General features: G+C 37.0%; 2 protein-coding genes across 3 annotated transcripts; one reads left to right on the forward strand and one right to left on the reverse strand.

Annotated features, from left to right (window-relative positions):
* The first annotated feature begins 1243 nt into the window (after positions 1–1243).
* LOC149788527 (scavenger receptor cysteine-rich domain-containing protein DMBT1-like) lies at positions 1244–123899 on the forward strand. Of its 2 annotated transcripts, XM_089974541.1 has the most exons (19): positions 1244–1931; positions 5708–5843; positions 7156–7370; positions 10410–10560; positions 24885–25093; positions 35791–35941; positions 39798–39988; positions 63621–63780; positions 64319–64488; positions 69669–69810; positions 74271–74460; positions 96647–97034; positions 105073–105192; positions 105922–106044; positions 109693–109818; positions 114320–114514; positions 118366–118561; positions 121464–121711; positions 122983–123899. In XM_089974541.1, exons 1-19 carry the CDS (start codon positions 1430–1432, stop codon positions 123144–123146), a joined length of 3777 nt encoding a protein of 1258 aa, XP_089830667.1. In that variant the 5' UTR covers positions 1244–1429; the 3' UTR covers positions 123147–123899. The 2 variants fall into 2 exon arrangements, with proteins under 2 accessions (XP_089830667.1, XP_089830668.1); XM_089974542.1 differs by lacking the exons at positions 118366–118561; positions 122983–123899 and having other exon boundaries at positions 121464–121679.
* Positions 123900–145620: 21721 nt separating this feature from the next.
* On the reverse strand, positions 145621–246483 carry LOC149788528 (uncharacterized). Its single transcript, XM_089974543.1, has 6 exons — positions 246220–246483; positions 231995–232039; positions 179207–179273; positions 163116–163449; positions 160493–160649; positions 145621–155622 (listed from the first exon to the last, which is right to left on the reverse strand). The coding sequence occupies exons 1-6, from the start codon at positions 246403–246405 to the stop codon at positions 155518–155520; spliced, it is 894 nt and encodes a 297-aa protein (XP_089830669.1). The 5' UTR covers positions 246406–246483; the 3' UTR covers positions 145621–155517.
* Positions 246484–251578: the final 5095 nt, after the last annotated feature.

Below are 251578 nucleotides of genomic sequence, written 5' to 3' on the forward strand. Positions count from 1 at the left end.
TATGCAATGTTACATCATTATTCCGGATGTTGCTGCAGTCCTACTGGAGAAATTTACACAGTGAAACATAGAAAATGAGGTATATGAATATCTTCAAAACGAGAGCCAATACAAATTTTTCACGGTTATATTCGTGTTCGGCACACCAAAATACTACAGATTAGGGCCTTTTCAAGTCAGTAATGATTTCACTGTTGACCAGTGTTATCTCTGTCTTTGTCCCTCTATTTCTGGTAAGTCTCCTTGTCCGTAAACAATACCCCCATTCCCATGTTCAATTTCCCTAGTCGCTAGACAGTCCCATACCCTTGTCGCTAGACAGTCATATTCTTTCTTTTTTTTTTGTCGCTCTATAGTCCCATCCATGTTAAATTCCCCTTGTCGCTAGAGTGTCCCACGACCTTTTTGACTGGGATTTCCATTGTCGCCAGGGTGTCCCCCTTCATTACTAATATGGATTAATGAAATTATAAAAATATTCCTTAATGTGACATTCAAATGTGTACCAATCTTAAAATATATTTTAACAACATATTTTGTTTTATTTTGTTCTTACTTATTATCTGAGAGGAAAAACGTTTTTTTGGACAGTTCAGTGGAAATAGAAAGCTTTTAACAGACAATTTACACCGAACGATGGTGTCGTGCTAATGCAATACAGTATTTTCTGATGTTACTGACAACATTTTAGAATAAAGATTGGTTCGAACTTCATGTTACCTTTGGCTTCCTGTAACTATCATGCAAAAGAAGCGATTATTTATGTATCAAAATTATTTTAATATACTTTTCGGTACCTCGAGATTACGAAATTAAGTTGTTATATATCTTTGTCCAGTCAAGGTTATATATATATATATATATATATATATATATATATATATATATATATATATATATATATATATATATATATATATATATATATATATTTGTAAAAGTAATAATACGTTAATTATACAGTGTTTAAATGTTGAATCTTTTACGTTGCAGTCTATAAACATTAATGTCGTGGCTGTTGGTTGCTAAGTTACATGTCCCAAATTATGCAACTTTCCGAAGTACACTAAGTAAGAATGTGCGGGAATGTAGCATTAAATTCAGTACAGTATAATACTTGTGTAAAATAAATCCACAGGCTGCTTGAACTACTGCAGTTCCCATAGAAACAAAATCCCAGTCCAAAGCAAGTATGTATATACACCGTTTTCTCCACCGTTTATAGTTGCTTCTCTTGACATTTTCCCAGATAAGCATTTCTCTGGCGGAAAACGGAAGAATTAGGGCATTTCATGCGTTGCTGCTGTGGATGCTGGCTTTTCTAGGCAGTTGATACTTTCATTCCTGCCCCTATCTTCCTAAAATCTGCGTCCATTAAATTTCAGAGGATATAGATATGGATGTTTATAGCTAAAGTATTTTTACAAGAATGTGTTTCCTTGTTTTCTTTGTATTTCTTACTGTGTGTTCACAAATACTCCAGGCAATGCCGCCAAGCAGTGGCATTGAAGAAAATATGGTGAGTCTGTTATCAGAGAAAATTCGCCATATGGAACGAAGTATGGATATCGAAATGCGGATGCTAAAGAATGAGTTAAGACGCGAAATTCATGGAAGTTGTTCAAAGTGTGTTCGCAGCCTGGTAAACACAAGCATAAGTACTCTGCAGTTTGAAGTGCGAAAATTGTATTCGGACGTAAAGCAACTGGCGGCAAGTGTTGAACGTCTGTCTCATCTTGTAACACACTATGTCGAGAACATGACGTCACCTTTGATGCAAAAAATAACATCACTGATCAATGCAAGCATGGATAACTCAGAACAAATGAAAAGTATCCAGGAGAATCTTATGTCAGTTAGTAAAAGATTGGAAGATGCTCTGAGACCAACCGAACCACCAGTATCGGCGATTACAGCAGCGGTACCACTAAGTGAGTGAATGTTTTAAACCTCTGTTCATTTCAATCGACGAGAACCTGAAAAGTTTGAGAACTTTAGTTACCAATATATGATGGAAATTTTCGTAAATTGCACAAAAGTATTTTCTTTTTTTATTAAAAAAAGAGACCTAAATTACACATTTTGAGAACTCCAAGTGTAATTCTTAAATCATTGCATTTATAACATTAGCTCATCTTTTCGTATAGACTTAATGTCCCATCGTATGGTATTTACCCATATCCCGTCGTATACTACTGACTCATGTCCCGATCGTATAATATTTACTCATGACCCATCGTATAATATTTATCCATGTCCCATGGTATACTATTTTCTCATGACCCATCGTATACTATTTACTCCTGTTCCATCGCATAATATTTACCCATGTCCCATGGTATAATATTCACCCATGTCTCATGGTATAATATTTACCCATGTCCCAAGGTATAATATTTACTCACGACCCATCGTATACTATTTATCCATGTCCCATGGTATAATATTTACTCATGACAGATCGTATACTATTTATTCATGTTCCATCGTATAATATTTACCCATGCCCCATGGTATAATATTTACCCATGTCCCATGGTATACTATTTACACATGACCCATCGTATAATATTTACCCATGTCACATCGTATAATATTTAATCATGTCCCAAGGTATAAAATTTACCAATGTCCCGTTGTATAATCTACCCATGTCCCATCGTATAATATTTACCCATGTCCCAAGGTATAATATTTACCCGTGTCTCAAGGTATAATATTTACCCATGTCCCGTTGTATAATCTACTCATGTCCCATGACAAAGCATACTGAACAATGAATTTTGCTGATTGGAAACGTGACAATTAGAGGACAGAAGTACACCAGCATCGAAAAAGCATAAATTGTAACACATTCTTTAGTCTTAGCATGAATGTAAGTGTTTTCGTTTCCGAGCATCCGCATATCATTAACTTCATTCGAAGAAGAAGAAATAGACAGCCTTCATCACTGTGAGATTTTCATGCTTAAGTCCTTAAATCAGGTCACTGTGAAATTTCCATGCTCAAGTCCTTAAATCAGGTCACTGTGAAATTTCCATGCTCAAGTCCTTAAATCAGGTCACTGTGAAATTTCCATGCTCAAGTCCTTAAATCAGGTCACTGTGAAATTACTATGTTTAAGTCCTTAGATCAGGTCATAGTAAGGTTGATGTCATGCATTTGTCAAGGACACCGATGGTGTAATGTGTTACTTTAATTGTGCACGTCCCCGTAAGCGTTAATATAGAAGTATTTAAAGATGCTTCTGGTACAGGGAATGAACTACAATATAAACATGTTTGTGGTGCAGGGAATGACCAACCATTTAAACATGTTTGTGGTACATGGAATGACCAACCATTTAAACATGCTTCTGGTACAGGGAATGACCAACCATTTAAACATGCTTCTGGTACAGGGAATGACCAACCATTTAAACATGTTTGTGGTACATGGAATGACCAACCATTTAAACATGCTTGTGATACAGGGAATGACCAACCATTTAAACATGTTTATGGTACAGGGAATGACCAACCATTTAGACATGCTTCTGGTACAGGGAATGACCAACCATTTAAACATATTTGTGGTACAATGACCAACCATTTAAACATGTTTGTGGTACAGGGAATAACCAACCATTTAAACATGATTGTGGTACAGGGAATAACCAACCATTTAAAATGTTTGTGGCACAGGGAATGACCAACCATACAAACATGCTTGTGGTACAGGGAATGACCAACCATTTAAACATGTTTGTGGTACAGGGAATGACCAACCATTTAAACATGTTTGTGGTACAGGGAATGACCAACCATACAAACATGCTTGTGGAACAGGGAATGACCATCCATGCAAACATGTTTGGGGTACAGGGAATGACCAACCATGCAAACATGCTTGTTGTACAGGGAATGACCAACCATGCAAATATGCTTGTGGTACATGGAATGATCAACCATGCAAACATGTTTGTGGAACAGGGAATGACCAACCATACAAACATGCTTGTGGTACAGGGATGACCAACCATACAAACATGCTTGTGGTACAGGGAATGACCAACCATACAAACATGCTTTTGGTAGAAGGAATGACCAGCTATACAAACATGCTTGTGGTACAGGGAATGAACAACCATGTAAATATGCTTGTAGTACAGGGAATGACCAACCATCTAAACATGCTTGTGGTACAGGGAATGACCAACCATTTAAACATGCTTATGGTATAGGGAATGACCAACCATACAAACATGTTTGTGGTACAGCGAATGACCAACCATTTAAACATGCTTCTGGTACAGGGAATGACCAACCATTTAAACATGTTTTGGTACAGGGAATGACCAACCATTTAAGCATGCTTGTGGTACAGGCAATGACCAATCATTTAAACACGCTTCTGGTACAGCGAATGACCAACCATACAAACATGTTTGTTGTACAGTGAATAACCAACCATTTAAACATATTTGTGACACAGGGAATGACCAACGATTTAAACATGCTTGTGGTACAGGGAATGACCAACGATTTAAACATGCTTGTGGTACAGGGAATGACCAACGATTTAAACATGCTTGTGGTACAGGGAATGACCAACCATTTAAACATGTTTGTGGTACAGAGAATGACCAACCATACAAACATGCTTGTGGTAAAGGGAATGACCAACCATTTAAACATGTTTCTGGTACAGGGAATGACCAACCATTTAAACATGCTTGTGGTACAGGGAATGACCAACCATACAAACATGCTTGTGATACAGAAAATGACCAACCATCTAAACATGTGTGTGGTACAGGGAATGACCAACCATACAAACATGCTTGTGGTACAGAGAATGACCAACCATTTAAACATGTTTGTGGTTCAGGGAATGACCAACAATACAAACAGGCTTGTGGTACAGGGAATGACCAACCATGCAAATATGCTTGTGGTACATGGAATGACCAACCATGCAAACATGTTTGCGGTACAGGGAGTGAACAACCATACAAATATATTTGTAGTACAGGGGATGACCAACCATTTAAACATGCTTCTGGTACAGGGAATGACCAACCATTTAAACATGCTTGTGGTACAGGGAATGACCAACCATACAAACATGCTTTTGGTTGAAGGAATGACCAGCTATACAAACATGTTTGTGATTCAGGGAATGACCAACCATATAAACAGGCTTGTGATACAGGGAATGACCAACTATATAAACATGCTTGTGATACAGGGAATGACCAACCATTTAAACATCCTTGTGGTACAGGGAATGACCAACCATCTAAATATGTTTTCAATTTCATTCTATTTCTCTGGAGCAATTTCTGGCGTAACGTTTAGGTCCTTTACAGTATCATCCACTTTTGCCTCTAATAAATCTGGAAGATGAGAGATTAAGTTTTCGATTGCAAATGAAAACATAGTCAAAGTGTATTGAACAGAGGCGTTATGCATCGTCTATGATTTGTTACTGACCTTTTTAAGTTGTCAATCACACTTTTCGTCCTTGTGGTTCCTCGTACATGTCCTCAGGCCTATTTTCGATAGCCTCACTCTTGGTGACATTTTATTTTGATAGCTGATGTAGCCATGGTCTTACATCTGAAGTACGCCTTATCATTCCATTCAGACAAGCCAAGTCATTTCCACCAAACGAGTCAAAGTATGTTTATTTACTGTTAACCTTAGAACATTTACCCCAATTTCAGATGTGCGTTTGGTGAACGGGAGCTCCCCTATGTCAGGCCGCGTTGAGGTTTACCATGATGGAGAATGGGGAACGATTTGCGATGATGGATGGGATGATACCGATGCATCGGTTGTCTGCAGAATGCTCGGATACAGGTCAGTATAACTTCTATTGGTACAGCAGCCATTTTTAAATGAAAGGATTTGGACTTACACAGGACACTTGTTCACTACATTCTGGGAGCTTTTATTATATTACATCCCTATGCAATTTCCTTTTTGCCACACCCAAACACGAGCGCGCGCGGACGCACACACAAACACGTTTTTTGACCATGTAAATGCATCACTGATTATTTGTATACTTCATCTTCTTTGATGGGATTCTTATTATATGTCGGCCTAAATATATAATGATATTTGTACTGTAAGGTACGCTGAAGGAAGTTGGAATCCATTTGTCACAAAGATGTTCTTTCCCAAGATTTTAAAGGCAGTGGATGTAAATATGATGTATTTTCTGAGCGTTGCCTTCGTCGATTATACGGACTAACCACAGCCGTTAGTTTAGACTTTCCTGATAATCTTTGCTCAGAACATACACTTTCATGGCAATCTGACAGTGTAAATCAGAGCATTACATGTTCGTTGGTCATGTCATTACGATACCAGACTTGTTCAAAGATCTAACTTCATTTCTCCCGATGTCTAAAATAACCACGTTATATATCAGTCAAATTGTTTTCAATAAAAGTTAGACGTAATGGCATTCGGATATCACATATGTGTTGATAAGCTTCGACGAACCGCGCTAGCTTATTCTGTGTGTGTGTGTGTGTGTGTGTGTATATATATATATATATATATATATATATATATATATATATATATATATATATATATATATATCACAGCGTTGTATAGATGTTTGAACATTTAATTTGAACATTTAATTTACTGTATGGACTGGATTTAAAGTCAGTTCTGCCTAGTCATTGGTACAAATTGGGTTTAATATGATATATGACGCACCTTTCTTGATATGCTAATGTTTAGGTTACTAATCTTTTTGGTCATTGCCTAAGCTTTAACTTGGATATTATGTTTACATGATGAAATATTTTCTCTCTCTCTCTCTCTCTCTCTCTCTCTCTCTCTCTCTCTCTCTCCAATAACCCAAGATTATTTATAAAACTTTTTAAGTTTTACATAATATAGCCAGAAGATGCTCATTTCAGCTCATTGCATTCACTGGTTGTTTGAAAGTGGGATTTCTGCTTTCTGGTATCTGTCAGTCTGGAATGTAATATTATATGGAAATTCTGTATGCAAAGTTCAAATGTTTATCTTTTATGTTTATTTGTTAAATCCTAATGTATTTTATTATCTTGCTTTCTTCTTCTCTCTTAATTTGGAATATTGAAGAAGGCATCAACGTTAATTCACTTCCTTTCCAATTATCCGTTAGGTACGGGAGACTTGCACGTGATGCCTTGTTTGGACCAGGCAGCGGTCGCATTTGGTTAGATGATGTAAAATGCGAAAACGATTCTCGTGACCTTGCGGACTGTCGTCATTCGGGATGGGGAACTGAAAACTGTGAACACACAGGAGACGCCGGTGTTGAATGCTTGGATTTTACTCCGTCTACTACTCCACTATTAAGCACCACCAACGAGCAAGGTAATCATTCCTTCATCATCATCGTCGTCGTCGTCATGGTCATCTTCATGGTCCCCATTATTTTTTGTTGTCAACAAACTGCAGCCACCATCACATCACCATCACCATCACCACCACCACCACCAACACCACCACCACCACCATCATCATCATCATCATCATCATCATCTCAAACGTTTGGTACAGCCCCGTGTATGTCAGGTGTAAAGAATTAAATTGGCTATATGCAGTATTTTGTTGGCAAAACAGCGTGAACACGCTGAATAAAATAATTTGTCAGAAGTCATCTGCAATGAAGACTTATTAAACTTTACTTATTTCTAATTGACCATTACATTTGGCTACTGTTAATTAAAATATGTTTAAAATCTTTTAAACGACTTCGTAAAAGATAAGCAAACCTTGAATAAAGGGTAACGTAACTTCGTATCTAGTAGCTGACCATGTCCAAAATCAGTGACAATTTTGTAAATGACCCTTTTCCTGAATGAAGGGCATTGTATTTTTGTTATAGCTAGAATACGTGATGATTGTCGCATGCTGTATTGTTATTTTGGTGAGGGACTTTTTAATTATAACCAACATCCTGCTAGAACAATGTATTGTGACCTTCATTGGAGGTCTCTATTTACATCTTAATATTTTGTTAAATCTTGTTTATTTGATAATTAGTCATTCGTGCTTTAAGATCTTAGCACAATCAACTGTCAAGCATTTGACCTATCGCCAGTTGTCAATCATTCTGCTCGATTGACCAATCAGCGAGCGCTATTATACACACCTCCAGGCACTGTTTACGTCCGCCATTTTCCTCCGACAAGCTGCTTCTGTCGATATCGACTCGGCTATTGTATATTAATAATTTTTTTCAGTTCTTCAGTTGAATGCTTCCAGATCATAAATATGTCATCTAAAATTCTGAACTAAAGAGATGGATTAAACTTTTCGTTTTGAATAAAATCCTTTTCTAATCCACCCATGAAAGGGAAGAGTATATAGGAGCCATATTAATACCCATTATCTGTATGTAATTCGTATTCTTAAATTGAAAATAATTATTTTCCAAGATAAGTTTTTATTATTTTACAAATATCTTCGCTAGATAGTGTGCTATTATTAGGATTGTTATCAAGAAAATATTTGCACGCTTCGATACCATCTGCATGCGGAATGTTGGTATGTAGTGATGTTACATCTAATGATACCAGGATTGAAATTATCAGATAGATGTGGAATAGACTTCAACTTTTTAATGAAAGTAGTTCTATCTTTAATGTATGAAGGAAGTGATTTCATTAAAGGTTGTAAAACACTATCAATAAATTTGGATAGGTTTTCAGTATATGAATTACAACCTGATATAATGGGTCGTCCTGGAAAATTTAAAGGTAAATTATGGTTAGGATTTGTATGAGTTTTGGGTAATATGTAGAATTGAGGTGTACGTATGTTAAGAGGGAAAGTATCAAATTCCTCACATACGGAATTATTATTTTTAGCGATCTCATTAATGCATGTTGAAATTTTTTTTAAATTTCTAAATGACGTTCAACTTCTTTAACATAATCATCTTGATTCACAGTAATAATATTGTTTGACTTATCAGCCTTTTTAATCACTATACTGCCGTCATTCATTAGATTATATACAGACTTAATTTCGTCCTTATAAATATTACTATGATATTGCTTTAATTTAGTTAATATCTCTTTTGTGATCGCGTATATATATATATATATATATATATATATATATATATATATATATATATATATATATATATATATATATATATATGAATCACGTAAAAGATGACTTAATTCTGTTATAAAAAGCTTATTTGGGTGACAAGTTTTGGGATGACTTCTCCAACCAATTGGGGCGACTTCTCCAATAACTCTGGGGCGACTTCTCCAGATACGTGGAGGCGAGTTCTCCATGGGGCGAGTTCCTCGCATACCGACGTAACTTACAGAAGTGCAAGCGATGGATAAATGCTCTCGCTTTCTGTCTCTGTCTCAATTTTGTTTCATATGGCAAATATTGCTCACCAATATCGTCTGGTATATCTTTTAATGTTACCACGCCCGCCATTTTCACAGAATGTTTGTCGGAGGTTAAGAGGTTGTCAAGTCACGTGTTCGGTAGGCGGAGCGATCTACCTTCTGGAGTAAGGTCAATTCATTTGGGCTAGAATGTATTTATTAAAATTATTTAATTCAAGCGTTTCTTCTCTGGAAATACAAAGTGCTAAAAGAGATAACATTATTGGAAACAGAGACTTGAATTATAATGAAATTTCAAATAAGGATATATTCTTTTATTAGTATAATTTAGCAAAAGTCTATTGACACATCGCCACTATACGGACCACCACAGAGTCATCAACACCTTCGACGCTGGATTTAGTTTGGATTTCCACATAAAGTATATTCGGAACTTTAATCATTAGAAATTATGTCTGTAATGTTAGGATTATTTGGAATTCAATATGCAATACCGTAAGTTCTTTTTTATATTTTTCACAAATTTGCATGGCCCAAAAGGGCATGGCCATTCAGCTTTATTCAAAACCCCTTCTAGTGCTTGTGACACTTGGATCATTAATTGTATATAACAATTCTCAAATATGTAACACTAACAACGTATGCGTTAGTTTAGGCCTTGTCTGTTAAACCAACCCTACATATCTACTTCCCACCCCGGGGGAAAGATGGAAATTCTAACCCAGTTGTATATATCTACATACATTGATACCCGAAGGTTCAAAATCACCATCTTAAACACTGAAGGTGTTGTATGACATTACGAACGGATGCAAGCACATAGTTGAAGTTCACAAAATCCTAATCTTTTCATCAAAAAGCGAGGGACAGTGCGTATTTTGGATCTCTTAACTGTCCCGTCTCCGTCATGGAAAGTTGTAAAATCATGTAACATGAATAAATATTTCATTATCCGTGTAATATGCTTGAATATATTACCTTAGGAAGAGCAATAAGCAAAGTCAGGAAAGAAGTCTGCTATCAACTCTTTCAGTTCATGTTCGGCTGGTAGGCGGGAAGACTAAGCGCGATGGAAGGGTTGAAGTGTACTACACCGGCCGTGAAGACTTGGGTTGGGGGACAGTGTGTGATGACGACTGGGATGATCGTGATGCAGCCGTGGTGTGCAGGATGCTAGGTTTCAGGTAGTTTATGAAATCTCCGATCTCCACCGGTCTTTAAGACTTGAAATCAGATCATAAAATCGTAAGTTTATGGTTGCCATCTTGTGTCTCTGTAAAGTTAACTAATAAAAATAGAAACATGGACGTAATACGTAAACATAATCAGATGCGGGTAAGCTCCATTTGCTGACAGAGAAATTGACTGTTAATTACGGCTGCTGACAGATTATTTTATATAAACAATCTATGGGACCGAATACAAAAATATTTCCCTGCAACAATTCGCAAGAGTAAGTTAATTGTAGCAAATTCGACTTTTCGATGAACTGCAGGTCAGTCTCATACATGGGCTATGATCAGATATTACTAATTTGCAGTAGAACCCAAAACCATATATATGATTTGGAAAAGCCAAATATAAAATAATAAAGGACCTCAAATATATATAAACATATGACATCATGCCTCATTCTTGTCCTGGGGACTTCTGGACTCTTAATTGTATATCCATAACACCTACAGATCATAATTAATATAGATAATCAAACTGCTGCGGGGCCAAAAATTGGTTTGAAATATCCATGCCAAAGAACAGTATCCAACAGCTAAGGGTCCAATAATTGGTTTGAAATATCCATGTCAGGGAAGTAGTTAATGGGGACGATAAAGCCTCAGTGGAAAATATATTACAGACACCCTCCCCGGGACGATATAGCCTCAACCTTTTTCAGCACACCCTGGGACGATATAGAGTCAAGGAGGAATTGAATATTGGAAATATTGGGTCTGTATAGCGTCAAGGGAAAGTTGGGTTGATGTATAGGGAGAATAGAAATGGAACAGGTGAGGTGACGTCACGGTACTGGAGATTAGTAACAATGCAGCAAGGGGCTGACCTCAATTATCCACACAACGTACGCGAACGCATACAAACCCCAAAATCTACTATCCACACACGGGAAGAAGAAAAAAAAACAAAAACAAATATACTATCCACACAACGTACGTGAACGCACACACACACACACACACACACACACACACACACAGACAGAGGGAAGAAGAAAAAACAAACCCAAAATATACTATCTACACAAAGGGAATAGGAAAAGAGCGGACCCAAAATATGCTATCCACACAAACGTACGCGAACGTATACAAACACACACTCTACTATCCACACAAACGTACGCGAATGCGTACAAACACACACTCTACTACCCACACAAATGAACGCCAACGCATACAAACACACACTCTACTATCCACACAGAAGAGAATGGGAACAAAACACAATATCTACTATCCACACAAACGTACGCAAACGTATACAAACACACACTCTACTATCCACACAGAAGGGAAAGGGAAGGGAAAAACACTATACTATCCACACAGACATACGCGAACACATTTAAACACACAAATACACATACACACACCACAGAGGGAAGAGGAAAAAACAAACCCAAATATACTATCCACACAAGGTACGTGAACGCGTACAAACCATAATAACACAAAGGGAAGAAGAAAACCATTATATATTATCAACACAGTGAAGAAATAATCCATCATATATACAATCAACAAGAGTGAAGAAAATGACTTATTGTATCCTATCAACACAGAGTGAAGAAGAAAAGTCTTTTTTGAAAGCACACAAGCCCTCAGCTACAATGACCAACTCTACCAAACCCCACACCGACACAGACACTCCAAAACCCATTTAACCTGATATTTTATGGCGTCATTGTGTGATTTTAGAAAAAATCAAGACACAAAATGATGGATGAACAGACTGACTATTTTTTATAGGGTTACCAAACTCCTTTACACAATGTAAACGTAGATCAAGAGGAAACCTCTGAACCGCGTGTGATGTGCACGTTAGTGACTGAGCCATTTAGATTCACTACTGGAGTACAATTATCTCTGTACAGACAGTACACTTATTGCTTCCAAAAAGAGGGTATAAAAACAGCATACAATGACACGACCTTTATCTCTTGATACAACAGATTCCGTGGAAGGAAATCAATGAGAGTATTCAGACGGTGGAGGATTACCAACACTTATTAACTGAACTGTGTCCACTGAAGTCGGGTCGAGGTGTGGTGTGTGTCTTAGTGACTTGCTTTCTGGTATTTCGTTTAATAGCCTATTCCTTGTGGGTTCTTTACGAACAGTACTTACCACCAAATAAAATATGAAAGTTGTCCCTTTAAATGTACACGAGAGACTCATTTTGTTAAAAGCTTTGCGCTTTCATCTTGATACCTCTCGACCTCTTCGGGAAGAAAAGATTCGTCAACGTTTAGGTACTGAAGATGTGTACGACAATCTGTGTGTATCTTGTGACTTACACCCTCACTGGACAGATGTATGTGACTGGAAAAGTTGGAGTTTCGAAGTTTGGACCAAAGAAGTGGCCAATGATGCCCCAGAGGTGTGATCCTAAATTCAAACGTCCAAAGAGAAAAAAGTAACTTTTAAACCTGTGTTAGTGACAGTGCCAGAAGAAGAAGAAGAAGAAGAAACCGACACCGAGAAAAACTACTCCCTTCAGGGCAGGCGTGTCATGAACATTCCCGATAGACCATTCAGTGAGTACACCTTTGTGACTGTACAACAATGTAGAAAATCTAGGAACATTACACTGTCTCTAGGACAGCTTTGTTACCAAAATCATGTTGTACAGTCACTTGTTTATATTCCACTTTGATCGCTGTGACGTGTATTTTATTGCTGTACTGAACCATTTGGCTTTTATGTATTTTTGTCCTTTATGCTGTTCCATTTTAAACATGTGTTGAAATAAACGTGTCCTGAAAAAGTATACAAACTCTTGTCTTGTCTGTCTTCGTGTCAAAAGTGACATTCCCTGCAATATGGCTACCTCTGCTGTGCTGTCTCTGCTCCCTCTGTCTCCACTTTCAAAGTCGTCGACGAACATTTAGATCGTGCTAGTTGGGAGGCCTTGTATCTTCAACATCCATTTAACCTGTTAATTGCCGGACCCAGCGGTTCAGGCAAAACCGATCTTGTCAAACGTTTGATCGAACATAAACATCATTTGATCGACCGTCCATCTCAATAGATCGTCTGGTGTTTTAAAAAAGTGGCAATCGGCGTACAGTCTCTTGCAAGAAAGTCAAGGCGAATCAATCGTGTTTGTGGAAGACATTCCTGGCGAAGACGACGGGATAGTGTCTGGCCCATTTCAAACCAGTCTGGCCATTTTCGACGACATGTTAGGAGAAGACGAAGAAAAAATTAAACTTTGATTTACGCGCAAAGGGAATCATCGCAATACCAGTATCATTTACATCATTCAAAATTTGTTTCAACAAAGTAAAGTCCATCGCACCGTCAGTCTTAATGCTCATTACGTGGTCTTGTTTAAAAGATCTCGAGATAAATTGCAAGTGCAAGTCTTAGCCAAACAGTTAGGAACCCATTGGCTGACTCATGTGTACGACGATGCAACTCAAACCCCACACGCCTATTTACTCGTGTATTTAAACCTACTACCCCCGATTATTTGCGATTTGGCACCCGTTTGTTTCACCACTGGTGCCAAGACGGAGGGCGTGTCGTGTACACGTCCCCATCGTCGACTTAACAACAACAACAACAACAAAATCTATAAAAACCTCGGACACTGTGGGTCTGTCACATACAGTGTCAACACGAAGTCTCTTCAGTTTCATCTTTCCATCAAATTGATTTGTGCCTTATATGGCATCAGTCGCGAAACAAAATTCCCACAGATATGTGCTCGTGTCTTAGAAGCTAGTCTCAAAGAAGTTGTACGATGGTTTACGGCGACAGCACATCAATTACAGCAAGGTATCATTCACATTCCACGTCAAAACCAAACGCTTTTATGAGAGAAACAAAATAGCCTTTGCGTAATTGGCCGATCGCCGCATTAACATTCAAACCAAAGAGCAAATCATTTTGAAACCTGGAGGTAACGGTTCTCGAGAAGGTGTCATCACTCATTCCATATTAAAATGGGATACCAATGCCCCGAAAGTCCTCCCCAAGCAAAATGACACTCCCAAGAAAGCCAAAGAGACCCAGAAGAAGCAAGACCAGGTTACAGCAATAGAAAGAGAAAAGCCTACAGAAAAAGAAAAAGACCCCCCCCCCCGAAAAGACTCCAGAAAACAACTTCTTTCCGCAAGAAGCCATGACCTACAGCAACGGTGATCGTGTCTCCAGTAGCCTCAGGTTCTTCCACGTCTCCGTTGCAAGTAATGCCAGCCAAGCTCAATTTGACACCCGTTCTTCCTCATTTGAGCAAACAGTGGAAACTCGCGTCTCCAAGAACTTCTCCTCCAGCGGTGACACCCTCCTCCACTTTAGCTGCAGTGGCAGCTGCTCACAAAGTACCTGCCCCCAAAATCAAAGTCTAAGAATGATCGGGCATGTTACAGGGTTTATTGGACTTGTCCAAGCCAGAACTGTCTCGATTTAGTCCGTGGCAAACCCCTCCACGACGCGTGATGCCTGTCATCAAGTTTGTACGACTTAGAGACAATAAATGGCGACGCTTTCCAGTATAAAAAAGACCTGCGGTAAAGGATGGGGATCAGTGCTTTTGTGATCCCGAAGGCCCAAAGATGTCCCCTAAAAGAAGTGCACATCGCTGTCTGGCTAAAAAAAAGGAAAGCAGATGACTTCCTCCTCGTTTAGCCAGACATTGGGACATGTTGTCTGTCCTGTCCAAAGCTCCTTCACCCATACGAAAAAAACCCTCATTTAAACAGCCTGCAAAGACGTCGTAGATACCGTGTGTGAATGTTGCCTGAATGTCTTGAAAGGCACGATATATTTGTCTCCACATCAGAAAAAATGCTTAGCCATGCATCGACACGTTCTTCGCCAAATGGTCCAAAAGAAAATACCCATCCGTCAAAAGAAGAAGATGTTGGTACAACGCGGAGGAATTTTGCCCGTGTTGTAAGGACCCTTGCTTAAAGAAGTATTAAAAAATACCAAGACGATAAAAGGAACCTCTGGAGTCAAAAGATCTCAGACGTGACCATTTAAATTGGATGTAAGAACGAAAACTGGCTCTAGTGCCTTACAAACGATAGATGGAATACCATCGTTGGCAAGAACGATGGACCCCGCATTTTCCTCCCAATCCTCATTTGACCGAGATGTCCTAGTTAAAACACGACTTGCAATCGTTGATGGATCGCAACGGTTTGTTCGAAAAAGAAAAATCGCAAAGGTAAGGCCAACTATTGCAACGACTGCAACTCTTTCACCAGAGAGCTTTAGACGGAACAGCTCTGCCAACTCTGAAAGATGTTAAGACCCTGATGAAAAGTTCATCACCAACACTACCGCCACCACCACCCTCAGCGGTCAAGACAGACGCATTGCCACGAATGCTTGAGGGTACTAAGGTACTAGGTATTAAGTACTAAGGTACTTAATAGGTACTAAGAGTCTTTCAAACACCGTCAGCAGCAGTAAGATTGTAAGTAAGATTTAAGCGTCCTTGTTGATCCCTTTCCCCACTCCCCAACGAGAAGAACTTAAAGCTTGGGTTAAAAAGATGATGTCCACTCCTCCTACGACAGAAACCAGAAGTAAACAATAAAAAGAAGACAAAAGCCATACCATTACCACACCCACCACCACCACTACCCTCGACTTCTACTCCCGTGGCACATCGGACACGTAAAGCCGTTTCCTAACCACCATTTGCCCCCATCCAAAGTAGCATCAGCCAAGAGTGGGTGACTTATTAAAAAATGGAAAAGGTGTTACCCAGCATTTACTACGATCCAGCCAGTTCTGCAGGTTACTGAGGTGTTCAGAAATTGTATCGTGATGCCGAAACCCGTCTGAAAAGTCTCCTTTTACCTAAAGTGTAACGATGGTTACAAGAACAAGTCACGTACACTTTACACAAACCCATTCGACAAAAATTTTCCAGAAGTCGCACCTTAGTGGAGGGTATCGATCATCAATGACAAGCCGATTTAGCCGATGTATCTCATTTGGCCATCTATAATCGTGGCTACAAATATTTGTTTTGTGTTTTCGACGTCTTTTCCAAATTTGCTTGAGTCGTACCATTGACTTCCAAATCGAGCAGTGAGTTAGTCAGAGCCCTCAAACTGGTGTTAAAACAAAGTGGTCGTCACCCTCTTCGATGGCAAACCGACAAAGGCACCCTATTTCTGAACCAAGCCTTCCAAAGAGAATTAAAGAAAAGTGACATTCATTTTTCACCACCGAGAATCCAGAAACCAAAGCCAACATCGTGGAACGTTTTCAACACACCTTGAAAAAAACGCACGTGGAAATATTTTATGCATCAACACACTCTCAAGTACATTGACGTCTAACTACACCTGGTGCAAGCATACAACCAACCTTACCATCGAAGCATCAGTTGTTCCCCCGAAGAAGTGACTCCCGACAACGAAGTGACTGTTTTTGAGAACCTGTTTGGTACGTCCGCAACGGTGACAGTTCCAAAGAAAAGCGGAGCGCTGGCAGCAGGAAATTGGGTTCGCATTGGCAAAACCAAATGCACTTTCGACAAAGGTTACTTAACCAACTGGACCACAAAATTGTTTCGTGTCACTGGACAAGTACGTAGCCGTCATCCTGCCTCTGTAAATTGGAAGACATGAAAGGGGAAGTGTTAAAAAGAACGTTTTAGTTCCCCGAGTTACAACGCGTGACTCAAAAGAAGACGAAGTGTACGACATTGAAAACATTCTCGAACGAAGAACCCGTAAAGTGGAAAAACACCGTGTCAAAGAAGTCAAAATGCCTTGGGAAGGATATCCTCCCAGGTTTGATTCTTGAATCGACGCTTTGCAAATCCTCGACTATAAAAAGAAGTCACCATCATGCCCTCTAACACAGCCTTAAGCACTACCACCGCATTGACCACCGAATTCTTCTCTGCAAGATTTAAAAAACAACCCTTGTAGGTGTGGTGTGGAGAACGTGTGCTTGAAACACCAAATCTTTGTGGTGTATTATGTCATCGGTGAGGCCATTGCCAATTTAAGTTTGCAACAAGGAGACAAACAATTTTGGACGAAGAAGTGACCACCTTGCCCTTCAACACAGTCTCAGCTACCACAGTGGTCATTCTTTCACCCAGTTCTTCTCTGCAAGATGTACAAAAGCAACCATTGCGGGTGTGGTCTGGAGAACGTGTGCCTAAAACGCAAATCGTCTTTTTCTGCCAAATCTTTGTGGTCTATCGTGTCATCGGGGCAGCCATTGCCAATTTGAGTTTGCAACAAGGAGACAAACAATTGTGGACCAGTTTACTGAGCAGTTGCATCAGTTATCTTCTTCGCAATCCTTCTCTGAAATACTCCTCAAACGGAAACAACGGGATTCTGGTGTCCAACGTCATTCATCACTCCAACAATAACCACAACAGCAATCCTCTTTTAGACAATCCTGACTTCGAGTGCCCCCTCGAACGAGAGCAGAACTCTGGAATTATGAACAACAACAACCAATTTTACTTAACCTTACCGAGTGACAGTTCCATTGAGGTGTTTCCCAACAATGCTTTGTGTTGTTACACGGCCAAATTACCTCAGGCCATCGAATTAGATCATGAAGCCCATTGGGAAGTGACTTTGATGGAACTGTTTACCCTACACATCAAAAACGTCACTGAAACTCAAAACACTCTCCAGTTCGAAATCCTGAACGTCCAATTGCAAGAAGAGATGAATAAAATCGTGTTTTCAGGTGACACAAAGTTAGCAAGCAATCCGTCATTCGTTGAAAATTCTGTCAGACCATTATTTTAGCGGTGAACATTTGGTACACACAATTGCTTACAGGTTCGAGTCAGCCTTTGACAAAGCCCTGAACAGAGACAAAAAGTGTTAAGATTGAGTACCATAAAATGGATCGTTGCCTACTGATGAAATTTCAGGATACCGAAACGTTGCCCATCCTGTGGGAAAGCCTACCGCCAGACGGGGACGCAATCTTAGACGATAAAAAATTGCCATAACTCCCCGTTCACAAAAAGCAGTTTTTTTTCAGGGCTACCCCAATACTCTAGAAAAGAGATACTAGTTCAATAGCCAAAAATGTCTGTATATGTGTCTGTCTGTAGTTAAAAAAAATAGAAATGTGTTTATAAGCACTTCGTTTCCATATAGCTTGTCAAATAGCACTGGTCAACAGTGAAATCATTACTGACTTGAAAAGGCCCTAATCTGTAGTATTTTGGTGTGCCGAACACGAATATAACCGTGAAAAATTTGTATTGGCTCTCGTTTTGAAGATATTCATATACCTCATTTTCTATGTTTCACTGTGTAAATTTCTCCAGTAGGATTGCAGCAACATCCGGAATAATGATGTAACATTGCATAATACCATCATGCTCACATCATCCACAGTTGATTGCATCATTTTCTGATGCAATGCAATACTAATGCCATGCGGCTGCTGAAGTAAGTTGACGTCAGCAGTGTACTATACATGTGTAGGCCTATTATACTAATGCCAGGCGGCTGCTGAAGCTGACGTAAGCAGTGTACTATATAAAGCCCAATCAGATAGGTTCAGCATTTAAAATATTTTAGACGTTGTGCGATACAGTTCAAGCTACTGTTACATAAAACTTATTATTTTATCCATTTACGTACAATAAAGAACAGTAATGCCTCGAAAGTGTGTTAATACCGCGGACAATTTTTGCTATATTTGTGGGGAAGTGACATTTGCCAACCAGAAGAAAAGTATCAATTCTCAAGTGAAGAAGGCATATCATCTTTACTTCGGATGCAAGGTTGGTGACCAAGACAAGCCTTGGGCTCCGCATATATGCTGTGCTACATGTACAACACAGCTTTCACAGTGGTTGAATTGCAAAAGGTCATCAATGCCGTTTGCAGTCCCAATGGTGTGGAGAGAGCCAAGCAACCACCTAAATGACTGTTACTTCTGCTTGGTTCCTCCTCTTTCCGGCGGAATAACGAAGCGAAAGAAGTCGAGAATAGTCTACCCAAACATTCCGTCTGCATTGAGACCAGTTCCACATGGTGAGGGACTTCCTATTCCAGAACCTCCAGCAGAATATTCTCTTGATTCATCTGACGAAGACAAAGGTGAGTCGACCTGTTCTTCTCCTGGTCCATCAGCATGCAGTGATCCAGATTTTCACTGTGGTGCATCATCAACCCCACACAGAATAACACAGGAAGAACTAAATGACCTGATTCGTGATTTGGACTTATCAAAGAACAAGGCAGAATTGCTAGGATCAAGACTCCAACAATGGAATCTTCTAGAAGAAGATGTCACAATTACTGCATATCGAAAGCGCCACCAGCAATTGGAGCCTTTCTTCAGAAAGGAAAGTAATCTGATATTCTGTTCCGATATTGAGGCCTCATGAATGCTTTAAAAATCACTCATGACCCACAAGAATGGAGACTATTTGTGGACTCTTCGAAACTGAGTCTCAAGGCTGTGCTTTTGCACAATGGAAACATTCTTCCATCTATTCCAGTAGCGTATGCTGTCCACATGAAAGAGACATACGATAACTTAAGGCAGCTACTGAATTCCATTGAGTATAACAAGTACAGCTGGCACCTCTGTGGTGATTTGAAGGTAGTTGCCCTTTTAATGGGACTGCAGCAAGGATATACAAAATACATGTGTTTCTTATGCGAGTGGGATAGCCGAGCAAGGGAAATGCACTACATGAGGAAGGAATGGACTCACAGGCAGAATGTAGCCATTGGAGAGAAGAATATCCAACACCCAGCTCTGGTTGAGGCTCAGAAAATCTTGCTACCACCCCTTCACATCAAACTAGGTTTGATGAAGAACTTCGTGAAAGCCATTGACCGGACTTTGCCAGCATTCCGATACCTGCATGAAAAATTCCCTCGACTCAGCGAAGCAAAGATTAAAGAGGGAGTTTTTGTGGGTCCTCAGATTCGAGAGCTTTTCAAAGATGACCGGTTTAACAACTTGCTGGAAGGTGACGCGAAACAAGCATGGAATGCTTTTCGCCTAGTTTCTACAAACTTCCTCGGAAATGTTAGGGCAGAAAACTATAAGGAACTAGTAGAAGACATGTTGATGAAGTATAAGAAACTTGGCTGCAATATGTCTCTAAAGATTCACTTCCTTCATTCCCATTTGGATTTCTTTCCTAGCAACTGTGGTATTGTTAGTGATGAACACGGCGAACGTTTTCATCAAGATATCGCAACAATGGAACAAAGATACCAGGGAAAATGGTCCACTAGAATGCTGGCTGACTACTGCTGGACACTCCTCAGAGATGCTCCCGAACAGCTGTACAAGAGACAGGCGAAGAAATCTAAGATGTAGTCAATGACTTGATTTTTTATAGGTAGGCTATTACAGTTGACCTTTTACTATTGGAATGCATTTCGTTATGTAAACATTAATTTCTTGCAGATTACAAAAAAACTAGAGCCAATTTTGCAATTTGACTGTCATATTCGTGTTCAGCACATAAAAATTGATAAGAATTGACTAATTTTATTTCAGTAACATGACTTTTGTAAAAATTTGTTGTCCAGTGTAGTCTGTATCTTTGTGTTTGTAGTTAGCGTTTGTAAGTAAAAAAGTGAGTGAGTGTTTCTTTTAGGACCGCCCGTTCCATGTTTTTGTGATAATATGGGTCTTGTAAGTTTTGGTAACAGGAATGTTTTCCTTCACGAGCGCGCTTCTTATAAAGCGACATTGTTCGTCAGTCTGGTTACCCGTCGCTGATTCGTGAACTACGAAGAATGAGTAACAGAATTGCAAAATTGCTTGAACTCCAAATGCACCTGGAGCATGCTCCTTCTGGATGAGCTGGTCATGGAGGCAACCCATGAAAGAACCAGGCTTGAAGAGGAGGAGGAGGAGAGGAAAAAGAAAAGAGAGAAGGAAGAAAGAATTCTGCGTCACCTCATGCTAAGGACTCTGTGTGAGGTCAAGCCTGAAGTGAGAACGCCTCCACAACCAGTACGACGTCAGCTACAACCACAGCCACAAAAACCACAACAGTCACTACAACCAGTACCTGCACCGCATCAACTACCAGCACCACAACCTCATCATCCACGGGTGTGGCATAGGAGAAGGAGGGCAGTCTTCACTATTCCACAAAGTGAAAACTGGGATGATGAGGCCACTCATCCCCTTCGTTCTTCTTCCTCTTTCTGCCTTCTATTTTCCTTCCTTCTAATTCTGTCTCTTTCTCTTCTTTGCTCATGGGTTCCTGTAATTGGCGTTGAGTTTGGGGAGTTGGGTATCTGATTTTCTCGTGCAGGTTGTATTTGCTCTGCGATAACTGTTGATGATTTAGTTTGTAGAGTTTCTTCTTGTCGTTGTTGCTGGTGCTGTTGACATTGTTGATTTGGAAACTGACAATTTTGCAGTTTTACTGTTGCTTGCTGTTCTTGTATATTTATTGTCTTTGGATTTTCTTTGGATTGTCCCTTTTTCCGTTCTAGTTGCTGTTGTTGTAGTGGCTTCCCTTGTTTGGGGTTTTGTTCTTTTATTTGCTCCTCTTGTTGTCTTTGTTGTTACTGTTGTAATTTTTGCCTTTGATTTGAAGTTGGGTTTTCTTGCTGCTGTTGGTTTTGTACTGTCTGTTCCGTTTGGATTCGTTCCTCTTCTTGTTGTTGGCTTTGTTTTTGTTGTTGCTGTTGTATTGTAGATTGCCTTTCTACTCTTTGTTCATCTACTGATACTTGTTGTTGTTGTTGTCGTCTTTGCATTCCCCTTGTTGTCTCTTGATTTTGGGGGCATTTGTGTGTTGTATGTCCGGTCTGTTGACATCTACTGCACTTTCTGTGATATATACACCCTCTGTACCATGATTTGGTCAAAAAACCATGTAGGAAGAACGCTCTTTTTACTTCTATTAGCTTAGTTTTCTCTATTTCCAGAATTCTATTGCCGTTGTATATGGATGTCGAAGGTATTGTTTCCAGTCGTGATGAGATAACTTTTATCTTCAATTTCTGTTCAAATTTGTGGACCGTTGCCTCCAAAGGTATTTCTAATGGAATGTCAGATAGGTGTAACTCTCCAGTTTGCTTTTTTATCTTTCGCAGAATTGGAGTAGGTTCTTTGATTAACGCCTTTTCTCCAGCAATCTGAAATTCTCCGTAGGATAGTACTGGTTTTGTCCCATTTGGGCGAACAATAAACCCTTGATATCCCTTCTGGTTTATTGAGTAGATTTTGTTCAAGCGGTCTGGGTATTGGTCTTTAACTGCTATCATAACTGAGGCTACTCCCTTTACTCTGTCTCTCGATAATCCTAACATGTCTATCTCTTGGGCTCCTTTTTTGTACGTACATTCCAAAAAAGATCCGTCATTTGTTTCTGTCCGTCTAGCGTTCAAGTATTTTTCTAATTCCCTTATCTCTTTGTTCGCTCTGTGTATCGATATTTTTACTCGTGCGTCTTGTGCTTGTGAAGATATTTCCATTGTATATGTTCAATTTGTTTCTTCTCCGTTTGTAAATTTTTTCATCAATGTGATTCTTGACTCTTCTGTTGAAGCATTTGTGCAATGATTTGCAGGTAACCAGTCTTAAAGCAGCTGACCGTTCAACTGCAGCTTTCTGAGTTACAGCGAGCTTCAAGTAGCAAGTATTTGACTTCACAGATGTTAGTTCTGGTTTAGGCTTGTTCAAGTTGTTTGTGTGATAGATTGATGTTCATCAAAACTATGTCTATGCATTATATATGTCTGTTTCTACTGTATTTGTCTCTCCCTAGGGTAGCGCTTATTCAGGTAATCCACTTGCAACATTGTTGCCAGTGTTCCGCCCAATTGAGGTCAGCTTCTTGCTACATTGTTAACAATCTCCAGTACCGTGACGTCACCTCACCTGTTCCATTTATATTGTCCCTATACAACAACCCAATTTTCCCCTGACGCTATACAGGCCCAATATTCCCATGTTCAATACGTCCTTGACGCTATATCGTCCCAGGGTGTGCTAAAAAAGGCTGAGGCTATATCGTCCCGGGGGTTGTCTGTAATGTTGTTTCCATTGAGGCTATATCGTTCCCATTAACTACTCGGGGAACAATATCAAACAGCTAAGGGGCCAATAATTAGTTTAAAATATCCATGCCAGGGAACAATATCAAACAGCGAAGGGTCCAGTAATTGGTTTGAAATATCCATGCCAGGGAACAATATCAAATGGTAAGGGGCCAATAACTGGTTTGAAATATCCATGCCAGGAAACAATATCAAATGGTAAGGGGCCAATAATTGGTTTGAAATATCCATACCAGGGAACAATATCAAACAGCTAAGGGGCCAATAATTGGTTTGAAATATCTTTGCCAGGGAACAATATCAAAAAGTGAAGGGGCCAATAATTGGTTTGAAATATCCATGCCAGGGAACAATATCAGAGTTCATAAAAAAAAACAATATTTCATATTTTTAAGCTGCATTCCTTTCCCCTAGTTTTTTATGCATACGTTTTTCCCGCTGATGTCGTCAACATTATTTTAATGCGTATATCGAAGGAAATGGCTGTCAAAATGTGACTTATTAAAAATGTTGTAAACGTTTTGATATGACAAAAAACAGAAAGAGAAACTTTATAAAACAATGAATGTTAGGATTTGTTTTCCCGTTATGACCTTCAGAGGAAATATGACATATGATGGAATTATTTTCATCAGTAATTGGTCATTACTTTTAAGAGTTCATCAAAAATTTGAATTCAGTCTACATTTTCTTGTGGATCAATTATAAACCTTTCAGGATAATCTAACGTTAGGGAGATATTAAACTTGAGGAGACTATCTAATTAACCGTTAATACTTTTTGTATGAGAAATGTGAGAAAAACACCGCTTAACTAAATCAGTACGATTAAAAAAATTTTTTAAATACCTGAAAGCCAAGTTATAAAAATTATTATCATTATTATTATTAGTATTATTATTATTATTGTGATGTTATTATGTTGTTGTTATTAGTATTAGTAGTATCATTATTGTGATGTTATTATTATTGTATTATTATTATTGTTATTATTGTTATTATTATTATTATTTTATTATTATTATTGTGATGTTATGTTGTTGTTATTAGTATTATTAGTATCATTATTGTGATATTATTATTATTATTGTATTAGTATTATTGTTATTATTATTATTTTAATATTATTATCATTATTATTATTATTATTATTATTATTATTATTATTATTTCTTGTTCTTTTTTTTTTTTCTTCCTCTTCTTAGTAGCATTAGTAGTAGCAGTATAAAGAAATAAACTAAGCTTCGTGTCTAATGTTTACCAGTGGCGGTGGAACATCTCCTAAGGGAAAATATGGTATGGGTGTAGGTAGCATCATCCTCGATGACTTACAGTGTCAAGGCACCGAAAGGACCTTGGCTGAATGTGGGAATTTCAATCCGGGTTTTGATAACTGTGGACACGAGGAAGACGCTGGTGTGGTATGTGGACCAGATTTAGCATCAACTGAGTCTCCACAAATTTTCAACCGAAGTAAGTAGTATTAAATGTTATCACTGTGTTATTCCTCATTAATTCTAAGCCGTTATAGAAATTTTTAGACCAATCAGATAATCAATATATAGGCCGAAAATTTACATATAACAGCCGCGCAATGATAACCCTTTATAGAGTCTCTGAAACGAACATAATTAACTCTCTTCCTCGTCCTGTGACGTCTTAGTAGGCACTCTACAGGTATTACGAGAGAGTGACAGATGTAAGGTGGAGTTGTTTGCATTTACAAAATACACAGTGAAGAGAATGTTGGCATACCTTAATGTTACTTTAATGTACTGTGGTTTATATTTCTTTGGATACTGTACTTGTGGAAATTGTTCATGATCAAAAGCAAATGGCTAACAAAAATGACTGCTCCACGTGTTCCAAAGATCAGCCTGAATCATAGGTGCTCGACGAGAGCTTAATGTTAAAAAAGGCAATAACCTGATTGAAAAAATCATACCGAGTGACAAAATTTCATCAGATTACCCCGATGGCCCCTTCTGACAAAGGACCCTGTCTATCATACTATAAACAAGACAAGGCAAGTAACTTCCAAAAACTTCGAAACACGGCTGATCATCTATTTCCTTCTGCTATTCCGTCTTTGAAGGCACATGACCATAATCTTTGGCTTGTTTTACTCCTGCTATTTGTTTTTATATTCATCAAGTTATCATTAATTTTTTCTGCGTTGCGCCAAACTAAAGCTACGGGCTCAGAAACGTACGATTTGCGCGAATATTCATGCCAGGACAAACTTAATCTCATATACAACGTGCTGTATTTACTGAGCGATGCGATATTTGTGACTCTACGAAATATGATTGTCTCAAAAGGAGACATCATGAACCAGATGCATGAGTGTATTTCCCGTTGAGCCAATCATATTTCGCTGTTAACGTATGTGCCCTATAGTCGGGATGTTTTGAAAATGAGTGTAACGTGTACACGATCTGTGTGGACTTAAGATGATAAATGTATAATTCTTATGGACCAAAATTACTAAAGTTGAATCGAGTTAATTGTAAGTAGGAACTTACTTCTGCATCTACCACTGTTCTCATATTCATGAAGGAAAGTATCGAAGAGTCGCAAACACCGTATATCTCAGTAAACAGCTCGTTGCACAAGAGAGTAACTTTGTCCTGGTAGGCAAAATTCGCGCAGTTCGTAATGTTTCAGGACCCGTAACTTCAGCTGAGTGCAGCGCAGAAAAGTCAATGATGACTTGGTGAATAGACCAATTTCTCAGAAGTAAAGCAAGCTATAGATTGTAGTCATGTGTCTTCAAAGACAGGAATAGCAGAAGGAAATCGAAGTCCAAGCGTGGAATGAACTTTTTGGAAGTTACTTGCCTTGTCTCTTTCACAATATGATAGACAGGGTCCTATGTCAGAAAGGGTAATTGGGGCGATTATAAGAAATTTTCTTCGCGTTATATGGGTTTTTTTTTTTTTTTTTTTTTTTACATTAAGCTTCCATGGAGCACATGTGACCTAAATTAGTCTAAAAGGACACTATCGTTATCAATTACTAGAATGGGAAAAGGAATATTGCCAGACTAGACAATACCAGCTTTTAAAAGTGCAATAAATGAATTATCAGATATATAAAATGGAAGACAAGTTATCGGTTCTTTTTATCCAATTTACCCCTGAAGCACTGGGAGTGAAAATGACTAAGCGGAGCTTGCAGTTTTTTTTTGTTTTTTTTCATTATAAGTGAACATCTGAAGTAAGGCCAAGGTGTATACTCAATAACCCATACCAGGGGTCGGCAACCTTTTTTACATAGCGTGCCACTTTTTTCTGGATTATTTACAAAATGAACGAGCGCGTGCCACCAGTAAAAGAGTAACACTTAAAATTGAGATTTTTGGCTGCGCTTTGCGTGCCACAAAAAACCTCTTGACGTGCTGCATGTGGCACGCGTGCCTTAGGTTGCCGACCTCTGACCCATACTACTCCCATCAAACATGGACCAGATTAAAATGGAATTTAAAAAAAAAAAAAAAAACACCTAATATATACAAGGTCTTTTTTAGATAGACAGTATAACTAGTGATGAAAACATAAGAAATTCTTTTTCTTTAAAAATGTTGCCCTATGTAAAATACGAAACTGCAGAGCACCTCCCACCAGCATATCTCCCATGGTAATCATGGTTCGGATGTTTTGGTTGGAGTGTACATTCCTCCAATTGCTTCCATAGTTTTCTTTTTACGAAACGTTTGCATGATACCTTTGTTTGTTTGTTATAAAGGCATCGTGAATTAGATGAAAATTGGGTGAACATGTTGATTATTTTATGTTTATTTTTTTTTTGCGTCTTTAACTTTTGGTCCATGACTGTAGATTGCAGAGAGCTATACATATGTTATTTGTGTGGGTTTGAGTTCTAGAGTATGACCGTATAATGTTCTAAAAAGAACATTTTTACATTTTGAATAATATTTTCATTGGATGAATGAGTATTGCGACGTATATCAGGTGGGAATGTATTATGAAATACGTCATTGCGACATAGATCGAGTGCGAAAATATTGCAATGTAAAGCCGTATGGTATTTATAAGAACGAAGAAGTGGACAATTAATTCATTCATATTTCCTATGTTCTTGTTTTAAAACCAGTCTGCATATGTATTTAATGTTGTGTTTTGATATAATTTGAAAGGACTTATTTGTCTGAATTATTTGTTGGAATGATAAAATGCTTATTGACTTTTAACTAAAATATATTATTATGGGATTATTGTGATTTCATTCAAAAGAGATTGGACAATGCCATTGTGATACATCAAGACTGTAGACAATTCAGCACATTTAAGGATATTGGTACATCAGCATGTTGAAGACCTGGTATTAATTCGGAACACTATTCTTTTGGACTTGTGATATAACTTTTTAGGATTATTTTGGATTTATTTCTCAGTACTGTATGGTGTTCTGAAGTTGTCATTTTACAACTTAGAAAGTTCCAATATTTTTTACGTTTTGCACAACTTGGTTTATTTTATAAAACCACGTATTCGATAAGTTTCAGCCGAAAATGACTGCAGCAAGCTTAGATACCCGCATTTGGAATAGTAGTATACTCTCTCTCTCTCTCTCTCTCCAACACCACCACCCCCGTTATGAAACACAGCTTCGATATAATTATATGTATACATATCGATCAAGCGAAACATCATACGATATTTCATTTACAATGAAACTCACATTTCCCACCAAGCACACCTTACAGTGTTACTATTTCTAACCAGACAGATTCATCCTGTGAAAAAACTCTCCATCATGATAAAATCCAGGTAGTAGTTGTAAAGGTCGATAGGGGGCCAAATTATAACTATATAGTCGCCATAGGTTCACATATTTATAGGTATGGGATCAAACAGGAATTTAACGTAGGAACATTTACGTGGTCAAAACGTTATGGAATCAACATTTACTTTGTCAAAATATTGAATGTGTTTTAAACGGGCATATAACAATTTATCGGGTCTGAGTTTATAATAAGTAATACCCCACTTATAATATCCAACATGCCGTGTATACTGACCAATACCCCATATTTGCTATCCAACACGCCGTGCAAAGAGACCAATACCCCATATTTGCTATGCAACACGCCGTGCATAGTGACCAATACCACATAGTTGCTACTCAATACGCTGTGTGTAGCGACGTATATCCATTTATCTTCCAGCCAAACTCCAAATTATATCACCAACACGCCGTGATATAACTAGTTCCCTGCATATACTATCTACCAAGACGTTTGCAGTTACTAATGCATATAATTACTATCCAAGACCTATGGTATAGCATCAACACGCCGTTTGTAGCGATAATCTGCCTTGGGCCTATATGCATATATCTGAGATTTATATATATAAAGATTTACATATACCTCGGTTCATGTTGGGGGCGTCAGTAAATTTGTATATAGTGTACAATCGAGGGAACCAACTCATAACACTTATATGGACGTGACTTAAAGTGGTACTATAATTCCGAAACGGTTCGGACTTTAGCAGAGACTGAAAAACATCCAGGAAATATATAATAAATTAATGACCTAGACTAAGAGTAGTACTAAAAATCAGAAGCTGTAAGAGACTTTAGAGGAAACTAAAAGCAATCGTAATAAAATATCCCAATAAATTGTTTTAGACTAATAATGGTACTAAAATTCCAAAGCTCATACGAACTTAAAAAGAGACTGAAAACTATCCAACAAAAATGTCTAAACTTTCGCTTGACCAAAGGTAGTGCTAAAATCCCAAAGCTCATACAGACTTTAGCAGAGACTGAAAACCATGTGAAAAAAGGTAAAACCTGTTGTGGCCTAGACTAAAATTAATACTAAAATTTCTAAACTGATACGGAATTTAGCGGAAATCACAAAGAATATCCAAATGTAAAACAAATTACTAGAATTTTACAAATAATCAGTATGTAAACTGTGACAAAGTTACATTTGTTATGACTGTAAAATAACAAACAAGGTATAATAATTTAACAAAGACTTAATATCCAGACAAATTTTAAAATTGCAAACTATTGTACAAAATGGAAAAAAATTAAAAGTTTAATACTTGTTTGAAAATTTTAAACGATATGCACAAAAATATACATTTCAGGCAGTTTTCAGTGACAGTTTTGGTCACTTCAAACGGCGTGAAATGTTAATTTTTTTTTACACTTTCTAATGTAAGAATGTGAAAGAGCATGTCTAAACAATTTTTTCTGTCTAGAATACGTGCCAGCCCCATTTTATTTCTAAAACAACATTTGATACATCACTGAAACATCAGCAAAACCAACGAAGAGAGGGGATAAGCGCTCGTCACTTTCACTTCATTTGCACACCAATACATTAAATATGAATGTATTTACAAGGATGACAACACGGTGGAATTAGACTAAACTTCCACTGATCCAGTAGAGGGATATTTGCCACTCTAAATTTCTGTGTTAAAGCAAATAAATAGCCACTATGTTCACAAACCACCCTTCTATTTTATAATCGTTTCTACAATAATCACGCTGAAAACAAGCCATTCAAGGTTCTAAGGGAAATCTAAGACTGTGCTGATGACGAAAATGCACACAATATTGTCAACACGCGTTGCAATCTAGTATTTGTAATCACACACTGAGTACAGATATAATTTCTCCTCATAAAGCCGATAATATCATCGTCCAGAGAATATGATCCATACGAATCCAAATATTCCATACTGTGGTCAGTGGGAAGGTCACCTATCACTGGATTCCAATAAACCATGTAGAAACTGAGTTAAAAGGTGATAAAGTTCTCATGTATGTTTTCACATGTAAGGATAAGTCACCAATTCACACTTGACGCTTTGCTTGAAAATAACTGTCAAGTACGTCCATACTCTTTTGCAAATAACGTTCGAAGCATTTCGTTTCCAAGGAAGTAAAATGGAGGCAAAGAAATGGTCACGCAAGTCTTTACACGACTCTTTCAAAATCCTTTCTGAGACGAGAGTTGATGCCTCTTACACATAAAATACCAACTGTTCTTCTCGATTTGTTATCCAATATATATCGTGCAGTTTCTGATTAAGATGCTCGATTTCACAGCAACGACAAAAGTTTCTGGTCAGTTGTGGGATTTTAAATTCCGAGCAAATCAGGATACCAAGAGTTGTTCTTGTTTTGGCTACCTTGAAATTATGAGTGTGTTTTTGTCTTGTTCACTTTTGGTCTGTGACTGTTGTTGTTCTCTTCGGCCGAGATGGAGATCATAGGTTGGTGTTGCATTTGTATTTCTAACAGTATAGAATCAGTTCTCTCAAACCGCTGATATCTAGAATATTGTCAAATTTTGCATAAAAGATGGCGTTAGCTGTGTTCGCTATAATGTATACACAAAAATGAACAATGTATATTTGCATCACTTAGATGATTAAAGTATAGGATTTATTCAGTTATGAATAATGTATGATCCTTTCACCAAAATGTAATCAAAGTAAAAATATGGGAGTTGTAACATAAATATGAATAATGTATGTTTCATCAAACATGTAAGATGTATGCATTATCGATTTTCGCTCATATAGTGATATCAAATTATTGATTTTCACTCATATAGTGATATCAAATTATTGATTTCATTCATATAGTGATATCAGATTATTGATTTCATTCATATAGTGATGTCAGATTATTAATTTCATTCATATAGTGATATTAAATGTTTTACGTGTTTAGGCTCGAATAAACAGTAACACAAGAATGAGTGAAAACAACAAACTTTGAACAATATAACAAGTAATTTATTTCCCTGGAAAAATACTGTAAAAATGAAAAATCCAAAAATAATACAAGATTAATCCATGAATAAAATTTTTGAAGTCATAATATTTAAATGTTCTAATGATTCCAAGTTCGAGTCCCGATGAAGAATCCAAGATGGAAGGCGATGACATATGCTGTAGCCTGTACTGTTTTGACGTCTACAGTTCCTTGTAGAAACATAATAATTACTCCTCCGGTCTTGGAAATCCAAATACAATTTTCAAGAAAGGTCATTATTCAAGAGTTCTGAATACAATAATATTTCCAGAGAAACGAATTAATCTTCTAGAGTCCAAATAGTCTAAAGAAAATTGAATATACATCTCAAAAACTCAAAATCCTCAATGCTGGTCACAACAGCAGAAAAAAACTTGACATCAAGTGTTCAAAACCCCTGGACTCTGAGATCTCTCTCTCTAAACATCACTATTAATACTAAGTATTTCGCAATTTTGGAAATGCAATTGCGAAATATATTGCGAAATAGAGGATGACCGGATCATGTTTACATGTAAATGTCACATAGCTCCTGTATGTCCTTGATAAGAACCAATCATTTTACTCCTAGAAAAAGTTGTTTACTTGACCCTCAATCAAGGCCAGGAACTATGTCAAAAATAGAAACAAGTGTTTCTATTATTATGTATCTAAGTTAAAACTCAAGTCAAACTGAATTTTCTGGAAAATATCAAATTCCTAGTAAACAAAATTACATTATATTGACATGTAATGAAAATAAAGACTCCAAAATCCACAATCAAATCAAAGCAAACAATACTTAAATCAAATATAAATTAAATCAAATATATGTAACAAATTATTGATTTGTATCATAGTGATATTAAGCTATTGATTTCATTCATATAGCGATATCAAATTATTGATTTCATTCATATAGTGATATTGAATAATATCGATTAAAAACGGAACATATGTACCTGGAGGCGGCCAGTTATAGATCACCACGCACTTCCTGTTCCACAAGTCTCATCCAATGGTTAAGGAGCCGCCACGCACAGTCCGCCTCTCCTTGCCGCGAAGGATCCATCAAGGGCCCCTGATTCCCTACAAACCCGTTGGTCCCTCACTGCAAGTTAATCAATATTGTCCTCCGTGTCAACGTCACCACCTACCCCAGCATCCGGGTTTTAGGAAACGCCCGCAGAGGTCTATTACTCCCCATCAAAAACAGCTTCAAATATAATGACTGAGCCGTGTAGTACATGAGACACAGTTATATATTACGCATTAGCGCACGTGAACTGGCTTTCTTACACATTCCTGATATAATTTTTTTGCATTTTGATAAGAGAATGAAAACTTATTCTGCACGTACCCTGATGTAGCGACAATCCACGGCCAGAAAACTCGAGGCAATCGGGTTTCTCGTTGCAGGAACTTTGCGAGTGCTGCATTGGGAAAACATAACAGTGTTTTGAAATAAGTAAGGCTAAAAGAATTCACTCTGGAATAACCACGTTCGTGGCAACAGAACCCGAGTACATTTTCGTTCACACAATTCTCAAACAGAACTGTCTTTTATCGCTGCCATGGCTTAGAGTGAAATCAAAGTCCTACAATAAATATCCTCTGCATATTCGTCGGACGCAATTATGTGGTTACTGATGGTTCCCACTTGCCCTGTGACTTCAGAGTCCAGTAATATCTCAAGTAATTTTAATTGGCAACGTTTTTTTCTTTCTTTCCAAAGCGTATGGCCATCACGGGTGAATTCTATCTTGGACAAAACAACAATAGATTATACAAGTATTTTCGCAACCATATCAAATTGAAAGGAGAACTAAATTGGATATTTGTATGTTTTGATCTCGTTGAGTACAACTTGTAAAGAAATTCAGCTGTTTAGTGTCTGAGAACCATACCTTTCAAAGTGGATTCTGCCGTAGCAGCATTTAATATGAAGGAGAATGCATTTGTAGATCGTCGTTATTTTCGTCTCAGTAAATCGTATTTTGACAGTGTGAATATTTGTTTAAAAAAGAGATCTTGGACAAAATAATGTATTTGCAAAGAAAGAGCAGCCGTGGAACTACACTTTCGAAAAAAATCTCCAGTGAATAATATGTGTCGAGAAGTCGCTCGAGAACGGAAGACACGGTTTGGGAGATAAATAAGCTTAGCGGATTGCATATTTTCAAAGAAGCAGCTTTGACGCAAATTCTTTCCAAAACGTACTCATCGACCAACAAAAAGAAGCCTTGAAACACGGAAAATGTGTTGATACATATAGGAAAAGACCTCCTGGAGCAACAGCTGCTTCGCTTGGCGCTCAGCATTAAGAGGTTAGTGTTAGGACTGGTCGGCCTTGTGTCAGGATTATGTGACTGGGTGGGACATCATACTACATGTCTGCGTCAGTGTTAGACATCACTATAAACTTCCACATTGCAGACATCGTAGCGATATGGCTGAAAAATTGTTAAAGCTACGTTGAAAATCCAAATCACACACACACACACACACACACACACACACCTCCTGGGGCGCAGAGACACCACTATAAATTCACTCCACATTTCTGCACAAAACATTACTTACTTCTCTACGCGAAAGCAAGAACAAAATAGAAAGAGGTGTTTGACATCCCTTTAGATCTCGTAGACACGATCTGAAAAAGAATAATTAAAGAAGAACTGCTGTCAGAGAATTAGACCTATCGGGTTACCAAGCAAAAAGAAAAATGATGCACAGATATTCCTGCGAGTGTTTCAAGTCCGAATTCAACCTGTTTGCCATGCCACCAATGATAATAATGGTGAAAGAATCCGAATTTGTAGAATCTCATCCTGTACCGTCTTTGACCACCTCAGCCCCTACAGGATTTGAAATCAAAGTACAAACCAGAAATCCCATCCGTATGATTAACACTTGCCTGTACCCGAATGTCAAAGTTTTCAAAACGGACAAAGAGGTGAACATTATGGCTATCTGTTTTCTTTGGCACAGAAACGTAGTGTGCATCGATGGCAAAATAAGGATGTGTTATGTCACTTAATGTATAGTCGTACTACACAACGCTTCAACCTTGCACGTACGTTCATTTTAGTGTTTTCGTATTTGTAAATGAAGAGGAATGGGGCTAGCTATATCATTCATCTTCAGTGGTTACTTTGATGTTTCTTTCGCTAAAATCTTTTATTTGGAAAAAGAATGTAAATTGTACATTTCCATTGGGTTTTTTTGGTGTATGTGGAAAAATTTGATTTACAAGTTTTTCCATCTTTTAGAATTTTCTTTTTAATATTCGTTGAATTCTGTATTTGTTTATGAATTTCATAATTACTTTTAAACCAGGCCAAACTTTTTTTTTTTACATTTTTGGGGATATTGTGCTTTAAAACCTTTGAGTTTAGGAATTTTAATATCACTTTTAATCTATATAAAATAAGTTTTTAAATACATTTTTATCGGAATTATGGTCTTTGTTAAAGTTCGTGACAGTTTCGGAAGTTTAATACAACTTTGTCCAGGCCAATGTTTTAAAAACCATTTTCTGGATATTTAATAGTCTTCGTTAAAGTCCGGTACTGTATGGAAATGTCAGTAGTCCTTTAGTCTCAACCATTTTAATACGATTTTCCGGATTTTATTTAGTCTCCACCAAATTCGTTATAGTCTTAAACATTTTAATGCTACTTTTAGCCCAGGCCAATTTATTGGGGTGGGATTACTTTTTTCTGGATATTTTTAATTTTATTCACATCCATATTAGTATAACTGCGAGTTGGTTCCTTCCACTGAAACAATTTATGACCCCAGTACAGTAAAAGCAAATTTGCTGACATCCCCAACATAATATGAGGTACATATAATGCTTCATATAAAAATCGAGGTTACAACACTGTGTGTTGATGGTATAACGTGGGGCTTGGCTAGTAGATGACTGGGTTTCGGTCACTACACACGACGTGTTGGATAGTGCATGTATCGTATTGGTCAAACTTTTTCGCTTTCACCCCATCAATTTTTCCCATGTAAAATTCCATTTTACCCCACACGTTGTTTGACCCTATAAATGTTTCCAGTTTTAAATTTAAGTTTGACCCCATAAATTGGTCACACATTAAATTCTTGTTTGACCCCATACTGGCCTCCACTTGTAAACCTGCGGGCGCCCGTATAATTCTGATTTGACATCCAGTTAGCTCATAAAACTACTTCCGCTTAGTTCTAGAACCTTTTTACGTACTTAATAATGGATTCCGCTAGATACCTCAAGTGGCTCACCATACTACTAATGAACAGACGTTTTATTACCCGATAAATTCATTTGTCACCTTAAAAAGGGCAATAAACGAAGTGATTTAAAAAAAAAACTCATAAAACTCTTACAGTTCAAGTTCGGCTGGTAGGCGGGCAGACTGAGACCGATGGCAGGGTTGAAGTGTACTACTCCGGCCGTGAGGACTTAGGGTGGGGTACAGTGTGCGATGACGACTGGGATGATCGTGATGCAGCCGTGGTGTGCAGAATGCTAGGTTTCAGGTAATCTATGCCACGAGTAGTAACACCAGTCTCTCTAAGGACTTGTTCCAAAACCGTTGGTAGAAAGTATCTTGGTATTGAATTAAAGAATCTGATTGTCAGATTTAACTGGCTTTGTATAAGATCAGCTCTTTGTCGAGTGTCTCTGTGAAAAATTAGCCAATGGAAATTTAAACATTTTCATACAAGTGACACATAAGTGTAACCTGATATGGGTAAGCTCCCTTTGCTGAGAGAGAAAATGGTCTGTTGATCAAGACTGCTGACCGATTATTGCTATGGAGACAAACTATGAGTATTGTGGGGCCAACTGCAAAGATATTTCCCTACAGCAAGTCGCAAGAGTAAGTCCTTTCTAGTAAATTCAAATTTCCAACGAACTGTTTGTAAATCTCGTCCATCATTACATAATTGCAATAGAATCCACAAAGAGAAAAGGAAACCTAAGGATAGAATTGAAAAGGAGCTCAAATATAAAAATACGTTCCCCCATCCTTTCCTTGTGGGGTAAACCTTTAAAGACTTTTAAAGATTCTATAATAATATACATATATTCCCCCCTTTGGATGTGCCTTTCAGGACTTTTATAAACACAGACATTCCCACGTAGGATGTACCATTTAGGACTATTAGAGATACAGACTACCCCTTGGGATGAATTTTATAGGACCATTCTACATACAGACATTATCCCTTGGGTTGTACCTTATAAGACTCGTATAGATACAGACGTGTCCCCATTGGGGTCTACCTTATAAGACTCGTATAGATATAGACGTGTCCCCATTGGAGTGTACCTTATAAGACTCGTATAGATACAGACGTGTCCCCATGGGGTGTACCTTATAAGACTCGTATAGATACAGACGTGTCCCCATTGGGGTGTACCTTATAAGAATCGTATAAATACAGACGTCTCCCAATTGGGGTCTACCTTATAAGACTAGATACAGACGTGTCCCTTTTGGAGTGTACCTTATAGGACTCGAATAGATACAGACGTGTCCCAACTGGGGTGTACCTTATAAGATTCGAATAGATACAGACGTGTCCCAATTGGGATGTATCTTCTAGGACAATTAGATATACAGACATTCCCTCTTGAGATGTACCTTGCAGGATTTTTATAGATACAGACATTCCTCCTTGAGATGTACCTTACATGATTTTTATATATACACACATTCCCCCTTGATATATACATTGCAGGGTTTTTACGTATGCAGACATTCACTCTTAGAATGTACCTTACATGCTTTTTATATATACAGACATTCCCCCTTGATATATACATTGCAGGATTTTTACATATACAGACATTCACTCTTAGAATGTACCTTACATGATTTTTACAGATACAAACATTCCCACTTGAGATGTACCTTATAAGACTCGTATAGATACAGACGTGTCCCCATTGGTACGTACCTTGTAGGACAATTACAGATACAGACATTCGCCCTGGAGATATACCTTACATGATTTTTTTTATAGATACACACATTCGCCATAGGGATGTACCTTATAGAACATTATAGATGCAGACATTCCCTCTTAGAATGTACCTTACATGACTTTTACATATACAGACGTCCCACTTGGAATGTACCCTACAGGACTTTTAAAGATCCAGATTTTCACCCTTAAGATGTCCCTTACAGGACTTTTAAAGATCCAGATTTTCACCCTTAAGATGTACCCTACATGACTTTTAAAGATCCAGATTTTCACCCTTAAGATGTACCCTACAGGACTTTTAAAGATCCAGATTTTCACCCTTCAGAAGTACCTTATAGGACTGTTATAGGTAAAGTTTAGCTTACCAACATTTTTATGATAGTTTTATATAACATTTTAAAAAATTACATTCTGTCAAAATAATTTTACCTTATATTGTCAGGGGACTTCATATATATTAGGAGCCAAGTATTAGTACATAATGTTGTGAAAGTTTTGACCCATCAAGTATCAAGCTTGTACCTGTGTTCTTTAGTAAATGTGTAAGCAGTGTAGTGGAGAAGTGTAAAAAGGTTCATATTTTGGAATAGCGATATTAAAACAAAGCATAAGATTATTACTCACTTGACCTGAGAAGAGGTCAAAGTCAGTTCATAGCAAAATATGTTATGCACCTTAACCCCAAATTTATACCGGAATGTTTCACGTCCGAAGGTCATTTTTTGACACCAATTGGTGCTCACAGGACAAATACATGCCCTTTGCCAAGGTGATAATTCTGGAAAACATCGTGTACTAAACAGCTTGATGCCATTCAAAATAGTTGTCATCCAAGCCTTTTTTAAAATAGATATTCTACTTCTCTTTAACCCACAAGTCTACTGGTGCGGTTTCCTAGTTTTTCTTCATATCCGATTATTGGTATTTCACTGTATGTATAGTGCAAAATAACTATAGAAGGTGTACATGTCTCATATTAATTTCAAGACCAACCCACACCTCAAACACGTAATTCACAAAATATCCAAAATATTAAACAATGATATATGAAAATGTCATATCATCGCCTAAAGATAAGTTACGAAACTATCCCTGCCACCTATAATGAGGACATGGACAAGTAAGTCTTGCAACTCCCAATGATGATAATATGGCAAACGTTTTCTCTGAGCCGAACTGCATACGTTATTGGATTAATTTCATACGTAATTGGATTAATATCATACGTAATTGTATTAAAATTTCATACGTAATTGGATTAATTTCATATGCGATTGGATTGATCTCATTTAGAGGGAAACAATCTTGGATTAAATTCATAGCTGTCGAAGCAAGCAATCTTGCTAATATGTTCCATTCTTTTCTCTGGTGTGTCATCACGAATGAGTCGTTGAATCTTAGTATTCATCAAAAATTTAATTTCATCTTCGTTTCCTGTTGGAATAATTAAAAACTTTTTCTACAGCATACCTTTATTTTGATTTAAATGTATCTTAAACAAAGAAATCTGAGACAACAATTCATGACTAAAAGTCTGAATATACCTTACCGTTCGTTTTAACACCCCTACCGATTTAAAAAACGAAAAGCATAAATGAGATAAAAGATGCTCAGTACTTAGTTCATTTATTGATTTATAATTTCAAACCTGAATGTGCCCAGGTGGGACCCTAATACCGTTATCGTCTGCACGTTTCAATCCAAACGGAAGTTTTCAGTGTAAAAGACGACCCTGTTCGCCAGTCATTTTCAGTTCCTGGACAGGTCCATTTTCAGCGAAAGGGTGTGACCACGACTGCACATGTATGCACATAGAAGGAATATACTATGCCGTCTGCTTCCGATATTTACAATGTCGAATCAAGCAATGGAAAGAATGACAACTACAATGTTGCCTTTCGTGTAGATTTAACAAGCGGTGTAATTTTTATGTACATGTCTGCAAAGGTATATAACTCTAAAACTCTCAACATTACGGTAATTTACGGAAATGCGGCAGTGACTAAATATGATGAACTTCGTCACAATGTTGTCTGAAGAAATCAACTCGACCATAGTGTACGCAACATGGCGACGTGTTAGTATGGAAAGATAGTTAATCATGAAAGGCACAGACAATGCCTGTGTTAGGGGCATCTGGTCAAGTTCAGGTTAGAAATTATAAATCAATGAATGAATTGACTAAGTTTTGTGCACTTTTTATCACATTAAAGACTTCCGCTATTGAAATCGGTAGGGGGTACAAGAAAAACAACGGGGAGGTATATTCAGACTAAATGAAAATGACATGAACAACTTGTCAAACCTACCTCATACACCGAGTGATTAAAAAAATCACCATTGCTGCTGCTGGTTATTATTATTATTATTATTGATCTTTGTGTCTAATGTTTACCAGTGGCGGTAGAACAACTCCTAAGGGAGTTTATGGTACGGGTGTGGGAAGCATCCTTCTGGATGATTTGCAATGTCAAGGTACGGAGAGGTCTTTGGTGGAATGTGGGCATTTCAAGCCGGGTGACAATAACTGTGGACACGAGGAAGACGCTGGTGTAATATGTGAACCACTTTTAACGTCAACTGATAGAAGTAAGTGTAATAATGTAATAATGTAAAATCCGCTCTGTGTACATGATATCACTATATTAATCCTGTAAGTGTAATAATGTAATAATGTAAAATCCGCTCTGTGTACATGATATCACTATATTAATCCTATAAGTGTAATAATGTAATAATGTAAAATCCGCTCTTTGTACATGATATCACTATATTAATCCTTTATCAACAGGTCCGGATCAGGTCAAGTTTTGGGGGAAGGGGGTCCAATGTTTCAAAAGGGCCATGACTATCCTTTAAAGGGCACAAAAGTCTGTCTCTATTTACTCAAGATGTGCATAATACCCAATAAATCTGCGCAAGAATAAAACGATGGTCAAAATGCGAATTGACTGTGACCCCCCCCCCCCCCGCCTTTCCCCACACTCTGGCCCTGATTACGTAAGCTATTGCGCCAATTTTCATAATACTGTGATGTGGTCAAAATGTACTTATCACAGAACCACACAATCTTGGCTCTATCCACGTTTTCCGAAACAAACAGGACTGACACCCTTTCTCTTCTGATCATGTGATATGCATATTGCTGATATTAATGGTGGGGATTTACGCGTTGCTTTTATTTTATACCATTCAACATTCCACAGCAGAATCTGTGGTGGCTTGTGTATTAGCAATGTGCCAACATTCTTTAACTGGATCACGTTAATAAAATCCAAGAATATATCCTTAATTAAAATTTCACTAAAAATTCAAGTCTGTATTTCCGATATTTTTATTTTTGAAGAGCACTTTGTGAACCTGGCATTTCATGGGGAATTTCCAAAGTTCTAGACTCGGATTGAGATAAACATGCTTACAAAACCAAAAGCAATGATTCAGGTCATGTTGAAAATGAACTTGATTTTGGACAAGGTCAAGTCCAACATACAATTATCCATGGTATATAATGAAAATAAAAAACCTAACAAACAAACAATGCAAATTAAATACACACAAAACCATATGAATTAGCCAAGCCACCAACCAAAGGTAAAGAGTGGTTCATTCAAATAGTAGGTTTTTGTTTTCAAGATATGGTTATCAGTTGTAATTCGGCCCGACTCATAACAAGACCGCTAGCTGGATGAATTTAAATAATCTTTGTAGGTAGATATATTTTAATCCAAACGACATGAGGCGAGAGTCTCGTGAAAGCTGGATCATTCAGTTTGACAACACTTGCAGCTCCACGCATGAGCGGTAACAGCTCCCTGTTGTTAATTACTGCTATGTAGAAATTACCGACAATACTTGCCGTTAGCGTGAACGAGAAGGAACGGAACCATAAGGTGATACTATCTGCTATCAGGAAATCACTTACAATACTTGCTGGTAGTATGTGTGAGAGGGAATAGAAGCCTCTGTTTTAGTGGCTGCTATCTAGAGACTCACCTACAATACTTGCTGGTAGTATGCGTGAGACGGAATAGAGCCCTCTGATGATAGTTACTACTAGCTAGACATATTGTGTTCGTCAGTAGCGACCTGTAGCCAGCTGACGCACAATACAGTTGACATCACTTCTTGACGCACAATACGACTGACATCACTTCTTGACGCACGGTACGACTGAGATCACTTCTTGACGCACGGTACGACTAACATCACTTCTCGACGCACAGTACGACTGACACAAAATGTTGACGCACATTACGATTGACATCACTTCTTGACTCAATACGAATGACATCACTTCTTTACGCACAATACGACTGACATCAATTCTTGACGCACAGTACGAGCAGCAGAGGGGGTGAACAGCCTATAATTGGTTCACTCTCCGTTTCGCAAAATAAGCCTTCCTCGAAAATCGCAAAAAAAAAATCGCGATTACACAACCCTGTCAACGAACTTAATAAACTCTAATTAACTCATCCTATCGCGAAAAATCGCAGGAAAAGTCAGCGATCGCGTCGATGCCAAGTTTGAGGCTGTTCAGCCATTATCCAAAAATTGTATCAGGCCCTACTCGGTTTCGTGCTCGAGGGTCATGTAAGTTTATTGTTATAAATCCATGCGGGGTTAACTGAGCCTGACTAAATAAATTTCTAAATTTATTTATGTCCATATCACCGCTACACCAGGTCTGATGAATATTTCGTAACGAGTGGGTGTCAACTCCGTTAAACACAGCAAGAATATTACAATTATCCCTGATCACTTTAGGAATTTGTGTATACCGCTGGGTTACATAAATCACATCTGTGTTTTTATGTCTACCTCTGGAAAATATCTGAGCAGGGTTTGCCTGTTTGTCCAGCATTACATCATCGTATACGACTAAATTGTTAATAAACCTATCAATATCATCAATACTTGGCGCTTCATCGATATCAGTGATAAATTCAACGACATCGTCTCCGTTTAACGATTTTGCATTTTCATTAAAATCCTTAAGTACATCATAGCACCGCTGGTCATCTACAGACGAAGCAATCAGGTACAACTTATCCCACCTGAGCCATCTCATTATCAAATTAAATAACAGTTGCGTCTTACCACTTCCAGATGGACCTATGATAATCATACGGACAGAATTTGGCAGCGCTGCATGATGCTTGACCGGCTCTTGTTTTCTTGTCGCTGGGAAATCAATTACATTCATGTTATAGAAATACAATAAATAATATGGATTTATATTGTGTGAAATGCAGGGCGCGTACCCCAACAAGTGCACTAACAACTATTACAACAAAAAATAACAGATCAGCAGTTACAGGTAAGTGTGAACGATGTGGTACAAAGAAATTTAAATTTATTCCCGCACAGCCAAATAGTATTAAAAAAAACAACGAGGAGGTGATATTGCAGCAAAATTAACAAAGTTACCCGGGACTTCGTGGGCTAAATACACAGGAGAAAAACATCTCCCAGGATATAATTACTGTGGCCCTGGAACCAGACTTGATATCAGACTTGATAATCAAGATCAACCAAGACCTGGTGAATATCCAATAAACGCTATTGATAAAGCGTGTCATGCTCACGATGTAGCTTATAAAAGTAAAAATCTACAAGATAGGCATATCGCAGATGTGAAATTAATTCATGCGCTAAATTCCATTACAAATAAATCTTTCAAAGAATCACTAGCAAATTGGTTAGTAAGATCTGCAATGAAGGGTAAACTAGTGCTAGGCGCTGATAATTAATCAACCGATTATTATTATAATGGAATCGATTTATTATTCTCCAAGGAGGATATTGGAAAGGTAGAGCAGCAATTAGTAAACTCGCCTAAGCAGCAGGTGTCGAACGTTCTACTGCTGAAGCGTGGTTAGCACGACAGGCAATATGGCAAATTTACCACCGCCTAAACGAATTCACTTTGCACATTTTGATGTCAGCGTTCCTAATGAAGTTCATCAGGCTGATATTTTATTTTTACCACATGATACCATTAAAATACGAAGATGTCAAATAACATACAAGTACGCCCTAACTGTCGCTGATGTTGCAAGTACATTCAAAGAAGCAGAGCCGTTGTCAACTAAAACAGCAACTGAGGTAGCTTCTGCGTTTAAACGAATTTATCAACGTGGTAGTCTACGATGGCTACAGCTACTACAAGTTGATCCTGGCAAAGAATTTCAGGGTGCAGTATCATCTTTAATGAAAAATCATAATGTCGAAATCAGACGAGAACATACTGCAATTCATCGTGATCAGGCAATTGTTGAACGATTTAATCGAACACTTGCTGAGCGGTTATTTGGATATCAATACGCGAAGGAATTCATTCAAGACAAAAGGTCTCGCGAATGGGTTGCAAGATTACCAAGTGTGATAGTTGCGCTAAATAATGAAATAACTCGAACAACTGCGTTGAAACCCGTTAATGCAATCACAAGCGCGCGTATAACTCGACAGAGCATGCCAATTAATCGACGATATCACCACAGTACACCAATTTGTCGAGCTCATGTGGATACCGTCGCACATTGGAATCTCTGGCAACGAAACAGCAGGCAAAGTTGCACAAACCAAACTAGGAGATCAAAACTCTATCAAGCTTAACTATAGCTCTACAGAAGCACTAAGCTTCGCACAAACATATATAAACCAAAAATGGCAAGATTTTTGGAACTCCTCCACAAAAGGTAAAAAGAACCATGAAACCCAAAACACCGTAGATATGAACATACAGCTACCCAAGGGTACCTATTTAGAACAGAAACAGGATAATAACTGGAAAAACTAAACTAGCAAGCAGTTTTGGAAGGTTTATAGGACCCAAACCAGCAACCATTAACTGCTTTAACTACCACACCACCGAAGATCTACACCACGTATTCAATATATGCCCAAAATATCTACCCGCTAGGAAAATATTTATCAAAAACCAAAAAGAGATTGGATCACCACACACATACCCAGAGTTAATTATGGACTTTAATAAAAATAAACAATCAGCATATAAAGATATAAATGAATTCATAGACTCAGCAGGACTTAGGAACAAAATATAATTACTGTCCCCACAAAACCAAAAGACCCAGTAACTAGCTAAATAAATTTAGAAGCCCCCACATAAAAACCCATAACATATAATTCAATTTTATAAAAATATTAATAAATAATTCACTTACGAAGCACCTATTAAAAACTAAGGAAACCGCAAAATCGGATGTCCTAGATGCCCTTAACGAACCGAGTAATCAGCTAGGACTCCGGTCCTAGATGTCCTTAACGAACCGTGTAATCTGCTAGGACTCCGGTCTCTTGCTAAATAAAGTATAAATAACATTCAATCTCTAAAAACATTAATAAATAAATAACTTAAAGAGGCAATATCTAAAAACTTATAAATAACATAACGTAGGAAGCACACCCTAAACACCTCGACTAGTAATACCATAATAACCTTGAAAATCTCTCTTCATACATGATTTCTACTAAAAACCTCTATAAACAGCATAGAACACCCCCAGGGGCGGATTAAGGCTCACTGGTGCCCTAAGCACTGACAAATCTTGGTGCCCCCCTCCTTTCCACGTACACCCGGGAAGATAACCCTAGGGAGCACCATGATCAAGAAACAGAACATTATGATCAATTTGCACTAGTTTTATCAAATTTTTTTTTACAAATCTTCATTCGTTTTTTTTTTTTTTCACCCTTTTCTCAACTTTGCGGTGCCCCCTTTGGCCCTGGTGCCCTAAGCACGTGCTTAGTCTGCTTAATGGTTAATACGCCCCTGAACACCCCCCTTTTTAGAACATTTTGAAGAAAAGAAAAAAAAATAAAAATAAAAAAATAAAAATAAAAATAAAAAAAATGAACAAAACAAAAAACACTAGGGAAATGCAACAAGAAACCAGCGATGTGAAACAACCAGGACCGTTCCCGAGCTCTCCTTCCCACTAATGACAGCCAACCATTCAACTGTAAGGGACCTTTATGGACCCACAGATTGAGGCCAAACTATCAGGGTTCCTTGAACCCATAAAAGCCTGGGGGAGGTGGCACCATTCCTTTCCCCAGGATCAACTAGCAGGCTGCGGTGCAGTCAGAAAAAAGTGGCACATGCACAATTGTGCGCACGCCACTATAATTAAACTCAACAACAACAACAAGCGCGTATAAACAATACAACGACGTGATTTTTCAGCACAGCCAGTATTAGGTAATGTAAGATATTTATATGAACCTGGTGAACTTTGAAGGTGGTAAAAAAGAGCGATTGATCCTGTCTGGAGTATTACCGCACACAAAATTTCCAGTGTGGTAAGATCTACTGGTAGACTTGCAATCTACAAATTATATTCAACTGCTCCTCAGCGCGGATTTACACGTGAACAATTACACTGGACAACAAATTTTTACAAAAGTCATGTTACTGAAATAAAATTAGTCAATTCTTATCAATTTTTATGTGCTGAACACGAATATGACAGTCAAATTGCAAAATTGGCTCTAGTTTTTTTGTAATCTGCAAGAAATTAATGTTTACATAACGAAATGCATTCCAATAGTAAAAGGTCAACTGTAATAGCCTACCTATAAAAAATCAAGTCATTGACTACATCTTAGATTTCTTCGCCTGTCTCTTGTACAGCTGTTCGGGAGCATCTCTGAGGAGTGTCCAGCAGTAGTCAGCCAGCATTCTAGTGGACCATTTTCCCTGGTATCTTTGTTCCATTGTTGCGATATCTTGATGAAAACGTTCGCTGTGTTCATCACTAACAATACCACAGTTGCTAGGAAAGAAATCCAAATGGGAATGAAGGAAGTGAATCTTTAGAGACATATTGCAGCCAAGTTTCTTATACTTCATCAACATGTCTTCTACTAGTTCCTTATAGTTTTCTGCCCTAACGTTTCCGAGGAAGTTTGTAGAAACTAGGCGAAAAGCATTCCATGCTTGTTTCGCGTCACCTTCCAGCAAGTTGTTGAACCGGTCATCTTTGAAAAGCTCTCGAATCTGAGGACCCACAAAAACTCCCTCTTTAATCTTTGCTTCGCTGAGTCGAGGGAATTTTTCATGCAGGTATCGGAATGCTGGCAAAGTCCGGTCAATGGCTTTCACGAAGTTCTTCATCAAACCTAGTTTGATGTGAAGGGGTGGTAGCAAGATTTTCTGAGCCTCAACCAGAGCTGGGTGTTGGATATTCTTCTCTCCAATGGCTACATTCTGCCTGTGAGTCCATTCCTTCCTCATGTAGTGCATTTCCCTTGCTCGGCTATCCCACTCGCATAAGAAACACATGTATTTTGTATATCCTTGCTGCAGTCCCATTAAAAGGGCAACTACCTTCAAATCACCACAGAGGTGCCAGCTGTACTTGTTATACTCAATGGAATTCAGTAGCTGCCTTAAGTTATCGTATGTCTCTTTCATGTGGACAGCATACGCTACTGGAATAGATGGAAGAATGTTTCCATTGTGCAAAAGCACAGCCTTGAGACTCAGTTTCGAAGAGTCCACAAATAGTCTCCATTCTTGTGGGTCATGAGTGATTTTTAAAGCATTCATGAGGCCCTCAATATTGGAACAGAATATCAGATTACTTTCCTTTCTGAAGAAAGGCTCCAATTGCTGGTGGCGCTTTCGATATGCAGTAATTGTGACATCTTCTTCTAGAAGATTCCATTGTTGGAGTCTTGATCCTAACAATTCTGCCTTGTTCTTTGATAAGTCCAAATCACAAATCAGGTCATTTAGTTCTTCCTGTGTTATTCTGTGTGGGGTTGATGATGCACCACAGTGAAAATCTGGATCACTGCATGCTGATGGACCAGGAGAAGAACAGGTCGACTCACCTTTGTCTTCGTCAGATGAATCAAGAGAATATTCTGCTGGAGGTTCTGGAATAGGAAGTCCCTCACCATGTGGAACTGGTCTCAATGCAGACGGAATGTTTGGGTAGACTATTCTCGACTTCTTTCGCTTCGTTATTCCGCCGGAAAGAGGAGGAACCAAGCAGAAGTAACAGTCATTTAGGTGGTTGCTTGGCTCTCTCCACACCATTGGGACTGCAAACGGCATTGATGACCTTTTGCAATTCAACCACTGTGAAAGCTGTGTTGTACATGTAGCACAGCATATATGCGGAGCCCAAGGCTTGTCTTGGTCACCAACCTTGCATCCGAAGTAAAGATGATATGCCTTCTTCACTTGAGAATTGATACTTTTCTTCTGGTTGGCAAATGTCACTTCCCCACAAATATAGCAAAAATTGTCCGCGGTATTAACACACTTTCGAGGCATTACTGTTCTTTATTGTACGTAAATGGATAAAATGATAAGTTTTATGTAACAGTAGCTTGAACTGTCTCGCACAACGTCTAAAATATTTTAAATGCTGAACCTATCTGATTGGGCTTTATATAGTACACTGCTTACGTCAGCTTCAGCAGCCGCCTGGCATTAGTATAATAGGCCTACACATGTATAGTACACTGCTGACGTCAACTTACTTCAGCAGCCGCATGGCATTAGTATTGCATTGCATCAGAAAATGATGCAATCAACTGTGGATGATGTGAGCATGATGGTATTATGCAATGTTACATCATTATTCCGGATGTTGCTGCAGTCCTACTGGAGAAATTTACACAGTGAAACATAGAAAATGAGGTATATGAATATCTTCAAAACGAGAGCCAATACAAATTTTTCACGGTTATATTCGTGTTCGGCACACCAAAATACTACAGATTAGGGCCTTTTTAAGTCAGTAATGATTTCACTGTTGACCAGTGTTACAAGTAATTCCCGAAGACACTCAATTACCACCGCGATCATTTAACTAGCACCAAGGGTGCCAGCACCCCTACGTCGATTACATTCAAGAGAGGTCAGCATCACATTTTCTCGTGTATGACCGCGACAGTTATCTTTTCTCTCTACGGTAAATTGTCTTGGATTATTACTCGAGTACTGTCATAAAATTATATAATTACAGCTCGCACAGTGACTATTCTGCTGATGTTTTAGCGCGTTGATAAATGCAGCGTCAAGATCAAAATCGCGTTCATTTTTTTTTGTCACTTTGTTTATAACCGGCTAATTTTTTTTTACTATATCGTTGTCAATATCATCATTGATCACTGGCGCGTCCATGACAATTTTTCGCAGTTGAGATATTTTTCTAACTCAAGATACTGCCAAATAAACTAAGTTTGACCATTCGATACGATCATCAACAATCCAAACAACTGTATCAGTAATAGTTAATCCTTGAGATGAATGTATCGTCATTGCATATCCTAGCGTCCACGGAGATTTATCCAACGATAATGCATTCTCGACAACATTGACATCAACTAAAACAATATCATTTAATACGAGATTTTGTTTCTCGGTTTGTCCCGGTATGTCAACGTCGATATTCTGTCGCCGTGTATCAGTAGTTGTACTGTTAGCACTGAGAATTTTTCTTTATGCGCTTCAAACAACTTCCGTTGAAGTGTATCCCTAACTATCTTTCTACTTGCCACTATCAAATCGTTTGGTCTCCACCTTTCCCAAAAGTCGTTCAAAGAAGTTTCTGGAATTATTTTATGCGCTATTTCACATTGAATTTTGTTCGGTTGTAATCTGATTAATTGTTTAAATTCTCTTAATTCTGCATCAAGTGATCTATGATCAGCGGTTATTTCTTCATAGTAATCTACAAAATCCTTTAGCCAATGAAGTGGAGATGGTCCAACAAACGGAGGTGGTTGACCGTGATCGCCGCACATTATCACAGCTGCATTCTTTAACAATAACCAATCGAGAAACAGTTTTAATATATCTAGCGACACTGTGCAGACCTCATCCCAAATGATGATACCAGGAACATATTTCTCTCCCATTCGATCAGGAGTCCATGCCTGATAAGTACAAGAATTGACTCATTGTTTCATTTCTCGTGCAAGTCTATGTGTTGGTGTTAGCACAATCACATCATCTGAATTCTGTCGAAATAATTCAATAACTTGTGTTGTCTTACCACAACCTCCCGGTCCGCTTAAATAAACGGTTTTGTGTCTAGATACTGGATCATACACGGATGGCTCCGACGATAATTCTGATATCTGATCGCTGCGATAATTATTTTTAATCGTAACACCAGCGGATTCACAATAATTATGTAACATTTCTTGTTTTATTCTCCACGAACTCCATGATGCATTATGATCAGTAAACCGAGTCAGTAATTCTATATACTTGCTTTCGATATAAAATGAGTCCGTGGCAACTCTGACTGCGGTGCGAGGAAATCTGTCTGTCATCGATAATAGGTTTATAGACACATAAGTGAGCATTGAATATCTTAAATGAGTATGGTGGCCCTATACAGTTTCGCATTTTGCATAGGGTTTGGAATTTAAAGAAAAAGAATGTCCCCGGCTTTCCTCACTGGTTATACTGGCTATTTAAAAAAGACCTTGTATATCTTAGGTATAATGCAAAGAACCTTTAATTCCCTTTATTTTGGTGCATGATTGATGGGTGTACTATGGGTTATAGAGTATACAGCTTGGCCTTACTTCAAATGTGCACCTTTCAAAAAAGTGCTAGCTCTACTTGGTCATTTTCACTTCCTGAACTTCAGAGGTCAATTGTATAAAAAAGAACCGATAACTTTTTTTACATTTTATATATTTGGTAATTCATTCATTGCACTTTCAGAAGCTGCTATTGTCTAGTCAGGCAAAATTCATTTTCCCTATTTTAATAGCTGCTATGTATAGTGTACTTTAGACTAATTCAGACTGATTTTTTAACACAAGGGAGCAGTCATTTTAGTTAGCAGTGTGCTTAAATCATGTAAAATTTCCAAAAGTACAATATCCAAAAGAAATATCATCCACATTACATTAATGTAGCATAGAGGTATTCAAACATTCTCTCCACTGTGCATGTTTTAAATGCGAACTACTTCACCTTACATACGTCACTCTCTCAAAAGTACATATTATCTGGTGAGCGCCACCTATACTGAGGAGATTCTCCATTGATAAAACTAACAAAAGTACCCAACCGTGTTCCGTCAGATAAGTAAGCGTCTTCCCGATTACAAAATATATTTTTCGCTGCTGCATCAGCGACCACGAATTCATATTCGGCGGGATCCATAATCAATCTTGCACAATGCCGTTGATGATCATATGCACCACCCTGAGTAAATTTACCGATTATTTTCCTACCAAGATCCTTTGCGGTTTTTTCACTGTTGCTGAGTTTAATCTTCAGAATATTATGAGCATCATTAACGATGACATCAATAAGAATATTTGGACATTCCTGCTTATATTCTTCAATAACCTCATTAAGACTGATACGTTGTGGTGTTGGCAACCAAACTTCGGTCTGCTTCCGATATGATATAATTGCCTCGCTGACCGTCAACGATATTAATATTTTGCTGTCAAGCATATATCTTAATAACACTGGTGGCACCCAGAGTTTTTCCGAGAAGTGTCTACCACACCAAACATAACAAACTGGATAAAGATCCTTGGCGAATTCGAATGATACAACACGAGCAAATCCAGTTAGATCAAAATCAGGTAACGGTCCATTTACTGCTACTCTCGTCATCTCGTGTGTGGAATGTCCAAACCGCGCAAAATATCTATGACATTCTCCCTTGCCTAGAAAACTCCCCGGATAACACGCGATCATGTCAACGGATATCATATCGTCACGATCATACCTAATATTCCACAAACCGCCATGCCTCTATTCGACACAACAAGCTTGAACATCCTCGAGAAATCGAGTTCGTGTTGGTTTCCACGAATTTTTCTCTCTGGCAAAATGAGCCGCGACTGACGGAACTGTAAAACAATTACTCAGTAATTGGTTAATGTTTTCTGTTGAAAATCTTACCGCGAGTTTTCTCATTGTTTCGTTAAGAGATTCTCGACGATATAAATCGCCGTTGGGTCTTACAAATTGATCACATTCTTCATCAGAACTTTTAAATAACCACACTGACACAGGATCGTTTCAACTTATCTGTCTAATAAAATCAAACCTATTTTCTGAGAGGTAAAATCTTACAGTAAGATTCCGTGGAAGTAGTGTTACTGCGCTAGTCTACGCGTGTGCATTGTGATCAATAATTTCAACTGGTGTCCCTTTTCCTTTGTTCTTTGATTCATATAAAATCTCTCCGGTTAACGTTTCATTGGAAATTTTAATTTACTTGATAACTCGGCAACATCATTTATTGTAGCTCCGGTATCCTTGACCGATTCAGCCCATTTGTTTATTTTTTCACGTCGCTAATTAGTTAACCCATTTCCACGCTTCGCATTTGTAAAATGCTCAATTACTCGTTCGGCTACACAATTCAACCTTGAAAATCCCATTGGTGCAAGATCATCGATGTTGGGTTTATCATTTAGCTCATAAATTCCATAAACTACCGCGGTCACGGGATACGCTCGAGCATAATATGGTCTGTCAATACCACTCAGTGTTCCAGGCTTGGAATTTTTACTTAACAGAACGGTTTTTCCATTAGCAAGGACAGGGTCACGTTTGTCACGAATAATCCACGTAGCGGAATTTGCTAGCACAATAAGCTTTATTCTGATAAAAATATTTCTGATCGTTGATATAATCGATAATCGTTTTCGCCCGCGTATCGTTCATTGTAGCATCAATAACTTCGTCCACACCTTTGTCGATAACTTTGTCCTTGACAGAGTCATCGCGTACAATTTTGAATGTAGACCATGTGTGAGATGCTCCATCATCACGAAATTCTTTTTTAGCATCCCTGATAATATTAATCAGATCAGTCGGAGCTCGCCCCCGCAGGTCAGGGGTTAGTCTGTCAAGATCGAATCTGGAAGTTTTCCAAGGCTTGATTGTGGATAATCTCTCAAACTCTTCCGTATTTTATTTCAGACAAGTATTTAAATAAAAATATTATATATACGATGACTCAGATAAGAAATCAGTGCAAATGGCTGATGATAGGGTCTGCAACTCCTTGTAACAAATCCTGCGTAAACGAATTCTGCGGTCAACATTTGCAAAGTGTACGACAAGGAAGTCTTGGTCCACAACCGTGTTTAAGATGTGGTGTTGGAGTTAGAAGAAAAACACAGCTGTGTGCGCATTGTGGTGGTAAGAGACATAGAGAATTGAAGCGGTATTATGACAAAAAAAAAAATAATAACCCTGTCATTAAAGTTATAAGAACCCCCAGAAGACTATATAGCAAGATTTGAAGATAAGTTATAATTTAAACAAATAATATTATATATAACGGAGCAAAAAGAATTTGTCCCACATCCCATCATCAAGAATCATGAAGCATCTCGTGATGGTACAATCAGACACTGTCAGCGGAAAAAAAACAGTCGGTGTTGTTAATAATGCTGGTTATCTAGCGTTCACCGCTGGGAAAAAGAAGTATTACAATCTTAGGTTCATATTCGAGGTTTTTACGGGGAGATCAAAGACGGTCTTGTGATCGATCATATTGATGGACAAAAACTTAATAATAATTTATCTAACTTGCAAGCTGTCACGCAGAGCGACAATTCTGCACGTGGGAATACCGGTAGATGTAAAAAGTTCCTAGAGTCGTTAAATCTGTCAATATTGAAACCGGCGAAGAGATAATATTTCAGTCAATGAACGCGGCTGGCAAGTATTTTGGTATTAACCGGCGTTCAGTCCAATGTGTTGCAGATAAAATAACCAGATCATCGTTTTCATACCTGTATGAAAACTGGATTTCATTCTCTTATGTCCCAACAATGTTAGATACAGATAACGGAGATAACTCTGCCGCGATTGTGTAAACAAATTGATAGAGTTCTCTCCGCTGACTTTCAGAAGATTGCACAATGCACACCATTTCCTATTTTATAGGTATCATATATTATCCAGAAAATAAATAAATCTGACATGTTAAGTAGAACTAAATTCAAGTTGTATTATTTTCTTGCAATCCAAAAGTAACTGTTTCTAAAACATATGTTTCGTGACGCATTGGTGATTAACCGTCTCCTAGTTTCTCAATGTAAAGGTAAATAATTCTCTGTCCTTGATTTCAGAATACCTGTACGGGTTAACACGGAAGTAAAATATATACAGTTACTTCCCGTAGATAAAATCAAGGAATGTCAACACGGGCAGGTGTAATCGTTTATCTAAGATAAAGAATATTTTTTCACAGACAGTATACTTGTTTTGCTGAATCCGTCTGGTTTTCTGGTTTATCTATATTTTTTCTACGATTATATTAAGAAAAAAAGAAATGCAAAAACAGCAAAAAAGCCACGCCCATCGCGTGAGCTATCTTTGAATTTCCAAGTATCAGTCAGCTTATATACTATACGACCACATTTTCTTATTGGGGTTTTCGCGAAACTCAACAGATAAACACATCTTCCCCCCATGTTCACTCTTGGCGGGTGCCTTTTGCACCATACAGGGGTTGATTTTGGGGGAGGGTGTGCAAAATCTGTTGAGCGCAGAAAATGACCCCGTGTCCGTCTTTACCGTCCTCTACATGTTGTGCCGTCCTTTTTGTAAATAATGTAAATACTATGTGTTGTGCCGTCCTTGTTGTAAATAATGTAAATACTATGTGTCGTGCCGTCCATTCCCGTCAAACCTACTAGAATGTCATAAGGCAATCTAGGAGAGGTACGGTAAATAGTGTAAATACTATGTGTTGTGCTGTCCTTATGATAAGTTAAAATTAAGGTTGTATGTATTCCTCTGAGCCTGCTAGAATGTCATAAGGCAATCTAGGAGTTCACATGGGAAATGTTTCGTCTTTGCAAACACGCCCTCCTGAACCTTCTAGACTGTTGTTTGACAGGTTAGGGGTTCACATGGGGGTTGTGTTTCCGTGCCCCCTGCGCCTGCTAGAATGTCATAAGGCAATCTAGGATTTCACATGGGGTTGTGTCGTCTTTAGTGTTAAAAAAGACACCATTCTGGACTTGCTAGGATGTTATATGAGCAGCCTAGAAGTTCACATACTGGTGTAAAATATTTTTCTTTTAAATATATAATATACTGTGTAATGAATTATGAAAATATCAACAGTGTAATTTCTGCTATTAAAAAATTAAAGCGCGACGGCATACATTTATCTGATGAACTAAATCCTGAAAAAAATTATTTCTGATTTTGAGACACTGCAGGAAAGAAAAGAGGACGGAGCATACACGCTGCCATCTGAGTACAGATTTGTAAAGAAAATTCAGACGGCTATGTGCCAATCGCTGGCTACAGTAGAAGAAGAAATAGTAAAGGAATTTCTCTCTCTCTCTCTCGGGCCATTGAAAACATTAGATCAGAATTATCTCGTGAATATGAGGCAAAAAAGACAATTCTTGCGTGAGGCAACTAAGAAAGATTATATCCGGAAATGGAAACGAAAGTTAGACTCATTCGTGGAAATGAAAATGAAAGTTTGTCCCTGACTCTGTCAGGAGAATTATTTTTTACCTTGTCATTCACCACTGACCAGTAAAATATAAAATGATTGTGTTTTTTTGTGAAATCTGTCAGTTTTGCACGATTTTGACTACCTATTACCCTATCAGAATTAAAACATTCGACAGATTTGTATGATATTCAACAAAATAATTATTTTTATCACCATGATCAGTAAAAAAAATTTGTGAAATCTGAGCGACAGCTTGGGCCTAGTCAGTCAGTAAAAAAAAATATCCTCCTTGACTGTCAAGGACAAGGAGGAGAATTATTTTTTTTGTACTGTTTTCTTGATAACACTCTTAGATTTGAAAATCCTTCGGATTTAACATATAAATTTATACTTAGCGTTTTATACCTCAAATCCAGCAAATGCCCGGACTGGTCAGTTAGTTTGAAATTTATTCTTGATAACAGTGGATTATGACATCGTAGATAGACCGGATTGATCGGTTCTTGTACAATCAGATATTCGGGTGGATCTTTCGATGTGAACGAATAAAGAATAAATCCTTGCTGCGATTGATTTGATACTGTTGTGTCTGTGTTGTAACTTCCATCAATTACATCACACACAAGACTGACCGCGACAGTTGGAGTTATATTTACGATTTCCGGAGAAACATGGCGGCCTTCTCCGTGTGGGTTATTGTTATATCGGAGTTGTTGTTGTTGTTGTTGTTGTTGTAGGGTTTAATGCCATTTTTCAGCACACGATAGGCTCTACATGGCGGCCATTATTAATGGTGGAGGAAGAACCCGGGAAATCCCCGGAAAGAACCACCGGCCCTCGAGAAGCTACTGGCAAGCTTTCTCACATACCCACACTGGCCGAATCCGAGACTCGAACCCACGCAGACAGAGGTGAGATGGCAGTGATCCGTAACGGAGACGGCTTTAGACCACTCGGCCACTCGGGGCCCCGTTGTATCGGAGAATAGTTGGTAACGGTAGTGTTTCCTTGTACCGTGTAAGTATTTCAGAAAAGAACTCATCAATGATATCGTTGACTGATTTTTTTTATTTTGTCGATTACGTTATACCCGGGAAATTTAAATGTCGGTAGATCAGCTTTTGTTATCTTGTATTTGTTAAGAAATTGTTGCTTAAGTTTATCTTCTGAGTTAATTACCGCTTGCAAGCAACTTTGATTTATGTATTCGATATCGGCAATAATTTGATTAAACATCTCAATCAGTTCAATGATATTATCCTTGTTATCTGATCTTGTATCGGCGAGGTATTCTATAAAATACTGACGTAAATCCTCTAGTAAAGTCTTATAAAATTCAGTAGAATTTGAAATAAAAAAGGTTGATTGCTTCATCAGTTAGTTTTACATTTCGAGGTTGATAGACCCAAGCCAACTCATTGCTGGAAGGACTAAACGTAACAGGTTGATTTTTACCCGCTATGACAAGTACTGACTCATAACCAATTATATTATAGGGACTATCACCACGATCTGCATGTTTCGAGTATGATTGCTTGTCCGTGGTAAAATCAGACTTTTTTGGTTCAGGTGGACGCGGTGGTACTTCAGGCCAACCTAACACTGTTCTGATCGATGACTGATATATATCCACGACGTAGTCGGGACAGTTTATCTCTATCGCGGCAGACAGTGTTGGTTCATGGGCTGTTATTGCAATCTTGGATTCCTTTCCCGTGATACTTTTTATTCTGCGCTGTAATTCCTTATTGATTTCTTCGATTTTATAGCACACTGTGGATATTCAACAACGTTCCAGTCGGGTGTACCATCTGTTTTATTTTTATTTGCAAACACTAACGAATTATTTGCTGGTAATCCACCAAATGATTTTGATTTGATATTTGGCCAACTATGGTATATTCGCAACTGTGCTAAGGCGATCTCGCTTACCGGAATCGCATTTGGAAAATTAATACCAAATTTAGTCTTGGTTGAGCTTACTGTTATCATTGTTGTATTTGCGACTATCTGTTGAAGTAATTCTGTCATTATTGTTTTTATTTTCTTTCAAATGGTGGTTTTCTGTGTCGCTTTGTTTACCAAGGAATTCATTGTATGTCTTAACCATTACGGCAAATTCGGAATCTGATATCGTTGTATCGTCGAGGCTTGATGATATCAGCGACGATAATTTAGAATACGCGTGTGTTGCCGTGTTTAATTTTACAACGTAGTCGTTGAGTTTTGTGCTCGTGCACGTGGATATCTTTTTCGCGATAATATTAAAAACACCTGCAAACGCCGCTGATGATGAAACGCATATTGTTACTGCTACTGCAGTTGTTACTGACGTTAGCGCTGATAATACTACCCCGGTGGACGCAACTAACGCAGATACCGAATAAACTATAACATCCAAAGCAACTACACGCCCCTTGTGTTTTTTTACTTTCAGCACGTACTGGTCAATGATGGTTTTTAACGATGATTGCCAATCACGTACTTGATCGTATCTATATTGTTGAACATTTAATGTTGTTGTTGACGCTGTCAACGCCATTATTATTTTACGCAGTAACCAATTGAGGTGTTTCAGCCACAAATTCCAGACACCACCAGAAAGATGTTGCGGTTAATTTCTTATCAGCTGCTTCCAGAATAAATATTTTTTCCTTTCCGCTATTTAACACAACAGACAAAACTCCAGAAAACGTATCGGTTGAATGACTCCATGGATACGTTGTAAATATCTCAAATTTTGCAGCACTGAACACAGACAGCCTATACACACCAGTGACTGTTGCGGTATGTTTGAGAGTTTTATTTTGTTGTGACCATGTTGCAAATCCCGATGACACTGTGTATGCTATGCTAGTAATCTGTCCTGGAGTTACTCCGGGTTGGATTTTAATCAGATTAATTTTGTTAACGATCTCAGGGATTCCACTTACGACATCTTCGAGTGTTTTTTTAATCGTATCCAATGTTTTTTTGATATCATAGAGTTTTGCGTCAACGGTTTATGGAGTACCAAAGAATTCCTCTGCGGTTTCATTAATTTTTCTAACATTTCTACGGAGATTCGTAAACATGTTTACGTGAACGTCATACTCGGCCCGCAACGTGGATAATTTACCATCAACGGTGCTGTAGTTAATATCAATATATTTTTTTGTTGCGGCATCTTCATCAGATGCTGGATCTGTTACAGCTGCTATTTTATTTCCGTTCATGCTGAGTTCACCTGTCATTGTATCGCCAGTTGATTTTAAACGATTAGCAACACTTTTTGTGATTTCATCTCTGAAGGTTGTTAATGATATACTTGAGTCTCTGATTTTTCCGCTGTCAGTAAACACAGGGATGTTATCCGTGACCGCACCGAGCACTCCTCGAATTATGTCATTCCACTTAATTTTACTCGTTTTTAAAACACCATATCGGCCCTGAAAAACAACAACTTCATCTCGGTCTACCCCGGAGAAGTTCATAAGATCGCCGATTTCATCTTTAGTTGCTTATTTTGATAAATCAATATCATCGCGTTTTTTGTCTTTACTTTTGCTGAGAGATCTTCCGTAAATATCAACCATATTATCTTTAAGGGATGTTTAAAACGACGATAGACGGTTAAACCTATCTGCGGTATACTCGTGCACGACTTTGTGAGGTGGTTTGGTTGATTTTGATAACGCGTCAAGTACATTAATTACTTCACTACCACATATTGGTGGATCGGTTAATGTTTGTGTTGGTAGCATTGAGTACCAAACTGGAATTTGAAACGGAGTACTTTGTACTTGAGTGCTTTGCACTGGAGTACTTTGTACTCTACCGACATATTTTAGAAATTTAACTGGCCGTGCTAACCCATACGAATCGAAATAAACAATTCCACGTAGATCAATCGCGTAAGCAACACAGTGAGTTCCTAGACCATCGCTGTTATCAAGATTAATAATTCCTGTTTCAACGCTGTTTGGTTGTTGTGGTAATTGATCTCGCATAAAAACACCTCTAAAATTTTTTATTTTGAGTTGCTTAGCAGCATCAAGTAAATCAAAATTTGACAACGGTGAAACACTCTGTTTTTCTCAACGACGTTTGGGGTACCATGAGGGTGGAGTTCCTGGTAGTCTTAGACCCTTTCCGTACCATGAGGTTGGAGTTCCTGGTAGTCTTAGACCCGCTCCCTTTTTTTATAACCTTTCCCAGTTGCTTTCTTTAATGCCAGTCCAGCAGCGGTTCCAACAGCACCTAACGCGGCTGCTTTTGCGACAGCTGGTGCAGCAGCGGCAATTAATGCTGGTATTGCTGCGAGAAGTGGAAATATACCACCAGTTTTAATCATGTCTTTGATGGCGCTTGGAGCAAAATCAAGTTGAACTCCGGTTTTTGCTTCTAGCGCCTTATTGAAATGTTTTAGTTGAGTTTAGTCAACGATAACTTGTTTGGACCACCACTAGTAATTTGATCTCGCAGTAATGTTATTGTTGCCCCACATGTGCTCGCATTTTTTGATTGTAACTTTTTCACCTGACCGGGAGTCAGAGTGACATTAACGTGACTATATGACGTTTTTATAATTAACGTGGTTGATCTTATTGTTTACATATTTTCCACTGAGGCATCAATGACTCTCATTCGCCCACCAACACCTTCAAGTAACATTGATTTATCTGAAAGAATAACTGCAATTGCTCTGTAATTAGCAACAACACCTGGGTTTACGCGAGCTCGAAAATGTATATCAACGACAGATTGCTTAACTAAGTCAAGATGTTCCAGCGAAAAGTAATAAATCGGGTACAGCGTTGTAAAATCTAACTGTGATATTTGCAAACCAGTATCAATATTTTGATCACGTCACATAAATGTCATCAAAGGATGATATGCACGTGCTACATAATTATTCTCAAAATTTAACAATATATCTTCAGATGGTTATTGATGTCCGTTTATTCTTAAAGATACTTCAGAGACACCAAGTTCGTTAAATATCATTAAACTGTGTTCTTGATTGTTTACTCGCGCAACATCTTGAAGAGCAACAAAGATATGCCTTGGTGCAGAAACACCTTGCTGTGATGCTATATGCCAAGATAATAAACCGTCGATGACATTTTGAATACTATTGGTGGTTGTTGTTAACCATGATAATACCGATTTACCGCCTGGATCCATAAAAGAAAGTAACTTTTGTTCTTCAGCGAGTGATGGAGTTATTACCGGTACCCACAACGAAAGTTTAAATAATATTACTTTACTCGCCAGATAGCATCATTATCATCACCCTTTCGGACAAGTACAATTGTATGTTTGGTTCCAAAAATAACCTTTCGGACATTTCTGCAAAATCCAAAGATGTGGGACAGTGGAATTGCACATGAAAATTAACTACGTTCACCTTTCAACATTAATTGACGTGTTCTAAATCCTAAATTGTAATTTGGGTTGGTATGAACCACCAACTATACATCAGCATCAGCGTTGTTGGCAAAGTTTCTTGGTCGTCTTACAATATCAGGTCTCCTATCAGGATGGTCAGCATTATCCTTGGCGAACATCATCCGACCAGTTGATCTAGCATAATCATCTGAATATCTTGCTAGACCCATAATCGTTGTAGCAACGTCAACATTATCTTGGATTGTCTCAATTTCCTTTCCATCGATCATGTATATAGCACTTTTGAATAACGCCATGATACCATTATTAACAAAGCCAACTCTGATATCAGCTCCGTATGCTGTATTAGCAACGATGCTGTTACAAGTTCACATTCGACTTCAGTAAATGCTTCATCGGGCAAGAAATATCTACTTGTATCCTGAACATGTAATTCAATTCGTCCACGATGATTTGGCTGTCGTGCTTCATAAGAATAATACTGGTAATCGCGTATAGGTTCATCCTTGAGTACTGGTGCGTCCATGTCAAACGCTGGGTCGGATACATGTTTAAGCATTTTTATTATAATTTGTTATCGTCTAACACGAAGACCACTTCCTGATATCAGACTTGTATTTACTTGTTCAGCCCCTTGATTCATCAGGGCTGCTAGTTTTTGATTTACGGCTTGATTTGTTACTTTACTGACATTTGCAGGCATCACTTCAGTGCTTTGTAATTTTACTGGTGGTTGTGGTTGGACCGCTTTCGGTCTGCGTATTAATCGTGCTAGTCTGTCCTTGATTGCCGAGAACGCTTTACTGGCAACATTACCAATAGCACCAGGAGCTTTATTACGAACAACGTCAATAGCTTTCATTGATAATTGTTTTGCGATCGGTATTGCTTTGGGGGCTATCCTTCTGAATAAACCCTGAACAACATCACCGAGTCCATCTCCGTAAGTTGCTTTATAGGTTGGTAATCGCGAATTTATCGCCCTAACCGCTACAGGACCACGGTGAGCATTATGTATAATCATTTTATTTATTATTCATTTATCTAATCGCGATAACAACTAGTCACTGTGATAGTCATCAACGATTTCATCAATGAGTTCCGGATAAAGATTAATATCCATGATACCACCTTGAAATAATCGTCGACAAATATCAGCTGCTTCATTGGTTATTTCTGGAGAATTATTTCCAGCTCGTTTACCCCCCCCCCCCCCCATCAGAATTTCTAACCGTTGCACGTCCTCGAGAATATTGTTAGGACAGGCAATAAGACCACTTCCTTGAGTAGAAAAACCACTTCCGGGTCAGGTGATGGTTGTCTCCGTGATCGCCATCGTTGTTTCCCTGGCGTTCAAGCAGCTTTTTTCATTTCATAAACTCGTTCAATAAAATCATCATATTCGCGCTTATTTTTTTTTTACTGATTTGTGGAATATCCTTGTACTCACGAAATACCCTAGCGGTCCACTCGTGTTCTGGAGTGTTATAAAATTCTGGCTTTAGAAGCTGATGCCGTAGCTGATACCCACCTACAGCAACAGCAACAGGATCGGCCATAACTTGCGTATAACCCTGCTGAGTAAAATATCTCGTTTTTAATTCTGGTTTAGATAAATCCTCGACAATATTTTTAACATCCCCGATTTCAGCACGTGTTTTATAGGCAGATTCCATAGCTTCGCTGTTTTGTTTTGGTAAGGCCGCGATGACCTGCTGTGATGCTGTTGTAGCCTCAGCGATCTTTTTGGTTGGTTCGACAATTGGTTTAAATAATTGTTCTGTACCTTCTTTAAATTCATCCTGAGATTCTTGACGCGCTTGTAATTTTTGTCTGACACTATCTCGTACGGGAAGAAATTTCGTTATTGCTTCTAGTCGTTCTCGAGCTAATCTAGTGGTATATGATTCTCCGATGTTTGCCATTATTGATATAATAATGATTTAATTTATAGCAGCAGAGAGGCGCTGCCTCAAACTTGGCACCCACGCGATCGCTGACTTTTCCTGCGATTTTTCGCGATCAGAAAAACTTACCAGCGATAGGCCGGGTAAGTCAATTAGAGTTTATTAAGTTCGTTGACAGGGTTGTCTCATACCAGGTACTGAGACAATTGCAATTTTTTTTTTGTTTTTTTGCGATTTTCGAGGAAGGCTTATTTTGCGAAACGGAGAGTGAACCAATTAGAGGTTGTTCAGCCTCTCTGCTGCTGTACGACTGATATCACTTCTTGACGCACAATACGATTAACATCACTTCTTGACGCACAATACGACTGACATCATTTCTTGACGCACAATACGATTGACATCACATCTTGACGCACAGAACGATTGACATCACTTCTTGACGCACAGTTCGACTGACACGACATCATGACGCACAGTACGACTGACATGACTTCTTGCTGCACAGTACGAATGGCATCACTTCTTGACGCACCAATACGATTAGCATCACTTTTTGACGCATAGTACGATTGACATCACTTCTTTTCTCTTTTTTGTTGTGAATAAATATATTCTTTACCAGTCACTGACTGGCATCACATTCTAAAAGGGTACTTTTTAAATAAATATATGCAAATTAAAAAAAGAAAAGAAGCTTACAATCGTCGATAATATGATCAAATGTGTCCACAAAACTTTCGCGAAAAATCCACAAATATCCGTAATCTAGAAATTCGAACATTTCACTGCGAGCGAAATCCATTTTTAAGAACATGAATGCCAGGCAAGTTCATCTTCTTCCAAAAACACTACAACACATCCTATCTAACCACTAAGATCTGACATTTGGCCGAAATTAGTCATAAAAATCCGTGAATTATGAACCAATATACAGATATGTTAAAATGACTAGACAAATCCAACGGGAATACGCAAACTAGGTGAGAAATCAGCAATCAGCGGAAAATAAGCTCCGTGGGTGATGTCACACCGATGATAAACAGTAAGAATGATACGACTCTTTTGCAAACACACACACACATTGGCACAGGCAAGAAAACTCAATCAGTTTCATGCTGACATGATGATTGATACTGCATGCAAGGAAATTTTCAGGGAATATTTGAATTTCATTTAAGTCATGGTATGCACAACGTATACAAAAATATGTTGTTAATACAATGTACGAGGTAACAAATAATCAACGTCGGCCGAAAGAAAACAAACTATAAATCTAAAGAAAAACTGATTGATTGATTAATTGGTAGGTAAGTATGTAAACTGACAAAACTTAATTTATTTTGATGTACATCAAGTTATCAAGTATATCTCTGTTTAAATAGCCAAATAACGTATCGAAGAATTCTGACAAGAGTATTGTTGTCACTGGAATATATTACATTTGCTTATTTACAGCGACACCACCAATATCCGCCATTCAGATTAGACTAGCTGACGGACCATCTCCTTCAGAAGGCAGAGTAGAGATCTTTAAAGACGGGACATGGGGCACAGTCTGCGATGATGGATGGGACAACAATGACGCGAGGGTCATCTGCCGGATGATGAAATATCTGTATGTTGTGTTTTCCCTTTTTAGCTTGAAATGGCACTTCACTCACTCATGTACATTAAGGACATGTACGATAGTTGGATCATGAACATTCTCTCTCTCTCTCTCTCTCTCTCTCTCTCACACACACACTATATATATATGTTCACTTTCAGTTAGATAAGACATGGCAATCACCGGTATACATATATCGAAATTCTTTCTAATCTTCTACAACATTTGCCTCCAATAAGGTATCCGAAAAGAATAGGTGTGGTTTCAAAAAAACGATACATGTAACACGTACAATCTCTACAAAGAAATTAGTGTTACTGATATTAATCAATTTTAATTTCTTTCTGATAATTATCATATAAATGAAATTTACATATATTGTAAATAACGTGTCAAAAATAATACAGTACCATAAACGTAGTGAATCAAAAAACAAACGCACGTCACAAACGTTAAAAACCCAGACAGTCTGACTTTATTAGCTAAGTTCATTCTTGGTGAACTTAGAAATAAAAATGAATTAAATTTATTCTTATTCTTTTTGAAGAGGCGGAACAGCATATTCTAAATCCAAGTATGGCCAGGGGAATGGTGATATCTTGCTTGACAACGTGGAATGTAGTGGATTGGAACAATCTATTACAGAGTGCAGATTCCCGGGGTGGAACCAGCACGATTGCGATCACCTAGACGATGCCGGTGTCTTCTGCAATCAACGTAAGACTATAATTTATGACCAAATGTGAATGTTTTGTGGTCCAGAAGAGTAGGAAACTAGTGCCACACATCGGCATAATTTTTGTTTCTTTTCTTGTAAATTAAGTGAAATTGTATATGTTGTTTACAAGGAACATCTTATAGAGGTAAGAATAATAATGGAAGTCCATTGTTAGAGACGTAATAGAAGTCCATTGCTAGAGTAGTAATAGTAGTCCATTGCTAGAGTAGTAATGGTAGTCCATTGTTAGAGTAGTAATGGTAGTCCATTGCTAGAGTAGTAATAGTAGTCCATTGTTAGAGTAGTAATGGTAGTCCATTGCTAGAGTAGTAATGGTAGTCCATTGCTAGAGTAATAATGGTGGTCCATTGCTAGAGTAGTAATGGTAGTCCATTGCTAGAGTAATAATGGTGGTCCATTGCTAGAGTAGTAATGGTAGTCCATTGCTAGAGTAGTAATAGTAGTCCATTGCTAGAGTAATAATGGTAGTCCATTGTTAGAGTAATAATGGTAGTCCATTGCTAGAGTAATAATGGTAGTCCATTGTTAGAGTAGTAATGGTAGTCCATTGCTAGAGTAGTAATGGTAGTCCATTGCTAGAGTAATAATGGTGGTCCATTGCTAGAGTAGTAATGGCAGTCCATTGCTAGAGTAATAATGGTGGTCCATTGTTAGAGTAGTAATGGTAGTCCATTGCTAGAGTAGTAATGGTAGTCCATTGTTAGAGTAGTAATAGAAGTCCATTGCTAGAGTAGTAATGGTAGTCCATTGTTAGAGTAGTAATGGTAGTCCATTGCTAGAGTAGTAATGGTAGTCCATTGTTAGAGTAGTAATGGTAGTCCATTGCTAGAGTAATAATGGTAGTCCATTGCTAGAGTAGTAATGGTAGTCCATTGTTAGAGTAATAATGGTAGTCCATTGCTAGAGTAGTGATGGTAGTCCATTGTTAGAGTAGTAATGGTAGTCCATTGCTAGAGTAGTAATGGTAGTCCATTGTTAGAGTAGTAATGGTAGTCCATTGCTAGAGTAGTAATGGTAGTCCATTGCTAGAGTAATAATGGTAGTCCATTGTTAGAGTAATAATGGTAGTCCATTGTTAGAGTAATAATGGTAGTCCATTGTTAGAGTAATAATGGTAGTCCATTGCTAGAGTAGTGATGGTAGTCCATTGTTAGAGTAATAATGGTAGTCCATTGTTAGAGTAATAATGGTAGTCCATTGCTAGAGTAGTAATGGTAGTCCATTGCTAGAGTAGTAATGGTAGTCCATTGTTAGAGTAGTAATAGTAGTCCATTGCTAGAGTAGTAATGGTGGTCCATTGCTAGAGTAGTAATGGTAGTCCATTGCTAGAGTAATAATGGTAGTCCATTGCTAGAGTAGTAAAAGTCCATTGTTAGAGTAGTATTTGTAGTCCATTGTTAGAAGAGTAATAGTAGTCCATTCTTAGGGTAGTATTTGTAGTCCATTGTTAGAATAGTAGTAGTAGTCCATTGTTAGAGTAGTAATAGTAGTCCATTGTTAGGGCAGTAATGACTTTCCATTGCTTGACAATTTTTGAAAGTCTGTTAGTAAAATTTTTCGCAACTCCCTTGAGTTTGTACTTAGAACATTTAAAATGATTTTACGTCTGTTGGACAGAAAAAAATATAGTCAAGTTTATTTTAGCAACGTCTGAGTGGACGCTTTAAAAATTGTTTACACGATATTTTCTCTCAGATCGTCATACATTCTGAGTCACCGCTGGACATGGTAAACGAGTCTTTGAGGTCAGAACAATAGATGTCGCTATCTATTATTTAGGCAGATCTTTTACTTTTCGTTGTAAAAATACAATCATTAAGATTAATATCTTCGTGACGTTTTTAAGAAAATATTTCAATGTGTGAGCCATAACATTGCATGGCTCTCTTGTTTGAGAAACAGATTGTGTTACTGAAAATGGAGATGTTACCATACTGTTTGAAAATAATGCCTTTCTGTATACGTTAACGGTTTGAAAATAATGCATTTCTTTGTTTACGTAATGCATTTCTATGTTTACGTTAACGGTTTGAAAATGCATTTCTATGTTTACGTTAAGCGTACATGTGTTTCTGGAGGCTTTGTTAGTTCTTCTTTTGATAAAATGGATAATTGACCCAACCACTGCAATAAATACCTCTATTATTTAAAAAAGTACCTTGAAACATGTTTAATTTGTTTCAGATTCCCTTTATTTAAATTATGCAGCTAGTATTTGATGTACCAGTCAATATTGCCAAAGTTGGATTGTGTTTATTCGTCTTTTTGTAAAATGTTTCATGCTATGTCCTTGACCACTGGCCAAATAAAAAGAAGAAGAAATAAAAAACAATTTAAAAAAAAGTACAATAGGTACGATGGGCCCAAGAAATTGTTCAGATTCAAATAAAGGAAACACAGAAAGTTTGGACCAAAAGTATATGGGTTCAGATTTATACAAATACACTGTGTATATCTTGTCATTTTCTGTCCTCGGACATGTTCTGAAGTTTTCACCAACTATTTGTGGAATTGCTACACAACATATATCCCGCAGAGTATATGATCATAAACAAATATCACATTAGGCTGTACTGACTGAACGCATGGATTGATACAAATTACAGGGAAGATTGGTAAATTACAATAAACTTGACCCGTAGGCTGTTTCAAATACAGTAACTCGGTCTCTTCTGTAAGTTGGTTACTCAGCAACTCAGCCTACTTTGTAACTAGGGTTCCCAAATAAACTCGTTATCCACTACAGCTCGGCGTCCTCCGTAACTCAGCCACTACTGTAAATCTACACCCTCTGTAGCTCAGTTTCCTGCGTAACTCAGCATCCTCTGTGACTCCACCGCTCTGTAACTCAGCCTCCTATATAATTCGACCTCTTCAACTGGGCCTGCCTGTAATTCTGTCTCCTCTTTAATTCAGTTTCTTCTGTAATCCAGCCGCTTATGTACCCCCCCCCCCCGTAATTCTGCCTCTTAGGTAACTCGATCTCCTCTTTACCTTAGCCTCCTTTTTAACTTGTCCCTCTCTGTGACTTGGTATCCTCTGCAAACTAGCCAATTGCTTTGGTCCTTGCTCTTCTTATATTGATTTACCTCCATATACTGGTCATCTCTAAATTACGGTCAGTCGTACTCACTCAAAGCAATAGCAATCCACTTCACCTTACATCTGTCACTCTCTCAGAAATCGACCGCTCTGATCTAACTGGTTAGAGCGTCCGCCTCGGATGCAGGAGGTCGCGTGTTCGAAACCCTTCTGAGTCATAACACAGACTTACAATAATGGTACTAGCAGCTGCCTCGCTTGGCGCTTATCATTAAGAGTTTAGTGTTCGGACTGCTCAGCTTGGTGTCAGGATAATACCACTGGGAGGGACATGATGCTACATGTTTGCGGCATGATACCATAGTGCTACACATCACTATAAACTACCATACTGCAGGCATCATAGTGATATGACTGGAAAATTGTTAAAGCTACGTTAAAAATCCAAATCACACACACACACACACACACACACACACACACACACACACACAGAGAGAAATTTCAATATATCTTCAGAGTGCCCCAATTTTGAAGTTATCCCAACTTGTCAAACTCTTCAATTTCGGAGGTAAGTAGTTCGTGCAAGTAGTCCGCAATTCCATGATACCTAAATGAAAGTCATCGGTTTTGAAAACCAGGGAAACTGCTTATGTTTGGTGAGACCGCAGGTAACTTAAAAAGCCACTCTTTAAAGCAACACGCAATAAATTCATAAGTTTTACTCATTATGTACTGCACCAATGTGAATAACCCACTACCGATCAAACACGCTAGTGACGTCACTGATTCAGCAATCGGAAAATGGAGATTTCATTAGATATCAACCTATGATATGTCAGTTTAGGACAGGTAACAGGAAACCTCCAAACTGTTCCCCACTGACGTAGGTGAACAACACCGTTGCCTGAACAGACCATGTGACCGCGGAGGTCGGCCTCGTTTATAGTTGTCATTTCGGTCATTATTCCGTTCAATTTCGGCGGGGAAAGACGATAAGTCAACATTAATAGTGCTAGAGTTGCTGGCTAAAATCTTTGTCAAAATGTGTCTTTTTTCCGTTAAATTTTGCAAATCTCCTGGAAATGGAAGTAAAACAATAGCAGGTATTTCAGCAAGAAAGTGGTTGATTTCAACTTGGGGCTGTAATGGCCTTTCTAGAGAAGACAGAGCTCCACCTAGGAAACAGTTTGGCGAACCTCATAAAAACTTGGACGGAGCGATGCGGCGAGAATGTGGAAAATGCCGGAAATAACTGAGAACGCAGTCACATACTAAAGCGCGCTAGGTAAAATAGAACCACATCTAAATTTAGCTCGATGATACCCTTGTGGAACTATCTGCACACATTAGGTAAATAACGCTTTCTCTTACGTTTTTACTTGTTAATAGAAAATTGGGAATGTCCGGCCAAGAATAAGTCATCTCAATCGATAAATCACTTTAAATGAATACTCTGACGTGCACATGGCGCCATGTTATTAACAAGATATATGTAAATTATAATACCAGATATTCTACGCTGTCTTTTCAATAAATGGCGGAAAAGGCTGGGGTATGTTCTAATTATTAGTTACTAGTACCAATATAAACATGTCTGACCTTTCCGCAAACGGAAAAACTCGGTGGAAATATTCGATACCTGGCTGTAAAAGTCCTTGCTTACTTGCTGATTGTCGGGACTTTAAAGCTAATGTCAAGGAAATAACCATTTTCAGAAGAGATCCCAGATCCCAGCAATCAAGCAAGTTTGGTTCTTTTTTTATGGCATTTATTGCATTAAGTTTAACCAACAAAAAGGCCATTTGATTTTAAAAAAATTTTTAAAGTAACCACGATCATCAAAATAGAAATTGTTCTTGAACCTATACATCACATCATATTTTGTTACAGCACACCAAAAGTCATCGCAAACAGTTTTGTCCTAATACCCATGATAAGTAAATTACTTTGATGTCCTTCAGTCTGGCACAAGTAATTAGTGAACAGTTTAAGCTAAGTAGATTTTGTCACAATATTGACAAATTTGACTCCTTACTACATCATCACTTTTTATTTATTTTATTAAACTTCCAAGGCTTTGTGTATCATAGTCTCATTTTCAAATCATTCATAGTGGAGGGCATACGTCTGGTGAATGGATCTGCACCAAATGAGGGCCGTGTGGAAATCCAGGTGAATGGGACGTACGGAACAATCTGTGATGATAAGTTCGATGATAAGGCTGCCACTGTTGTGTGCCGAATGCTTGGTTACAAGTACGTATTAATATTCAAATATACATTTTCAACTTGGATTACCTAAAAGTAAACATAGTAACCTATCCTTGTTTAGCATTGTTTGTCAGTAGGTCCAGATACATCTTATTCATGTGACTTTTGCTCAGCATTCGTGTTTCTTTTTGTAACACATTGGTCTTTTTGCGGTGATCTGTTTTCGTATGTCCACTGAAAAGCATAACGCCTAGAATTTACCTTAGAATAACAAAAATAGCGAATTATGTTCAACATGTTCCACCACTTTTAGTTCCGCTACAGAGGTGGCGCAAGCTTTCAACGAGAGAACACTGTTTCCGATCTATGGGCATTCCTTAAGAAGTTTAACGATATAGACATGCCCATCTTATCTGCTCGTTTTGGCTGGTTTGCATTTTAATATGAATAGGACTCCTTGAGGGAAAAAACAAAACAAATGCAATCATCAAATTATTTCACTTCCGTTTGTGAAGTGATTCTTAAAGAAAACAAGTAAATGTTGAAAATGAAAGCTGCTGAATATTGGGTGAAAAACTGTCTTAAGAGCGCTTGCAGCGATACCATGATATGGCAGGCAATAATTTTACCAAAGTTAAAGGTACACTCAGATGACGTGATTGTATTAGTTTTTTTTTTAAATATTTAAAACTTGATGTTCGTCCTTCAAGTTTGAAGACGATTCTGATATCTATGACTGACATGGCATTTGTGAGGAGGCGAGTAGTTGATTTGTGTTCTGAACCGTCTATGGCACACTGGACAGCAGATGTGAAATGGACGGTTTAGATATTATTACACACCTCCTATGAACGGTTGACTTGTTCCTGTCCCCAGACTGTTGAAACTATCATGTAATCCTTAAAGTGATGTCTTTCTCTTGCCCACCCCACCCCCATTAATCTTATGGATTAGGTCAGACAGTACTATAATGTACTTTGATTTTTCTTTGCATAAAACGTTTTAAGTCACTACATTTTGTATATGTTGTGAGATTTAAGTGGGGCCACAGGCTCATTATTAATGCTTGTTTAATTAATTTAAAGCGGACGTTAACACTACGTAATGTAAGTATGACCGCAAACCCATTATTAATTCTTATTTATTCAAATGAATGCGGACGCTTAGTGTACAGCAGTGATAATAATTGTAACATTCGGCTTGCTTTGGTGACCCACTCATCTAGCCCCTCTCAATCCAACTTTTTAAAACGTTTTACATTGGGATTGGTGATAACAATGTTTAAAAAAATAATCTGTGTTTGGTTGGTTAGTAAAATAACACATCTTATTTTGCAATCATTAACTTCTAACCTGTGTCAACTATACTAGTCACATGTCATTACTCTTGTCACATGTGTGATAAATCCAAACATTTGACTTACTAAATCACTCTTACAGCAACTATTAAGGCAGAACACTAATACAAAACAGAAATGGGTTTTTTGTCTGATGTTATTTGCTTGTAGTCAGGTAAGACGATCGATAAAGCATGTTTACAAGTGACAAGACTGGAAATGCGTGTCCGTTATACCATGGCATACGCCACAGTGTAATTTTCCTTACAATGAAAACATAAATTAAATATTAAAGATTGTGTAAATAAAACAACAGGTGGTTTATACATAACTGATATGAGCCAGACGGTTACAAACCAAATTGTATGCAGGTGCACGTCCAGAGCAGTACCACTTGATAATGATTTAGAATTAGTCCTATACTTAACACCAGCAATGCGAAATGTGTACAGGCTGCATTATTATTGACACGTTTGTGAGGCATACTGCATTAACACTTACAGTGTTAATTATTGTTATTGTTGGAATATGGCAGTGACAAATAAAAATGCTGCTAATAACATTGATGGTGTACCATTTGCTGCTGCAGATTAAACATAACGAACAGTTGAAATGGCACTTGAGGATACCGTTGTTCTTTATGAGGCGCTTGTGCAAGCACTGAGAAAAAAAAAACGTTGATGAAGCCGGAACGTTTATCTCAGTGTGATAATGTATTCCAGAAAGTCTAATAAACTAATTAACGAGAAAACTGTTAGGGGATACCTCATACTTTATATCAATCATACAGGATCCCGTGGAGGGGAAGAATTCTTTTTCGCAAATAATTTTAGCATTTCCATTCCATTTTGTGTGTCGCGTCATAATTTAAACAAGTAGTTGCAGTTTTTGTTGAGACAACTGTAACCTTAAGGTTTTCAGTGTGCCCAGCCGTGTTTACTGAGAGAATGAGTGTCCATAACTCCTCTGGTAACCCTACTGCACAGACTACGCTGCGTCAAAAGCATTTCTTTTCTTGCGCTACAGAGTGGCAGATTAAGGTGAATATACCGCATTATATGTTGATTGTATGCTTCGCTTCGGCTGAGACGCGGATTTCTTCAATATTTTTGGAATCAATGAAGAGCCTCCAGCTGATGTCATTCCCGTCGGTAGAAACCAGCCACCCCCACCCCCCAGAGCAGTAATCTCGAGTCGCATGAGGGTGATGACAGTTATTGTCATTATGTCAATTCTCGCCACACGAGTGCTCACAAAATAGAGCTGTAAGTGTTATGTCAACCTTATCCAACACAATGGCAGCACACCCGTACTTTTTTGAAGATCGCGCCGCTGTTCATCCTCAAATCGTATAGAATTTTGAGCCTCACAATTCTTTTGCAGCGAATAGTTTGAATTTTATCGAACAAAACATTTTGGCTATAATCACATATAGTAGCTCCTAGATGGCTTGACTGTTATGTGAGCCAAGTATAGACTTACTAATCAAACCTATAGGACTTTTATCCAAAAAATTCTTTTCTATCAAATATTGGACCAAACTATTTTTTTTATTTCTTTGTTTCATTAAAGAAGCATTCTTCTCAGAAAGATCATATTGTCTGGAAAGCTGGAATAATTCATCCTTTTCCAACTCTAACCTTTCTTGGGAAGAATTTTTTTTTAAATGTACACTTTAGATTTCTTAAATCTGTGAAATAATATCGAGAAATCCGAACCCAAGCGAATTTAAATTTCAAAAACAATGTATTCTGAAATATTTTAGACAAGCCCCCAATTTTTATTACGACTCTATGATCTTAATGTAATAAAACATAGCGAAAACCAACCATTTTTTAAAAAACAAAAATTCAACACTTAATTTATTTCTCTAGAATAAAAAATTTTAATTTTAAAAAGAACTTACAGTATTGCGGATTAAATCTCAAACTGTCCAAAATGTTATACCACCAGTCCTAATGAATAAGGTTCTAAATAAATTCCTGTGGTGTTCGAATTAAGATCCAACGCAGAAGGCGTCGATGTGACTATAGTCTTCAATGTACTAATGTACCCGTGCCCTGAAGCATTACGATATGCTAACAGTCTTCCAGTTAATCAAAAAGGTGTCGATGCCTGAATTTATTATATTTCCATGTTAATGCTTCTGTCCGAGAATATTATTTAAAAGCACTTTGTATTTCTAGTGAATAATAATTTGAATAAATAAATCGATCAAGAATGAATCATATCTCAAGTTAACAAAATTATGTTAAAAGACTATGACACAAAAGAAGAGCCAGGATATAGAACAAAAATTCATTTCTAGAACAATCAAAGTTATAATTAGACAAGGTCTGTTACAAACATTATAAAGATGTAGTAAACATTAGGTAAGCTATGTATTTTGTATGAGCAATACCAATATTCTAGACACAGACTCAAATAAATATGTTTACTTCTATTGATAATGACCCCATTATTTAACCCCCACTTCTAGTGAAATATTAACTATGTATTATTTGTTTACAAAATAAAAACAACAACAGTGTCTCTAGTCAAGCACACGGTGAACTTAATTTTGGACAAGGTCATAAACATAACACAAAAAAAACCACAAAAAAATATAACACATAATGATGGATAAAAAGAACAAACAATACAAAATAAATATATATAACGGCTTAACGCAGTTCGTGTAGGCAATCTTGCTTATGTTCAACAAAGTCAAAGTAGTGTGAACTTACGAATGCAAAGCGGTTTATGTACTCACCACTCAAGATGGCGACAATGACATGCGCAGAGCAAGCCTGTAAATTATTGTAAGAAGATTATTAACCCTTATTTCACCGTAAAGCGTTACCCCCCAACCCCCCCCCATTGAAATCACTTTGACAGTTAGCCAATACAGAAGAGTATCTAGTCCCATTAGTGATAGCAGCGTGTCAGACTATCAAACTGAACTCGCGAAAAGTCGAACACCTGAAAAACGAACATTTTCCCCATTTCCCATGGTGTTCAAGACTCGATAGTTTCATCAATAATGAATCAGAAGACACCATAATGTCTATTTTGTTGTATGATTTATTTTGGTGTTGACCACTATACCCATTATTATTGTAACATGGAAAGTAAATTACACATTTCAGTAGAAGCCCGGCTGATTTTCGATTTGGTCGTTTTTATTTAGCATGGGCGGTGTTGCAAATGGTGAAGCTAAATTCGGCGAAGGGAGTGGTCCTATTCAGCTTGATAACGTAGAGTGCTTGGGAGATGAACCGAGTCTGGTAAATTGTCGGTATTTGCAGCCCAGCGTTACCAACTGTGAACACGACGAGGATGTAGGTGTAACCTGTTTCACGGTGGAAAACGTTACACAGGTAGGTAATATGTAAGGTAAGAAGGGGAGAGAGGTGGGACTGGGAGATCTCCACACTCTTGGATAAGAATAATGGGCTAGACGGGGGAAACATCAAATTACAGTTGGTTAGGAACAATACAAGGGGGAACTAAATCCGCCATTTTGGGTTGGAGTGATGTACTATTAGGGAGAAAAGAGTGATGTACTATAGGGGAGAAAGGGGAGACGAGGGTAGGGGATTACCACACTATAGCAGCAGGAAAGTTTAACAGACCATCGTGTACAGACCAAATAAAGCTTCCTACGAGAACTTTCTCCGTAGAAGCCTCAGAATCCAAAAATAAAGCCTTCTACGGGAGCTAATTTTCATGCATTTCAGACCGAGTGAATCAGGTAGTCATGTCAAGTGTATCAATAAACATAGCATCCGAGACAGGAAAAATAAATCCTCGTTAATGGAAGTTTAACAGACCATTGTGTACAGACCAAATAAACCTTCCTACGCGAACTTTCTCCGTAGAAGCCTCAGAATTCAAAAAATAAAGCCTTCTACGGAAGCTAATTTTCATGCATTTCAGACCGGGTGCATCGGGTGGTCGCGCCGGTGTGTTAGTAAATATAGCGTCCAGGACAGGAAAAATAAATGTCGTGAAATAAATTTTGTTTTTTGTTGCAACTTGGGGCTGCTTTGGCCAATTTTACGTCGCATTAAAATAATATACTTGAAAATAATATGAGTCAGAAAACTAGCACAGTTGGAGAGCCTCATTCTGCTAGATTAGCGCGAGAACAATTAGCGGCAGTAAAGAAACTTATTCCAGCAAAAAAATTATTCAAGAAAAATGTTCGCGATTACGAAGACGCGAAGTATCATCTCACCGATTTATCGTCGAGATTGTTAAGTCCAGTCACCGAAACAGTTGAGCGAGTCGCATATGGTGACAAAAAAGATGATAAGGAACTCAGGAAACGCGGAATTGTTCCCATGGTGAAAGATATTGAGGAACATACTCGAACGGTGCCAGGTCAGCTTGAACAAATTCGCCAGGGACAAGCACAAGCACAAGCACAAACACAAGCGCGGCGGGAAAAGATTCGAAAAGAATTACGGCAGTCAAGGGCGCAAAAACAAGAACAAGAGCAACAAGAACAAGAACAAGCACAAACACAAGCACAGAAAAAAGAAGAAAAAGAAGAAGAGAAGGAAGAGGAAGAAATACGAAAAATATTAAAAGGTCCCTCCGAAAATTTAGATAGATATTTTACCCCCGGAACATGGAATTCGATGACTGCGGAAATAAAGGCAATTAAGGATATTAAGGAACTTGGAGAATTTGCGGAAGATTCCTTCAACAGAAGAGAAACGAAATATTTTTTAACGGACGAAGGAAAAAAAAGATATTCCGCACGAAAAGATTGGCGCAATGCAATATATCGAATCAAATATCAAATGCCTCGTGTAAAGAGTGACGATCCGAACTTTACTCAATTTCTAGCATATGCAGATGCCAAACAATATGAATTGGGGAGAAAAGTTCCTGCAACGCCACAACCGCAGGAATTGGGGGCAATACCAAAACAAATAAAATCCGCCGATACATCTCAGGTATTTTCTCCAACATGGAAAAAAAACCGATATCTCAGGAACTTTTCCTCGCACACATTTTGAAGAAAGTGCCGTCGATTATTTTAACAAAGATGAGGATAATTTAATCAACGTTGCCAGAGTTGGCTTCAGTGAAAGAGGCAAGTACTTGCGTTCTGGACGTGTTGATAAATTTACTGAAGAAAATTGGATTCCCGCGGTATATTTTGCTTCAAAGAAAAAATCTGTTAATTTTGATGATCCGGGCTACAAAAGTTTTCTGGAAAAAATAAAACAAAAAGAAGAAAAAGAACCGGAGGAAGAGGAAAAGGAAGATATAATATCATCATGGCACAGTGAACTGCCTTCAGAACAAAAAACAGGAAGCGGATATACCATTTGTCCTGACAGCGTCGTCAACGATGTATCTCGCCTCGAAATATTAATCGGAGGAAAACGAGCCGGAAACAATTCTTCTGAAATAATCAACGAGGCCTCAGATATTTGTCGGCGATTATTTCGCGGTGGCGTCATTGATTCTCACATTTACAAGGAGCTCGTTGACGCACTCATCGATTAAAACAACACAATTGAAATAACATGATTGTTCACAAACATCAACGCAGACCTAGACAGGTCCGCATAGTTAACTCTCGATTGCCCGTATATAAATATATTCACGGCAATGGACTCGGCGACATCGTTAAAAGCCTCGTCACGCGAGTAGTCCCTAAAATCGGACCCACAATTAAGCAATTCGCGTCAAAAGCAATAGGAAAGATCGGCGAGACTGTCGTTTCTGGTGTTGGCAATTTGGCAAGTAAAGGCTTCGATTTTGTCAAAGGTAAAATATCAAATTTGGTGCGTGAGAAAAAACGGCCTGTCAAATTACCTAGCACCAGTGAAATGCCCCCCGAGATCAGTAAAGCTATAAACGACGCAGCAAATAAAAAAATAAATGAGCTAGCACAGGAAGTTGCTAATACAAATCTAGCAAGGGAAGTAGCAAAGGAAGTCGCGAACACAAGTTTCATATCGGGCAGCGGTCTTCGTTTTAGATGAAATTCTTATTAATAAATGTTCGCACAAGTGTCAAACGAAGTGTTCGACATGGACGAGCCTGTAGGTAGAGACACATCCGTGCGTGATTTCCAGTATTTCTCGTACGACACAGTGACACCAAATGCGGTTTCTCGCTTGGAAATTCAAGTTCACGATACAACGAGATATTTTCTTCCATCTGAGGCATATATCGAAGTTGTTGGGAAAATTAGGAGGACGAATGATACCGACTATGGCGCAGATTTTAAAGTCGGATTCGTCAAAAACGGCATCATGGCTTTATTCAAGAGCGCCACTTACATGATCGACGGAAGAGAAATCGAATCAATCACGGACAACGTTGATATAGCAACGACGATTATAGGCCTAGCTAGATACTCGGATGATTTTACCAGGTCAGCCGGTCCTAGTATGATGTTCGCCAAGGATAACTTCGATGCCGCCGATCATCTCCCGCATAATATCGGTGTACCGAGAAATGCCGCTAATAATGCCAACGTCGATACTAAACCTATAATGCTCGGCGCCAATGACAATTACAACCTCGGATTTGCCACGCGAAGAAATATGTTAAAGGGAAATGAACGAAATTTTTCTTGTGCAATTCCGCTATCTCCCATTTTTGGATTTTGCAGGCATTTCAGGAAAGTTATTTACGGAGCAAAACACACGATCCTTTTTATTCGAGATGACGAAGGCGGTAACAGAGCCATCTGGCGAGAAGCGGGTGTGGATGCTGATAAAGGTAAGGTGGAACTAACCAAATTTACTTTGTGGATGCCGGCGATCGTTCCATCGATGCTTGAGGAAGAAAAATTATTGTCATTCATGAATCAAGGTGGTAAGTCTGTTATGTCTTGGCTGACAACCATGACCGACTCCTTCGACGTTAATATTAACGGAATATTTACCTGGCGAATTGCGTCACAACAAGGTGTCTCGGCACCTAGACATATCTTTGTTGCTCTTCAAAACGCAAATAGATATGTTCAAACTCGCAGTCACATGATATTTGATAATTTTGCAGCAACAAACGTATCACTAAGAATAAACGGCCAACAAGACCCATCCGAGGAAATATCGATTGATTTTGAAAATTACTCAACAGCCCGCGCGTATCATCGCTTGCTAAGTTTCATGGGTCGTGATCAAAATATCGATACATGATTGCAAATATCGCAGCTGGATTTCAATAAATTTTATCCCATCTATTACTTTTCCCTGGAACATCTCGATTTGGTAAAACAATCCGTCGTTGATATCCACTTCAAAGCCAGAATTAACACAGCCGGAGCAGCAAGGGCAATCGCGGTGATTCTCAGCGATAGAACAATGATCCTGGAAGGCATCAGCGGCAGAATGAGAGTCATCGACGCTCCTGTCGAGAAAATGTAAGAAAATCGAAGATTTCTAAATTTAGATTAAACGATTATTAATATGCCGTACGAACACGTCAGCGTAACTCTGACCCAGGGTCAGATGAAAAAGCTCCAATCAGCGATATCAAAGCGATGTGGTATGAAATTAACCTTGAAAAATAACCAAATTCATGGCGGGCCTAACAAACTATCGCTAACTAGGGGTCAACGTGAACGATTCACCAAAGCTAAATCAGCGAATTCCGGCGTTCATGTGAGTCTTAGTATAGGTGCCATCAGAGACATGGTCAAAGTAGGTGGATTTTTTCCTCTACTAGCTGCTATTCCTGGATTACTAGCCGCGATTGCTCCGGCCGCGGTATCCGGTCTAGCATCAGCCGCAGCCGGATTCGCAGGTAAAAAATTATTAGAAAAAGTTACAGGAGGACGATACGGTAAAAAAAAAGCTTTATCCAAGAAGACCTCTGTACGGATCTGGCCTAAGATTGGGACGACCTCCCATGTACGGATCCGGCCTAAGATTAGCATACCAGCCTCAAATCTAGATTTACTCAGTGAAGCAAAGAGAAAAAAAATAAAGTTTTTCAGAGGCGTATTTATGCGAAATCAACTACCAGAAAAACCGAACCCTACCGAGACGGGAATAATAAATCTCGATTCAAATACCGGCCCTGGCACACACTGGGTCGCCTACGCGATTAATCCTCGCGAAGTTGTTTATTTTGACTCATACGGACTAGCGCCACCAAACGAATTTATCAATTACGTGTCAAAGTTAAATATTCCGATTTGGTATTCGACACTTCCGACGCAGACATTAACGGATCCACCGATATGCGGTCCAGAATCAATTAACGTCCTCGATGCGATTTCAAAATCATCCGATCCATATCATAAAATTGTATTTGAATATGCCGTAGATAAATATCATGGTTGACATTTACGGGAGATTCCTCTACAGGAAGAAGGAAGCAGAAGTGACTGACGTCGATCTATCAAAATTCGCCACAAGGGATGATATTAATAATCTTCTATCGCTGTCAGAAGTGGATCCTGGCGAAGTTGCTATTTTTCAGAGCCGCGAAGGGAGATTACAAACAAGCAACGTCAAAATAACTGATATAATCAAGCGAGACGAATATAACGATCGCATTAATCAATTTACTAGCCTGTCAGATTCGGTATCAAAATCCATCGCTGATATCGCCGATATTATAGCGAAGTTACCCCTGAAGGCTAATATCGCGGATGTGGAAAAAAAGGACAACGAGCTATCAGCAACGTTGCTTCTAAAGGCTGATAAAACATTATACGACGATCTTCAGGACAGAGTGACAAAGAGACTTAACAGGCTAAATAACGATCTTAAAAAACTCGACGATGCCTTAGCTAAATTTAGCAAAAAAATTGACGAGGACATAAAAACATCTATTGATAATATCTCCACCACCGCAAACGAGCTTGCAAAGAAAAAAGCCGATCAAGCATCGCATGACGATCTTAGCGATAAAGTAAGAAAAATCAACGAGGATATTACTAATATTCTCGTCGATATTACCGAAATAAATATCGTAATGAGTCAGAAAAGCGATAAAACATCATACGATGATCTCAGCGAGAAAACGAAAAAAATCAACGAGGATATTGCCAAAATTAACGATGAAATTAACGTGGTGCGTGAATTGGCGCGTCAAAAAGTCGATACATCTGTGTACGACGGAGAAATTCGAGATTTGAACACGAAACTTCTCGACGCAACTACAAAAATTAGCGATATTAACACAAAAATATCGTCAATGAATCTTGGAATATTAGCGCGTATTTCGATACCAGCGGAGGTAGAAACAGAAAATATTCCTTGCCATGTACCATTTGTGGTAAAAATACAGGATCTTACTTGGACACCTGAGAATAACACATTTAGCTTTACCTCGCCAATTACTGGCGTATATCGAGTATATATTATCTCCTTGATGACAAAATTCAATGTAACAATAGACGATGGTTATGATTTTCGTGAATATTATCCTGGGTTTTTTGTTATGACCATATTTAAAAATAAAACGAAAACTTTTAGGCTAGAACCACCAATTAGAACCGTGATGATGGCCGATTGTCAAGTAATTTTCGAATATTTATCCGGAATACACGCAATTGGTTAGATAACCTAACTAATAAATGACTGCATCGGATTACCGATACAATCAGGCGCGTTTATGGCAGGATTCGCTAAAAAAGCTCCTCGACGAATATCAAACAAAAATAAAAAAATACCAGCGTAGATTAGTTGCCATCGATGTTGCTGTGTACGCGGTAAGTGCAATAATCGCCGGTGCGGGAATAATCTTATCCGCGGTGACAACAATCGCGCCAATCGTAGCAACGATAATAATCTCGTCGACAACAACAATCGCTGGTGTTCTTAATATTATCGCAAAAAAAATATCATCATGCACGAATGAAAAATTGTCCTTGTACACGAGTAAACTATCCCAGGTCAACGAGGCGTATTCGAAATTATCGTCGTTGCTTTCTGAATCTCAACGACGGCGTTATATCCGATCTAGAATTTTCTGTGATGGTAAATATCTACTCTGAGATTGAACAAATGAATATCAATAATGTCGGAACTAACTCAAATCGTGACAAACACGACACCGCCGATAACAACGCTGATATCGGCAAGCTCAACCAGGCCAGAATTTAGTATCGATTTTCCAATACCAATTAGCGTTAAGGAAATTGCGCTGTCACAGTTACGCGTCTATAACAGCTGGCCCAATGTTAGATCAAAATCGTTCGGTAGATTATTGTCAAATAATTCGCTTGTTTTTGCCAATAAAAACAAACCCGATGGAACTCCCGATTGGATCGTCGTTGGCATACCAACAGGCAGTTACGAAATTGAGCAAATCGACAAGGAACTTACCAGTAGAATATCGAATATAACCGGCGATGCTAATCCAGGAATAAAAATATTAGCACACGAACCAACGCTGTCATCGATAATCGAAGTAAAATCACCATATGTCGTCGATATTTACCAATCATCGATTAGGACAGTTCTAGGTTGGCCCGAAATCGCACCTCTGGCAAAACCAGAAAAATCTGATTTTATTATTCCAGGTTGGCACGAAGAAGCTCCTCCAGAACTACCGGAGCCAAAAAAATCAGATTTTATCACCGACGAAGGATGGTACGGAAATATCAAACACAAGCCTCTGATCCACAATGCCATCAATCTCATGAATAGCCACAAATTTAACTTGGTGATGTTCGCTTTTACTTTCATAGACAGCAAAATTCTCTCGTGGTTGCCTCTTCCCAAAATTCCTCCAAATGTCGAAGTCTTCGACGCTACCAACATTAGCGGGATAATATTTCCCATAGATGGTATCTTGGTAAGAAAAACCATCGACGAATTTAATCAAGAACATAAATTACAATTAAATTTACTACGAGAATCCTTTCATGAATGTATCTTAAATAAATCAGGCTCATGTAGCGAAATTATCGAACGCGTGAAGATTTTAAATCAACTTGCGAATGATGTTGAATATTATCAAGATATGTTCATTCGTTCGATAATTGATGATATATCAATTGCCGATTATGTTCTTCCCATTAGCAGCTTCAGGTTGATCAGAAATTCAGGAGAAAAACAAAAATTTATGACGTTATTCGGACCATCCGAAGAAGCGCTATCAAATTTCAAATTTCCCGATTATGACGTTGATAAAATGAGAAAATCCGTCATTGATACCATCGATGATTTATTTCCGAAATTACATGCCGCGTGGACTAAAAAAATACAATTAGCATTGTTTCTCAGACACAATAATGATCCGACCGGAGGGGGACGGCATATCTCGCCAGGTATCGTTAATATAACAGAGGTTATCGCGATTTATCTTCACGCGGATGTCGTCGAAGGTAGCTACAACGTGGATTCGTCTGTGTCAGAGCAGGCACAGCAGGGATTTATCTTATATTCGTTTTCACCTAGCGCATCTCCGGGTTTTTTGATAATAAAAGAGCCAGTAAATCCGCTTTATCTGCGATGTCACAATCGATTATTATCGAAGATAAATTTCAAACTGACGGATCAAAACGGAAATTTGCTTGATATACGCGGAGAAACACTGAGTATCAACTTGCTGGTGAGATCGTAATCTTTCCGCCAAAGAAAAATGGCCAAAAAAATAAATAAAAACCAGGAAATTTTTCAAAATTAGTAAAAATTTTTAATTTTGATGGGGTAAATACCCGTCAAATTGAGTAATTTATATAATTTCGTAAATCTGTTGGGGTAAATACCCGTCAAATTGAGTAATTTATATAATTTTATGTTTTTGTTGGGGTAAATGGTAGTCAGAAACAAGAAAATTGTACAATTTCAGTAAATAAATTAATTTAGTAAATAATAAAAAAAATAATAAAAATCAGAGAAATTAAGAAATTTGTGTAATTTTATGTTTTGGATGGGGTATATACCCGTCAAATTAAGAAATTTATATAATTTCGTAAATTTGATTGGGTAAATACCCGTCAAATTGAGTAATTTATATAATTTCGTAAATTTGATGGGGTAAATGGTAGTCAGAAATAAGAAAATTGTACAATTTCAGTAAAATAAATAAAAAAAATAATAAAAATTAGAATTAGAATCGAAGATTCTTAAGATTCTTGAAATTTTGTTGGTTTTTTTTAATAGAAATTTTTAAGAATCTTCGATTTTCATTCAAGAATCTTTGATTCTACTTTCATCGACCAGCTTTTTTAGCTGCCTGACGCGCGAGCTGGTAATTTTTCTTGACTCGTACTCGTCTGATAAACTCGATCTAACTTTTTCTACCAGCGTCGATAATTTAACGAAATCCTCGATTTGATCATCGCTGACAGACGCAAGCGATTGATACATCGCAATCTGGATTTTCTTTATAAACTTGTATTCAGATGGTAGCGTGTACCTGTATTCGAGTTTTCCTTGGACGATCGTTTCAAATTCGGACCGGATTTTACCTGCGTCCAAATCAGAAGATAAATTTACATTTTTTTTCAGATCCTCGATGGCCTCGATGATGTTATTTATATTCTCCTCATTCATTTATATTATATTTGTAATATTTAATTAATTTTAGAAAATCCTGAAGAATCTCCGATTCTTTATTTTTTAGTCTGATATTATCGGAATATAATAAAACTCGATCCATTCACCAAATCGATAGGAAAATGTCGCGTTGATTATTTTTTCTGTTGCACGTCGCACCGAGACCATGTGAATACCAAAGTACCTTGCAGCGGCGTTCATCGATGTAAATATAAGTTCCTCGTTTGTCTCTTTATTTATCGATTTAACCCCCTTAGCTGGTCGATATCCGCGGCCGGTATTGCCGGATATGCAATTTTCACTCTGAGTTACCGCGCGAAGATTGGACAGTTTGTTGTTAAGTTTATTTCCGTCAATGTGATCGATAACAAGACCACACTCGATAAGTCCGTGAAAACACTCGAACACAAATCTATGAAGGGTATAATTTGTGTATCTTCCTTTTCTACCCCCGCTGAAGGTACATATCAAATAACCCGAATTACCAACCTTACCAACACGATTCTTTGTTATGATATTTCTGACAACACCATCGGACGATGCCTCGTATCCAATGATCGTAGGATGAGATTTAAACTCGCATGTAATTGTTGATTCTGGAATCGCTGATTTCAGGTTCATTATATAATAATTATATGTCTAAATCGTTATTTGCCTTGAATCGATTAATATAATCTTCTTCGCAGGTTATCACGGACGAGGATCTTTTTTCATAATATCGCCGCAATTCTCGATAATTTTTTCCTCCGCAGGCCAAACACAATCGAGTTTTTCCTCGCGTGCCAACTTGGCAAACTAAACACCGCTGTGGTCCTTTGCTACCACGCCGAATCGCATGTATATGAGCGCCGCAATAATCGCCTCTGCAAGATTTATCACGAAATTTTGTTGAGCCGATTAATATCCACTTGCATTGATTCATTATAATTTAAGCATATGTTTAAAATATAATCATGGATGCATTTGATCTTGATGAGGCAGAATATATTATACCTGAAGTTGATCGGGCCAAGAAAGAGTTCTTCGACGATGGAGCTGTTCACACTTGGTCGACTTGGAAAACGAACTCTGTCGATGCTACGATGAATCTGGAGCGAGCCAAGAAAATAATCGAGCACATAAAAACCGAGCACAAAGAAGAGCGATTTATCTTTGGAATAAAATTTATCGCACAAATGCCTGACGATACTTGGATTATTCGCGATAAACGAGATCCAGTGCGTGGCGGTAAGAAAAACGTTGTCCTCGATAAGAATTCTAAGCCCGGATTGTTACTGGGAATCGATGGCCCTTATTATGCTAGGGCATATCCATCTAGTGCAGTTGTTTATGGAATTTATCGGCTAAATAACAATCCGGAAGTAAAAAATCTACCTGCGATGAAAGAATCACCGATGATAAATTGCGTGGCTGAGCGCGTAATCGAACATATGAAAAACGCTCGACGTGGATCTGGTTTAACACAATTGAGGCTAGATAAAATTAACGCGTGGGCGAAGACTGTCGCTGATGGTGCATCGGTGGACGATGTAGCTGCGTTGAGTAAAAATCTTAAATTTCCTATCACGGTGAAAACGTTATCGGGAGAAATATTATACTCGTCGCCGTATAGATCTCGAGGAGCACCAATCGAGATTGTCGATCACAATTCACATGCGTGGTCGCAATCGGTAATGATATTTCCACGAGATCGTATTGTCAAATTTTATCCCACAGATAATAAATCTGCGGAAAATTCTGCGGAGAATAATAATTCCGATGCCATGTTCAGATTTATCAAAAAATTAAACGCATCTGATCCAATATCGATATGGTTATTCTCGAGCGAGGAAAGATACGATCAGTTTATTCTGCCATGCGGTGATATTTACCGGGATGAAATATTACATGAGTCGATGAGGAAACTTGCGGTGAAATATTCGTCGAATCCCGACCAGTTGCTAACGAATTGCTTTACAGTTCCGTCTGTGGCCGCTCATGCCGCTAGAGAGAAAAACTCGTGGAAGCCTACAAGGAACGAATTTCTCGCTGATATTCAACTTAGTTGTATCGAATACGGCCATGGCGGATTGTGGAATACCAAGTACGATTTCGAAGATATGATCTCCGTTGACATGAGCGCGTGTTATCCTTGAAGTTTCCTCGGATATGGCGATTGTGCAGATTATTTTGCTAAATTCGGCCATCCTACCAGCGAGATGACAAGGGTAGCAATTAACGGACCGTTGCCCGATTTTGCCATGACCGGATTCGCTTGTGTAACGTCGTTCGAGTTTGCTGAAAATTTACATAAAATCTGCTATATTTGGTTTGGCAGGCATTTATCTCAGCGCCGTTGGGTTCCTACGGTGTTATTGAGATATATGCTGGATTCGTCGATGTTAGTGTCGTTGACAGTGAGCGAGGCGATTATATCCTACAGAAAACAAACCGATGTGTGGCTACCGACGGATTGTGACAACGCGAAAGATATAGGAAGAAAAATAATCGGCAAATTTACTCAAGGTGGATCCGTTGATCACAAACATCGACACGCTAGGTTGTTTATCAAAGATGCGGAGATGGATTTTATAATCGCCGATACGGTATCACGAGGAATATTCTGCAACAGAGAGAATATTATCATTGATGGAGCAAAGTTAGGTACCGTGATTAGTTACCTTGACGGAGAATCAGCGCAATATACGCATTTACGATCGTCGATGCTCGCTTATGTTAGTATAAATTTGCTGTCGATGATAAACAAATTTTCTGATATCGCAGTAAGAGTCGCAACAGATTCGTTCTATATCGATAAAAAATACCAAGATAGGTTGGAAAACTTAATTACCGACGGTAGTTCATGGGGAACTTGGAGGATAAAAAACGAGGATATCCTAGATTATTGCGAGGACGCCGATGTTGAAGATCGCGATGAATTTCATCGAGGTAGATTTGGAGAATCTTCGGCGGCCGCATCTGCATTTGACCCAATTTCACGCAGCAAATTCGTTTACCTAAATGGGCCTGGTGGTAGCGGTAAAACAACGCGAGTAATAAATTTATTTGCAAATTCCGATATGATTGTGTTGACTCCGACTCACAGATTAGCGCGAGAAATAAAGCAGCGTGGCGTTAATTCGTGCACGTATCACAGTTATTTCAAGTATAGCGGTGGATCATGGGACTCAGCACTCATGGGAGACAAATATGTCAACAAGATCATAATATTCGATGAGATTTGCACGGTAAATTTAGATATTTTAAAATCGATCTTGACTTGGTTGGAAGGGAAAAATACCGCTGTGATAATGTGCGGAGATCACGGCCAACCTAATCCAATTGATGGTGAATCACCTCATGAATGGCTCAGAAACTTCGTTGACTGTTATGAGGAAATCGACGCTGATTATAGATCGACTGATATTTTGTTAACCGAGTTCAAGAAATTAATTCGATTACAGCCGAATAAGATTCAGTGTGATGTCATAAGAAAAATAATCGACGAGACTCCGATGAGCGATTTTCTAAATTTGTGGCGTCCCGATCATCTGATCGTTGCTAGTAGGAAAATTATTCGTGATATTATTCAGGAAATGTTATTCAAGCTGCATTGTGAGAAATTTCCCACGTTGCAGGTACCGTTATGTTATAGGCCCGCCAATACTAGGAAACAAAATATTAATATTATTTTGCCATGTGGAAAAGAAAAGATTTTGGTCCTAAATGATATTATCTTTGTTGATATTAATCTTGTCAATGACGCGATAAATGCAGAAAAATCACCGTGGAAACTAGGATACGCAACAACGATACACTCGTCGCAGGGATTGACCGTCGATGGCCAAGTTTGGATCGTCGATGACAGAATATCTTGGTCAAATTTGGTATATTTAGCCGTGTCGAGAGTAAGAAAATTATCTCAACTAGGACGAATTCGAGTAAATTACATCAGTGACGCCGGTGGTAGTTGAGTATCTTCTGGTACTATTTGTAATTCTTCCTTGGTAAATCCGCGTTGAGGCGCTAACGAATCTAGGATATAAATAGCTGGTCTTCCTGACGATCTTGTCACGGCGGATATTTTGTGTGTTGTAACGCTCCAGGTTGGGTCGGTTGCTCTTTTTCTGCCTCCTTCAGCCTCGCCTTCTTTATACAAATATCTGACCGTGACGCTACCTAGTACAGGCTGAATTGTGGAATCTCGCTTTAGGGGTATATTCGATTTTGTAATTGCAATTGCGGGTTTCATTGCTATTGTTCGAGTCGTCTCATTATTCAGCGCGTTGATTACATGACGCAATCTTGATACCCAATCGTGAGATCGATTATCTTGAATAAACTCACGCGCGTATTGATATCCAAATAATCGTTCTGCGAGCGTTTTGTTGAATCTTTCGACGATAGCTTGATTGTGATGAACACCTACGATACCGCGACGGATTTTAACATTATTCTTCTTCATCAATGAAGTAACCGCGCCAAGAAATTCTCGACCCGGATCAACCTGGAGAAGATTCGGCCACGTCAACGGAGATCGAGAATAAATTTCGCTAAACGCCTTTGCAATTTCTGTTGCTGTTTTATTCGATAACGGCTCGGCTTCTTTATACCTGCTAGCGATATCAACGATTGTCAGGACATATTTGTACGTGACGCCGTTGACGGTATCGTGAGGAAGAAACATAAGATCCGCCTGATGGACCTCATTAGGGACACTGACGGTGAAACTCGCATACGGTATTTTTTTAGGCGGAGGAAGATATATTTGCCAAATTGCCTGTTTTGATAACCACGATTCAGCGACGGATTGTTTTACCTTAGCGGCTCTGGCGAGCTTGGCTATTGCTGATTTTCCTCGCCAAAATCCTCGCGGAGAATAATATATTTGCTCCATATTATTTACCAGCGCCGAATACTAATTTGCCTTTCATTGCGCCTTTTATCAACCAGGATGCCAATTTCTCTTTGAAACTTTTGTCAGGAATTGCGTCTAGTGCGTGAATTAGCCTGATATCAGCGAGATGCCTTTGCTGTAAATCTCCACTGCGATATGCGAGATCGTGATCATAACAAGCGTTATCGATGGCGTTTACCGGATCTTCACCCTGAAATGGTTGGTTATTATCGTCGAGTCTGATATCGAGTCTCGTTCCGGGTCCACAATAATTGTACCCTGGTAGATGCTTCTCTCCGGGATATTTCGCCCAGGGCAGCCCAGGTAGATTTTTCATGGAGGCGGCAATGTCTCCTCCGGTTCTAGTTTTTTTTTTACAAATCTGAACTTGCGTGTCTTGCAAACTTCGCATTCTCCTGCAATTGCGTTCCTGTTATTTCGTGTAACGATTTCGGTTGGATTTATTGTAGCTGTGTGCGTGCGACACTTAAAACAATATAGATCCATGTATTCTAGTAACATGAATGTAATTGATTTTTCAGCAACGAAGCGACGCGAGCAAATAAAACATCACGCGGCATTACCGAATTCGATTAGAATGATAATCATCGGCCCATCTGGATCTGGTAAGACGCAATTGTTATTAAATTTGATCATGAGATGGCTAAAATGGGACAAATTGTATTTGGTTGCACCATCCGTTGACGATCAACGTTGTTATCAAGTGCTAAAAGAATTTAGCGACAATACCGACGAAGGCACAATCGAATTCATCACAGACATCAATGAAGCTCCATCCGTGGAGAATTTGGACGGTGATGTTAATAATCTTGTTGTTTTCGATGACGTTATGCTGGACAAGCAGACCAACCCGGCTAGGATATTCTCGCGTGGCAGACACAAAAACACCGATGTTATTTACGTGACACAGAGATATACGCAGATTCCAAAGGTGATTAGGGACAATTGCAATATTTTATCGGTGTTCAATGGCGTGGACACGCACACGCTGAGAAATATCCATCAGACCTGGTGTAACGGCGACATGGATATAAATAAGTTTAAAAATTTATTCAGCCGCGCTCAGGCAACGCCACATGGTTTTATTACGATAAATCTTCACGATCCACGCAGTCGGTATCGAATTGGTCTCGATCAAATTTATTCATGAAAAAGCAGCCCCTAATGACAACAAAAAAATTAACACAAAAATTTATTCCCAATAATTTATTTTTCCTGTCTCGGATGCTATGTTTATTGATACACTTGACATGACTACCTGATTCACTTGGTCTGAAATGCATGAAAATTAGCTCCCGTAGAAGGCTTTATTTTTGGATTCTGAGGCTTCTACGGAGAAAGTTCTCGTAGGAAGCTTTATTTGGTCTGTACACGATGGTCTGTTAAACTTCCCTGCTGCTCACTATAGACAACTAAGAGTGATATTCAACATTTGTGGGGGAGATTACCTCATTACAAACAGGTTAGAGTGATAAACAACACGGATGAGGGGTGATTATCTCACTTCAGATGGGCTGTAGTGGATCTACACGGGTGAGAAGTGATTACCTCACTACAGATGGTCAGAAGTAATTTTTTACACGGTTGAGGGGTGATTACCTCACCACAGATAGGTAAGAATGAAATACAACACGGGAGAGGGTGACTCGCCACACTTCGTATGGGTAGGAGTGCTATTCTAGAAGAGAGGGACTGTATAATTGCTACAAATAGATAAGTTTGGAGTGGTCGCAGTGACCAAAGAGCTGCTATATTATGATTGATGATTGATAATGTACGGATTAAATTATGAAGTTTTGTTAAACTTAATTTTTAATCTTCAACGCTCATTAAACCTATATCCGTTGTTGCTATACAATTCAGTTTCGTAATTCGGATAATACTTGGTGTAAAACTCGTTACTCGTTATCAATCCATTATACTTGTATGGAAGTGACGCAGCTGAGAAACCATGAACTCGCTAAAACTAAGATAACAGTTTATGTGATTTGCAAAAGATACAGACGTGAAAGGGTGACCATAAAGTAATTAAAGAAATATGTGAGACTGAATATAACCCAGATAAATGGTATTTAACGATTAATAGCTAAAGAGATGAAAATATAAATAAGCATATGTACGTTATTGGACAAAATTCAGATTCTGTACAATGCATAATGGCAGTCTCGCCGTTTATTTAGCGCAATTTATGACCTTTTTTATCATGAAGAAAAATGACTACATCAAATGGTATTGTTAAAATTTTCTTTAAGGATAATTGTAAATAAAAGCGTTAAGATAGAGAAATACACTTAAATATAACCCAAACACAATACATTTGTTCCACAGATGTGTGCCATTTTCTACTGGATATTTGTCACTTGTAGAGACTCCATTACTGTATGGTAGGACAAGAGTAAGATATAAAGAAACGCGCTTTTCGTTTTAAATTTGTACCTTTAAAGACAGGTGCGAGTTTTTTTCTGTGCTTTATATCATTTTGTTTCTTTTCTTTTAACCATTTACCCCACGATATCAACTAAATGAAGGTCGAGTTCAGTTGTTGTATGTATCTGTGACTGACATTTTACAAGGATTTGTGGTTTTGGTGGCCTTTAGTACAACTAGGCTGCACATTAATTGCCAAGCTTTACTGATGATACTTGCTCCTCGACCCCCAGCTTAATTAATACATCCATATTATCTGCACTTTTCTGCCCCACAATTTGGAAGGAGCTCATTTGGTAGAGCGTTGAACTCGTAATCAAAGGGTCGCTGTTCGATTCCAAGCACAGTCGGTTTCATTGGTGTGCCCTTGGGGAAAGCATTTAGTTCCCATTTTCTTCGCAATTATAAAACCAGTAATGTGCTTACGTACCATTCGAAAAGCAACCAATACCATACGCACGTTTAGTTTAGCAATGAATTTTATTGATTTGATGGTACTGCATCGTACGGGAAAATTTGATATGAATTAAACTTATTGGTCCACGAGACACTTTTATGTACACATACTCATGATTTTTTTCTCCGTAATTAACCTACAATGGAATGCAAATGAATAAAGTATAATCATGTTTTGGTTTCACGGGTTTAACACCATTTTACATTTATATATTGCGGCCTGTATATTTGGTGGAAGAAGAACACAGGAAACCCATGGGAAGAACCTCCGGCCCACGGTAGCTAATGGCAGGCTTTCTCACACACCCACGTTGGCCAGGCCGAGACTCTAACTCAAGCGGACGGAGGCGAGATCTCAGTGATCTGTAAAGGCGAGTGCCTTATATCACTTAGTCACCAGGAGTTATATAACATAAAATAAAGTATAGCCCAACTGTAATGCAATGGCTACTAGAATTTTGTCAGTGCAAATTATCAGTTAATCCATAATCATTATAAGTAAATATTTCAAGCCTTTTAGCTACATTAATCCTTTAAATTAACCAGTTCACTTGTTAGTAGTAATGTCAGATACTATAGCGACACAGACTTCAATGTTGTACTATAGCGACAAGGGGAATTTGACATGGGGAATATTGGGACTGTATAGCGACAAAAATTATTGGGACTGTTTATCGACAAGGGAAATGGAACAGGCGGAACGTCACAGTACTTGACATTGGCAGCAGTGGTGCAAGTGGCTGACCTCATTCGGGTGAAACAGTGACAGAGGGAAAAAGCTATAACGCCTGGTTGTTCTAGGGTTTAACGCCATTTTCAGCACATGATAGGCTATACATGGCGGCCAGTATAACTGGTGGAGGAAGAACCCTGGAAAACCCAGTAAAGAACCACCGACCCACGAGAAGCTACTAGCAGACTTTCCCACGTACCCACGCTAGCCGAGCCTTGGACTCGAACCTATAACGCCTGGCGGGGCGGGAACCCGTACCATGCCGGAACTCCCCTCCACTTCCCACGTCCGGACATTCGTACAAAGGGCGGAGATATGGAAAGATTTCCACCCGCCTAAAATTGGTGTCCCAGTGTGACGTCATTGTCACCAACCAATTGCGACTGACGTTACAAATGCATTGGTCGACACCACGGTGATCGGTAAACAGAAAATTTATTTTAGTATCATGAATGCGTGGGTCCATTCCCACTGATGAAACAGCCCTCCAATCAGACCGCAATGGGAACCAAAAGGACCCGCGGCTGAAGGCTATAATTACCGTGTACCTTGTACACAACAACACCTGGGGGACGAGGCTATTTTTCCTTCACCCAGGATCAATTATCAGGTCGCTGTACGACCATTAACAGTGGTACATGCACAACGTGCGCACACCACTATAATCACTAATCGATCAATGAATACCTACTAAACCATCAATAATATGGAATGCGCAGACCTAAAAGAAACTCGTTCACTTTTTACCTACAATCCTACTTTATTACCACTCCAACATATAAAACACACACACTATCGTAAAAGCTTGGGAAACGAAGTGTTTATTGGCACACTTCTATTTTTTACCTACAGACAAAACACACACACACACACACACACACACTAACTTACAAGCCAGAGAAAAGAAGCGTTTATAGACACACTTCTATTTTTTTAACTTATAGACAAACACACAAAGACACACATTTTTGGCAGTTAGACTACTATATCTTTTTTAGATTGATGGGGGTAGCCCTAAAAACGACTGTTCTGTTGACGGGGTTATGGTAATTTCGTATTGTCTAAGATTGCGTAACCGTCTGGCTGCAGGCTTTCCGACAGGATAGGGTCTGCTTCTTCGGAAGGAGGAGGGGAACTCTTTCGTGTCCACACGACAGTCCACAAACCTCTGTCTGGCTCCTGCTGCTCTCTCTGCTATTTCTAAAGTCCGTACTTCTCCGTCCATTATTCTTGCTCCTTCTTGATTTCATCTCTGAAGACCTCTTCTATCAAGTCTTCGGCCACTTTTAACATCTTGACATTTTCTATCTCATCAGGCTTGAGTATCAGGTTTTGCCTCACACGATGTAAATTCACGTAAGCTTCGTTCAGCTTGGCTAGTCTTGAACACATCTTCATAGGTTGATGGGTCAACAGTGGGTGGTCAGACTGATGATGAGATTTTATCAACGTCTCTCGCGCACATAGTGCGTTGGATAGCGGAAATATTACAGTTCTCATCCTCCTTGATTTGTCTGCAGCATTTGACACAATAGACCATGATATATTACTTCATCGTCTCCAGCATGTATTTGGCATTCATGATACAGCCTTACTGTGGTTCAAATTCTACTTGGTCAACAGGACACAAATTGTATAGCAGGAGCAGGTGGAAGATAGGGGTTCAGAACAAGAAGATGTACCCTCCAGAAAGAAAGAAAAGAAGACTAGAAGAAAGTGAAAAAATTCAAAAAACAGAGTGTGAAAAGACAAAGAAGAAGCTATTGAACTTTTTAAAGTGATGTGTTGTGACATTGGATTGTAAATGTGTACCAGAATAGACCAGAAGGAAAACGTAAGTGTCTCTTGGTTTTGATTTTTATAAAAAGGACCTACACTCACGCACTCACACGCACGTCCATCATGGGGTAAAAGAAAGGGATTTTGAGTTTTAATTGATTTTGGCAAATATTGAGTAGTCTCTTTTCAACAGAGTGGGTAGCCATGAAAAGGGCCGTTGTATTTTTTTGTTTTTATATATTTATTTATTTTTTTAAAACTCGGGAACGGGAAGTAATGGGCTTTAGCTGCCTTATCCCTTTGACACGGCTACTGTCGGTGATTTGGTAGATAGAAAGCACAAGTGCAGGTATCTCTGGCGTAGTAGGTGTGTGGACAGGGTTGTACTGTTTGGCTCGGGAAGGTCTTTTTCTCTTGGGTCATCTGAAAGAAGTCTGACACATTTGTTTCAGACTCCTTAACTCTGCCAAAATGTTTAAGAGTACCATCACCGTTTGACTTTCACTATCCTCCTTCTCTCCTAGACCTTGTTTCTTCTCTGCTTCTTCCTGTCGTTTTCTTCTTACATCTTCTTCTCGCTGTTGCTGTTGAATGGGAAAAGCTTATTGTGCTTCTATCTTCTGTTGCAAAAATTTTTCCAATTCTTATTTCTGTCTCTGTCTAAAATCTACAACGTGTGGTAAGGAAGAAGAAGGCGGAGAAGGTGCTGGTACCGGAACAAATTATTGTAAAGAAGAGAGAAAATCTACTTGATCACAATTAAAATCGTTCTCTTCTGGAAGTAGGACCGTGTTTGCTTTGGTCTCCGTTGCTATGCCATCGCTTCTTGTCGCCAAGGCTTGTGCACCCCAGTTCATCGTCTGCTTGGTTTCCGTCATGTTTTAACTTTTTCGCATGGATTCACTGCACACAGACGCTAGCGCACCTATATAGGAAATATGACGTCACAAGTAGCTCTCTTCGGATTGGAAGACAAACTCCGCACTGTGACTGAATTTTGTAACGGGTGTTTGGATTGGTGAAAGAACTCAATCCGTTTCTATCCACTCTTCTACTATAAATAACCGCTACTCACTTTATTCCCTTCACCTGTTCTCGTCACAAGATGTGGACTAACTTAGAATCGTCTACCCTCATTTAGTCTATTCTGTTCCCTCTGGACTATCCCATGTATGTCAGAACATCATGGGCTATCACCCAGATGACTCATACAGCCCTTTGGAAACGAAGAATCTATGTAGAGACAAGGCTGTATGAAGAGTCTTAATCTACGGTCAGAGATTAGACGAAATTTTAGGAAGAGAAGAAGATCCGTGCGATGCCCTCTATGTTAACTGAATGGTGTTAACAACAAAAATACAAAGGTCCTTTTCATTACCACCCATATGTCTAGAAAAGATTTACACTCTTGCCTAAAAAAAATTGTAGCCGATGTTTTATGTGATTGATGTTCTTCAATATATGTGTTTTATGTATGAACGGTACGGGTCGTTGGTCAGTACTGCGCGGTAGTGCGTTCCCGCCCCGCCAGGCGATGTCTGTGTTCTTTTGTATGAACGATACGGGTTCCCGCTCCGCCAGGCGTTATAGCCTTTTTCCCGCTGTCACCGGTTTGCCCGATTGAGGTCAGCCACTTGCACCGCGACATCACCACTGTTTCATTTCCCTTGTCGCTAAACAGTCCCAACAATTTGTTGTCGCTATACAGTCTCAATATTCCCCATGTTAAATTCCCCTTGTTGCCATAGTATAAACGACCAAATTTAACATTGAAGTCTACGTGTCGCTCTAGTATTCCACATTACTACTGTTGTTATACAACGATTTTTGTTGGTTTTAACGACACCTTAGGGTTTTACCAAGAACGAGAACAACAGCAAAAAACGCCGTTATAAATATAATAGCCTCTAGCTTTATATCACAATTAATATTGTCGTGCAGAAAAGAAAAAAAAAGCAAAAGGTCGTCCAGGGAGAATGCAAAATGATTGAAGATATCCACCTGTCTTTAAAGCAAAAGATAAATACCTTCCACCTGGCTTTAAGGCAAAAGTACAGTCGTAAACAGTATGCGTTACCACCCCTTTACATTTTAATACATTTCTTGTCTGATCCTAAGCAATTTTCCATCATTACCAAATTTATTCTGTACCAACGACCTTTACGATAAATACTAAATCGATAAAGACACAATGTAAACGCCCATTGTTATAAAATACCTTTGCAAAATAAAATTTCAAACGAAAATAGTATCCGTAGTTTAATCGCCTTTTCTAAAACCAAAATGAACACAACTTAATCGGTCGTTATCTTCAAACCGTGAATTAATTCTTTATTTAAGATACTAGAAGATATTTTGGAAAATAACTAACTGAAGTTATACCTGTATTACGTTTTAAAATTACGTTTTAAAACGTATAATAGAGTCTACCTTTGCAACTATAAAAAGCATATCGAGCTCATTGGATTACTAAATAACGAATCTAAAGAAATAAATAACAATATTTTAATCCGTGTTTACCAATAGCTGTCATAGTACACAAGAAAGGTGCATGAACACATAAGCAATTTCTTTCTGGAATTCTCAACTAATAATTTCACATGAGGCAATTTTAACTAATGTAAATGCTGGTTACAAAGGTTTAGTAACACAAGTTGTAACTATTGACCGTTTCCACAACAACAAAAAAGAAACAGTGTATGCATCTTTATCTGTACTGAACAAACTGGTACAAAATTCACTGTAAGTTGCTATTTGATGAGGGTTTTTTGTTTCAGACCAACAGTGCAAATAATGTCTCAACCCGATCGCAGAAACTCACAGAAACAGATATGATATCATTCTACAAAAGCGTTTGTCAAGAGACACTGAAGTTTCAAGGAGAGTTCTTATCCGAATCAGATAGATATTGGATGAAGATTTGGTGCGAGGAACACCGACAAAATTTGGAAACTTCTACAGCTGCCAAAAACTCGTCTGCTATTATTAACGCAAATCCTGAGGGGGAGGGGTCCCATTTGACAACCGTTAATCACGTGACGCAGACGGATGGAGATAACGGCGTTGATAAAGAAAGTTATGTTTCCATTAACATTACACCCTCCCACTCTCCCGCCTCCCACAATGATCCTAAAGATGACATTGGTCAACCGGAAGCTGATATGAGTGCGTAATGATTGATACTCTATGGCGTTTGATCACAAACCATCTGGGCTTTGTGCCAACTCAAGCTCATTTCTAGTGTTGACAATTTTTTCTCACATGTTTAATGAGTTACATTTTGACAAATGAAATATCCAGTTACAGTTGTGCCTGGGAGATCTTATCATGAAGAAATAGTATACGAAGCATTAGCATTATTATTATTACTGGTAGTAGTAGTAGCAGCAGCGGCAGCAATAGTATATTCAGTATTAATACTATTAATATTAGCAGCAGTAGTGGTAAAAGAAGTAGTAATAGTAGAAGTAGTAGTAGAAAAAGCGGTTGTAGTAGTAGTAGTAGTAGTGGTAGAAGTAGTAGTTGTAGTAGCAAGAGTAGTAGTAAGAGTGGGGGGAAATCATAATTGTTATTATCCTTGTAAAATACAGAAATACTGTCGTCGACTTGTGTATCAAGTTTTATCAATCTGCATGCTGTATGCATTTTAATTAAAATTAATATTAAAGATGCTTGCTTATTTAACATCCTTGTTCTCGTTTTGTGTGCGCCCTTTTGTTTTGTTCTTGCTTGAAACGAAAGATTCTCACTTGCATTTCTTGACTTCTTCCGTTCCGATACCAGCATATTGAAAGGATAAATCTGTAAACTTATATGTATTTAGTCCTTGAAAGTTATCACCTATCGTTGTTCTTAAGCATGGCTAGATAAGGTGCGTATTCAACTAATTGACAACAAAATGGAAATATATCGACCAAAAATAAGCAACAAACAAACAAACAGCAAAAAAAATATGTAGCTTTGACCGCAGGCGGAATAGCATCTTATTAGATCCGCCACCGCACATTGTATTGGAATTTTCTGCTTTTAAAATCAAAACTCAGAGGGATGCATTTAGTTAGTAAACATATGTGTAAACAAATTCATAGTTTATCGCTCCTGTGTTAACACAAATTAAAAGTTTGTAGCTATTATGTTAACACAAATTAATTTATAACCACTGTGTTAACACACATTCAAATATTATAGCTATGTTAACACATTAAAATTTTATAGATACTGTGTTAACACAAATTCAGATTTTACAGCTACAATGTTAACAAATTCAAATTTCATCGCTATTATATTGATAAGACCGTTTTGGTGGCCTAAGAGGTTAGAACTTCCGCCCAGGTGCGGTAGGTCGCGGGTTCGAACCGCGGTCGAGTCATACCAAAGACTTCTAAAATGGTACTAGCAGCTGCCTCGCTTGGCGCTCAGCATCAAGAGGTTAGTGTTCGGACTGGTTGGCCTGGTGTCAGGATAATGTGACTGGGTGGGGCATGATGCTACATGTCTGCGGCAATATGCCCCAGTGCTAGACATCACTATAAACTGCCACATTGCAAGACATCGTAGCGATATGACTGAAATATTGTTAAAGCTACGTAAAAATCCCAATCACACACACACACACACACACATATATACACACACACGCGCGCGCACACACATACACACTAAAACTGCCCCACTGGAGACATCGTAGCGATATCACTCAAGTTGTTTAAGTTACGTTATGAATCCCAAAACACACACATTGATACAAATAAACATTTCATCACTACGATATTAGTGCAAATTCATTATTTGATCGCTACGATATTAGTGCAAATTCATTATTTGATCGCTACGATATTAGTGCAAATTCATTATTTGATCGCTACGATATTATTGCAAATTCAAATTTTGACAGCTACTTTATATACATTCAAATTTTATCACTACTATATTAATGCAAAGAACACTGGAGTGATTGGATAAAGTTATCACTCGCGTGGCACATTGTTTAGTAAAAGATCTCTGCAACAACATCCGAATCAGATGGACAGAACAACCCTGCCAAATTTGGGAATTAAACTTTACCTCAATATTCAGAACATGGTTATGTAACAGAATTGTAACCGAGTGGGTTTTGGATTAAATGAATAGCGCAAACAAGGTGATGGACGATTGATCCAATCACTCTACACAAACATTCACAAATTGAAAAACGAAAATATGATTCATGTAATCTTAAGTATGGAAAGTGAGATTTAAATAATCTCATGGAATCAAATATGTTTCAAATAATATTATGCGCTGTAAGTGAGATTCACATAATCTCCTATAATATGCAATGTAAGTGAGACTCACAATCTCTGGAATACAAATAAGATTCAAAATAATCTCGTGTAATTGAAAATGTGCTCAATTAAAACATCAGTTGGAACGAACATATGCCTCTTGACACTAGTACAGTCGTATGATTTATAAACTGACGAACCACACAATTTCACATACGTACAGACAGCATACATCACCCTTGTATTGGCTACGTCTACATTCGTGGCTCCACCACATGTACAGACACACGTATACATATACGTATAGACAGCACGCATCACTAAACAGCTACAGTCAGCCCTAAACAGCTACCGTCAGCCCTACACTTCTTCAGTCAGCTCTAAACAGCCCTGAACAACTAAAGACACCCCTAAGCAGCCCTGAACAGCTACAATAAAACCAAACTGGCCATAATAATGGGTTCCGAAAAAATCTTTAGATATATGCTAATAATTAAACTCTTATATCAACTTGTAATTAAAAGTCCACAACGTTTCAAATTTGCGTAGTAATAAATGCATCATTACACCATATGACATTAAAACCTGAATAAGCTTCACATATCAAATAAAATATGAATTTAACACTTACTCCTATGGCTGGAGAACACAATGGAGAACGTTCACTCCTTGACAAGATCCAAAACGACCAGTGTCGGCTAGAACTGGAATCTACCTTAAATCCATAGGAGAGTGAGTAATAGTCGGGGTAAAATACCCGTACATATCGTGGTTTTAATGTCTCTCGTCGCAAGCAATTTTCGACGAGATACATGCTAGTACAGTAGCTTACCTGGAAAAACAATTATTCACCCTAGGTAACGTTGTACGCATGTACTACGAAAGCTGGTCAAATCGTTCTAAGGCAAAACTAAGTTATTTCTTGCCTTATTATGTGACAGGTTATCATTTCTCTCACACCCACCGCTCCGGCGGCATATTGGTTAGAGCGTCCGTCTCGGATGCGAAAGGTCGCGGGTTCTAACCTCAGCCGAGTCATACCACATACTTATAAAAATGGTACTAACAGCTGCCTCGCTAGACGCGCAGCATTAAGAGGTTAGTGTTAGGACTGGTCGGCCTGGTGTTAGGATAATGTGACTAGGTGGGACATCGTGCTTCATGTATGCGGTATGATGCCCCAGTGCTAGACATCACTATAAACTGACACAATGCAGACATCATTGCGATATGACTGAAATTTTTTAAAAGATACGTTAAAAATCCAAATCTCACCTACATGCCCCCCCCCCTCCGTTTTCTTCAGCAAACAGTAACTACTTTCAATTGCAATTTCCTTATAATCTACTCATAAATCTCTGAGCTATTTGTGGAGCAACTTTAAATCCGAAAGTATCAAACAAGTATCATTTTTACTCCTTAGATGCTTCCTTCCTGTCTCTTCTTTGTCTGATTTGGTAATATTTTTTTTTATATCCATTAGAAATCATATCGAGACTGCTTTAAAATATTAGGATGTCTCAAAATTTACACTTGTTCCAGTAGTCAGGGAAATAATATCAAGGAGTTTCAAATTGGTCTCGGGGCCCCGAATGGCCGAGTGGTCTAAAACGCTCTCCGTTACGGATCACTGCCATTTCACCTCTGTCTGCGTGGGTTGGAGTCTCAGATTCGGCTAATGTGGGTATGTGAGAAAGCTTGCCAGTAGCTTCTCGTGGGTCGGTGGTTCTTTATGGGTTTTCCCGGGTTCTTCCTCCACCATTAATAATGGCCGCCATGTAGAGCCTATCGTCTGCTGAAAAATGGCGTTAAACCCTACAACAACAACAGCAAACTGGTCTGCTTTTGATATTCTATGTTTATACGTGTCTTCCAATAGCGACGGACACATCTGTCTGCGTTGGTTCGAGTCTCAGGCTCGGACAATATGGGTACGTGAGAAAGCTTGCCAGTAGCTTCTCGTGTGTTGGTGGTTCTTTTCGGGGTTTTCCCTGGTTCTTCCTCCACCATTTATACTGGCCGCCATGTATAGCTTATCCTGTGCTGAAAATGGCATTAAACCCTACAACAACGACAACAATATCAGCTTAACATGTTTAAAAGCCCTTGTGCTAAAAAATATTGTTAACCCCTATGACAACAACAATATCAATAGCGACGGAAATAATATAAAAATGATTTGGTGGACTGAACAGGGCTCCAAAGCAGTCTACAGATATTGTTAACATCATCGAATCTGATGGTGGAGAAATGCAATGGTTCGAATGTGTCTGAGGTCGGGGTTCTCATATCGAATAAGAATTAGGCAAAACAAGTAATTTATACGTCATTTGAAGCCATACATATACACGAATCTTTACATGCATATTTTATCCCGTTCTTTATCGCATACCTGTACTTGCATATTTCATCCGGTACTGTATCTTGTCATAATTATACACAAAGCTGTGCTTGTATCTTTGATCCGGTACTGTATCTTGTCATAACCATATACAAAGCTGTGCTTGCATCTTTGATCCGGTACTGTATCTTGTCATAACTATACACAAAGCTGTTCTTGGATCTTTCATCCGGTACTGTATCTTGTCATAACTATACACAAAGCTGTGCTTGCATCTTTGATCCGGTACTGTATCTTGTCATAACTATACACAAAGCTGTGCTTGCATCTTTGATCCGGTACTGTATCTTGTCATAACCATACACAAAACATTGCTTACATCTTTCATCCGGTGATGTATCTTGTCATAACTATAACGCAAAGTTGTGCTTGCATGTTTCATTCTGTGCTGTATCTTCTCATAACTATTCACAAAGCTGTGCTTGCATCTTTCATTCTGTGCTATAACTTCTCACAACTATTCGCAAAGCTGTGCTTGCATCTTTCAGCCGGTGCTGTATCTTGTCATAACTATACGCAAAGCGGTGCTTGCATCTTTCATTCGGTGCTTTATCTTGTCAAAATTATACACAAAGTTGTGATTGCATCTTTCATTCGGTGCTGTATCTTCTCATAACTATTCACAAAGTTGTGCTTGCATCTTTCATTCGGTGCTGTATCTTAGTTTCTACGTATGTTTTCATTAATAATCCCGTCTACATGTGTTTATGTGGGGTGGGTGGGTATGTATGTGTGTGTGCGTGTTAATTTTCTTTGTAGCTAGGAACAGGTTAACTCGAATTTTCAACTTCTGTTTGTGGCACCTCTCTACTGGCACAATGTGCATTCGAGGCATTCAATACTAATTTCATCGTATTTTGGAGACACTCGAATTTAGACTATGCAACTGCGCAACTTGCATCGTACAGCGAAGAGAGATGGCATTATGAGAGGCCAAAAATGCTAAAGACAATGCCTGAAAATATTGTTAATACATGCTCCTGCCACTCAAAGACAGAAAAGAAATGATTGAAACCCTTCAGATTCAGGTCAAGACCAATTTAAAACTCAACAAATTATTCAGAATTGTATAGATAAATCTATTTCACATCGGGTATTCTAAGGTCTCTGGTAAGCTACATTTGCTTGATGAAGTCGGACTTTCTATACAGCAAGCTGGTTTAAGGAAATTACTTCTGCCATTTTCAGTTCAGAATAGAACAGAAACCTAGTTTCAACAAAATAATCGGTTTTAAGTAAAGACTGGCATGAAAAGATTGTCCTGTATGAAGAATAATAGATACAACTTTGTGACAGGCTATTTAGATATGTAGAGGACATTGAAGAATAAAAGATACAACTTTGTGACAGGCTATTTAGATATGTAGAGGACATTGAAGAATAAAAGATACAACTTTGTGACAGGCTATTTAGATATGTAGAGGGCATTGAAGAATAAAAGATACAACTTTGTGACAGGCTATTTAGATATGTAGAGGGCATTGAAGAATAAAAGATACAACTTTGTGACAGGCTATTTAGATATGTAGAGGGCATTGAAGAAGACGGCCAAGTTATGAATGATGGACTATTTTTACAACGTCTGAATACTGCTTGTGAAATATTTCATAAAATAGACTTAGATATATCTTAGCATTAAAGCTGCAGGAATATTCCATTAACACCCCAAAATCAATTGTTTGGAAATAAAAAGCTTACATTTTTGAGGATTTAATTATATAACAAGCCTTAGGTCTACATGAACAAAGGAGAAAACATGTTAAAAGTCATAAAAGTTGTTTGATATCTCTTTGGTCAATATGATGGAATTATTTTACAGAGACCAATGGTAAAAAGTCATCTGTCAACAATAAAGTGTCCTTCGTCCAAATGCTCAGTATCAGTGACCGCACAGTGGAAGATTTACCTGAGGGCTACCGGTGGCTCGTTCTTACTCCCTACCCTTTCCAACACCCACATAAAATACACACACTTGCCGATCAGAAAAACTTACGTGTGTCAAAATTATCCGCACCATCTTCTTCATTTGGGGTTATACACATTGGTACAGTCACAAATGCTTCAGTATAAACTCAGCACCTATGTTAGTGTCGATAAATGACGCGAATCGCTTCCTCTCTAATGTCTTGAAAGAAGCTGTATATAAACCCCATAAATGTAGATATCAGTTACCTCTAATATACGCACTGACATGATTTAAGCAATAATAGGACAATTTCGACTCGATGCGGTCAAAGGTTAGATGATATTTAAGCTTAAATGTACAGATCAAAATATTCCCCACTCACCCCAACTGTGCACAACTTCGGCAGTTTCCGCGGCATCGTAAATGTAGTCCAGCATTTCGAATTACCATTGTTCGAGTGTGAAGTTTGCAATGATTGTTGCTTTTTATTGTGTTATAATGAATGGTACTTGCTATGATGAGATGTTTCTCGTTATTTAAGAAAAGGTGTCACTCCTAACGGTAGAGATACGGCTACATCTTTGGGAAAATAGCGATGCGAGAGGTAATGGAGTCACTGTAAGGAATGCCAGTCTTCTGATTCTCGATGAAATAACTTTATTTAAATTATATATATTAAAGAAGAAAATTTTTCAGAAACATGTACAATGTCTTTTTTGTGGCCATTCTTGCAATATTTGACACGCGAGTCAGTGCTGAACGTTTTAATAAGTGAAACGTTGTAACGAAAATGAAAATAAGTGTCTGAGTTATGCAAGCGTACTTAGTTGAAATATACGGATAATTCAAACAATATTGCGAAACAAATTAATATTGCATTGGTCCTGTCATTGATTTTAAAAAAATGTAAGTTGTGCAGTTCATCCACTTACGCACAAGCCGCTTGGCTGTTTCCATAAATGTTGGATTTTGGTGGCAATGAAATCGCTGTCTCCTAATCCAGTGCTTCACCTTTTCATGGTTTACGTCAAAATCTATAACAAATTAAGAGTCCCAGTGGCAGATTTCAGGTCAGTTTTTAATTGGTGTATTGTGTATAAACTAACTGCAGTCTGCAATCACTTACATGGTCTTTTGTCTATAAACTGATTACGGTATGAATTCACTTATAAGGTCTTCTGTATATAATCTGACCACGGTCTGAAATAACTTACATGGTCTGTATATAAACTGAAAACGGTCTGAAATCACTTATATGGTTTGTATATAAACTGAACACGGTCTGATATCACTTATATGGTCCCCTGTATATAAGAAGTCAATAACAAATTGAATAAACACCAGCGCGTGGTGACTGCCCGCAGAACAAGATATAATGACCATTCTGAGGTACAGTATTCCAGAACTGAAGGGAAACGCGTACTGTTCCAACGCGTACTATTCCTCAAGTTAGGGAATCGGTGCATAATGTGCCATGCCCTCAGAGCCTAGTACCTGTGTACAACATACGTAGGCCCACGGTAGAGCAGGCAGACAGCGGCCATGATTGTCCGTCTTGGAACACGAATTCAAACTTTAAATACTGTGCAGAATTAAAATGTTCTATAATTTAGTGGCCATATGTCATTTTAGCTGCATTCCAGTGTAACGTATCCCAGTTCCATTGCTTTCTCAGCGGAGTTTGTATAGAAGCGACGCAAGTTTGCGACAATGAAATAGACTGTCCGGAAGTGGAGGATGAACTAGACTGTGGTAAGTAAACTACTGTGAAATTTGCATGTATTTTTCCTGATCACTGGTCCATCCTGGATAGCTTGTTAGATCTAATATTTAGAACAGTATTTGATGCATATAGAACGGATATCTAGAATACAGGATACCAAGACCACAGGATCTCTGAAATATGAAATACTAATTAAGTCATGAAATTTAGAATAGTTTCCACGTAATAGAATTACAATATTACCAATGTGAATTTATCGGGCTGCAGTTTCTATACAAATAACCTTTTGTACATTTCAAAAAGGAAAAAAAAGCAATAAAGAAAAGTGCACTCCCCTTACAATTACCTAAGAGTAACAAGTATTAAAGCAATCACAAAATATGAAACAAATCTGGCAACTGTTGTATATGCTAATAAGAATGGCTCGGTGATTAGTGTGCCAGACTCACGATTGAAAGGGTGTGGGTTCGAATCCAGTTTCTATACAAATAACCTTTTATACATTTTAAAAGGAAATAAAAGCAATAAAGAAAAGTGCTCTCATTTTACAATTACATGAAAGGGTGTGGGTTCGAATCCTACCACTGGATCAGCCTGTTTCAGCTATTGTGCTCTGTCCTTGGGCAAGGTATTTTACTCCAATTGACACTGTGCTAAGTAGCATACCTGTGTTGTTGCGACGTGAAGCATCAGATGAAAACTGACACTCCACAAGACTATGTTGCATAACATATATCTCAACGATCCTTCTTTTACAGCCGTTCGGTGCAGCAACAGAGAGTTCCAATGCACGAACATGATGTGTATCAATTCCAAATGGATGTGCGACGGTGAGGTCGACTGTATAGACGGGAGCGACGAAGTCAATTGTGATACTGCAGGTTATGATACTGTTTTAATGAAAGACGATTCACTGCTTTGTAACAGGCCACTGATTAAAAGCAAAACTATCTTCAGATCAATGGAAGGGACTGCGATGTAATAATAATAATAATAATTATTGATGACTTTGTATAGCGCCTAATCTTTAGAAGCTCTAAGCGCTTTACAACATTAGAAAACACCTATAAGATAAAAAAAACATATAATACTATTATTACAGAAAGAAACAACATGAAATTAGAAAAAAAAACATTAAAAAATGAAAATAACATGCTGAGAATATTTCAGGTAGGAAGCATTATTGGATCTTTAAGTTTGTTCTTGCAGTCGAAATAAGTGAGTTTGTAGAGCCCTCTTGAATGTGATCACTGTGTCTTTGTGTCTAAGTTCAGTGGGTAATTCATTCCACTTTGCTGGGCCTTGGTATGCAAAAGAACGCTGTCCATATAACTTTGTTTTCATAGTGGGAATAATGAGTATACGATTGTCAGAAGAGGAGCGTAAGTGCATTGATGGTGTGTACACATGGATGAGATTGGATCGGTATGTTGGACTAGAGTCTCAGCTCAATATATGCAGCCTTGCATATGTTCATGACATGTTGGTGAAATGTGAGAGTACTGTCCAGAATAACACCTAGGTTTCGTACTGATTGTGTGAATTTAATGTTGGCGTTGCTGATATTTATTGTTTGAGGTAAAGGATGTGAATGAGAAGGTCTTTGTGTTATTATCAGAATGGCCTCAGTTTTATCATCATTCATCTGCATGTTGTTACATGTCATTAATTATTTCACATCAGAAATGCACCTCTCTACACCTTGGATGGTAGCATCAACTTCAGTTGGGTGGCTATATTTGTATATTTGGGTGTCATCAGCGTACAATTGGTGAGACACTGGATGATGATCTATGACACTTGAGAGCGACTGAGTGTACATAATGAAGACAACATGTCCAAGATCAGACCCCTGTGGAACACCACAACATAGATCAACTGGGCTGGAGAGTATTCCATTTGCAGATACAATTTGTGTCCTGTTGACCAAGCAGGACTTGAACCACAGTAAGGCTGTATCATGAATGCCAAATACATGCTGGAGATGGTGAAGTAATATATCATGGTATATTGTGTCAAATGCTGCAGACAAATCAAGGAGGGTGAGGACTGTAATCTGTCCGCTATCCAACGCAGAGAGAATGTCATTGACTACTTTTAGAAGAGTAGTTTCAGTACTGTGGTAAGGGCGATATGCAGATTGTACATTGCTGAAAAGACTGTTTGAATTTAGATGAGATACAAGCTGGGATAGAACAACCTTTTCTAAGATTTTTTATATGAATGGGAGATTAGAAACTGGGCGGTAGTTCTTTAAATCGTTATGGTCTAGTGTTGGTTTCTTTAGCAGAGGCTTTACAATGACAGTTTTCAAAAATGATGGGAATTCTCCGGATGAGAGAGAGGTATTAATAAAATCAGTTAGTGAAGGCAATACGGTATCTAAGCACTCAAGCAGCAGTGATGTTGGAATTGGATCAAGTTCACATGACTTTGGTGCACTCTTCATCACGACTGTACGTACAAAATCCATAGAGACAGGTTCAAATGCTGCTAATGGTTGCCGCTCAAATTCTGTATCCCAACTGTATGGTGACGACGAGTCAATCGAAATTGTGGTGTCAAGCTTATCTCTAATGGTTTGTACTTTGTCACGGAAGAAATTTGCAAACATGTCCGGAAGGACGACTGGAGAGAAGGTAGTTGGAAGTGGTGTTGATTTGTTCCTTGACATTAGCTTGTTAGTAATATCGAAGAGCTCTTTTCAGCTGGAACTTTCCATGATCTTAGTAGTGTAGTGGGCTGATTTTGCTGAATGGATTATATTTGTGACATTCTTCTTAGCGACTTTATAGATTTGCTTATGAATAGTGAGTCTGATGGAAAGCCAGAGCCTCTCAGCTTTACGGCGGTCTCTTTTAGCAGTGCGAAGCTGGTCCCTTATACACTGCTATACCATGGAGAACACATTTGAATTGATACTATGCACTTGGTAGCTGGGGCATGTTTGTCAAGCAATAAACGCAAACAGTTCTCGAGTTGTTCTGCGGTAGGAGGTAAGCAAGGTGTTAGGTTAGCTTGGATGTCGTGCATTAGTTTAGTTCTATTTATCCTACTGAGGTTTCTCTTAATAGCAGATAAAGGTAGCGGGTTAGGGACTGATACGTCAAGATGGCATATAATGCAGAGGTGATCTGATGCAAGGTCATGGGATACCAGGGAGGACCGTAGAATGTTATCATCAGGTCTATGAAGAATCCAGTCTAAAATGTGACCATGTTTATGGGTGGGTTGGTTAACTGACTGTTTGATGTTAAAAACATTAATGGAATGAGTTTTGATGTATTTGAGTTTCCGGGACAGTCAAAGTGAAAGTTGAAATCTCCAAGAATAATCAGGTTGCCACCTATCGAATTTACATAGTCCAGGAGATTCGGAAACTGCTCCAAAAAGAGAGAGTCAGCCAGCTTGTTTTTTCTGCTAGGAGGTGGCAGAAAAAATGGACTGACCTTTGCTCCAGTGTGAGTGTGGTTTTGGACTATTTCAAACGATGTGTGGTCGAAATTGAATGGTGGTGTAGTTAAGACGTTTTATCATTGAGTTCTTTGTGATGACAGCAATTCCACCTCCACGAGAATTACGGGGAAACCACTTGATGGAGTAACCAGTGGTTGTTAGATCCGCACACTTGGGTTCATCGCCTGATGTTTTTAGCCATGTTTCTGTCAGGAAAAATATGTCAACATTTTGGTCGTTGATAAAATTAACTATTTCTGTGCGTTTTTCCGGTGGTCCTACTGACTGGGCATTGAATAATGCAATGCGTAGAGGTATTTCTTGGATAGTTGACGCAAAGGTTGATGAATTAATAGGGATTTGATTTAGGTTATCTAAATTAACGGTCGAAATCTTTTTACATTGTTTAGCCGAAATAAGGGAGGTAACTGGGATTCTTCTTCCTGTTCTACGCCGGCCAGCTTTGAAACAACCGTTCCTGTTTTTTCGCTTCTGTTTACATTTAGGTAATGATGAATGTAGTCCCAGTTCGTTTAGTCTAGAGCACAATATAGCGTGGAGAGCCAAGGAGTGAAAAGCAATTAATGTGGGTCCATCGTAGCATAAACGGGTTGACTGACGAGTATCACGTGATGGCGGTTTGTTCAGAAACAGTGGAGCAAGACAGCTGAGAAAAAGTCTAATTGTTCTCGTTTCCAAAACAAGGAGATGAAGAAACACACACGAATTTAACAGCCAATACATAATGAACACAATAACGAAGATGAAAAAAGGCAACAAGCACAAATATCATGAAAACGGCACTAAAAAAAGGAACAGCTGCTTCAAGCCGGTTAAGCGATAGCGGCCATCTTGTCTTCTATATAGCGGTTTTAGAGTCCGAAATCTGGGCAATGTTTTATGAATTTTTCTTTAATATGTGCATACTAATAGCATGCAAATACATCTAGCTTTCATTCAAAACATCTATATATCACCACAATGGTGTGACATATAAATCCTAAATTAAGAAATTAGATTATTGTTCTCAAAATTCTGTATTAGTCACATTTGTATCCTTATCTTTCGTTTAGACGTGTCTTGTGACGATCCGAGCACATTCCGATGCTCTGACGGAAGGTGTATCCACGCCACCTTGGTATGTGACGGTGACACTGACTGTAAGGACGAGACTGATGAAGCGTCATGTGACACGATTGGTACGTAAACTTGTTTGGTTCTTCTAAAAGCTGATCTCATTTTATCAATTGGAGGTGACTAAACGTAGGTTTACGTTTAGGCACGTGCGGAAAGTTGCGTGGATCAAACAACTTGAAGGAGTATGGAGGCTAATGTCAACATGCTATTCATTATAGTACATATTACTAATTTTGAAATATTTATAATGTTAGTATGAATTACAATATATACTACCAACAAGGATAACATAATATACTACAGTAGGGATAGCAATATATACTACCAGTAATGATAGCAATATATACAACAGTAATGATAGCAAAATATATGCTACCAGTAGTGATAGCAATATATACTACCAGCGATGATAACAATATATACTACAGTAAGGATACCAGAATATACTACAGTAACGATAACAATATATAATACCAGTAATAATAGCAATATATACTACCAGTAATGATAGCAATATATACTACCAGTAATGATAGCAATATATACAACAGTAATATCAAAATATATACTGCCAGTAATGATATCAAAATATACTACCAGCGAGGATAACAATATATACTAAACTAAGGATAGCAATATATAATACTAGTATGAATAACATGATATACTATCACTAAGGATAACAATATATACTACACATTTTTTTTCTTTCTCTGATTTCACTTGTATGTTGGGGGCCCCGAGTGGCCGAGTGGTCTAAAGCCCTCTCCGTTACGGATCACTGCCATCTCACCTCTGTCTGCGCCGGTTCGAATCTCGGATTCAGCCAATGCGGGTATGTGAGAAAGCTTGCCAGTAGCTTCTCGTGGGTCTGCGGTTCTTTCTGGAGTTTTCCCAAGTTCATCCTCCACCATTAATACTGGCCGCCTTGTATAGCCTATCATGTGCTGAAAAATGGCGTTAAACCCTACCACAACAACAACTACCACTAAGGATAACAAAATATACTACGGTAAGGATAAGAATTGTATTGCCAGTACTAACAGCAACATACACCACCCGGTAGTAATATAGACTACCATTAATGACAGCATTGTATATTACCCATAAGGATAACAATATATACTACTAGTACGAGCAAGGCATTTAGTGTGTTGCAAAATTTTACATTTAAAAAGATCTATCCACCAATGTGTTCACCGCAACCAAACGAAATCTCAAAGATTCATGTTATTACTGTGTTCACCGTAACCAACCAAATCCCTTGTATTCATATCAAAAATGGTCTGCAAGTACTTGACAGCATGGTAAACATGTATAAGTCTGCTGCATTATGCAGTCTACATTTTTGTAGCGAAGTCCTTGCAATGAGAGCTTCCCATAATGAAGTCCTTGTAAAGAGGGAGCGTCCCATAACGAAGTCCTTGCAAAAAGGGAACTTCCCATGAAGAAGTCCTTGCAAAGAGAGAACTTCCCATAACGAGGTCCCTGCAAAGAAGCTTTCTATAAAACATATGCAGAACAGTTTCTTTTTAATGCGTGTAATACAAATAACGATCTTAATGGATTCTTAATAATTAGTTACATGGAAGTAGCTACTGTCAACCAATGTGATGCCATCTGCAAAAAAGACAATCTTTTAGGTATGCTAGTATAATGACTGTCATTATATAGCACAGTTAAGTTTGCAAAACTTCACGTAGCATAAAATGATAACATATATAGTACTAGTATATAGACCTCAACATGAAAATTATAATCTATATTGTACTAGTATATAGACCTCAACGTGAACATTATAATATATGTTGTTCTAGTATATAGACCTCAACATGATAATTATAATCTATACTGTACTAGTATAGAGACCTCAATATGAAAATTTAAATCTATACTGTACTAGTATATAGACCTCAACATGAAATTTATAATATATAATGTACTAGTATATAGACCTCAATATGAAAATTATAGTCTGTAATTTACTAGTATATAGACCTCAGTAAGAAAATTATAATCTATACTGTACTAGTATATAGACCTCAACATGAAAATTATCTATACTGTACTAGTATATAGACCTCAACATGAAAATTATCTATACTGTACTAGTATATAGACCTCAACATGTAAATTATAATCTATATTGTTCTAGTATATAGAGCTCAACATGAAAATTATAATTTATGCTGTACTAGTATATAGACCTCAATATGAAAATTATTATATAAGCTGTACTAGTATATAGACCTAATATGGAATTTTTGATCTAAACTATACTAGTATATAGACCTCAACATGAAAATTATAATCTATACTGTGCTACTATATAGATCTCAATATGAAAATTATAATCTATGCTGTACTGTTATATAGATCTCAACATGAAAATTATAATTTATGCTGTATTAGTATACAGAACTCAACATGAAAAGTATCATCTATGCTGTACTTGTATATAGACCTCAACATGAAAATTATAATATATGCTGTACTAGTATATATACCTCAACATTAAAAGTATCATCTGTGCTGTACTAGTATGTAGACCTCAATTTGAAAATTATGATCTAAACTATACTTGTATATAGACCTCAACATGAAAATTATAATCTATACTGTACTAGTTAGTATATAGACCTCAACATGAAAATTATAATATATGCTTTACTAGTATATAGACATGAAGATGAAAATTATAATATATACTGTACTAGTATATAGACCTTAATATGAAAATTATAATCTATATTATACTAACATCTACTATCAATGTGATAATTATATCCTATATGGTATTAGTATGTCTCAATATTATAATTATAACATTACTGTACTTGTATATATTACAATATAATAATTATAACCCATACTTACTATTATAAAGACCTCTTTATGAAAATTATAATCTATACTGTATTAGTATATAGACCTCAACATGAAAATTATAATCTATGCTGCACTATTATATAGATCTCAACATTAAAATTATCATCTATGTTGTACTAGTATATAGACCTCAATATGAAAAATACAATCTATGCTGTACTAGTTTATAAACTTCAATATGAAAATTATAATCTATGATGTACTAGTATATAGACCTTAATATGAAAAATACGATCTATGCTGTACTAGTTTATAAACTTCAATATGAAAATTATAATCTATGATGTACTAGTATATAGACCTTAATATGAAAATTATAATCTATATTATACTAACATATACTATCAATGTGATAATTATATCCTATATGGTATTAATATGTCTCAATATTGTAATTATAACATTACTGTACTAGTATATGCATTTCAATATAATAAGTATAGCATTACTGCACTAATATATACATCACAGTATGATAATTATAACCTATACTATACTAGTATATACATTTCAATATGATAATTATGGCACTGTTACTATTTATGTATTTTATATGAATTCAGTATACCAAATTATAAATTAATCTTTTTTCTATCAGGTTTATTTTACAAAATGTTATGATTTAAAATATATAACACTTGCCAAAATACACATTACCCTATCATCCCTCCTTTTCTCATATGTGTCAGACCATGTTGTATTAACTTACACCAGCCTACCATCCCTACTTTCCTCATATGTGTCAGACCATGTATTAACTTACACCAGCCTACCATCCCTACTTTCCTCATATGTGTCAGACCATGTTGTATTAACTTACACCAGCCTACCATCCCTACTTTCCTCATAACTGTCAGGAGAAATTGTACACTAGCCTACCAACCTCCTCTCATCCTACTGTCACATTAAGTTGTATTAATATACACTAGCCTTCTTCTCCTCATAATGTTACAATAAATTGCATTAATATACACTAGCCCTCCTCTCCTCATAATGTTACAGTAAGTTGTATTAATATACATTAGCCCTCCTCTTCTACTACTGTCACATTAAGTTGTATTAATATACACTAGCCCTCCTCTTCTACTACTGTCACACTAGGTTGTATTAATATGCACTAGCCCTCCTCTCCTCCTACTGTCACACTAAGTTATATTAATATACACTAGCCGTCCTCTCCTCCTACTGTCACATTAAGTTGTAGTAATATACACTAGCCCTCCTCTTCTCCTACTGTCACACTAAGTTGTATTAATATACACTAGCCCTCCTCTCTTCCTACTGTCACACTAAATTGTATTACACTAAGTTGTATTAATATACACTAGCCCTCCTCCCCTCCTACTGTCACACTAAATTGTATTAATATACATTAGCCCTCCTCTCCCTATGCTAGTTGTACTAAGTTGTACCAATATTCACTAGACTTTTATCTCTCCAGTCCCCTTACTTGTCTGGCTGTCCTGACTGTATGTATCGTGAATTGGGGAAAGCATATGTCACCTTTTGTCTAACACACTGTACGTTAATTGTTGTATTTTCTTACGAAATTGGAGAATGTGTGTGTGTGTGTGTGTGTGTGTGTGTGTGTTTAAAAAGTGCAGGTGTTTCCTGATGAGTACAAGACAATGAGTGATTATAATTAATATTATCAAATAATTAATGTTTTCCTAGGTAATAATGGTTCTTTTGTCTTCGCCGCCTGGGATAAGATTGTCGTTGTGTCTATACGAGGCGATGCCTTTGTGGCCGAGCATGTTCCACTCAAAGGTATCAATTCCACTGTCTTTCTGGATGTGGATAGATTGAGCAATACAGTCTATTGGAGCAGCCAAAATTACATACATAGAGCAAACCTAAACGGTTCAGGTAAAAATACGGCATTATAGTTTTCTACCTGTTTATCAATAACTCTGTAGTTCTACTTATTTCTTTTTAACTTGTGAGGCTATTAAACATGTATGTATGTATGTATGTATGTATGTATGTATGTATGTATGTATGTTGTAGGGTTTAACGCCATTTTGTAGCACACGATAGGCTATGCATGGCGGCCAGTATAATTGGTGGAGGACGAACCAGGGAAAACCCCGGTAAAAACCACCAACCCATGAGAAGCTACTGGCAGGTTTTCTCACGTACCAACGTTAGCCGAGCCTGAGACTAGAACTCACGCAGCCAGAGTTGAGATGGTAGTCATCCGAAATGGTAAGCGCTTTAGACCACTCGGCCACTCGGGGCCCTATGTATGTATATGTGTGTGTGTGTGTGTGTGTGTGTGTGTGTGTGTGTGTGTGTGCGTGCGTGCGTGCGTGCGTGTATGTATGTATGTATGTGTGCATGCATGGTTTTACGTCTATATGATCACAAACTTGAGTAGCAGATAAGAAGCATAACGAACAAGTTTTGTAAAACTTAACGAACAATTTAATTATTAAAGTGATAACTGAAAAATATGAGAGGAACGTACAATATAATTAAGTGAATCCAAATTGGTTCTTATAAACGTCTATAAGCGAATGAAAAATCCCATATAATTTCAATACCAGAAAATGTACTGGTCCTCCAAGAACCGTGACGTCATCAAGATTGCGTTGTCCAGAGTTCTTTCGAATAATTTGTAACAGTTCTAGAATAATATTAGAGTCCAAATAATGAGCACTTTCCATCACCACTGAACAGTCCAAACATATGTTAAAATATCTAAGTACAACATAAAATATGTATGCAGACTTACATCAGGAACACAAAAAGTGTGAATGTCTCCAGAAATCGGAATGAAAATTAAAAATGAATGCTTATTTTTCTCCTTATATACACCGTTCATTGTGACTTTAGTTCGCAATAGACTCCATGTGACAACATACACCATTGATTTACGACAAATTACGTATATTTACATGACCTCACGCAACCAGTGGGATTCCACATAATTATTCTGGAAACATCGATATCACATCAGTCACTGAGAAAATACAACATAGGTTACAATTTAGGTCTTCTTATAACGATAATAATTGTCAACAAGTACATAAACATCAATTTTAAGATCCTACATAATTTGTGTTTTCAACAGAGCCAACTTACACGCACAATTTAAACAAACATATATCTATAGTTTACGACCATGAATAAAATAATTAAATTTTGTATTAAAAAAATCATATACTAGAAATTACAGAAAATATAGATAAACTTGTATGTATGTAGGGAGGGAGGGAGGCAGGTAGGTAGGTAGGTAGGTAGGAAGGTCAGAAAGTGAGAGGGAGATACGTAGTTAAGGAGGTAGGTGCGTATTGGGTTAATGGTTAGATAGATAGGTATATAGCCACCCATAATTTTGGAGGGATTTTAGCCATCACTGTCAGCAATCGAAATTCGGATATATGTATATCTGAGAGAGAGAGAGAGAGAGAGAGAGAGAGAGAGAGAGAGAGACAGAGAAAGTGATTTGGATTTTTGACGTAGGTTTAACAATGTTTCAGTCATATCGCTACGATGTCAGCAGTGTGGCAGTTTATAGTGATGCCTATTACTGGGGCGTCATGTCGCAATCATGTATCATGATGTCCCACTCAGTCACATTATCCTGACACCAGGCCAACAAGTCCTAACACTAACCTGTTAATGCTGAGCGCCAAGCGAGTCAGCTGTTAGTACCATTTTTATAAGTCTTTGGTATAACTCGGCCGGCGATCGAAACCACGACCTCCCGCATCCACTAGACCACTGGAGCAGTCTAAGGGGGGGGGGGCAACTAGCACTACCACTACAGACTTGAAAAAATGGTTTCCGGCAATTACAACTGATGCCTAGTACTTCCTTTTTGTCAAAATCCAAAGATCCCATTTCAGAGTCCGCCTAAATCTCTTGTAAAAGATATACAGTAAAAGTCAGATTTTATGCCCTAAATTGTATCCTGCTCCAACATTAAAAGGCCAGTATCCCCCCCCAGACTAAAGCGTATATTAATGCGTGCGTGCGTATGGGTGTGGATGTGTACGTCTGTGATATTTTGATTTTTTCTAACACAGCTTTAACAATTGTTCATTCGTATCGTTGACCCTTTTCAGCATAGGATTCCCTCATGCACTTAAAAGTCCTACTATACCATTATATATATATATATATATATATATATATATATATATATATATATATATATATATATATATATATATATATATATATATATATATATATATATATATATATATATATCACTTTTAACTCCTGGTACAGACTTTTATATAATTTTTATAATTCTTATTCATGTATGAAATGTGTACAAAATGTCTTTGTCAAGTTTGGCCTACATGACTTGAGTCTGTTAAGAGTATTCTATTGCATAAGATCTACAGATAGACGTTTATATACGTGTTGACAATGATTAATAATAACCTTAATAATAAAACTCAAACTGCACTTATGGCGTAGTTTCTGACTGATGGGATATCGATGTTTTGAGGATAATTCTGTAGCTTTAGAATGGTTGTGCGAGGTCACATGAATATGCTTAATGCGACTCAAAATCAATAGTGTATGCTGTCAGGTGGGATCTGTTGAGAAGTATAGTCGCAATATACAGTGTATATATGGAGAAAATTAAGCATTCAGATTTATTTAGATTTTTGTAATCATTCACACTTATTGTGCTCCTGTTGTAAGTCTGCAGAATTGTTTGATGTTGTACTTAGATATTATTGGTGAAGATTGTTTGAACTGCTCAGTAGAAACAGAAAGTGCTCATAATTTGGACAATAATATTATTTTGGAACCGTTAAAAATTATTCGAAAGAATTCTGGACAACGCCATCTTGACAATGTCACGGTTCTTGGAGGACCAGTACATTTCCCGTAATGAAATTTATAAGGCACTTTTCTTTCATCTACAACTTTCATAGACCTTTGATATATATATATATATATATATATATATATATATATATATATATATATATATATATATATATATATATATATATATACGATTATGTGGTCACAAGTGTTTAAGAAGCAGAACAAACAAATTTTATAAAACTTAACAAACAGTTTCATTAGCAAAGGTATAAATGAATACTGTGAGAAGAACTTAACAGTATTATGAAGTGGATCCAAGCTAGTCCTTAAAAATGTCACTGAAAGTCCTAAATTATATATAAATTAGGTAACTTAATATCACCTATCATTCAATCAATTTTTTATGCCATTAGGAACACTATGCAAAACAAGAACAAAAGCAAAAGCCAATAAACGGACAATATAATGTTATGGAAAAAGTAGACATCTCGTTTGTGCCCCATATGCAGTTCAGACTTGAATTTTTACTGAGAAAATGATTTGATAAGAACTGTACATGCACGCGAATCAAGTCAATATAATGACCACTTTCGCTTGTCCGAGAATCAAGGTAATATAATGACCACATTCGTATGCTACCATATGGCCAATCCATGCCAGAATGTTACACAAATCATTTGGTCCAGATTCAGTGGAGGAAGTGGGTGCCATAATGGCAATCATTTTGGTTTATTTTTGTCCGATAATCTATGCCAAAAGGTTAATATACCATTTTGTCCAAAAAATGTATGACAAAACGGTTAATATACCCCTACGGTATCTTAATTGATTTCTCATATTAAACTGCAATTTTAAAGTTTGTATAAATGGACAATGATTTTTTAAAGCTTACTTATTTTATTAATATACTTCATATATAGATCAGGAAATTGTGATAAAGACTGGAGACAATAAATTAAGCGAAGGGCTAGCTGTCAACCAAGTGGATAAAACCATTTACTGGACAAATAAAAATAATCAAAGTATTTCCATGACAAATCTTCTTGACATGACAACCGTTACTATCGCAACTAATATCACAGAGCCTATCGATGTCTACTTCGATAGAAAGGCAAGGTTAGTATTTTCGTCCTTTTATCACCTTTTAATTACAAAGATGTTTAATATTTTCATATCCTGTGCTACATAGAGGTTCCATATCTGTACAGCCATTACTATATAGAAGTACGATATATGTACATCCTGTACTAATAGAGGTTCTATAAATGTTCATCCTGTGCTATATAGAGGTTCGATATCTGTACATCCTATGTTACACAGAGGGTATCGACGTTCTTTAGGTTGTATAAGGAAATATTTATCAAGTAAAGTGGGAGACATTGTATTGTCACGAGTGGCGAAGACACGAATGACATTACAAACTATTTCCTCTTTACGAGTAACAATTTTTTTTCGCCACTGAAATAAGCGTAGACTTTATGTTTTGTAACCTTTTATTATATCTTAATTTATGATATTTTTAAACCAAAACCCTTCGATTTGCATGGATTTTTTCTCCATTCATTGTCAATGCAGATTTGTATAGTTATCTTTAATGGTGTAGGTGTTCTGTAGAAATATCACAAAGCTACCACATAAGACAGACTTCAGAGTGTAACATATTTTTTTTAAAAATTGTAATGATGTTTGCTTGAATGATAGTTGTTCCTTTGTTCGTTTTTGCACTGATTCTGATTGGCTAAGCTAAATAATGGCGAGTGTTTCCCAGACGAAATTCAGTGTTTTAAGTATTTCCCATCGCGATATTAGTCTAAGAATTTTTTTTTTTTTTTGTTTTCGTGTTAAAATTGTCTAAGTGACGGATATCTGGAAGTTGAGGGACACGGAATTTAAATAACAAATATATAGTTGTGTGTGTATCACTTATCTGCAGACTCTCTCTCTCTCTCTCTCTCTCTCTCTCGTACGTACAGTCTGTTAGCATGATATTCCTTTTTTTTAAAAAGTAGCGTGATCGATTTTAGTCTGCCCATACGAAGATGTCTCTGTACATATGAATGATGGAATAATGTAGTCACACGAATCAACGAAAAGGGAAAGTTAGAAATGGAGGAAAGAAACAATTATATGTTTGGTAACAATGTTAATTAAATAATAATTATAACTTAGATGAACTGTAAATACATTTAAATGTTTGAATTACCTGTTGCCGGTTCTTCATTTCGCTTTGTTTATATTTCTGACACGTTTAAATATTATAGCCGGTATGTGAAAGCCAGCGCGTTCACTGTGTAAGTGGTTGACCATGCTGTGTTTGTATCGCTCTACTTTCTTCATTTAAAGCATTTTTCTTGTTTAAATCAATAGTGTGTCTTATATTTATTTAATCAGTATGAATAAAAATAGAAGTTCATAAACTAAAAGAATTTGCAAAGTAGATTGCTATTATTTGCGAAAGGTTAAAAACTACATTTTGCAGCAGACAAACTGGACAGAGCGGTGCTGAGTTCATTCATTCAACCAATACCCAGTTTCTTGAAGTCAGTCTCAACTGCGTATTTGCATGTGATATAAATAAAATAAATGTATTGTATACATAATTTATTTAAAGAAAACAAGGCAAGCCGCAATGTCGGACACACTCTCTCTCTCTCTCCATTTGGTTCACACGATTCAATCAGGATAGCAATCACGATTCAACCAGGATAACAATCCCCATTTAGATCACACAATTCAGTCAGGTCAGCAATCCCCATCTAAATCACATGATTCAATAAAGATACTAATCCCCATTTAGATCACACGATTCAATCAGGATAGCAATCCCCATCTAGATCACATGATTCAATCAGGATATTAATCCCCATTTAGATCGCACGATTCAATCAGGATAACAATCCCCATTTAGATCACACGATTCAATCAGGATTGCAGTCCACATTTAGATCACACGATTCAATCATGATAACAATCCCCATTTAGATCGTACGATTCAATCAGGATGGCAATCCCCATTTAGATCACATTACTCAATCAAGTTAGCAATCCCCATTTAGATCACACGATTTAATCAGGACAGCAATCCCCATTGAGATCAAACGATTCAACCAGGATAGCAATCCCAATTTAGATCACACGATTCAATCAGGATAGCAATCTACATTTAGATCACACGATTCAATCAGGACAGCAATCCCCATCTAGATCACACGATTAAATCAGGAAAACAATCCCCATTGAGATCAAACGATTTAATCAGGATAACAATCCCCATTGAGATCAAACGATTTAATCAGGACAACAATCCCCATTGAGATCAAACGATTCAACCAGGATAGCAGTCCCCATTGAGATCAAACGATTCAGCCATGATAGCAATCCCAATTGAGATCAAACGATTCAACCATGATAGCAATCCCAATTTAGATCACACGATTCAATCAGGATAGCTATCCCCATCTGTATCACATGATTCAATCAAGATATTAATTCCCATTTAGATCACACGATTCAATCAGGATAGCAATCCCCATTTAGATCATGTGACTCAATCAAGTTAGCAATCCCCATTTAGATCACACGATTTAATCAGGACAACAATCCCCATTGAGATCAAACGATTCAACCAGGATAGCAATCCCAATTTAGATCACATGACTCCATGAGTATAGCAGTCCCCATTTAAATCACACGATTCAATCAGGGTAGCTATCCCCGTTTAGATCACACGATTCAATTAAGATAGCAATCCCCATTTAGATCATACGATTCAATCAGGAGAGCAATCCCCATTAAGATCACACGATTCAATCAGGATAGCAATCCCAATTAAGATCACGCGATTCAATCAGGATAGAAATCCCCATTTATATCACACGATTCAATCAAGACAGCAATATGCTGGAAAATGCATTATTGCATAACGCATATGTTTGCTTACTGACAGTGGCTAGATTTGTTAATTTTTGATCGAAGAATAAAATTGTCTAGCTTTTATGTGTGCATTGGGATTTTTCAGACAAATTTATTGGACTGAAGGGAAAACGTTCCCCAAAATTTCACGAGCAGATTTGGATGGTAGTAACAGGGTAACCGTGGTGGATACGGACGTTATGTGGCCTCACAGTCTTGCTATTGATCATCTTAACAGTCGCCTTTACTGGACGGACATCATGAAGCAAAGTGTGGAGATGATTTTCCTTAATGGAACTGGAAGACGGGTGCTGGTGGAGAAATTGGGAAGACCTTTAGGGATAACGCTAATAGGTAATTAGAAAATCAGGATGAACTCTAGCTTATGTTCAGTATCACCTCGATCGCACTAACGTGAAAGGGACATAATTCGAGAGATAGTTAAATGGAAAGAGGGTTCGTGTAATTGTTATCATTGTGCAGGCTGATCTTAAAGCATTAGTTTCATCAATCCATGATGTTTCAGGCAATAATATTTCAATTTATTCTGCTCAAGCTGTTTAAAAATTTGACAAAAGGAAGTATAAAAACAGAGCAAATAGATCATCTCTGGCAGCAATTGTAAGCATTTATCAGGAATGCTAGACTATATCTGAGGACAGTGACTATTATAAAAATAGGTCTTTCTGTCCGCAACGACATGTTCAGCAAGTAGTCCTATTAGGTAATTAAGGAAGCACCGTCACATCTAGATGTTGACAGCACGTCAATTACTAATTTTTATCCATTATATAGTGCACAGACGGGTTTCGAGAAACAATTATTTAAAAGTTAATGTAGAATGGTATTATAAAGTGAGAAAACACGAAAGGAAAGAAATTCTATACAAGCAACATCAGCGATGCACGACAACCGAATGGAAATGACCCTCGTGATCTTGTATACGCAGAGAGTGAGAGAGAAGATAAATATTAACTTAATGCGAATTCCACCGCTGTTCAAATTCTGTTTCAGAAGAAATTAGTACGTGTTCAGTTTTTCAGCTTAATTATCACTCATATTAGAGGTCACATTTCAAAATATTAATTACAATTACATATACTGACTGTGATATTTTAATGGCTATGTGCCAGATAAATTCCATAGTTTGTTCATATTGCTGTCCCTAAGATTACGTAACATCAGGGCCGGCGCCCTAGGCAAGGTTAGATTCTGGCGCCCCCTCCCCTCCCCCCCCCCCCCAGAAAATATCAATTTCAAAATTTATAATTTTTAAAAATGCGCCCCCTGAAATCAGCGCCCTAGGCGGCTGCCTAGTTTGCCTATATGGTAGCGCCAGCCCTGCGTAACATATATGGTTGAATTTGTGCTTGAGGTTTTATATCAACCTTTCAGAAAGGAGTCCCTTTTTGGAAGTTCAATTTTATTGAGGTCTGACCGGGAGCACGGCCTCAAACTCAAACACTTATTTTTATGACCTCCAGGCCTTGCGTCAGACAGATTTGTTTATACTGATATCCGTCCACTCTGATATTACGATTTTTTACCATTCCAATTTATGATTATTTATATATATTCTGACATGACAGAAAGGTATACTAAACATACGACAATTTTCTTTCCAGGTAAATATGTATATTGGAGTGATCGTCTGCTTAAACACGTGGCCAGAATCAACAAAGAAACAGGTCTGGAGAAAAGAGTTATTTATCTTCCTCAGAATTATCAGTACTTCTCCATAAAAACTCTGTCCCAAATCACGGTGCCAGAGAAAATTCACACATCATAAAAGTGTTACGCTATGAATGTTGCAGTTCCATATCTCTCGTTTTGGAACATTCCAAAGTTCCAAATATCCTTGGAGCAAAGATTCAATGGGAACCCATCATTGCTGACACCAATAAGTAGAAATGACGAATGCGTTCGCCAGATATATATTTTAAATGAGTGAACATTGGAGTAGTAGCATACTTTTTTTACTCGAATTCTTTAAAAAGATAATGTACAGTAGACTTGCCTGAATATATCTCAGTTTCGTGAATATCAAGATGGCGATAGCAGGCGACTTAACATTTTACATTGTTATACACTATTTAGTCGGATTTTTTTTTTTTTACGGATCTGATATCCTACATGTATGATTATACTAAATGTGGATGCAAAGGCTTAACTACAATGATATTAAGATACGATTAGGTGTTTTATGGTGTACCAATTTACCTATATATTCTTGATGTAGCTTCGTAGAATACCTAATATCATTACTTTAATGCCTATTATCGCGTTATTGCATACTACAATAACTGTAATGCCTAATATCATAACTGTAATGCCTAATATCATAACTATATATGTGTAATGATTAAAAAAATTAAAAGAACTTGTACAGCTGTGTTTGCATGAACATATAATTAAAGATTCGAAGAAAAATGTTTGGTACCGGAGTATTTGCATTGTTACCGTTTTAAATACATAATAATGCAGTTCTTGCAGATAGTATGTTTCAGCAAATGACTGAACAAAATAAAAATAGATATCCAAAGTTTGAGTTTCTTTTGTACCTTGGATTCTTTTTATGGACATAGTAATATATCCAAATAATTGCTATGGTGAAACATCAATTCGTTTCAGCCAGTTCAAAAGGAATGGTTTATCCGTTAGGATTTTATGTTTGTTAGATATGTGTGCTCATCCACACGATCCATTAAGTAGTTACAATTTAGCAAGAAACATAGCTTTACACATATAAATAAAATACAAACTTGCCAATAACTTAGCTAATATCTCCTGCATCCGTCAAAAGGCAGAAGTTGTCATTAACTTAACAGTTGTCTACTGCCGAAAAAAAAGTAGAAGTTCTCATTAACGTAACTATTCTCGACTGCCGTCGAAAGGTAAAAGCTCTGATTAACGTAACTATTGTCGAATGCCGTCAATTGAGGGAAGTAATTGTCTACTACCATCAAAAGTAGAAGCCGCCATTAACGTTGCTATTGTCGACTACAGTCAAAAGGTGGAAGTGTATGTTGGATACATCACACAAGTATGTCAAGTTGATCAAGGGTAGTAACATTTAAAATATGTTCAGTTTAATCCCGTTCACTTAAATCATTAAAAATGTCGCTAAGATAAGCGCTACAACAAAATGTGACGAAGATAAAGTAAAACATTCGAATTTTAAAATTTTCAAAAAATATTAAGATGCTCTTAGTCAAGAGACATACATAGGATTCATTTGGATGAAATAAAACTAAAAGTGTTGACGCTGGTGTTCACAAGTCACGGCAATGTCTATTCCAAGTCAATCAGGTGGAATAAGACAGACAACTGGGTCACAATACCACAACATCGTATAAAGCTATGTAAAGATGAAGCTTCTGAGCAAATTTTGTATTGAAATCAAAGAAAAGTGTTGATGACATGCTATTCGTAAGTGACCTGGACGCCTTTTCGCAACAGCCACATCTATGAAAGGTTAAATTATGTTAATTGTCGAGCCCGCGTTAAAATGAGTCATACCTATGTTAGGTTAAAATATGTTAGTAGTGAAGTCGAACACCCTAGCGACCAAGGGACCTTAATGTTAAAAAGGGGTATATGCACTCTGGCGACAAGGGGAATTTAACATGGGGGAAATTTAGCATGGAGTGACTGGGGAATTGGGCATAGCGACAAGGGATTGGGACATCCGAGAATTAAGGGAAATCGCAGTCAAAATGCTCGTGGGAGACTCTAGCCTCAAGGGTAATTTAACATGGGGAAATTTGACATGGGTGGGATTATAGACGAAAAGGGGGAATTTAACATGGGGAATATTGCTGGGATTGTAAGCCAAAAGGGTATTCAACATGGACAAAATCCTTGGGGCGGTTTAGCGACAAGGAGAATTCAACATGGGAATGTTGGGTTTGTATAGGGACAAAATTAGTCGTTTGTATAAGGACAATAGGAATGGAACATGTAGTCTTACCGCTCCGATGGCCTATTGGTTAGAGCGTCCGCCTCGGATGCGGGAGGTTGTGGGTTCCATCTCCAGCCGAGTCATACCAAAGACTTATAAAAATGGTACTAACAGCTGCCTCGCTTGGCGCTCAGTATTAAGAGGTTAGTGTTAGGACTAGTCGGCCTGGTGTCAGGATAATGTGACTGGGTAGGATATGCAACGTGTCTGCGGCATGATGCCCCAGCGCTAGACATCACTATAAACTGTCACACTGCCGACATTGTAGCGATATGACTGAACAATTGTTAAAGCTACGTTAAAAATCCAAAGTGATACTCCCGCCCCGCCAAGCGTTGTAGCCTTTCACGATGATATAACGATAAGGCAAATGGAACAGGTGGGATGACTTCACGGTACTGGACATTGGCAATAATGATGTAACATTGTGGCATATGGCTGACTTCAATTGAGCCAAATAGCGACAGTGGGGAGAAAATAAAGTTATGTCCCGCCCGGCCAAGCGGGTAAGTTCAGCTAGTTCAGAGGTAAAACTATACGAATGAAATAATACTTGGCGGGGCGAGACGTAGAACTGGATAAAACGCTTGGTGGGGAGGAAACGAACTTCCTCGCGGGACTGACCAACAAACACAAACATCGCTGGTGGGACGGGACATATCACTGGATAGACATAGTAAAACAAATACACAAACAATTGAAGGAAAACATCCCTTACAATAACTTCACATATTATCTACTATCCACAAAGAAGGGAAGATAACACTAATATCTCTATCCACACAGAATGTAAGAAGATAACCCCAATATCTACTATCTACACAGAAGGGAAGATAACCCCAATATCTACTATCCACACAGAAAGGAAGATAACCCCAATATCTACTATCCACACAGAAGGGAAGTTAACCCCAATATCTACTATCCACACAGAATGTAAGAAGATGACCCCAATATCTACTATCCACACAGAAGGGAAGATAACCCCAATATCTACTATCCACACAGAATGTAAGAAGATAACCCCAATATCTACTATCCACACAGAAGGGAAGATAACCCCAATATCTACTATCCACACAGAAGGGAAGATAACCCCAATATCTACTATCCACACAGAATGTAAGAAGATAACTCCAATATCTACTATCCACACAGAAGGGAAGATAACCCCAATATCTACTATCCACACAGAAGGGAAGATAACCCCAATATCTACTATCCACACAGAAGGGAAGATAACCCTACTATCTACTATCCACACAGAATGTAAGAAGATAACCCCAATATCTACTATCCACACAGAAGGGAAGATAATCCCAATATCTACTATCCACACAGAAGGGAAGATAACTCCAATATCTACTATCCACACAGAATGTAAGAAGATAACCCCAATATCGACTATCCACACAGAATGGAAGATAACCCCAATATCTACTATCCACACAGAAGGGAAGATAACCCCAATATCTACTATCCACACAGAAGGGAAGATAACCCCAATATCTACTATCCACACAGAATGTAAGAAGATAACCCCAATATCTACTATCCACACAGAAGTGAAAAAAGTAACCCATGATATACTATCCACACCACTATCTACTATCCACACAGAAGTGAAAAAAGTAACCCATGATATACTATCCACACCAATATCTACTATCCACACAAAAGTGAAAAAAGTAACCCATGATATACTATCCACACCAATATCTACTATCCACACAGAAGTGAAAAAAGTAACCCATGATATACTATCCACACCAATATCTACTATCAACACAGAAGATAAGAAGAAAAAAATATATATCTCCTATCCACAGAGAAGTGAAGAAAACAACCCAGTATCTACTATCCACACAGAAGGGATGAAAATAACCCCAATATCTACTATCCACACAGAAGTGAAGAAAATAATTACTTATCTAATATCAACACAGAAGGGAAGAAGATACCCATTATATACTATCCACATAGTGTAGGGACAAGGGTTATATTTTAGGGGAAAAACAAACACATACACACAAATGTACAAGTGCACACACAAACATACGCGCGCACAGCAGCATATAAAACAAACAAACAAACGTACGCGAACGCATCCAAACACTAAGACACACACAAACGTACGCGAACGCAAACACAAACACACATAAACAAACTCAAACACACAAACGCACGCACACGCATGCAAAAAGTCACACACACACACACACACACACACACAAAAGAGATACCACACACACACACACACACACACACACACACAAGAGATGCTAATCAAATTGCCAAAATCAATTTGAAACTCAAAATCCCTTTTTTCCCATGATGTACGTTTGTGAGTCCGTAACTAGGTTCTTATTCTAAAAATTAAAAACCAAGAAACATCAGGTGCATCGAACAACGAGAAGCCTTCTACGCTTGGTACCACTCTCGTGCGTCGGACCCCTTCGACTTTCAAGAAGAAATGTTAAAGTATTGTCGATCCGAGGTGGACATTTTACGACGTTGCTATTGGAAATTTCGAGAACTGTTCATGGAACACGGAGGGATCTATCCTTCGCAACAAGCTTGCACCATTGCCAAAGCGTGTACAAGTTTAATGGGTGCTTATTTCACGGATGTTCAATCTGCTACCCTCAACGTGTTAATAACAATCAGTTTTACAACGTACCATGGAAGACTTGCACCAGGCCACTTGTCAACGGCGTTTGAAGTTAGAACGGAAAGGATACCAAGTGGTGGAAATGTGGGAACACGAGTTCGATCACCGTTTGAAAACCGATCCAGAGTTTAAACGCGTCGTGGAAAGTTACAGGCTAGTAGATACATTTAACCCGCGGAATAATTTACGGAGGACGGACGAATGCCACCTGTCTGCTATACCAATCCGACGAGGAGAAAGGAGAAGAAATCAATATTTAGACGTATGTTAGTTGAATGCTTACGTGTGCAGATATCGTGACTTTTCCACAGGGCACTCGCAATTGCTGACGGAACATCGACCTGAACAACATTCGACAATACGAAAGATTGATTAAATGCAAAGTCTTGCCTCCCACGGACTTGTACTATCCCGTTTTACCGCACCATTGCCAAGAAAAACTGATATTTCGTTTGTGCCGCACTTGTGCTGAAACGGGCAGCCAAAAACAACCTAGTCAGCACACCCAGGACGAAGGCGCTTTAACATGAACGTAGTTCAGCATGGAATTGTTTAAAGCTCTGGACCTGGGATACCAACTGTTAAAAGTGTAAGAAATTTACCACTTTACCGAGACAGAAGAATACCACAAAGGATGACGAGACTCAGAAAGGCATTTTCGCAGACTATGTGGATGCCTTTTCAAAACTGAAACAAGAAGTCAACGGCTCTCCTTCCTGGTGTTACACTCCCGAAGACCAACATAAATTCAAAGAGAAATATATGGAGCAGGAAAGCATCTCTTTAGACCACTTGGAGAAAAACGAAGGAAGGCGATCGTTTGCCAAAGTGATCTTAAATTGCCTGTGGGGCAAAATGGCACAACGACCGTGATTATCGAAGACGAAGTATTTGTCCGATCCATACCGCTATTTCCAGATGACTCTCGACAAAACTATAGCCATAAAACACGTTGACGTTCTTTGTAAGGACTTGATCTTAGTCAATTACGAAGAGGAACTGCACTTTGTAGAAGCCAACGAATTTGGAAATGTCATCATTGGGGCCTTCGTGACAGCCCGCGCTCACTTAAAATTGTACAAATCTTTAGAACTCTTAGAGATCGTATGTTTTACTTTGACACAAACAGTTGCATCTACATCAATCGCCTGGGTCACCGGCACCCTGACATTGAAGGATAATAGGATTCTGGACAAACGAGTGCCACGACGATAAGTTTTGCTAGTGGAGGTTCCAAAAATTACGGCTAAGAATACCGTAACCGACAAGGAGAAGTGCACACCGAGTGTAAAGTGAAAGGATTGACTATCAATTATCGCACCAGTCAAGTGGTGAACTTTGGGGTCCTGAAGGAAGCCTTGCAGTCTGGAGAGGAAGAACAGTTTAAAGTGACCACTTACCACCCTTACCAAACTCACAAGATTGTACGTTAAGCCAAACACCAAATCGTCAGTCGGCCTTTGGAGAAGCTGTATTAAATCGTGTACCACAAGCGAGGGCGGCTTCCCAACCACTTCACTTTACCGTGCGGTCACGTCCATATTGGTCTGCATATAAAAAAGGAAAATGTCCAAGACCAATAGTTCATTGTGACTACGATCGCCAAGCCAGAAAGATGAATCCTTTCAAGCAGACACTATTCAAGTTCGGTGATTCTGAAACCGGGAGAACCCCTGTGTGACTGTGCCAAGTGTAGAGACAAACTGTTCTTAGGACACCACACCTTCGTGACCAGAAATATTGTACAACGACTTGTCTATATTCCAATTTGATCGTTTGGATGTGTAGTTTTTCGTTTTACGTAACCCTTTTTCTTTTTATCCATTTTTGTATTTTGGGTTACATTTTAACTCGCAATAAACGTGTCCTGAAAAAACTGTAAAATCTTGTCTTGCCTGTCTTCGTTTCAAAAGCGACATTCCCTGCTGTCTATGTTCCCTCTTCCTCCACCTTCAAAGTCATCTATGAAAACTTAGATCGTGCCAGTTGGGAGGCTTTGTATCTTCGCCATCCCTTTACCATCTTAATAACCGAATTTGTCAAACGTGTGATCGAACATAAATGTAATTTGATCCCTCGCCCACCTCAACGTATCGTTACAAAGAGTGGCAATCGGGGTACAGTCTCCTGCAAGAATGTAAAGGCTTGTGTTTGTGGAAGGCGTTCTTGAAAAATACGACAGCATCGTGTGTGACCCCACTCAAACTTATCTGGTCATCTTCAAGGACATGTAAAGAGAAGACTAAGAAGAAATTAAACTGTGGTTTACGCACAAAGAGCGTCACCGTAATACCAGTGTCATTTATATCACTCAAAATTTCTTTCAGCAAAGTAAAGCCCATCGCGCCATAAATATCACTGCTCATTACGTGGTCTTGTTTAAAAGTCCTAGAGATAAATCGCAAGCGCAAGTCTTAGCCAAACCGTTAGGAACACCTTGACTGACTCATGCGTACGACAATGCCACTCAAATCCCACATGCCTATTTACTCGTGGATTTAAATTCCCGATTATTTGCGATTTCGTACCCATCTGTTTCACCACTGGTGTAAAGACGGAGGGCCTGTCGTGTACACGTCCCCATTGACTTAAAAAACCTATAAAAACTTCAAACAGTTTGAGTCTGTCTCACACATCGTCAACATGACGTTTCTTCAGTCTCATCTTCCCGTCAAATTGATTCGTGCCTTGTACGGCATCAGTCGCGTAAAAGCCTCAAATATGTGCTCTTGTCTTAGAAGCCAGTCTCTGAGAACTCTTACGATGGTTTACGGTGAAAGCACGTCAATTGCTACAAGGCATCATTCACATCCCTCATCAAACAAACGCCTTTTTGAGAGAAACAAAGTAGCATTAACGCAACTAACATATCAACATCCACACTCAAAACTAAAAGCAATTCATTTTGAAACCTGGAGATAGCAGTTATCTAGGTGTCCTCGTTCGCTCCCTCTTAAAATGGGATCCCAATGCAACCAAAGTCATCTCCAAGAAAAAAGGCACTTCCCGAACCCAACGGTCTTAGAAGAAACAGAGCAGCGGGGTCAAGATCAGGTCACAGCCCCAGAAAAAGAAAAGTCTCCAAAAAAAGAAAAGTCCCCAGAAAAGCATCAAGAAAACAGCTTCTACCCGCAAGAGAGGTACTTTCGGAATTCCATCCATCGTTTGTTAGGCAATAAAGTCAGTTTTCGTCCTTCAATCGGATTCCAAAGGTCACATCTGAGATCTTTGGACACAGAAGGCCCCTTTTATCTTCTTTGTCCTTTTTCTCTCTTGCTTCCATGAGTCCTCTCAGCATTGTTCCCAATGCGTGGTGAAGATGCAAGAATCCAATGGGTAGCATTTCACCCCGTCTCCTCTCTGACGATCTCATCTCCCATCGACTTTGAAATTAAATGACAGTCCGAAGATTACATCGATCTGAATAGAAGTTACTTGTACCTGTAAGTCTGAGTGATCAAAACGGAAGACACCGCTACAGGAACCGATGTTAGAGTAGCTCCCGTCAACAGTATCGTGCATTCCTTGTCCAGCGAAGTGGATTTGTACTTCAATAACAAACCAGTCAGCAGCAGCATGGATACTTACCCTTACCGAGCGTACCCGGAGAATCTCTTGACTTACAAAAAAGAGGCAAAGAACACGCATCTTGATGCTTGCATGGTATTTAAATCTGACAGAGCAGGCATGGACATTTTAACGAGACAGTCCTGACAGCAGATGACGATCCTCACAATGTGGGTTTTAACGACCGTCGAAAGAAAATCTTGAAAGGACGTAGTTTAGAACTAGGACGTAGTTGATGAATCGTTTGCATTAGGACGTGTGGTTGCAAGAAAATCATTTGCTGAACGAAGTGGATAACCGCCTGAGATTGAGGCACAACAGTACCGTTTTTTATTTGATGGCGCACGCCAACGAGTACAAAACCATTATTCAAGAAGCCATGATCTACGTGCGACGCGTGGAAGTGTTACATAAAGTGGGTGACGACATTAATCACACTTTGAGCAGAAAGACCTCCAAGTATCCGATACGACGTGTGGAAGTAAAAACCTTTACCACTGCCACCGGACTCCGATCCAAGATCGAAGTTCATCTGTTCCAAGGACAGTTACCCAAACGTTTACTCGTTGGTATCGTCAGCAACGAAGTCCTCAACGGAGTCATCACTGCCAATCCTTTCGAGTTTAAGTACTACAGAGTGTCCAAGATCGAAGTCAGCCGCGATAGCAACAATTTGTGTACCAGACCCTTCGAACCTAAGTTTGTTGAGAAGAATTACTTGAGATCGTACTTGTCCTTGTACAAAACCACGGGTCAGTGAAGGACCAACAACAGCCACGGCATTTCTTATGACGAGTATGCAGGAGGATACGCTTTGTGGGCCTTTGATTTCACTCCAGACCAAGGCAGCGGTGACGGACATTTCCACCGTATAAAATCTGGCCAACTGCATGTGGGACTTCATTTTGCAGAAGCTCTACCCAACACGGTGAAATTCGTCTTGTGTGCCGAATTGGACAGCACTTTAGAAGTCAACAGTTTCAGAGATGTCATTCTTGACTATTAGAAGTTATGAAAGACTCTTATCCCTCTTTGAATAGTGAATGGGAGATTATCTCTTGTCTTTAGTTAAGAAACGTAGTGTACATCAAGGGTAAAATTACCGCCATCAGTGGAAGTCTAACTTGACTTCACAATGTTGTCAATTTTGTCAATTTTTTATATTTAATATTGTATATATTGTTATATTTTGTCTTGGTTAATGGTTGGTTGAATAAAAATGATATATTTTGAAAGAAGTGATAGTGTTTTTAAAAAAAAAGAAACTATCACTGTACATGCTCTTTTACTTCTATCTCTGTTTCTCTCTCTCTCTCTCTCCCTCACCATGAGATATTCTATATCGTTCCTACCCAACCAATATCGTAGAAATGTTTTCTACCGCGTCCGCGCTTGAGCCATATAAACGGTGCGATCTCCAGTCTAGCATCCATTCCATCCATTCACTTGACACCGAGCAGAGCAGACGTATTTGTCTTGTCACTCGTAAGAAGTGAACGGATCCACAAAAGCAAATAGTCGTAGCCTGAAGTCTTTGGGCATTAACACACAACCGCTGAATCACAGCTGAAATCGCAGCCAGCCAGATTGCAGCCCGCTAAGCAGTTTGACCTGTAGACGATGACTAGCAGCCCGCCCAGCTTTAGGCCAGCATACTCTAACACCACAATCAAGTCAAATTTAGTTCAGGGAGGGAAATCAAAAGGTACATTTTATTAATTTGGGTTAAACCTTCGGGTAATTATTTGTGCTGTTTGGAAAACATTCACTTTCTTTCTCTCTTACTTTTGTCTATTAACAACCACTATCCCACCCCCAATACAATTACTAAGGCCCTCAACACCTAGTAATATATATTTTGACCACGCTATGATCTAGAATCATTGGTGCATATTGCTACATATTGAATTTCAACATTCATATAAGTTGTAGTTAACTACTAGAGAATTCAAGTCTCTTGACCTATTTTTGATTCATTCAGATTTTGGCGCCTTTTTCCCAAAAATGTCACGAGTGACTAGGTCCCAAGATAAGATGAATTCCATTAGACATAACATCAGGAAAACGAATAACTCGCTAACTTTGGCAAATAAACTCAACAACTCCATGAGCAATTCCCCTGATAATTCGAATGCCAAACACCACTTTAATGAAAATATAGCAAGCAATGACGATATTATGAAAACCCTATCGAACGCCAAATCCAGCAGTCTCATCACCTTCCATACCATAATGGGGCATGTTTCATCTAGCACCACCTCGTGTGTACTTGTACAACGCCCATTGGACGTGAATTCATAGATACCAATTGACGATCTTTCAGTTTAATTTTTAGGTCAAGGAAAACGTTTGGAACCATAAGGGATCAACAAAACCCTTCAAATGCCCTCTCCTATACAAAGCACTCCAGGAAGAAACAACCTGAGTGCACCAGCAAACACCACATCCCAAATAAGTATGTCAAATTTAAGTTGCCTGGAGCCTTTAAATGTATTTCCCAATAGGAAAACCCCATCCAAATTACTTTCAGCTACAATTTAATGGAAACCATGGAGGGGGTTGCACCAGAACTTTCCACCCCACCTTTGCCAGACTTTGGGATATCAACTCCAGTGGGAGAGGATAAAACACTCCCAGACCTAACTGAAAACCAAACCGCACTATCTCCACTTTCTCACTCAACCAAACCACCCAATCCTAATCCAACGTCTAACCCAACTCTCCATCATATTCAATCCAATCCCCAATCGCATATCCATCTCGATGCATATCCCCGTTATCTCCTTCACCAAAACCCCCTCATTTTCAACTTTTTCAAAACCAACAAGCAAAGGCTGTGACAGACGATCAAAGTCTATCCATTACCACTACTAACCGTGGCAAGAAGAACGAGATAAATCAAGTGTTTCCCATAGCACTAGTGCCTCAAATAAAAAAATTAAAAAATAGACTGAACAGCAACTGCATGACAAAAATCACGGCCAAAGACAAATGAAAACCCAAGGCAAATCCTTCACCAAAGGTAATTCACTTTCGTCTAACGCCAGGACCCACAAAGGAAATAGAAACAGAAGACATATTTAGGAACAGAAGAAGAACAAATCACCTTCATCATGCATACCCTATCACTCCCCGAAAGAAAAAAAATCACCGGAACAGAAAATATATCAAGGAAAAGGAGAGTCACCTGTCGACAGAATATTGAAGTAAAAAAAGGCGAAGATAGAGGAGACCACTTACTAAACATGACAAATACAATCAATTAGTATATATATATATATATATATATATATATATATATATATATATATATATATATATATATATATATATATATATATATGGACAAAAACTAGAAAAAGGAAACTATCAATTTGGCAATAGAATAACCGGAAACTTAATATAAATAAACCTGAATTACTTATCAAACTTAACAAGACCGACAACAAACCAGATATCATTTGTATTGAAGAAACTTCAATACATCAAAACTCTAAATACCTACCGAAAATCCCCGGTTTTTCAACCATTAAATTCGTTATGAGAGATAACGAAAACAAAGGGATGGGGTCTGGCTATCTTTGTCAGCGACCCACTCCCTAATATATCCGTTGGTCGACATTCAAATTCTCAGACTGACCCAGATCACCCTATAACCCTTGAGTATTACTCGATACTCATTCATATTGGCCATATTACACCCTATAACCCTTGAGTATTATTCTATACTCATTCATATTGGCCATATTACACCCTATAACCCTTGAGTATTATTCTGTACTCATTCACACTGGCCATATTACACCCTATAACCCTTGAGTATTATTCGATACTCATTCATATTGGCCATATCACACCCTATAACCCTTGAGTATTATTCCATACTCATTCACACTGGCCATATTACACTTGAACTTGTTAATATTTATGACCCTGGAAAACCATATAATGTTTCCTCTCTACATTATACTCAGTTTACCAGCTCTGCAAATGAGTATATAATCTGTGGCGATTTCAATGCACATAGCAAACGATGGGGAGGAACTCACCTAAATACGAGAGACTCAGTGATTGAAGAATGGGTATACAGTAATAACCTAGTTACACTAACGATGGGACCAATTCTAGGATTAGCCCAGAGGACGGTTCTCTATCAGCATTATACCTGGCGTTCTGCACCCCCAAATTGGCAACCATGACAGGTTGGGAAGTGGATAGAGAAACTACATTTTAGGCATCGACCATTTTCCAATATACATTACCATCAATCAAACCAACCCAATCGCCACCTCCTCAAAATTACCCAAATGGAGATTGGATAAAGCCGACTGACATACATTCAACTCCTCACCTTCCGGCATAACTATAGCAAGTTTGCAAGACGAAGATATCGACACCTATAGCAATTACATCCTTGAAGATATAAATGCGGCTGCCACGAAAAGCATCCCCAAAACAGGAAAAGGGAACAATTCAATTCCCAAATCATGGTGGAACGATGATGGCAAAAATATAATCAAAGAAAATAAAAAAAGCCTTTAACAATTCCGGCACACAGGTCAATTAACAGATTGCATGGAATATAAAACCAAGGAAATGTAGACAAATCCTGTCATCCGAAGAGCAATGGAAACATCATGGCAAACATACTACTCCACCTTTGAGATTGAGCCATGCAATTCCAAACAGGTTTGGTGACAAACAAAAGCCATGAATGGCATCAATAGTAGCAGCATACTCAATATGAAAGGTATGACAACTAACAAAGATAAAGTTGAACAACCGGCAAAACATTTTGGCGAAAGGAGCAACAATTACAATCATTCAGCACAGTTTCAGGCACACAGAACAACAGCAAAGCGTAAGTCTCCTCATCTTTTCACTGAATTGTATCCCAAAAATTCCCCTATACAAAATTATTCTACCCAATATCGACAACATCCTGATAGACTTGTTAAATAAATCTTGGAAGACGGGACAAATACCTAAAAAATGGAAACAAGCTATAGTCATCCTAATTCCAAAAGCCAGAAACGACCCAACCGAACTATCATCCTACAGACCGTATTCACTCACTGACACTATATGTTAAGGTGATGGAGACAATGATTAACAACAGACTTAAAAACCATCTTGAAAATAACAACCTTATCTCAAAGAACCAAAGTGGCTTCCGTCACAAAGATCCGCCCTGGACCAACTAGTAAGGCTCGAGTCGCGCACTAAACTAGCATTTAACGCTAAACCAAAAATATGATCAACATCTCATAGCGATTTTTCTAGACCTTGAGGAAAACTTTGATCTGGTTTGGACCGATGGTCTTATCTTTGATATGGTTTGGACCGATGGCCTTATCTCTAAGCTGAACTATTTTGGAATTAGTGGACACATGCAGAAATGGTTCCAAAACTTTCTAAAAGGAAGACAAATTAGAACCAGAATAGGGGACCAATACTCAGAAAATCACTAATTAGAGAACGGTACCCCTCAAGGAAGTGTATTAAGCCCAACCCTCTTTAACGTTATGAGAAATGACCTAGGACATGTTGTCGACCTTAGAAAAATCGACTTAACGAAATTTGCTGACGACAGCGGCATATGGAAAGCGGGAAACCCATACAGCCAAGAACTAATCGCTAATATACAAATCAATTTAACAAAGATTGGTAAATGGGCTGACAAATGTGGTTTCAAATGATCAAAAAGAAAAACAACTGGAATAGTATTCTCCCCTAATGCCAGATACATGATCGAACTACATACCCTGTACATACGAGAAAAACTCATTATATGAGAAAATTGCTAAAGTCTTGGGTATGTATTTCGATCGACATCTCACATGGAAATACCACATTACTGAATGAGTACATAAATGTAATGGTGACCTAAGCCTCCTCAAAAACATCAATGAGAGCCAACCAAGTCACGCTGGTAACGCTTTATAGAGCCCTAATTAGGTCAAAACTGGACTATGGCTGCCAGATCTACGCCTCAGCGAAACCTCCCTCCTCAACGACTTGATATAATCCATGCCAAAGCGTTACGTATATGTACAGATTTATAAGGCGCCGTAGCGGTCAATAGCTGGTCCAATCAGACGTTGCTTTTGAAATTTTAATGTCATGTGTCCAGAGTTCCAATTTCACGTGCTTATCAAAAATGTTTGACCTTATAATTCCATTTTCTAGGTCGAGATTTTAGATTGTGTCTGCTGAATTAAACAGCAGTGGTTGTAAGTTATATTTTCTATGTCGATGTTTTTGATTGTGTCGGTTGAATTACAAGGCGATGGTTGAAATTTCAATGCCATACTTCGATAATTCCTAAATTACGTATTGGTTCAAAGAGTTTAAGTTGAAAGTTCCATTTCATACGTTGAGTATTTAGATTTCGTCTGCTGAATTACACAGCGCTGGTTGAAAATTCCATGTCCAATTTTTAGAATATATCTTCTAAATTACACGGCGGTTGTTGACATTTGAATGTCATATGTCGAGAGTTTCATTTTAACATGTTGAATCACATTAATTGTGCTGATAGTTCCATTTCGCATGCTGAGTTTTTATATTGTATCTGTTGAATTACTCCGCGGTGGTTGGACATTTTATTGTGCTTGTCAGAATTGCTATTTTAATATGGTGAAATGATGTGTTGAAAGTAACATTATACAATGTCCACTTTAACAATTCAAAAGAATATCGAGTATCAAGATACATCATTCGTGTATTCAATTATGAGGCGCAATTACATTTCATTGAAAGTTATAATGAATTTCTTCGCTAGAGGTCGCTCTCGTGAAAGGACCGCGTTATTTTTAAACGATGAGACTGTTTCTCGTTGCTGTGAAGTTCAACAGATGAAATCTAAATATTCGTCATATGAAATGGAACTTCCATCACACATAGTTGCATACAACATGTAAATTAGGGATTCTCGACATATGATACTGAAATTTAAACCACCACTGTGTAATTCAAAATATACACTGTAAAACGTCGACATAGGAAATAGAACTTTAAACCACCACTGTATAATTCCACATGTAAAATCTAAAATCTCGATCTTGAAAATTAAACTTTAAGGACATGGAATTTGATGCAACACGTGATTTTGGATTTCGCGAGATACAACATCGAAATTGCAAATGGAAGTTTCTCACTGGATCAGCTTTTGTCCGCTACAGCGCCTGATACAGGTTCGCTCAACAACACTTCCAAAGAAGAACTACAGATCCTCACAGGTGAAACATCATTAACACTGAGAAGAGAAGAAATAACCCTAAGATAATACGCAGCCAGAATCTCAGTAGTGACCCTAACCATCCCACAAGAGAGATCATCAACAGATGCAATATCCAGTTTAGTCCAAGGCTCGTTCACTTCCCACCCTCAGGAGAAAAGATCCGTACATAAAGGAGAGAACAAAATGTTAACAGCCTTCAAGCGGAGCCTATCCAACACCCAGACCCTATACCATGGACATACAAAAGACCAAGTATAACATTTTTAGCAAGAACTCTTTGGCTCCAAACAAGACCAACCGCTAGAAATAAGATCTAAAATTCTAACAATAATTGACAACTCTTATAAGGAATTTGTCAAATCTACGCAGATGGATCGAAATCAAAAGACCCAAACAGAACTGTTGCAGTCCTAGCTTCCTGGAAATACATAAGGAATTAGGAAGTAGACTATGTGACGTATATTTGATTTAATTTATATTTGATTTAATTTGTTTTTGATTTTATTTGATTGTTTGTGGGTTTTATAATCTTTTTATTTTCTTTACATGTCAATGTAATGTAATTTTGTTTACTAGAAATTTGTTATTTTCTAGAAAGTTCAGTTTGACCTGAATCTTTCCATAAATACCTAATAAAAGAAATACTGTTTCTATTTTTGAATTAGTTCCTGGCCTTGATTAAGGGTCAAGTAAACAACCTTTTTCTCGGAGTAAAATGATTGGTTCTTATCAAGGACATATAGGGGCGACGTGATTTTTATATGTGTGGATAGTAGATGTTGGGGTGATTTTCTTCCCTTCTGTGTGAATAGTAAATAATGGGTTGTTTTCTTCCCTTCTGTGTAGATAGTAAATAATGGGTTCTTTTCTTCAATTCTGTGAGGATAAGTAGAGATTGGTGTGGATAGTATATAATAGGTTATGTTCTTACCTTCTGTGTGGATAGTAGAGATTGGGGTTATTTTCTTCCCTTCTACGTGCATAGTAGATACTATGTGGTGTTATTCTAAGGGATGTTTCCTTCACTTGTTGGTTCGTGTATTTGTTTGTCTTTGCCGATCTAGTGATATGTCCCGCCCCGCAAGGCGATGTTTATGTTTGTTGGTCACTCCCGCGCGGCAGTTCGTTCCCGCTCCGCCAAGCGTTCTATCCATTTTTATGTCCTTGCCAAATATTATTTTATTCGTACAGCTTCACCCCATAGCTAGTTGAACTTACCCGCTTGGCGGGGCGGGACATAAAGCATTTTTTCCCCACACTGTTGCTGTTTTGCCCAATTGAGGTCAGCCATTTACCATATTGTTGCCAATATCAATTATCGTGACGTAACCCCACCTGTTCCATTTTCCTTGTCGCTATATCACTGTGAAAGGCTATAACGCTTGGCAGGTCGGTATATAAAGCCTCGCGGAGCGGGACGTAACACTCTATATAACGCCTGGTGGAGCGGGACATATCACTTTATGTAACACCTTGCCAATGTGTCTTTTAGAATACCGTGACGTCACCCTACCTGTTCCATTCCTATTGTCCTTATACAGCCCACTATTCCCATGTTCAATTCCCCTTGTCGCAAAACAGCCCCAGGGGAATTTATCCCATTGAGGCTAAACAGCCCCAGCAATATACCTCATGTTAAATTTCCCGTAAGGCTAAACAGTCCCCATGTTAAATTCTCCTTGTCTGTCTTTAATCCCACCCATGTTAAATTCCCCTTGTCCGTCTATAGTCCCACCCATGTTAAATTCCCTTTGAGACAGAAGTGTCTCACAGCCATTTTGACTGAGATTTCCCTTGAGGCTAGGGCAGGGGTGGGCAAACCAAGGGCTTTCATGCGGCCCGCCAAGAGTTTTCATGCGGCCTAGGAACAAGTCATCATTCGCACTGGCTGTGTTTATGTTCCAATTTTTCAGTCATATCGTTACGATGTCTGCAGTGTGGCAGTTTATAGATGTCTAGCACTGGGGCATCATGCCGCAGACATGTAGAATGATGTACTAGCTAATCACATTATCTTGACACCAGGCCGACCAGTTCTAACACTAACTCTTAATGCTGAGCGTCAAGCAAGGCAGCTGTTAGTACCATGTTTTATAAGTCTTTGGTATGACTCGAACGAGGATCGAACCCACGACCTCCCGCATCCGAGATGGACGCTCTAACCACTAGGCCACCGGAGCGGTCGGAGTGGTCACAGTAGTAGGTGCAATGCTGTCGGACATTTCTGCGCACCTATGGTTTCCGTCACCAATATTGAAGCAAAACGCATACGGACTTCGACCGATTTATGAAAATAAAATAATGCATTGCTTACCATTTAAAAAGAGGCAATGGTCACTAGAATATTCTGCTCAAAATAATATTAATTTTGGACAAACGGAATACCACCCCCGTGTTTTCATGACTCGTGATGTGTCGGATTATTCTGCGGACAGCTTTGAAAAGATGTAATATTGATCATCGGGCTATAGAAATTAAATGTATTACTTTGGACTATTTCTATCAGCAGTTCAGTCGAGTAATTATGTCAGGTTTATGGCTAGTTTTACAAAATTAAACGTAACAATGCCAATAGATGGCAAGAAATATCATACAAACTTAACCGATGTTGTAAAAAAAAAATTACAGAAAAAGTCAACTTTTTATTAAAAAAATAAGCTATTATGTGGAAGAGAAACAACAACGAATAAGTGTAATGTGTTTACAACGTCTTGTTTACAGGGAAAAATTACTAAAGAATTTAGAAACAGACTATACGCCGGGGAATATTCTTGAGAATCCCGTTCTAGCGGCAAGTTAACACGTTGGGTAGCAGACGATTTTGTACGTGTGAGAAAACTTCTTGCAAATTGGAACTTTATTAAGATGCAGAATTTCAGTAATCTTTAATATTATGTATTTATTTGTACGATTCTAAAAGACACATAGTAAATAGGATTTTCTGGATTACATGTTCAAGAAGGTCATGGAGTGAGTCTTCATGTTGACATTTAGAAATCACATTTTCATACGCATTTCGAGTCGAAAGGTGGAATATTTTTGTAAACTTTATGAATAACACTTTTCTTAGTTAAAGTACGATCGTTTGTTGATGGACTTTTGACCCATAATAACATGTGATCAATGTTTACAGAAAATGACGTATCCTTGCGCAGAATTACCCGACGCGCAAAATTGGCTGACATGGTGGGTATATAATTATTCATGACGTTGTGGAAATGTCGAACATTTTCCCCTTGAGCTTCGCCAGGCGTAACTAAATAAGTGCATATTATATATTTAAGTTTGCAATATAGAACCTAACTGGGGATAATACATATTTTAATTTATGTATTTTCACAAGTGAAATTTAATAATATACAAAATATATCAAACAATTAAAACATGCATAACGCAGGTAACTAATAAAGAGTAACATGATAGTGCAGAACCAAATAACGCACCAATAACGTGTGAATCAGGGACATCATTTTCATAGGTTTTTCATTCCCATATTTTCACAGGTTTTTCATTCCTATATTTTCACATAATTTTCGCAAGTTTTTCATTCCTATATTTTCACATGTGAAAAAAAAAAGGTTTCCCAGTCATGACGTGCGACGCATGATTGGGTGTGCCAATAGAAGTTATACGTGTAGCAACAATACAATTACTTTGTGAGGTCGAACAAATAAATAGAAACAAACAGACATAAATATTACATTACTTCTTGCTGAAGAAGTCTGACTCGATGCCTTTGCAGTCGCGTCTCTAAAAAGTTATTTTCCCTTATTTCCTTTGCAGCACCGGTAAACACGCTCTGGTGCATTGCTGAAGAGGATTTGATTGGTGTTCAAGTGATAGAGTTGTGTACAAAATGTATTTTTTATAAAAATAATTTACTGTAACAGATTAGGTGAACCCAATCCTACCGCTCATATATTACCAATATTTATGGAACGAATTTACGACAAGGGTGTTGGGTGTTGTATTGTGTTGTGCTGAAGCGTTAGTTTCATTTTCTTTAGTATTCGCACACCCTCCTATCTGTTTGAACCATCTCTACCGATTTATAAAAAAAAAGTATTCATTTCAAATGTTTAACCCGAGTGTTGCCAGGTGGTCCCTAATACTGTCAACATTTTAGGCGTTCGAATTCAAACAGAAACTATGTAAGCAATCAGACGGGCTGTTCACTGTCCTTTTCTAGTTTCTAGAAGATTCCATTCAGTAAAAACTGTGTTGTGTCGTCTGCGTCCAATATTTGCAATTTCTAGTTTAAACAAATATAAGGAGGAACTCTTGTAAACACGCGTTTAAAGAGATCTAGCACCAAAAATGTACCGAATTATTTACGTTGTCAAAGACACTGAACTACATCACAGGTTGTCTAAAAACAGATTGGTCCATGCAAAGATGGCATCCAAATTACTACAGAAGCTCCCATATGATTCAAACGGCCATCAAGTTGAAAGTGTTTTGGAGCCTTGTCGACAATTAGGTTAGAAATTATAAATTGATGAATGAAATGACAAAATTTTGTGCATTTTGTATATTTCTGAAGCCTTTTGGTTAAAAAGCTATGTGGGGTTGGGGGTAGAAACAAAGGGGAAGGTGTGTGACTACTACAAGTGTCGATTCTTGCAAAGTCTGGTATGCGTTAAAAATAATTTTTTCTTTTCCTGCATAAATGCTCGATACATTACAACTTGTGATACCAAAACGATTTATTTTAACTCATGGCTTCGTTACTGGTTAAAATATCGTGGTTTTATTTTCTTCTTCAAACCACAGGTGAAATATATCCGGTATTAGCGAGGGAAAAGAAGATATCCTCTATCAGCAATGAGAAATATCTAGGAATCCAGTACTTTGAATTTATTTATGACACTAATTTTACTGATCAGAAGACTCAAGAGTATTAGTTCACAACTTAAAAATTACTAGAGCAGTCAGACTTATGACAATCTGCAAAACTCAAATCGAACTTTGTAATGTCATAAATAATAGCACAATGCCACAATGGATTCAGTTCAGTGGTTTTCTGAGAGGTGATATAAATATTTCCTGAATTTAATATGAAATTAATAATGTCAGTATGGAACTTCGTAACGCCATAATGCTCCAAAGCATTCATTTCAGTGTTTTTTGTGCGAGGTGATGGAAATATTTCCTGAATTTAATATGAAAGTAAAAATGTCATTATGGCTTCTTTTTTTTACAAGTCTGGACGGGATAATATTGTGGTCAAACCTAGTTTATGGTAGTGGGTACATTGAGAGTAATGAAATGTGTAATTTCTAGAAATTTCTCAAGTGTATTTATGCATAGGATTTGTTCACAAAAAATGTTATACAATGTAAATGTTACTACGGTACAGTATTGTCCATACACCTACTTCTATCACGAACCATCTGGATTCCCGTACCATGTTGAATAAGGACCATAACTCTGCACACTGCAGTCAGATCTGCTTATCATCAAAACCACGCCAGATGAAGCTCACATCAGTGTGGTTAAAATTAAATGAAAAATGTTGATGGTAGAGTGTCTACAAATAACCTGGATGCAAGGGCAAATTGACCACGGGGATACATCTCTGTAAATTAAGTCAAACAATCTGGTCAAATCAAGTGCCAAATGAAGCTTGACATCAACCTGGTTGAAATCAATTGAAAAGTGTTGATGGAAGAGTGCTTTTAAGCAACATGGATGCATAGACAAGTTGGTCATAGGCTACAACTTCGTAAATCAACTCATCTTGGATCATGCTAAGATAAAGTTGTACATACATTTTCTGACTGAACTCGAATGCGAAACCTTGATGCTAAAATGCCATTTGGAAGCCGACATCTACTCGATCAAGGACCACTCTACTGTACAAAACAACCCATGGCCCTGTTATAGGAAATTTAGCCAATTAAATAATGTGGATGCTGGATACTCCAGACGCTTGTCCACATATGGTTGGTTGACTTTCCATGACACGTTTAACACATTACTGGCTATATCATACCAAGCCTTTTGCCAAGGAAACACAGAGGAAGCCAGACTAGGTGGATATTGAACACACCTGCCTTGGAACGCAATCCAATGCTATGTTCACTGCAGACATACAGATGCATGGACAGATTAATGTCAATTGTCATATCACCTATAAAAAAAAAAACAAGCAGTTTGTTTTCTATTCTGCTTCTTCCTCAAACATTTTTCTTTTGAAATGCTTAGAATTATTCATGTATCTCTCTCTGTAAGGCATCAAAATGACATTGTATGAAATGTATCTCTCTCTGTAAGGCATCAAAATGACATTGTATTAAATGTATCTCTGTAAGGCATCAAAATGACATTGTATGAAACATTGTATGAAATGGACTATAATCTTCCAGAATAATGGCAGAGAGGTAAACGTTGTAATTATCAATGTATCAATGAACACTCAAGTGAATCTTGTATCAAGGACCATCTTCTCTCCATCTATACAATTTTCGAATTAAAGCCTCCACTCAGAAATTCACACATAAAGTAATAATGTGGAAAATTGAAACTATTGTTATGTTAGACTCATTCCTTTCTTGAAAATGGACAATATTTTCAAAACCATGGAAATTTACAGGCATATGTACTTATCTTAGATCCAATTTTCATTTTAATTGGATTTAGGACTAAATGGCAAAAGCAAAACTATTGTACTTCTAGTTACTTTATTCTGTCAATTCAGTTCAAGAAAATGAACTGAAATCAAATGTTACAATAAAAAAGGTGTTTGACTTAATGGTGAGTGAAACCAAACAACTAACATGAAATGTTGTTAATACTAAAAAATAACAAGGCTTTATACATACAATTAACATTTTATTTTACATTTGTCATTTATAAAATATAGCGAGAAAATAATAAAAAGACAGTGACTTTGAGAAAACACATACTAAAATAGAGCATCAATTTATACGGTCCTTCTGCAACATGGTATTCTATGTTTGATATGTAAACGCATTCATCAAATGGAAGCCACATAAGGATTTTCACATGGGCAGTGTATGTCTTGCATCAACAAAAATTTATTTATTTTCTTTAAAACCCAATTTAACTCTTCATTTTGAAATAAAGCAAGCACTATTATTTCAGTCATAATAAAATTAAACATTCTGATTTCACAAATGTTTTGTAAATCTAGCCAATAACATTGCATTATACCAATTAAATGGTGACCAATAAAATCAATGGCAACGTCTGAGATATTACAAGACCATAAGCAAAATAACGGCTAGTAGGAACAATCAATTCTGATGCTGGGAAACCTCTATGACTGTCACAAAACCCCATATTCAAACAGACTTGTTGAATAATCATGTTACCAGTATATACACCGGAGGCAAACTAATATAAATGTCCATACACAAGAGTAATGATCTTACCAGTGAATACACTGGGGGCAAACTGACTTAAATGTCCATACACTAGAAAATTAATGTTACCAGTGTATACAATGGGGGCAAACTGACTGAAATGTCCATATACTAGAGAATTAATGTTACCAGTGTATACAGTGGGGGCAAACTGACTGAAACGTCCATACACTAGAGAATTAATGTTACCAGTGTATACACTGGGGGTAAACTGACTGAAATGTCCATACACTAGAGTAATAATGTTCCCAGTATGTACACTGGGGGCAAACTGACTGAAATGTCCATACACTAGAGTAATAACGTTACCAGTGTACACACTGGAGGCAAACTGACAGAGATATTCAGACGCTAGAGTAATAATGTTACCAGTATGTACAATGGGGGCAAACTGACTGAAATGTCCATACACTAGTGTAATAATGTTACCAGTGTATACATTGGGGGCAAACTAACAGATATCCAGACATAAGAGTAACACAACTACTGGATATGAATGATACTATTATTCATTCTATTGTTACCAGCAAACGTAATTACTGATCCTGATACCCAATATTATTGGGTAAATACAGCAAACGTAATTATGGATTTCGATACTCAATATTACTGGGTAACTACAGCAAATGTAATTACTGATCTTGATACCCAATATTATTGGGTAAATACAGCAAACGTAATTATGGATTTCGATACTCAATATTACTGAGTAAATACAGCAAACGTAATTACTGATCTTGATACCCAATATTACTTGGTATATACACCAAACCTAATTATTGTTTTAGTTACCCAATATTACTGGGCAAATACTGAAAAATGGGAGATAATAAGCATGTATATATAAATAAAACTGCATGTGTGCTGTTATTTTTGTAGCAAACATAAGCACAAAGAATATCTGTGTGCAAAAGATAAAGTCAAAGACAAAAAATTTGGAATTGTGCTGATTTTTCTGTCCTAATTACATAAATAATGCAAGCATTTGTATATTTTTATACAGTAGTTACTTTCTTTTCCTATTGCCCTCCATTCTTTTTTTTGATCAATTGTTTTTATGTAAAATAATGTGAAGTCTTGTTGTTATGCATAAAATAAATCTTCTACTCATGTTTGTATACAACTTTATTAATGTTCTTTATTCCTGATATTGCAGTATCTGTATTTCAGTCAACCCTTATAAATTTACTAAAACATTTTCTAGGAATGTACTGCACGTATACTTATTAATTGCCATGTATTGAAACCTTTACCCCGAACTCATTGTCAAGGTACCGATTATCACATTGTTTATTGCTCTTAATTCATCTGTATATGTACAAATAATACAATCACTCAACACCGACTTGACCCCAATGTTAAGTAGGTCTGGTTTTCAATGTTCACATTAGTGTTTACATCATGTTAGTCAGATCTTAAATTCAAAACCAGTTCCATACTGCAAGAGGTACTTTAGTGAAAACCCCATGTCAATGCCATTATTGATTTAAGAGATTTAAGTGAACACAATTTTTGGGGGTGCTTTTTGGGGGTGCTGACCACTATGGTGATATCTTGGAGGTTACAATCAACACCATTTTATATCAGGACCAGCTACATATTTTTATTGTGGTTCTGTGAAAATCCTAAATCAATAATTCATGCTGTTCAAGAAAAGTAGCACTAACCAATTTTTCAAGATGGTTGTCAAGGCAACCATTTTGCAGGTTAGCTCAGCACCATTTAATAAAGGACAAACAACAAGGTATTGCAAAAAATAATTTGCTAAAAACCTACATCAGAATGACAATCCTTTCAGAAGTAATAACCATAACAAGATTTTCAAAATGGCCACAAAAGCAGCCATAATGTAACACATTTATTTTCAACCAACCAAATACTGCAAATCATATTTTAAATACTGTATGACATAAATGAAAACTCTATGTCTATGAGTCTGTTTTTAAAACATTAAATATGATCTGAACAATGTCTCATGTGGAAGATGTTTCATGAAGTTAGGTAAGCACAATTCAAGTCTGGACAAATGAGATATAAGGAATGTTTCAGTGGAAACCCAATGTAAATAAAACTATCCTCTTTTCTTGAGTAGTCATAATAATAATTTCAAAATGACCACCATGGTAATCACTGTGTGAGGTCTGATTTAATCCATTTTTATTTAGAACAATCTACATATCAAAGGCATTCTTTGGGTGAAAACCCCTTGCTGACAGAACTATCTATTTAACGGAAGTATTTAACGGAAGTAGAGAAAACATGATCTTACAAATGGTTGCCATAGCAACCATGTTAGAGGCTAGATCTGCTTGGCTAGGATTGGTGTGAAACAGCACATCAAGGTTATATCATGGTAACCAGCCTGGACTGATCTGACAAATTATGGTAACTAGCCTGGACTGATCTGACAAACCATGGTAACCAGACTGGACTGATCTGACAAACAATGGCAGCTAACCTAGACTGATCTGACAAACCATGGTAACCAGCCTGTACTGATCTGACAAACAATGGTAACAAGCCTGGTCTGATCTGATGGTAGAATTCAAACCCACACCCTTCTGGTCTTCAGTTCAGCATGCTGACCACCCAGCCATAGCATTTCCTGGTGAAATTTATAACATTTTCTCCTGGTCAGATCAGTCAAATGGCACACTTTTTTCAGGTAGTATCAGTTATACTGGCACCATTTTAAATTAATATAAAATAATTATGACAAGTCTTTCAGTAAAACCCCCATTTTAAACTATTTAACAGCTTGATTCAGCATTAAAATGTTACATAGTCCGTTTGTAACATTGTTTAGATATTCAGCCAAGACAGAGTAGCATAGCTGATCCCCATTGAATACCATAAGGCAATATGCATAAGCAGTAAGATTACACCTGTGATGTCGTATTGCAAGAGGACTACCAAAATGTTTCTAACATTTTCCAACTATTTTTAATAAAAGTTTCAAACTGTACTCAAAGTTTATACTTATCAATGGGGGTGGGGGTGGTAATTGCTAAAAGAAAACCTTTGTATGCAATACTGAGAAGTAGACATGGCTATCTTTACTCTGGGTCAGCTATATTACATACAGTATAGAGACCATATGCAACCAGTCAGATATATTACATACAGTATAGAGACCATATGCAACCAGTCAGATATAGTACACATAACCAGCGTTAACTAGTTGTTAAGTTGATCTATTGGATATTTCTCACAGGGTATGCCTAATTATTCCATGCAATTATTCAGTAATTATGTTTTCCTAATTATTTAAATGCTCAAAGTCCCAAACCATCCAAAACTATGCAGGCATGAAAGCCATCTCCTACTCTGTAGATTTCTCAAAATTTGATTGCCCCAGAATCATACCTTGTGTGACATTAGTTTGCACATCGTGTTATGCTTGGCAGTAACAGTGTATACATTCCCTGAAAGCAACACACATGCACTCTAATTAGAATTAAAGTAAAAGATCTCAGTAACAAAACTAACTTATATTATCACCCCAAAAATACCTTTTGGGGTATTAGTACGTCAGATCCAATCATACAAGGCTGCAAAATACATATTTTCAAAGCCCAGCATAACGACTTTGCTCCTCAAACAAATATATACAATTTATATAAAATGCTGAGCAATGATATCATTTACTTATGTTTCAGCTCAACAGTACATAATTATATGATTATAATAGGATTTTACAAACTATTACAGAATAATGATTTGATTATGGAATAATTTGTATATAGATATATGTTTTTGTAAATGGAAACAAAGAAAGTATCATCAAAGTTAGATTAGTTGTCATCTCAGATCAAGTGTATAATCCTAAACACAAATTAATCTAGTTAGTCTTTATTGGAAAATTTACTTACACTTTCAAATATATAGCAATCTATCATGATTCAGCAAATTCAGGAAATGTTTTGCTCTCCCTGTGTACTGTAATGAGGTCACAATAGTATACAATACTGAAACCTAACTGTTGACACAGCTGTGACCTTGACAGAAAATAAAACCTTGGTCATTATACACGATATCATCAAAATGTGAAACCACAAACAGGCTGTGACCTCTATAAGACCACAAATATGGTACCTGAGACGATATTTAATGGTCATGAATAAATCTACTGTTTCATCCTGAAAGCAAAAAGCCTTTAATATTTCTAGAGAGAAAAGAAAATGTGATGGAAATCTTAAATTATTGACCTGTGACCATAACATAAAAGATAGGATCACCAATCTAACGATGTGTATATTAATAAAGATCATACACACCTAACTCTAAAATAGTTCCCAAGCATAAGAGTGTAATGTAAAGTGTGAAGGAAAAAGTAAAATATCGAATGACTTTGACCCCCAATGTGGATTTCAATATACATTATAATGATGGTGTCTAAGTTTCATTCCTTAATTTGAAATGGTAAGAATGTAAGACTGAAAGGAAAGTGTGACTGAAAACTTGAAATAATGAGTTGTGACAGCGAACTTAAAAACAGAACTTCAATGTAGTATGAGACACTTTCTAACGATGATGTAATACCATACACAGTTTCATTCATAATTTTAAAAAGTTTTTAAAGTTACAATTCGTTAACAAACGATGGATCGGTGCAATGGGTGGGTGGGTGGATGGATGGATGCAATGGCAAATAATATGTCCCCAGCTTTTTGTTAAGCAAAGGGAACTACGTAGAATCATATGACCAAGTGTCTACAAGAAAAATGTTACTTTTTCACAAAGGAAATGCTGCCATTGAACACAGAGGATAAATAATATAAATTACATTCCAGCCATCTCTTATTTTATATAAATTTCCCCAACAGTTTTGTTACATCTCAATTTCTTCCCTATTTCTCCAAAACCCCAATAATATCCCTATATCCCTCAAAATCGCAAGATAAAGGCATAATAATACAAGTCTGTTTCCTCATAATAAAACTCATACAAGATCATCCAGTCTGGTGCAAGATCAAGAAATTAATATGCCCAGATCTCACTTAATATAAACCCTTTTTAGACCATGGTTAAGTAAAACCTTATTTAACAAGTTTAAGAAATATCTGATAACAAAAAAAGATCTCCAGAAAGGTAATAAACACCGCCAATCAGAAACAAGATTAACCATAAATATGTATATGCACAGCTCTAGCCTATAATTGATAACATTACAAATCTTCACAATACCATTTAGCATCACAATTTGATCTGAATCTGAGTTGGTAGCATGCTGACAAGCTGAATCAATCGAAGATCACCTTACAAATATGCACGGACCTGAATCATAACCAATCTGATATAAAATCACCTTACAAATATGCATGGACCTGAATCATAACCAATCTGATATAAGATCACCTTACAAATATGCATGGACCTGAATCATAACCAATCTGATTTAAGATCACCTTATGAATATAAATGGACCTGAATCAAAACCAATCTGATGCAAGATCACCTAATAAATATGCATGGACATGAATCATAACCAATCTGATTTAAGATCACCTTATGAATATGCATGTACATGAATCATAGCCAATCTGATGCAAGATCACCTAATAAATAATCATGTACCTTACATTTAATTGTGCACATCTTCTGAATCTTGATGAAACATGATTTTTTATCAAGTTTAACAAAATCTGACCAATCTCAAAAGTAGTAAAATAGTTAACCAACCAGATGTGTGACCTCCTTCATAAATACATGCAGATGATGCCATTTGGAAAAACTCTTTTTGTCATTTTTGATGACTGAAGCCTTGTTGCCAAGCATGATCAAAATCAGATCTGAAATACATTCTCTAGGGATTACAAGCTCTGCCTAGTTCGAGATGACCTCATTAATACATATATATTATTTATCATCAAACTTTTTGAAGAGGATAAAAACTTGACTAGAGTTGTGCCATTTAGTGCAGTAACAAAAAGCTCATCCAATTACAAATAAAACCACCTCATTAATATGTATCCATCTTGCTTATTGTCAAACCCATCACTTTAGAAATAAAACCACCTCATTAATATGTATCCATCTTGCTTATTGTCAAACCCATTCATTTAGAAATAAACCTCATTAATACATATCCATCTTGCTTATTGTCAAACCCATCACATTAGAAATAAAACCACCTCATTAATATGTATCCCTCTTGCTTATTGTCAAACCCATCACATTAGAAATAAAGCCACCTCATTAATATGTATCCATCTTGCTTATTGTCAAACCCATCCAATTAGAATAAACCTCATTAATAGATATCCATCTTGCTTATTGTCAAACCCATCCTATTAGAAACAAAACCACCTCATTAATATGTATCATTCTTGCTTATTGTCAAACCCATCACATTAGAAACAAAACCACGTCATTCAGGTGTCCATCTTGCTTATTGTCAAACCCATTAAATTAGAAATAAATCCACCTCATTAATATGTATCATTCTTGCTTATTGTCAAACCCATCATATTAGAAATAAAACCACCTCATTAATATGTATCCATCTTGCTTATTGTCAAACCCATCCAATTAGAAATAAAACCTCATTAACACATATCCATCTTGCTTACTGTCAGACCCATCACATTAGAAATAAACCTCATTAATACATATCCATCTTGTTTATTGTCAAACCCTGCTAACCTCAATGTATGAAATCCTGCTCGCCTCATTAATATGTGTAAATCCTGCTCATCTCATTAACGTGTGTAAATCCTGCTCAATTCATTAATGTATGTAAATCCTGCTTACCTCATTAATGTGTGTAAATCCTATTCACCTCAATGCATGTAAATCCTGCTCACCTCATTAATGTGTGTAAATCCTGCTCACCTCATTAATGTGTGTAAATCCTGCTCAATTCATTAATGTGTGTAAATCCTACTCACTTCATTAATGTGTGTAAATCCTGCTCAATTCATTAATGTGTGTAAATCCTGCTCACCTCATTAATGTGTGTAAATCCTGCTCACCTCATTAATGTGTGTAAATCCTGCTCACCTCATTAATGTGTAAATCTTGCTCAATTTCAAACTCATCTGAGATCCTGATGTATAGAATTTCTTCCAAGACAAAACCAGGCCACCAAAATCGTCAGAAAGTAAAAGGTGGACTTGTTACCCCCAAATATATCCTTTGGAAAATATTTGCCAATTTTTTTTTATAAACTGGATTTTATGTTCATGTTTCCAATCTGAATCATGACCGCCAGAGTTGTAACAAACCTAAACATATGATAATCTTATCAGAAACATCAGACCCCAGAGTCGTAACAAACTTATACGATCACGCACAAAATTACCTCTTTAATGCTCAGATATCTCACATATCAATCTCATCTCAAATCTTCATGTTATAATACATATTACAGATCCTACCAAAACTGAATCAGAAATATGGTCTTCAGAATGATAGATGATGGACACATGGCATTCAATTCATTCACCCGGACAAAGGGGCACTCAACTAATTCACCAGGACAAAAGGGGCGTACAATTATTTCACCTGGACACAGGGACATAAAATTAATTCACCTAGCCTAAGACCAGGTGAGCCAAAATGAATTATAGTTTCTCTAAAGCCATACTGCAAGTAAGTGGATGAACCAGTCTGAAAATGCATATTATAACTATAAACAAAAACACTATAGAATATTAAGGTAGTTACCCCATGAAAACATATGTAAATATTTCTCACATAAAATAATCTCATGTACATGTCAATATATAATTTTTAAGTCTTTTCTTATAATTAAAGAAAAAATAAATAAAACTGTCTTGAGAAAGCACATTGTTTTTATCAATGAAACTACCTTGAGAAAGCACATTGTTTTTATCAATGAAACTACCTTGAGAAAGTACATTTTTATCAATGAAACTACCTTGAGAAAGTACATTTTTATCAATGAAACTACCTTGAGAAAGTCTACCTTGAGAAAGTACATTTTTATCAATGAAACTACCTCGAGAAAGTACATTTTTATCAATGAAACTACCTCGAGAAAGTACATTTTTATCAATGAAACTACCTCGAGAAAGTACATTTTTATCAATGAAACTACCTCGAGAAAGTACATTTTTATCAATGAAACTACCTTGAGAAAGTACATTTTTATCAATGAAACTACCTCGAGAAAGTACATTTTTATCAATGAAACTACCTTGAGAAAGTACATTTTTATCAATTAAAAACTGTGAAATGGTATATTATGCCTATATACCACTTGCTGAAAACTATAGTGGTAGTTTTAAGTACAAATATTTCTCATATTTAAAAATACAGGAAGAGTTCTACAGACGAAGTTTTGCATTAACATAATACTGTGTTTCTGAGGTCACATAAATGAATGTATTAATACAGAAATTCAGTAACAGATCTTGTCAGTTTTAAGAACTGATGATGCAACTCTAACAAATGGGTCATAATACAGTATCTTATTATACAAGGACTGTCATTAGCTTAGAAAGAAAATGAGATTTCCAAGTTAAAGTTTTCACTAAAAAATCATCTGTCCTTGTACATAAAAAATTTCTGCTTGTCTAATAGAATCCTTTTACATGAAAATCCGTATAGTAAGTAACAAAAGATTAAATAACAATAGAAAAAGATAATTCGAGGAAGAATTATACAAGAGAAAAATTCTGCTGAAAGTATAGTCTTGCCTACTATTCTGGTGTAAGGCAATAAAAAAAACAGCACACAATAATGGGGCTGTTTGGAAGTAACCAGCAACTTACATATTATAGTGAAAAATAGATATAAAGAGAAATGCATACAGAAGTTTAATGAATGTAAAATAAATGGTTTTTAATGCAAAATCTTCTCTGGAGAAAAGTAACACTTATTTATTATTACCTATGATACACAGACACACAAAAAGATAAGAGATCATAAATACTTGCACGAATTGGTGCTTTTGGGATTAACAAGTGATAAAAGAAAAATCTGAAAGCATCACTAGTATCAGAACCAAAGGAAGAATTTTGTACTACAACATCATCATAGCAAATAAACGATTCTGTACTTGTCAGACTTATGTATAACTGTAAATTTAAATGTAAATGTAAATTTTGAAATGTGTTTTATTTTACTGTTTTACAAATGAAGCCTGCTCACAAATTTTGAAGATTATTAACGTCTGGAGTCATAAAAACTATAGTAACCAAAATGTTACATTACTGGCGATACATACAGTCACTCAGTGCAACAAAAAATACACAGATACTTTTTGTGTCCCATAATGCTTATACAATAATGAGAACTGATTTCCTGAAAATATGAAAGAATGGAGAATTTTTGACTGGAATCAAAAATGAGGGCCATTTGTTGTCATTTGACAGCTGTTCCTGTGGATTTGTTTGTGATTTTCTTGTGTACTGCCTGCAACTCAGGCTCTTTACCTTCTTGAATAGGTTTCATGTCTTGGGATGCCTCCTGGAAAGATATGGAAATTTCTATATGTTTTGTTCAAAAATCCAGATGATTAATATATTGATTGTTAATATATTTAATTAAATTATTTTGAAATTCATTATTATATGTATAAACTTACCTGTCAAGATTATGCATGTCAGATCCCATTAGGTATCAAAATGCCATTAAGTGTCACTAAATAACACTAACTAGCAACTGGCTCATTTCTTGTCATTATGCATCACAATATGAAATAATCTGGCAACTTTAACACCTGTCTCACAAACAACAGTGACACTTGCAAAACACACAGTAGTGCAGAACATGGTTTCTTTGAATTATGATGGAGGGCAAGTCATTTTCACAAAATAGTTGCATCATAAATTTACGTGAATGTTTAAAATTAACATTCTATTTAGTGAAGATTCTAATTCTTTCTAGTAAAGTAATTACTGCGTCAGAACAATATTCACAGGTGATACAAAAGAACATGGCTTCCATGGATTGCATACGCTATATTTATGTAGGACTTGTCTTTCTTAGGAGAAATGAAAATCGAAGACATAATGTAATAATCGGGAGTTCTCTGCAAAAATCGGGAGATATTATGAAATCAGGAGGCAGGTGTGGAGTGACCCCAAAAATTGGCAGGTTTTTTTCTCCTGGCGTGAGAGTTGACAGGTATGATGTAAGGTCGCTTATATCAAAGCAAACCACAACTTAGTTCTTACAGTATTAGCATAATTTTTGAAGCATTATTTCTGAAACTTCATTATTGTATTTTGGAGATGTCATTAAAGTTTAGTGCAGTGGTGCCATGATTCGACTCCAAGGGATGTACTTCATTCTGCAGAATGTACTTCATTTAGCGCGTGTTCAAACCTACAATGTACATGCAGTGGCACCATTATGTAAATATGTTTGGTAGCCTAATTGCGAGCATTAACTGAAACCTTGTTTTTCTTCGTTGTGTCGTTATACTGAGATCACATTTTAATAAGTTAGGTATTTACAATTTCAAGGCAAAATAAAAAAGTAATTACTGGCACTGATATAAAATGCCCAATACAATAATGCATTAACAAACAATAATTGAGTCAAAAGGGATAGCTAATGTTACAGTAACTCACATTTGCTCAATTCTTGTCATTGTTCGATCAAATTATACACAAATCTAAATTAGGCAGAAACAATAAAAACACAGAAAATTAAATTACTTTCAGACAAGTTTATATTATTTCTTTTTAATAATCATATGTGACAACCTCGTGACAAGTATATGCGTACTTTTGTTAATATAAGTTTGCCTAAATAAATACATTTAGAACTTACTGCCGCGTGCATTTTGTGATGTCCTGGATTTGTGTGTCAACTTATATGTTTCAGTGTTTATACCTGTTCATTATGGGGGGTTGGGGTTGGCTTATACATGAGTATATATGGTAATTTGCAAAACAAACAAATGTCTGCAGTTGAATCAAGTCCAACAAGTCTGATAGAATGTTTACATATAAAAACTTAGATGTATACATATCAATAGCTATCAATAAGTTCCTCCTCCAAAAAACCTCAAAGACTTCACTGAAAACAATGAAATTATTACAGTACACCAGCCTTGATTTTAATGGATATCATATGGTAGCTGTCAGTAATAAATAAAGTGTTTCTTTCAAACAGATATCTACTGTAGCATACTCATAATGTCAAGTATACTGAATATTTAACGCAGTTTATCTTGTCATGGAATTGTGTGCAGTAAACATTTTATGCGTTACACATGAACCAAACAGTACTTGGTTTTCTCTGCTTCATTAAATTTAGCCATGGTTGTTTCACAGTACTGTGTTAGTTTTACTCACTACTGCATGTGCAAAGTGCCTGCAGTGAAAAATCAAGTTCTCTGGTCATCGATTTGTCTACTACCTGGGTTAAAGCCCAAAATTATTGCTGCATACTTTTTGTCACAATGCTGTCCATCTTACTGGAGCAATATTCAGCTGTACAGGCATGTAATATATATCTTGATATGTATTTTATACGATAGAACTGTTTATACATTGGATGTTTCAGAATGTATTCTTAATTTTGCAGAGTGTCATACCCATGTCACACAATGCCAGACAGTGGGACCTCTGGTTAGGGATGAAAACAGTAGTTTTTATAATATAATTGGCTTACAATTATTTTATTTTTGCTATTCTGTCACAAGGGGTACATCTACCTGGACAAATCACAACCATTATATGAGGCTGCATAATCACTATCTGTGAAGTCTCACTTCTTGCAACTGTAACTTGGCAATTTATTTATGATAATTTTGTCTCTTCTAATTTTTCTGTAATTATCATCTATTTTTAAAAAATATTTGACTGATTTTAATATAGGTGGATCTCTTTTTGTCACATGTATATGGTCAAAGAAACATTTACCTTTGACAATTGATAAAATATTTAACTTGGAACACTGAAAGGGTCCACTTAGTTTCTTAAACATGGTTGAAAATGATGTCTGTGATAAGTGGATTCCAAGATTTACATCCCTTTTCTATGGCAATCATTGTTCATGCACATCTTTCATATAAACAATAGAAAAACAAATGAAAACCATTTTATGTAAGCACACTGGATGGCACTGAGTAATGTTCTGAGAAATGCAAAAATGTTTAATATTTTTTGTCAACTTGGAGTCATTGAAACATTTCTGGATTACTTCCCTTTGTCAGTGACGTGTAATGTGTGCTGAAATTCATTTAACATGACATATGCACTACAGGAACCAAAATACTTCTTTCTGGATATATTAAGTTTAAGAGTAAAACTTTTTTTCTATTGTGTAAAATATTATCAATTTGTATTGACAGCAGGTTCTCCAAAATGAGTAGTGGAGTGTTCTAAAGCACTTGCCTTTACTGATCACTGCCATGTTGCCTCTGCGCATGTGGTTTTGATTATCAGGCCTGGCCAAAGTGGGTATGTATGAAAGCTTGCCAGTAGCTTCCCATGGGTCGGTAGTTCTTCATGGGGTTTTCCCTGGTTCTTCCTCCACGAGTTAAACTGGCTTCCACATATAACCTGTCATGTACTGAAAACTGGTGTTAATCCCATGAATTACTCAATATCTTCAAAATGTTAATTGCAAGACAAATGCTTCTGCAGGAGATTTCAAAGAAGTTACCCGCCTATGTGTGACCCATGACCTCCTGCATCCGAGGCAGACACTTTAACAATAAGGCCACTAGAGTGATCAAGGTCTTAATGATATAAGCATCTATTCAAAGTGGTAACATGGAACTAAATCACCTCATTGATCAGATCAGAAATATAGCATCCAGAATGGTAACATAGCGCCCAATCACCTCAGCTCTATTTGTACATATTTAAAAGACCTTGGCAAATGGATGTGATCCTGATGAAGTTTTAAAACATTCTCATCAACTTTGATGAAATATTTACTCTGTCATTTTCAATAAGTATATTTATGCTATAACTGGTTGGTATGACAATACATTTCTACTAGGAAATCCATTTAGGATGCAAATTTGGTAGAGCATTTAAGAACTGAAGTTTAAAAAAACAGGATTCCCATCAGTTACAATGGAAGCTACATTGCATTGGAACCAGTTCAAGTAAAACAAAATTGGAAGAGAACATCTTAAGAAACTTTACTGCAAAATTCAATAAAAATTGGCACAGCCTTTCTGGATAAGTTGTTGTAAATAGGTTCTCCATGTGATTGCTTCAGAAGCTACACTTCTGCGAAGGGAAGTCTCCCCAGACACATTTTGGCTAGACACAATTGTGTAACACCATAGTCTTTAAGGAATTTGACTTGCAGGTGGCTCAGCCATTCAAAATAAGTCATAAATAAAAGAAACTGACAGCAAACTGACAGATGCAGTACCATGCCATGACCTCACATGACCTTCAACCTAGTGACAGAAGCAGTGCCATACCATGACCTCACATGGCTTTCTGCCTAGTGACAGATACAATACCATACCATTATCTCATATGGCTTTCTGCCTAGTGACAGATCCAGTACCATACCATGACCTCACATGGCTTTTAGCCTAGTAACTGATAAAGTGCCATACCACGACCTCACATGGCCTTCAACCTAGTGACAGATGCAGTACCATACCATGACCTTTCACAGCCTTTAATCTAGCGACATGCATTGTCATACCATGACCTCACATGAACTTCACCCTAGGGACAGATGCAGTCTTTTACAATGACCTCATATGGCCTTCAAGCTAGTGACAGATGCAGTGCCATACCATGACCTCACATGGCCTTCTTCCCAGTGATATATCCAGTGCCATACCATGACCTCAGCCTAGTGACAGATGCAGTATCATATCTTGACCTCACATGACCTTCAACCTAGTCACAAATGCTGTACCATACCATGACCTCACATGGCTTTCAGCCTAGTAGCAGATGCAGAATCATACCATGACCTCACATAAATTTCAACCTAGTGCCATACCATGACCTTCAACCTAGTGACATATGCAGTGCCATACCATGACCTTACATGGCTCTCAGCCTAGTGGCAGATACAGTATCATATCATGACCTAATATGACCTTCAGTGCCATACCAGAACCTCACATGGCCTTCAACCTAATGACAGATGCAGTAACATACAATAACCTCACATGGCTTTCAGCCTTGTGACAGATGCTCTGCCATACCAGAATCTCACATGGCCTTTTAGCCTAGTGACGGATGCAGTATCATATCATGACCTCACATGGCCTTCAACCTAGTGACAGATGAAGTAACATACAATGACCTCACATGACTTTCAGCCTAGTGACAGATTAAGTACCATCAAATAACCCCACATGGCCTTCAGCCTAGTGAGCTAAAAACTGAGGCCTCACCTCTTTCAGCTTGTTTGCCCTCTCCTCAAGTCTCATCTCTAAACTTGTTCTCTTATTGCCTACTTTCTTCTGTTCATCCCAGTCCTTTATTCTCTGTGTCTCTCTTCTCTTTTGCAGAACTTTACTCAATTCTGGTTTTTGCAAGACATTAATTCCTCTGCAAAACACAATACTAAACATATAAAACAAACTGCAAATATGAAAGTAAACCAAAAGTATACACTGCTTATTAAAGGCTAAAAAAATTCTCTATTAACTTTACATTGTCAGAACTGTGCAATATTTTCCCCCATTCCACTGCATCATACTGCATGACACGTGTCTAAAAATAGTATTGTATGTTACAAACTATTTTGATTGTAAATAATGTATGCTCACGAAAAAGACACTGGAACTCCTGATTTTTTTTATTTGCCTGTGCATGAACTTAACAAGCTGTCTGGTCCATTTCAAAGTAGAGATGATAAAGTGGATAATATAGATGAGATCACTGAATAACAAAAGAAATTTTCAACCAAGCAAACAAATGAATGTGGTGAACGCAATGTCCACAACAAATGTGACATGCAGCATTGAAAATACCATTCTGATTATTTAAACAGTTATTTTGGAGAAATCTTCACAACTATTCACGAATTGAATGATTCAGACTATGAGCTGTATTCTCTAGGGCCTATAAAAATAGCATAGAAAGGCATAGTATAGCCATGGCTTTTCAGTCTCCCTCAGAAACGTCCCATTCTAAAAATCAATCCAAACACAAAATTTGAAGAAAAAAGATTCAAGTTACGAAAACAGGTTTTGGTACAACGAAAGAGCATAAGAGCCAATAAGCCAAGATGACAATGAAGCCTTATTTCCACTGGTGTAATGGGCTGTCACACTGCAGCTGCATTTAAATTTTCCCTGTTTTATATTTCCTGTTTTACTTTTTTTGTATTTGTAGTACGTCATGTGATACAAGTCATACAGGTGATGTAAATAGCTAGGGTCCCTCCAACAAAGAGCACGCAAGTGACAGGGTATAAACATGTGTAGTCTTTAGGTGGTAACAACAAATGGCAACAAAATACTTACCTTTCTGCAGCTTGAATTTACTCAAAATATACTTTCATACTTATTTCTGAAAATCAGATTCAGATGGATTCCAAAAATTGATCCACACTCTGAAATTGTACTGTAATTTCTACTAAATATATTTCCAACAAAAATCACATTCTCCTTACTGCACTCAAAATGAAATGAATGTGATATTCCCTAGCAAACAATATTTAATCCTCTGTGTGTGTGTGATTTGGAATTTTAACGTAGCTTTAACAATTTTTCAGTCACATCGCTACGATGTCTGCAGTGTGACAGTTTATAGTGATGTCTAGCACTGGGGCATCATGCCACAGACATGTAGCATGCTGTCCCACCCAGTCACAATATCCTGACACCAGGCTGACCAGTACAAACACTAACCTCTTAATGCTGAGCACCAAGACAGGCAGTTGTTAGTACCATTTTTGTAAGTCTTTGGTATGACTCGACCAGGGATCGAACTCATTACCTCCCACATCCGAGGCGGAAGCTCTAACAACTAGGCCACCGGAGTGGTTTTAATCCTGTCTTTTGAGAATTTGAATTGAAAGAATTCATATCTTTTCCCACTTTATGATTCCAAACAATCACTGACATAACAGACACACATGTGCAGCTGCATCAAGGCCAGTCCATCCAGTCACATGTACATTTTATGAAACTGACCCAGCTAATAAATCCAGTCCATCACAGCCAGAAAAGCAGAATTTAGTTGGATTGAAGAACAACTGTAAGTTATTTCAATGTGCATTCATTTACAATATCATTATAAATTTCAATTTGAAATAGACCAAAACAACATATTTTTTAAAAGAATGACCACACAATAGGCTACCAAGTTTAAAGGTCGCTGGGCACTGCTCTGTGGGAATAATACTGTTACTGTGTATTGCTGAACCTACAGTTGTGTATATATGTTTAAATTCCAATACTTTGTTTCTTGTAGTGAGTTCTTTTTATAATTCAGACTTAGGTACAAATGCAAAATTAGTATATAATAAAAAGGTTACTACAATTGTATGGGAAAATATGAACTCTTTTTTTTCCCTCAGTAATACTGCACTCCTAATATCATGCAGTAATGCTATGAAAATCTCATTCATATCTTCCCATACAAATACAGTAACCTATAATATGTCTTGGCACAATTTGCTGACTGACCATGTTCCCACTCTTCTGATTAAACTTTATTTCATACTAAGGGGGTGATGGCTGCCCAAGTCCTAAAAATGAGTTTAATCTAAATATTTTAATGTTAATATGAAACGACACCATTTTTGGACCTTTCAATATCTTTCTCAAAGAAAAAAGAAGAGAAAAAGACAAATTGGAAAGTATATCACTACCATATTACTAATACATTTATGTAAGCAATGTGAAAGACTATTTATTTACAAGATCTGCATATTTATATGTTTTTGTATCCAAGGTCAATTTCTATTTTATCAACATATTTTCTCACATGTAAAATTTAAAAATGGAATCCAGGTTCTGAATCATTTTTTGAAAAGATCATTTCCACATTATGACAAGTACATACTGCTTGTAATTAAAGAGTAGTTCTTTGTGTAGTGCTTGTCTGGTGGGAGACTCTATACAGGGGTTTTGGAGCTTTTTGGACTGTTTGAGACCATCTTCTGATGACTGGGACCCCGTTCTCACTGGAGGGTGCTGGGGTTTGACTACACTGGCATCGAGTTGGTCCTTAGTTTGGAGTTTCACTACGGGGACATCTAACTGGTCCTTAGTTTGGAGTTTCACTACGGGGACATCTAATTGGTCCTTAGTTTGGAGTTTCACTATGGGGACATCTGGTTGGTCCGATGGATCTACATCATCGTTATAATCTGGCTCTGGCTCAACATAAGAGTTATCTGTAATGAAAAATGAAAACAGACTTAAAAATAAAATGCAAACAACTAAATATATTTGTATTACATACTGACAACTTTATTTTCAATATCTTCTTCCAGCTCCAGTTTGGTAAACAAATCATAGCTGAATGTATATTATTCATATACACAGCTCAAAGATAAGACAAGAACCCTTATTTTTTTCTTTCTCAACTACATATAAAGCTTGACAAAATATATTTAGAAAGGATTGGGGAAACAAATGATATTAATACAAAACAGAAGAAAAATAATACAAAATCTGTCGAAGATTTACATCAAATTTAACAAGCATACATTTCAGGAAACTATTCAAGCTTCTAAAATTATTAAAGGTAAAAGACTAATTTTTGAAACAAGGTCTAAATTACAGAAATTTGACAAGCTGCTAAGTTGATGCTCAACAAATGTACTAAGTTATATGTTTTGGTAAATAAATATACTGTAAATACAACAAGCAGCTAATTCAATGCCTAATAATGTACTAAATTATATGTTTTGGTAAATAAATATACTGGAAATACAATAAGCAGCTAATTCAATGCTTAGTAATGTACTAAATTATATGTTTTGGTAAATAAATGTACTGGAAATACAACAAGCAGCTAATTCAATGCTTAGTAATGTACTAAATTATGTTTTGGTAAATAAATGTACTGGAAATACAATAAGCAGCTAATTCAATGCTTAGTAATGTACTAAATTATATGTTTTGGTAAATAAATGTTATGGAAATACAATAAGCAGCTAATTCAACGCTTAGTAATGTACTAAATTATATGTTTGGTAAATAAATGTACTGGAAATACAACAAGCAGCTAATTCAATGCTTAGTAATGTACTAAATTATATGTTTTGGTAAATAAATATACTGGAAATACAACAAGCAGCTAATTCAATGCCTAGTAATGTACTAAATTATATGTTTTGGTAAATAAATGTACTGGAAATACAATAAGCAGCTAATTCAATGCTTAGTAATGTACTAAATTATATGTTTTGGTAAATAAATGTACTGGAAATACAATAAGCAGCTAATTCAATGCTTAGTAATGTACTAAATTATATGTTTTGGTAAATAAATGTACTGGAAATACAATAAGCAGCTAATTCAATGCTTAGTAATGTACTAAATTATATGTTTTGGTAAATAAATGTTATGGAAATACAATAAGCAGCTAATTCAATGCTTAGTAATGTACTAAATTATATGTTTGATAGTTAAATGTTATGGAAATAATTCACTTAAGCTACAGTGCACAAACAGGAAACTACGAAGTTACTATAGAAAGGTTGAAATTTTTTTGAAAAATGCATAAGAAAATGGTAAAAATGCTAAACAGGAGTACAAATAAACTAAGAATTTAACAGGAAAACACTTCAACAGCAAAAACTGTCATTTCAGGGTGGAAAAACTCATGCAAGGTTATGAACAAGTTCAAGGAATGAAAATTTGTTGCTTGATCTGTTTGTTCTGAGTTCTGCATATAAATTAATACCAGATCTGGTCTTGAACCACCTGGATCCCATCATAACACTGAATTCAGATCAAATGTATAACATGACATGTTACAATACTTGGTTACAACTGAAAGTACATTCTCATATTAATTCCAGTTTCTACATGCTACAATGTACCTAATGTGATTAAATTAGAATGGAGTCTGCTGGACTTCAATCAGAATGGACTTTGCTGGACTTCAATCAAAATGGAGTCTGCTTGACTGCAATTAGAATGTAATCTGCTGGACTTCAGTTAGAATGGAGTCTGCTGGATTTAATTGGAGTGGTTTCTGGACTTCAATCAGAATGGTTGTTGTTGTTGTGTTGTTGTTGTTGTAGGGTTTAACACCATTTTCCAGCACAAGATAGGCTATACATGGTGGCCAGTATTATAGGTGGAGGAAGAACCCAGAAAACCCCCAGAAAGAACCACCGACCCAAGAGAAGCTACTGGCAAGCTTTTTCACATAACAACATTAGCCGAATCCGAGACTCGAACCGATGCAGATAGAGGTGAGATGGCTATGATCCGTAATGGTGAGCGCTTTATACCACTCGGGGTCCCTCAATCAGAATGGAGTTTGCTGGACTTGGGTCCAAAGGTTAAAAGAATGTAGGCTTAAGAAATTTTCAGCCCCTGGACAAATTTCAACCATGTTAGCAAAACTTTTAAAGTTGTTTGGGATATTATCAATTAATGATGAAAGAAATATGAATAAGAGTCTAATCTTGTATTTCATAGTCACAATTAATTTCATGTAAGTAATATAAATTAAATATTTTCTGTAGTTTAGTTAAAAGAGCCAATTACCATGGGAAATAATATTTCAGCTCACTCTGTGTGGTGACAAGAGGTCCCTCAAACACACTGATGCTCTACTGTCCAAAAAGTACTTCCACCAATTCAAGATAAAACCATTCCTTCCTTTTTTACTGCTGAGTGTTAAAACCATCTCTGATATTCTTGAGTGGCAAGAGGTTCTAAACTTCTTGTTGACATGACCATTCATTCAGGACAATTAGCGACAAGATTTTTAATATGTTCATTATGGCAGCTATATCTGAGATATTATTGATACCATTTTCATGTGAACCATGTAAATAGCATAATTATTGTGGATAAAACCCCATGTTGAAATGACATTCCATTTAGGAGGAGGAGTAAAAACAAGATTTTCAAGATGGCTGCCATGGTGGACTTAATGAATGCAAGATCAGCACCAATTTCATTTAGTAGCTACTATGACATCATAAGAAGTAAAGATGACAATAGGTATCAGGGTACTCGGGTACCTGCCCATTGATAATAACCCAGGTAATAAAATGAACCATAGGGTACCTGTTTATCATATACAAGTTTCATGCTAGGGCTTGCAAAGGCAGCACTCACTTTGTTTTAAAGTTGACAATCCTTTTGATTGGGCCACAAACACATGTACTTTTTCAGGGGGGCCCGAGTGGCTGAGTGGTCTAAAGCGCTCTTCGTTACAGATCACTGCCATCTCACCTCTGTCTGCGGCGGTTCGAGTCTAGGATTCAGCCAATGTGGGTATGTGAGAAAGCTTGCCAGTAGCTTCTCGTGGGCCGGTGGTTCTTTCCGGGGTTTTCCTGGGTTCGTCCTCCACCATTAATACTGGCCGCCATGTATAGCCTATCGTGTGCTGAAAAATGGCGTTAAACCCCACAACAACAACAACAACAACAACTTTTTCAGGGCCAAGCAGAGGTCTGACATTAATTCCATAGAGTTGCGAATGTGGCACAGGGGCAAGTAATAGAGGGTGGTTATTTGATTTTGATGCATAACTGACGTGTTCAGTTGCATACTCAAATAGATTTCACAGATTGTATGATCAAAGTGTTACTTACAAAGCTCAATCTCAGTCTCTGTATATAACACTGAGTGAGGCCTATGAACAATCTCAGTCTCTGTATATGACATTGAGTGTTGTTGTTGTTGTTGTACGGTTTAACACCATTTTTCAGCACACGATAGGCCATACATGGCGGCCAGTACTAATGGTGGAGAAAGAACCTGGGAAAACCCCGGAAAGAACCACTGACCCACGAGAACCTACTGGCAAGCTTTCTCACGTACCCACATTAGGTGAATCTGAGACTCGAACCCATGCAGACTGCGGTGAGATGGCAGTGATCCGTAACAGAGAGTGATTTAGACCACTCGGCCACTCAGGGCCCCGACACTGAATTTGGCCAAGGAACAATCACAGTCTCTGTATATGATATTGAGTGAGGTCAAGGAATCAGATGATATTTATGAGGACTAGACCAAGACAATTTACAAGAAAATGAGGTAAGAATTCTTGGACTTTGTACCAGGTGCATGTGTGCCTGCTTGTCTCCTAAAGTATGCTACTATCACTGTGTTTTCAGAGGAGAAGATCTAACTTGTTCATGTGGACCATGAATCCTGATGAATCAGCTCCTCTGGCTCCAGATGACTGCCCCACCCTGAATCCTGATGAATCAGCCCCTCTGGCTCCAGATGACTGCCCCACCCCGAATCCTGATGAATCAGCCCCTCTGGCTCCAGATGACTGCCCCACCCTGAATCCTGATGAATCAGCCCCTCTGGCTCCAGATGACTGCCCCACCCTGAATCCTGATGAATCAGCCCCTCTGGCTCCAGATGACTGTCCCACCCTGAATCCTGATGAATCAGCCCCTCTGGCTCCAGATGACTGCCCCACCCCGAATCCTGATGAATCAGCCCCTCTGGCTCCAGATGACTGCCCCACCCTGAATCCTGATGAATCAGCCCCTCGAGCTCCAGATGATTACCCTGCCCTGAATCCTGATGAATCAGCCCCTCTGGCTCTAGATGACTGCCCCACCCTGAATCCTGATGAATCAGCCCCTCAGGCTCCAGATGATTACCCTGCCCTGAATCCTGATGAATCAGCCCCTCTGGCTCTAGATGACTGCCCCACCCTGAATCCTGATAAATCAGCCCCTCTGGCTCCAGATGATTGCCCTACCCTGAATCCTGATGAATCAACCCCTCTGGCTCCAGATGATTACCCAGCACTAAATCCTGATGAATCAGCCCCTCTGGCTCCAGATGATTGCCCTACCCTGAATCCTGATGAATCAACCCCTCTGGCTCCAGATGATTACCCAGCACTAAGTCCTGATGAATCAGCCCCTCTGGCTCCAGATGATTACCCAGCACTGAATCCTGATGAATCAGCCCCTCTGGCTCCAGATGATTACCCAGCCCTGAATCCTGATGAATCAGTCCCTCTGGCTCCAGATGATTGCCCCAACCTAAATCTGATGCATCTACAAAGAGACATTAGCAGGGTTTGGGAGGTAAAGTGCATGGGACTCTGGCCAGAAACCTATCCTGATTTGTCTACCATTTCAGACAATGGCAGAAACCCTGACCCAGAGAAATCTAAGCATTCAAGGGTTCTGTCTGGTTTCCAAGCAGGCAAAAGAAGAAACTGGAGAGGACACATGTGCAGCAGGGAAAGAGAGCTGACAACAACATCTCTAACAGGGTCAGGATCTTGTCTACCAAGTCAAGAGGGACATCGACAACGAAATTCATCCCCATATAGAAAAATCTTGAGATGGATTGGGCTCTGATTTCTCTAAATTTGGTAGAAGACCCAGCCTGTTCACTATGGACCAACAGTGAGACAAGTCTAGTCCTTGGACTCAAGAGTGCCACTGTGGATCAAACAATTGTCTAAATATTGTAGTTTTAGTGAACCTTGGAAGTGTCCAGAGCAGCAGGCCTGCTGATGTGGAGAAGCTCCACTGATAAGGCTATGGATACGGACAACTCACTAAATAAAACTTTGTTACTGCTTTCAACAAATGATGAAGAGCCATTGGTGACAATGATTCTGCCTTCGGCAAGTTAAATGGGGCTGCTGAAAAGATGTCAGCATATGAGGCTATGGCTAGTAGTTACCTAGCCCTTTATTCTAAGAATTCCGGTTTTCACTGGAACCAAAGCCTAGGTTCCCATAAAAATATACCCACTTGAGCTGCTTGAACATCCAATGGGTCTCAAAGGGGTATGAACCCTGTAGATAGAAGAAGCTACCAAGGGTAACAATGTAGAGACAGGGGAACAGACCTCTATATTGTCTAGCAAAAAGCTTTGTCCATACTATAATTGGAGAAAGGTCCTTGATTGTAACTGAGTGAGAAAGAAACAAGAGATATGGTCTAGATTTAGCCCTGGAAAGTTTTTTCAAAGTAGAAAGAATTTTGTTTAGAGTCACAGAACCTAAAGGTTTGGTACACAGAACACTGGGCAATAGGCAGTAAACCTCATTTCCAGCTTTATGGATTGATTCAGAATCCTCCTCCTCTGCCTCCTAAACTGAAGACTGAGATGGGGCTGGAGACCAAAATGGAAGGGGTACTACATCAGCCTGCTATATATCAAACTCACTGAATGCATCTTTGTTAGAACATTTTCATCCTGCACTCTGCCCTGGGAGGCAGGACTATGTATCCCAACATCTTTCTGTTTTGGGGGAGACTTGGACTGAGGAAAAACCTAATCAACAACTCCTCCTACACAGTTGGTTTAGGACAACTCTCTGCCTGCCTAGAGCTTTTTGGTGTAGAAGGTCTATCCCCCTCCATTACAAACCTGACCTCATAAGACAATGTAGGTCCAAGGCTTGCAGGCACGACATTGTGATTACGTAGCCCAGGTCCAGAAGTACATGGCTCTGTGTTGGGAAAAAGCCAATCACTTTCCTGAGGTAGAAGGTTCCATATGCCATATGGATTAAGAGCAATAAAGGGAAAGGTGGAATGCTAAACTGACCCCCTGCCCTAATCTGTGGTCTGTAAGCCAGTTCTCATTCACCTGTGGGATGAAACTGTAGTTTGGAGAGAGTGGGAGGAGATTTGGTAACTGGCCTCTACTGGTGATCTGAAGGAAGATCCATTCCCAGATCTGATAAACTTAGCTCTGAGACATCCCCTTGTCAGGGGGTTTGATTGCATCACATGATCACTGACAACGGGCCTCAAGGACTGAAAGTGCTGCTTCCCCCTTATGGGGAGGGCCTCACAATCAGCCTTTACCCAGAGGGATTTATTATGGCCAATCTTACCCATAACTCCCTTAGACAGTGTTCCTGAAACTGAGATGCTAAAAAAACATCTCAGCATACATCAGGGAATGCATGGACAAAATCTATACAAATATAATTTATTCAGCAAAAAGACACCTTACATGGGTGTTTCACTAAGATTAAATGTTAAAAAGGAAGCAACAGGACACTTTCAGGACAGAAAAAGAAATAAAATAAGTCAACCATGCTTAAAAACAGCAAAAGGCTAATAAAATTAGCGAAAACACCAGTAGGTTACGATTTCAAATTATAAGGAAAAAATTAAGGAAGGTTATCTGAAACTAAAATGGAAAAAGAACCATGGTTCAGTAATCAAACAAAATAGATGAACAGAAGAAGTGGTGTGCAACCTGCTTACCACATATAAAAATATCATAATTGATGATAAAATGATTGGCAGGCAAGTCCATAAACTGCAAAAGTGTAAGAATAGGAAAACTTTTATAAAATATCTACCCTTTAAATGCTTAGAAAATATTTTCAGAATAATAAAAAAACAACCAAATTAAAAACACTAACAGTTGTTAACAAAGTCAAAATAAAATGTCAATATGCACACTGCATGAACGGAATAAATAGTCTCAAAAGAAACTCTCAAGAGAACTTAAACAGTGACAAAAGTCAATGAGAGTATAATCACATCACCTTAGAAGAATATAGCACAAACAATTAATAATTCACTTGTATATCCATGAAGCAGTTACTGATCTCCTTTACATAAACGATGCTGATCACAAAAAAGTGGCAACAAAAAATATAATGAACAGCACCTGTACACATGGCCAATATGTGAGGGGTTTTCATGCAGGCATTGACCAATGTTCTGGAGGCTTCTAATTCACCCAAACGGAGGATTAAAATTTAGTCCCCGAAAAGTACTAGCTATGCAATAGCAACAGGGGTGCTATTACTGATATTAAAGCAAGTTGTTTTTCTTTCTGTTGCAACTTTTATTAAGGAAAAATGGCAGATACACATGCAACAACAGTTGAGAAGCCAGAGTGCAGACAGCCTCTTGCTGTCTTTTATGTTATGAGGGCTGTTTCTTAACACAAGGACTTGCTTATACCTTAGCTGTGTACTAAAAACTAGGAGAAAGTACCCAAACCCCTAAAAGATGTCCCTTAAAAATGTTAAAAGGGAGAGAGGGTTACCGACACATAAATTACATTACAAAAGGGACAGTGTAACACAGAGAGTTTTAACCAATTCTAAGTCATAATGTCCCCACAGCAAGGTGTTGTTTAACAAGGTAACCTTTCAACGCATGTTCCAGGCCAGGTGCATATGTGGATTGCATCATACTCACAATTATGTGCAGGACATGTTCGTGTCAAATGGATGCTGGTTTTTTGGCATGAAAAACTATGGAGCTGCACAACAGCAATGAGTAATTTAATGCTGCTATTAAAAATGAATTTTCCTAAATTTAGCACAGACAAAAAGATAAATGTTAGAACTACTATAATTCATATCTGCCTGCAATATGAGATTCTAATCAGGTTGTGTCAGTACAAGGGTAAAGTTTTAAGAAGTCAAGTGCTTGATTAAAATTATTTACTAAAAGACAGGAAAGTATGTACAGTACATGGCAGTGGTGGCTGTAAGGGCGTGCATGAATTAAAATTACACTGCTTGGAAGAAATTAAGTGAGTATGAGCCATGAAATATCTATATTAAAGATGATACAAAAGCAAAAACAGCTTTGACAAAATGTTAAGTCTTCAATTGTTTCATTTTAGAACGGATTTTGAATAAAATGTTCACAGTAACGAATTCATTGGAGCAGGAACAGAAAAATTAATCCTTCAAAGGGAGAGGCAATATACTGGCTGAAAGAATTTCTAGAAATTTATGTTACAGCCATTTCCTCTTAACTGCTACGAATAACAAGATTTACAAATTAGCTGCTGTGGATATCAGATTGGCACCATTTTTATTTAGGACCTACATGACATCATTTAGGACCTAAGAGACATCACTTATGATCTACATGGCATCATTTAGGACCTATGAAACATCATTTAGGACCTAGATAACTTCATTTAGAACCTACATTACATCATTCAGGACCTATGAGACATCACTTAGGATCTACATGGCATCATTTAGGACCTATGAGACACCACTTAGGGCCTACATGACATCATTTAGGACCTACATGAGATCATTTAGAACATATGAGACACCATTTAGGCCCTACAAGACTTCATTTAGAACCTATGAAACATCATTTAGGACCTACATGACATCATTTAGAACCTACATTACATCATTCAGGACCTATGAGACATCACTTAGGATCTACATGGCATCATTTAGGACCTACATGAGATCATTTAGAACATATAAGACATCATTTAGGACCTACATGAGATCATTTAGGACATATGAGACATCACTTAGGACCTATGAGACATCACTTAGAGCATATATGACATCATTTAGGACCTATGAGACATCACTTAGGACCTACATAACATAATCTAGGACCTACATGACATCATTTAGAACCTATGAAATATCATTTAGGATCTACATGACATCATTTAGAATATACATTATATCATTTAGGACCTACATGACATCATTTAGAACCTAAGAAACATCATTTAGGACCTATATTACATCATTTAGGACCTATGAGACATCATTTAGGACCTATGAGACATCACTTAGGACCTATGAGACATCATTTAGGACCTATGTAACAGCATTTAGGACCTACATTACATCATGTATGACCTATGAGACATCACTTAGTACCTACATGGCATCATCTAGGACCTACATGATATAATTTAGAACCTATGAAACATCATTTAGGACCTACATGAGATCATTTAGGACCTATGAGACATCACTTAGGACCTATGAGACATCACTTAGTACCTACATGATAACATCTAGGACCTACATGATATAATTTAGAACCTATGAAACATCATTTTGAACATACATGGCATCATTTAGGACCTATGAGACATCATTTAGAACGTACATGGCATCATTTAAGACCTACATGATATCATTTAGTACCTATGAGATATAATTTAGGATCTACATGACATCATTTAGAACCTATGAGACATCATTTAGGACCCACATGACATCATTTAGGACCAATGACACATAATTTAGGACCTATGAGACATCATTTAGGACCTATGAGACATCATTTAGGACCCAACTGACATCATTTAGGATGAATGACACATAATTTAGGACCTATGAGACATCATTTAGGACCAACATGACATCATTTGGACCTCTGAGACATCGTTTAGGACCTACATGACATCATTTATGACCTACATGACATCATTTAGGACCTACATGATATCATTTAGGATCTATGAGATATAATTTAGGATCTACATGACATCATTTATGACTTACATGACATCATTTAGGACATATGAGACATCATTTAGAATCTACATGACATCATTCAGGACCTGAGACATCACTTAGGACCTACATTACATCATCTAGCACCTACATGACATCATTTAGAACCTATGAAACATCATTTAGGACCTACATCTCATTGAGAACCTACATTACATCATTTAGGACCTACATGACATCAGTTAGGACCTATGAGACATCATTTAGGACATATGAGATAGCATTTAGGATCTACATGCCATTATTTAGGGCCTGTGAGACATCATTTAGGTCATACATGACATAATTTAGGACCAACATGATATAATTTATGACCTACATAACATCATTCTAAACCATCAAGATATTATAAGTTGTCAGGTGAAAACCACATATTCATATGATTTTGTGATATGGAGAAGTAATAATAACAAGGTTTTCAAGATGACTGCCATTGCTGTCATACTGGATATCAGACTGGTAACATTTCCATTTTAAGACATAAGTCTTCTGGTGAAAGTACAATACTGATATGACCAGCCATCCAGAAGTAGCCTTCGAAGGATTTTCAAGATGGCCAATGTGGTGCCATATTGGAAGTCAGATCGGCACCATTTTCATTTACAACCAACTATACATGATAAAAAGTGAAAACCCCTGGCTGATTTCCCATTTCATTCTGGAGTAGTAATAAAAAGATATTCAAGATGGCCACTGTGATGACCATAGTAAATGTCTGAGCAGCAAAATTTCATTTAGGACCATTTAGACATCAAAAAAGTCATTAAGCAAAATCTCCATATAGAAATGACCAGCCATTCAAGAGTAGTGATAACAAGATTTTCATGATGGACACTGCAGTGGCCATAATGGTCATGAGATCAGCACCATTTTCATTCAAGAAGTATCACACTGAAAACCCCACAGTAATATCACTTTTCATTCATGAAGTATCCCACTGAAAACCCCCACAGTAATATCACTTTTCATTCATGAAGTATCCCACTGAAAAAAAAAAACCACAGTAATATCTCTTTTCATTTATGAAATATCCCACTGAAAACCCCCACAGTAATATCACTTTTCATTCATGAAGTATCCCACTGAAAACCCCCACAGTATTATCACTTTTCATTCATGAGTAGCCATAATAAGATTTTCGTGATGGACACTGTGGTTGCCATAATGGTCATGAGATCAGCACCATTTTCATTTAGGAACAGGTAGACAGCATAAGAAATCTTCTGGTAAAAGTCTCATGTCAATATGACTTTCCAGTTGGGAAAAGTTGTAATAACAAAATTTACAAGAGGATATCAGACTGGCACCAATTTAATTTAGGACATTTAATTTAGGACATATTAGATCTAATAAGATATCTTTTGGTGAAAACCCAATATTAGCAAAACCATCTATTCATGAGTGAGAAAAAACTCAAAATGGCCACTCTGGAGGCCATATTGGATAACAAATGTGCACCATTTTCATTTAAAACCAAGCAGACATCTTAAGAAGTTTCCTGGTGAAATCCACATGTCAATGACTTTCCATTCAGGATGATAAGATTCGCAAGATGGCTGCCATAATGGCCATGTTGGATGTCAGATCTGCACCAATTTTATACTGGACCAAGAAGTATTTTTAGTGAAAATTCCATGCTGATATGACCATCCATTCAGAAAGACGAGCAATAACAAAATTTTCAAAACAGACACAGTGGTAGCTCTTTTGAATGTCTGAGCTGCACCATTTCATTTAGGACCAACTAAACCATGGGATATATGAGTGTGTGAAGTTTCAAGGCAATTCTCCAAGTGATTTAGGAGAAGCAGTTATAGCAAAGTTGGGCTAATGAACTGAAAGACAAAGGGTGATGGGCGAAATGCCATCCCATAGCTCTTCTGATCTATGACCAATAGATCTAAAAATCAATTAGGCCTCCTTTTAATAACTGGTTTATAGAATCAATCAGCATCATTCTGATTAACTACTGTGATACCAATTTATTATTCTACATACTAATGCGTAGCAAGTTACCAGTCCCCGTGAAATTACACAGAATGACTTTTGTATATTTCCACATATTAATGTGAAACAAGTTACCAGTCATTGTTAAATTACACAGACTGACTTATGTATATTTCAAAATATTAATGTGTAGCAAGTTATATGTTCCTGTGAAATTACACAGAATGACTTGTTATGTTTATTGCCATATATTAATGCATAGCAAGTTACCAGTTGCTGTGAAATTACACATAATGACTTATGTATATTTCCACATATTAATGTGAAACAAGTTACCAGTTATTGTGAAATTACACAGAATGACTTGTTATGTGTATTTACACATATTAATGTGTAGCAAGTTTCCAGTTCCTGTGAAATTACACAGAATGACTTGTTACGTGTATTTACACATATTAATGTGTAACAAGTTTCCAGTTCCTGTGAAATTACACAGAATGACTTGTTATGTGTATTTACACAGAGAAACAAACTACAGAGTCAGACTAAAATCAAGATCTCCAACATAACAAAGATCTGACATGGCACCTGACTTTGTTCTGCTGACCATTTGGAATTCAACTAATTTTATCAGCCTATCAGGTACAGCATTACAACGGAGAGTTACTTTCAGTTACAGTATGTTCCAGATGATATTTTTTACTATCACAAATATGAAAGCTGAAATTGGACTGGTGTAATATTGTCTATCAGATCTACTTATTAAAAGTTTGTCTTGATTTTAATTTGACTGACAAACTACACATAATGTTAGTTATAGCTAACTGACAAATTAAGTACAAGTATAAAGTGCTGTATATAGATATACAGTATATATACCCATGTTGTGAACATTTCGTAAGACAGTTTTTAATTTATTGGCGAAAGCCATGTATGAAGTATTGTCTGCATCCTCGTAGTCTGGCAGTGGAATTCCCAGCATTAATTCCTCTGAAAAGTCCAACAATGATAGAAAACATGCAAAATAACTGGCACACACAGATCAAATATCATGTTTGAATTATGTCCCCTTACATGTCTACTAGTGGTATGCACTCTATTTAATTTGACTTTTGTTTCCAAGCTGCAAAATAAACAATTATCATTTAAATACACCTTTGCCAGGTATGTTAAAAAGCAAAGGGAATAGATATCAAAGGGATCTGCTCATTATTTCCACTATGAAAACAAAGTCATATGAACAGCACTCTTTTGCATACCAGGACCCAGCAATGTGGAATGAATTACCCACTGAACTTAGACACCAAGACACAGTGATCCCATTCAAGAGTGCTCTCAAAATTCACTTATTTCGACTGCAAGAACAAACTTAAGACCTAATAAGGTTTCCTACCTTAAATATTCTCAGGTTTTTTTTAATAAAATGTTTTCTAATTTCATGGTGTTTGTTTTTGTAATCATATCCTTTATATGTTTTTTTATCTTATAGGTGATGTCTAATGTTGTAAAGTGCTTAGAGCTTCTAAAGATCAGGCGCTATACAAAGTCCTCATTATTATTATTAATATTATCTTACACACTACAATTCAAATTTGAGTAAAATAACAAAATCGAACAGTAGGTTTATATCAATATTATAAATGCCAAGTTACTTTTGGCCATGGAATAATTAGTTATACGGAACTGATAATTCATTATGTATAACTACCTGAACCCCTCAAATCTCATCTCTTCTCTTCACTTTTTTAAAGCTGCAGTGGCTACTTGGCTGGTGTGCTGTTTGAATCCTACAATTGCATCAGTCCAGGTCATTTATTGTGGTTCTCTCTTGGACAAGACAGATAATTCCAATTGAACCAGTATTAATAAAATACTTGCCATGCCATAAAACACATGGAATTTTCCACAACTGACTCGTGTCTTTGTTACTGTACCATAAAACACATGGAATTTTCCCCAATAAAGTCACTTCTTTGTTTCTGTACCATAAATTGTCTGGAAGTTTCCCCAACTGATTCACTTTTGTTACTGTACCATAAAACACCTGGAAGTTTCCCCACTTGACTCATGTCTTTGTTACTGTACCATACAACACCTGGAAGTTTCCCAATTGACTCATTTTTTTTACTGTACAATAAAACACCTGGAAGTTTCTCCAACTGACTCATTTTCTTTATTATGAGTAATCAGATTTGTAAACTGTTTACATTTTTTAAAAATTAAAAATATATTCATGCTGTACTGTTGCAAGTCAAAGAGAGCCCAGATATTTTACTTAGCACAGCATAAATTAAAAAAAAACAAAAACATAAACTGTAGCCACTACAACAATGGGACATAACTGTATCTTGAACCTTATCTGAGTATTGTGTCTTTTGATTCAACTTATTATTCAGTAATTTTAGAAAATACATAACACAAAAAATTCTGAATTTAAAAGTGTACATGTATTTGTATTCATTTTAAATGTTTTATCTTCTTTTAGACAAAATTCAAGAACTTTCTCACTTATTTTAACGAGTTTTTAAACAAAATCAAGATATAATCCCTCAAATGGATTTGCACTATACTTGGCAAAGAGAACTTCTAGAACAGAAGATCATGTCTTCCTTTTTCATAGTTGGCTGCAACGGCAAAAGAATTTCATGGAACTCAAGACAAAAACATTCATTCTTTTTAAATGCTGAGTGTTAAAACCATCTGATTTTCTTGAGTCATAAGATTTTCACATTACTCACTGTGACAGCTCTATAGCAAGATTGGTACAATTTTCATTTAGGAGAAACTGGACCCCATCTGAAGACTGCTGCTGAAAGCCACATGTTTATATGACTATCATTCAGGAGAATGTTCATTGTGGCAGCCATATTTGAGGTCAGATCAGCACTATTTTTAATCATTAGCAACATGCTATAATGATTAGTCTTCTGGTAAAAACTCCATGTCGATATGGCTTTTCATTTAGGACAAGCAGCAATGACATGATTTTTCAATATGGCTGCCATGGTGGTCATAATTTAAGTCAGACTGGCACAATTTTCATTTACTACTTTCCATCTAGGAGGAGAAGTGACAAGATTTTCAAGATGGCCACTGCAGTGGCCATATTGGATATTAGATCAGCACAATTTTTTTAAACAAAGAACTAGACAATGTAAGAAGTCTTCATGTGAAAAACCCATTGTGACATGACCATCTTTTCAAACGGAGTAGCGACATGAAGATTTTCAAGATGGCTCCTGTGGGTTCATATCCGATCAGCACCAATTTAAGCTAGGACCAACTTGACATCGTAAGAAATGTTTTATTATCAATCCCATGCTGATACGACCATACACTCAGGTGGAGTAACAATAAGATTGTCTGGATAGCCACTATGGTGACAATATTGAATGTCCATGTAGCACCATTTTCTATCAGGACCAATTAAACATAAAATGTTTTCTGGTGAAAACCTATGCCCATAAGTTTTTCATGGATTTCAAGAAGTAGCAACAAGTCAATATTCAGGGTGTGGTGGCCATACTGGATTTCTGAGCAGCACTAGTTTCATTTATGACCAACAAGACCAGGAGATGAATGTGTGTGTAAAGTTGGATTTAGTAGAAATTACATACCTGTACTATATTGGATGACGGACAATAGACAACAGCCCATCCATAAGCTCACCTAGTCAATAAGCGGTACAGCTATGGCTTTACAGGGCTAATTTAAACACAAGCTAACTTGTGGAATAATTTTAATCTTACCTGGTGTTTTGTAAATGGGACTTTTCTGCATGTTTGACAACCTTTTCAGAGATTCTTCTTTCTGCTTCTGGAAAACAAAGATACAATACATTTTATTTCCCATATAAATATACCATACATTTATGTTAAATTTTGCTTCAATTACAATATTTTCCCATCAGCATGAATGCATAGTCATGTTATAGTACTTCACACTAAAAAACAAAACAAGTACACACAAATCTGCAGCTTGCATCGTTGTATGCCAGCAGGTTTACAACTGATAATGACGTGCTTGAATTTATTAATAGATAGAAAAATCATTTTTACAACATTCAAACAACATAAACACAAGTTACTGTCATATAATGTAGCAGCAGATCAGGGAACATACTGTTAACTTAAATTCATAAGTAGAATGAATAGAAATAAAGATTCTGGACGCAGCCTTCTTGTCCCGTGAAGCATTCTAAAGTGTTGTATCAGCTGAATTCTTGAACTCTTTTTAAAAAAACCATTCTTCAAGTCTTCACTGCTGCAAGTAATTGGCAATGTGTTTGTGTGTGATTTGGATTTTTAACGTAACTTATACAACTTTTCAGTCATATCACTACAAAGTCTGCAGTGTTGCAGTTCATAGTAAAGTCTAGCAGACTGGGGCATCATGCCAGAGACATGCAGCATCATGTCCCACCCAGCCACAATATCCTGATACCAGGCCAACCAGTCCTAATACTACTATAACCTCTTAAGTGAGTGCCAAGTGAGGCAGCTGCTATTACCATTTTATAATACTTTGGTATGACTGGGCCAGGCCAAATAATGTAATATGCCTGAATTCATTGCTATGGTAACTATATACTGTCTTTCTTGTTTTCCATTCATTGTCAAGTTTGGCTGAAATTGGTTTTGGTGGATTTTGCAAAGTTGTGAATAGTTTGTATGGGGGGGGGGGGTACATATCTGTCACTGGATAAGACATGATGAATGTAGTGCCACAGGTTCAACTGGACCTAAAAAAGAACTTAAAAATTCCATCACAGACATCTGAAAAATTAAAAACATTCCAAAGGGCTGAGATAAACAACAGAACATGCTATACACTGTATTAGCTGTCCAGTGGCTAAGATGAGTGACTGACAACACTGATAAGTGGCATAATTGGAATTGTGGTAGCTTACTATCTTATTTCATGTGACTAAATCACTATAAAACTTAATACCATACAATGTCTTTGATCCTCAATGGTGACAATCAACAAAGAGAAACTATTACTTCCTCTCCACGTTATCACCAAAGCAACAGTGACAATCAACAAAGTGAAACTATTACTTACTCCCTACATAATCACCAAGGCAACAGTGACAATCAACAAAGAGAAACTATTACTTACTCCCTACATGATCACCAAGACAACAGTGACAATCAACAAAGTGAAACTATTACTTACTCCCTACATAATCACCAAGGCAACAGTGACAATCAACAAAGTGAAAATATTACTTCCTCTCCACATAATCACCAAGGCAATAGTAACAATCAACAAAGTGAAACTATTACTTCCTCTCCATATTATCACCAAAGCAACAGTGACAATGAACAAAGTGAAACTATTACTTACTCCCTACATAATTACCAAGGCAACAGTGAAAATCAACAAAGTGAAAATATTACTTACTTCCTACATAATCACCAAGGCAACCATGACAATCAACAAAATGAAACTATTACTTCCTCTCCACATAATCACCAAGGCAACAGTGACAATCAACAAAGTGAAAATATTACTTATTCCCTACATAATCACCAAGGCAACCATGACAATCAACAAAGTGAAACTGTTACTTACTCTCCACATTATCACCAAGACTAAGCAATAGTTTTTCTGGCTTCTGATATGACCATCACCTGTTCCAATACAGTACTGGATAGTGATGTGTGTGTTTGTGTGATTAGGATTTTTAATATAACTTTTAAAAAAAATTCTGCCATATTGCTACGATGTCAGTGTGGCAGTTTATAGGATGTCCCACCCAGTCACATTATCCTGACACCAGGCCGACCAGTCCTAACACTAACCTCTTAATGCTGAGTGTCTAGCAAGGCAGCTGTTAGTACCATTTTTGTAAGTCTTTGGTATGATTCGGCCAGGGTTCAAACCCACGAAGTCCTGCTTCCGAGGCAGATGCTCTAACCACTAGGCCACCGGAGCAGTTGGATAGTGATGGAACATAATCATTGACAATTGTATTCAAATAAGCTTAACAAAAATCATTAAGACAATTTTTATTCAAATAACAATTATTCAATCACCAAAACCACTGCATGATATCAATGTTTTTTCAGGTATATGCCAAGTCAAATAACATCCCCCACCCAATAAATTTCAGTGAACTGTATTCTGTCTGTACTTCTTTAAGGTAAATACCAACACAGGTTTGGGACTACATAGAAGATAATTGAAATGTAAATAATACAACATATTATTGTGATATAATGCAAAGCAAGTAAAATCCTAAATCATATACTCCTCAATAATGATGAGAATGATTAAAAATGCTGCTGACATTTCCATGACATTGAAATCACGCTGACCATGACAAATATAAGCATGACTAGCCAGTATGTCCCTGGTGATTGAGCCTACGCCCCGTGCATTTAATTTTGTTCACGAGGGTTGTGGATAGAAATTTTGCATTCCTGATGTTTCTCATGTTTTGAATTCAGGGTTGTGAAGGGAGTTTTTGCATGCCTGACTTTTGTCTTGCTTTTAAGTAGTAAACAATATGTTTACAAAACTCTGAGGTTAAGTACAAGTGGAATTTTCCATCAGAAAATTTGGTTTTCCAGGACAATCTATTGCATCGTAGGTCAAGAGGGTATCTGTATATATAGGTTTGGTAAACAATTATTCATTCATGTATCATGATCAGTCTATGTGATCTTTTACTGTTGTGTTCATATACAATTTGAGAGGAATTATTAAAATTATTCGTTGGAATTACAAAGTGCTCACTGACTTTTTTGGACTAAATTTACTACTTGTGATTATATAGAACTCATTCATACACATTTTTCATTGTACATGTATCACTGAGGTATATCAAAACCTTCAAGACTATCGGAATTCATTCAGAACAGTATACTTTTGGATCTGTGATAGGAATTTCAGGATTATTTGGGAATTTTATTCACAATACTGTAAATGTCTCATAAATTATCAGTTTGTAACTTAGGAAAATAAATGGGCCCTGAGTGGATTAGTTATCTAAAGCATTTGCTTTTACCAGTCACTGCCATCTCACCTATTTCCACATGGGTTTGAGTATCGGTCTAGGCCAATGTGGGTATGCAAGAAAGCTGCCTAGATCTCCCCAGATTCCTCCATTACCAGTTATACTTAATGCCATGTAAGCCTATATTTTGCTGAGAAATGGCATCAAATCCAGAACAACAAGAACAGAGAAATAAACTATTGTTGATTTTCCTAAACTTTTTGGCTTTGCTTCTTTCTGTTATATAGTTTAAGACATAGTTGTAACACTGATCTCCTAGCAAGGTGTTCTAGCTGTAACAATAAATGTAATCATGGTTGGCCTGGAATATGGCCCTGGGTGACTGACCCTGGCAAGATGTTCTAGCTGTAACAATAAATGTAATCATGGTTGGCCTGGAATATGGCCCTGGGTGATTGACCCTGGCAAGGTGTTCTAGCTGTACTAATAAATATAATCATGGTTGGCCTGGAATATGGCCCTGGGTGATTGATGCTGTCAAGGTGTTCCAGCTGTAATAATAAATATAAACATGACTGTCCATAGTGATAGATCCTGGCCTTGTCTCCTAAAAAGGTGTTCTAGGTGTAACAATGAATATAACCAGGACTGTCCATAGTGACAGACCCTGGCCTTGTCTCCTACCAAGGCGTTCTAGCTGTTACAATAAATGTCATCATGGTTGGCCTGGAATATGGGCCTGGGTGATTGACCCTAGCAAGGTTTTCTAGCTGTAATAATAAATATAATCAGGACTGTCCATAGTGATAGATCCTGGCCTTGTCTCCTAAAAAGGTGTTCTGGGTGTAACAATGAATATAATGAGGACTGTCCATAGTGACAGACCCTGGCCTTGTCTCCTAAAATGGTGTTCTAGGTGTAACAATAAATATAATAAGGACTGTCCATAGTGACAGACCCTGGCCTTGTCTTTTAACAAGGTGTTCTAGGTGTAACAATATAATCATGACTGTCCAAGATAACAGACCCTGACCTTGTTGTTTAACAAGGTGGTCTAGGTGTAACAATATAATCATGACTGTCCATGATAACAGACCCTGACCTTGTCTTTTAACAAGGTGGTCTAGGTGTAACAATATAATCATGACTGTCCATGATAACAGACCCTAACCTTGTCTTTTAACAAGGTGGTCTAGGTGTAACAATATAATCATGACTGTCCACGATAACAGACCCTGACCTTGTCTTTTAACAAGGTGGTCTAGCTGTAACAATAAATGTAAATATAAGCATGACTTGCCAGTAAGTGCATGTTGACTGGCCTTCTCTACAGGAGCATATTAAGAGATAATGGTGTGAGAGCCTGATAGCTATGCAGTGCGAAGTGAAACATTAAAGGATACTCTTATAGTCAACTTGAATTCATTTAATTCAATGGGTCATAGCTTTTCCTGTTTCTATTTCTTCCTTTTAATGTATTGAAAAACTTGTTCAATATGTACAAAGCATTTCGCACCCACATCCCCATGGACTATCACTATCATTGCATCACATAGGATGGAATATCACTGTCATTGCATTATTTAGGATGGAATATCACTGTCATTGCATCATAAAGGATGGAATATCACTGTCATTGCATCATATATGATATTTACTTTTTCCAGTTAGGATTTCATTTAATTTAAGACAGTCATTCAAATTGAGAAGAAGAAAAAAAAAACTGTCCACACCTGATTCCTTATAAACACTGACACAATCCGATGAAAACTGAGATTTCTAATGAATCGATCTACTCAATTTTATTCAGTGTGGCCTGAACCACAAAGATGACAATCACATTGTATTCATGTCTTCTTAAATCAATTACTTTTTTTTTCAAGCAGCTTCATTTTCCTTACAAATTATCGTTATATACTACACTGATGTAGGTCAACTACATTGACTTGTACACAATACTTGATTTAAATTGTATTGAAGCTTAATAATGTAAATGTGAGACATTTTCATCTTCTATATTTTACAAAAGGTTGACTAAAACACGTCACAGTTCATTTCACATTTGATCTAATCTTTTTCAATGATACATATTAAGCTTATAGCATTACAGATTAATGACTATAAATTCAAAGATTATGTGTACATTTACAAGTCTGCACGTCAGTTACCAGGAACTGTGCATGTTATTTAAAGTATAGCTGGCAATGTATATAGCCACAGGGGAGATTGGTTTTTACAGAGTTACTCTCTTTAATAAAATTATTATTATTATTCCTTCTATATTCCACACTAGTTGATATATTACCTTCTGGTAAGAATTTATTTAAAATTAACATATGCTTTCTGATGACACAAATTATATTTTTTTACACATCAATGATATTTCTTAACTCACCCATGATATTTCTTTAACTATCAATGATTATTTCTTTAACTATCAATGATATTTCTTTAATCAATGTTATTTCCTGAACCCAGGGCCCCCGAGTGGCCGAGTGGTCTAAAGCGCTCTCCATTACGGATCACTGCCATCTCACCTCTGTCTGCGTGGGTTCGAGTCTCGGATTCGGCCTAAGTGGGTATGTGAGAAAGCTTGCCAGTAGCTTCTCGTGGGTCGGTGGTTCTTCCCGGGGTTTTCCAGGGTTCTTCCTCCACCATTAATACTGGCCACCATGCATAGCCTATCGTGTGCTGAAAAATGGCGTTAAACTCAACAACAACAACAACAACAACAATTTCCTGAACCATATACCCATAAGTCTTTGTTACTAGCAAGTAAAACAGGTGATAACATTTACATTGGTGAAATATTTTACAGTGATTATCTATTGTAATTATCAGGCTGAAATCTCCCTACTGGTAAAATCCAATTGGCCTGCAAATTTGCTTTGGTGATTCATGTCATGCTTCAGCCATCGACCCTGGGGATATATCAAGAGAATAATATCCAGTGTCTTATATCTCATTTGATTTAAAGGTTTTCTCTATGTCCAATATAAAGTCTTTCACATACTGTACATGCACACTTAAGCCCTACCTTTGTTCCAAAGATATTGTGATAACCCATGTTACCTTTGATTATCAGTAACAGTGAACAACCAACCAGTATAGGACTAGGTCACAACCTGGCCCACAGAAACATTGTTATCAAACACAGAAACATTGTTATCAACCAGACATTGTTATCAACTTAAGCAGCCTTGTACTGAAGCAAAGCATGGCAATATGTATTGATAATGTATCATACTGACACACCCTAATGCATGATATAAAAAATTCCTATGTTATTATGCAATTATGCCCACAAATGTGAAAATATAAAAATAAAAACAAAAATATACTCATTTACAGACAGTTGAAATTTTATCCATTTTTATGCCACTATAAGAGTTTATTATGATGTATATCTGTTTGTCGGTTATAAATTTTGTTTCTGCACAATAACTAGTTTTCCATCATTTATAGATAGTAAACCTAGTAGATGGCTTGTATTTGGGAAAAGGAAAAACACTCAATTTCATTATCAAAGGTCAGATCTCTGTGATTGAAAGAAAAGATGGCTTCTGTGGAATTAACATTACATATAGATAACAAAAAAAGGACATAACATTTTGGATGACTTGCATTTCCATAAAGGAAGAAGCCTGTCAATTTTGAGTTAAATGTTGAGATCAGTGCTGAAACTAGAAATGTGGTTCTTCAAATAAATTTCAAGTACCTTTGTCAAAGTTTTTGGATTACTTAGACATTGGTATGAGGAAGCCAATCAATTTGGGTCAAAATATCAAAGGTTAATGTGACTGTGACTGAAAGAAGAAGAATAATTTTTGCGTAAGTTTCAATTCTTAACCAAATACCTTAAGAACAGTTTGTGGATTCTTGCACTTAAGGTGTATCAGATGCCTATTGATTTTGGGGTCAAAACGTTAAAGGTCACTGTGGCTCAAAAGAAAATGGGCTTTACAGAGGATCATTTGTTCGCAAGTAAGCTCTTTGGCCTAACTTTGTGGATGGATTGTACCCAGGGTAACCTAGAAACAAAAGATTCTGGTATGTATATAATAACTTCAACAATTTTTCAGTCATATCGCTACAATGTCTGCAGTGTGACAGTTAATAGTGATGTCTAGCACTGGGGCATCATGCCGCAGACATGTAGCAATATGTCCCACCCAGTCACATGATCCTGACACCTGGCCAACCAGATTCTGGAGTCTTGGCATCAGATGTCAAGTGTCATAGTAAATCTTACAAGAAAATAAGTTTCTGCAGAGTAACGTTTAGTTCATATTACCATACTGATATACAGCACCTCAAAGATATGGCTTAGGTCTTCATAAGAGAGATGAACACTATTATTCATTAAGGTATAGCCTTCCTGGAGCTGTATTTACTTATTACATCTTCAACTTTTGTGGTTATTGACAGTGACACAATGCATTTTTATTATTAACCACAGTACTGGTCCCATCAAAATGGGAAATCTGAGAGTGCTATAATTTATACAAACAACTGGCTGGGTACATGACACAAAAAATGTGGAACATGGCACTTCTCATTGTTACTTTAGTGTTTATACCTATATGCATTTGAAAAGGCATATTGCAATTTGCTGCAAAAATCACTGAGCTGTCTTACTTCACTATCCCTGGACAAAATGTTACATAAGTACTTTCACCTTGTGCAACACTAACACTACACGCTTTCTAGCAACTGTCACACATCTTGTTTGCTATGAAATTTAAAAAGATTTCGTGTAAAGCTGAAAGAGGTGTGGCATGAAAATATAAAAGTTTGACTTTAATTGGCCATAAATAATTTGGCCTGATAGGACTTGGATCCCAATTATTACTTCCAGTTTTGTATGGATCCATGAATATAGTCCCAGTCCCAGTCTACGGTAATTTAGAGCCTTTTTTCTTCTCTCATTTTGGTGATACATATACAAGAGTAGATATAGGCATTCTTGTATTGATTTAAACACAACTGTTTATTCTTTAGAATTTGAGTACAGAGGTGGTGTTGTCTGTGTGTATTTTGGCAACAGTGCACAGCAGTAATGAGGCATTGATACTGATCAGGAAGTGAAATCTGTGACCTATTACACTGTGCTTTGTATACAGTCCAGCTGCTCAAAATAATGCTGGTTAAACTATGACAAGGACTTGAACCTAAGTTAAACTGTGAAGATATTTTATACTAACTGACAACTGTTAACATGATTTATTAGGATTTGGACACAATGGAAAGTTCAGTGCTACAAAACAAATGTAGAGACTATATTGGAAAAATAATTGTGATCTAAGTCCATATATACTGTGTATATAGTTACAAAGTGGAGACCTCAATAATTTGTAGGTTATGACCCACAGGATACAATGGGATGCCCATTGTGCTTGATAACTGGCTATGACTCAATGAAGAAAACAGTATGCCTCCCCTGGGGTTGTTAACTCAGTGAAGAAAACTGTATGCCTCCCCTGGGGTTGTTAACTCACTCGGTTAAGAAAACTGTATGCCTCCCCTGGGGATGTTAACTCACACAGTGAAGAAAACTGTATGCCTCGCCTGGGGATGCTAACTCACACAGTGAAGAAAACTGTATATCTCCCCTGGGGTTGTTAACTTGCTCGGTGAAGAAAACTATATCTCCCCTGGAGTTGTTAACTCACTCAGTGAAGAAAACTGTATGCCCCTTGGGGTTGATAACTCGACCCAGTGAAGAAAACCATATGCCCCCTCAGGCTGATCATTACAAATCTTTTCTTAGACAGTTTAATCTCATAATTTGGGACTACATGTATTTTAATTTATGCAAAATACCCACACCTCCAGAGACCATTTCAATTTTTTTTTAAACACAGCCACACACAACCCTTAATTGTATTAGATGGTCTTAAGAATGTGTTTTGAATGGTGTGGGAGGAACTGTATGGCATAACTTGAGCATGCACACATCAATATCTCCCACACCTGGACGAGCAGGATAGCACAGTTCTCTACCTTTTCTTTTTAAAATGATCACAAAAATCAAAAAGAGTCACTGTGTTAACATCACAGATGCATTCATTTGAAAAATAAATATTTATTTTCAGATTTGGATAAGTTAATTTGTATAATCTGCTACTACATGTATTAAGATGCCCCCAAAAATGCCACTAAGCTGGATGCATTGGCTAAATAAAGACTATATCCTCTGTGTTTTTAGATATGATCTATCAGCTAACAAAATATCACACTAAGCTGCCTGCATCATTGTAATCCACAGGGGAAAATCCACTACTCTCCCATTTCACCTGTTGCCGCATGTGATGTGATTTCCTAGTTTCTCATCAATATGCATACCTGTTCAATGACCCAGTGAAATGAGGTCTTGTGTACCAGTCTAGAAGTGACTGTAGTTGATTGAATGAAAGAATCTGACTGGCCCATTCAAAGGGCACAAAAAATGTCAACTTTCTGATAATGTTGTATAGTTAGACTGCAAATGGAGAACATTTTAGACTCAGACTGCAAATGGAGAACATTTTATAGTTACACTGCAAATGGAGAACATTTTATAGTTACACTGCAAATGGAGAACATTTTAGACTCAGACTGCAAATGGAGAACATTTTAGATTCAGACTGCAAATGGAGAACATTTTAGACTCAGACTGCAGGATTATTTTCACTTCATAATACTCTAAGCTTCTCTCACATTTGATTTATAACTTTAATAATAAAATTATTTGTTAAGTTTTACAAAACTTGTTGGTGTTGCTTCTTTCTATTACATAGTTGTTGACCATAATCATAGTAGATGGTATTAAAAAAATTATCCACTTTTGTTCTCTTTAAAGTTCTGTTCTCTATAGCTAGCTCTTCATTATCAGAAAATGTTCATATGAAGCATTTTGGTATTGTCACTGATTAGCTATCATCCTTTTGAAATTGAAATTGGAAGATATACTGTAACTAGAAGATTTTAAGCAAGAATCTGTTGTGCATAAGTCATAGAGGATAAAGTACACTTTCTATTATCTTGTCCAATATATCAGAGAAAGTCATCAGACACACCTTGTCAATCACCTAGAACTAAGATGATTACAGCAAGCATACACTAATGGCAATAATGAAGTGGTCTCACACAAATGTTTAATCCACACTTTGAGTGTGTAAACTGCAAAATACATATCACAAGTCAGAAAAACCAAGCCATCCCCAAGTTAGAAAAACCAAGCCATACCCAAGTTAGAAAAACCAAGCCATCCCATCTGCAAATAGAACTTGATATTTATATATTTATTAATACTGATAAGTTACCATGTATGTGTTACAACTGAATTAATATTTAAGTACAACCTGTTCTGCCAGACTGTTGGTCTCTCAAAATAGGTCAAAACACTGTATAATTAAAAAAATGTGCATGGAGACCCTAGTCTCTTTTGACTGGTGGTCTCTCATAATAGGTCACAACACTATATATATATTTTTTTTAAATGCACGGAGATCCTGGTCTTTCCAGACTGGTCAGATCTCTCATAATTGGTCACAACACAATATCATCATCATCATCATCAGTCCCGTAGTCTGATAGACCGTTGGGGCACTGCACAAGACCGAATAACCAGCTTCCTCAATGTCAACGGAGATCCTGGTTTCTCCAGACTGGTGGTCTCTCATAATAGGTCACAACACTATATAATTTAGACAAAATGGTGCAGAGAGATCCTGTCTCTCCAGACGGTTGTTTTCACAGCATCAGTCAAGACTGGCTTTACTGTATATTACAGTGTATGTCATGATGTAGTTCACATATTGCTGGCCATAATATTACAAACCCCACAACTGTCTTGTGACCTTTCTTTGATTTTTGTACACTGTCTATCCATATAAATGTAGTTGTACACTATCCATTTAGATGTTGTTGTTGTTGTTCTAGGGTTTAACGCCATTTTTCAGCACAAGATAGGCTATACATGGCGGCCAGTATAATTGGTGGAGGAAGAACCCTGGAAAACCCAGGGAAGAACCACCGACCCACGAGAAGCTACTGGCAGGCTTTCCCACGTACCCACGCTAGCCGAGCCTTGGATTCGAACCCACGCAGACAGAGGTGAGATGGCAGTGATCCGGAACGGCGAGCGCTTTAGACCACTCGGGGCCCCCCCATTTAGATGTAGTTGTACACTGTCTGCCCATTCAGATGTAGTGGAACACTATCCAAATATGTTTTGTTGTTGTTGTTGTTGTCGGGTTTAATGCCATTTTTCAGCACATGATAGGCTATACATGGCGGCCAGTATTAATGGTGGAGGAAGAAACCAGGAAAACCCCGGAAAGAACCACCGACCCATGAGAAGCTACTGGCAAGCTTTCTCACATACCCACACTGGCTGAATCCGAGACTCGAACCGGCGCAGACAGAGGTGAGATGGCAGTGATCCGTAACGGAGAGCGCTTTAGACTACTCGGCCACTCGGGGCCCCAAATATGTTTTGTACACCATCTATCCATAGTGATGCAATTGCACAATGTGTATCCTTGTTTTATATACAATCCATTTTTGTACAGTGCCTATCCATACAGATGTTTTTGTACAATTTTGTAGTTGTATAATGTCTATCTATTCAATCTGATTAAAATCAGATCACCATGGTCCTAAATGAAGATCTGACAGCAACGCCTTCGTGGTCATGTTCTGGTGACATGTTATTACCATAACTTCTAATTTTATTAGCCAATCAGACAAAGTCTTGTACCTTTGCATTTAGGAGACTGAGTAGTATGGCTGAAGAGCATCAATGTGTGCCAAACGATTTGATTTGATTCACTTTCTGCATTTCCGTCAGATAATTCAAAGGTCACCAGTACACTATCCCTAAGCAGTCACTGTCAGATCTTTAAGCAGGACTGTGGAAATCTGATTTTAATCAGATTTTAAATATATATAGATGTTTTGTACAATAATTTCATATATACTTCCAAATATATGTCTTGTTTAAATTTATAATTAATTGCCCTTGAAGTTGTGCTTACCAGACTATGTAGACTGATGTTTTGTGCAGCGATATATTTGCTATTATAACACTGAGAAGAGAGACATCTGTAATTATAATTGAAGCATTTCTCTAATTTTCTTTTAATCTTCACAACAAAATACATTAATGGTGCTTACTGATCCAAAGAATTATCAAGCTTAACTTCTATCCAATGCTATGTCAAAAGAATGAGAAAAATGAACACTGGTATATCTACCAGAAGTGTCAAGCTTAACTTCTATTCAATGCTATGTCTCAAGAATGAGAAAATTGAACACCGGTATATCTACCAGAAGTGTAAAGCTTAACCTCTATTCAATGCTATGTCTCAAGAATGAGAAAAATTAATACCAGTATATCTACCAGAAGTGTCAAGCTTAACTTCTATTCAATGCTATGTCTCAAGAATGAGAGAAAATGAACACTGGTATATCTACCAGAAGTGTCAAGCTTAACTTCCATTCAATGCTCTGTCTCACTAATGAGAGAAAATGAACACTGGTGTATCTACCAGAAGTGTCAAGCTTAACCTCTATTCAATGCTATGTCTCAAGAATTAGAGAAAATTGAACACTGGTGTATCTACCAGAAGTGTAAAGTTTAGCTTCTATTCAGTGCTATGTCTCAAGAATTAGAGAAAAATGAACACCGGTATATCTAACAGAAGTGTCAAGCTTAACTTCTATTCAATGCTATGTCTCAAGAATGAGAAAATTGAACACCGGTATATCTACCAGAAGTGTCAAGCTTAATTCCTATTCAATGCTATGTCTCAAGAATGAGAGAAAAATGAACACTGGTATATCTACCAGAAGTGTAAAGTTTAACTTCTATTCAATGCTATGTCTCAAGAATGAGAGAAAAATGAACACTGGTATATCTACCAGAAGTGTCAAGCTTAACCTCTATTCAATGCTATGTCTCAAGAATGAGAAAAATGAACACTGGTATATCTACCAGAAGTGTCAAGCTTAACCTCTATCCAATGCTATGTCAAAAGAATGAGAGAAAATGAACACTGGTATATCTACCAGAAGTGTCAAGCTTAACTTCTATTCAATGCTATGTCTCAAGAATGAGAGAAAATGAACACTGGTATATCTACCAGAAGTGTCAAGCTTAACTTCTATTCAATGCTATGTCTCAAGAATGAGAGAAAATGAACACTGGTATATCTACCAGAAGTGTCAAGCTTAACTTCTATTCAATGCTATGTCTCAAGAATGAGAAAAATGAACACTGGTATATCTACCAGAAGTGTCAAGCTTAACTTCTATTCAATGCTATGTCTCAAGAATGAGAAAAATGAACACTGGTATATCTACCAGAAGTGTCAAGCTTAACTTCTATTCAATGCTATGTCTCAAGAATGAGAAAAATTAATACCAGTATATCTACCAGAAGTGTCAAGCTTAACTTCTATTCAATGCTATGTCTCAAGAATGAGAGAAAATGAACACTGGTATATCTACCAGAAGTGTCAAGCTTAACCTCTATTCAATGCTATGTCTCAAGAATGAGAAAAATTAATACCAGTATATCTACCAGAAGTGTCAAGCTTAACTTCTATTCAATGCTATGTCTCAAGAATGAGAAAAATGAACACTGGTATATCTACCAGAAGTGTCAAGCTTAACTTCCATTCAATGCTCTGTCTCACTAATGAGAGAAAAACGAATGCTGGTATATCTACCAGCAGCTTGAAAATAAACTCAACAACTATCCCACTATTGAACCTTTGTGTTCCTGTGAGATTGGTAATAAGTGTGTAACAATATATGTACTGTATATGGCTTGAAGTTATGTCAATGTTTTGGAAATGCCTAGCTGATGTGTAATACAAAATAATCCATCAACAAGTAAACCCTAATCACAGGTCACTCACACCTTGTGCTGTTGTGTGCCTGATATTTGTAGGGTTGTTTACAAAACTGATAATTATTGATGTGTGTTTCAATAACAACAAATTATCATCTCTGATTTAAACTTGTTTTCTCATGTACTAAAATAAGAAGGTTCAAATGTACCAAATTTTGTCCTTGTAAACTATGCCTTGTACAATTAAATTATCAACCCACAAAAATGTAGTTTTTGAAGGGGTACAAGTAGTTTTAACAATACCTGCTAATATTGTGTTACTATCTCTTTCTGTGGCACTAGCCCTATATCCAAGGTGAATATTCCCTCCTCCTTCAAACTGTCCACTACAGACTTAACAAACTAAAATGTTACATTACTCAACAGTGTTATACAACTTGTATTTACCAATCACTGCCATCTCACCTCTGTTCACATGGGTTCGAGTCTTGGGCTTGAACCAACACGGGTATGTGAGAAAGACTACTAGTAGCTTCACTCAGGTCGCTGGTTTTTACTGGGGTTTTCCTCCCCCAATTTTACTTGCCCCCATGTACCACCTATCGCATGCTGAATAAAGGTGTTAAGCCCCACAACAACTCCCCACTCCCCCATACAACTGCTATTAATAATGTCAAGCCATGCTATAAGAAACTTGTGTATGTTATTTACATATCTGCACTATGGAATATGGGGTTTTATTGTTATGATTATATATATATATATATATATATATATATATATATATATATATATATATATATATATAGTAAAACCTGATATTCATTTATATTTATAATGACATGTTTTTGTAACAGTGGTTGGTAAAACAATCATTTGGTTTAATAAAGAACAACCTGAAGAAAATGTCTCTTGTCTCCTGCCTGTTGTTTATTTATGTGCAAAAGGAAACAAAGTTGTATATTTTAGATAAACTATAATGTTTCTAGATACAAAAACTGCACAAGATTTTGTTGAAATTATTTTGAATGCACCATGTATAACAAAAGAGTATAATTTGGAGGAGAAAGAAAAGAATATTTCCTCCTCCAATTAGTAATTGTATGTCCAGAGGAAAAAACAATGATCCCAGTCTGATTCCTTAGTTATTTCCCATGATTCTGAATTTCATCCTTTTCAATACATGGACAGAGACAGAATTACATCAGAGTGGTGAGGCAGGAGGTAATTATGCCTTTCCCATGTATTACTGCTTGCCAAATTTACCAGACCCTTAACATTTGCTAGAATACAAAGTGGAAACTCAAAAGACTCCCACGGTGTGGTGAATTGAATCCTAATAAATGTTCTATCACAAGTCCAAATGTATATATAAATTCCAATATTCCTGAATGTGCTGACGTACCAACAGTCTTGTATGTATCACAATATAATTCAGAATGTCTTTGAATGATTTCACAAAAATCACAAAGTAGCATTTTAGTCAAAAAGATCAATGAGCAATGTACTTCCAGTGAATAATTGCAATAAATGATTATGCTCAAATTTAATCTGAACACAACAGTTGTTGTTGTTGTGGGGTTTAATGCCATTTTTCAGCACACGATAGGCTATACATGGTGGCCAGTTTTAATGGTGGAGGAAGAACTCAGGAAAACCTCAGAAAGAACCTGCCCACGAAAAGCAAACACAACAGTCAATGATTCCATAGATGAAACTTAAAACAAAAATGAATATTTGTTTACTACATCATTTATTTACAGACTGTCACCTGAACAAAGATGCAATAGTATTTCTGGAAGACTTCACTAACTCATAGGTAGACACAACTCTCAATCATGACAATAGGCCAAAACTCTATCATCAATCATTGACAAAGGTCAAGCATTTAATATAATTACATATACATAACACCCTCTTTTTGAAACCAGGCAATCCCAAAATCCTGGATGTCTGTCACCCGCTCTAATATGCCTGTTCTAAGAAAGGAATACACCTCTTCACTTGAGGATACCAGCTGGGAGTAGTGGAATCAAATGGGGATCCTTGAACAAAGTGCAAGATCCTGGAGCAAAACCAGTAACCCTCCTTTATTGTGAAAAGGACTCATAAATTGTCCATAAAGTCTGACCAATCATTGTGAACAAGGTTTGAAAACTAGGCCAGTTTAGTAACTATGGGGATTTGAAAGGAGAGGGTGTGACTCAGTAGAGTTGGCTGCTTCCCTCCTTGGAGTAAGAGGAAGGTTCCAGATTTCCTCCCTGGTTCTTCCGGCAATCTCATCATGTGAAAGATGAGCAGAGTTTTGAAATTGTTCTGACAGTTCTGTTGGGACATTTGCTTAAAACATTTGGAATGAAGACCAAGTGACCTTCCAGAATAGGGTCATTTCTTCACCATTTTAGCTGGACTAGCACTGCTGATCTCTCTAATTTCTTTTGAGGCCATTATAGGAATTAATTCTTCAAAAAGTGTCTCCTCATAAAACTGGTTGACCAGTTAAAGGGTTTTGCTGTGCTCCAGCAAAACATGTCTCCAAAGTGACCTCCCTATACAGACATGGAGATTACTGGGAGGCAAAACCATGCACAAAAAAGCACATGCCTCAACGTCTTGGCAACAAACTCCAACATTCTCTCCAAAGGCACTGGATATAATTATTCCTTTCTAAGAGAGTGACAAAGATAGCTAAATAAAAACTGGCATGGCAGGCTATAATACTGGTGCATGACTGATGAGTTCCAAAGCATTGGCAGATGTAATGAAGGGCTCATATTTCTTCCACCATTCCTTAATTGGGAATCATATGAGCCAGGGTTGGAGTGCTGGCTTAAGGAGCCAATGAACCCTGTAAATGGAGACTTATTTCTGTGGCAGAAGTGTAGAAGAGTGGACAGACTACCCCTTTTGCTGCTTAGACACCTTGGCATCGATAAAATTTTGCATTAATTACCTAACCATCACTTTGATCTGGAGGAAGAAGTGGAAATAAACCTCTTTATCAAAAGTCTACAACGGTCAAAATTTCCTCCTTCTCCATCACCTAACTTGAAGGATGGGACAAAAATGGGGACTCCAAAAGAAGAGATGGGTCCAATGCAACCAGCTAGTCTCTGAGAACTCCTCTGCATCTACCAAAACTGAGAGTTCAATGTTTTGTCCAAGACCTCAGGGCCAGATATCCCTTCTTATCTCCATCCTTGGAAAAAGGGGATTCATGACTGTGGGTTTGTTGTCCTGTCTCCACGGACCCACTGTTCCTCTCTCCTTGGAGAATGCAGCTAATGATAATCTCTTGAGGCAATAGAAGGTCAGTGGTGGCCCCTTTCATTTTTCCTGGATAATAAAGTCAGAGGAGATAGAAGAGATGTAGCTAAAGGAAAATCAACTTCGTATCATGGAAAGAATGTGACTGACTCACAAACAAGTGATAATAATCACCAAATTCCAGGGATGAACACAGAGAAAGGGGTGTGGTATCAACCTGATCCTTTTCCCTAGAAAGGTGCACAGAACTTAAGAACTCATTTGCCATAGGAAATGAACTGTAACAAAGAGAAAGGGGTGTTGTGTCAACCTGATCCTTTTCCCTAGAAAGGTGCAAAAAACTTAGGACCTCATTTCCCATGGGGAATGAACTGTAACAAAGAGAAAGGGGAGATGGGTATCAACCTGATTCCTTTCACAAGACCAGTTATCAAGACAAAAAAAGTAACTGAATGACATTAGATACACTAAATACTACTCAGATGATAAAAAGAATTATGGAATCTGACTGAAATCATGTGGAATGGAATCTGACTGAAATCATGTTGGAATGGAATCTGACTGAAATCATGTTGGAATGGAATCTGACTGAAATCATGTTGGAATGGAATCTGACTGAAATCGTGTTGGAATGGAATCTGACTGAAATCATGTTGGAATGGAATCTGACTAAAATCATGTTGGAATGGAATCTGACTGAAATCGTGTTGTTTTTGTTCAAAACATTAAAAAATTTATTAGAATATTTACCAGGAAATGAGAGAGCAATGCAACAAAAGTAGGTGTTGTACTTTTCTGTTAAATTTGATTATTTTCCCTTCTTTTTCAAATTAATTCTTTCTGATTTTACTATTTTAAATATCTTACAAGTATTTATTTTGCTGACTATTTTGATTCAGAAACTACAAGATAAAAGCAAGATTAATAAAAATATCCCAATTCAAATCCTGCTGAAAATTATTCAAATTACTCATGCTGAAATTAAAATTCATTATAGATCTGACAAATTACAAATTTGAGAACCGCTCTGGCGGCCTAGTGGTTAGAGCATCTGCCTCAGAAGTGAGAGGTCGTCAGTTCGATACCTGGCCGAGTCATACCAAAGACTTACAAAAATGGTACTAACAGCTGCCTCACTAGGTGCTCAGCATTAAGAGGTTAGTGTTAGGACTGGTCAGCCTGGATAATGTGACTGGGTGGGACATCATGCTACATGTCTGCGGCATGATGCCCCAGTGCTAGACATCACTATAAACTGTCACACTGCAGACATTGTAGCGATATGACTGAAAAATTTGTAAAAATCCAAATCACACACACATGGTACTGTGTACATGTGCACTTTCAGAAACTTTGAAAAATTTGTAAAACAAAGCAGTTCAAGAAAAGACAATGATAATAAATATTTTCCTGTTATTTGGAGTGAGGTGTCCTGTCTGTAAAAGAAAAAATGTGAAATTCATGCCGTCAATCCGTTTGGTAATGCAGTGCAACAAAATCTGATAAACATGTTGTGAAACAATTGATAAATAAACAGATACAAGGAAAGTAATTTTCTATATATTAATTTTTTTGCTGCTTGCTGTAAGAATTTTTGAAAAAGGGTGCAATCAAAGGACAAATGTGTAATATTTCCTGTTTATCTTTAGGTGAACACTCTTTATTTCATTCTTAAACAAAAGCCTGAAAAGAACACACAAAAACCCACTGGACATCTGGCCCTATGTTCACAAACTCCTCAACATACTGTAGGCTCCTCATTCAGTTTTCTTTTCTGGTGTTTTTAAGCACATAATACATGGCAGCCAGTCTATTTTAGTGTACGGAAAAATATGGGAAGAACCACCAACCCATGGGAAGCTACAGGCAAGTTTTCTTATCCTGTATACCCACAGTGGCCTAGCTGATAAAATTGACCAACCGTATAACTATAATAGCAACCAGTACTGCAAATTAGTCTTGCTACAACAAATGCAGTCTCTGTGAAGTAATTTAGTACTTTTTTGGAAAGTAGAATTTAATGACACTGGAGAATATGCAACATATTATCTTCTAGTGCTAGACTCAAACTTTCCAGCTTTCTGTAATTGGCATTTGCCTTACTGAGATTTTACCCTAACTTTATGAAAGTACTGTGCATCAAAGAACCTATCCAATAAATATTTTGAAACTTTTTCGCACAAGAGTAACATGGGTTATGCTACCTTTCCACTGATTGTTTGCCGTTATTTACAGTTCTGGCTATTAGTGTAATAATTCATTAAAATAAAAAAGTTTTGTCAGACAGGTAAAAAACAAGAGCAAAGTGTTCAAAATATTATTTTCTGCAGCTGAATAAACACTACTATAGTTTTCTTTTTTTTAAATATCTGACTTTTGGCACAAAAATTTGTGAGGATAGCTTTCCATTAATACAGCCTTTCAATTATTTAGTAGAACCCATGTGCTATTAACATGGCAGACAACAAAGATGAGAGAGTATTCCATTTGACTTGATGACTCTACCGACATTATGGATGCAAGTAGGCAAATATAACACAGTCATTGTAAAAATACAAAAAATGTCCAACAGATTAATATCAACAGTTTAATTGTTATTATGATCCCATCATTTAACAAAATTTAAATTGATTCCCAACACAAGTAGTTACCTGTTGTTATTTTAACCTGGATCCATCGATAATGGCACAAAAGTGGACACATTTTTTGTTCTCTAGATTGTAGCTTATCCAACTGCATGTATTATCACATATCCACAGGGAATATATTTTATTAGTAAGTACCATATATTATCACACATCCACAGGTAATATGTTTTAATAGTGAGTACCATATATTATCACACATCCAATATCACACATCCACAGGTAATATGTTTTAATAGTGAGTACCATATATTATCACACATCCACATGTAATATGTTTTAATAGTGAGTACCATTTATTATCACACATCCACAGGGAATGTTTTAATAGTGAGTACCATATATTATCACACATCAAAATGCAATATGTTCTAATAGTGAGTACCATATATTATCACACATCAACAGGCAATAAGTTTTAATAGTGAGTACCATGTATCATCACACATAACAGGTAATATGTTTTAATAGTGAGTACCATATATTATCACACATCTACAGGGAATATGTTGTAATAGTGAGTACCATAATTCAGTTCGTTTCTAAAAAAACGCATAAAGTACACAAACATATCTGAGATAATACTGTACAATCTGACTGTATCACACCTTGAGTATGACACCTAAAATAATTGTCCTTCATCTTCTGAAAGCATTTCACATACACAGCTGCAAAATACACTGCATAATAAATATACATCACTTACAAATAAAACCTGGCCATATTAACTAAAACCTAACCTAGCCATGGGTGATAATCAAACTTTACCTAGGTCTTCTTGAGGTACAGTCAGCCATGTGTGATAATCAAACTTTATCTAGGTCTTCTTGAGGTAAAATCAGCCATGGGTGATAATCAAACTTTATCTAGGTCTTCTTGAGGTAAAGTCAGCCAAGGGTAATAATCAAACTTTACCAAGGTCTTCTTGAGGTAAAGTCATCCATGGGTGATAATCAAACTTTGCCTAGGTCTTCTTGAGGTAAAGTCAGCCATGTGTGATAATCAAACTTTATCTAGGTCTTCTTGAGGTAATGTCAGCCAAGGGTGATAAACTTCACCTAGGTCTTCTTGAGGTAAAGTCATCCATGGGTGATAATCAAACTTTACCTAAGTCTTCTTGAGGCAAAGTCAGCCATGTGTGATAATCAAACTTCACCTAGGTGTGTGTGTGTGTGATTAGGATTTTTAACATAGGTTTAACAATTTTTCAGTCATATCGCTACAATGTCTGCAGTGGGGCAGTTTATAGTGATGTCTATCACTGGGGCATCATGCCATAGGCATGTAGCATGATGTCCCACCCAGTCACATTATCCTGACACCAGGCTGACCAGTCCTAACACTAACCTCTTAATGCTGAGTGCCTAGCAAGGCAGCTGTTAGTAGCATTTTGTAAGTCTTTGGTATGACTCGGCTGGGGATCAAACCCATGACCTCCCGCTTCTGAGGCAGATGCTCTAACCACTAGGCCACTGGAGCGGCCTTTTACCTAGGTCTTCTTGAGGTAAAGTCATCCAAGGGTGATAATCAAACTTTGCCTAGGTCTTCTTGAGGTAAAATCAGCCATGGGTGATAATCAAACTTTACCTAAGTCTTCTTGAGGTAAAGTCAGCCATGTGTGATAATCAAACTTGACCTAGGTCTTCTTGAGGTAAAGTCAGCCATGGGTGATAATCAAACTTCACCTAGGTCTTCTTGAGGTAAAGTCTTTATATCAAATTTGTTTTTAATCCGTAAGTGCTTCCAGACCTACTGATCAGATAGGAAATTGATTGGAAAAGTTCCAAGTCAAATTGGGATCATTACTTTGGAACATTTTGCTGGAAAAGTTTTAGTATAATCCTCTATTCAATGATACTGAATTTAATTTTCAAAATGCCTTTTGTCACATTTTGAACAAAATTTTCACCGCAAATTACCACAAATAACATACTGAGCATAAAATATTTCAATAAAATCCTATATGCCCAGTGAGAGATGAATAACAGTGACAAAACTGATGTATAAAATACCCCTTTTTTGTGCTTGTAATGAAATAATGGCAAAAATAAAACAAGTGAAACCAACAATTTAAGTAAAATCAGCAAGCAATTTATTTCCCTATAAAACAAAATGAAAATTCAAAAGACCTTACCATATTGTAAATTAAATTTCAAGTAATCCTATATGTCTTGTCCCAGGTCCAAAGATACTGAATGTTCCAAATGATTTTCAATACTCTTTAATTTCCTGATATGAACATGATGCCATCCAAAATGTCTTTCAATGAGTTCACAAAAATCCAAGTAATGTATTAATCCAAAAGTCTCCAAAAGTCAATGTGCACTTTAGTAATTCCATTGAATCTGATTTTTACAACACAACTGTAAACTCTGATCAGAAATGGATTCCTACACACTGATTTAAAAGAGGAAAGAATCATTGGTTTATCAAACCCCTATTTATATGCATTTTTTTCTTGACATATAATGTAATAGCATGTGAAGCACTCCAATGCATAAACCTAGTCTAACTGTAAGCAAGACAGGCCTTGAACTTAAATGATATGTAAACAATGTGTTAACAACTTTAAATCATGGACAAATGTTAATTATCTAAAAATTCTGTTTACAGCTTACAATCATGCACACAATTTAAGCACACAATGTAAATTAAATATACATAGGTGGCACTATACAGTTTCACATTTTGCATAGGGTTAGGATTTTAAAGAAAAAGAATTTCCCTGGCTTTCTTCACTGGTTTTACTGGCTATTTAAAAAAGACCTTGTATATCTTAGGAATAATGCAAAGAACCTTTAATTCCCTTTATTTTGGTGTATGATTGATGGGTGTACTATGGGTTATAGAGTATACAGCTTGGCCTTACTTCAGATGTGCACCTTTCAAAAAAGTGCTAGCTCTACTTGGTCATTTTCACTTCCTGAACTTCAGAGGTCAATTGTATAAAAAAGAGCCCATAACTTTTTTTACATTTTATATATTTGGTAATTCATTCATTGCACTTTCAGAAGCTGGTACTGTCTAGTCTGGCAAAATTCATTTTCCCTATTTTAATAGCTGCTATGTATAGTGCACTTTAGACTAATTCAGACTGATTTTTTAACACAAGGGAGCAGTCATTTTAGTTAGCAGTGTGCTTAAATCATGTAAAATTTCCAAAAGTACAATATCCAAAAGAAATATCATCCACATTACATTAATGTATCATAGAGATATGCCAACATTCTCTCCACTGTGCATGTTTTAAATGCGAACTACTTCACCTTACATATGTCACTCTCTCAAAAGTACATATTATCTGGTGAGCGCCACCATAACACAATTTTGTTAAAAGTGGACATACAGACAGACTGATGAACAGTGGCAATAATAAATATTTATATATTTATTCATTGTAAATCATAATATTTTACGTTGTTAAATTTAATTAAAAGAATTGAATTCAAAGTGCTAACAGCATAAAATATAACATTTCCCCAAATGAAAGTAGGTATATTTTGTAAATCAGAAATAGGCCACAAAGGTGAAATGGAAGTTTGGCTTACATCAGCTGTTTCCTTTCCAAATTCTACAAGTGTGAGAATGTACATGTTCTGCTTGCACATATTGTATTGAAGACTGAACCCATCTGTAGACCACAATCTGTTTCATACACTATGTAAACTATCATGTCAAGATGTTTACCCAAGTGAAGTGGTCTTAACAAATTAAATAGCCCAGGTGACCTTCTGTTTAATCTTAAACTTTCAAACAGAGACCAAGCCAATTAATTTATAATTAATTCTTTATATGTCACATTATTCAGACACCAGCACTGCGTCTGCTGATACAGGTTTTATTTTAATGTAATCAAGAATGTTCAAATTTACAGTTTCTTTGGGCAACAAATGGTTAGCTTTGCTCTCTCTGTCCTCCCCCACCCCCATACTCCTAATCTAGACCACTCAAGAGCAGCAAGACCTTTTTGTTCCAAGTTACTACATACCAGAGTGGTGATATGCCTGTTTTATCAGTATGTAGCTGTCACCATCTAAAAGATTTACATAAAATGGAGGTATTAACAAATGTTGATGTGTGCATGGATGCTGACAGACACTGAGGTATTCAGGACAGTATGTATGTATGTATGTATGTATGTATGTATGTATGTATGTATGTATGTATGTATGTAGTTTAACGTATGTATGGGTTTAACACCATTTTTCAGCACAAGATAGGCTATACATGGCAGCCAGTATTAATGGTGGTGGAAGAACCCGGGAAATCCCTGGAAAGAACCACCAACCCTTGAGAAACTACTGGCAAGCTTTCTCACATACCCACATTGGCCGAATCAGAGACTCGAACACATGCTGACAGATGAGATGGCAGTGATCTGTAACAATGAGTGCTTTAGACCACTCAGCCACTCGGGTATGTATGTATGTATGTATGTATGTATGTATGTATGTATTAGTTTTTAATGGCACCACAGCATAATAATGATGGCTATATGATGCAATTCAAAATATAGTTCTGAAAATATTAAAAAAAGAAGAATTACACAAAAAGCATCGCAAAGATAAACCCTTCCAAATAAATATAAATATTATAGGGCTAAATATAATTATTTCATGTGCTATGGTATGTATATAAGTTTCAGAAGAGAATTTATATTTGTATATAAAAATTCTCTCCATAAATGTAATAATTCTAACTCTATGATAGAGCGGTACCTCTTTGGTCACTGTTAAATTAAGAGGCTGTGATTCTAGGTCAGTATGGTAATATCAGCAGCTACTCATATGTAATGGTGTTAAGTTAGTGCAAGCAGAGAAATTTAAACAAAGAAGTCAGTATGACAGTTGGATTGTTGTTGTTGTTGTGGGGTTTAACGCCATTTTTCTGCATACGATAGGTTATGCATGGTGGCCAGTATTAATGGTGGAGGAAGAACCGGGGAAAACCCCGGAAAAACCACTGACCCACGAGAAGCTAATGGCAAGCTTTCTCACATACCCACATTGTCCGAATCTTAGACTCGAACCCATGCAGACAGAGGTGAGATGGCAGTGATCTGTAATGGAGAGCGCTTTAGTCCACTCAGTCAGTTAGGGCCCTTAAAATTAGTGACCATTTGTTGGGAAATTTTAATCTCTTTTATAAGGTGTAAAGTGCGTAAAAAAAGAATTAGGTAGTTATACTTTAATTTGGAATTCATTTACACATAAAGATAAAGTTTACAAGTAATCTCATACTTAATATAATATTTTTGGAAATTCTAACATATATTATCAGTTGGCAAAGTGTGTGAGTAGAGTGTGGATATATGGCTTTATTTTGGATTATATAATTAAATTTTGTGCATTTGATATGCAGATTAGAGTTAAATAAAGGGTATGCACCTAACTCAATCAAACCAGCAGTTTAGTTCTAGAAAATGTCTTCAGGGAATGCTCTCTGAGGTCAACTAGGATTGTTTATAAGCCAGGTCAAACAGTGCAGGGAGTGATCAAACTTGGCCCATATGGCAAAACCATAAAAATGGAAAAAATATATCAATAAGACTCGATAATGCAACAACTGCAAACGCTGCCATTATCATGCTTGATGCCACAATCGTGGTGAAAAATTCAAAGACAAATGCACAGCCAAAGCCCGAAAGTATATCAATTTCAGAGGAAACCATACCCCTACTCACAGGAATGTTCACATACCTAAACAGAACAAAGAATTATTCAAACTGTGGAAGAGAAACAGTTGTCATACAATCAAGGAAAAAATTGACTAGGAGTTCCAAACCAACACAAACAGAGAATATGGATATTAGGAAAACAAACCCATCGCCTATTCCTCAACCAATAGCAAAAACCACAACAGGACTTAATGATACATCAAAAGGGTCTTGTACAGTCCAAAACAAGGGAAACAACAATCAAAACCCTGAAACTGCAGGCAAACACAACATGCCACAACAAACACATACAGAGAGCAAAAACTTTGGAAAATAAAACTACACTGGACCCTAACCAAAAATCTAGTGGCAGCCTCAGAACTGAAGTTGGAGTAACCAACACAGCTAATGACAACCTTGACCCCAACTTGATATCAAATTACTTTAGCTATTACAGGAAGGCATTTAACAAATTACCCACAACAACCTGATATCAAATTACTTTAGCCATTACAGGACTCGGGCATTTAACAAATCACCCACAACAACTTGATATCAAATTACTTAGCTCGTTACAGGAAGGCATTTAACAAATCACCCACAACAACCTGATATCAAATTACTTTAACCATTACAGGAAGGCATTTAACAAATCACCCACAACAACTTGATATCAAATTACTTTAGCTCATTACAGGAAGGCATTTAACAAATCACCCACAACAACTTGATATCAAATTACTTTAACCATTACAGGAAGGCATTTAACAAATCACCCACAACAACTAGATATCAAATTACTTTAACCATTACAGGAAGGCATTTAACAAATCACCCACAACAACTTGATATCAAATTACTTTAGCTCATTACAGGAAGGCATTTAACAAATCACCCACAACAACTTGATATCAAATTACTTTAACCATTACAGGAAGGCATTTAACAAATCACCCACAACAACCTGATAACAAATTAGTTTAGCTCATTGCAGGAAGGCATTTAACAAATCTCCCACAACAACTTGATATCAAATTACTTTAGCCATTACAGGAAGGCATTTAACAAATCACCCACAACAACTTGATATCAAATTACTTTAGCCATTACAGGAAGGCATTTAACAAATCACCCATAACAACTTGATATCAAATTACTTTAGCCATTACAGGAAGGCATTTAACAAATCACCCACAACAACTTGATATCAAATTACTTTAACCATTACAGGAAGGCATTTAACAAATCACCCACAACAACTTGATATCAAATTAGTTTAGCTCATTACAGGAAGGCATTTAACAAATCACCCACAACAACTTGATATCAAATTACTTTAACCATTACAGGAAGGCATTTAACAAATCACCCACAACAACTAGATATCAAATTACTTTAACCATTACAGGAAGGCATTTAACAAATCACCCACAACAACTTGATATCAAATTACTTTAGCTCATTACAGGAAGGCATTTAACAAATCACCCACAACAACTTGATATCAAATTACTTTAACCATTACAGGAAGGCATTTAACAAATCACCCACAACAACTTGATATGAAATTAGGTTAGCTTATTGCAGGAAGGCATTTAACAAATCTCCCACAACAACTTGATATCAAATTACTTTAGCCATTACAGGAAGGCATTTAACAAATCACCCACAACAACTTGATATCAAATTACTTTAGCCATTACAGGAGGGCATTTAACAAATCACCCACAACAACCTGGTATCAAATTACTTTAGCTCATTACAGGAAGGCATTTAACAAATCACCCACAACAACCTGATATCAAATTACTTTAGCCATTACCTGAAGGCATTTAACAAATCACCCACAACAACTTGATATCAAATTACTTTAGCCACTACAGGAAGGCATTTAACAAATCACCCACAACAACCAGATTAAGAAACAGGACTTTTTCCTATTGCTAATCCAACTGCTTGGAAAACTTTTCCCAAACACCAATTAAACTGGCCACACTACCACAAACATATAAACAATAGCACCTAGTAATATAAAAAAACATGTAATGTAAGTGAACTCCTCATATAGCAATGAAATTGTTGAGGATTAAACCAGAATCATGGAGAATTAATAGCAGCCATCAATAGTGCTAGCAATAAACTTAGTATATTATGCCTTCAGGAAATACATTCAAATGAAACAAATAAAACTATACCCAAAATACATGGCTATGATACAAAATTCCTTAAACATAGGAGTAATGGGGGAAAATGAGGACGGATTGCCATTTATACCCATAACACAATTATATAAGCAACTGAAATCAATATAAACATGGACTTTAATGGGAGCCCCATAGAATATCAAATAATCAACATCAAGGTTGGGCACAAAAAAACCCAGACCGTCTACAATATATATGATTCAGGAAGTACACATGCAAACCCCATACAATGTTATATGTGTTATATAGAAATTTTTAACAATAGGGCATATGAAGCATTATAGATGGGGAATTTAATGCACACAATACACAATGGGGCAGTTATCACGTAGATACAATATTGAAAATTACACCAGGGAAAATCAATTAGTAATACTAAATACAGGTACACCCACCAGATTAGACCCAAACAAGGGGAAATTAACACCAATACATTTGACAATTGTCACAACCAACACTGTACTCATCACCAAATGGGATGTGCTTCAACAAAGCACGTTAGCAAGATACCACTTTCCAGTATGTATCACAATATACATACAAAGTGCAAAAGAACAACAAAGAAACATACAAAGGTGGCAAATAGAAGAAAAAAAGCGGATTGTGAGTTGTTCCAACATATACTGAACAAAATACAACTGGAAGACCTACAAAATAATGACACATATTATAACTCAGGCAATAAATGAAGCATCACAAAACAGTATACCTAAGACAAGTGTCAATTCCAAAGAGACTCACATACCATGGTGGACAGAGGAATGCCGAATAGCAATTAAGGAAAACAAGAAAGCCCTAAATTGATTTAAACGTACAAAATTAGCACCTGCAAACAATACCTTACTCCACAAACAAGACAGCATCCAATACAAAGCACAAAGGCTATGCAAGGGGAAACCTGCCCAATATTTCGATAGAAGAACTACAGATACCAACATGGGACCTACCCCTACACTTAAGACGGGAAGAACAACTACTAAAGCATGCCACCAGAAACTCAATACATAATGAAAACAATCTGACTAAAGTGGCAATTATTAAGTGCAGGAGCGAATTTAGTAAAACATATGTCCTGAAACCCCCCAGATATAAAATGATCCATATGTTATGCAAGGAACTAGGACAAATAGGGATACAAGCAGAACAACTTCAATTAAATGATCCCACTCCATGGAAAAATAACATCCCCTGAATCAACCTTATCGCCCTAAAGTTTGGATCCAAACTTCATAACCCGTTAGAAACACTAGCAGAAATTCAAAAAACCATTGAAAAAACAATATTCAACATACATAAAATGATAGATCTACATCTAAAGAGTTAAACAAAACAGGAACAGCAATATTGATGGAACACACATCAAAATTCGGTGCAAGTTTCCTGGATAGGTGTTCAATTTACATAGAAGATTTCTGGGCAGTAAATGAGGCACTCAAATGGACAAAAACTCAAACCAATGCCAATATGTTATTATAACAGATTCCCTAACTGTGCTGAAATCCCTAGAATCAGACATCTCTAAAAGCAGAGGGAACCTACTTGAGGAAACATTACAAGCCATTAGGTAAATAGAGACCAAGCAGCAAATAGTACCTTCACATATCAAATTACCACGAAATGACAACATTCATGAACAAAAAGTCAGAGAATCATCAGGCCTTGAGCGACTAGGAAGTTGAGACTGAAGCAACCAGCCTCTCTTCCGGACAATGCCACAACCGCAGAAAACCAACCGAAGATGAAAAGAAAAGAACGACTTCCAAATTGCCTGAATATATGAGGATCTTCCTTTGGATATTGAAGATCTTTCGGAAACAGATTTATCCTCAATGCCCAGACATGATCCTTTACATACCGCCATCAAAATTTACAACTTGAGACTTGAAAAAACACTGTGTGACCCAAAAATACACAGGTGACCAGCACCCAGCTGATTGGTACTGATTAGAAAAACCAAGTACTCTACGTACACAATATTCTAACTATTATACACGATAGTAATACAAATTGTATGACTTTTTGGATTTGGTCAATTACGCAGGTGGCCTACACATTACTGGAATATCTCTTAACTGTCCATTAAAATAACGAAACTAGATTTGATCAAATATATCTTGGCGTTTCAGGCTTTCCGGTGGCACTTTCTGCCCTCCCCTGCGGATCCCTGCCTCCCTTCCCTTGCCCAGACTTAATAACAACTGTTGTGAGTTGTGAACAAGTATATGCTATGATTGGATTCTTTACCATGACTTATAATAATGATGTTGTCATGGTTCTTTTAAACAAAAACAATGTTGGCTATCTTCCTCAACCAAACATTTTGTTTTGTTATAAATACAAAACAGTTCTTTATTCTAAGGCAGTGGTCCCCAACACAGTGCCCATGGGTGCCAATTGGCACGCACCAAGGCTCTTTTGGGTGCCTTTTGTTTTAGTCTCCTAAATTTAGCAATCAAAATTATACATTTTCACCAAAAGAGGTTATAATGAATAATAAAGGCCATAATATGAGTAGAGAATGTACATTAAGACTGTAAACTTGCAAGGTAGGTCAAAGTTGTGCGTATCCAAAGGCATATCAGAGTTTGTAAGCAACAATGGTTGGTGCCTCTCATAAACTCACAAAAAGGTTAGGGACCAACCACCGTTAAGTAAGGGAAGCAAAGTGATGCCCTTGCCTAACTGATAACAATGGCACAAATTATAACGTAAAACAAAAACAACAGCTAAGTATTTACAACTGATTACAAAAAAGAAAACCATGACAGCAGTTCTAACTGCAGCAGTTCTGACTACTGTATCAAATAGCTGTAACCCTTGCCATAGCTTATTTCAGATAAAAGAATAGGCAGTATGCAATAGTATATGACATCAATTTTGAAATGAAATACATTTTTTTAGATACTTTATCAAATATATCTAGAGCTAGTAACCATGAGTGCTTTACAAACGGCCTCGTTCTCTACAATATTTGCAGTGCTAGTAGCAGTAAGTGCCTCATTCTTTATAACTTGCTTGGCGTTAAACAGAAGAACATCTGCTGGAAGACCAAACTTGGCAGAAGGCAGGCATTAAGGGGCCTAACCTATATAAATGATGATGTGGAATGCTGCAAATCCAAACTCACCAAAGTTTCATCAATATAAAGGTGTGTAATAACTCTGGCTGCAAATCCAAACTCACCAAAGGTTCATCAATATAAAGGTGTTTATTAGCTGGCTGGAAATCTCACTGAAGTTCCCATCAATATAAAGGTGTATAATAACTGGCCAAAATGCAATATTCCTTAATAAAGTTATGTTGCACAAAGCAAAGTTTGAAAAACAATCAATCAGGGGACATAATTATTCTAAAGAAAATGTGGAAAACCTGAAACTAAACTCGCACGACAGCTGGTTTGGTTAGGTTGAGCCCTCTTTAAAGTATGTTACCTGCAAGGCTTTTGGTTTTGCTGAATCATGGAATGCTCATTCGCTGTGTACAGAAACCAGAGCAAAAGATTATTTCCTTGTGAAGATAAATCAGAAATGGTAATTCACTGTGATTCTTTTTAACTCCTGGGCAAAGAAACCATATCAGATATTCTCCAAAAATTGCAACATAACCAAAATTTCTTGGTCTTAAAATATGTTGTACATGTGTGGTTAACAAATTCACAAAGTACCTGCATGTGCAGGGTGAAAATGTTTTGTCACTGTTCTTGAATCTGATATCCCATTATGGCAGGTTTAGTTAAATTTTATCTTTCAACAAGAGTCTCTCATTGTGACTGATGCTCAACAAGAGTTATTGTGACTGATGCTCAACAATTCATTGGGACTGATGCTCTACTGGAGTCATATTGTGACTGATGCTCAACAAGAGTCTCTTGTTGGGACTGATGCTCTACTGGCCAAAAAGAATTTCCAGGAATTCAATATAAGACTACATCTTCTTTTAACAGCTGAGTATTGAAACCACCTGTGATACTCATTTGTGATAAAGTTTTCACATTAGCCGCCTTCGTGGTGGGCATACTGGCTGTAAGATTGGAACCATTTTCATTTAGTACAAAACTAGACACCATTAGAGGACATTGAAAAGTAAAACCATGTTGATATGACCAACCATTCTGGGACAAAATTTTCATTATGTTCGTTGTGGAAACTTTATTTGAGGTAAGATTGGCACCATTTTCACTCAGGTCCAACAATACATCAGAGTAGTGAAAATCCTATGCCAAAATGACTTTTAATTTAGCAAGATTTTCTAGATGGCTGTCATGATGGCCATACTGGATTGTCAGATTAGCATCATTTTCACTCAGGACCAACAATACATCAGAGTAGTGAAAATCCTATGCCAAAATGACTTTTAATTTAGCAAGATTTTCTAGATGGCTGTCATGATGGCCATACTGGATTGTCAGATTAGCATCATTTTCACTTAGGACAAACTAGACATCCAAAGACATTATCTGTTCAAAACCCAATGATGATATGACCTTCCATCTTGGAAGAGCAGTGATACGATTTTCAAGATATCAGATCGTCACAATTTTTATTCATGACCAACCATTCACCAAAAGAAGTCTTCCAGTTAAAACCCTATGCTTCTATAAATTTCCATTCAGAAGGAGTAGCAATGATAAGATTTTGGAGTTTGCTGCTGTGTCAGCTATATTGGCTGTCAGATCACCAGAACATTCATTGAGTACCAACCAGACATTATAACGAGTCATTCAGTAAAAGCTGCATGCTGATATGATCATCCATTCCGGTATCACTATAAAGATTTTCAAGATGGTCACTGTGGTGACCATTTTGAAACGTCATATTGTATGTCCAGGTGGCACAGACATGATTAGAAGTCTTCAGTGAAAAAAACAATATGATAATGTGTCTTTAACTCCTGTAGGTTTAGTATTAACTAAATTTTCAAGATGGCTGCAATTATGACCATAATGAAATATCAGATCCAGTACCATTTAGGACCAAACAGACATCATTAGAAGTCTTTTGGTGAAAACTAATGTTAATATGACCATCCATTCAGGATAAGTAGCAATGACAAGATTTCAAAGATGACCAGTCTGGGGGCCATAATGAATGTCCCAGCTGCACTATTTTCATTCATGACAAACAGACCCTGAAATAAATGTGTTAAATTTCATGGCAATCCTCCAAGCCATCACATAAGCTCTTTTGGTGTATGACCAGTAGAGCTAAAACTTAAGATTCTTTTTTTCTACAGTTAAAAAATTCAATTTTACTTACATCTTTGTAAGAAATTAATTTCAATTACTGCATTAAGAATATGTAAGTAAAATAACTAGTCATGTTTTCAAAATTAATGTACAATGTATCATTATGAGAAAACAACAAAACAAACAAAAAAATGAAAATTACCTAACTCAGAGTAGTTCAGTTGCATGCAAAGTAACAAACCTGACTTTAACAAGTCTCTGGATCAAAGAAACATCTCTTAGACAAGAAAAATAATGCATACTGTTTCATGAAATAGAACACCTGTTTTAAGAAATACCTCCTTGCCGTGACTATTCCTATGGCAGACTTTCCAAGTTAAGGACCCAAAAATATAAGGCACATCATTGCAACAGTGTAACTAAAACGATGCATAGTGTTGTAAAAGTTGCTATCTATAATGTAACAATATTGTACAAGTAGGTTTTAAAGACTTCGGCTATCTGCAAATGAGAACACCACTATGGAATTGAATTCTCCATCCATTTATAATTAAGGGCACAAGAACAATAAATTCAGGCATGCTACTGCAAGCTTGTATTGACTTCTCAATAAGCTCTTCGGATCGAATAAATCCAGTGCTAAAATCCAATTCCAGAACAATCCTTGTAATCAGGATCATTAGATTCATTTAGATTCATTTGACATAAGTAGGAAAGTATCTAAAATTGCCTATCATACAATAGGAACTGAGGTTTCTACTATCAACAAATTTACCATCTGAACTCAACACAATTATTACTTCGGTTCAGTACCCATGAATGTGGAGCATTTTTTCTTCTCTCATTTTGGTGGTGATACACGAGTTAGATTAAGGCATTCTTGGTATTGATTTCAAAATAATTGATTATTCTTTACAATTGGAGCATTATGGTGTAGTTATTTGTGTACATTTTGGTGACAGTGCACAGTAAGTAATGCAGCACTGATACTGATTCCAAAGTGAAATCTGAAAGCCATTACAGCGTGTTTTGTTTAGAGTTTATTAGGATTTGGACACAGTGGAAAGTTCATTATTAAGACATAAATGTAGAGACCATGTAGGGAAAATAATTGTGATCCAAAATAATTGTGATCCATGTCCATATAAACACAGGTTTCTACTGTCAACATATCAGGACAAAATGACAAGTTTCTACTGTCAGCATATCAGGACAAAATGACAGAACTCAATGACATTGTATACACTCGTGTATAAGTTGAGTCCAAATGCAAACCACACAGACCATGATATGCTATCACATGGTGTGCAGGCAGATCTAGGTCTATGTTTTTGGTTCTATTAATATGTGCCAACAAAGCTACATATACCTAGATCTGCTGGCACATTATGAACTGCAGATCTGGATCTGGGCAGTTTGTAGTTAAACACCATGTATCAGTAAGAATATATGGCAGCAACTTGTGTACATTAAAATTAGAAAACCAGAAATATCACATGTGCTTGGTAAAGCTAACTCATCTTAAGGTATGATACTCACTTGTGCTTGGTAAAGCTAACCAATCTCAAGGCATGATATTCACTTGTGCTTGGGAAAGTGTCAAAGAAAAACACATTAAATGATGTATAGGCATGATACTCGTCTTTTTAGCCTAAATGTACAAACTGTGATGTATGAAAACAACAAGTCTGTAATTTAAAATTAAGTTGTTGTTGTTGTTATAGGGTTTAACGCCATTTTTCAGTACACGATAGGCTATACATGGCGGCCAGTATTAATGGTGGAGGAAGAACCCGGGAAAACCTCCGGAAAGAACCACCAACCCACGAGAAGCTACTGGCAGGCTTTCTCACATGCCCACATTGGCCGAATCTGAGACTTGAACCCACGCAGACAGAGGTGAGATGGCAATGATCTGTAACGGAGAGCACTTTAGACCACTCGGGGGCCCCTTTTTAAAATTTAAGTTCCATTCATCTAAAAATTGTATATAAAGGAAACAACACTGGAGAGCCAAGTTCTTCTTGATCTTAAATGTAATCAAGGCCTTTCAGAAAAATGAATACAGTGAAAATTGTCTATTAAAGGGGACCCCGCAAATTTGTCCTTGATGGCTTGGGTACTCTATATAGACACATGTCTGATAATAATAATAATCATCATCATCATCATCATCATCATCAACACCTTATTTCAGGAGGGTAGCTGAAGCAGGTACATAATAACCAATTTACTTTAATGTCCTCTGAGATATATGTAATCATTTACTACCCATCTGACACACACAAACACACACACAAATGATTGATTACCCATGTGCAATGGCATATACACTTACACACAAAACTACTACTACCATCTAAGTACACTTCTTTAAGTTAAACTCATGTACAACACATATCACCATGCACATACAGAGTGAACAACACATCAACATGTACATACAGTGTATAACACATATGAACATGTACATTCAGTATAACACACATCAACATGTACATATAGTGCATAACACAGATCAACATGCACATACAGTGCATAACACAGATCAACATGCACATACCGAGTGAACAACACATATCAACATGTATATACAGTGTGTGTGTGAGTGTGTGTGTGCGATTTAGATTTTTAACATAGCTTTAACAATTTTCCAGTTATATTGCTACGATGTCAGCAGTGTGGCAGTTTGAAGTGATGTCTAGCACTGAGGCATCATGCCGCAGACGTGTAGCATGATGTTCCACCCAGTCATATTATCCTGACACCAGGCCAACCAGTCCTAACACTAACCTCTTAATTATAAGTGCCTAGCGAGGCAGCTGTTAATAACATTTTTGTAAGTCTTTGGTATGACTCAGCCGGGGTTTGAACCCACGACCTCCCACATCCGGGGTGAACACTTTAACCACTAGGCCACCAGAGCGGTCATACATACAGAGTGAACAACACATCCACATGTACAGAGTGAACAACACATATCACCATGTACATACAGAGTGAACAATGTATATCAACATGTATATACTTAGTGTATAACACACATCAACATGTATATACTGAGTGTATAAGACATATCAACATGCATATACTGAGTTTAAAACACATATCTACATGTACATACAGAGTGAACAACACGTCAACATGTACATTCAGTATAACACATATCAACATGTACATATAGTGTATAACATCAGCATGTACATATAGAGTGTATAACACATATCAACATGTATATACAGAGTGTATAACATATCAACATGTATATATTGAATGTGTAACACATATCAACATGTATATAGAGCATACAACACATTAACATATAGAGTGTACAAAACAATTCAACATGTACAGTGTACAACATATCAACATGTACATACAGTGTACATGTACAGACATAGCATGCTATTAATTAAGATTTACATTTCATCCATTTGATATATTTATTATGAAAAACATGTATTTCTAATATGATCCCAAGGTATTGAAAACTAAGTACTTTCATACAGTTGTTTCTTTGGTTTTGAAATTCAACCCTTGGTTGTCAATAATCCAACACTGAACAGGTTTGTGGCATTGCTGGATTCTTTACACTGAAAAGTAAACTGAAGATGACTTGGCAAAAAACTGTATACATCCTTCTGACTTTATATAGGTAAAGTTGATCTTGACAGGTAGGATTTTCACAGCATTCACTGCCTTATGAATATGTCCAGTGTTACCATCTAGTATTTAGTCTTTGAAACTTAACACCTAATATCAACAAAAAATTACAACAGCCCCATTAAGCTGAATATATCTCTTGTAAAAAGTGGCACTGCATTCTTTTCCAACAAAGTACTTTTTTTCTAGCCAAAGATATGACTATATTTTCTGTCCCTGTAATGAAAATCAGTTTATCTGATCAAAGGAGTTATTGTCCAAAGGAATACCAATGTTTTTTTTTCCCCCCCGTGGAAATCATTTTCAGTTTTTTATTATTATAAAAAAGACATACGTCATATTTTGTAAAATTTTGCTGTTTTTGTGTGGTCATTGATGTGCTTCCAGTGTAGGAGATTTGTTTTCAATATGGGAGATTTGCAGTCCAATGATGGAGACTTGTGTTTCCAAAAGGAAATGTTTACAGTCAAGTAAAAGAGATTTACGATTCCAATAAGGAAGATTCGCAGTAAATATAAGAGATATGTGTTTCCAATATGGGAGAGCTGTATCCCAATGAAGGAGATTTGTGTTTCCAGTCCAATGAAGGATATTTGTTTCCAATATGGCAGATTTCAACCCGATGAAGGAGATTTCTCATTTCAGTATGGGAGTTTTGCAGTCCATTGATGGAGATTTGTGTTCCAGTTTGGAAGATATGCCATCCAATGAAGGAGATTTGTGTTTTAAATATTGGATATTTGCAGTCCAACCAAGGAGATTTTATCGAAATATCAATATATCCACAATATAATTATATACTTAAATTTTAAATCTATTTATCAGTAAAGTGTATTAAACATCAAAACATAAAAGAAAAGACAAAAAAGAAAAAAATCTTCAAGCTTACATAATGGTAAATTAATAAAACAATGAAATGCACTTGGAATGTTTCTCTAACCATACCTGAGATCACAAAATACAATTAAGCAAATTTAAACAGTATTACTAATTAGAATACGGAATCTGCACACTCAAATTTTACCTAACATAACCATATGAAGGTATATCTGAGAAATCTAAAACGAAAACAAGATACAGATTTCTCGATGCGCTGTATAATTCTTTTAAATATTTGTAAAATTATTTAACCGCCTCACCCCCACCCCCCACCCCAGTCATCATTCACTAGTATTGGTATTCAATACATTTAATTGTTTTGTTGGGGTTTTTTAATATAAAAAAAGCAAATCTCTTACGTGGCAATGTATATCAATACCCATGTATAACTGTCACCGACTGTCAGAAACTACAATACTTGTCAATTTCGGAGCTTGGGGATCTCGAAAAGCCCGCAGGTATCACTGACTTGCCTAATGATCAGTGAGCGAAATGATCCATTCCGGCACGCAGTGGGTTGATATATTCTTATTTATACATGTTTATGCTGTTTGTTGGTGAGAAATTGATAGGAAGCCAATGTACATGTCTTACGTCCTAAACTGACTCAATATCCAATTACAGCTTATAAATTACACTAGAATTATATTACTTGGCCACGTTTACTGTTGTTATCCCCACCATGTCAGAAAAAGTAATGGCATCAACTATTTTGCACTGGGAGTAGCGTCTGCTGGTGATGTTTTCGTTAGGGCCCTGGCCATTTTAAACGACTGTAGTTTTATATCAAGTATTTAATTCTGAACTTGAAGATTTTACCCTTTTTACTTCATTCTTGTCTTATGATTTTATTTAGATTACCAAACTTAAGCGGGGCTAATAGCAAGGGTTGTTGTTAAAGTGCCTTTTAACTATAAACTCTTAAACAAATATAAATACTTTTGCTTTAACAAAAATAAGCTACAAAAGAAGACAAACGATATTCTTAAAAAAAAATGTATGTTGACTCACCATTCTAATGTAATTTAGAAATAATGAATCGTAAGGGGAGTATTTCTTTTTACACTAACCTACAAGCTTTCTGGATCAAGACATGATGAAGGTAAATATGCGATCTACGATAGATGTAAACAATGTCTGAATTACAGAAAGAAAATGTAAGCACTCTTCATATGTATCTCAATACCGACTGGCCGTTACAGTAGGCACAAACGGTAGTCATATAGATACGATTACCGTGTGTGTGAACATAAACTTCATTGTATGCTAAAAAGCAAAGCACTAGACCCAAAAGTTGTTCCCCGCCCTTTTTCTTGTTCAAAAAAAAAATGGATAATAACATATTAATCGAGCAAAGTACCTAAGGTACAGGTAAACCTGACATCATTACAGCGTGAGAACCGACACGAGGATAAAGTTAGTAAGTCCATGCGAATGGTACTAATGTACCGTCACAGTGGGCTGCCAGTCAATTCTCCGCATGGCTAAAAGGGAAAACCCAGCAGCAATCGTGCGCTTGTATGTGCATTGGGAGTATGTTTATATAATTATGTTTATATGTAAGTTTTCATATACGCTGCTTACATATTCCTCAATGTGTAAGAAATACATCAATTAATTAATCCATATTGCCGTTTTTATTTGTGTCCAACTGTTTTCAAATCGTCACAGATGACAATCTGAAGTCAGGTGAACACAAATAAAAACGGTATTATCCTGATTTTAAAGAATGAGGTGGTTAAATTAACTTAAAGAGCTTGGTCAGTCAGTATAATGCAGGAGGACAGGTGAGGCAGAATGACCAGATAGGAGTACTTGAACGGACTGTTGCCTAATCCCTTTCCATCTACATAAATGTGAGTGTACCGGTGGTGAGACAAATATACCGTTTTAAAGACAGTATAGCGCACATGCCGTTTTATACGTAAAATCTACTATTCTTTAGATCGGAAAAGAAAGTATTTTACGTATTCTATCAACACACTACTGCGAACTTCAAAAGTTCGGTTTATTTTACTCGGTACACATAAGAAACCATGCTAGAACCAGTAGACGGGGACCACTTGTACTAAAAGCGTTGCACTGATGCATGGCTGAGTAATCCGATTATAATTGTTAAGGAACAGCTAACGACCGTACACAACAAATTTTAGACTGATTACCTTCCTGTTGTAATCGGGCGAGCTTAAGACCGAATGCTAAATGTGTTCTTGGGTGCTATAAGAAAGAAAGGATGAAAGGTGTATACCAGGGGTCTCAAACCACCATGAGGGCCGCATGAGTGGATTTTCGATGGTCCAAGGGCCACATAACCTTTGTTATCTCTCATGACAACTTGTGACGCCAACCATTTTGCGAGCCACGGGATACGGCTTGGCGTGCCGCGTGTTTGAGACTGTTGATGTAAACGATGCCTTTTAGTCTTTAGTTATAAACCGGCCAACCTTGAGATTGGAAAAGAAAGTATTTTTACGTACTCTATCGACACACTACTGCAAACTTCAAAAGTTTAAATCTTCAACTGTTACTGTCATGTACACGATGCTTTAAAATCAACATGTAAGGGAAGGTCTTATGTTTTGGGGTTAATTCAAGTCAAAATATCGAAACGTACGCCTTCTCCCAATGTTCTAAGAAGCCGCCGGCTAAAAAATATTACAAGCTCAGTATTATGTAGATATCATAGTTTAAGTTTGTACAGGCAAATAGCAAAGGTCCTGAGTTGTTTAGCATGTTGTGGGGGCAAAACTATCACCAGGAAATAAGCCAACAAGAGAGAAAGAAGTCCCTGAGGATGAGGCTTAGGATTGTATAATAAATGTAAGACAGGAACTCTCACGTCGGTGTGAACTTGGCATGGTGGAACAGAGGTCGGTGTGAACTTGGCATGGTGGAACAGAGCAGTCGGCAACCTTACAAAATGCAACACCATGAAAACTGAAGTCAGAACTAATCTGCACGTTGAGACTTGTGTATCATTACAACATTCTAATGTTGGAGCAGAGAAGACATTCTCCATTTTCACAAAATACAAAGTGAGTCGAGGGAAATCTGGACCAGAAAAATACGGAGAGCCTGTTAAGTGTAAAGCTCGATAATCACAATGGTGGTCATCTGACAGTAAAAATGTGACAAACTAAATATGCTTGTGGATTGTATTGAGAGAAAAAAATCTTTGCAATGAACAATGAGATGCAAACCTGTGTTATTTTCATTCAACTGCCAAAATAATGACTCGTACTAATTAATTAACGTTGTAGCAAATTTCATCTGAATCTTAATCTGATTCACGTTCAATGCTTGCTGCTTTTTATAAGATGAAGATAATACATCTTATTGGGAATAATGAGTATACGATTGTTAGAAGAGAAACGTAAGTATCTTGCTGGTGTGTACACATGGGTGAGGTCTAATAGGTAAGTTGGACTGGAGCCCGTCATTGAAACGTAGCACAGAGAACAAATTTTGTGTTTGATTCTGGATCGAATGGATAACCAGTGTAGCGTACAGAGCGGGGGGGGGGGGGGGGGGTATGCTCTGATCGTGGTATTCGAAGTATAATCCGAGCAGCTGTGTTTTGAACTTTTTGAAGTATATATTGAGATGAACCAGACATAATTGAGTTACAATAGTCCAATTTTGAAAGTACTAAGGAATAAACAAGTATTTTATTGGCATCAACTGAGAGATAATTGCGAATGGAGCTGATCCGTCTCAGCTCAAGATATGCAACCTTGCACATGTTCATGACATGTTGATGAAATGAGAGAGTACTGTCGATAGTAACATCTATGTTTCGTACTGACTTTGTGAATTTAATGTTAATGTTACTGATATTTATTATTTGAGGTAAATGATGTGCATGAGAAAGCCTTTGTTTTGTTATCAGAATGGCTTCAGTTTTATCATCATTCATCTGCAGCTTGTTACGTGTCATCCATGATTTCACATCAGAAATGCACCTCTCTACACCTTGGATGGTAGCATCAACTTCATTTGGGTGGCTAGATTTGTATATTTGGGTGTCATCAGCGTACAATTGGTGAGACACTGGATGATAACCGATGACACTCGAGAGCGGCTGAGTATATACAATGAAGAGAACAACAAACACCTGTGGAACACCAGAAAATAGATCAACTGGGTTTGAGTGTATTTCATTTACGGACACAATCTGTGTCCTGTTGACCAAGTAAGATTTGACCCACAGTAAGGCTGTATCTTGAATGCCAAATACATGCTGGAGACGGTGAAATAATATATCATGGTCTATTGTGTCAAATGCTGCAGATAAGTCAAGGAGGGCGAGGACTCTAATCTTTCCGCTATCCAAAGCAGAGAGAACGTCATTAACTACTTTAAAACGATTATTTTCAGTACTATGGCAAGGGCGATATGCAGACAGTACATTGATAAAAAGACTTTGAATTCAGATCAGATACAAGCTGGGATAGAACAACTTTTTATAAGATTTTTTGCATGAATGGGAGATTAGAAACAGTTGTAAAAAAAAGTTATGAAACGTGAAGAAATTGAACCCACGGCGAGTTAGGGACTCTGTGTGTGCGTGTGTGTGTAAATTAGCTCACAAAACTTAATTCTAACTCATGACATATTTATGCACATAGATTGCATAAATATAACTGTCCACGACATGCTGCCCATAACAAAATCAACGTGTATTAATTCATGCAAATTTACAAAGATAAGGAACTTGAACAACAAAGTACTGATTTGCCTTTGACTCATGGATCCCTTGTTGCATTCATTAGAATCATTTCATAGTTACTTTGACTCATGGATCCCTTGTTGCATTCATTAGTCATTTCATAGTTACTTTGACTCATGGATCCCTTGTTGCATTCATTAGTCATTTCATAGTTACTGTGACTCATGGATCCCTTGTTGCATTCATTAGTCATTTCATAGTTACTTTGACTCATGGATCCCTTGTTGCATTCATTAGAATCATTTCATAGTTACTTTGACTCATGGATCCCTTGTTGCATTCATTAGTCATTTCATAGTTACTTTGACTCATGGATCCCTTGTTGCATTCATTAGTCATTTCATAGTTACTTTGACTCATGGATCCCGTGTTGCATTCATTAGTCATTTCATAGTTACTTTGACTCATGGATCCCTTGTTGCATTCATTAGTCATTTCATAGTTACTTTGACTCATGGATCCCTTGTTGCATTCATTAGTCATTTCATAGTTACTCTGACTCATGGATCCCGAATTGCATTCATTAGAATAATTTAAACAAATAACAAAAATACTGGAAATTTTAAAACTCAAACTTGGGAAAATGTACATTCCTGGCCATTAGAAATAAGACAATTTTGGACCTCAAAATCCCAACAAATGAAGGAGCAGTAAGAAAACAAGCATATACAGGACACTTTGTCAGGAGAAGAAAAAATCACCCAGTGTTCTTGACTGCACATGTTAAGATTTTTAAAAAAATCACTTTTTCTGGCGCTTTTTATCTTTATCTGTACTTAATGGCACATGCTCTGAAAACAAAGTTGGTCAAATTCTGAAAGGTGGTTTTTTGAGAAGGAGTCATATAAAAGGTTTTTTTTATTATAGTTTTAGAAATGGTACATATTTGTACTTGATGACATTTGTGCAAAAAGTGACAGCTCTTCTGTCAGCATGCTTTCTTCAGACTTGGTCAAATTCTGCTGAGTGGAGTTAGAAAAGAAGTTCAAAGATGTTATTTATTTAAAAACAGCAATTACATTTAAAGGTAAATCAGCAGTTACTTACATATATCCATTAGCACTTCACAGTACCCTATGCATCCATTAGCACTTCATAATACCTCATGCATCCATTAGCACTTAATAGTACCTCATGTATCCATAAGCACTTCATTGTACCTCGTCCATCCATTAGCACCTAATAGTACCTAAATGCATCCATTAGCATTTCATAGTACCTCATGTATACATCAGCATTTCATAGTACCTCGTGCATCCATTAGCACTTACTAGTACCTCATGCATCCATTAGCACTTAATAGTACCTCGTGCATCCATTAGCACATAATACCTCATGCATCCATTAGCACATAATAATACATCACGTATCCATCAACACTTCATAGCTCATGCATCCATTAGCACTTAATAGTACCTTATGTATCCATCAGTATTTAATAATACCTCAAGTATCCATTAGCACTTCATAGTACCTCATGCATCCATTAGCACTTCACAGTACCTCGTGCATCCATCAACACTTCATAGTACCTCGTGCATCCATTAGCACTTAATAGTGCCTTATGCATCCATTAGCACTTAATAGTACATCATATATCCCATCACGTATCCATTAGCATTTAATAGTACCTCATGTATCCATTAGCACTTAATAGTACCTCATGTATTCATTAACACTTAATAGTACCTCGTGTATTCATCATCACTTAATAGTACCTCACGTATCCATCATCACTTAATAGTATCTCATGTATCCATTAACACTTAATAGTACCTCATTTATCCATTAGCACTTAATAATACCTCACGTATCCGTTAGCACTTAACAGTATATCATGCATCCATTAGCACTTAATAGTACCTCATGTATCCATCATCACTTAATAGCACCTCGTGTATCAATTAGCACTTAATAGTACCTCATGCATCCACTAGCACTTAATAGTACCTCATGTATACATTAGCACTTAATAGTACCTCAGGCATCCGTCATCACTTAATAATACCTCACGTATCCATTAGCACTTATTAGTACCTCGTGTATCCATCATCATTTAATAGTACCTTAGCACAACGGCTGTACGGGGAGTTTAAAAAAAAATTCAGAAATTGTAAAATGAACAATTCTATACAAATTTCACGAAGAACAAGGTATTCTAAATAAAAGATAAAAAGTAACACGTAAAATCTGGCAAAAATGTGTGGTCAAATTTTTTAAAAAATAAACAGCATTTCTTCAAGAAATGTCCAAGATCTTTTTCTGGCGGTACATCATCAAACAGTTTATTATGCAGCTCACACAGAAATACTTCTGACCGTTCCGGTGGCCTAGTGGTTAGAGCGTTTGCTTTGGATGGAGGAGGTCGCGGGTTCGAACCCCGCCGAGTCATACCAAAGCCTTACAAAAATGGTACTAACACCTGCCTCGCTTGGTGCTCAGCATTACGAGGTTAGTGTTAGGACTGGTAGGCCTGGTTTCAGGATAATGTGACTGGGTGGAGCATCATGCCGCAGACAAATAGCTAGACATCACTATAAACTGTCACACGGCAGACATCGTAGCGATATGACTGAACAATTGTTAAAAGCTACGTTAAAAATCTAAATCACACACATAAATACTTCTGTCTCACAAGGCTTAAGTCGACAAACTCAGAAGAATGTCTGGCAGTGACTATGGCAGGGTATGCACAAGTCAGAATGTCTGTACGAGTCAGATAAATGAATCCGATATGTCAACGGCACAGTAAACTTCATCTATGTGAACTGTTCTATATGAGTGACGCCACTCTTCGATTATGTGTTTAATGTCTTTAAGTTTGTTTAGAGTTTTGAGAACAAGTTATTCAAAGTTTTTTTTTAATTCTTCTATTTATAGTAATGGTGGCATATTTGATGATGGTTCAGCATTGCTTGCATAAACCTTGATCGTTTCCTGTCAGTGTTGGAGCGCATATTGGCAGTAACTGTTGGGAAACAGACAAGCAAGAGGGTTTTCCCATTGTACATATTATTATATGCATTATCCATTCAGTACCACATACCGACTCTAGGAGGGGGCCGAGTGGTCTCAAGCGCTCACCGTTACGGATCATTGCCATCTCACCTCTGTCTGCGTGGGTTTGAGTCTCGGGTTCGGCTAATGTGGGTATGTGAGAAAGCTTGCCAGTAGCTTCTCGTGGGTCTTCCTCCACCATTTATACTGGCCGCCATGTATAGCCCCTCTTGTGCTGAAAATAGTGGTAAACCTTACAACAACGACAACTTAACATGTTTAAAAGCCCTTGCATTTTTATGAACCAAACAACAGACTCATCAGCTGAGGGTGGCATGTGCCAATCAGCTATGTCGAACAAATGTTCCAATGCTAGCCAATTTATTTGATCTCCAGTGTGGTATAAATCCTTAACTGTAACTGTTGTCAGGGTGTCATCAACGGTGTCAACTTATTGGCCTTTCAGACCAAACAGAAGCTCTATATGTAAGCAAGCAGACTGCTCACCGTCCTTTTCTGGTTCCTAGAACAGTCCAATTTAGCAAACAGTGTGTCATCAAGGTTACACCTGGTGTCTATCAGACCTTCAAACAACATCATGCGTATGGCAAACATATTTACGCTTTGTACCGAAAATGAAATTGAAGTGGAAGAGTTGACTGAAAAGAACTAATCTGGAGTTTGATACAGTAAATATCATTTCAGTCACTGACTACCAGTGCTAATATAATTCTATCGCTTGCAAAGCATGGGCCCTCACGTAGATATTTCATACGAGAGTTATGAGTAAAATACTTACTGAATTTAAAGAACTGTGGGTATTTGCGGCCGATCCAAATTTTCAAATTAATTTTAGTACTGAAAAGATCGTCATTAATTCGATACCTCATAATATGCATGGATTTTGTTCATCATTGATTTTGTAAACTTGATGATATAAGTCCACATTCCAAGTTGAATCAAAAGCTAGATTAGAAATATAACAAGCTCAACAACAAAAAATTAAAGACTACCTAATAAATGTACATGGGTCTTACTCATTTGTGAAGTTATCGTGATCAAGATGACACATTAAGCCTACATTCCATGTATGATCAAACTTGGGCCAGAAATAATAGCCCTTCAGTGTGGTAACAAGCCTAGGCAAACACAAGTCTAATCACTTCATTGATCTGTATGGATCACATGCATTACACCATTTCAGTATGATACCACTAATTATTTTGTAGCGAAGGAACCAGTCTACGTGTGGTGGAATAAAAAATAGAGTACTTAATCTTTTCAGATGTGCCCATTGGCAAATCAATATAACATTTTTTTTGTCATCATTAATTTCAAACTAAGAACTACAGTCAACGGAAATATATTACTCTTTTTTTTACACCCTGCATTTAATTTCATACTTACCAGTTATCATTTGAACTCTTGGAGCAAGGCTATATTATTAGGTGCAGAACAGGTGGAGGCACGTTTAAAAAAGGGCTTTCCGTATCAGCTGGGAGATGTGTGTGTGTGTGTAATCACCGACCCTCGAGAAGCTACTGGCAAGCTTTCTAACATATCCATATTGCCGAATCTGAGACTCGAACGCACGCAGACAGAGATGAGATGGCAGTGATCCATAACGGAGAGCGCTTTAGACCACTCGGGGTCCCACACACACTGACCAGTGAATTGTTCTTTATACAATACATGTAACAGAAATGTTGTGGTCACCAAGATGTACAAGCAGTTCAATGATTATTATGACTTATTTTTGCATACAAGATCAACAGACTGAGCTTTCTAAGTAGCATATGAGTGGATTTTACAAAAGTAGTACTTAGGACATCTATGTTATGTGTACACATGTATGTATGTATGTATGTATGTATGTATGTATGTATGTATGTATGTATGTATGTATGTATGTTGTTGTTGTTGTATGGTTTAACGCCATTTTTCAGCACAAGATAGGCTATACATGGCGGCCAGTATTAATGGTGGAGGAAGAACCCGGAAAACCCCCGGAAAGAACCACCGACCCACGAGAAGCTACTGGCAAGCTTTCTCACATAACCACATTAGCCGAATCCGAGACTCGAACCGACGCAGACAGAGGTGAGATGGCAGTGATCCGTAACGGTGAGCGCTTTAGACCACTCGGCCACTCGGGGCCCCCATGTATGTATGTATGTATGTGTGTGTGTGTGTGTGCATGCATATGTATGTATGTATGTATGTATGTATATATATATATATATATATATATATATATATATATATATATATATATGCATGTGTGTGCACATAAAAAAACATTTGTGCCAAGAGTTTTTATGTGAACTGCACGCTGCAGTATGTGAATGGGAATACTGTATTGTTCAACTTGTCCATGATTTTGTTCATGAAAGCCCATATTCCAGAAGAGGAGAGCATACTTGTATATAAAACTCAATGGAGTATGTCCTACAGATAAATCCATAACTTCCTGTTTATAGTTATTAAGCACTCCATTTCCTGCCAATCCTCATTAAACTGGTCACCAGGCAAAGGGTGAACATTTATTACCATGCTGACATTGTCAACAATATTAGACATATATGAAGAAAATTATTTAACTCAACACAAACAGGAAATCAGGCAAATAATTGGTATTCTCAACTGATTCAACTGCCACCACGTATGTCTGCCATACCTATGAACTGATCAATCTCATCAGTCATGGGTGAGAAGACCACTTTACACCCATCCACCAACATTTTAGCCAAACAGGCAGGAATTTTATGATATTATCTGCCTGTCTCACTTACAAGGATGTTATTGGTATTCACACAATTTTGACATGAAATTAAAATCACTAAACTTAATATATGAGAATTTTTTTGGTAAAAACACCTTTAATAAAAAATACCAATAAAACATTATTGAAGTGTACAATACAGATATTCAAAATAAGTCCTAAATATGATGAAAACAGTTTTCATTTCAACCTAATAATGGATCCCATCAAAGTGCTGAGATGTAAAACACCCTTATTTAAATGGTAAATTAAACATCATAACGAATTAGGAGCTAACATTTTGTGAAATATATGTCAAAAAGATGGTCCTCATCATTGTTATCTATTACAATTTCATCAAGTCTTTTAAAAAATATAAGAAATGAATATATTAATGAAGGAGGTTAAGGGGTCAAATGAACTGACTTGGGTGAGTTACACAGATGTGTATACTCAACTTCTATGGCAAGAAATACATCATGAAGGAATTAACATGTTTGACCATCAGGTCCTAATAAAGAATGCTCTGTGAATCATGTTATATAACTATAAGAATTATATTCATTTAATCTGATCACCTGTGTAGATATACCTGTGTAGATATACCTGCTTCACTAAAAGTGTTAGGCCCCTGTGGGTATGGTATAACTCACCTGGCTTACATACCATGCTAGTTATCACCATGCCCCAGACCCAAGGTAATCATGAAGCTAATGGGTGGTGATGATGATTTCATATGAATATATATTTATCTTTTATTTTTTCTACAATTACCTGCTCTAGTACTTATTTAATATTGCTGGTGTATTATTTTTGATAGTGTCTTACTCTACTAATTGGTAAAAACTTACAATGTTTGCAACCACTGTGAGGCATGTAAAAATTAAAAATGTCATTCAAATGGCCCAGGAATAACTAATCAAATTACTAAATCTCTTGAGATTGGTGATACGCCATTTATTGACCTTTGGTGAATGGTGTTTACAATTTTTGGCAAGGGTCTACCATGGTACAGTTCACACACCTTTGGGTTGCAAATAGTGTGACTGTGAATGTGTATATGGTTTGCACTTCACTGATTTAATTAACATTCTATAACTTATAAATACTTACAGGTAACTGATTTATTATTTCGTACTGACTTTACAATTATGCATCCTGTTACTTGACTTATTTATCTGTATGTATTACAGATGTGCACATTGTCATAACAAGTCCTACTGTTGAAAGTTTACATTTGGAGAAGGGGAAAAAAAAGCAGTCAACATAAAAGACACGGTGGGGGGGAATGTGTCACGGCATCCCATACCCAAGGTAACTATGGAGCAAGCTAATGATGGTCATGGTGCCCCAGGCCCAACTGAATTATGAAGCAAATGGCTGGCAGGGTCTGAAATGGGTCACAGGGGCAGTAAAGTAGAACGTGTTAAGATAAGTTTAGATGTAGAAGATAGAAGTGTATTGGTTCACTGTTAAATGCAATGCTGTGTAAATACAAAGAATATACTTGTTGAGTTATTAATATGAGGATAATATACATGAATAACATGTCCTCCTTGACATAGCTGACCATTTCACTATTTGGCTTAAGCAGTACTGTCAGAACACAGCCCTACGTAAACTAATGTCCAACCTTTATCTATTTTAGAAATCAGCTGATTAAAAGCACAATTGCAAGACGAGAAATGTGGGTCACACACAATTACTTAATCACACAAAATGACACAATCACAATCACAAAATCACACAATCTCATAAACAAGACGACACAAATACACAATCACAAAATCACACAATCTCATAAACACGATGACATAAATACACAATCACAAAATCACACAATCTCATAAACACGATGACACAATCACAATCACAAAATCACACAATCTCATAATCACGACAACATAAATACACAATCACAAAATCACACAATCTCATAAACACGACATAAATACACAATCACAAAATCACACAATCTCATAAACACGACGACACAAATACACAATTACAAAATCACACAATCTCATAAACACGACAACATAAATACACAATCACAAAATCACACAATCTCATAAACACGATGACATAAATACACAATCACAAAATCACACAATCTCATAAACACGATGACATAAATACACAATCACAAAATCACACAATCTCATAAACACAATGACATAAATACACAATCACAAAATCACACAATCTCATAAACACGATGACATAAATACACAATCACAAAATCACACAATCTCATAAACACGATGACATAAATACACAATCACAAAATCACACAATCTCATAAACACGATGACATAAATACACAATCACAAAATCACACAATCTCAAAAACACGACAACATAAATACACAATCACAAAATCACACAATCTCATAAACATGACGACATAAATACAGAATCACAAAATCACACAATCTCATAAACACGACGACATAAATACACAATCACAAAATCACACAATCTTATAAACACGACGACATAAATACACAATCACAAAATCACACAATCTCATAAACACGATGACATAAATACACAATCACAAAATCACACAATCTCATAAACATGATGACATAAATACACAATCACAAAATCACACAATCTCATAAACATGACGACATAAATACACAATCACAAAATTACACATAATCCCATAAACACAATTATATAAACACACACAACCACATAATCACACACAATCACTGTTATCTGCATGAATTGGCTCTCAGTGCCTGTATCAGATTCTAGCTGTTAATAATAACAGTTGGCCAGAACATTAATCCCAGCATTCTGGATATTTGATACCAGAGACTGTCAACAGGTTCAGTTCTGTTGTTTATCTTCCCATGGCTAACTGAGCCTGGACCAGTTCATACCCTTGGCTAATGCATAAATGTTAAATTAATTAAAATCCCATATTTCTAACTCTTACTAAAACAAAAAGCAGAGTATGAGAGCATACAGTTATGTAGCTGGGCTTACCACTGTAAACAACACTGGTTTTGGTTTTTGTGAAGATTTTAGCTTTATTTTACATAAAGTTGCAGGACCCATACTTGGTGCTTGTGTGTCCTTTGAACCTGATTGTATTAATTAAAAAAATACAGACAATTACTTAAACACAAACTATCACATAAAAAGAATTGTATTAGAAATGTGTTCTTGGAACATGGATACCTCACCACAGTGTATGAAATAGCCTAAACAATATGACCTTTATATTATTGTTTGGTGGGAGTACAAAACTATACAATGTTTCGGTCAGTAAAATTCTTTATCAAACAAAATCAGAAATCAGTTAACATTTATTATCCATCATCTATCATTTTGTCATTGCATACTCTCATTTGTCGGACTGTGTAGGATCAAGCTGAGACTGGACAATTGTGTAATGTCCAGACTTCACTGAGCAAAAACAAAAGGTTTTTCTAAATAACATATAATTAATTTTCAGTTGTTAATATGTTGTTAATATTTGAAAACTTAAACTTAAACTTCAAAAAAAGCACATTTATTTGATAAACAGAGTAACATAAACAGAGTCAGTGCGAATGATGACTTGTTCCTAGGCTGCATGAAAACCCTTGGCGGGCCATAGTTTTCCCACCTCTGCTCTAGACCTTGTCAATCAATTCACTAATCTGACAAATGATGGTCAATGCTGGTTGTTTATCTCTGATGCTTTCCACCAATTTTGGTCAAACCTTGTTCAGTGGTATAAAGCAATGATGGCCATATTCAAACTTAGTCACAGATTTTTTTCTCTTTCTGCACAATTTGAAGGAATATACATTACAAATCTTATCACTTCAAACGGTACTGGATACAATAGTACATATTAACATCATATTAAAATAATTGTTACAAGAACTGGATCATTTACAGCAATTATTCACAATATTGTGTTTTTTATTTACTGATGTGAGATCTAGGGGTACAAGTCACAAACAGTCCTGAAGAAAATTAGTTAGTAACTGTTAGAAATAAAGATCCACATACTTGTAATCTTGAGGTAGAAGTTTTCCTATATTCCACATACATGTACTTACATTGTAATCTTGAGGTAGAAGTTTTCCAATCTTCCACATACATGTACTTACATTGTAATCTTGAGGTAGAAGTTTTCCTATCTTCCACATACTTACATTGTAATCTTGAGGTAGAAGTTTTCCAATCTTCCACATACTTACATTGTAATCTTGAGGTAGAAGTTTTCCAATCTTCCACATACTTACATTGTAATCTTGAGGTAGAAGTTTTCCTATCTTCCACATACTTACATTGTAATCTTGAGGTAGAAGTTTTCCTATCTTCCACATACTTACATTGTAATCTTGAGGTAGAAGTTTTCCAATCTTCCACATACTTACATTGTAATCTTGAGGTAGAAGTTTTCCTATCTTCCACATACTTACATTGTAATCTTGAGGTAGAAGTTTTCCAATCTTCCACATACTTACATTTAATCTTGAGGTACAAGTTTTCAAATCTTCCACATACTTACACTGTAATCTTAAGGTAGAAGTTTTCCAATCTTCCACATACTTACATTGTAATCTTGAGGTAGAAGGTTTCCTATCTTCCACATACTTATATTGTAATCTTGAGGTAGAAGGTTTCCTATCTTCCACATACTTACATTGTAATCTTGAGGTAGAAGGTTTCCTATCTTCCACATACTTATATTGTAATCTTGAGGTAGAAGTTTTCCTATCTTCCACATACTTACATTGTAATCTTGAGGTAGAAGTTTTCCTATCTTCCGCTCTTCATACTTAAAAGAGAAAACAGAAATTATACTTAATGTGACATATATTAAACCTATCTTATACAAAATTATGCATATTGTCTTGGCAAAAAATAGCTAGACATAACAGTACCTTGTCTGGCACACCACCAGTAAGTTGAGAAAATAAACTGGATGTGAATTTCAATTTATTTAAAGAGTGTATACAAAATATAAAGATAAAATTGGCATTTTAGGGGAATTATTTTTTAAGTTGCACATGTGAATGAATGGAATCATTTTTCAGCCTGATAAAAACACATAATATCAAGTACATTTTAATTTCATTCTCTAAAAATAACATAATACCTGGTATATTTGAATTTAACATAATACCAGGTATATTTGAATTTAACATAATACCAGGTATATTTGAATTTAACATAATACCAGGTATATTTGAATTTAGCATAATATCAGGTATATTTGAATTTAACACGATACCAGGTGTATTTGAATTTAGCATAATATCAGGTGCATTTTAATTTGATTTTCTAAAGTTTAACTAAAATAAAGACATACATGTAACATACATGTGCTGTTAGACTCATAAAGCTCAATCGCTATCAAAGTTAAGGAGATAACACAAGACTGAGTTTCCCAGACTTTTCAATCTTCTTACTGGTATACCCTGTCAATCTACCTTGACAGTTCTGCCCAGTGCAGTCTAACATATAGGTAATGTATCCAACATGATAATAAATTTGTAAGAGAGTAATTCTACTTCACATGATACTACATGTATCAGTTCCACAAATGATACAATTCAAAGTGAATATATTGATTTTAACCAAGTTTTGTCCACAACCACCATACTTTGTTTAGTTCATAAAGGATGATATATGAATTGCCTTAATATTAGACATGATCCCAAAACCTCATCTGATAACATTGGTTTAAAATCTCAATATTAGACATGATGTCAAAACCTACTGAGATAACATTGGTTTAAAATCTCAATATTAGACATGATCCCAAAACCTACTGAGATAACATTGGTTTAAAATCTCAATATTAGACATGATGCCAAAACCTCATGAGATAACAGTGGTTTTAAATCTCAATATCAGACATGATGCCAAAACCTATTGAGATAACATTGGTTTTAAATCTCAATATTATATATGATCCCAGAAACTATTGAGATAACATTGGTTTAAAATCTCAATATTAGACACGATGCCAAAACCTCATGAGATAACATTGGTTTTAAATCTCTCTATTAAATAAACTCCATGAAAACCTCACAAATTAACATGGGTTGTAATCTGAGCTAAACTGTTAACATATGGGTCTATGTTAAAGATTATGTGAATTAAACACTAAGGCTGCAATGTATTCCAAAATGTCTAAAGTTTATTTAACAAAACATTACAGTTAATGATTAGAATCTCAACTTTTCCCATTACTAATCTTACTAACAGCTGACAGCTATTATAATGGCGCCCTGTACATACACAATTTATGACTGTTTAATTTACTGATTGTTCCTTCCCTAATATGTTCTGACAGGTTTAGTTTTTAAGACATGTCTTTGTTGAATATATAAATAATTCCATAAAAGCTGGTAAAGGATTATATAGTTAATTTTTTTGTTTTCTACTGTTGCACATGTGTATAGCATGAAAACATCAATAATGGATCTAGTTGTACATGGGGTGCTTTTGTCAGATTTACAATGACCAAAAAACTATTTTGGAACCTAATCGGATGTAACTGTGCTCCCGCTTGGAGAACCAGACAAACAAAGTGTTTTCCCTTTTACATATATAATTTCATAATGATATGATGCCTTCTAGTTCAACATGCTGGCTCCCTGTCTAACTTGCTGGATGACCACACAATGGCTGACACTAGCTTATCAATGTTTTTAGTGAACCTCAAAACAATTATCTCATGACCTTTCTGGACTAATGTTGTGCTAACTAATGTTAAATGCTGACACTTACCTAACTCTAGCATACAAACCAACAAGCACAATACCTAAATTCTATAATTAAATAATAGCCATAAATAGCCTCTAAATTTGCACTTCTTAGAAAGAAATTTATTTGCGTAACAGAATTTGAAAAAAATAATAGATTAAGTGGGAAATTACTTGCAGAATATTTCCTTATCATCTAACTTATTCCAAATTACACTGCAACGATGCTGTAACTATTTAAATCCATTTGAAGCACTTTACACCTATCTGAAGAGCTACAAATTTTGCAACAAATAGTCACAGATCTAAATGTCTGACTATAAAAGGAAATTTGCTCTCAGTGATATACTGTTAAGTCTACAAACACACATTTCCCACCAATAATAAGACAAACACACATTTCCCACCAATAATAAGGTTTTTTGTTTCAAATGATCACAAACCTGAACCGCTGGATTAACATCCCACAGTGGGCAACTTAAAAATAACCATCCCACAGTGGGCAACTTAAAAATTAACATCCCACAGTGGGCAACTTAAAAATTAACATCCCATGGTGGGAAACTTAAAAATTAACATCCCACGGTGGGAAACTTAAAAATTAACATTCCATAGTGGGCAACTTAAAAATTAACATTCCACGGTGGGAAACTTAACAATCATACTTAACAAGGATGATGCTACTAAGTTAACAGTAAATACAGATGTTCCTGTCGATCATAACCAAACAATAACTAAATTTATAATGAGAATGATATACAAATGTAACTTCACAGCTAAGACATAGATGGCAACCCAACATAATTATATAACACTAAACCAATGCAGTGCCATACAAGCTTGAAAAGGCACACTTTTGATATTAAATTTAATTTATACATGCTTTAAAAGAAAAAAAAGAAAAATCATACTAAACAATCCTCTTAAGCAAAAATGTGGTAATACATGTTTATAATAGGAAATGGTTGTCCCTGCATCTGTGAAAGTCACATGTATGTTCATTTACACGTTTACCAATTTTAAAAATGTTTGCAGTCACTTAAGTCAATAAATAAAACTAAGCCATTTACACACGCAGACACTGCAGCCTTATTATATACATAGTGATCAACTTCAGAAGAGGCAACCCAATTTTGTATGAAAGAAGAAGAGATCTTGAGATTAGTTAATTTAAAACACTTAGGTTGTAAATTAAATTCACATCATCCAACCCAATAACACATGTCTTGTACACAGACACTCCAAATGTTCTTATCTCACAGGTAGAAAGGCTTGATAGCAAACTTGAGTTTGCCCTAGGTTGTGATAACTTGCTGTGCAGGCTGATCTCAGTCCTGATTGAAAGCTGATTCAAGTCATGAATTATCTCAAAAACTGATAACCTCACCCCATCAAAGTCACTGACAAGACAAATGTAACTAATTTTCTGACCATGTATGGTAGTCTCAACTGGAATTTTGATTATTAATATTTCCTTGGAGACTCAGCGGGAATACAATTCAAGCCAATTTTGTATTTATTTTTCAACTGCTATTCATGCTAGAATCATCAAACTAAATGACTGTATGATCATTATTAGTATCACATGCTTACAACAAAAGAAAGTCACTGTCAGCTACATTTAACATCTTACAGACATAGGACAAGTTTTTGAATTTGGCCAACAACTGAAAATAAGCTTATTTCTGAGCAGCTGACCATCACTGTTTTTTGCTGCCAATCAAGCACTTTTTCCACACAGGGTTAAAAAAGTAAAAACTACAAAAGAAATCTGGAAATCAATTTGTGCAAATTGAACCCGCTTTGCCAGGTACTTGAAGCACCTAGTACATTATATATACTAACTAATATCATAAACATAATGTTAAAAAAGAAAAACCTACCTGCTTAGCCTAATTTTAAAACCAGTGCCAAAGGAAACATTTTTTTGGGGCCTCAAGTTCATAACTACATATGTTCTTTTGCACCTTCTATACATACTGTTACAATTGGGTTATATCTGGCATTGTGAAAAACAGGGTATAACTGGCATTGTGAAAAAATGGGGTATATCTGGCATCGTTAAACACTGGGTGTATCTGGCATCATGAATCACTCAATTTAACTGGCATTGTAAAACACGAGGTATACCTGGCATTGTGAAACACTCGGTATATCTGGCATTGTCAAAAAAGAAGAAACCTGGCATTATGAAACACCATATATCTGGCAATGTGAATCACTCGGTATACCTGGCATCATGAATTACTCCGTACACCTGGCATTGTGAAACACCGGGTATACCTAGCATTGCAAAACACTGGGTATACCTGGCATCATGAATCACTCATTATACCTGGCATCATGAATCATGGGTATATCTGGCATCATAAAACATGGGATTGTAAAACATAAGGTGTACCTAGCATAGTGAATATAACTGACATCGTGAAATGGGGCAATTGTCTTGTTTTCTTGGGCAAGACACTTTACTCCAATTGCCTTGGCACTACATAACCTGTTTTGATGTGCCATAAAAAACTAAACCAATCAGTACATACATAAAAACTAAACCAATCAGTACATACATAAATTAAATAGGTGTGCTCCATATTGCACACTTCAATGACCATTGTTAAAATTTTGTGTTTTAACTGTTTATGCATAAATGAAGTAGATTTTTGTATAAATCTCTATTAGTACCACACTGTTAAAAAAAAGGTCACTGTTGTCTAGAATCAGATGAAACTGAAGCTAATGCTGTATGAGTAAGAGATGATTAAGAGGTTGAAAGGAGAAATGACTTAGAATCAGATAAAACTATAGTGAAATGGCACAGGGAAATCGATCAAATACAAAGTCATTCTTTGTAGACTTTGTCTTTAAGCCCCCATCTGCAAAGGCTGGATGGAATGAGCATTTTGAAAAAGGAATGTATATTTTAGGTGACTTCAATAGGGATCTCATAAATAACCATATGAAATCAAATTGGTTGAATTTCATATTTACTTTTGGTCTTGCCCACTTAGTGGACTGACTTCAGAAATTGACCTCTCAAAAAATTAAATAGACTGTATCTATACAAATATGCAAGATAATTTAAGCCACCCCCAAAAATGTGGCTTAGAAACAGCTGTAGAATTTAAAACACATAAAAGCATAATGTACAAGTCATTTAAGTGTTACAAAGAAAACAAGTCTGAAAGTAATCATTGAATTATAGTAACTACATGTACATAGCTTTTGATATACATACATACCCAGCATTGAAATTCTAGACTCAAAAGAACTCGTGGTTATTTCAAATCTGTAGATGAAGTGACACATTACAAAACATTGAAAAGAAAGTAACCATAATGATCAATGGTACAGAGAGATAACTACTACAGAAGTAACCAGAATGATCAGTGATGCAGAGAGATACTACTAAGAAAGTAATGATAATTAGGGCATAACCGACTTTTGATCCGGAAATCGGATTCCACCGGATAGTATGAACTTCCGATTAATCGGAGTCGGACAAGGCAGGAACGACCGATTCGGATAATAAAAATAATAAAGTTGAATTTCTATAGCACCGTGTCTAACACTGCGTGTCATTCGATAGTGCGTTAATAAAGTTAAATAATAAGTCAGAAAAGTCCAATATGGTCAACACAACGGGGTGAAACGATAATACTTGAGTTAGACCGAAAGATTTAAATTTATTAAAATATATAATACAGTCCTACCCGTTTATGTCAACATCCTCAATAATGAAGGCATAATATTGAATACATTGACACATGCTAATGAGGTATTAAAAGAAAATGATTCCGCAAGAGGCCAACTTTATAGGACCAAACAAAAGCTTGTTTTATTTTTATTTGCCCGCGACATTAAAGCATGGCGGCAAGATCAACTAATTGTTGAATAAAGTACAGGATGGAACTGGCCGCTTGCCGTCATAAATGATTAAGGCGGGAAAATAAAAGCCTGGCGGCAAGATCAACTAATTGTTGAACAAAGAATGGGTCGGAACTGGCAAAAAAATAAAAAATTTCATGGATTCTTTGTCGCTTTGAACTTCGTTGCATTTTGCTATAGTCCTGCCATATCCTTCCCCTTGTGACATCTGTGTGATATGCAAAACGTGTGTAACACGGTTTAAAAAGTTGATTTGAAAAACCTTTTAATTTAGCATTTCCGATTAATTGAATCGTATCCGGAATCGGAAAAATTTCATGCCCAAAATCCGGAATCGGAAATCAGTAGAAATATGCTAATCGGTTATGCCCTAATGATAATGATCAATGGTACAGAGAGATAATACTAAGGAACCAGAAAGATCAGTGGTGCTGAGAGATACTACATGTAGTAAGAAAGTAACCATAATGTACAACGGTACAGAGAGATACTACTAAGAAAAGTAACCATAATGATCAATGGCAGAGAGAGATACTACTAAGAAAGTAACCAAAATGATCAATGGTACAGAGAGATACTACTAAAAAAGTAATCATAATGATCAATGGTACAGAGAGATACTACTAAGAAAGTAACCATAATGATCAATGGTATAGAGAGATACTACTAAGAAAGTAACCATAATGATCAATGGTACAGAGAGATACTACTAAGAAAGTAACCATAATGATCAATGGTACAGAAAGATAACTACTAAGAAAGTAACCATAATGATCAATGGTACAGAGAGATACTACTAAGGAAGTAACCAGAAAGATCAGTGATGCTGAGAGATACTACATGTACTAAGAAAATAACCATAATGTACAATGGTACAGAGAGATACTACTAAGAAAAGTAACCATAATGATCAATGGCAGAGAGAGATACTACTAAGAAAGTAACCATAATGATCAATGGTACAGAGAGATACTACTAAGAAAGTAACCATAATGATCAATGGTACAGAAAGATAACTACTAAGAAAGTAACCATAATGATCAATGGTACAGAGAGATACTACTAAGAAAGTAACCATAATGATCAATGGTACTGAGAGATACTACTAAGGAAGTAACCATAATGATCAATGGTATAGAGAGATAACTACTAAGGAAGTAACCATAATGATCAGTGGTGCAGAGAGATACTACCAAGAAAGTAACCATAATGATCAATGGTATAGAGAGATACTACTAAAAAAGTAATCATAATGATAATGGTACAGAGAGATACTACTAAGAAAGTAACCAGAATGATCAATGGTATAGAGAGATAACTATTATGGAAGTAACCAGAATGATCAATGGTATAGAGAGATACTACTAAGAAAGTAACCATAATGATCAATGGTAGAGAGAGATACTATTATCAATAAAATTGAGAAAGTAACTGCAACAAGAATTGTAAGCTGAAAGTTGTAACAAACAAGGTGCTGGAAAACATTTTATACTATCCTCTAAAATCCAACAAGTAAACCAGGAAGGTCTATTTCCAAAATCCAGCAAACTAACAAGGAAGGTCTAATTCCAAAATCCAGTAAGTTAACCAAGAAGGTCTCATTCCAAAATCCAACCAGTAAGCCAGGAAGGTCTAATTCCAAATTCCAATAAGTTAACCAGGAAGGTTTGATTCCAAACTCCAACAAGTTAACCACGAAGGGCTGATTCCAATTCCAACAAGTTAACCAGGAAGGCCTGATTCCAAAGTCCATAAGTTAACAGTGAAGGCCTGATTCCAAAATCCAACAAGGCCTGATTTCAAAGTTTAACAAATTAACCAGGAAGGCATGATTCCAAATTCCAACAAGTTAACCAGGAAGACCTGATTCCAAAGTCCAACAAGTTAACAGGGAAGGCCTGATTATTGGTGAGGACAATGAAACAGCAAGCACATTTAAGGACTCTTTTTTTGTCAGAATATATTTCAAAATGATGGAACCATTATAAACTCCAATCACACTGAACTAAGAAAATTCTGTTCAGGAAAAAATTCCAACCAATGCCAAATACTGAAATTGCAGCAACATAAAATAAAAAAGAAAATTCTTATAAACTAATGAGACAACAAAAGCAACATGCCTAGATAATGTTGGACCTCATCTACTGAGGTCAGCTGCAAATGTACTCTCAGGCAGCACACTATACATGTAATCTAAGCACAATCTCATACTCCTCCAAGTAGTCCCCAAGACATGAAAACTGGCACAAGTCTGGCAGCAAAATAACTATGGACCCTTATCAACTTTGTCTTGTACATCCATCTTATTATTTACTTACAAATCTGGAACTCAGTTTACTAAAACCAAGCTGGGTTCAGGGGGAAATGATTCATGTGAGACAGCCTTGGCCCCCATGATTGATAAATCACTGCCTTCAATCAAGGGAAATTAGTTGGGTTTGTATTAGTAGATCTTAGAAAAGCTTTTGCCCTTGTTGATCATGGTAGTCTTATCAATAAACTGAGCATCTATCAAAGTCACATTTCCATGACTGGTTGAGATACACAGTGTGTCAAAATATATGGCAGTTTTTCTAAGCAAGAAACAAATACATGTGGAGTACCACAGGGATATGCCATCCTTAGTCAGCTTCTATTTCTCATTCTTATAAAAGATCTACCTCTGAGAAAAAAGCAGCTGTATTTTATCTGTCAACCTCTATGACACCACTCTATCAATTTTAAACAATTCAAATCAGACCTAGATACACCACTCGACCAGATATCAGACAGTTTTAGATATGTCCCTTCAGATAGCCAGTTAGTTTAGATAGCCATAAGGAAAATGGGATGAAAGTAGACAACCATTAACGATTACCAAACAAATATGTGTGTGTGCGATTTAGATTTTTAACATAGCTTTAACAATTTTTCAGTCATATTGCTACAGTGTCTGCAGTGTGACAGTTTGTAGTGATGTCTAGTACAGGGGCATCATGCCACAGACATGTAGCATGATGTCCCACCCAGCCACATTATCCTGACACAAAGCCAACCAGTGCAAACACTAACCTCTTAATGCTGAGTGCCAAGCGAGGCAGCTGTTTGTAGCATTTTTGTAAGTCTTTAGTATGACTCGACCTGGGATCAAACCCACGACCTCCTGCATCCGAGATGGATGATCTAAAATTATCCTAGTTAATGCTGAAAACATCCCAAAATGCAATCAATGATATAAAAATGCTAACAGTAAGGATTTTATTTTCTTCTGTTGTTTAATAACACAGCAACACAAATAAATGATTTAGCGCAGAAGCAGTTGGAGCAAAGTGCCTTGCCCAAGTGCACGCCACATTAACCTACAGAAGCTGCCCATGGTAGGATTCCAACCCATACCCTTTCAGTCATGGGTTTGGGATCCATACCGCTGAACCAACACGCTTCCTTAACAATAAGTGAACAAATATTTCTGAGAAAGGCTAAATGTTTCAAACAATATGGCCTCATATATCAATAAACTACTTCATTTAACACATTAACCTCTAGCCACGACTTTACGGGGCATGAAGCAGTCGCCTACTGCCAAGCTCTGTTGTGTCATGGTCATGCATGTTCCACTAAAATGAGTGGTATTATAGAAAGGTAGACAGATGTAGCTCTACAATAATACCAAATAATCTGGAATATATAGTTGCACTACAAAATACAGATAGAAAAACCTCATTTTTTTTACCAGACTTTTTTAAACCCAAAATTTACCCGTGGTTGGAATCCGATTTTGTGTCCAGATTTTAGACTTTTTGGTCTCAGATCTAAGGCAAACTGGTATGAACTGCAGACAGATGAACCTTTGCAAAAAGTAGGATAAGATGGGGATATATGGAATAAAGAGTGGTCTCAGTCCGTTAAGCAAAAATGAAATCCAACTTTTACCCTTCTGCTCATGCGCGAGTCAAATAGCTAACGAAAAAGGATGTTTCTAACACAACTAGTCAGTATGTTATTGAAAAATGATCAGGGATTTGGGGTTTTCGAGTCTATTCAGAAATAGCTTTCAAAATGTGTTTCCTACTCACTCAAACAATTTAAGTTCAATTTCAGCTAATCAGCTTTCCATCTGAAAACCAAATAAAGAACTCTTTATGAATTTTTGTTATTATTCAGGACCATTAATTTGGAATAGAATCCAAAAATAAATAAATAAATAAATAAATAAATAAATAAATTAGGGAGTGCAAATGCAATCTAATTCACTGGATGAAATGCAGAACTAGTCTGTTTTGACAAAGACATTACAACTTCAAAGAATCAACTCTCTAACCTTGTTGCCTCACTAAATACTTTATATTTATATCTTGTTGGAGCATGAGAGCATGGAGCATGTTGGAGAATGTTACTATATATATATATATATATATATATATATATATATATATATATATATATATATATATATATGTTACTTTTTTCTCGAGAGAATTAAGAGCCATATCTGGTTTATCATGCTTTATGTTTAAAAATGCAAAAGACAGAATGCCAGCAGGAGAAATCCCTAGTCATGTTGTAAATACAAACTTTGTACCCAAGCCAGTGAACCATGCAATATAGGCCACAGTGACATTCTTATGTGACTAGGACTAACACATGCACAGCATGATTAATTTTGTCCAAGCCAGATACTGAAAATGTGTACCATAATTACCTAATTCTGCATTAAGGAAGTAGTACTCAACAATACAGAGCATGCCCCAAAAAATAGAAACTGGCTAAACTGGAATAGCTCAACCTAAACCAGGAAAATCACTTTTTTGTATTGGGGTGGTACAAGCTAGGGGTGAAATGATGAATCGGTATATCAATACTTTTTCCATATCAATAGAAAAGAGGAAGAATCATTACAAAATGACACTTATTCTATGAAATCATCAGACCCTGATTCAATGTATACAATACATTCCAGATTTGTTGTCTATATTGATCTAGGTACCGTATTGATCATTTAAAAACCACTATTATTGAAGTTTATCTGTTGATTGGTATCTTGTCTACTTGAATCAAATTGGAGGGCCACACTTCCTGGTGTGCCATGCAGTGAAATGTTACATTCAGTTCATATTGGTGGTAATTGTTTAAGTCCAGGGCAAAATAATAAGAACCAATCAGAACTAACTGTACTTTGTTCATTGCGTGACACACCAGATAAAAAAGAACATAGAAACTTCATGCAAAAGTACTTAAATTGTACAAGGGGAACAAGCATGGAATGTCTCCTTTTACAACGATATATGTAACCAGTGAATGAACATGCTAACTGGATTAAATTGAACATATTATATTAGCACATAATTATTAATGGGGGGGGGGGGGGTGCAGATTCCAAACTACACAAGTTACTGATTAGAGAAGGGGAGTAAGTTTTGTCAATGATTTTCTCTTTCACTGACACAAGTGAGAGCCTAATACTGGCCATGGGAATTGTTTTGCATCTGCAGGAAGTACAATTTGAAGGATTTGGATGCTAGTTATCTATGCTCCCACATTTGTACATGTTCTTGATAGGATGTTCCATGCATTACTTCTTCTCTTTTGAAGATAACACCATAATGCTTGCCAACTATAAGTGTACCCATAAAACTGGCAATAAGCTCTTTAAAGTATCCATAAAATGCAATTTACCAATAGCATAGTGACCAAGTTCAGTCCTACATCTGATCAAAAGGAATAGCTCAAAATGCTCTAAAAAGTTGACCTTACGTTAAGACAATAGCAGGTAGTGTGTTTGAAAGTGTTTATATTTTATATGCTGTCAAGGATGAGAATGGCATGTGAAAAGATATTAAATCTATGGCCATCCATAATCTGCGTACTGGAAATATAACCAATATATCAACACATACTAAATGACACCACCCCACCACTGACAGACATTCTAAAGATGAAAAGACTATCGAGTTGGTATTTTTAGTGATGCAAAATATCAGTATGTTACTATGTACAGATGATACAAAATACCAGTATGTATAGAGGATGCAAAATACCAGTGTGTATAGAGGATGCAAAATACCAGTGTGTATAGAGGATGCAAAATACCAGTATATATAGAGGATGCAAAATACCAGTGTGTATAAAGGATGCAAAACAGCAGTATGTAGAGAGAATGCAAAATATCAATATGTATAGAAAATACAAAATATCAGTATGTATAGAAAATACAAAATACCAGTATGTATAGAAGATGTAAAATACCCTACCAGTATGTGGTAATGAGCTCCATGCAAAAATTTAACTCGTGTCAATAAAATGTAAAATGTAGGTCACTGAGTCCTTCTTTTCTTGTAAAAGTATTAACAAAGATGCATGCTATCATCAAGTTAACTGATTCTAGAATGAATAGTACTTGAGAGATAACATAAAACATTCAACTGAACCAAAGTCAGTTGAGTGTTAAATATGGAAAATAGTGATTACTTCGTTACGAAATTCTAGTATTGTATTTGTCAATATGAACCCCACTCATCAAATTTCATTATTCCAAATAAACATGAACTTAACTCAAACAGTAAATGAGAATGCATAAATAATGCAAAGTAAAAAAATTAGCGTGCACACTCATAGCCCCCTCCCAATCTAGTAGGTGTGAAGAAGCTTACTTTAAACTTGCCTAGGATCTAAGAAGTCAGCTGAGATGCAGTAAAGCTGTACATATGAATACACTTTTATATGTATGATATCTGTGTGGACACATGTGCTGGGGATAGTACAAAAGCACTACTCTGTTTAGTAGGAAAGCTAGACTGTACACCAAGGCAATCTTAGGGGTAACTGCAGTAATGTACTGGGCAACCAGACATATTTAGGAAAATCAGAATATCGAGAAGCTGTATGTCCAGGGATAAAAATGGACTGTCAGAATTTATCCTGGATAATACAAGATAATAATTCCATACTGCTGTTCTCAAGGCATCCTGAATGGTTGATAGCAAATGTACAACATGCTCTGGGAGTGAGTTCCATCTGAGAATGTTTGTTGGTTACAAACAATAAAGAGCGAAAGAAGATACTTTCAAATCTTTATGGAGTTAAGGGTAGTTGTGAACACAGGGGCCATATATAACAAGTAAGTACTACAGTCTATAATACCATATAAAACCTGTCTTGAAAGACCACAGCTATGCAAGACCACCAGGTTTTAGAGACTAGAATCTCCATGAACAAAATTATTTATTATACAGTGTTATGACCTGTTATGAGACCACCTGTCTTGAGAGACCATTATTTTTGGCAAAAGGTTGGCATATCAAGACAGGATATATATATATATATATATATATATATATATATATATATATATATATATATATATATATATATATAATGCTGTTGGGGATTTCTATGCACTTTCAGTTTCTGTTCCCATTACTGAAGCAAAAGGCACACCAAATTCAAACAATTGATGAAAATAAAAGTGCTGCAATGCTTACCATTTAAATAGAGGCAATTGTCACCAGAATATGAATCCCTGTGTTTTCATGACTCGCAACATGTCGGCCTATTCTGCGCACAGCTTTGAAAAGATGTAATTTTTATCCATTGGGCTATACAAATTAAATGCATTACTTTGGACTGTTTCTGTCAGGAGGTCAATCAAGTAATTAGGTCAGGTTTATAGCTAGTTTTACAAAATTCAATGTGATAATGCCAATAAATGACAAGATATATTAAGCAAACTAAATCAATATTGCAAAAAATTAAAGTTCAACATTTTATAAAAAATATAAGCTATTATGTGGAAGAGAATATTTTTAAGGTATACATTTCCATCTTTTATATAATTTATTTATTTATATGATTCTAAAAGACATATACGGATATAGTAAATAGGATTTTCTGTTACAAGTTCAAGAAGATCATCGAGTGGGTCTTCATGTTAACATTTAGAAATCACATTTTTATATGCATTTCGAGTCTAAATGTGGGATACTTTTGTATACTTTATGAATAACGCTTTTCTTAATTAAAGTACAATCATTCCTTCGTGATACAAAATGGAATTTTGGACGAAAATAACACGTGATCCAATATTGATAAAAATGTCGTATTGTTGCGCAGAATTACCCGACATGATGTGTGTTTGTGTGTGTGTGTATATATATATATATATATATATATATATATATATATATATATATATATATATATATATGATTCTACCCCGTGGTTCCGAGTGTCACTGAATTAGTGTCTTCTGATATTGTTTTCCAATATAATGAACAGTGTTATAGTATTTTGCAAGTTGTATAACGATGTGTGTGTTGTGTGTGTGTGTGTGTGTGTGTGTGTGTGTGTGAGAGAGAGAGAGAGAGAGAGAGAGAGAGAGTACCTGCATGTACCGGGAAGGCACGTAACCCACTATATTATCCTTAAGAGACCGAGCCCCCCACCAGTCCTCACTTGTTTTGTGACAGTCGTATATCTCAAACTCATCTCCCTTCTTAAATGAAAGTATGCTCTCAGAACCATCTCCAACGGGAGAGGTAAAATCGGATATAGCTCGGTATATCTCCATTTCACACAACGTTTATATTCCGGAAATCATGGCTTATCCTTGAAACTTGAATAGTCGCTGCTAAGGTTTACTACTACAGGGCTCACTGCATGTATAATGCTTATCTCCCTTACTGAGACTGGTTTTTCGATTTAAATTTTTATCAAAGTACTGAGAGGACTCAACTGAAACATTTCTATTAAACAAAAATTAAACCCAAATAAAATATTTTTCTTTTCTTTCATGCTTATTTTGGGATGCAAATGTGAAATGTCCCATGCACAAAAGGTACTTTGAACAAATTACCATCAATAATTGCAGAAGCCTCTGACTTGGTATCTCACAAGCAGGAGCTTTCCAAAATCACATTCAAATGAACTAGTCAGTTACAAGCAAGACCTAGTGATTCTCAGAGCTATGCCGGTTGGGGTTCCATATCTCATCGCCGCTACGATAGCCGGATTGGTCTGCGTATGATTGGGACGCAAACGTACACTGACACTCTTTTACTTATTTATGCCTTTCCTAGCATTACTCTTCTGACTGTCCTATCACTTCCGTATTTACTTATTCTTTGACCACGAACCACCCGTTGTTTAATGGTCAAGCGTGACTTCGTCAACGTATAGATAGATAGATAGATAGATAGATAGATAGATAGATAGATAGATAAACAGACAGACAGACAGACGGATGGATCGATCGATCGATGGATAGATAGAGATAGATAGATAGTTAGATGGATAGATAGATGGATAGATAGATGGATAGATGGATAGATAGATATATAGATATATAGATAGATAGATATGTAAAATATTATCTAGCAAGAAATTCTTTCGAATGATGTCTTGTCAGCATCGTTTTTATACATAATATAAAAAGTTGGCGTTGCCAGTTTAGAACGAAAAACAGATACTTACAACCATTAATAGTTAATTTTCAGTTTGAATGCACACATTAAATTTCATGACCAAACATACAACAAGAACATGGAAACTGAGCAACAAGCGATAAAGAGTACTTATCTAAAGCTCATATGATCGCTGCATGTACTCTTATTAACGAACTTGTTTACAATTTAATGGAAGTTTCAATTCAAAATGTCTTCCATCCTGATTATTCTATTGTGTCTTAGGTCAGGTGAAATTATTTTTTTGAGACGAAGTAAACAATTATTCATTCCTGTTTTAAGTTCAGTCTGTCGAATGATTTACTACTGTGTTCTGGTATAATTTAAGATAAATAATTTATTTAAATTATTCATTGTAATTAGTAAGTGCTCATTGAGTTTTTGGACTAAAACACTACTTTTGGATCATTGTGAATTAATTCAAAGATATTCTAGATAAGTCAATGCCATAGATGAAGAATTCCTGTTAAATCAACACATAAAAGACTATTGGTACATCAGCACACACAATATTGGAATTGATTTAGAATTTTCATAACCTTTGGTCTTGCATGATAGAACAATTAGGGTTATTTCGGATCTGATTCACAATAATAATAATAATAATAATAATAATAATAATAATGAGAACTTTGTATAGCGCCTAATCTTTAAAAGCTCTAAGCGCTTTACAACATTAGACAACACATATAAGATAAAAAAATATATAATGATATGATTGCAAAAACAAACACCATGAAATTAGAAAATATTTTTAAAAAAAAAAACATGCTGAGAGCCCTCTTGAATGTGATCACTGTATCTTTGTGTCTAAGTTCAGTGGGCAATTCATTCCACGTTGCTGGGCCCTGGTATGCAAAAGAACGCTGTCCATATGACTTTGTTTTCATACTTGGAATAATGTGTATACGATTGTCAGAAAAGGAGCGTAAGTATCTTGCTGGTGTTTACACATGGGTGAGGACGGATAGGTATGTTGGACTAGAGTCCGACAGCGAAACGTAGCACAGAGAACAAATTGTGTGTTTGATTCTGGATCGAATGGATAAGCAGTGTAGGGTACAGAGCAGCGGGGAGGTGTGCTCTGATCGTGATACTCTAAGTATGATCCGAGCAGCTGTGTTTTTAACTTTTTGAAGTTTCTGGAGCAGATATTGAGATGAACCAGACAGAATTGAGTTACGATAGTCCAGTCTTGAAAGTACTAATGAACACACAAGTGTTTTCGTGGCATCAACTGAAAGATATTTGCGAACTGAGCCCCGAATGGCCGAGTGGTCTAAAGCGCTCTCCGTTACGGATCACTGCCATCTCACCTCTGTCTGCGTAGGTTCGAGTCTCGGATTCGGCCAATGTGGGTATGTGAGAAAGCTTGCCAGTAGCTTCTCGAGGGTCGGTGGTTCTTTTTGGGGATTTCCTGGGTTCTTCCTCCACCATTAATACTGGCCGCCATGTATAGCCTATCTTGTGCTGAAAAATGGCGTTAAACCCTACAACAACAACAACAACGTCTCAGCTCAAGATATGCAGCTTACATATGTTCATGACATGTTGGTGCAATGTGTGAGTACTGTCCAGAGTAACACCTAGGTTTCGTGCTGATTGTGTGAATTTAATGTTGGTGTTGCTGATATTTATTCTTTGAGGTAAAGGATGTGAATGAGAAAGTCTTTGTGTTGTGATCAGAATGGCCTCAGTTTTATCATCATTCATCTACAGCTTGTTATATCAGAAGTGCACCTCTCTACAGAAGTGCACCTCTCTACACCTTGGATGGTAGCATCAACGTCAGTTGGGTGGATAGATTTGTATATGTGTGTCATCAGCGTACAATTGGTGAGACACTGGATGATGATCTATGACACTTGAGAGCGACTGAGTGTACAGAATGAAGAGAACAGGTCCAAGAACAGTCCCCTGTGGAACACCACAACATAGACCGACTGGGCTGGAGTGTATTCCATTTGCAGATACAATTTGTGTCCTGTTGACCAAGTAGGACGTGAACCACAGTAAGGCTGTATCATGAATGCCAAATACATGCTGGAGACGGTGAAATAATATATCATGGTCTATTGTGTCAAATGCTGCAGACAAATCAAGGATGATGAGGACTGTAATCTGTCCGCTATCCAACGCAGAGAGATTGTCATTAACTACATTTAGAAGAGTAGTTTCAGTACTGTGGTAAGGGCGATATGCAGATTGTACATTGCTAAAAAGACTGTTCGAATTTTGATGAGATATAAGCTGAGATAGAACAACATTTTCTAAGATTTTTTTATGAACCGGAGATCAGAAACTGGGCGGTAGTTCTTTAAATCGTTATGGTCTAGTGTTTGTTTCTATCAGCAGTGGCTTTACAATGGCAGTTTTGAAAAATGATGGGAATTCCCCGGATGAGAGAGAGGTATTAATATCATCAGTTAGTGAAGGCAATACTGGATCTAAGCACTCAAGCAGCAGTGATGTTGGAACTGGATCAAGTTCACATGACTTTGGTACACTCTTCATCAGGATTGTATGTACGAAATCCATAGAGACAGGTTCAAATGCTGCTAATAGTTGCCGCTCAAATTCTGTATCCCAACTGTATGGTGACGATGAGTCGGTTGAAATTGTGGTGTCAAGCTCATCTCTAATGGTTTGTACTTTGTCACGAAAGAAATTTGCAAACATGTCCGGAAGGTCGACTGGAGAGAGGGTAGTTGGAAGTGGTGTAGATTTGTTCCTTGACATTAGCTTGTTAGTAATCTCGAAGAGCTCTTTGCAGCTGGAACTTTCTTTGATCTAAGTAGTGTAGTGGGCTGATTTCGCTGCATGGACTATATTTTTGACATTCTTCTTAACGGATTCATAGATTTGCTTATGAATAATGAGTCTGGTGGAAGGCCAGAGCCTCTCAGCTTTACGGCGGTCTCTTTTAGCAGTGCGAAGCTGGTCCCTAACACTGCTAAACCATGGATAAAAACTTTTGAATTGCTACTCTGCACTTGGTTGCTGGGGCATGTTTGCCGAGCAATGAACACAGGCAGCTAGCGAGTTGTTCTGCGGTAGGAGGTAAGCAAGTTGTTAGGTTAGCTTGGATGTCGTGCATTAGTTTGGTTCTATTTATCATACGGAGGTTTCTCTTAGTTGCAGATAAAGGTGGATGGTTAGGGACTGATACGTCAAGATGGCATATAATGCAGAGGTGATCTGATGCAAGGTCATGGGATACCAGGGAGGACCGTAGAATGTTATCATCAGGTCTATGAAGAATCCAGTCTAAAATGTGACCATGTTTATGAGTGGGTTGGTTAACTGACTGTTTGAGGTTGAAAACATTAATGGAATCTATGAGTTTTGATGTATTTGAGTTTCCGGGACAGTCAGAGTGAAAGTTGAAATCTCCAAGAATAATCAGGTTGCCACCTATCGAATTTCCATAGTCCAGGAGATTCGGAAACTGCTCCAAAAAGAGAGAGTCAGCCAGTTGGTTATTTCTACTAGGAGGAGGGCGGTATAGGCAGAAAAAATGGACTGACCTTTGCTCCAGTGTGAGTGTGGTTTGTACTAGTTCAAACGATGTGTGGTCGAAATTGAATGTTGTGGTGTGATTAAGACGTTTTATCATGGAGTTCTTTGTGATGACAGCAATTCCACCTTACGAGAATTAGGGGGGAACGACTTAATGCAGTAACCAGTGGGTGTTAGATCCGCACACTTGGGCTCATCGCTTGATGTTTTTAGCCATGTTTCTGTCAGGAAAAATACGTCAATATTCTAGTCGTTGATAAAATTAACTATTTTTGTGCGCTTTTCCGGTGGTCCTAAAATAACGTAATTCCTCTGAAATTTTCAGTTTATGATTGTGAGAAATAAATTATTTGTTAATTTTAATAAACTTACTAGTTTCGCTTCTTTCTGTTACTTTTATTAAGACCATAGAGTCGTAACAATATTACAAGACTGATGCTAATGGTAATGATATAATAACAAAGACTGATGCTAATATTAATCTTACAACAGCAAAGACTGATGATAATGTTATTTATACAAGAACAAAGACTGGTGCTAATTTTAGCCATACAACAACAACAAAGACTGATCCCAATGTTAATGATGTTAACGAAACTTTAAGAAGTACTTTACGTATTGTGGATTAAATCCAACAAATTCCAAAAGGTCTATCACAAGTCCAAAATAATAGATTATTCCGAACGTTCCAGAGCTTAAATGTACCGATGAACAGTAGCCTTGCTGACGTGCTAATAGTATCGATGTTTTGCAATGGCATTG

The sequence above is a fragment of the Sinohyriopsis cumingii genome, chromosome 11, assembly GCF_028554795.1.
Source record: "Sinohyriopsis cumingii isolate HCF-2022 chromosome 11, ASM2855479v2, whole genome shotgun sequence".
Taxonomy (NCBI): Eukaryota; Metazoa; Mollusca; class Bivalvia; order Unionida; family Unionidae; genus Sinohyriopsis; species Sinohyriopsis cumingii.

What these genes read in the sequence shown, in the direction of transcription:
- LOC149788528 (XM_089974543.1), bottom strand. Translation starts at nt 246,405, where the DNA reads ATGGAGATATACCGAGCTATATCCGATTTTACCTCTCCCGTTGGAGAT. An exon ending in TGCCTTCCCGGTACATGCAG is followed by an intron (nt 232,040 to 246,219) that starts GTACTCTCTCTC and finishes TTCTCTTTTAAG; the next exon opens with TATGAAGAGCGGAAGATAGG. An exon ending in TCCCATTTACAAAACACCAG is followed by an intron (nt 163,450 to 179,206) that starts GTAAGATTAAAA and finishes TTTTCATTACAG; the next exon opens with ATAACTCTTATGTTGAGCCA.
- LOC149788527 (XM_089974541.1), top strand. Translation starts at nt 1,430, where the DNA reads ATGTGTTTCCTTGTTTTCTTTGTATTTCTTACTGTGTGTTCACAAATA. An exon ending in TGCCGAATGCTTGGTTACAA is followed by an intron (nt 69,811 to 74,270) that starts GTACGTATTAAT and finishes GTTTTTATTTAG; the next exon opens with CATGGGCGGTGTTGCAAATG. An exon ending in AGTCAATTGTGATACTGCAG is followed by an intron (nt 106,045 to 109,692) that starts GTTATGATACTG and finishes TCTTTCGTTTAG; the next exon opens with ACGTGTCTTGTGACGATCCG.